Raw genomic sequence first — 288,358 nt, forward strand, 5'->3', positions numbered from 1 at the left:
CACAGCAGCAGATAAGGAGTGCGGGGCTGACGGTGAAAAGGACTGTACCCATGGAATAGGCTCATGCTGACAGCCGTACAGGTTAGTGAAATCATCACGCAATTGAGGGTCACAGTATAGTTATAAACAGTAGAGACCCACACACAAAGCGCAGAAGGAAGGTCCTAAACCCCCACCTGGCAAGGTGGATCCCCTGAATGCCTCCAGGCGAGCCGGACTCATTCCATCACCTGTATGTGGTACTCCGGATTGCAACCAATTGCCAGTAAAAGGTAAAGAAACTGCACCTCTCTGTGTCCTCCTCTCATTTCTCTGCACCCCAACGTTCACAGTCATTTTGACTAATTTAACATCTTTGCCCTGGGACTATTGCTCTACCTGCGGAGAGATATTTTCACCTCAGCTGCGCCACATCAACAGTCTCAGGGGAACAACACCGCAGCGCTGGTCACCTCTGACCAGAATACCACAGGTGGCGTCACGTATTTAATCATCTACAAACTTTATCTTCATTTCTACCACATCTTGTCATGGTCACTGTGTGTCTGGGCGCAGGTGTTACAGCAAGGCGAACCCATAACTCACGTGACCCTGGATACAGCGCCTCCAGTGGGGCGAATTTAAATAATAATACGTGCAGGTGGATACGCCTCCTCCACCTGGCGGATTTAGGTATTACACGTTATACATACAATATCTGGAAACACCGCCTCCAGTAAGGCGCATTTAAATAATAAAGGGGGGAACCTGGGTAACTTTAACAATGGTGGGCCCTGCAATAGGGAAAAGGGAATTGGAGACCTCCTGAGCTCCCCTGAGCCAGTGTCCCTGCACTCCTAACGTTCCCTATGCCGGTTTCGCACCGGGCACCGCCCGCGTACCTCAACGCCCTAGCTCGCCCTGACCCTAAACCCTCACTAGGGAATAGGTCGGTGCGGAAACTAATCCCACCACTGCACTAATAGCACACATGAGGAAAGAGACAATACAGGGGAAACACCACTTAGCTTTGCTCTGTTGCGTGCACTCCTAGCAACAGAGCCCTCCACCTGAGTGCATCTTCTCCTCCACCTGGATCCATCACCATAACAGGATCCTTCACCTTAGTGCAGCCTTGGAGCAGAGTCCAACACCAGTTGCAGCTGCTTAGTACCAGAGTCCCAAGGAAGTGTTCAGCTTCTGCCACGAAGTCAAGCATGCTTGAGGTCAGCTCAGCGGCCAAGTCCCACATGGTGAGTGCCACTCTCCATAGTAGCCACTCCACCAGACCATGCAGACACTTCCCGCTGACTCCATCACTGCGACCCCACCAAGCCATGCCAGCCCTTCGTCCAGACACCATAGCTGCAACACATCCCCCCTGGCTAAGATGCGCAGGACTCCTCACCAGCTCCATCCTTCATCCAGGCTCTCCAAAAACAGAGTGAACACAAACTCACAATATCACAGGCCGTGATTGCACACCTCTAGCACACCTTTATAGGGTGTAACACCTGATACATGATTAAGTGCACAAAAACCCAAAGTGCAATACCACAACCACCACCGGGGACAGTCAAAACACCTTTGAACTTAACCAAAGTAAAAAAAGTTCACTTTGTGCTTTTAATACCGCCAGATCCAACACTGTATCATGACACATCTAACAACATCACCAACAACTTTTCCCCATCCCCTTTTACTTAATGGACGCCCCAGGGCCACGGATCGGGTCGCCGCCGCCGTGACACCATCCCCCGCTGAAGTCGACTGGCCCGGTACCTAGTACCCCACGGTCCTGCGCCGCACACGCGCTCTCGCACTCCCTCACGCTGCCGCGCGCCTGTGCGCTCCATATGCTGTTCTCAGATTATATTTCAAAAACGGCTGACAGATTACCTTTGATGTCCCTCCACAGCATTTCAATTGGGTTGAGGTCTGAACTTTGACTAGTCCATTGAACACTTTTTTTCAGCCATTCTCATTTGGTAGTGTGCTTAGACTCATAGTTTTGGCCAAGCTTTAGCTTCTGAATAGATGGTGTCACATTGGACTCTAGAATACTTTGATATACAGAGAAGTTCAGTAATGAATCATTGACTGCAAGGTGCCCAGGTCCTGTGTCTGCAAAAAAAAGCCCAAGTCATCACCCCTCCACTACCGTGCTTGACAGGTGGTATGAGGTATATGTGCTCATATGCCAAATGGTCTTCAACAAACATGGCACAGGACATTATGGCCAAACATCTCCATTTTGGTCTTGTTTGTATAAAGGACATTATTCAGGAAGACTTTTTTTTCTTGAACATTTTACATGCCGATGCCTTTAGAGTCTCAGTTGTAACTCTTTTTTTTTTCAGCTTCTATGAATATTGGTTATAAGTTGTACTTATCTCATTTTAAGACCTTCTGAGGACTAGATTTTTTTATTATGTCCTGACATGTAAAACCATAGAATTCAATGAGGGCAATGAGGGTATGCTTAGTTTTTCTCATGATCAGAGACTTAACTAGAGTCTGATATGGCCCCGATGCCAGATTTGGACTGGGGTCCCCCCATCTGGAATACTATACTCTATATATACACAGTGGGTATGGAAAGTATTCAGACCCCCTTTAAATTTTTCACTCTTTGTTTTTTTGCAGCCATTTGATAACTTAAAAAAAAGTTCATTTTTTTCTCATTAATGTACACTGTACACCCCATCTTGCCTGGAAAAAAAAAAATAGAAATGTAGAAATTTTTGCAAATTTATTAAAAAAGAAAAACTGAAATATCACATTGTCATAAGTATTCAGACCCTTAGCTCAGTATTGAGTAGTAGCACCCTTTTGAGCTAGTACAGCCATGAGTCTTCTTGGGAATGATGTAACAAGTTTTTCACACCTGGATTTGGGGATCCTCTGCCATTCTTCCTTGCAGATCCTCTCCAGTTCCATCACGTTGGATGGTGAACGTTGGTGGACAGCCATTTTCAGGTCTCTCCAGAGATGCTCAATTGGGTTTAGGTCAGGGCTCTGGCTGGGCCAGTCAAGAATGGTCACAGAGTTGTTCTGAAGCCAATCCTTTGTTATTTTAGCTGTGTGCTTAGGGTCATTGTCTTGTTGGAAGGTGAACCTTTGGCCAAGACTGAGGTCCAGAGCACTCTGGAAGAGGTTTTCATCCAGGATATCTCTGTACTTGGCCACATTCATGTTTCCTTCAATTGCAACCAGTCGTCCTGTCCCTGCAGCGGAAAAACACCCCCATAGCCTGATGAGCTGCCACCACCATGTTTCACTGTTGGGATTGCATTGGGCAGGTGATGAGCAGTGCCTGGTTTTCAACACATACCGCTTAGAATTATCACCAAAAAAGTTCTTTGTCTCATCAAACCAGAGAATCTTGTTTCTTATAGTCTGGGAGTCCTTCATGTGTTTTTTTTTTTTTTAGCAAACTCTAGGCGGGCTTTCATATGTCTGGCCCTGAGGAGAGGCTTCCGTCGGGCTACTCTGCCATAAAGGCCCGACTGGTGGAGGGCTGCAGTGATAGATGACTTTGTGGAACTTTATCCCATCATCATACTGCATCTGTGGAGCTCAGCCACAATGATCTTGGTGTTCTTCTTTACCTCTCTCACCAAGAGTCTTCTCCCACGATTGCTCAGTTTGGCTGGACGGCCAGCTCTAGGAAGACTTCTGGTGGTTCCAAACTTCTTCCATTTAAGGATTATGAAGGCCACTGTGCTCTTAGGAACCTTGAGTATTGCAGAAATTCTTTTGTAACCTTGTCCAGATCTGTGCCTTGCCATAATTCTGTCTCTGAGCTCCTTGGCCAGTTGCTTTGACCTCATGATTCTTATTTGGTCTGACATGCACTGTGAGCTGTGAGGTCTTATATAGACAGGTGTGTGCCTTTACAAATCAAGTCCTATCAGTTTAATTGAACACAGCTGGACTCTAATCAAGGAGTAGAACCATCTCAAGGAGGATCACAAGAAAATAGACAGCATGTTTATGGCAATGGCAAACTTCATATGACGGAAGGAAGGATGAATGGACAAAATGTGCTGAGACATTCTTGATAAAAATCTGCAGCCATCTACCAGGATGATGAAGACGAAACAAGGGTGGACAATTCACCAAGACAATGATCCCAAACACACAGCCAAGGAACCTCTCAGTTGGTTTCTGAGACAAAAAAAAGCTGCTAGAATGGCCGAGTCAACGACCTGACCTGAATCCAATAGAAAATTTATGAGTCCCTCCTGTACCTCGTTTGCCCGTACTGCTGTGACCTCTGTTTTGCCTGACTGAGTTGTTGTATGGTATCCTGTCCTATCTGAAAACAGGATGCTAAGCCCCGCCCCCTTGCAGTCACACGACCATAGGTCCCGTGCCAGATTACTCATTTTCAGTGTCCGCAGGTCCTATGCCTCTTTACTTTCCAGCGCTGACTGGACCCTGACACTATTAGCCTGAAGCACGCATGGTCACCTCTGCTGCCCTTCTCCACAGGTATCTTTTAGCACTGCTTCTGTACTCAGGACACACGCACTGGCTCTATGAGCAAGTGCAGTGCGGTGTCTCTGACATTATAACTGACCCATACCATTTTTTTTTCTCTGCTCCCATTCACCTGTGTGTGTGATGGATCCTATGCACACTCTTTCTGAACAGGTTAAGCATCTGACGCAGATGTCTCAGAAACTCTTTGGAGAACAAAGAGTCCTGGCTCAGTCTCAGCAGCTGATCGCTGACACTGTGCAGGGGGTTCTTTCATTGGGGGCTCGGGATGTTACATTAATTTCCCCTGAGTCTCCAGTAAAGTTACCAGATACCTTTTCTGGAGATAAAAATGACTTCAGAGTTTTCAAGGAGGGCTGTAAGCTTTTTTTTTCCTTAAGACCACACTCTTCTGGGGATGAAAGTCAGAGAGTGGGGGTCATTATGTCTCTGTTAAGGAGAGCCCCCCAAGCTTGGGCTTTCTCCCTTCCTACCACGGCCCCTGAGCGTATGACTGTGGATGCATTTTTTTGAGGCCCTGGGGCATATTTATGATGAGCCTGATCGGGTGCGTATGGCTGAGGACATGCTGATGAATGTTTGCCAGGGCAAGCACTCAGCCAAGTGGTTTTGCTCAGAGTTCAGACGCTGGGCTGCTGAGGTCTGCTGGAACGACGCCGCCCTCCGGGGGTTGTTCCGTAGAGGCCTGTCTGAGCATCTGAAAGACGCCTTGGCTCTCCACCCCCCACCTGATGCCCTGGAGGAAGCTATGACACAGGCCGTCCGAATGGATCGCAGGTTACGGGCAAGGGGAGTGATACAAACCGAGACATCATTATTCTCCCAAGGAAGGGGAGCCAGTTCTTCATTGAAAATCACGGAGATGGGAACATCAACCTTAAGGAGGAAGAAAGGAGACAACGGCACGTGAGAAAATGCTGTGTTCACAGTGGCGAGTCTGGACACTGGAAAAAGGATTGCCCCTCCCGGCCACTAACCAACAAGCGACTGAGCCCGGGTGATTATCGTGGAGGTCACCCAGGCTCTCAGGTACCCTTTTCTGCATTTTCTAAAATGTCATTTCAAGTGGAACTTTGTTGTGGGAGTGTCTCCACATCCACTTCTGCCTTCGTGGATTGCGGTTCATCATTGAACTTTATTGACTCTGACTTGGTGGCCAGGTGTAAGTTAGGGACAGTTAGGTTGGAGACTCCGATTCACCTTGTTGCAATTGACAAAACACCACTGGTTAAGAATGACATTGTGTTTCGTACGGAAGAGTTTCTCCTTAAAGTGAGTTCCTTACACCAGGAACGTATTTCACGTTTTGTAATGAACAACCTGCCTGTGGGACTGGTGTTGGGGTTCCCCTGGTTACATCTGCATAATCCTGTGATTAATTGGGAATCTTGGGATATTGTTAAATGGGGTCCCTATTGCTCTGAGAAATGTCTTGTTTCTGTGTCTGTGTCGTCCGTGGGTCTAGAAGGCATTTCGCAGTGCCTGATAGATTATACAGACGTTTTCTCCGAAAAAGAGGCTGAGGTTTTACCACCACACCGCCCATTTGATTGTGCCATTGACCTGGTTCCAGGTGCTAAATTGCCCAATGCCCGCCTGTATAACCTCTCGGGTCCGGAACGGGCTGCGATAAAGGAATATATTTCCGAGAGCCTCCGTAAGGGACATATTCGTCCTTCTGTTTCTCCTGTGGCGGCAGGGTTCTTTTTTGTAAAAAAAAAAAGACGGTGGTTTGCGCCCATGCCTCGATTTTCGTGAGTTAAATAAAATAACTGTGAGGAATCCTTATCCCCTTCCACTTATTCCTGATTTATACAATCAGTTGTCCGGAGCTAAGTGGTTTTCGAAATTAGATCTACGGGAGCGTATAACCTTATCCGAGTCCGGGACGGAGATGAGTGGAAGACCGCTTTTCTCACTACTGAATGGTTGTTTGAAAATTTGGTCATGCCCTTCGGCCTGACCAATGCTCCAGCGGTCTTCCAAAATTTCATAAATCATGTGTTCTCCGATTTGATTGGACGTTTTATGGTGGTGTATTTGGATGACATTTTAATCTACTCGCCTGATAAACAGGCTCACATTGGTCATGTTCGGGCAGTTCTCCAAAGGCTCAGGGAGAACTGTCTTTTTGCTAAACTTGAAAAATGTTTATTTTTTCTTCAGGAATTGTCCTTTCTGGGGTTCATCGTGTCTGCTGAAGGGTATCGCATGGATCCTAATAAGGTGCAGGCCATTCTCGAGTGGGTTCAACCGTGTGATTTGAAGGGTCTGCAACGTTTCCTAGGGTTCACTAATTATTATCGGAAATTTATAAGGGGGTTCTCACAGGTGGTTAAACCCCTCACAGACATGACTCAAAAGGGGGCCGATATCAAGAATTGGTCAACCGCAGCGGTAGCGGCATTTCAGTTTTTGAAAAAATGTTTCATGTCGGCCCCGGTTCTGATTCAACTGGACCCCTCTGAACCATTTATTGTTGAGGTAGACGCCTCAGAGGTGGGGGTGGGGGCGGTATTGTCCCAGGGACCCGCCACTTTGACCAATTTAAGACCTTGCGCCTTTTTCTCAAAGAAGTTCTCCCCTGCGGAGAGAAACTATGATTTGGGGAATCGAGAACTTCTGGCCGTAAAGTTGGCCTTTGAAGAATGGAGGCATTTTTTGGAGGGGGCTGTTCATCCTATAACGGTAATCACGGACCACAAAAACCTAGCTTACATTGAGTCAGCTAAAAGGTTGACTCCCAGACAGGCTAGATGGTCACTTTTTTTTCCCGATTCAACTTCTCGATCACTTTTCATCCAGGATCCAAGAATATCAGAGCAGATGCGTTGTCACGCAGTCTAGATCCGGTGTCCCCCCCCTGGAACCTCCATCCTCCATTCTTCAGCCTGGGGTGGTGGTGGTAGAGGTTTCTAATGTGTTGGAACGGGAGATTCGAGAAGCCCAGGCTCTTGCACCTCCAGCTAAGCCGGTGTATAAACTTTTTGTGCCAGCTCAGTTTTGTCTCAAGGTCCTCCAGGAGTTCCATGACTCAGTTCTGGGTGGACATCCAGGGATCTCAGCGACCCGGAAGGCCATTGCTAGAATATTCTGGTGGTCTTCTTTAGCCTCTGATGTTGGGGAGTATGTGTCTGCGTGTGAGGTTTGTGCCCGTGCGAAAACTCCCCATAACCGGCTGGCCGGGGAATTGGTACCACTGCCAATTCCTGAGAGACCATGGACTCATCTGTCCATGGATTTCATCACCAACCTTCTCCCTTCCAAGGGTAATACCGTGGTCTGGGTCGTAGTGGACAGGTTTACTAAGCAGGCACATTTTGTACCTTTGGCAGCTCTACCTAATGCGGAAACATTGTCCAGATTGTTTGTGGAGCATGTGGTGCGGTTGCATGGGGTACCCCTGAATGTGTTGTCTGATAGAGGAGTGCAATTTGTGTCCAGATTTTGGAGAGCTTTTTGTAGGAGGTTGGGTATTGGTCTGTCCTTTTCATCCGCCTACCATCCAGAGACTAATGGGCAGACTGAGCGGACCAATCAGTCTCTGGAGCAAATTCTGCGTTGTTTGACCTCAGCCCGACAGGATGATTGGTGTTCTGTGTTACCATTGGCTGAATTTGCATTTAACAACCGCACTAACCAGTCTACGGGTACATCTCCATTTTTTTGCAATTATGGGTTTCATCCTCATTTTGGAGAATTTTCCCGCTTGAATTCTGGGTGTCCTGGGGCGGATGAGACGATCCAGCGGTTGGGGGAGGTATGGCGGGAGGTCCAGAATAACATTACGAAGGCCCAGGACAAATTTAAATTTTTTGCGGACAAAAAACGATCCGTGGGTCCAGTGTTTCAGGTCGGAGATAAGGTATGGTTATCCACCAAAAATATAAGGCTCAAGGTCCCCTCTGCGAAGCTTGGACCCAAGTTTATAGGTCCCTATGTAATTACCGAAGCAGTTAACCCGGTGGCTTTTCGGTTGAGTATTCCGCCATCTCTAAGGATCCCTAATGTTTTCCATAAGGCCCTTTTGAAACCTGTGAGGTCCGGTGGGGAGGGATCATCATCTCCCCCGACACCGGTTTTGGTAGATGGGCAGGCTGAGTACGAGGTGGAACGAATTGTCGACTCCAGGTTGGTCCGTCGCGCCCTTCAGTATCTGATACATTGGAAGGGCTACGGTCCTGAGGAACGCTCGTGGGTTCCTGCTCAATCAGTTCATGTGGATCGGTTGATCTGAGCCTTTCACGCCAAGTACCCTGAGAGACCTGGGGGTCCAGTGGCCCCCCATTGAGAGGAGGGTACTGTCATGATCCAGGACGGGATTTCGCTTTGACCCGTCCTGGTTAGACTATGGGTTAATTGTGCTGCCTCTCTCTGGCAGAAGGAGGCTATTTAGTGCTCACTGGACCTGGGTCCGGTGTCAGTTATACTCCTGCCCTCGGCTGAGTTAAGTGACCTCTTGTATACGTGTGCCTTGTGCCTGATATCTTGCTTGCTTGTTCGGTTGTGATTCGGTTCTGTCCCTGTTACGAGTTCTGCCTGACCCTCTTGTACTGCGCTACCTCTCGTGTATGATTCTCTGCTTGTGACCCGACTTCTCTCTGCTTGTCCCCTTGGTACCACGTCGCCCTCTTGTGTATGACCTTTGGCTTTGTCTGACTACCCGTCTGTTTGTCCCTCCTGTACCTCGTTTGCCCGTACTGCTGTGACCTCTGTTTTGCCTGACTCTGAGTTGTTGTATGGTATCCCGCCCCCTTGCAGTCACATGACCATAGGTCCCGTGCCAGATTACTCATTTTCAGTGTCCGCAGGTCCTATGCCTCTTTACTTTCCAGCGCTGACTGGACCCTGACACTATTAGCCTGAAGCACGCATGGTCACCTCTGCTGCCCTTCTCCACAGGTATCTTTTAGCTCTGCTTCTGTACTCAGGACACGCGCACTGGCTCTATGAGCAAGTGCAGTGCGGTGTCTCTGACAATAGGAAACTATATATTATGGTCCTGTAAATGATTACTAATGAGAAAAAAAAATTGATTGCTTAGGTACTGCACACAGACATCAACTGAATGACAAGTGAGGAAAAAAAAAATCGTCCCACTTTTCTGGATAAAAATCGGACCGATTTGTTTATACACTCATGTAATCCCAGCCTAAAGCTCAGAGTTCATTGAAGGAGCCTATGGAACTTTCAGGATTTGAAGAGTGTTTGTGTGGAAGAATGGGCCAAAATCACACCTCAGCAATGCATGCGATTAGTTTCTCCATACAGGTGGCATCTTGAAGCTGTCTTCATCAACCAATGGCTTAACTAAATTTCAGTAAGCGTATTAAATACTTTTCCCTCTGACATTTCTAATTATTACAAATAACTTCATTTATGGACATCTATGGTTTGATTGTTTTTGCCTGTGTGGATGGAATGGCTTGTTACCGACATCTGGTGAGAATTTCATATCAATAGCACCTTTAGAAATATATTTATTTAGAAAATTGGGTATTACTAGTGATGAGCGAGTGTGATATTGCTCGTTACTCGATCGAGCATTAGGGTGCTGCACATTACTCGGTTGAGTATCGGAGGCACTCAAGCACAGTGCTCGCATCCTTGCCCCGCATGTTTTGTGGCTGTTAGAGCTCATATTCACTTGCGAGAGACTCGAACGATTCTCGTGCAAGTCTCTCGCATGAATACCCGGCACTGCCGCCGGCACTGGGACAGGAGCTACATGTATTTCTATGTAGCCGCACACTCCGGTCCCAGTGCCAGCGGCAGTGCCAGGTTTTCATGTGAGAAATTCGCACGAGAATCATGCGAGTCTCTCGCAAACGAGTATGAACCCTAAGGCCTCTTTCACACTTCAGTTTTTTGCATCAGTCAAGATCCGCCAAAAGGACGGATGTCGGATCCGTTTTAGTACTGATGACAACGGATTGCACCCGCCCGTTTTTTTGACGGATCAGACAAATGAAGAATTTTAAAGGAATCGCAGCCGAGAGAGAGAGACTACGATTCCTTTAAAATTCTTAATTTGTCGGATCCGTCAAAAAAAACGGACGGGTGCCATCCGTTGTCATCAGTACTAAAACGGATCCGCCATCCGTCCTTTTGGCGGATCTTGACTGATGCAAAAAACTGAAGTGTGAAAGAGGCCTTAGACAAACAATCAACATGCAGGGATTGCCTCCCATAAACAGTAATGCAGCAGCCATGTTGGCTACTGCAATTGGCTGACCGTCTCGCGTCATCGGGTCTAAGAGCTGGGACCCAATGCTCGGCCGACTGACCTCTGCGCTGAGATATGGCCGTTGAAAGCAGTGAATATTTATTAAGCTTTTACATCTGCTTAACGGGCAGATGAATTATTTGAAAACAAATAAACACACACAAAAGTCCTTTATTTAAAAAAAACACTCCCCAACAATTTGCCTCATTTACGCATTAGAAAGTAAAGGTCCAGCAGGCGTCCGACGAAGTCCACAGCACCATGAACACTGCTACAGCTCCAACGTCCGCTGCATATGAAGCCTTGTTTTTTTTTCAACTAGCTTTAAACAGCATTCATTGCTGTACAAAATCAGAGGTAAAAAACACTGTAAAAATGCAATGTGCACACAGCCGGGAAACTTTAAGGTACTGGAGTTCCCAGCTGCTGGGACACCTGGAGACTATGAACTAAGGTTACCAGAGTTCACAACCTTCAGGTGTTCCAGCATCTGGGAACTCTAGTAACCTTTACGTCTCCATTTAAGGCTCCCTTAAGTTTTCCTGGCTTCACAGCTGCTGGGATCTGTTGGCTACGAACTCCAGTAAACTTAGTTCACAGCCTGCAGGTGTCCCAACAGCTGAGAACTCCAGTAACTCTAAAGTCAACCTTAAAGGCTCCCTTAAGGTTACAGGACCTCACAGTCACTGGGTCATGCAGAGGGAAGTCCATCTGACCCAGCAGAATCACTGTAGTACATCAGACCACGCTCTTCGTGACACGGTGGCAGCACAGTTCAACGTACTTCGGTGATTCTGCCATGTCACATGGATTGCCAGACTGCTGTTCACGGTACTACGTGAGACCTAGGCGGTTGTGAACTGATGTAACCTCACTGACATCACTGATGTTACATCAATTCATAGCTGTCTGATCTCACGGAGCAGCGTGCACGGCAGTGGTGGCTGTGAAAACCTATGGAGTGTCGTTATGGCACTCCATACGCTTCAGAAGATGTGAGACATCATGGAATTGTTGGTCTATAGTGATGGGCGGATCCGTGGATGTTCGGGTTCAGCCACACTATTAAAACAGTTCCCGAACCCTATTCAAATGAATGTGGGGCCGGATCATCCGCTGTTTCCCATGCTGTCATCTGTGTGACAGTGTGGGAAACAGTGTCTCTCACCAGCAGTAACGTTACACGTTACCATTGGTCACAGTGCTGTGGTTTCCACAATGATGTCACCGCTGGTTACTGAAGCTGTGCTCTCACATTCTGCACAGTGTATGCTAGATGCAGGGGTGAGCGTTCGCATAATGGCACTGCTCAGCAGCTGACATCAACTCCAAAACCTATTACCTCACTTGCCACTGCACCAGGACAAGTGAGAAGATATGGGCAAAGCCCATCTAATGGATGTGCCTTTTCTGGGGCAGCTGCAGCGCTATTTTTAGGCTTTTGAGGGCCAATATCCATGGTCCCTTCCCAGTCTGAGAGTACCAGCACAGAGTGGTCTGCTTTAGCTTGGCTGGTTATCAGAGATTGTGTGGACCCCACACCATTTTTTTTATATTAGTCAATTAAATAATTTAAAAAAACTGCTTGGGGATCCCTCTACTTTTAATAACTAGCTAAGATTAAGCTGGCAGCTGACGGCTGCAGCCTGCAGCTGTCAGCCTTATCTGTGCTGGTTAGCAAGATTAGAGTGGACCACACACTGTTTTTATTTATCTATTTATTTTTTTAAACAGTGCAGTATGATGTGCCAGTTCTGGGGCGGCTTTGGGTTGGTATTTTTAGGCTGGGAAGGGGCCAATAACCATAGACCTTACCAGCCTGATAATTTCAGACCTCAGCTGTCTGCTTTGCTTAATCTGGTTATTAAAAATAGGGGGACACACAATTTTTTAAAAATTATTTATCTATTGCTAAAAATGACAGGGAAATACGGTGAGATTTTTTAAAAACTTTTCTTCTGCCTTATATACAAGTCATTATACAAGAGTGAATGTTCCATAAAATGGATTTTACAGGAAAAAAATGTTATCTTCAGTTTTGTATGTTTTATTATCAGTCTGTAAAAGCGATGTAATACTCTGACAACATTGTTCCCAACAGCGACATGGGAGTCAGAGATGCGTTCAGATGTCAGTCTTCCCCATGCTGTTCCCATTCCATTTCAATGGTGTTTCCATCCATTTGAATGATTTTCCTTCCCCCCAGTCCTCCTGGTAGAGTCTACTGGAAAAATCCTTGAGTTTCTCATTGACTTCCATTATGCCTCTTACTTGAAACAATCACTGAAGCATTATTATTTACTCGATTTGGGTATGGAGCACCCAAGCATTTTAGCACTCGCCCATCACTAGTCAATAATTACTTCCATCCATGATGCCTACCCATCCTGCGGTAGAAGCCATTGTCTCTGTACATTTTGATCTATAAATTCCTTTCCAGTCCCTTTTTCTTAAAGGAGCATCTTTTGCTATAAATTTGAGTGGCTCGAAAATAAGGCTGGAAAATTGGGTTCATTAAAGTTCAACGTCTGGCTTCTATCACCTTTAGGAGATCCACAGCAAGTACACGTGGACATATTCTTGGCTGATGGCTGTCATTCAGTTACTATCCAAGTGCCTCCCTTCCTTTTGACTTTTATCCCCAGTCACTTTATTATTGTTAGAGTTTTTTTCTTTTTAAGCTTACTATGTTACTCTATGGACAGCTCAGGTGTACAAATTATGGCTCTTTTACATAAAGCAATACCAAATACGGTAATAGTTTATCTAATATAATATGATGTGATATTTGATTCATAGACATTCAGAAGGCATCAGCGTTTTTTAACCCCTTAAGGACCAATTTTGTTTTTACATCTCTGCATTTCATAAGGCAGAACTTTGAAAAAAAAAATCCCCAATTATTGAGGGTTTTTTTGTGGGAATTTTTTTTTTTTATTTATTGGCTAAATTTTAAACCTAAACTTCAATACTTGGAAAAAGTGATAATTTAGAATGTAATTCCTGTGAGCAGCACAACACATGGAGGAATGTTTCTTCCCTGTGAACTGATAGTACAGGTAGAACATCTGGATACTACATAAGGTGCCCTGCTGTATTCACCTACTTCGTGCATTATTTTTTTGCTTAGCAGACGGAGAATAGAATAAGGAGGGATCCTTCTGCCGCTGACGGGAGTACGAGAAAACCTATTTATATTCTAAACCATCACTCCCCTTATAACAGCACAACAAATGTGGATGAAGCAAGTAAATCCCTAGGGAGGGACCAATTGCATAGATCTCGAAATTTACTGCCAAAGGTGATTTTTTCTCAAGATCTTTACCCAGTCTCAGGGTCCGTTTATACGGACGGACTGGTGGCACAATATGACCGCCGATCGGTAAACCTTTACTGATCGGTGGTCATTTAATAACCTGTTTACACAAGCAGACCAAAGAAAATGATGTGCACTGAGCGATCTGTAATAGATCGCTCAGTACACATGGTTCTCGACAGTGTGAGACCTGTTTACACGGGCATTGCTCCTTTGAATACAATGATCTTTTGCCCTGCGCAAAATATCATTTCTCCAGATGAACGAGCATTAGGTGATTTGCAACCTGTTAACACAACAAGGTTATTGCGAATGGAGAGTTTTTAAGGAGATTATGTCGAAAGAAAAAAAGGTTTGGTACTGTGTTGAGGCCCCGTCACACTAAGCGACGCACCAGCGATCACGACAATGACACGACCTGGCAAAGATCGTTTGTGCATCACTACATGGTCGCTAGTTAGCTGCCAAACAGGCAGATCTCCTAAACGAAGCAGCAGCGATCAGCGATCTGTATAAAGACCTCGGCGGTCGTTGGGACCTTGTCACACAGCATGTAGTGTTTTAACGATTCAACCTAGTCCCGCCTGCGCCGCAGAGATATGAGTCGCCAACGAGGTCGCTCGTTGTTTATAAAAGGGTGTCAAACTCAGCGATTCAGGCGCACTAGCGGAACGCCAATGATCAAAAAATGGCCTAGGACGTTCGAGCACGATCAGCGACATCGCAGCGGGGGCCACATCGCCGCTGCATGTCAAACATAGCGACATCGCTGACGATGTCGCTGTTGCGTCATCAAATTGATATCGCTAGCGATCTCGCTTAGTGTGACAGGGCCTTTAGCCAGTTGAAAATAAGATTGCTCTCAGTGGGAAAAACAAAATAACTTAGTAGTTATGATACCTTATGACAAGATTATTTGACAGTATAAATGCAACTTAACACTTAAGTAAAGAAAACTAGTGAGTGGCCGATGCCATGTTACAGGTCTGCTCTACTGAAACAAGAAGCACAATGCAATACTTAGAGAAGCCCACTAACTTTTTCTTTCCCTAAACCTGTGCAAATCTTAGTGTAGTGTTGTGACAGTGTGCTAATATACTCAGTGATCACCATCTTCCCTGGTATCCAGAACTGTTCCGCTTCTCTTCTCAGTTATGTGACGACGATCCCGGATCACACCGAGCTCTGAGTGACCCCAAAGAGGCTTTTACAATATAAGCCTATGGAGACCAGATCAAGGCTGGGACTCTGGGACACAAGAATCTTACTAAATTGTTGAAATGTAAGTCTACAACAGATTTATTGTTAAGCTGTTGCTAATCGTTAATTTTTTTTTTTATTTTTTTTTTAGAGGTTTTCTGGTTTGCTTTTTGTAATTTTTTTTTTTTAAATGGTTCTGCATAGAACAAGGGCAATGACAGTACCCTTGTTCTATCAAGAGAACTCCACTGAGAATAATGTTCAGACAAGTTGTGTGGCTGGAGCAATGAAAAAGAGACCAAAGATGATTAATATTGACAAAAAAGGAAATGTTTTAGTTAAATAATGGTAAAACCTCTCGGCAGCATCTGAGACAGCTAGACAAGCCGCCAAGCTCCGATTCACAGCATCTAGGTGAGAGTTGAAAGCGCATGTACCCAGAGAATAATCCAAAGAAACTCCCAGTTGGTCTGCAAGGAGAGGTTTCACATACTGCGCTCCAAAAGCAATACAGTACATGTGAATATAACTGCAATTGAATGATGCAGCACAAAACGTAAAAAAGCATAAAACTTGAGGGAGCGCAGGGATTGTTACGTTATTTAGCTCAATAGGATGGAAGTTAAAAAGTGGTGATGCACTTGATTGAATGCCAAATTTAAAAACATTTATGTCCCCAACCAAAAAGACAAGGGGTTACAGTATAGATGTTTGCATGTCACAGCCAGGACCTGCCTCATACAGCCGACTTTGACAGTTAACCTGTTAAATGTTGTCGATATCAGCACACCGGCAAGGAGGTGCATCCTTCTACGTGCCCATTGGCTGCACCGTGACATGATCACATGATGCAGATAGGTCGACATGGCAGTTGGTGTCATTTGAAGACCCAGTTGCCTGCCATTTAGAGTTCCTTTGAAAACCAGCCTGTGTTGTCCTTCAAAGGAGACCATGATCAAAGGTTCTAGTCCCCTGAGGGAAATAAGAAACACACTACAAAGTGTAAAAAAAAAAAAAAAAAAAGTTTAAAAGAAAAATCTAAAATCACTCTCCTACCCCCCCCTCCAAAAAAAAAAACAAACTTCAAATCGCCTCCTTTCCACTCCCACTAAAAATAAAGGTAATCATTTTTAATTTTTTTTAAATATAAATATGTGGTATCATCACATCCATAAAGGTTGGATTAAAATTAAAAATTAATTTATCCAATCAGGAAACACCATAAAAAAAAAAAACAATACTACAGGGTTTTTTGCCCGCTGCAATAAAATTAAAAAAATGCAGTAAGAAGTGTTTTCAAATGTAATATCTGTCCCAAAATAGTGTCAATAAAAATGATGGTTCACACCGCAAAAAATAAGTCTTCACACAACTCTATTGACTCCCAATAATTTTTTAAAAAGAAATCTCCAATTTTTTAACTAAAATAATAAAAAAAAAACCTGGATAAGTTTGGTATTGTCGTAATCGTACTGACCTTCACAATCACAATGCCAGGTCATTTTTTACCACCAGTTATGGTCTTTGGAAGAAGTAAAACCTAAATGCAGGGAAGGGATTAAACTGTTTACCAGGAAGACTCAATATATGGTAACTGCTTGTCTTTTAGCAGAAGTATTGGGATGAAGCCAGGGCCACCATCAGGGCATTACTACCCTTACTGGCATATGGGGCCCAGGGACCAGAAGCAAAAGGGGGGGGGCTGATCCCAACCAAAAGAGTCTACCTGGTCGTAGTGGTCACTTAAAAAAACTTTTGGCCAAAACAAAAGCTGATGTGAACTGGTGTTCAATGGGAACTGTTAATGTGAGATTGGTGATGATGTGGTGCAGAAGTAGAGTTTTGGCAGTGGGACAGTACAAAGTTTGAGAGGTGAAGCTGGGGCGGAGTCTGGGCAGAGTCTCAAGGGGGACCAAAAATTTTGCCAGTATGGGGCCCCGAAATTCCTGGTGGTAGCCCTGGATGAAGATACAGCTAATGGTAAAACAATGTATTCACATGAAAGATGGCTGTAAATTCCATGTAAATGACAAAATCTGAACTTGCTCTTACGCTGCTAAAACAAACACAATACAGGCAGTTCCCGAGACAATAGATACGTTCTGTAGGCTTGTTCGTAACCCGCATATGTATGCATGTTAGAAAAAGGCCTGAAATAAAAAACAAAAACAGATACCTCACCACTGACTTCTCTGGCAGTCGATTTGGGCCATGTCCAGACCTCGGAGGTTTCTTGCGGGTCAGGAGGTCGCGACCTAATGATGCTAAGTGACTTCTGAACCCAGCCGGAAGTCTTGGAGATGTGACATGACGGAGAGAGGGCTGGATGGAGAGCAGCTGGGATGCTAGAGAGGCGAGGTTTTTTTTTTTTTAACCAATACTCATCTCTATAGACATTCTGCTGCTCTCTGTCCAGTTCTCTTCTTCCATCATCGGGCATGTCACATTTCCGGCCTGTTCACTATAGCCCAGGACTTATGGCAATATCCATTCCAGAGCTTACTGCTCTTCATAAGGTCACAATGCTTATTTCTGATGTGCAGTGACCTTCGAGGCTTGGACACTGCTGGAAGCTTTGGAGATGCAGCACGCGTGTGCAGAAAGAGGGTCAAATGGTAAGCAGCCGGGCATCTGAAGAAGTATTTAGGGGTGGGTTTTTGTTTTTTTTTGCCAACACTCACCTTGCCATCTTGACCTCTTCTCTCTGTTGTCAGGCGCTCCACATCTACGACCTCTTCACTACAGTTCAGGACTTCTGGACTCATCCATGCCAGAGCTTACAGCGTAAGGTTGCGATGACGACACGACCGTATGACGTACAGTAAGCTCTGGCCTGTATGCGACCGTGAGCCTGGACTATAGCGAGGTGGCTGGAGATGCGACACCTGACAGTGGAAAAAAAAAAGAGGATAGAATGCAATCTAGAGAGGTCAGCAGTGAGGCAAGTATTTTCTTTTTGAACATCTCACGTTCGTAACTAAGGGATGTCGGGGACTCTCAGCAATGGTTAAGATTAGAACAGAGAATTCTGTGTAATCCTTGTGATTTAGTGTCCAGTAACAATCTGCAAAGGAAAAGTAATATGCTGGACACTGTCTGCTCGCCACCTGTCCTATGGACATCAGGAAGACAGAAAAAAAAACCCAAAGGTGGCAGAGGTCGATACACCTTATATAATGTTCAGGTCATTTAAATTTCCACTTGTCCCATTACAGCAATGTCATGCTTTTTTGTTTTTACTTCCATAGTGTTCACCTCGCCGTATAATGTATGTAGTTGACGTCTTATTCTTTGTTATTATTAAAGTAATCCATTAGTATATATGTTTTTCTAAATATAATACTCTTGCGCACACAGTAAAAAAATTTGCCAAGCACTAAAAATTTGGGGAAGATTATTATGCTAAAAGCACCTGAAATTGTTAAAAAAAAAAATAAAAATGAATAAATCCTGACACCACTTGCTACACTTTACTGTACGCATATGGTCAGGGACAGGCAATTTTGGGAGTGTGTGTAAATTTGAACCATTCATCCAAAGGAGCATTTGTGAGGTTAGTCACTTACGTTGGACGAGAGGGCCTGGATAGTAATGCCCATTCTAGTTCACACCAGTGGTGTTGGATGAGTTTAGGGCTCTGCATTGCCTGTCAAGTTCTTGCTCAGGAAACTCACCCAACCATGTCTTCTTTATGGACCTTTGCGCACTGGAGAAAAGTCATACTGGTACAGAAAAAAAGTTTTCCCCAAACTGTTTTCCTATTGCTGGAAGCATACAATTACCTAAACTGCCTGGGTATTCTGAACCATGAAGATTTACTTTCACTGATACCTTAAAGGGAACTGATCATGGTTAAAAAACACTATTAATCTCCAGATATGGGGTTCATCTGCATGTTAATAGTGTTCTGAAGCTGTCTGGCACCTGTACTGAGACCCCGCTGCTGGCAGTATATGAACTTTATTACTCCCAACATCCTGAGGCTTTCAGTTGGGTGGCCCAGCGCGGCTTCAGTCACCCCAGGCAGCGGGGCTCTCTATGCAGATGCCAGACATCTTCAGAATGCTATTAACCTGTATATCAACCCCATATCTGCAGGATAATAGTTTTTTTGTTTTTTTTTTAACCATGACTTGTTCCCTTTAAGGTTTCAGTGAAAGGAAATCTACATTTTTTTTTTTTTTTTACATGTCCCTTTAAGGGGTCTAGGATAATCCAGAAAAACAAACCCATAGCATTATCCCTCCTGCTCCAAATGTTATAGTTGGCAGAATGCAGTCAGGCAGATAAAGATGCATGATTAGTCATTCCGGAAGTTTTTTGCTTTAAACTGCTCCATCTGATGCTTGGCATTGTGCTTGGTGATGTAAAGCATGCATGCAGATGCTTGGCCATAGAAACTCATGCTATGAAGGACAGTTGTGATGCTAACTTTAATACCAGAGGGGATTTGAAGCTCTATAGTTGTTAGTAGAACATTGATGAGATTTATGCCCTCTCCTCCACACTGGGTGACTCCACTACATAACTTTATGGTCTCCACTTCATGCCCAAGTTCCTAAGATTCCATTTTTTCAACAATACTACTCACAGATGAGGGAATATTTAGGATGGAAGTAATGTCATGAACTGACTTGTTACACTGGTGACTCCTAGATTACAGGACCACACTGGTATCGGTGAGCTCCAAGAATCAACCATTTTTTCCCACAAATGTTAGTAAAAGCAGACGGCATGATGAAGTGCCAGATATTTTACATCGGGGGCAATGGGACTGAATGGAGAGCCTGAATTCATTGATTAGGAATAGAGATGGGCAATCCCAAACAGTAAAGTTTGGGGTTCCTACCAAACACCTACTGTTCGGGCACATATCCCGAACACGGACTTCACCAGGATGATTAATACCAGAATAAATCACTGAATTTCAATATTGCAGTGTATAAGACATTCAATATTGATTCACAGACTATACTATTTATAGTTATAAATTAAAATAAGATACAAAAAAAAAATGTCCCTATAAAAAATATTCAAGTCCAGAGTGGTACAGGGTTATAAGTTGCAAGAGGACGGGCCGTCGCCCTATTCTGTCCCCTAGCTTTGTCTATTGACATGCTGTACAGGGTGGTGGCCAGATCTTTTTGCTGCCATTGGGCACAACTTCCTTCCACACCAGGATGTTGTATCCAGAGCAGGCACATGGCACTTTACTACATGACTACCTATTTTCCTATGAACCAAGCAATTTTTTTTTTTTTAAGACTCTTTGGTATTCCTCGATGAAATGTACGGATTAATCGATTTGAGGGGAAACACGTCAAGTGTTGCATACGCTATATCTTGTGTTGAAATTTATATACGGCTATATGAGATGATCGACACACATGCTCCTGTGTCAAGAGGTATGTACTGATTACATTTTGATATATTTGCATTTATAAACTCTTTGGACAATATACAACAGACAACACTATAGCACAAGAGGATATTGTTAAGATGATGGGTTTGAGCTATGTAGCACTGTATTTACCTTTTTGTGGCTTGTCCTTATGCATGTCTTATAGGGAATTTTAAAGAGAGCAGTTGTGGAGCGGGGGGCACCATTTGCGTCCAAGAGGGTGCCAACCTCCACTGGTAGGTAGGGACAAAACTAGGGGACAGAATAGGGTGATGGGCCTGTCGTCTCACAACTATAGGCCTGTACCGCTCTGGATTGAATATATTTTATGGGGACAACTATCATTTTTGTATTTAATTTTAGTTATCAATAAATAGTGATTTTACATGTAAGATTAATACCACCAGTCAGACAGCCGCGGTTCTCACGCCGTCAGATGTCAGCATGAGCCAGCAGGTGTGACCGGAGGTAAAAAGTTTACCTCCGGGTACAGGCGTCAGCTGATGGGACTACTATTCCCATCAACTTACGACTGCTGCCGCTAACAGCGAGAGCAGGAGCAGCTGATGGCAGTAGTCATCAGCCTGCGCTCTACTAAAAAAAAAAAAAAAATAGGGTACTTTTGATAACCAGTCAGGCAAAACTAACAGCTGCGGGCTGCAACCCTCAGCAGTCAGCTTTAGCCAGGTTGGTTATCATGAATAGAGGGGTCACGGCGCTGTTTTTTCAAAAATTATTTAAATAAAATATTCATTAAAGCCACTGTTTTTTCTGCAATTCTGAAAAATTTCAGCAAACACAAACGCGATTGCACAGTTTGAACGTGCCTGAGCTTAGGAGATTCGTGAACTTAGTAGATATATTTTAAGCAAATGAACAGCAAGCTTGTAGTCACAGGTACCATATTTGTGACATGTAATTTCTTGGTGATAAACTCCATTGTGATGAGCAGAAGGCGACATTGTTTAGTTTAGGGTAAAGTACCCAAATAATTGGAAAAAAACAAAAAAAAACAAAGCAGAGCGTTCCCTGGATTTTTATTTATTTTTATTTTTTTTTTTAAGAGTGCCTCCTCTAATTGGTGCTGTTGTGGCACATTTTTCATTTTTACTATGCCACTCCATATTAATTAACATGAAACTGCTCTCTTCAGCCTACTACGCATGTACCAGAGAACCCCCTTTCTAGATGTTTTCCGTTTCTCCTCTATGACAGAAGATCCAGTTGGTTGAAAGGAAAATTTGTATATTTACTAATGGTTGACAATTTTGGAATGGAGGGGCACAGAAAAAAAAATCCAGTGAAAGATCCTCTTTACACTATAGCAAATTTGTCAACACATTTGTGTTATGTAATACAACTGCAGCATGAGACATTGACACAGACCCTGATTCCAGCAATGTATCACTTAAGTTTACTGTGGCCAGCAGTTGTGAGCATTTTCTTCTCTGAATGCTGAGCCCTGTATAACTCCACCCCTGATTAGCAGCTTTTTTTTTTTCAATATACATGAAAATTAGCCAGTGTTTGCAGTGTGGTTAGACTAGGAAGCTTGAGACACCTTGTCCAGTAGTGATCATCTCCTGCTGATAAAATGCTGATTGTATTGAAACCGCAACAAACAGCCTAATAAGTGACATTTCTGAAATCAGGGGGGGGGGTCTGTCCCTAAATCCTGCTGCTCTCCTGTTGACAGATTTCCTTTAAAGGGAATCTGTCACCCCCTTTTTGAGATATCATATAATGATATCATTCAATTGTGTGTCACATAAGGATTCTCTTAGTACTTTTGCTTCCCCGACCCCACACCTTTCATGCATAAATACCTTTTTTATATCGGTTCAGATGTATGTAAACTGCCACGGTCCGGTCTGATGGGCGGGGCTTATTCACCTGCTTCCCCCTCCTGTCTTGCTCTGCACAAGAAGAAATGCGTAGAGCAAGACAGGTAGGGGGGGGGGGGAGCAGTTGAATAAGCCCCGCCCAGCGGACCGGACTGCGGCAGTTTACATACATCTGAACCGATATAAAAAAAAGAATTTATGCATGAAAGGTGTGGGGTCAGGGGGAAGCAAAAGCACTAAGAGAATCCTTATGTGACACACAATTGAATGATATCATTATATGATATCTCAAAAAAGGGGTGACAGATTCCCTTTAAACAGATATTATTGGATATGTAAGGCAAAATGTATATTGAGCAATTTTATCTACAGTATTGGAGCTGTTATGGGTCCCCAAAAATCTAAAACAAATGCTTCGTGTAATGCTGATACCCTATAGCCTTCAGATCTGTCATACTGAAGGAATGTTCTTTTATTTGTCATATTTATCAATCTTTCCCATAAGTATTTTGGACACCTCAATATAACACCGGATCAAACATCCAAAATTTTTCTTTCACTGTCATTGGCCTCAGTAGTGAAAGGATTTATGAAAGGATTCGCTGCTTTATCAGGAAGTATCACAATTATCACATGAGTTTTGAAACAAATACGAACTGAAAACAGGAAAAAAAGAATTTATTTCTGGTTCTCAGAAAAGTTATTAAATGTACATTTTATGATGTACCTATTAAGGTTTAACTATTCCAACTTTTTTTCCAACATTTTTTTTCTCATAATTTTTTTTTGCTTTATTTTTATTTATTTTTTTAACTTTAGTTTACAAAATGGGTTTATCCGGCAGAATCTTTGAGTCCGCTTATTTAACCCCGTTTCTGCCAGAGGGGCAAATAACAGCATATATGTCAGATTACTCTGGCCGTAAAGGGGTCATATATGGAAAATGCCCCCACCCTTTCCCCTGAAACAATCCCGAATTTGCCCCAAACCCTGTGCCCGCCCGCTCACCCATCCCTTAGAAAAAAAAAAAAATTAAAATAACTAAAAAGGTGCCCAACTACATTTATCTAGCATTGCGTTATAATTCACAAACGCGCGGTGTTAAAAAGAATTAAAATAAGAAAAAAAAAATAAAATAAAATCACATGTAGGTAGTTTTGTTTTTTTGTGTTAAAACTAAGCAAGAAATATGAAAGACATAAAATAGAAATCATCAACCTATTTCCATGCTAAACGGGTGTGATCTCTGTAACAGGATTTTTTTTTTAAAGTTTTTTTTTTTTTTTTTTTAATAATAAAGATTATTAAACCCAGGACAACTTTTTGGCTGTTTGATGTCTTTTGTTTTTCTTCTGTCTTTTTATCTTGTGTCTTTTTTTTTTTTTGTTTTCTTCAGAATATACAAGAACATCCAGCATCAAATGTTTATCTCAAATATAACAATCGACGATACACAAGTTATGTGAAACCGCAGTGAATGTTAATAAAGCTGAGCACTTCCCTCTGTGTCCGTCTTTCCTCTGTGCGAGTACACGCGGATTTTTGGTATCAAACGTGGATTGATAACACCCTGTGTAGGTGCTTGTGGATAACTGCCAGACACGAAGAGTACTCAGTAATGAAAAGGAGGTCCAGAAACGTGACCGATATTCGGAAAAACAATTCCTTGGGTCAAAATCATAATTTACAAGATGTAGGAAGGTTTGAAGGTAGAAGCAGCCATAGTATCTCGGATGGATAAGTGTTGCGAAAAATATCTAAGAAAATTCTGTTTATCATTTCTAAAAGGACAAAAAAAGTCAATGACTGGATATAATCAACATCCGGGTGGAGAAACTGGAAGAAATTGACCACAGAACAGTTCGTAGGCTTCACATCCATCAATCCTTATGATTTTGCAATGTTCGTATGGTGGACTTTCATCTTCTCTGAGAGAGAGTAATGTCCAAATCCAAGATTACAGACCATGGACGGAGCTCTGGTTTGATAACAAAACTTACAGATATATATATTTTTTTTTGCATGGATGCCATTTCGTTTTCCCCACGTGAACTAGCACAAGATCTGCTTCTATGTTCGGAGAAAAACTGCGGTCTGCAGAATAGCACTAAGGTCATTTTAATGATATATGTAGCTGGATCTACTTCTGGTAGCAACACATCATGGAAACTTTATTCCAGTTTATTGTCTTTTAAAATGTACAGCCTTTGGTTAGTATACTTAATCCACGTATATTAAGGGTTTCCTCATGATCCTGTATCTCTACTAATTTTCTGAAGATGGTCTTTCTCTAAGCTAGAAACAAATTAACCAGAAGTTTGAAGGATAGAAGTCATCAAAGAATGGTCATAATGAAAAAACTGAAGGTCATGCGTATTGCAGTAACTATGGTTCAGTACCATGTTCCAAAAGGATATTTTACTGCATGAGAAGACAATGAATGTCAGGATTTTTGGCCCTCACCCATAATTTAAGCGTTCTCAGAGGGGTAGATGCCAAACACAATTGCTAAATGTCCCATAATCAGTTATAGGTCTGCAGAAACATTATTTGGGACCATTTAGACATGGCCGTTTGTGTGCATAGGTGCAGCCACATATAAATCAATAACCCAATTAATGTTTCATACACTGGTAGCTAGTTTTCTGCTCATCCCAAACTTTAATAAAAAAAAATGGTTTAATAAAATAAAAAGAACATAGAAAGGCTACAACCTACAAAAACCGGCATCACTGATAGAAATGTAGGCATGGATTAAGGAGTCAATGTGAGTAATAATGAAGGGGTTGGAGAGTTTCTAATGGATATGCCAAAAGAGGTTGCTTTGTTCGCTGCATTCCCACAGTGGCCATCTGGAGTGAGAGGGAAGAGATGGATTCTGGCTTTCAAGAGTAGAAATTCAGGAGCCGGCTGCTCAGTTGGAGGTATCAGAATGGACGCTGCCAGGTCCTTCCGTAGGGGAAGTCACAGACGAAGGGGTGGCCGCATCCTGCCACCCTCCGTTAGCCTGAAAAAAAATAAAATACATCAACACTATGAGTATATAACTAGAACGTTAACATATCCCATCAGGACAATATTTAAATAGGAAAGTGAAGCAAGAAAGTATTTTTCCTACAGTCAGATATGTCAGGTACTGAAGCTCTTTCTCATTTAAGAAAATGGGGTGAGTGATCATTCCCGGAAAAGCTCCATGTGCCCAGGTCAACAATGAAGGGGAGGTGGTGCCCCCAAGACCACTGATCTGTAGAGGTGTCAAGGTCCGTCTTTCATCTAAAAATCATGGCTTATGCCAAGAATCTTATTTCTAGCTCCCAATGAAGCCATCTGTACATATGGTTTTGCTTCAGATGGGTACTAGAAGATTGACTTTAGTGCATAGAAAATGAGGACACAGATTATCAGTGAAAGTCCCCTATCGATAAGTCATCAAAATTAGATCGGTGGGGGTCTAATCTGCAGGAATCAGCAGCAGCCACTAAACAGTGACGCAGCAGTCATGTTCTGCTCCATACACCACTTACTGCAGGTAATAACAGCTGAGCGGTGAGGATGCCGAGTGTCAGCCTATCGATAACAGATCGGTGCACATCCACTATTGTTATAAGTCACTGATGTCAGTGTGGTGGAAAACCCCTTTAATTTGGATTGTGAGCATGCATATTTTAGCCAAAATATCATTGAGTACGTCAGATACTTTTTTGGCCGATCGCTAGTTGGCGTTGTGAAGTTCGGGTAGAATTGGTTGCCATTATGTGTGGGGTGTACTTCGAGGCTGCTGGGAAGCCTGTCTAACTGTACTGAAGTGACCAGGAGGCTGTTAGCAGACATGGCGCACTATACAGAACCTTCCAGAAGTCTTATTTAGAGCATCCATCACTTCATGGATGATAGGTGTGAGTGGACGTTCACCAGAATATTACACCTCCATCACAACATTGTGGCTTGTCTTTTTAACAGCAGGTAAAGCTGTGTTATGTTTTGTGCTGTTTAAGGGGTTAAATGTCTCCCCTAAGGAGACAGGCAAGCAGGTGTAGGAAGCCTTATAGGCCATGTGATGCTCCCCAGGAAATCCAATATGCAAAAAGCCTCTTCACAGAGGAAGAGAATGGGTCTTTGGTGCCACCTATTGGAGGGGAGTAATCCTATAAGGCAATATCTAAACTTAGAAGGGCCTGGCAACATGATACAGATGCATCCAAATGGATATAAAGCCAAAGCTGAATCTCCTGTTCTAAGGTTTTTGCCCCTCATCAGTGCAAAGTAGGAGAGGCTGACTGGGTGAGAGGCCTTCGACAGGGGCTCTAAAGGGCAAATTTTCTTCCCAAGTAAAACCTGACATTGTACTTAATTGGAATAGTGTCTGAACTGTCCTTTATCAATAGAAAAAAAATGAATCGATCTTGGCCCTACTGACTTAATTCAGATTCTGTAATGAGGTTTCCCATTTTATATATGCACAATGCATGTATCTTGTCCTCACTGAACCTTGAATCCAGCAAGCCTCCACTGCTATCATGGCTTTATGAAAGGTGTGACCTCTCCTTAATGCTGCGTGTTCCTTGATTCAAGGACACAGCTTGAATTTCTGGATCCACCTCTAAGCAGAACCTGGCAGCCTTTTATTTCCCAGCCTGTGATTTTGTGGCGGCCTTTCTGTAATCACAGTGGCCTGGTCTTGTCCCCTCCTCTCTAGCGTCCAATCTATCTCAGAACTGTAATTGCCATGTCACAAGATCATCTGTTCCTGTCCCTTCTGCGTCTCTTTAATGCACACAAATGACATTTTATGCTATGTGGGGTCATTGAGAACAAAGTAAGTGACGGCTAGGGACGGTAAAGAAGGAGAAAGTATTCAAGAGCGTTACAAGTTGTTATAGGTCATTCATAATTATATCCAACTTTGTGTTTCAGGCCCTTCAATTTACATATCGAGTAGCAATACTAGACCAGGAAATTAAAACCTTACACCCTGGCTACAAAACAGCAGGAATCGGTGTAATACCCATTAACAAGAGAACTATTGTCAGAAGATGAAAAATTAAATCTGTACATTGTACATTCTTGTGATAAGACCTCACTTATGGGGTCTATGTTCTTGGACCAGCACTCATTTTCAGAAAGGAAGGGCTTTGTGAATGTTCTCTTTCAGGACTAAGGACATTAATGGTGTATTATGTAAGGGAAGCGTAGAAGTTTCACAAAAAAGAAGTTATTACTGACAGAGAAGTTCTACAATATATATTTCGCAGGCACTACATACGTATTCTCCATAAAGTCCCTAAACTTGTACTTCCTATGCCGTGTGCAGTTCTCAAAGATTTGACACTTTTTTTAAAATCAATTATTTGGGTGTGTTTTTCTTGTTGGCATTTGTATATTGTTACTTTAGGATTCCACAAACTTTAGCCATCGGAAAATATTTAGCTGACGGCTTTCTATCCATTTCCATCTCTCCATACACGTTTGGTTGGGCTAGAGCCAACCATACACAGACTAATATCAGCCGCACCCGACAGTATCTAAAGGTTTGTATAGGGGCCACGCCGACTGATTGTTGTGAGAGATGTCAAACTGGAAGTCTGAAATTGGACATGCCTATCACTTTGTTCTCCCTGTGATAAGTCACCGGGCAGAGAGGTCCGTTGGTAGCTTCCAAAAGAGACCAGAGGAGTTCTCTACTGATTGGGGGCTGAAATTCAATATGTCGGATGCTTTTTTTCTCTCCAAACATTGTCTTTTGGGGGAATAGTCAGGAGGCCCCTCGAAATAAGTGCATAAGGCCGATATGTACTGTACAGACCAAAAGTTTGGACACACCTCATTCACAGAGTTTTCTTTAATTTTCATGACTATGAAGTCACCATGGTTACTTATCAGTAGCCGGTTTTTCCGGAACCCATGACAGCACACCTGAGATAGGGATCCGCCCCGCCAGGACAGGAACCTACTGAGATATAAGGGGCGGCACCTCTCCCCCGCTTCAGTTGGGTTACAGAGCATTGAGAGGACTTCCCAGTTAGTTACATGTTAATCCAGCAGCACATCACACAAATGCACCCTACTAATTGTGCACACCCATACGGTGAAAAGGGGGGGGAATATACGGGCGCTGTCATGGGTTCCGGAAAAACCGTCTACCGGTAAGTAACCATGGTGGTTTTCCCTTCACCCATGGCAGCACACCTGAGAGACTTTTGGAGACTTCGAAACACCTTAGGGAGGGACCACAGCTTGTAGCACCCTTCTACCAAAGGTTAAGCAGAGGAGGATAGATTTAATCTATAGTGCTTAAAGAAGATGGAAGGTGAGGCCCAGGTAGCGGCCTTACAAATCTGTTCAATTGATACCTCTGCCTTTTCAGCCCAGGAGGTCGCCACGGCTCTGGAGGAATGAGCCTTGATGCCGTCAGGAATCGGGATACCACTACCTGAGTAGGCTACACTAATGGCCTCCCTAATCCATCTAGCAATAGTCCCCTTTGAAACCCCATAGCCTTTCCTGGCACCCTGAAAAGCTACGAATAGGGATTGGGACTTCCTCCACTGGCTGGTGACATATGTATTCTAGCAGGGCTCTCTTACCGTCCAAACTATGGAACTTTTCTTCCACCGGATTCTTTGGATTATCACAGAAGGATGGGAGGACAATCTCCTGACCCCCGATGGAAATCTGATGCTACCTGAGGCAGATAAGCGGGGTCTGTCGTTAGCACCACCCTGTCCTGAAAAACTTGTGTATAGGGTGGATTTACTGAGAGCCTGCAGGTCGCTTATTCTACGGGCTGACGTAAGGGCCATTAAAAGGATTGTTTTTAGGGTCAGAAACTTTACGGGGAGCTGATGTAATGGCTCATATGGCTCTTTTGTAAGGGCCTCTAGTACTAGGTTTAAATCCCAGGGAGCTATCTTGGGTATTGGAATAGGCTTAGCCCTATGACATGATTTGATGAATCTGGCTATCCATCTATTTGCTGCCAAGTTGCAGTTATAGAGCGCCCCTAGTGCAGATACCTGAACCTTAAGCGTATTTACCGCTAACCCGAGCTGTAATCCTGCATGTAAAAACTCCAAGATGGCACTAATCGGGGGTTCTTGTTCTAACGGCTTACCTAGGAACTGTAGGAATTTATTCCATCTTCTGCCGTAGATATTAGTCGTTACCGGTTTCCTACTTTTAAGCAGGGTGGCCACCAACCCCGGAGAGAAACCTTTATCCCTTAAAAGCAACTTTTCAAATTCCACGCCGTCAGATGGAATCCCTTGACCTGTGCGTGGAGTATCGGGCCCTGGGCTAGAAGGTCCGGGATTTCTGGCAGAACCCATGGATCGGAGAGGGTCATCCTCCGCAGTAGCGCAAACCAGGGCCTTTTTGGCCAAAATGAGGCTATTAGAATTACTCTGGCTTGATCGCTCCTGATCTTCTTGACCACTGTTGGGATCAGAGAGACTGGGGGGGGGAACGCATAGGCCAGCTTGAAGTCCCACTGAATATGCAGAGAGTCCACTGCCCATGGATCTTCTCTTGGGTTTAGGGAGCAAAACCTTTGTGTTTGCCTGTTGTGTTTGTTGGCAAAGAGGTCTATCACTGGTTCCCCCCAAAGCTGCGTTATTTTTTGGAAAATGGACCGATTTAGGACCCATTCTCCCTGCCTCAGAGTATTGCGGCTTAGGAAATCGGCCTCTATGTTTTCCGCCCCTTTTATGTGTAAGGCTGTTAAGGAGTGTAGGTGTTGCTCCGCCTTGCCCAGGATGTCATCTGCTGCTTTCATGAGGGAGTATGATCTTGTGCCCCCTTGGTGGTTGATGTATGCCACCGTCACTTTGTTGTCTGACATGATGCGGACATTGCGACCCCTGAGTAGGGGAAAAAAAGTGGGTTAGGGCTTTGTTCACAGCCCACAATTCTCTGAGATTGGAGGATGCCCTCCTTTCTTGAGGTGTCCAGGACCCCTGGCCTGCGTGACCCCTTAAGTGCGCCCCCCACCCCAGGGAGCTTGCGTCTGTTAGAATCACGTCTGTCACCTGTTTGTCCCAAGGTATTCCCGCTGCCAAATTTGTACTGTCTAGCCACCAGTTGAGAGAGTCTCTGGTCTCTAATGAAAGCTCCAGACCTCCTTCTAAACACCCTCTTAGCGATCTTTGTGCTGCTAGTATCTCCCACTGGAGTTGACGGGTGTGAAATTGAGCCCACCTGACCGCCGGAATACAGGACGTCAGGGTGCCTAGCAGGGACATCGCTTTCCTCAACGTCATCTGAGGTTGGTTTCGGGCAGACCAAGCCATGTTCCGTACCTTCTCTATTTTGGCCTCCGGAAGCAGACACACCTGCTGTTCTGAGTCCAGGATAAATCTTAGGAAGGTCTGTTGCTTTACGGGTTGTAGTTTTGACTTTTTGAAATTTATTATCCACCCTAATTCTTGTAAAGGTGTTGGTCACTTGGCTTAACTGCGCAGTACATTGGTTCTCGGAGTTGCCCACTATGAGGAAATCGTCCAGATAAGGTATTATGACTGTATAGTGAATCCGAAGGAAAGCTTTTACCTCCGCTATGACCTTGGTGAAAACTCTCGGGGCTATGGATATACCAAACGGAAGAGCTGTAAATTGGAAATGCTTTAGTACGCCTTGAATATAAAGAGCTACCCTCAAGTATTTTTGGTAATCTGGATGGATAGGGATATGATAATATGCATCCTTCAGATCAACTACAGCCGTAAAGCAATCTTGATGTACTAGCTTTATGGCCGTAGTGACTGACTCCATCTTGAAGGTCTGATTTCCTATCCACCGATTGAGTCCTCTGAGGTTTATAATCGTCCTAAACGATTGGTCCGGTTTCTTGATCAAAAAAAGTGGTGAATAGAAACCCCTTCCCTTCTGTGTGTCTGGGACTTCGTAAAGGACCTGTTTATTAGGTTCAGGATCTCCGCTTCCAAGGCCAACTGTTCTTCGGCTGCTTTTCTGATAGGGGTAACTACGAACACGGCTGTCGGCTGGTGAACAAAGGGGATTTTTAGGCCTTCTCTTAAGATGCCTAGGATCCAGGTATCGGAGAACTTTTCCCAGGCCTGGGAAAAGAGTGCCAACCTGCCCCCTACTGGAATACTGGCGTCATTGTGGTGATTTTTTTGAGGTGGAGGGACCCCCACCAAACATAAATCCTGACTCTCTTCCTTTTGTCCTCCCATCTCCTTCTATCGGCCGGAGGACGCCCCCTATTGAACCTTCCGCCCCTCCGAAAGGGCTGTCTTCTCTGCTCTATTGGGAACCTGGGGAAGCCTTTTTTCCTATCGCTCGCTTTCTCCAGGATGTCGTCTACGTTCTTCCCAAATAAGAACCGACCATCACAAGGGAGAGAGCACAGTTTAGCCTTAAATTGCAGGTCACCCAGACAGCCTTTAAGCCAAAGTGCCCGTCTAGCAGCATTTGATAAACTAGCCGCTCTGACCGTTAACCTCATAGAATCCGCCGAGGTGTCCGCTAAAAAAGCTGCTGCCCCATGCAAGAGATACATATCCGCCAATATCTTCTCTCTTAGGACCTTTGATGCTAGTTTTTCTTCCAACTGCTGCAACCAGATCATGAGGGAGCGTGCCCGCTATTGCCGGCTTTAATCCTCCCGCTGTCGCTTCCCATGCATGCCTCAGATATGAGTCTGCTTTCTTGTCTAGTGGGTCTCTAAGAACCCCTGAATCTTCTAGGGGCAGGGCCGATTTCTTAGAAGACCTGGATACTGCTGCGTCTATTTTTGGGACCTTGTCCCATATTTCCACATCCTTGTGCTCAAAAGGGTATCGCCTTTTAGAGGTGGAGGAAAGAGCCCCTGACTTTTCGGGTTTCCTCCACTGTCTTTCAATACGCGCCTGGATTTTTTCGTTCACCGGAAAGTTACGCTTTTTTCTCTCCTGGAGTCCCCCAAATATAACGTCTTCTAGGGTTTTTGTCGTCTTCTCTTCCTGTAGGCCCATTGTTGTTCTAATGGCCTTTAGGAGAGCATGTGTGTCTTCCACAGGAAAACATGGCCTACCCCCTGTGTCACTGTCTGAGGAGTCTGATGAGGACGCCTGTTCCGATTGAGACGAGGCCGAAGAGGAATTTGAGGGAGAACTAGGGGGACTTTTTCTACCTTTCCTCCCTTTTTTCAATAGGGTCTTAATTGAACCTTCCATCTCCGACCTAAGGGCCGATATCAGATTAGGCGTGAAACTAGGTGCTTCCTCCGCCATGGTTCGCTGTATACAACTGGCGCAGAGGTCTTTCTGCCAGTCTCTTGCTAGGGCTGTTTTACATATGGCGCAGTCCCTATTATTTTTCTTGCTTCCTGCTTTTTTGGGCCTTTCCTACGGGGTCAAACATACACAGAGAAACCCTATTAGCATAAATGCTAGCATTCACGAAGATCACTCACCACCCGTAATCAAGGGTACCGGACTAGGAGGCTGCGTCGGAGCACGTGACCTGTGCTCTCTGGATCTCGAGGATTCTCCCGATCTGCGGCTGGGGTGGCTGCTGCTTGACCGGCTTCCATGTTTGAGGCCGGAGGGCTGTGAGGGCGGCAGAGACAAGGACCTCTCCTGCTCTGACTCCATAGCTGCACCGTCTGCCCCAGCGTTTAAATACGCCTCCGTCCTGTGAGTGGCCTCTGTTCAGCTGCCTCCCCTCCCCCCTGCAGAAAAGCCGGCCGGCATCGCACCGGGCGCTATGACACTGTTGCCTGGTGCTGACGTCAGCCGGCGCGCCAACAATCCTTTGCGCTGCTGACGTCAGTGGCCGGAAGATGCCCGCGTCTCTCCCCTGTCAGATGCCTCGGGGATCGAGATGAGGGCGGCGCGGTGGGTGCTTCCCGGAGCCACCGGGATCCCACCGACGCCCACACGAACCCGGAACCCCGGAGGGCCCGGGGACTGTGCCTTCAGCACCCGACGGCCGGCGCTACAGGTAAGATACCTGTTCTTCCCGCGCCGGGACGGGGCTGGGTCCCTTTTTTTTTCTCTTCTTTTTTCTTCGCCCATGACAGGCACCGCCGACAGTGGGGTTCCTTCCAGGACAGGAACCCAACTGAAGCGGGGGAGAGGTGCCGCCCCTTATATCTCAGTAGGTTCCTGTTCTGGCGGGGCGGATCCCTCTCTCAGGTGTGCTGTCATGGGTGAAGGGAAAAAATTGTAGATTCACTCTGAAGGCATCAAAACTATGAATTAACACATGTGGAATTATATAATTAACAAAAAAGTGTGAAACTGAAAATACTGTATGTCTTATATTCTAGGTTCTTCAAAGTAGCCACCTTTTGCTTTGATTACTGCTTTGCACACTCTTGGCATTCTCTTGATGAGCTTCAAGAGGTAGTCACCGGAAATGGTTTTCACTTCACAGGTGTGCCCTGTCAGGTTTAATAAGTGGGATTTCTTGCCTTATAAATGGGGATGGGACCACCAGTTGTGTTGTGCAGAAGTCTGGTGGATATACAGCTGATAGTCCTATTGAATAGACTGTTAGAATTTGTATTATGGCAAGAAAAAAGCAGCTAAGTAAAGAAAAACGAGTAGCCATCATTACTTTAAGAAATCAAGGTCCGTCAGTCTGAAAAATTGGGGAAACTTTGAAAGTGTGGCAAAAACCATCAAGCGCTACAAAGAAACTGGCTCACATGAGGACCGCCCCAGGAAAGGAAGACCAAGAGTCACCTCTGCTGCAGAAGATAAGTTCATCCGAGTCACCAGCCTCAGAAATCACAGGTTAACAGCAGCTCAGATTAGAGACCAGGTCAATGCCACACAGAGTTCTAGCAGCAGACACATCTCTTCAACAATTGTTAAGAGGAGACTTTGTGCAGCAGGCCTTCATGGTAAAATAGCTGCTAAGGTCAGGCAACAAGCAGAAGAGACTTGTTTGGGCTAAAGAACACAAGGAATGGTCATTAGACCAGTGGAAATCTGTGCTTTGGTCTGATGTGTCCAAATTTGAGATCTTTGGTTCCAATGACCGTGTCTTTGTGTGACGCAAAAAAAGGTGAACGGATGGACTCTACATGCCTGGTTCCCACCGAGAAGCATGGAGGAGGAGGTGTGGGGGTGCTTTGCTGGTGACACTGTTGGGGATTTATTTAAAATTGAAGGAATACTGAACCAGCATGGCTACCACAGCATTTTGCAGCGGCATGCTATTCCATCCGATTTGCGTTTAGTTGGACCATCATTTATTTTTCAACAGGACAATGACCCCAAACACACCTCCAGGCTGTGTAAGGGCTATTTGACCAAGAAGGAGAGTGATGGGGTGCTACGCCAGATGACCTGGCCTCCACAGTCACCAGACCTGAACCCAATCGAGATGGTTTGGGGTGAGCTGGACCGCAGAGTGAAGGCAAAAGGGCCAACAAGTGCTAAGCATCTCTGGGAACTCCTTCAAGATTGTTGGAAGACCATTTCCGGCGACTACCTCTTGAAGCTCATCAAGAGAATGCCAAGAGTGTGCAAAGCAGTCATCAAAGCAAAAGGTGGCTACTTTGAAGAACCTAGAATATAAAGGCCCCTTTACATTTAGCGATGCACCAGCGATCTGACCACGATACGACCCAGTCAGGATCACTGGTGCATCGCTAAATGGTCGCTAGTGAGCTGCCAAACAGGCAGATTTCACAGCGACGTAGCGACGCAGCAGCGGTCGTTACTTACCTTTCACACGCAGCGATGCTGACGTCCTCCCGCCGGCATCCACACGTCGCTCGTCAGCGCCAGCAGGAAGTGCCCGACGAGAAATGGACCTGGCTGATCTTGCGCGATCAGCGACAGACAGTGGGGGAGCCGGTCGGAGGCAAGAATCAGACATAGCGATATCTCTAGCAATATCGCTGCTGCGTCACAAAATCGGTGACGCTTTAGCGATATTGCTAGCGATATCGCTATGTGTAAAACCCCCTTAAGACATATTTTCAGCTGTTTCACACTTTTTTGTTAATTATATAATTCCACATGTGTTAATTCATAGTTTTGATGCCTTCAGAGTGAATCTACTAATTTTCATAGTCATGAAAATAAAGAAAACTCTTTGAATGAGAAGGTGTGTCCAAACTTTTGGTCTGTACTGTATATGAGAAACTTTAAGCACAGGTTTTGTTTTCAAGGATGACATGAAATCTTTTAGGTCCCCATTGACCGAAAATTAATTTTGTCGAGTTTAACAGCAAGGATAACGCATGCGGTGGCTCAGTGGTTAGCACTGCAGCCTTGCAACGCTGGAGTCCTGGGTTCAAATCTCACCAAAGGACAACATCTGCAAGGAGTTTGTATGTTCTACCTGTGTTCGGTGGTTTTCCTCCAGTTTCTTCCCACATTCCAAAGACATACTGATAGGAAATTTAGATTGTGAGCCCCATCGGGGACAGTGATGATCATGTGTGCAAACTGTAAAGCGCTGTGGAATATGTTAGCGCTATATAAAAATAAAGATCATCATCCAAAAAATGCCCAGATGTCAGACTGCCTCATTAATGCTAACAGTCTTAAGACCCATTAGATTAAAACGGTCATATCTGCCAATGTGGGTGCCACCCTCTGACAATCTATCGGGTATGAGGTCTCCAGACTATTGCACAGATTGAATTAAACACAATATCCTTTTGATTTGCCTGAGTATCCGGCAGCGGTTTACACCCATCTGCCGGATACTCACCCTATGGGGGGAGGGTGGGTGTTTCAAGAGATTGGTCAACAACTACTAGGGTGTATGGGCATCTTTAGTCACTATATTTCAACATGGTGGTGGGGTAAAATATATTAAATCATAGCTTCAATTCAGACTTTGTCGTCTGTGACGTGTTATACATTTGACTTAAATGGCATAAAATGAATCAAATACGAATTAGCAGCCAAAACTGGAGGAGGGAAGCAGGTCAATGAAGCCTAGTGATCACATTTGTGTGCTTCCACATTATTTTCTATAAACAAAAAATATAATAATAATAATTGTATCCATGATTTCTTTGTGCATTTACGGGCAAAATGATTGCATTCAGCGGGGGTGGGGTGGGTTGTGGGAGAAATGATCTGACCTGTTATTTCTTTCAGGAACAATCACCATTATCCGTACAACTGCAGCGAGTAAATGGTGATCGCAGGGAAGTACTCATTATGGAGAGTAGCAGGGATAGATTTTGCTACAATAGAAAGGTTTTTTTTTTTTTCTCCTGAATTGAATGCTTTATTTAGGTAATTGGTCGTGTTTTTTTCTTTTCCTGTTATTAAGAAACATTTGCCGTTTCACGCGATCTCCGAATTAAAATGGGCTCCGATAACAAATGGAATGAATCAATACCTGCTTCTGGAGCGCTCTGCTTATTGCGGATGTCACACGCCTCGCGCGCTCTGATGCAAATGTGCAGAGAGAGCCTCATGTCATGAAATGTGTATAATTAAATACCAGGTCGTTACGGCAGAGATACAGCGCAGTGCAAACATTCTCCGCCAAGCAAATGCAACGCCGAAAATAACAAAAACAATTGTATACCTAGGCGAGCCTGCGGCTCTCCCCTCCCACGGCACAGTGGGCATCTTGTGTTATTTCTGGGTTTGTCTCGGATCTCGCCCCCTCCTCCATTCCTCTGTCACGGCCTTTGGATGGTGGATGGCTGATCTGAGAAATGTATTTGGATTGCTGTCCCAAATCTGCAGCCGCTCTCCCCGTGTCTGTCTTATTGATTTCACTCCATACGACACGGCTTGTCGCTATGAATTTACATGTCATTCCCAGCCGCAAGCATTGCCAGGAATGTTTGCTCCTCTCTGCCGCCCTCCAACAAACACACAAATACATCCGTGCATGTATGTCTGCGGCTCTCAGAGCGCTGTAATAATGGCTTATTACAAAATATAGCGCCTGTACAGGGGAGTCCAGCTGTGATGGCATAGTCAGGAGTCATAGTCTCCGTCTTGGGGTCTGGAGATTACTTCTTCCATACTTCGGGCCCACCTTAGAAATCGAGACATGTCTGCTTAGCACAGAACTGGTTTACACAGCTGGAGCCCACACTTGTGCCGCTGCGGCCGTGCTACGTGTCACCTGTTTGGCGGTTTCCATCGGCTGACTGTAAGTGGCCGCAGGTGGCACAAGGAAGCTGATTGCGTGTGACAGGCTTGGGCTCCAGCTGCCTACATCGAGCATCATTTGTGGGTAGAGCGCTGGCCGCTGGCTTCACCGGCACAGAGCAGAATAGGTGACCATGAAAGGGAGAGAAGTGTGTGCAATGTGGCAGTCAGGGCCCTGTGGACTTGAAATAATTGGGAAACAGACAGGGAAAACAAGAGGTTTCTTTGCTTACACTGATGCCCTGCGGACTGTACATCTGATTCGCTGACAGAGTCTCACTGTATCCGCCTGTCTGACTGATAACATGGCGAAGGGTATCCACCTGGAAGACAGACAATACTAATGGTGAGGAGAGGGCACCATGACACGATGAGGACAGAGACAGGACACAAAGCGGAACGTACAGGAAAAAAGAAAGAACACCGAAAGGATAAAGTGTGAAATACATGACACATGATGAGGAAAGGGAAACAAGGAATCCAGCCATTGAGGGGAAGAGAGAGAGGAAAGGTAAAGGCACAGGAAACATACAGAAAGTCAGAAGGGAAAAGAAAGAAAACAAAGCTAGCAAAAACAATTAAACATCTAAAAAGGCAAAAAACTAAAACAATGTTTGCATATGCTGAAACCAAGGAACAGAATATAACCGCTTAAAATAATGAAGGGGGAACCAAAATATTTTCATTCGTCCTCTGTAAGCAGCCAACAGCAGCAACCAATCTGTCAGACCCTACCAAACGGGCAATATACGTGAATGCTGCCGTAGTGAAAGCGTCGGCATAGCAGTTAGTAGATACAATTTTGGAATTGATATGTAATTTTTACATATTCTTGGAAAAAAAATAAAAGAAAAGTTTTGTTCACTTTTAGAGGTGCAATCATTCTAGAACCATCGGTTTCGTTTTATCCAGGAGTCAAACTCTCAAGAAAACAGGCTACAACGTTAGAAGAGCTCTGCATCCTTCAAGAAATTTACATAAAATTGCATAGATCTCCAAACATCACGATAAGTCAAAGCCAAAGAGCCCACCATTTTATTATTTACAACCCACTTTGGTTTTACATCTGGATATTTTTGGTCTCAGTCTTCAATATCATAGTAAAGCCAACACTTGATTCTCGCCTATAGTCGCTTCTGTTTATAATGGAAAGCCACCACATTTATCAGTCACATGGCGCTTTAAATCAATGATGGATGTTGGTGTTCTGCTATGGTGTGCGGCACTTTGCCATGAGGATTATTGCTACATGCAATTCTAGTCCTCCTGTCAAATATAATGCAACTGGCCCAAGAGACTAAAGACCCCAATACACAGATACAAGTCAGTCCCACCAAAATTGGACGCCCAACCATCTGATATGTATGAGAGGCCTTGTGAGTCTCCACTGACAAAAATCAGACTGATCAAATGCCTGATCCTTTTGTTTTCAGGGAATATAAGTCACTGATTGTTGTCTGGACATGGCTTTCTCCAGTCTGCCTACTGAAAACACATGATCAAGACAGAAGCTAGAAGTAGCCACAAGTTGGCCATAAACACGAGCAGTTGGCCAACAAGTTTATCGTTCTATTCCAATCACATCTCAACATGTATCAGAGATTTAGGACTTGCCAAAATTGCTTTTGACTTCCCATGAAACAATCTCTAACGTGTTGTTAGACCACCAACATTAGCTATGGCCAGGCCACAAGACCATTATTTTCATTAAGTCTTTGGGAATGTGGCAAACACCTTTTTCCATCATGATGTACCATCATCTTTATAAATAAGTGTATTTTTTTTAGCCGGTATGTTTTTGTACCCAGAAGATTATGACAGAAAATCCCAACAGTCGACAACTTCCTCCATAAACCATTACGTCACCAATGCCTTTTCTCCCAAATCATCTGAAGGTCCCTACCTGTGACTGTACGTTGGCTCCAACCTGGGCACCTTGGTAAGAATCTCCATTGAGAGACTGCACGCTCATGAACAAATCTCCAGAGTTTGACATGTTAAAAGAACTGGAAGAACCTGGAAAGGAAAGAGTGAGGCACCTGAATCAAAGAAAGAAGGAAGTTCAAACCCCAGAGAGGAGGTCTGACATGCATAGTTATATGGTGAGACAGGCAGATGAGGAGGCTGAACAGAGTTAGTACAAGGGATAAAGATTCAATAATTAAAAGGGAAAATTAGGAGGAGAGAAAAGATATCTGCAGGTTTAAGAAAGAATGGAACAAGTGAAGACAGCCCATGTTTAGTATGAGGAGGATGTTATTATTCTTGTGATCTGAGTTGGTTAGTAGGGAGGATTTGTTCATTGAATTTGCATCACATGGAGGTGAACAGGTCTGGCTTTGTTTGTCCAAAAATTAGACATGCCAACACTGTATACTGCCCAGTCTCAGGTCATGAGACTAAAAAAAATCAATCATTAGACGTTTAGACTTGTATAAAAATCTTATTAAATTAGAATTTAAATCAAATAATTCAATTTAGCAACTGACAAAATAATATAATAAAGGCCAAAAAGATCTAAAGGCTACAGCACTGCACACATTTTTTACTTAAATGAATGTATTTGGAGCTAAAAATCTAATTTTTGCAATTGGGATTTGTTGAAAATTTTGCACCTGTTTGCTGTATGGAGCCTCTATTATTTTGATTAAGTGAGTTAACTGAGGGTCCATCAGTAAGCTCACTCTGATGGAGTCTTTGAAATAATTCTGTTTTGTTTTTTTGTTTTTTGTTAACTTCTCTCAGCTGAATTATGACCACATTAAAGTGAATATGCGGCAAAAAAAAAAAAAAAAAAGCCTACAGAAACCCAACAATGCAAAATCTTTAACAAAACAGTTGCATATACAGAAATAAATGCATTTAAGTAGTTAAAGGGGGTGTCTACCTTTGTGGACAATTTTTTTTTGAGGCCTACATGTAAGTTGCATGTGAGTGTTAGAATCCAAAAAAAGAACAAAATTGTGAACTCTATAACCCCACTTAAAATTACCTGTACATTAGACCACCACCAATCAGGTATCGATGACTCATTATAACAATATTAAAATCACATAAGACCTCTTTAATTTACACAATACGTGCCCCAAATGTAGTAACTAGTGATGAGTGAACATGCTCAGGTAAGGTGTTATCTGAGCATCCTCGGGTGCTAACCGAGTGTCTTTGGCGTGCTCAGAATAATATGTTCCAGTCCCCGCGGCTGCATGTCTTGTGGCTGTTCAACAGCCGCAACACATGCAGGGATTGCCTGTTTGTTAGCCGCGAGACATGCAGCATATATTTCGAGCATGCTCAGATAACACCTTATCCGAGTATGTTTGCTCATCACTTGTATGTTTCTAGATATCTAATGTCCTTATACAATATATATGGACTGACTTTTTGCTGCACTTCCATCTGTAAGAAGCTCCTCAATCCCTTTTAAAAAGGATGTATACGATTATAACAAAAACCATATACAGTACAGACCAAAAGTTTGGACACTCCTCATTCAAAGAGTTTTCTTTATTTTCATGACTATGAAAGTTGTAGATTCACTCTGAAGGCATCAAAAGTATGAATTAACACATGTGGAAATATAGAATTAACAAAAAAGTGTGAAACAACTGAAAATATGTCTTATATTCTAGGTTCTTCAAAGTAGCCACCTTTAGCTCTGATTACTTCTGGCATACTCTTGATGAGCTTCAAGAGGTAGTCACCGGAAATGGTTTTCACTTCACAGGTGTGCCCTGTCAGGTTTAATAAGTGGGATTTCATGCCTTATAAATGGGGTTGGGACCATCAGTTGTGTTGTGCAGAAGTCTGGTGGATACACAGGTGATAGTCCTACTGAATAGACTGTTAGAATTTGTATTATGGCAAGAAAAAAAGCAGCTAAGAAAACCGAGTGGCCATCATTACTTTAAGAAATGGAGGTCAGTCAGTCCGAAAAATTGGGGAAACTTTGAAAATGTCCCCAAGTGCAGTGGCAAAAACCATCAATGCTACAAAGAAACTGGCTCACATTAGGACCGCCCCAGGAAAGGAAGACCAAGTCTCCTCTGCTGCAGAGGATAAGTTCATCCGAGTCACCAGCCTCAGAAATCGCAGGTTATCAGCAGTTCAGATTAGAGACCAGGTCAATGCCACACAGAGTTCTAGCAGCAGACATCTCTTCAACAACTGTTAAGAGGAGACTTTGTGCAGCAGGCCTTCATGGTAAAATAGCTGCTAGGAAACCGCTGCCAAGGACAGGCAACAAGCAGAAGAGACCTGTTTGGGCTAAAGAACACAAGGAATGGACATTAGACCAGTGGAAATCTGTGCTTTGGTCTGATGAGTCCAAATTTGAGATTTTTAGTTCTAACCACCGTGTCTTTGTGCGACACAGAAAAGGTGAACGGATAGAGTATACATGCCTGGTTCCCACATGGAGAAGTAGGTGAGATGGTGTGGGGGTGCTTTGCTGGTGACACTGTTGGGGATTTATTCAAAACTGAAGGCATACTGAACCAGCATGGCTACCACAGTATCTTGCAGCAGCATGCTAATCCATCCGGTTTATGTTTAGTTGGACCATCATTTATTTTTCAACAGGACAATGACCCCAAACACCCCTCCAGGCTGTGTAAGGGCTATTTGACCAAGAAGGAGAGTGATGGGGTGCTACGCCAGATGACCCGGCCTCCACAGTCACCAGACCTGAACCCAATCGAGATGGTTTGGGGTGAGCTGGACCGCAGAGTGAAGGCAAAAGGGCCAACAAGTGCTAAGCATCTCTGGGAACTCCTTCAAGACTGTTGGAAGACCATTTCCGGTGACTACCACTTGAAGCTCATCAAGAGAATGCCAAGAGTGTGCAAAGCAGTAATCAAAGCGAAAGGAGGCTACTTTGAAGAACCTAGAATATAAGACATATTTTCAGTTGTTTCACACTTTTTTGTTAATTATATAATTCCTCATGTGATAATTTATAGTTTTGATGCCTTCAGAGTGAATGTACAATTTTCATAGTCATGAAAATAAAGAAAACTCTGAACGAGAAGGTGTGTCCAAACTTTTGGTCTGCACATCTACCCATGGGTTGCGTTTTGTATTGCAGGTCAGCGCCACGGAAGTGAATGAGACCGAGCTGTAATGCTTCACATGACCTGTAGACAGGTGTGGCGCTGTTTTAGAACAATTGAAGCCATATATTTTTCTAATCCTGTAAATTCCCTTTGGTAGGGAATAGGGACTTGCAAAGACTTGGTAAACTATCAGCACAAGTTTGCTTGTAATACATCAGTGTTATTTGAGGATTAATATAACATTCAACTTGTATTTAGGATTTTGTATAAAAGGATGGAAAAGGGGTAGTTTAAAAACCATAGCAACACCAGTGCTTGACTTTTAGTATTGATACTATAATACTACAGCACTCACAGTAAATTGACGAGATGATAACTTTATATGAATGTGTCTGTATGATTACATCAATACAATTACCAAATTGATAAAGTTTAAAGGTTTTGTTTTCTTTTTTTACATATGCACAATAAAACAATTGAAAGGGTTTTTTTTTTTTGGGGGGGGGGGGGGGGGTAAAAAGGATTTTTTTACAAAAAGAAAAATAATGAATTGGTTGTCCACCATAAAAATATGGCTGGTTTCTTGCAATACCACACACAACCAGGTGTGGCACTGTTCTCAATGTTAACCTCCCTCAATTCAATGAATCAGCTGCACTGCCAAACACAAGCAATGGACAAATGTTAGCGATGCTGTTCATAGAATGAACGGGCATTTTATGTTAAATACCCCTAACTGTTCTGGGCAAACAGCAGTCTCTTACTATAAAAAAAATTATATATAAAAGAACTAAAATGGTTTTATTATATTTAGTTTTTCTCTCTTCTGTGCCACAGCTATAGCTGATCACACTTTTACACAAGTATACGCCCCTTTATAACCTGACTTAAAAAGGACACTAAACAGAAATTCACAAAAAATATTCCACTAATCTTTTCAAATCTTTCCTTCAATCCTATTTTGTCTCATACTGCAAATAAAACTATTTAAAAGTTTTCTATATGTTTGTCCTTCCCCCTGATCGGCATAATGCTGTCTGCAGCAGGAGCCTCCCCTCTCTGCAATAGGACACATTGTTAGCTCCACCCCTCTGACTCTCACCCACTGAATAATAATAATCTTTATTTTCATATAGCACTAACATATTCCACAGCGCTTTACAGTTTGCACACATTATCATCGCTGTCCCCGATGGAGCTCACAATCTAATTGAGAATGGATCAGATCAATAGGTCATTCCCATGGAATCTGCAGAAAATTCTGAACTCTGACAAACAGTGATGTTATCCTGATTTTAGAACCTTATGTTTACTTTTATAGGTCAATACTAGGTGCACTGTTTTTTTTTTTAATGCTTTATATATATCTCTATCTCAGTGGTTTAGCAGAAGGCACAGGGGTTCGGGGTTGAAATCCCACCAAGGAAGGACAACATCTGCAAGGAGTTTGTATGTTCTCCCCGTGTTTGTGTGGGTTTCCTCTGGATTCTACGGTTTCCTCCCACACTCCACAGACATACTGGTAGGGAATTTTGATTGTGAGCCCCATCAGGGACAGTGCCAATAATGTCTGTAAAGTGCTGTGAAATTAATGGCGCTATATAAATGAGTACAATTTAAAAAAAAAAAAATATAATAATATATATATATATATATATATATATATATATATATATATATATATATATATATATATATATATATATATATATATATATATCTATCTCAAAAAAAGGGCAGCACTACCAAAATTAAATGGTTGGTGCAAAACCTATTCAGCAGTGTCCAAACAGCCAAATTAACAAAAGTAAAAAAATAGGCAGCACTCAAATTAAATGTGAAAAAAAGTGGATACTTTACTGATCCTCAAGTGGCAACGTTTCAACGGTGACCCGTCTTTATCAGGCTTGATAAAGACGGGTCACCGTTGAAACGTTGCCACTTGAGGATCAGTAACGTATCCACTTTTTTTCACATTTAATTTGAGTGCTGCCTATTTTTTTACATATACACACATATATATATATATATATATATATATATATATATATATATATATATATATATATATATATACACACATACATATATATACACATACATATATACATACACACACACACACATATACACACACATATTATATATATATACATACATATACACACACACACACACACACACACAACAATATATGATAATATATACATACACACGTACATATATACATATGGCTAGATATATCTATCTACATATTTACTTCAAAATATATGTTCTAAAAAGCAGTACAGTGGCTGTAAATACGGTATTAATTCTTTTACTAGCCACTGTACATGTGCACTGTTCATATAGACAGGACTTGTACAGTGTTGCACGCTGGTTGTAGCACATTGCTGTGGTAAATTTTTGGATCTGTCGTGCAGTCACAGCACAAATACTACAGTATGGTTGGTAAAATCTTACACTTTGATTATATATTATTACTGCCCACACAAAGGTAAAATTGGCAGTGACAATTATGGAGTCTGTGGGCGAGCATGACTACGTAGACTTGTTTTATTCCTAACCATACAGGCCCACCATAGATGGGTATCCTCCTAATACCAAGGCTGAAGAATGGACCAAGATAAATGGATGGAAAGAGCAAACTGATAACAAGCATCTAAAAAAAAAAATAAAAAAAAAAATATAACACCAACCAATAATTTATACCACAAACCAACCACAAGACTATAGCCAAAGTCACGTGCACGCGTCCGGAGGACCATGCGTACTAACCGAGGTTCTGTGGTGACAGGAACTGCATTTTGTTTTGTGGTGCCAGTGCCCCGCGTTCCGTCTGTTTGCTTCCTGAATGAAACACAATACAAAACCAGCAATTTCAAGGATATCAGCCCTTAGCTTGTCATTGGCATACAGAGAAGCATTTAACTGCAGGGTTAGCGAGCAATGTGTGCAGCTGGAGACTGGTTGACCACATGGCTTTACGTGAACCGTCTGTGACCTACAGTCAGTGTAAATTAGGAGAGACACGGGCGAGACATGTTCATCCTACCCTAGCTCTCTAGGAGCGACCCGTGGTTACTTCATAGCATCACACAGCAGAAGGTCAACAAGAACTAGAAGTACAAATGCTGTATTTTCAAAATGAAGAGGTAATGTGGATGTACATTATATTGAAAGAAAAAATATAAAAAATATAAATGCTCCTGCATGAAGGACATCAATAATTGCCATTTTTAGAAGTTTTTTTTTCTTTTTAATCTAAACGGGTTATAAAAACAATGCACAGAAAGTGGGTTATGAAGAGCCACGTATTTCCAAACCAGGCTTTGAGACAAGCTGATACAAGGTGGACCAGACAGTTCTCGAAGCAACAGTCGAATGCCTGGCAAGTATCGTACAAATAACCTATTGATCATTTAGGACCCCTTCATGATACCGGCCGGGCATCCAATGGCTGCCTTGACAGCCGTCTCATCTAGTGTATACAAGTGGCTCACTATCAATGCAAAAATGAACAGAAATGCACAACACCCTTAAAAGGGTTGTCCGAGAGTTCAAGCGTGCAAACCTGGCAGGTACATTCAAAGTACTAATTATAAAAAGATATTTCACTCAAAATTACATAGATTTTTCTGTTTCTATCTCATCTTCATCCATCTGGCTCACCCGTTTTGATTTCCCTGCGTGCTTGAGTTGGTTTACGAGCCCTGAACTTAACTGTCAATAACATATTGTGACTGGCCTCCACTTATCTCTAGCACCCACCCAATACCCCACTGTGATCATCTTGGGTCTATGTGACATCTGGGCTCAATCACTTATAGTCTCAGCGCATGTGCAGTGTCTTAGTGCTACACATGCACGGTGACAACCACAGCCGCATCCTGACCATGGACTTAGCATGAATGCTGATATATACAAGGGGAAAGGGAATAAAGCAGCCAAGTCCAAGTGCCAGATGTACAGAACATGACCTTGAATGAAAAAAGTAGAGGAAATGGAGTCACATGATCCACATCTCATTCAGAGATATGTGAGACAAAATAAAAAGTAGAGGTAAAAAAAAAATCTGAGTAATGTACCAAGTAGAAAAGGAATGGTAAAAAAAGGATCTCCTCTGAAAACAAAAGTATCAGGCATTATAATTAGTGATGAGCGAGTGTGCTCGAGTTTTCCGAGCAGGCTCGTATGTTCCCCGAGTATCTTGGACGTCCTTGTAGATTATGTTGGTCTCCGCAGCTGCATGATTTGCGGCTGCTAGACAGCCTGAACACATGCAGGGATTGCCTGTTTGTTAGGGAATCCTCACATGTATTCAGGCTGTCTAGCAGCTGCAAATCATGCAGCTTCGGAGACCCAAACAATCTGCGAGCACGCCCAAGATACTCGGAGGACACCCAAGCATGCTCGGAAAACTTGAGTAACGAGTATACTCGCTCATCACTAATTCTAATTCATCATGCCCAAGCCTTCTTTCCTTGGGGATCAAAGTCATCAAGTTCAGCCAAAATCAATGGGTTGGGATGACTTTTCAATAGCTAAAAAAAGTGAACTTAAGAGGGTGAAAGATCGTAGACTATAAATTTTCAATTGTGGCAATTGTTCTTCATCATTGTTGCCAGGTAGGAGGTTCAGATCTTGGAGGATCATACTAGGGCTAATATCTACAATCACTTAATTTACAATTAATGCACTTATCTAGATTGGTGGTACCTGGTTAGGAACAACCAATAACTTCCTAAACTTCTTAAGGGATGTGTGCTACAAATATAAACAAGAGAATATGATATGAAAAGTGACTGGACCTCTCTCTTCAAACGTTACACACCTATGAGTTATTTCTCTTTTTTCTTCAGATGGGTCTCTCATCTTACATCTCCAGGTGGCAAAACTTAACGTTGGAGAGTGCTGCATTAATAAAGGATTTTGAGTCATTGGCTGATGCATGTGACAGTAAAAGGAATAGTCCTTTCATATCTTATTGTTGGAAAACTCTAGCGGGTCTTTATTCTACTGACTTTCATCACTGGAGTTCTGTAAAGTTTTATTCAAAAACATATCATGTGTCAAAGACCTTGTGATGTAAAAAATCAAAGCTATGTAGGCAATGGTCGCGACTAATATGTCCCATCCTGGAAAGAAAACTTCTTCCATCTCCTTTGGATTTCCTAGTTTTACAGTTTTTTACTTTATCAGTTAATATAAAATATCTTCAACGGGATAGATCTCAAGATCGGATTATCAAGTCAATGCATAACATTTAGTCTGATTTTAGGAAGATGTGTCAACTCTAGCATGTATTGGAATGTGGAAGGGAATGTAGTACCATGCAGAAACCAACATAAAAGGGAGTAACATGGAAAACTCAAAACGTGTTCAAACACAGATCCCTAGTCCGATATGATGGAACAAAGCAATAATATTCAACAGAGCATGTGAAAATGGTGTGCATATACCCTACTAATACACACAAGCTTTAAGAAAGCTTTATTGCGTTACATTGTCCTCTATTACTCTTACAAAGTGTAATAAATACACACATATATATGCACTAATTCTAGCTACTGCTAGTTCTGAGCTGATGGCACTGCTGGAGATCTTATGAAGTGAAGTATGATGATGCATCTTTCATCTGTAGGACCAAGTTTCCTTGGCTGACTACGTCTTCAACGTTGACAATTTCATGGTGGTTCTTCAAAAGAGCCTCAACAGCATATTTTGAAACCTCAGGCAGGCTTTATTATTATTATTTATTGTTATAGCGCCATTTAGTCCATGGCGCTTTACATGTAAGGCTTTGAAATCTTTGCCTGGGAGAAACTTTTCTTATGCAATATAACTACCTTTTGTCATGTTGCTGTGCTTAGTCTTGCTATGATGTATAACCTGCGACATGAAACGGTCTCCCGCAACTTCAAAGTGGGGGTGATACGAAGAGCAACATGGACTTGGTGGAGAAACTGGTCTAGGTGGTGAGAGGTATAGGAATTGCTCACCTTTCGGAGATGTTTTATTCACAACTTAGGAATCCATGTGTGAGCTGCTGCAGTACGCCCCCTCAGTTCGGAAATTCCCATGATGTAAAATAATCGGTGGAGGATAGGAATAGTAGTCTGCACAGCTATGCTAGTCAAGAAATCCGGAGGATGCGATAAAGGATTAGATCATGAGGTTCATTCTCAACACACTTGTGGTTCTCTTGATGAAGACGTTGGTTCAAATTCGAAGCGCGTTGAGAATAAACCGCATGATCTAATCCATCAAGTCCCCCGGATTTCTGGAATCTAGCACAGCTGTGCAGACTACTACTCCTATCCTTCACCAATTGTACAACCTCACCATAGTAGCAGAGATTGGCTACCCAGTGATAAGCCTCCTACACGGTGGTATCTGTTTCAATTAATGGCCGTGTTTCAATTTACATAAGAAAATTATATGGTATAATTAGTTGCACATACACTTGGCTGTATTCCTTAAAAGAGGACCTTTCGTTAATTTTTTCACGTTGAGCTGGACACAGGATGTGATCGTGGCTACAGAGTGGAATAAATTTTTTTGTTTTTTTATTTCATCTCTACATTGCGTAGATATTAGCATTCAAAATATTTGACACCTAATGAGTTAACGCTTGTTAAGTCCAAGTGGGTGTAATCAGACAATAACCTATAGGGAGAAGGGCACGTCCCCAGTGAAAACTCTGATAACACCCAACTGATCTTAACTTATTAGGTGCCAAATACTTTAAATGCTAATGTCTCCATAACAGAGAGAATAAAAAAAAATAATATTATATATATATATATATATATATATATATATATATATATATATATATATATATATATATATATATATATATATATATATATATACACACACACACACACACACACACACACACACACACACACACAGTGCCTACAAGTAGTATTCAACCCCCTGCAGATTTAGCAGGTTTGATAAGATGCAAATAAGTTGGAGCCTTCAAACTTCACACAAGAGCAGGATTTATTAACAAATGCATAAATCTTACAAACCAAAAAGTTATGTTGCTCAGTTAAATTTTAATAAATTTTAAACATACAAGTGTGGGTCAATTATTATTCAACCCCTAGGTTTAATATTTTGTGGAATAACCCTTGTTTGCAATTACAGCTAATAATCGTCTTTTATAAGACCTGATCAGGCCGGCACAGGTCTCTGGAGTTATCTTGGCCCACTCCTCCATGCAGATATTCTCCAAGTTATCTAGGTTCTTTGGGTGTCTCATGTGGACTTTAATCTTGAGCTCCTTCCACAAGTTTTCAATTGGGTTAAGGTCAGGAGACTGACTAGGCCACTCCAACACCTTGATTTTTTGCCTCTTGAACCAGGCCTTGGTTTTCTTGGCTGTGTGCTTTGGGTCGTTGTCTTGTTGGGAGATGAAATGACGCCCCATCTTAAGATCCTTGATGGAGGAGCGGAGGTTCTTGGCCAAAATCTCCAGGTAGGCCGTGCTATCCATCTTCCCATGGATGCGGACCAGATGGCCAGGCCCCTTGGCTGAGAAACAGCCCCACAGCATGATGCTGCCACCACCATGCTTGACTGTAGGGATGGTATTCTTGGGGTCGTATGCAGTGCCATCCAGTCTCCAAACGTCACGTGTGTGGTTGGCACCAAAGATCTCGATCTTGGTCTCATCAGACCAGAGAACCTTGAACCAGTCTGTCTCAGAGTCCTCCAAGTGATCATGAGCAAACTGAAGACGAGCCTTGACATGACGCTTTGAAAGTAAAGGTACCTTACGGGCTCGTCTGGAACGGAGACCATTGCGGTGGAGTACGTTACTTATGGTATTGACTGAAACCAATGTCCCCACTGCCATGAGATCTTCCCGGAGCTCCTTCCTTGTTGTCCTTGGGTTAGCCTTGACTCTTCGGACAAGCCTGGCCTCGGCACGGGAGGAAACTTTCAAAGGCTGTCCAGGCCGTGGAAGGCTAACAGTAGTTCCTTAAGCCTTCCACTTCCGGATGATGCTCCCAACAGTGGAGACAGGTAGGCCCAACTCCTTGGAAAGGGTTTTGTACCCCTTGCCAGCCTTGTGACCCTCCACGATCTTGTCTCTGATGGCCTTGGAATGCTTTCCCATGTTGACCATGTATGAGTGCTGTTCACAAGTTTGGGGAGGGTCTTAAATAGTCAGAAAAGGCTGGAAAAAGAGATAATTAATCCAAACATGTGAAGCTCATTGTTCTTTGTGCCTGAAATACTTCTTAATACTTTAGGGGAACCAAACAGAATTCTGGTGGTTTGAGGGGTTGAATAATAAATGACCCTCTGAATAAACTTTTCACAATTTAAAAAAAAATTAAACAAAGAAATAACATTCTTTTTTGCTGCAGTGCATTTCACACTTCCAGGCCGATCTACAGTCCAAATGTCACAATGCCAAGTTAATTCCGAATGTGTAAACCTGCTAAATCTGCAGGGAGTTGCATACTACTTGTAGGCACTGTATATGTATATATATATATATATATATATATTTTTTTTTTTTTTTTCTGCAGTCACCAGGGCTGTGGAGTCAGAGTCGGAGCCCATTTTGGTGGAGTCGGTGTCATGGAAATTGAGGAGTCCGAGGTTTGGCTTAACCACTCTAGAGCCCTACCAGGGCTGTGGAGTCGGAGTCATGGAGTCGGAGCCCATTTTGGTGGAGTCTGTGTCATGGAATTTGAGGAGTCGGAGTTGGAGGTTTGGCTTACCGACTCCACAGCCCTGGCAGTCACTATTGCATATATGTTTAGTTCAACATGAAAAATTTGGTGAAAGGACATCTTTAAAAATCACAGACTTTGGTCAAGTGTGGCTTAAAAACAGAAACCATTTTTCTAGCTAAAACAAAGGTGTTCACATCAAATATGGAGTTGATTTAGATTTCTACTTTGTTCACTTTGCATTAAAAACACAGAAAAGTGTTACTAGTTTATTTTTATCAATTAATACATTATTCCTTTAGAGTACTGAAAATATAACAAAACCACAATTTACATAAGCCATTTTCTGATGGCACATTCCCCTTTACCAGCGTGTCTTATTTCACCGCGGCCATCTCCTCCCGTCCTCTTCCTGTAGACTATACTGTGGTCTCCTCTTCTCCTTATCTTATGTCAACGCGTTAGTCAGATGTACAACTTCTGAGTGCTCTGTCCTCACAATATCGCTGCCAATAGCGATGAAATGCTTCTCGCACAGGCTGGCTTATGTGAAACAGAAATGTGTATTTAAATACATGCCTCCTGTTTCTTTTATTTCCCTATACTCCTAATTGCAATGTAAGCGCTTTCAGGGAAGGGAATTTCACTTTATGTTTATTAAAGTACCATATACCTGTCATCCAGCTAACAAACAGAACTGCATATTGCCAACAGCATATGTTTATTCCTCAAAAAGAAATGAAGGCACGAAATGTGCCCGTAAAGTTAAATACTGCCCGACGCAGAGAAAGACTGCTTACAGAAAGAACTGGAGGCTACCTGCGATTTATGGGGGTCAGAGAGGATATTGAGGCTCCAAAAAAATAAATAAAGGCCCCCATAAGATTGGATAGGGTTTAATAAAAGGATATGGAAGTGGTTACTAGAAATTTGCACATAGGTAATGTTGGCCATGGAGTGATAACTTAGTTTCTGGGGTAATGTTAGACAAGTGTGAGCCTGAAAACGGAGACTCAAACAGATCACAAGATTTGCTGATCCGTTTAGACCATTGTCTATAATGAAGTCAGAAGGTAACAAATGGAGAAGAGACCACATGGTCCATTAGTGTCCTCCAGAAATACAAAAATGGTCAAGTGAACTCCATATCTTCAGCTGGTTTCTATATTCCCCTAAAACTCAATTTTTTTTTTCCACACTCAGCCAAATTTTAGGCATCAGACAGGTTTGGGCTTCAGTTGTTCATTTCTGCAACACGCATGGATCGTGGCCTGAAATGCATCAGTGCCAATGCTTTACGAGTACACAAAGAATGGGTGACCGAGTGCTGCCCACCTTTAGTGTTGGTGGGACTTCAGAGAACAAAGCTGCATAAAATGTAACACTAACCATATATCGTTATAGTTTATCAATAAGACAAATATTTATACAATCTATAAAAATGAAAATTAATGATCACATAGGGAATGAAAGAAACATCATACCATATCGGATGGTTACTTGATGCAAATTGACAAAACAAATGATTAGATCAAACCCATAAAGTATGCAAACAAAAAAATCATAAGAAAGAAAAAAGTGGAACTTTGCATACATGGACAGGAACAAAGCCCCTACCACGATCTAATTTTCTCATATCGCCTCTGTGTTATGATCCATTTTATTCCATGCTGCTGCCCCAATCACCAACGCTCTTCGTCTATCATTCCTAACCTCTATCCGTGTATTGCTCAATTCCCCATAGTTCAATCCTTAATCTCTTTTCTGGAGACTTGCCAACTATCCCAGAATCAATTCCTGGAGATTTCATTAGCCAAATGACTTAATGATGACATCAACAAGTGATCAACTACAGAGATCTAATTATTGCACAGCCTGTAGCAATAAATTATACAGATCATTCCATTGGAGTTGGTGCCAAAATAATGATCGTATTATTGAAGGATTTGGTAAGATCACCCTTCACGCTTGGCTCTCTTAAATTCAATAAAGGCGCCTTCGAGGAATTAACACTCCGTACAGGGTGACTAAGGTTATGATCAGACAACGGGTCTGGTAAGTGTAGAGCGGCCATTAAATTGCATAATGGGTAGCATTCATATAGTGCAGCAAATAGTTTGGTGCAGAAATATTTTTGACACAACGAAGAGCAGGGACGTGGTGACCCATTCTGTCTTTAAGAAAGCTTTGGTTCTCCACCTTAGGGAGGGACTGAATAAAGCTTAGGCTGCCCTACTGCTGACCAAGCAAAGACACCTCTTAGGCATCTTTTTTCCTTAAGCCTCCCATTTTATATACATTGGTAACGGAGGAAAAATGATTGATCTACAGAAGGCAAGTTTTTGGTTTTTACGCTTTGGTTGTGATTACGAAACCAGACTTCATTACCTTTAATTTTAAAATAAAAAACACCCATAAAAGTCTACAGTACAAATTGGTCTGGTCCTGTTGATGGACAACACAAATCTTGAATATATTACAATATATGAGCCAATTACAAAAATGAAATGATCAAATCAGAAAGCATATTACAAATCAAGAGTAAAGAAGGCCGCAAAGTTTGAGTAAGGTCTTGATGGTCCTACAATCATGAAGAAACTTCAGGACAATTGCAAAAAATGTAACGCATCGACATTGTGGTTCATGGGGTTATCCCTTTTATAATTTCAACCCTTTGTTATATAGGTAATATGGGCAAGCCACTCTGTCAAGACGGTAGACCAGCCATTTCATAAAGGCCACAAATAAAAGTAAAAAAGTACAAGTTATGATGTTTAATAGTAGAAAAAGAGCACAAAATGGCAGCTGCTGCAGGCTATTTCAAGAGGCTTTAATAACTCAAATCCCAATATTACTGAGGTAATTATAGGTGTGAAAAAGACATTAGAGAATATGGTAATATCTGAACACAGACAGCGGGAAGCTAATCTAGAAAATAAGCAAGGGAAAGCAAAACAAAACCAGGGAAGAGAGACAATATAGAAGAGCAAAGAGTAAGGGCACAAACGAGACAGAAGGGAAGACGAGGACGGCGATGGCATCGAGACAAGATGGGGAGAGAACAAAGTGGACAAAAAGTCTATAGTAATGAAAGGTTGGAGGTAAAAGAGAAAACTGAAATAGCAACAAACAAAAAGGAAAAAAAAAAAAGAAAGAAAAAAGAAAAGAAAACAAAAAAACATAAACTAACCAGCAGAACTGGGAGTTGAGGGCGAATTGGCTTGACTTCCGTGAACTGACACATTGGTAGCAGTCACAGCTGTTTTGGCAGCATATATATTGGCTTCCTCTTGAAATTTACCTATGTTCTTCTTGTAGCGGATTCGTTTATTTCCAAACCAGTTTGATACCTGCAGTTTGTGCGACAGAAACAGGGAGACCAGTTTACAGGGAGAAGTTTGTAAAGTTTAACACACGTACAGTATATACATTGTCCGTCACTTAGCGGCACATTGAATTAGCCATGCACCCAAATTTTTAGGAATTAGATTGATTGTACCGTTTTTAAGGCTTGTTGATCAGTGTGGAGTCCTGAGATCCCCACTGATCTAGCAAAGCAGGGGCAGAGGCATGAGTGTGTGTGCACAGCAATGTTCAGACCTACAGACTTTGTATGGAGCCCATAGACCGATCATCAGATCTCAGACTGTAAGCTTGTGAGCAGGGCCCTCATTCCTCTTGGTATCTGTTATGATCTATGTGATTATTGTTATGCTGTAATGTCTATCGTCTGTACAAGTCCCCTCTGAAATGTAAAGTGCTGCGGAATATGTCGGCGCTATAGAAATAAAAATTATCATCATGCTCTAGTGCACTTGCTCAGCCCTTTGGTTTCAGTGATCGTGGGGGTACCAGGAATCCCAACTTTCACCAATCAACAGTACACTTTAAGGGATTGTCCATTTTTTTTATTTTTTACAACTCTGAAGTTTTTAACAGGACAGGACTTTGGACATCTAAGTGATCTTTAGTCACAGACCGCAGCTCTAGTGCTGCGGTGCAGTTGCTCCCCCAGTCTTTGCCGACACAGCTGCAGCGATGCAGTCTTGTCTACATGTGACTGCTGCAGCCAATCATTTGCTCAGCAGTGATGCTGAAATAGACAGGACAAGACCACTGAGCTCTGTGATTAGCTGCAGCGGTCACAATGCAAATGTGATGGCACTGCTACAGCTGTGCTAACAAAGAACAGGGGAGCAGTGAAGAGGCAGCACTGGAGCAGAAGCTGGTGAGTAAAGCCAATGTAGCCATTGTTAACCAAATATTAAAAATGAAGAACCCCTTTAAGACTTTCGGTAATATAGGAAAAAAATGTTAAAGGGAGTCTGTCACAGGCGCCGGACCTTTCTGACCTTCCCCGGCACCTGCGCACTGAAGTACTTTACTCTGCCCTCAACAGGGCAGAGAAAGTACGCCTGCGCAGGGGCGCAGCATGAAGCAAGGAGGAGGACGTCATCTCTAGAAGATGGGAGGCTCCGGACCGGACGGCGACACCCACCGCACCCGCCCCTGGGTGAGTATAATCTAACTCGTTTTTCTTATCTTTTAGGTTACATCAGGGGCTCATCTACAGCATTACAGAATGCTGCAGATAAGCCCCTGATGGCTGTGGCTGCATCTTATAGGCTGAAAATGGGGCCTATGGGGGGACAGATTTCCTTTAAAGTTGATACACTGAGTATGGTTTTCTAATAAGACAATAGGTTGTGAGGGTCACTGTTTAGAATAGAATTATTGGAAACCTAACGCTAGTGGGTAGGGTGCTCGCAGGGTAACTGGCCATTTTCACTGTCGTGCCACCATGGAGTAAATAAGCAGCCATATACTTGTCCACTGAAAGATAATGAAACGCCATATAGCATGATTAAGATCATTGGGCACTTATTTTTAATGGACTACAACACTCAACCAATACTATGAACTGGTCTTAATGAGACTCTGGGCTTTGTGATTAGACTAGCTCCATCTATAAGCTTGAATGTGCTCTCCAACGGGCTTATCAGGCAATGTGTAGGACATAATCCACTACATGTCGTAGGACTTCGAGGAATAGTAATGCCAAGCGTCATAGGGACTAAGAAATGCTGTAGAAGGCATGCAGACATGCTCTACCTGTGATACGGTGATGCCACACTTCTTGGCTAGCTCCTCTTTGGCCTCTTCACTGGGGTATGGGTTGCTGAGGTGTGAATAGAAATACTCGTTCAAAATTTCTGTAGCTTGCTTGTTGAAGTTTCTTCTCTTCCGTCTATCAGAAAGAAAAAAACAAAGTAAGACCACTGTTAAAACATAGGCAGTAAAAATGCAGAGTGATGATCACTAATTGCTTTGCACAGGTCTTCCACATGCAGAAAGACTTCTGAAAAATTGACTGACGAGTCCAACTATGGCAGCTCACTTGTCTTTTAATACTCATCCAAGTCATACATAAGGAGCATTTACACCAACACACCTCAGAAGTGTTCACAGACCACCACATGCCCAACATATCCATTGTAGGACATGCAGTTTTTCCCCCCCTGTATTCACAACATTAGAAGTGAATGGCAATAGGATCCTAGGATCCAGTTAAAGGGACACCACGAAAGGCTGCAAAGAAGAGGACATCACCATTAGAAGATGGGAGGCACCGGACCGGACACAGACATCCATCGGCCCAAAACCGCCCCAGGGTGAGTATAATATAACTCATTTTTCTTATCTTTCAGGTTACATCGGGGCTTATCTACAGCATTAAAGAATGCTGTAAATAAGCCCCTGATGGTGGTGCCGGCACCTGATACTCGAAAAATGGTGTGACAAATCCCCTTTGTCTCCTTTTGTAGCAGAAAATGTTTTCTTACAGCAAGCGCCATATGCCTCAATTGTGTTGAAAAAAACCCCAAAAACATAGGATATGATTCAGACTGAAACCCAATGGAGTCAGCAACAGCCCTTCATTCTCCCCATGTTTTTGTGCTTGCAAAGCAAAATAAACAAAAACAAATATGGAACAATGGAGCGTTTGTGGAGAGAGGCGGGAGAAAAGATGAGCACTACATTGCAACCAGGTCTGTAAATCAGCTTATGCCTTTAATTTTTTAGCCTTCTCTCCTTTTTCATAAATTAATTTTACTAATTTATTAGGCTTGCACAATACATAGCTTATTGATTCCATCTGTATCATTGTTTTCACATATTCAGCCCATCTTCTGTTTCACCTTACTGATAGTCATTGCTAATTAGCCCTGTTTCACACATCCGTTTTTTGGCATCCGCATGCATCTGTCAAAGTGTGAAAAAACGGATCCGTTTCTGTTTTGCCGCAAACGGATCCCGTTTTTTTGACGGATCCGCGGTAGCCGCTAATAGGAGTCTATGGGACAAAAAAATGGATCCTCAAAAAAAATGGCGGATCCGTTTAACGGAAAACGACGGATTTAGGCAGATTTTAAAAAACGGAAGTGTGATCCAGGCCTAACAATTGCTTTCCCATCTTCTGTTTCACCTTACTGATTGTCATTGCTAACAATTGCTTTGGTCGGCTCAATGAGGCGTTCCATAACTTTTGTTTCTACATATATAATCATGACACTATATTTTAACCTGTCTTGTGTGATTTGTGATTTTTAAATGGTGGGCACCGCACTCTGATGAGCCAACCGGAGCTACGCTACTGTAACTGTATAAGCATGCCCAGTTACACTCTGCGGCAGAGCAGGGAGACTCGATCTCCCTGCAATGCCACCCGGGGCCCTTGAGCCAGTTCCATTGTATCAGCTGGAAGCAATGATGAGATAGGGAGTCCTCTCCCATCATTCCCCCTCTACGTCTTACATGGTGAGCATTTTTTTTTTTTTTTTAACGAGGAGTGTATTACACTATATGGAGGCCTATGGGGAATGCTTTGTACTATAGAGGTCTATGAGGACTGCAGTATACTATATGGGGGATTGTGGGGTGTATTATACTATATGGAGGCTATTTAGGGGGGCACCATACAGTGTGGGGATTACAGTTAGGGGGCCATCATACAGTGTGAGAACTATTGTGGGGTCTTTGTACAGTGAGAGGGCCACCAAACAGTTTGGGGGCTACTAAGGGGTCAGTGTGAAGAATGGGGGGATGTAATTGCAGCTTTATTTCGTCCTGTAAGCATGTGTAGCTGTAAGAAGACACCTCACTCCGCAGGTGAGCCCGCCTATCAGCTGCAAAGTCAGAATTCACCCCTAACACACACAGCTAATTCCAGCTACTACAGGAAGACCCCCCTTTTAGCTCGATCAACGAATCCACACGTCAGTTTCTCGATTTAATTTTCCATACTAATCGGGACTGGTTTTTGGCCCAATATAACGCGGTTAACAGACCTGGTGTATATCGAACATCGAACTGATGGCAGTCCTACCGGGATGATATGGTTCTGTTTCACTGGCGCAAGTGAAAGGTGCCTCTCTGCCTGTCAGAGTTGTGGGCAAATGTCGTGCCACGTCAGTGAGCGCGTGGGCCACATCTCACTCCCCGTACCTTCTTGGGCCCGTGTGAACAGGGGAGTTTGTGTAAAACTACCCAACCGACCTTGCGTGTCTCCAGGGGGTGCGTAATGTCATCTCCAGGGGGTGCATGTCACATTGGTACAAGTGGGGAAACCTCACCACGTGATCCCGCTAACGTATTATTGATTCTGCGTGATCTCTCTGGTGTCATCATTGACAGTCAGTACACAGTGTGAGTGCATTATACTGTGTATAGGGGAGAAGGGAGCTGTACAGAAGGGGGGAAGCCATTGTTAAACATTAAGTGGGCACTTATTTATATTGGGGCACTTTGGTTATTGTGACTGTCAAAGGGGTACACAGAAGGCATTATTACTTTCTAGGGGGAAAAATTAGCACTGTTTTCTAGGGCCCAGGGCATTAATATATTCTAGAGGTTTATTTTACCACCTGTTTTACCATCTAAAAGGCGCACATTACCACACAGTAGGTTAAGAAATAGGGACACATATGGCAGCAGCAACTCAGTATTGGGCTACTAGAAGGATAAGGAGTTTGTGCAGGTTGGGAATAGATGGTGCCTGAATTATTACTGTAGAAGTCACATGTGTCACTGTTGTAATTTCTGCAGCAGAGTCCTGGCTGGAAGAAGTGGTAATGTCGATCTGGGCCAGATGGAAAAGTGGTTGATTCTATCAGAAAGAACGTCAGCTGTAATTCACTATCTGTAACTATGCTGTAATCTCACGTTATGCAGGATTGGTATTTACCACAATATGGTCATCACATGACAGTAATATCAGTGTTGGTCTTTGTACAGAGATTTTTATTAGTAACATTGCGGTCAACTGCTGAGGTTCTCCTACATCCACCATTACGGAGCGCCACCATAGTTGTAATGAAGGTTACCTGGTTAGAGGCCCATTCAGAAGTTTCACCCCTTTCTCAAATCAAAAGCCTAGCTAGGTCTCTGTTTTGGGGATTTGTTCTCTGAACTTGACCACATTTCCACAAAATACGGTTAAACAGAAGGCTTCAATTTTACATACTGTATATGATAAAAGCAGTCAAAATATTGGAATTGGAAATGAATTGACCATAAATTCTGCTCAGAAGGATGCAAAACTGATCTGTATTTCATGATAGCAACTGGGCCACCTCTAGTCTGTTAAACGGCTACAATTAAAGCTTGGATATATTGCCAGCTTTGGTAAGAGGAAACTTTTCAACTTTCCAGAAGATACATTGGATAGGTGACACGAGACCAGTTTCTTCCTTTTGGAGCAAGACCTATTAGCATATCATTCACAAGGAGCATTGCCTAGAAGACTTTGTATACGAGTAAGATCACCACAAGGGGAACCGATACTTTCCAAGAGTAAAAGTCTACATAGTATGTGACAGAAGGCCTCAGTTTCCAGGTTCGCAGATTGGAGACCACAGGAACCAAGGTGGTCACACTGCATCCCATATCAGAAATGTAGAACATGATAATGCAGTATAATGAATATCAGGACTTTATCTACTGTGGTCTTACCGTGCATCTAAAAAGCGGGACCGCAAGATCATGACGGCTTCACATGTGCTTTGCTTGAGCTGCATCTGGATAGAACTAAACTTTCTGTGGATAATTCCGACCATGCGTTCAATCTCTTTGGGGGAGATGGGTCTGGTCCGGCTCTGCTCCCGCAGCAGATTCATCACGTGTGTTGTAAATTCATTACAGGCCTAAAAGTGAACAGGAGTGTTAAAAATGTATAGTCTACTTTTCTGCATTCTCACGTAGAATTATTCAATTCATACCGTTTCAGCTAAGTTGGTGTACGTCAGGTTTTCATCATGTGTAATTGCTTTGTCTAAACCTAAAGTTACCTTACAGCTTACAGGGGTTTTCCATCGATAATTTTTCAGTGCATATTGGCTTGCTTGTGGTAAAAAAGAAAAAGAAACCTCAGAAGTACTCATCTTCTTCAGCTCTTCCAACAATGAAGAGAGTGGATATGTGTTCAACTCCACCATATGTGTGCACTATTACAATCAATAAGTCACAATGTGACATGGAGATAAGAGATTTTAACTCCTGCATAATGCAATAAATCCTAATCTTATTACCCGATGGAAGCCCCTCATCTATGGACCCTCTGCTGGGAAATAATGACAATTTTCTACTTGAAAGTAACCACCGTTTCAATATTGTTCACAAATCAATATACAAGTGAAGAAAAGAAACTTTGCAATACATCAGAAATCGGGGACAACATGACGAGGTTTATATAATAAAAAAAACAAAAAAAAACAAAAAAAACAGACAGGTTCATCTGAAAAATTAAAAAAAAAAAGTTGTTTTATTTCCTGAGGAGTGCGGCAACTTTGTTTTTACTTATGATATATATCATAATCTGCCATGGAGTCTCCTCGAAGTCAGAACATGAGAACCATTAGTTCTGCTGATGAACTTCATTCACAGAGCATTGTTTAGTGTAGACTGTAGAGAACTGTAGCTAAATTCTCAGCTAGGTTAAATATGAAATCTAAAATTGATTTTAAACGGTTGAGGAATAGAAAATAAAAAAGTATTCTAAAGAGATTCCTAAATACCTTATCAAATCACGTTCGTTTTGTCTATGGAAGTAGGAACAGACGACTTTTAATGGCTACCGACGTGTTACTCTACAGAAACATGTCCTTGTATGATTAATATGACCGATGCCAGGGAGCATATGCTGTAGGAAGTTCTGCCCTTTCCCTTTATGTGAAGGAAGATGTAATCCAAGTGGATATTTTGAGCCAACACAGGAGATGTCAGGAATACAGAAGTAAGAAGAGGCTGCTCACACAGCTGTCCACTCTATCTGAACCAATACTGGAGAAACCAGGGGTGCTGAGGTAAGAAGAGACTGCTCACACTGATGTCCACCCTGTCTAGCTGATCTAACATTGGAGGTAACAGGGGTGATGAGTTAAGAAGAGGCTGCTCACACTGCTGTCCAGCCCATTTGATCCAGTACTTGGGAGATACCAATGGTGCTGAAGTAAGAAGAAGAGGCTGCTCACACTGCTGTCTACCCAGTATATCTGATCTAATACTGGAGGGTACCAGGGGTGCTGAAGTAACAAGAGACTGCTCACACTGCTGTCCAACCTGTATTTATGAATGCAGCTGCGACGACCTGGAAATAGCTTGATAGTATGTGCTATAGGTTATATCCAGGTCACAGCCGAAGAGCTTCCCACTGCACTTGTTTACAGGTCCTTTTTAAGCCTCCGGATGTTAACACAATATTTTTATTTAATGACTGCATAAATCTTGAAAGAGAGAAACATGGATTTTTGTGAGTACTCACCGTAAAATCCTTTTCTCCGAGACGCTCATTGGGGGACACAGGTACTGTGGGTGTATGCTACCGCCATCTGGAGGCTGACACTAGGCAACAACACAAGGTTAGCTCCTACCCCGCCGTATACACCCTCGCCCTGATTGCGGGCGAAAGCCAGTTAAGTGCAAAAGCAGTAGGAGAACAATAACAATCAGCCTTAATGTCGAAAACAATATGTCTGGAGAAGAAAAAAAACACCCTGATATTCACAAAAGAAATACACATTAATTAATTAAACTAGAGCCAACTTGGCTAATAGGGTGGGTGCTGTGTCCCCCAATGAGCGTCTCGGAGAAAAGGATTTTACGGTGAGTAATCACAAAAATCCATGTTTCTCCTTTGTCTCATTGGGGGACACAGGTACTGTAAGACGTCCTAAAGCAGTCCCTGGGTGGGAGATTGACTCACCGATCCAAGCTGCATGCACCTCTTCGTTCAAAGGTGCACCACTGCTGCTTGGAGAATCCTTCTACCCAGGCTCGAATCCGCCGAAGCTTGAGTATGGATACTGTAATGTTTAGTAAATGTGTGCAGGCTGGACCAGGTCGCTGCCTTGCATACCTGTTCCGCCGAGGCCTGATGCCGAAGCGCCGAAGAGGCGCCCATTGCCCGAGTAGAGTGCGCTTTGATCCCTGATAGAACTGGCGCACCTCTGATGTGATAGGACTCCTGAATAGTTAAACAGAAACATCTGGCTATGTTCGCTTTTGATGCTGCTAGTCCCCTCCTGCGCCAGGGAGCATGAACAGCGTATCCGTCTGGCGAAAAGGTGCCGTCCGCGACACATACCTCCTGAGTGCTCTCACCAGGTCTAAGGTGTGAAGAGCTTTCTCCACGCGATGCACCGATGCCGGACAGAACGAAGGCAAGACAATATCCTCATTGATGTGAAAAGAGGACACCACCTACGGAAGAAAGGGGGGAGCTGGTCTAAGCACCACCTTATCCTTGTGGAAAGCGAGAAAAGGTGCTCAGCAAGACAGAGCCGTCAACTCCGAGACTCGCCTAACGGAGGTAATGGCTACCAAGAATACCACCTTCCAAGAGAGGAACGATAAAGAAATATGCTGTAGCGGCTCAAAAGGCTCTTCCTGCAGAACACTCAGGACCAGGTTAAGGTCCCAGGTGCCCATCGGCACCTTATAGGGAGGTACTAGATGAGAGACTCCCTGGATGAAAGTCTTTACCTGCATATTAGTAGCAATCTTTCGCTAGAAAAGAACGGACAACGCCAATATCTGTCTCCTAAGGGAGCTCGGGGCCAGCCCCGAGTCTAGGCCTGATTGAAGAAAGGCCAAGATGTTGCTAATAGAGAATGTCAGGGGCGAACGACCCCGCTCTCGACACCAAGTGAAGAAAACTTTCCAGGTGTGGTGGTAAATTCTCGCCGAGGTCGGTTTCCTAGCGCTAACCATTGTAGTGACCACCTTACGCTCAAAACCTGCTTGAGTTAGAATCCAAGATTCAAAGGCCATGCCGTCAAACACAGGGCCTCTGAGTTCGGGTGGAAGATCGGTCCCTGGTGCAGTAGATCTGGGCGCTCTGGCAGTCGCCATGGGACGTCGGTGAGCAGCCGCACAAAATCTGCGTACCACGCCCGTCGGGGCCAGTCTGGTGTCAGCAGAATTGCTTGGACCCCCTCTGCTTTGATCTTCCTGACGACCCACGGAAGCAATGGCAACGGGAGAAACAGGTATGGAAGGTGAAACTTGTTCCATGGTAGGACCAACGCATCCACCCCGAACGCTCGTGGGTCTCGTGACCGAGCGACGAACACAGGCACCTTGGCGTTCATCCTGGACGCCTGGTGTTTCCCACCGTTGGCAAATTTGCTGGAAGACCTCGGGGTGCAGGGCCCATTCCCCAGCCACGACCTCTTGTCGGCTGAGAAAGTCCGCTGCCCAATTTTCTATGCCTGGGTTGTAGACTGCCGAAATTACCGACTGGTTGTTTTCGGCCAAATGAAGCACATGTGCTATCTCGCGCATGGTTGCCCTGCTGCGCGTGCCCCCTTGATGATTTACATAAGCCACCGCCGTGGTGTTGTCTGACTGTATCCGAAAGGGCCGTCCTGCTAGGAGGTGCTGGAAATGCTGCAGCGACTGCCAGATCGCTCGTATTTCCAACAAGTTGATCGGGAGACGAGCTTCCTGTTGCGACCACCGGCCCTGGGCCGTGTGGTGGCGAAAACCTGCTCCCCAGCCGAGGAGACTGGCATCGATCGTGACCACTAGCCAGTGGTCTGGGGGAAACGGTTTCCCCTGAAGGGAGGATCTGGTCGTCCACCACTCTAGTGATTGCCTGACCTGAGAGGATAGCCGGCACCGCTGATCGAGAGTGAACGGGTTCTTGTCCCATGCTGACAAGAGAGCGTGCTGTAGGGGTCGAAGATGAAATTGAGCAAACAGAATTGCTTCCATTGCTGCCACCATCTTCCCTAGTATCCTCATCCCAAACCAAATGGTGTGAGGGATCGGCTGCTGGAGCTTCTGAACTCCTTGTCGGAGCGCTAGGGCTTTGTTTTGAGAGAGAATTACCAACCCTTGGGAGGTATCAAAGACCATTCCTAGAAAAAGCAATCCTCCGAGCTGGGACCAGAGATGATTTCTTCCTGTTGACCAACCAACCTAAGCGGGAGAGTGTATCCAGTGTAATGCTGACATTCTACTTGCACGCCCGAAATGAGGGACCCTTCACCAAGAGGTCGTCTAAGTATGGCAAGACGACTATGCCCCGTGAGTGTAAGACGGCCATCACGACTGCCATTACCTTTGTGAACACTCTTGGTGCGGTGGCTATCCCGAATGGGAGTGCTGCGAATTGAAAGTGTCGACCATTGATGGCAAACCAAAGAAACTTTTGATGCGGAGGAAAAATGGGTACATGCAGGTAGGCATCCTGGATGACGATCGAGGCAAAGTACTCTCCCTGCTCCATGGCTGATATAACAGAATGGAGAGATTCCATCCTGAAATGTTTGACTCTGATGAACCTGTTTAGGAGCTTCCGGTCCAAAACCAGTCTGACTGTCCCGTCCTTTTGGGGACCGCGAACAGATTGGAATAAAAACCCTGAGCTTTTTCGCGCTCTGTTATGGGAACAATGACTCTGTTGTTTTGGAGTGAACTGATGGCTCCTAGCAGCGCTTTCGCCCAGGGCTCCACCTTGGGAAGTCAGGAGAGAAAAAACCGTGTTGGAGGGTACCTGATGAACTCTATTTTGTACCCTGAAGTCACCAGTTCTACCACCCATAAGTCGTGTACTACCTCGACCGAGATATGGCGAAAATGGAGCAGGCGGCCGCCCACCCTGCTGCTGTCGCCTACCAAGGGCTCAGAGTCATTTGGCTGAGGGTCTCTGGGCCCTGGCTCCTCTCGACCTGGGCTGGCAAGCGCGCAGCCTTCCCACTGGAATAGGTCTACATGAGACCTGTCGCTCCCTATCCTGGTTGGAGCGAGGTGGGCCGGCCAAACTGGCTGCTGCCATCCATCCGGTGTTGCGGAAGGCTCGAAAATGTGTCGGGACCTGGCGAAAAGGCTGTTTCGCCTTTTGCTGCGGGAGTAAGCTGCTTTTCCCTCCTGTCGCATCGGAGATGAGCCGATCCAACTTCTCCCTGAACAGGCGGCCTTCCCCGATAGGGCAAGGAAGTCAAGGACTTCTTGGAAATTGAATCGGCTCGCCAAGTTCTCAACCAGAGGGCTCTCCTTATGGCTACCGCGTTAGCGGCTGCAAATGCCGCACAATTAGCCGCATCCAAAGAAGCATTAAGTAGTCTCCAGCCATAGCAATCTGACTTGCGACCTCAGACACCTCCGCAGGTAGGCCACTATCCTGCAAGGCGTTATTCAAAGACTCTGACCATGGCCTTGGCTACCCACGTCGCCGCGAACGAAGGGGCGAGCACCGAACCTGATGCCTCAAAAACTGATCGCGCCAAGCCCTCTATGAGCTGATCCGTGGGGGTCCTTAAAGGACGAGCCGCTAGGCACCGACAACAAGGACTTCCGAGGCCAGGCGCGACACTGGCGGGTCCACCACTGGGGATTCCGCCCATTTCTTACAGAGTTCCGGGGCAAATGGGTATCTTGCCTCTATAGACTTCTGGCCCAAGAAGCGCTTGTCTGGGCGTTCTCTGTGGCGCTGCACTATATCCTCAAATTCTGGGTGAGTGCCAAATATTCTATGCGGGTGCTTGGCCCGCTTAAAGGCTACCTTATGGCTCGCGGCCAAGGTAGCATCATCTTCAATCCCCAGGGTTTGATTGACAGCTTCAATGAGGCTGTCCACTGTCTCCCAGCATCCCGGGGTATCTAGATCAAGTGGCTTGTCTGAGTCACGATCTAAACTCTGCCCGCTTCCGCTCGCTGGTGAAGGGGAGTGCGATGCTGAACTCCCCGATGCCGAGGCACCGGATAGGCCAGGAGACCTTGTACGGGTTCGTTTCCTTCGCCTTTCTGGCATGGGAACGGCCCCTGCAGGCCGAAGGTTCCTGTGATTTGGAGGACCCTTCCCAGATAAGCGAGCCACTATCCTTGCCTCCCTTTGGGGCGTGAAGGGACTCAACCGCCTTTGTAAGCGAGGCCATAGACTGGGACAATGATAGCGAACAATCCGGAGGATTCGGCTCTCTGGATTCAGTCGCCGAGGGGGGCTCCTGGGCGCGTTCGGATTCGCAGGCCTCGCACACTTCGGCGCTCTGCGCTCGTGGAAACGGGGCCTTACAAGAAGTGCATGCAGCGTAGAGAAAAGTGTGCGTCTTCCCTTTCCCGGCCATATTTTGCCTGCCAGGCATTTTATATATCCTACTATGGACACGAGGAGGGCCTTAGGGAGACGCACACCGCTGCCTGCCGCTGCTGCCCACGAGCCCCCCGCACGCCCGTACCTTAAATGCGGCTGTCCACTTCACTCCAGGTAGGCCCTTCAGGGCGATCCAGGGAGTGGGGGGTGGTGTGGGGATCCTGGACGGTGCAGGCACCCTAACTCCGTCCAGCTTCAGCCGAGGAGAGGGACTGTCCGCCTCCTTGCAGTACCTTCGTCTTGCGTTGGTGGAGCAGTGGGGACCGCTCGGACCGTCTTGTGCCTCTGAATAGCCCATGGTTTCTCTACCTAGGGGTAGTCAGGGCTAGGTCCGGCATTATGTCCCACGTCGCGGGAAAGGATACGTGGAGGTACACTAGCACGTGCTCGCCCGTTGTTGGTTTGGGGAAATCGGACCCTTTCAATAGGATCCGTTGCCCCTGTCTCATCTTCTTAGAAAAAATAAAGAAAAGAAAAAAACAAACTAAAATAAAAAATTCTGGGGAAATTGCCCAGATTTGTCCCACGGTGCGGGAAAGGATACGTGGAGATGATACTCGACACGTGCTCGCCCGTTGATGGTTTGGGGAAATCTGACCATTTCAATAGGATCCGTTGCCCCTGTCTCATCTTCATGGACAAAAAAAGAGAAAAAAGGACCAGACGTGTGCCTCCATAGACACTAAGCAAAAAACTGGCTTCCGCCCGCAATCAGTGCGAGGGTGTATACGGCGAGGGAGGAGCTAACCTTGTGTTGTTGTCTAGTGTCAGCCTCCAGATGGCAGTAGCATACATCCACAGTACCCGTGTCCCCCAATGAGACGAAGGAGAACACTGCTAAACACTGAGGTTCACTGTAATTTCTATCCTGCACCCCAGTATGAAAACTTAGCTCTCTTCTAGTTAAACACCACCATACTCACAGTAATGTGATGACCATCGGTGGTACCAGAGTGTCATTAAAGAATGCTACTGGAACAGTACATTTAAATCCAGTTGGAAAAACTGAATGTCAAAATTAAATCAATGTTATAAAGAGATGATCCACCCCACATGAAAATGGACTGTATGTAACCCCATCATACAATAACTCACAATCATGGACAAAACTACTGATATTAGAAGCTGTTTCTTTGGGAATAATTTCATAAAGCAATTTGGTCTCTTCCGGCTTACCTGTTCATATTTCTCTAACTCTGTGTGATAGATTTGTCGGATTTGGGATAATTTGGCTCTGTAATCTGAATGTTCCACTGAGTTATCAGACCCGGCTCCACCTGAAGCGGCAGCAGCTGCTGCGGCTGCTGCAGAACCCCCTCCTTTCTCTGGACCTGCTACTCCTTCTGCCAGTAGCATATTATCCAATCGCATCAATTGAGGATCTGCTGGTTCCTCTTCTTGTGCTCCCCGAATACTGAGTACTGAAAGACACAAATATAAGATTATTAGAATTTTTGGAGGGAGGAAAGGGGGATTGGAGAGAGAGCTATATTAAATTATATTAATAAAAAAAAATTATATTATGTTGCATAGATGAAAAAAACATTGCTTTAAAAAAAAAAAAAAAAATTAAAAATCCTTTATTCAGAACACAAAAATTTAAAATACAGCATCTACTGCTCAGAAACATAAAAGGATGACAACAAGTTATATGTATTACATTCATGTCATAAAACCATATTACACAAATAAATTATACAATGATCCCAGCATGTATTCTTCTAGATTTTGTATTTATATCCCTCATAAAAAAAATAAAAGTTTGAGTCCTAAAAATTACACAAATACATAATTCTACTGAAAATTCATTCAACTGATATACAATCATTAAACCTTTTATTGCACACAGTATTTTTTGATGCCGATATGTAGAAAAGCTTTTCTCCACATATTAGATTTTGTAGGATGCAACACATACTATGAATACATACCTCTACTTAAAGCCTAACATCTTATAAAAAAAAAAAAGAATTTGTCTAGATACAAAAACATAGTCAAGTATTCCAGAAAGATCCACTAGGGGTCCCCTTCGCTACTGGATGACGGAACACACAAAGTCTGATACAGAAAAGATGTGAACACAGCAAATAAAGTTATTCATAAAGAATTGTCCAGAATTCAAAGGCATCGGCCATATTATAAAACACTATACAGGCGGAATTTTAAAAAAATACAAGAATTTTGTGTTTTTTTTATTGTTTATAAACAGATTCTCATGAGTGAATTTCACATCTAAAAAATACATTAATAAAATTTTTTACTTTTTTTTAATTTAGAGTATAAGATATTGCTTATAATAAAATATCCTATTAGATGATACATAGTTAAAATCATTGTTGGACTGGATTGGCAAAAACCCGCCAGTAACATTGATTCTTGGAGCCCACTGTGCCGCTACATGCAATAATGACCTGACCCTAGAGCAGAAATTTACTTTTGCTTCTATGTAACATTAATTTGGCAAGTTTGATAAATGAATGCGTAGATGACACCTTTTTCTGCAAACTGCGAATCAATTACTACTACCCTAGCCAAATTATCAATAGTAATGCTCACCACAAATTAAGTACAAAAATCCAAGATCACCTCCAATTGGAGTACAGATCAACACCAGAGCATTTCAAATGGTAAAATATAATTACTTTTATTAATACAAATATCAAAACATTAAAAGACATACAAGTTTCCAAGATCAGTGCAAAAAGAGAGGGACCTGCAACTCCCATTATATGTATTTTTCTGCTGCATGGTATAGAACCTCATAGCTAATAAGCAATCCGTTAATGTATGCTCCTGGAAAGCTATACTATAAATGTCTGCTGTTTACTCAAACATGCAGAGTATAATGACTACACAGCACAAGCTCATCGGCTCAGATAAACCAAAGTTATATAATAACATCCATGGTATACCTATGTAAACTAGTTAGCATTAAAGCTACTGAGGCCATTACCTGAATCCTGGCAGCGTTAATAGAAGTCCCCTGGGAGAAAAATCCCTCCACCCCGACATGCACGTTTCGCTCCCAGCTTCCTCGGGGGGCGAAACGTGCATGTCGGGGTGGAGGGATTTTTCTCCCAGGGGACTTCTATTAACGCTGCCAGGATTCAGGTAATGGCCTCAGTAGCTTTAATGCTAACTAGTTTACATAGGTATACCATGGATGTTATTATATAACTTTGGTTTATCTGAGCCGATGAGCTTGTGCTGTGTAGTCATTATACTCTGCATGTTTGAGTAAACAGCAGACATTTATAGTATAGCTTTCCAGGAGCATACATCAACTGATTGCTTATTAGCTATGAGGTTCTATACCATGCAGCAGAAAAATACATATAATGGGAGTTGCAGGTCCCTCTCTTTTTGCACTGATCTTGGAAACTTGTATGTCTTTTAATGTTTTGATATTTGTATTAATAAAAGTAATTATATTTTACCATTTGAAATGCTCTGGTGTTGATCTGTACTCCAATTGGAGGTGATCTTGGATTTTTAAACTGCGAATCAAGTGAAATAGCACTGCTCATTAGCACTGCTTCAAAGCGGCCCACCGGAGGATTTTCCTGTTCTTCTGTGGGCCAGTCCAAGCCTGGTGTTAATCCAATTATGCTATAGTCTATTATCTTCACATTTTGCTACACTCATCTGTTTAGCTATATTATAAAAATTAAATTTTAGGTTTGTTTCACTAAACAGAACGGGTCGGTCTTTCCTAATTCTTCCCACTGCAGCACTGCTTTTTCCAATTACATGATCATATATAAACTTTTAAATATTTTGTAAACCGTAGAAGAATGACTGTCCAAACCAAGCCCTGATGCCATAGGAAGGAAGGTCAGAGCAACTTCCCACCTTCTTGTTATTAATCCATCTCCCGCTTAGGACCCCATAAGACAAAGCTGTCAATCAAGGGAGATCAATGCAAAATAAGTAGGTGGAAAGGTGCACTGAACCGTGGCCTCGCCAAGACTCAAGAGTGCAACTAGTGCCTGTGCTTTGTTTGAATGGTCATTTTGTGTTGCGAGACTGGGCTGAACACGAGCCCACTGCTATGGCATAAAGACAGACCAGCGTTCGCTGGAGACAACATTGCAAATCTAGAATCAAACTTTTTCTTAAATGGCTTGCTAAGCCTGAGTTTGCCATTCTTAAATGGAATCGACAGATAAGTAGTGTATGACTGTATTCGCTTAACCCTTTGTAGTACATTTTGCGTGTATGTATGGTCGCGGTAAACGTGGACCTGGATCCAGATTCATGTTACTAGACACAAGCGGAGCTCTAATCCCATGACTAGAGGCTGGATATGCGTGAAATGTTTTTAATATTCATTTTCCTGGGCTATGGGTAGACTGCACACACACAAGATGTCCATACACTACATCTGGATGTTTATTTTTTTTTTTTTTTTTTTTTTTTTAAGCCTTTTAATGGCTGGAAAACTGCCCGCACCGCTATACAGTATCACCGCTCTGTTCCTGTCATTATCCATTCCTTCGCTCGTGGATCTGAAGACAATAACATACCAGAACAGAACGGCCGCCACCTGCAGGAAACTCTTCGTGTTGGTGTCAAAAGGGAGGGAAAGAAAAAAAAAAAAATCATAATTGTACAATAAAAAGCCCAGCAATTTAGGCAAATTGCTATATCTGTATTTTTTGCGTGTTAGGAATAAAATTTCCTTGAGGTGACGCGGTTAAATCTTTTCTTTCTTTTGAAGCCAAATTGCATGGGTCGCTCTCTGTGCCAATCCACTTGAGAAACACTAACAAAGGCCATTTCTGTGTTAGGGACGGATCGGTGGCAGCTTTTCATGAATACATGAGAATAATTTGGTCTGCTGCATGCTGAGAGCTGGGGCACAGCTCTACATACTGTATTACTGGCGTCTGCTGGGAAAATATCCAGCCAGAGGAGAAGGAAGAGGGAGGGAGATGGGGGGATTAGCAGGGAGATAAAAGAGGAGGGGAAAGACGGAAAAACAGAAAGAAAGATGGAGCGAGAAGAGCGGAGGAAGACAAAAAGAAGACAAACATTCTTTGATGCGCTCAGCGAAGAACCACATCTTGTGTGTCTGATCAATGGAGAGAGACGGGGAAATATACCATTAAGGGACAGACCAAGACTCCAAGGTTACCTCCTTGTACTTTCCATATCCACAAGCGGGCCCAAATTTCCAGATATCTGGAGCAGCACCTTACTACTCAGTATTCACATGACAGCACCAAACAAGCCAATTTCTTTTTTTCAGAAATTTTGTCAAAAAGATAATGAAACAAGGATTTCTTGTCATATCTCACAGTAAACATCTACGGCATGGCGCTCAATTAACATATTTCTATGTACAAAACATGAAAAACGACGCTTATCTTGGATGAAAATTGTAGGAGCGGATAGGGTTGAAATCCAACCTCTCTGATGGTCTGCCAGTCACCAGACACAAGATTCTCCGGAGATGCCGCGAGACGGATGTGATCCCCTAACCATGAATATGTAATTACTACTAAACTAGAAAGAACAGAAATACTCCCACGTTCAAATAAAATGTCTACAATTAACCAGATGCCACCCTTGCTTGTCCACTGATTATCGAGCAAAGTGTCCTTGGACAGAAGGGGTTGTCTACAAATTGCTTTATCCATTCTCCGGTCAACTATCGCAGCTTCTTTCTCTAGCGTTGCTGCATCAAGTTGCAGCTACATAGTTATGCTTTACAATGCTTATGACCACAAACCATAGAAATAGGACACAGAAAACCCATCACAAAAACATCCGTCTCAGGGCGCAGTCATATAAATTGATCCAACATCGGATCGCAATGCTCGGACTGGCTGGCGGCTCTCCCATCCAACCGTGACAGTTGCATAGAAATATATGAAGCTTTCACACGTTCGGGTCTGGAGAGCCGCCAGCCAGCCTGAGCACTGCGATCCGACCTCTGTCCAATTTATACAGCCATCTTGACTGCACCCCAATACTGTGTAGGACCTACTTGTGTTGCAAAACAGTCCATAAGAAGAAGGTGTCCTATAATATTTGACACAAAGGGGTAAACACAATTTCATTTAAAGTCTTCTATGCTGCGATGTGGACAATCCATAAAGGAGATTTGTTTTACCCACACATCCCACAAGTGCTGGATTGGTTAGAGCTCAGGTAAATTTGGAGGCCAAGTCAACACCTTTGAACTCCGAATGATATTATGCAAACCATTCCAAATAATTCAGATTGAACAGTGCATTATCCTGTTGAAAAGGCTACTGCTGTAAAGGTATACTTGCCCTCGAAGAATGTATAGGTAGGTCGCAAGCATCAAAGAAATATCAACATGAATGCCAGGATTGAAGGTTTCCAGCCCAAAGTCACATGTTGCCTATCTGTGCGCCAGTATCATTTGTAAGATTAAACCGACTAACCTTTGCTCCCCACTCGTATCAATGAACCTTGGGAACCAATGACTGTTGCTTGCTGATCCATGTCCTTCTTTGGAACGTTTTAGGCACGTAATAACTAAAGATCCAAGAATACCTGACAAGACCTGCCATTTTGGAGCTGTTCTGATTAAAAAGAACCAAATTGTGACCACTAAATGACTCAAAGTGGCTCAGATCTTTACGTTTCCCCATTTTTCCGGCTTCATCTTAAAAAGAACTGACCATTTACTTGCTGCCTATGTCCAATTCCTTGGCATATGCCTTTTTCACAGGCTAATCACTTATTAAGGTCATCCCTCAGTGGTTTTAATATTTTGGATGATTGGTGTACAATATAATAGATGCAAAAACAATATTTAGGAGGTAAGCGTTTATATAATAACCCATGCCATTACAGAGGGGCTTGTATTTTCGTGTGGGCTCTTTAATGCCAATCATCTTGTTAGCGAAGGTATTTTCCTGGCATTTGAGTGGAGACACTGGGGGAGGCCTTCTTGTTACCAGTCATTGCACAAGACAAGTTGAGGTGACAGTAAAGTGACACCATGTCCCAGCTGCCGAAACCCTTTATATTGCTATGGGTAATATGCACCATCATGTGTTCGTATGTATGTGTGTGTGGCAGCTTCACAAGGCTATGCACTTTTGACTGGCGTTGAGTTTATGTGAAAGTAATTAACAGTAATTAATCCTTAATTACAGTAATTAGTAGAGTCGCAGTAAATTAAGCCACATCTGGAGCAGATGAGGGCTTTTGAATGGCGTGGATGCTACAGGCTAGGTGTGGAGGGGATATCGGTTGTGAGATGCCGGAATGCCGGCCTAGGAAGATATGAATCAGGAGAACTGAGGCGGCTCGTAGCCTGGAGCAGAGGAAGGAGCAGGGGGAGCTGGCAGAAGGGACAGCAAAGCAGGTTTCTGTTGCGAGGAGGATTGTACATATATCATTTGACAGGTACACAATAATATTTATATAAGCAGAAGACAAATATATACTTGGTAATCTGGAAAATTAAAATTACCCAAACACAAATGGCCTCAAAACTCTCAGACAAAAAAAAAAAAAAAAGTCTTGTACCAATCATAGTCCATGTCTCATTGTCTTAGTGGAGTTTAAACATCTGAAACCTGAATTGTGATTGTTTGATTAGGATAATAAGGCAGCCATTTGCTTGAAGACCATTTTATTACACAGGACGCAAAGTATAATGATGGCTGTTACCGCTAGTGGCTCAGCCTTAACTCAAAGTATAAAAAACAATAGTCCTGACTTCTACCGACTACTAGAAATGTAATGTGAAGATCTAGTGCAAGTACTTGGACTAACAACCTTATTTCTGTAGCATCTATAAATACGCATGAGCAAACTCACCATGAAAACTGACTATCCATATGTATACTATATTACCAAACCTAAAAACACACAGCAAAATCAGTCCTCAGTCTACTCCAAGACAGCAAGATGTCACCAACCGTAGTTGTCACTATGATGTGAAGACTAGTTGAGCGATACCGTCCGATACTTCAAAGTATCGTATCGGATGGTATCGGCCGATCTTTAAAAAAAGTATCGGTATCGCCGATTCCGATACCGGAAGTCCCATTCAAGTCTATGGGACTTCCGGTATCGGAATAAGAAAAACCCTTTCCTGCCCTTGTACAGCCTCTCTGGGGTCTGTACGGGCCTTTCGGGGGGCTGTGCCGGCCTGCCAGGGGGTCTGTGCAGGCTCCGGTGGTCTGTGCCGGCCTGCCGGTGGTCTGTGCAGGCTCCGGGGGGCTGTGCCGGCCTGCCGGGGGGCTGTGCCGGCCTGCCGGGGGGCTGTGCAGGCTCCGGGGGGCTGTGCCGGCCTGCCGGGGGGCTGTGCCGGCCTGCCGGGGGGCTGTGCAGGCTCCGGGGGGCTGTGCCGGCCTGCCGGGGGGCTGTGCCGGCCTGCCGGTGGGCTGTGCAGGCTCCGGGGGTCTGTGCAGGCATCGTCCGATGGGACTACAAGTCCCATCGGGCGATGCCTGCTACCATGACAGTGATTGACACATTAGCCAATGATGGGACAGTAGTAGTCCCATCATCCGGCTAATGTGTTAAATGTAAAAAAAAAAAAAAAAAAAAAATAAATTACATGCTACATACATACAACATGCATACTACATACATGCTACATTCATACTACATACTACATACATGCTACATTCATACTACATACTACATACATGCTACATTCATACTACATAAATACTACATGCAACATACATACTACATATATACTACATGCATGCTACATACATACTGCATGCTACATACATACCACATATATACTACATACATACTACATGCATGCTACATGCTACATACATAACACATATATACTACATGCATGCTACATACATACTACATGCTACATACTACATATATACTACATGCATGCTACATACTACATGCTACATACATACTACATGCATGCTACATACATACTACATACATACTACATATATACTACATGCATGCTACATACATACTACATGCTACATACTACATGCATGCTACATACATACTACATGCTACATACTACATATATACTACATGCATGCTACATACATACTACATACATACTACATATATACTACATGCATGCTACATACTACATGCTACATACATACTACATATATACTACATTCATACTACATACTACATATATACTACATACATACTACATACATACTACATACATACTACATGCATGCTACATACATACTACATACATACTACATATATACTACATGCATGCTACATACATACTACATGCTACATACTACATGCATGCTACATACATACTACATGCTACATACTACATATATACTACATGCATGCTACATACATACTACATACATACTACATACATACTACATGCATGCTACATACTACATGCTACATACATACTACATATATACTACATTCATACTACATACTACATATATACTACATACATACTACATACATACTACATACATACTACATGCATGCTACATACATACTACATGCATGCTACATACATACCACATACATACTACATGCTACATACATACCACATATATACTACATACATACAATACATTCATACAATACATACATAGACATACAGTACATATAACATAGAGTAACATACTTACCAATACTTGTCACATTGTTCCCCGAAGCCATTGTCTATTCCGGGATAAATATTAACATAACAAACCACAAAAATACTCACCCACGATCCGAAGCAGTCCACGAGTGTGTCCCACGACGATCTTGGGTAGAGAACTGCAGCATCAGATGATGCTGCCGTTCTCTACGGGCTGCAGGAATCCAATGACGGAAGGTAGGTATCCTTCCGCACTGTATTCCTCCGCCACTTAAAAAAAAAAAAGTCCCTAGTCTCACTTTATGCCATTGCTGTGTGGGAAATTCCCACACAGCAATGGCATAAAGTGAGACTAGGGACTTTTTTTTTTTTAAGTGGCGGAGGAATACAGTGCGGAAGGATACCTACCTTCCGTCATTGGATTCCTACAGCCCGTAGAGAACGGCAGCATCATCTGATGCTGCAGTTCTCTACCCAAGATCGTCGTGGGACACACTCGTGGACTGCTTCGGATCGTGGGTGAGTATTTTTGTGGTTTGTTATGTTAATATTTATCCCGGAATAGACAATGGCTTCGGGGAACAATGTGACAAGTATTGGTAAGTATGTTACTCTATGTTATATGTACTGTATGTCTATGTATGTATTGTATGAATGTATTGTATGTATGTAGTATATATGTGGTATGTATGTAGCATGTAGTATGTATGTGGTATGTATGTAGCATGCATGTAGTATGTATGTAGCATGCATGTAGCATGCATGTAGCATGCATGTAGTATGTATGTAGTATGTATGTAGTATGTATGTAGCATGTATGTAGCATGCAGTATGTATGTAGTATATATGTAGTATGTATGTAGTATATATGTAGTATGTAGTATGTATGTAGCATGCATGTAGTATATATGTAGTATGTATGTAGCATGCATGTAGTATGTATGTAGCATGTAGTATATATGTAGCATGCAGCATGTATGTAGTATGTATGTAGTATATATGTAGTATGCATGTAGTATGTATGTAGTATGTATGTAGCATGCAGTATGTATGTAGCATGTATGTAGTATGTATGTAGTATATATGTAGTATGTATGTAGTATGTATGTAGTATGTATGTAGTATGTATGTAGCATGCAGTATGTATGTAGCATGTATGTAGTATGTATGTAGTATATATGTAGTATGCATGTAGTATGTATGTAGCATGCATGTAGTATTTTTTTTTTTTTTTTTTTTTTTTTAACATTTAACACATTAGCCGGATGATGGGACTACTACTGTCCCATCATTGGCTAATGTGTCAATCACTGTCATGGTAGCAGGCATCGCCCGATGGGACTTGTAGTCCCATCGGACGATGCTTGCACAGACCCCCGGACATCAGCACAGCCCCCCGGCAGGCCGGCACAGCCCCCCGGCAGGCCGGTACAGACCCCCACAGGGTGCACAGCCCCCCGGCAGGCCGGCACAGCCCCCCGGCAGGCCGGTACAGACCCCGGGCAGTCCACACAGCCCCCCGGCAGGCCGGCAGAGACCCCCGGAAGGCCCGAAATGACGGCGCATCATGATGCGCACACACCGCGCATCATGATGACGTCAGGCCGTCAATCAACTGAACTTCCGATTCCGAAGCCGAATTCCGATATTGAAAAAATATCGGAAGTCGGTATCGGAATTCCGATACAGCAAGTATCGGCCGATACCCGATACTTGCGGTATCGGAATGCTCAACACTAGTGAAGAGTACATCTATACATATAGGCCGTAACATCGGTCTGTTCATATTCTGAGCTCTATTTTTATACAAATCAGCAGTAAATTCCACCTGGATTCAGCGTGTACATCGATAAACCTACAGAACATAGTATTACTGGGCAGGCTGCAGGTTGATGGGGATTACAAAAAGGCTTCAACATTCATTCACAAAGACATTCCAAGGACTCATTCAGATGGCATAAATGTTTCTAGTACTCAAAAATCGGACCGATATTCATCAGTATCTTGGATGCAATTTTCATCAGTATTTGGTTTATGTGTTAATTTTTATCATCAGCGTTTGTCACGTCTCCCAACTTGGGAATCATACAGTATTGTATTTGTATGGTTTCACTGCTATGTAGTCAGGTTTGCCTTTTGGAATTTTGTCCTGTCTCTCTCCTCAGCTCTAATATCAGTAACCCTTCCCTTATTTCTCCTGAGGCAATGTATGCCAGCAATATTCGCGTGAGGATCAACTCTATACACCTCTCATTCAAAATACTTTTTTTTTTTAACCTACTATGATTGTGCATAGGTACAAAAATTCAGCCTGAAGATAAACCATCTTCAGGAATCGTCATTCGTGCCACCTGCAGTCAAGCAAAGCTATCTGATGAAATCTCATTGTGTGAGTACTGGTTTATAGAGACATCCATAGAACCGGTGTCTCAAGAGATGCACTCACAGCCTAGTTATTGAGTTAAAATACAGTTTCATCAGATTGTTCCTTACTATAAGTTTTCTTTAGCTTCTCCTACCAAACAAACATGAACATTGAACAGCATATGGATGGCACACAGATGGCACTCAAGAGCCCTCTGATTTTTTTTCACAAACCCATAGATTTGCACTGCAGTTTGATCCATAATTCAGAGTAAAAAAAAAAAAAAAACTGTCATGTTACCATGATTTTGTGATGACCACTCGGTCCGCAAAAATACATATGGCCATGTCAATCGCTCCAGAAACTAGAAGAGCTACAAGTTCGGTGAAAAACACTGGTAGAATGCATATGTGAAAAACTGACTGGGAATAAGCCCTGTGAGGTAGCGCTGTCATTCACATAGGGGATCACTCGCTTGGCAGCCAAATAATCACGTCCAGCACGGGTTTTCCATAAAACCATAACTCCATGCGGTTTATTCAAGCACCATAAACCCACAGCCATAACAAAGTTCATTTAAACAGCATAGCGTCCATGCCAGAGCTCCGCTCTGTTACCCTGTAGTCATACAGGTTATGCAATGTTCAATATGCAGGCTTTCTAGCCACCAAGTTCTCTCACCCTGTCAGGGTCTCCTCACAATAATAAATTTTATTTCTATAGCGCCGACATATTCCGCAGCACTTTACATTTCAGAGGGTACTTGTACAGACGATAGACATTACAGCATAACAATAATCATATAGATCATAACAGATATAGAATGGGAGGAACAGGACTAAGTGACAGCACATGTGAAAAAGACTTGGGTATACTAATAGATCACAGACTGAATATGAGTCAACAGTGTGATGCAGCAGCAAAAAAGGCAAATGCAATTCTAGGATGTATTAACAGAAGCATACAGTCTAGATCACGTGAAGTCATTATTTCCCTCTACTCCTCTTTGGTCAGACCTCATCTGGAATATTGTGTCCAGTTTTGGGCACCACATTTTAAAAAAGACAACAACAAACTGGAGCAAGTTCAGAAAAGAGCGACCAGAATGGTGACCGGTCTGCAAACCCTGTCTTATGAGGAAAGGTTGCAGGATTTGGGAATGTTTAGTTTGCAAAAGAGAAGACTGAGAGGAGACTTAATAGCTGTCTACAAATATCTAAAGGGCTGTCACATTGTAGAAGGATCAACTTTATTCTCATTTGCACAAGGAAAGACTAGAAGCAATGGGATGAAACTGAATGGGAGGAGACACAGATTAGATATTAGAAAAAACTTTTTGACAGTTAGAGTGATCAATGAGTGGAACAGGCTGCCACGAGAAGTGGCGAGTTCTCCTTCAATGGAAGTCTTCAAACAGAGGCTGGACAGACATCTGACTGGGATGATTTAGCGAATCCTGCTTTGAGCAGGGGGTTGGACCAGATGGCCCAGGAGGTCCCTTCCAACTCTACGATTCTATGATTCTATGATTAGATACCAAGAGGAATGAGGGCCCTGCTCGCAAGCTTACAATCTATGAGGGAAAAAGGGGAGACACGAAAGGTGGGTGGTAACAATTGCCCTGATTGTTTGGACCAGCCATAATGTTAAGTGTGTAACAGTACGGACACAGAGGGCTAATAGATGCATAAAGCATGTGGGAACATGATACGGGGAACCTGATTATGGTAAAACTTTTGACTGTGCCACACAGGGATAGTTAGGTTAATGTGTTGAGGCGGTAGGCCAGTCTAAATAAATGAGTTTTCAGGGCACGCTTAAAATTGTAGGGATTGGGGACTACTCGTAATGACCTGGGAAGTGCATTCCAAAGAATTGGCGCAGCACGTGGGAGGTACTGATTATCGAAGATGCTAACCTCAGGTCATCAGCAGAACGGAGTCATCAGCTGAACGGAGGGCACGGGTAGGGTGGTAGACTGAAACAAGGGAGGAGATGTAGGGTGGTGCTGATCCATGGAGTGCTTTGTGGGTGAGGGCAATAAGTTTGTACTGGATTCTGGAGTGGATGGGTAGCCAGTGTAAGGACTGGCACAAGGTAGAGGCATCGGTGTAACGATTGGCGAGGAATATGATCCTGGCTGCAGCATTCAAGACAGATTGGAGGGGGGAAAGTTTGGTAAGAGGGAGACCGATTAGAAGAGAGTTACATTAGTCCAGACGAGAATGAATAAGAGAAACAGTAAGTTTTTGCAGAGTCAAAGGTAAGAAAAGGTCGAATTCTAGAAATGTTTTTGAGATGCAGAAAACAAGAGCGAGCCAGTGGATTGGATGTGGGGGGTGAATGAAAGCTCGGAGTCAAGTATGACCCCAAGACAGCGGGCATGTTGCTGGGGAGTAATAGTGGAACCACACACGGAAATGGCAGTGTCGGGTATAGGTGCATTAGTAGAGGGAGGAAACATAAGGAGTTCAGTCTTTGACAGGTTCAGTTTCAGATATAGTGAGGACATGATGTTAGACACAGCGTTTAGACAATCGCCGGTGTTTTCTAGAAAGGCTGGTGTGAGGTCAGGAGAAGAAGCATATAATTGGGTGTCATCAGCATAGAGATGGTACTGGAAACCAAATCTACTGATTGTTTTACCAATATGGGCAGTGTACAAGGAGAAGAGGAGGGGGCCTAGAACCAATCCTTGAGGAACCCCAACAGTAAGGGGAAGATGAGAAGAGGAGGAGGCGGCAAAAGATACAGTAAAGGAGCAGTCAGAGAGATAGCTGGAAAACCAGGAGAGAACGGTGTCCTTGATGCCGATGGAGCGGAGCATAGTGAGGAGGAGCTGATGATTCACTGTGTCGAATGCTGCAGAGAGATCCAAGAGAATTAGCATGGAGTAGTGACTGTTAGATTTAGCTGTTAGTAGATCATTAAAGACTTTAGTGAGGGCAGTTTCAGTAGAGTGTAGAGAGCGGAAACCGGATTGGAGAGGGTCGAGAAGAGAGTTATCAAAGAGATAGCGGATCAGACGGGAGTGGACCAGGCGTTCCAGGAGTTTAGAGATGAAGGGAAGATTAGATACAGGTCTATAGTTAGCGGCACAGTTTTGGTCGAGGGATGGTTTTTTAAGTAGTGGATGTATTATGGCATGCTTAAATAAGGAGGGAAATATACCAGAAGAGAGAGAGGTTAAATATTTTAGTTAGGTGAGGGGTGACAGCAGGGGAAAGGGACTGGAGCAGATGTGACGGAAATGGGTCACTGGTGCAAGTGGTTGGGCGAGAAGATGCAAGGAGCCTGCTTACTTCTTCTGTGACTGGTTCAAACTCAGAGAGTGAGTTAGATGCAGTGGGGGAGGGAGGACAGTGCATGGTATGAGATGATTGGGAGATAATTTCCTGTCAGATATGATCAATTTTTTCTTTGAAGTAATTGGCCAGATCGTCAGCTCGAAGCTCTGTGGTTGGGGCCTGCACTCTTGGGTTGAGAAGGGAATGAAAAGTGTCAAAGACGTTTCGGGTTATTGGACAGTGAGGTGATGAGGGTGTTGAAATAGGTTTGTTGGAGAGGTGAAGGGCAGTGTTGTATGTTCTAAGCATGAACTTATAATGGATGAATGGTAACTGGGCCCGCCCGTCTCCCCAGCTACCTGGAGACTTCTCCCTGACGCATTGAAACATGTCAGCAGTATCACTGCTGATCAACACACACATAAGTCTCCATCTCAAGGCCACCCATCTTGAGATACATAATGGTCATTCATGACTCTGCCATTCATCCTCTCTCCTAGGACACTCACACAGCGCCCCCTAGCTGACACAATGGTCACTACACCACAGCCCTTACTAGTATAATTAGCTTAGAACATGACTAGGTGTCACAGGCTGTTAAGGAATTGTCCTGGATTAGAAGAACAGCAGAGAACGAAAGTAATTTGTGTGAGGCTTCTGATCACTCAGTATCTAGATTTCTTTTTGGTTTTATAAAACTTCCAATGCCGTCAATTACCTGGTTTCTCTCTGCTTTTTCATTCGGACATACCATCCCCTATCAAGGTCTGAACATCCCGATTGAGGTACAGATTATTAGGAAACAGCCTTGACAGCCACTTGCAGCGCACTGCTACCTAGAGGACAAACCGGAGGACACTGGTCAGTGCTCACAGAGGTGAGCCGAGGAGCCGCTCTGTAAACTGAAGGAATGTGCCATCTATAAGATAACATCTAGAACAAAAGGACCTAGGCTAGTGTTTCTACCACCAGACACCCCCACCCCTGCACAGACTGCGTATCCGCCTGGCACATCTCTCCAAACCCTCGGGATACATTTCTAAAGCTGAAAAGGTTTTCCCTCATCTGGACTGTTCGAATTAATTACACACTTTAATGACATGAATTATTAATTTGATTCTGACTCTGCAGCTTCTGATTATCCTGCGCTGCCGACTATACAATTCCAGCTTCATTAAAACATCACCAGCTGCCTCCCAGACCGGCATTAAATAGTGAGAGCAATAATCAGATTATCTCCCTGGCAGAGAATACCCAGTACAGGCCTCAATAACACAATATGCTCCTATTACCCTTATTCCTTTACACAGCGATCTTAAGTAAGGAGCCTGGTGAACTTAAACAACTTGACGTCTTGTGACAAGTCATCCCGACTCTGGACGGACATCCTTTAGACTGCTCGGTATACATACAATCACTCAGCTCCATCCAATCATACATCTTAATTGTCTCGGGTCATGAGAGCGCCATCTCCAGTATGTGCCCACAACCCATAAATATGTTAATATCTGCATTTGCCACGTCCCACTTCAGAGACCACCATAGCCCGGAATGACAGATGTCATGTGAGACCCTAGAATTGCTGTGACCTTGTGCGGTGACCCATTTTATTCAGCAAGACTATGTCACAGCATATTAAAGTCATCCAAGCCAAAAGGCAGAGAAGCTAGCAATCTACTTGAGTGCTGGAGTTGAAAGTGTCACTGAAGCGTTCATTGTGTGGATCCTTTGGAGGATACAGTGGACATGTATAGACTCCTGGGATGTGAGGTGTGGAATGAATCTTCCCTTTAATCCCAGCCTCGGGGTAGTAGCACAATTAAAGTAGGAGACATCTCGTGAGGAGGCGTTACTGACACAACCACATCTGATTATAACGAGCTGCGAAAAGGTCAGAGCCTGAAGAGGATGCAGCCACAGATACTCATTACACAAATCACATACAGACTTCTCAAAAGGTGACTAGTCCAAAATGAATGGTGGGTTACCATTGAGGACACCAATCCAACGCATATGCAGGAGGGGACAGACACCGGAAAACAAGCCACGGTTATAGCCCACGCCGCCACACACAACTGGCCCATTTTCAGTTATGTAGAATTAACTTACAAATTTACAAAAGAAGAAAAAAATAAAATGAAATCTGACTGGAAAGGACACATACAACAATTTCTTAATGGAAAGGTTTCCACTACTGTACAAGGCTTGGCTCTTGGCACCGTTTCTGCATTTAGCACGACCCAGTGATTTAGAAGAAAGTGATGCCAATATTAATGTTCTGGTTGGGAAGGACATAATGGGGTGGGAGGTTATGGCTAAAATAATGGCAGCAGCAACCTAAGAACCAGTGCACTTTACACTCACCGACGCCAACGTAACGGAGGACATTTACTAAAATAAGGAGTATAGGTTATCCGAGAAGAGATCTGCGAGGGGAGATGGTAAATCTTATTTTTCCCCAGTGATGGCTGCCCAGTATACTCTGTGAAATAAAACATTATTCAAATATATACTTTACATCAGAGGTTTTACAGCCCAATAAATTGCATATACACATTTTAGAATGTTGTAAACCTTTATATGTGTAAATGGTCTGGGAGTTTGGTATATCCACCTTACAGAACTCCATCTTCTTATCTATATTCTTATTCTGGATCAACAAAATCAGGAAATATAAAAGTCATGATTGATGACAGGTTTTTTTTTTGGTCTTTTTTTAGGGCATTTTCACTAGTTTATTAGAGACGATACTGGTCAAACATAAGTCACACTGGCAAAGAAAAAAAAAAAAAAAAAAAAAAGATTTTGGGTATGATAAGAAGCAAACACCTAGTTAACGTAACAATAAGGAATAGATTTTCATGGAGTAACCTGGACGTAATGAATCAATAGTTATCATTTGAAATAATTTGTACTGGTTGGAGAAACTTCTCAATCTCGCATCCAAATTTTTCACAGCCATTAACGTTAAAGTTAGAATAGTGGTCTTTAGGGTGAGATGATCCAAGAAAATTAAATGTGGAGCGACAAAAATTTACAGAAAACCACCCATTTTCCAACAAAAAAAAATACTTGCAGCAGGAAAAATTTTTTTTTCCTCTTCCCTTCCTCTTCTAAAAAACGTGTTGGTCATATAGAGGCCACATCTATGGTCCATCTTGCTAGAAGCCCTGTATTAGAAAATTGTGCTGAGAAGTCACAGATGGACTTCAACAGGTTCCTGGTTGAAGTCCATCACAGTTCAAATCACTATGCGTACCAAATTTTTGGTGATTACAATTTTCAGGTCGCAGTTTCGCCCAGTTACATGGGAATGTTTATATACCGCTACACATCTGAAGTGATATCTGATATGGTTTTAGACTTTCTCGGAGGATACAGCAAGGAGACAAATGCAAAAAAAAAAAATCATCAAAGGAAAATGAAGGCTATAGATTATTATGTGAGAATTATGGAATGAACCATACATGGAATGATTAAAATACAATTCAAGAAATCCAAGCCCTGCAGTTTTTTCTATTCAAGATTTAACAAGTTAGGGGACTACTTTAGGTCCAAAATTGTCGCTGTGCAGATTACAGCTGAGACTACATAACAGCGTTACGTCTGATAATGACACATTAACGGCAGTTGTCTTTAAGTGTCTCCAGAGTGGGATTTACATACATGCTAACTACACGCAAAATGTAATTACTTACTAATTTTAATTGCTCATTTCAAGTGAAAATAATTAGGTGGCAACTAAGGCAATAATTAGCAGAGCAATAAAAATCTGTATAAGAATACACAGACTTGAATAAATATACGTAGCCATGAACATGCCAAGTTATGGAGGTTTCATCGTAAAACATGCCCAACTTGCACAGCAGGGAAACACAAAGCAGTCAATAGTGATAATCAACATTGAATTTTGTCTACGGAGGATTTGAGTCAGCTACATAAACACTAAAATGAAGGTACACCACTTCTTGTTTCATACACCTAGCATTCATGATCAGAGTATGGACCACAATGGACTGGTTGTGGTTCTCCTGACTCAAACTCAACAGCAGCATAGGCATACATGAAGCTGCAGCCAGTCCGGCCATTGTAGGCCATGCTCAACTGTGAATGTTGGATGCGTGAAAACGGCATTACACATATACAATGAAACGTCTCACACACACAAAAAACAATAACCTCTTAATATTCCAACGACCTGATCCATGAGTCTCTTGTGACAGAGCTACAGTTCCACCATAGTATGCATGCTGTCCTTCTTTAAAGAGTACCGATCACCAGTTCAAAAGTGGATAGCTTTGCTCTTATTTTATTCCAGATGCACGTGAACATTTAAACATAATTTTTTTAAATCTGCCATAAAGTTCAAAAAATTTGGGCTTTTTTTAGTGCCAATATTTATGGTCTTTACCAAAATGGGCACGGCCCACAGTATTCTTTGGGACCAGGTCTTAAGTTTGTTCTGCAAAAATGCCTTTTGGTAAAGACCATAAACTTGAGAAGTAAAAAAGTGGGCCTATATCTCTAGAACTGTATGGCTCAATTTACATTTAAAAAAAAAAAACAAAAAAAACAAAACCCCACTAACTGAATACTCAAGCAGCAGGAATAAGCCAAAAATTGGCCACTTTTGACCTGGGTCAAGTCTTCTTTAAGACATCCACTCTGCTAATGTAATTTTAGGTGGTTGTCTAAAAAGGTACAGTTCTTAAAAGGTCACCACTGTCGTAGTAGACATTGATCAATACGAGAAATTTCACTTGAATACTGGACAATGAGTATAGTCTAACCACGATTATACAGATCAAAAGACGTGATGGGTCTTTAACAAAAAAAAAAAAGTCAACCTGATCCATATTTGAGACGACTTAATAATAATAATATTTATTTTTATATAGCACTAACATATTCCGCAGCGCTTTACAGTTTGCACACATTATCATTGCTGTCCCCGATGGGGCTCACAATCTAAATTCCCTATCAGTAGGTCTTTGGAATGTGGGAGGAAACCGGAGTACCCGGAGGAAACCCATGCAAACACGGTGAGAACATACAAACTCCTTGCAGATGTTGCCCTTGGCAGGATTCGAACCCAGGACTCCACTGAGCCACCATGCTGCACGTCCATACATAATCGCACATAAGTAGTCATTTTACAGGTTTAGGCCACTTTTTGTGGCACATTGGTATCGAAATTTACTTTAGCAGCCGCATATGACTAGGAAAATAGAAATGTACGACTCTACATTCAGAAAATTCCTTCGCGACTATTGAATATAACGACGATATAGTTGTCCTGGCATCTTTAGAAATAACCATTTATTTTAATATAATTTGCCAGACTTTATATACGGTACTTAAAAAGTGGATTTCCGTCAGAATATATAGTGCATTAATACTGCCGCACCATAGACCGCGCTGTGCCATATTTAGAGCAGATCATATAAATTACTACGGGCGGAGAATCAGCAGCAGGTTAATGCAGTATTGTGCAATCTATTCTCATGTGACCCATCTTGGTCCAGGGTCAATGCTATGCACGTTTTATGCAGAAGATACATTTCTGCTGTGGATTTCTGGCTGTGAATGGGTCTATCCTCTTCACAGCCCATCTGTCCCAGCAGATTGATGATGTTTGGAAGATCTCCCTGGAGCTGGAGAAGAGGCGGGTTGGAGGGACAGGGGCATCTCCACATAATAATGCTGTTCTGATGCTGCCTCTGTGCTAGCGATAAGGGTGACTTCTTATCAGCCGCTCACTGGAAATGTGCTGCTTTCTGATTAGGCCATGGTCTGAGCCAAGGTTATAAACAGCTCTTATCATAGCCCCGGTGACACAATAATCCAGCCAGCATCAGCACAGGGACCACAATTGTGGATGCTACAAGCCGCAGTCCGCCACATGCACAATATATCCCTCTGTCGCTAATTATTAAACGCATACCATAATAAGGACATACATGTTTAAACATATCACATGTAGGACTTTACATGGCCCGACACGTTTGACTAGAGGTCAAAATTGACAATTTCAAACATAAGCAATTTACTGAATGAAGGAACATTTCAGCTGATCGATTTCACGTTGTCTTCTCGAATTAAAAGTCGGACAAATTTGACATTTTCACACAAATAGTTGAAAGAAAGTATATGAAAAAACAAATAAACGTGTTCTCCTTTTGCCCTTTATCAGGTGTCAATAAACATGTGTAGTAACAACATATACTAACGTGTCTAGATGCATAAGGGAAGGGATCATTCAACAGTTGTCCAACCATCAACCTATTGCTATCGAATATGTATGGCAATCCTCCTCCTACAATGGGGTCCAACGTCAAATGAATCTGTAAAGCCACCTCATAGATGGCTTCCTTTTCTTTAGGAAACAAAACTTTATAAAACTACCAACTTTATAAATACCAAACAATGTAAAAAAAAAAAAAAAAGTCTAGAATTCTTGTAAAAAGTAAGCATCATGAATGAGGTCTTGAACGTGCCTAGTATCTAGAGGGATTACAGCTCCGCTCTATTCACGTCAAGTCAGCAGAGATGTAATATCACACACACAACTTGTAGAAAAATGGGACACTTTTGGAAAACAAGATGAATGTCTTTCTAATCTTGGACAACACCTTAGGGGTGGGTTTACACTAGGTGATGGTGGCCGCTAAACGAATGCCAATCTCCGGTAGTTTAATAACCTGTTTAATCAGGCAGACTGCATCTCCAATGTCCACAGAACAGTCAGTAATAGATCTTTCTTTGCACTTGGGTTGCTATTGTTCTCGGTAACATTTGTCCCATTTACACAGGATAAGGTGCTGTCGAGAACAATGATTTTTAAGCAAGCTTAATTATGTTCCCGAAAGAAAGAACGTTTACGCTGCATGATTAACAGGAACGAGCAATCTTAGGAACACTCATGAACAATAATCGGCAAGTAAAAATTCACCGCACGGCCTCATTTAGGCATCGGTCCGTTTTTCTGGATGGCATCCGAGTGCTGTCTGATGTTTTTCACAGACTCACTGACTATCATTGAAGCGTTTAATCCGTCACTTGGACCCATTTCAGCAATTTTGCAAGGACCACTCAGTCAGCAAAAAATCATGAACATGTGAACAGCCCCTAGACCTTGATGTATGAATTGGCCTCGGATTTTCCACATAAGAAAACTCAACAGCCGCATATAGATCCGAGAGGCTGTTGAATTTGTCTGGATAACTGTGGGATAGTCTGTACTTTACGGTTTATACAAGGATGTCTGAATTCGGCATTAATCCCATGTGAAATCATGTCATGCGGTTTTGTCCTTCAGTGGCAGACACAAAATAAAAATAAATTGGGTTCAGAAGATGTGGATATTTGATGCGAAACCAAAAGGATGACGCAGCATGAAGTTTGAGAGACGGCTGTGAGATAAGACTCCAGAAACCAGAAGTGATCGAGGAAGATTTTTAAAAAGAAGCGCATTCCAATTAATAATAAATACCGTAAATATATAACATTGTACTTATCAGGCTACACTGATTTCTAAAAGTTAATGTAACTTTTAGGGCCATTGAGAAAACCGACATTTGCAGATGCTATTATGCACTTAAAGTACCGTACTTAAATGAAAGACACAGACAGATGTATCAACAGCAACTTGTTGATTTTTCCTATGTCGTACAGACTAATAAACTGAAAAATTTTGTTAAAGAAAAATATATATAAAAATATATTGAAATAAAAAGAACAGTTCAGTTGTCTTCCACAGTGTTCTTTGTCACATTCCATATTTAGCGCCTGCCCTTTATGCATTGTGTGACATTTTTCTTACTTTTAATGCTACCATTCTATTGGTAATCCACTTTTTTTTTGTCTTTCTTTCTCCCCATTCCCTGTGATAAATGAGTAAGTGGTCACGCTCTGGAATGGTTAGGAATCAGTGCCCTGCCACCGTAAGTGTTTGCAGTAATTGTGTCCGCTGGGTGAATGGGAATCCAAGCCTTGAGAAGCAGCAGAGAGGCCTCCACTCACACAGCTTCCCGGGAGTAATTCAGCAGGTTTATGGATGGGAAATTAGCTCAGGGGCTGGAGATATTGAGCGGAACTATGGACAGAGGAGAGAATAATGATGGAGGATGCCAGAGAGGAGCAGGGGACCACATGGAGCAGCCAATTCTCCTTCACTGAAAAACGATGTAGCCATTTTAAAACTCCCACTGGGCAACCTGCAGCCCCACAAGTGTTTGCTGTGGACTAATGCTTCCATCATAAAACATAGGGAAGATGGATAATTTATGTGCCGTGGAAAGACACTAAAGCAGGAGGACAGGAGGGAGGGCCGGTCCTATCCTTGGATTACACATGCACGTAAACAAATAGGTGAAGCTAGACAAAGAAAAGGAGTATATAGAAGGGTGAGGACGTCACGGGCAAGCCCAGTTTATAATCTGTATTCTGATCTCACTGTCAGAGGCGCTGCAATGAGAATATCCACCTCATGAAACATTCAACACATACTGACTTTTCTTCTGCCCTAGACAATTTCTCTCCCGCTCTTCGCTTTACGCGGGGAGAGAAGGAAAAGTCCACGGTACAAGTCGCTCTACAGTGCCATCAGCCTCTTTGCTATTCCGTTCAGGTTTCCAGCTTCGCCTTCCTCTCTCTCTCTGTTTTGTTCCCTTGCTCTGGCTCCTGTGTGGGTCAGACAAATAAATCTCAGGAGGGAATTGGGCAAGGAAATGATTTTCACCCGACCGGGAGACAGAGCGTCAGCCCAGGACACACAGAGAGACGGGAATATTAATAAGTTGAAGGCAATAACCATGATTAACCGGTTCACTCCCGGCAAGAGCGGCCATGAAATCCGTGATTTACTCCGAGCCGGCACCTAACGCTAATAAGTGCAACATTACCAGATCAGCCTTATGGAGCCTAAAAAAAAAATAAATAAATAATAAAAATAAAAAAAAGTGCCATGTGCAGAGAAGTAGGGCAGCCGGATCGCTTCTAACAAGACAATATATTTTATTAGACAAACATCCGTCTCTCCGTGTGTGCCACATGCCTTTATACGTCCAGGTGGCACATGATGCTCCGTCGGGGCACAGCAGGCAACAAAATGAGAAAACGAGATAAATAGACATGTGGAGAAAAAGCAATGCAAACTCTAACCATGGTAGATAGCTAGGAAATCAAGGCATCTCCATCTAGAGAATGCCAATGTCCTATAAAGCAGAGAATAACGAATGCAATGCCAAGATCAGGAATGGAGGAGGCACAGTTCTCACAAACTACTTCACTGCCCCAGTAAATTGGCCTTTTGAAGAGGAACTGATACAATAAACAGTAGCTTACATGCAGTTATTACAGATTAACATGTAAAGGAAGGCTCCTAACAATACATATACATTGAGATGTCTAGTAGTGCATTGTTGAAAAGGAGTGCCCTTTAAAAAAAAAAAAAAAAAAAAAACCTGACGTTTCTAGCTAAAAAAACAAAAAAAACCTATAAAACAGTCTCCCTTGCACTTTCCTATAAAGTGGCCCAAAACGTTGGGATTCTTGTCTGTTCCACTGGTAAAAAAAGAAATTGCTCCATCAAAATGGTGCCAGCAGTGCCTGTGCAGAGGCATGCATCACCGATGCCACTGTGCAGATGCAAAACATGCAAAACAGAAGCCGCGGAGACACCATCACATGTTTCTCAACGCAAGCAATGACCAGCCAGGTCTTTCCCCGGGAAGGAACAACCACGGGAAGGGCAGTCTCCAATGAAGGAAACCACCTAGGCCAAAACATGGTATCCATCCACAGACAGCTGTTTCGGGGTATTGCCCCTCATCAGTGTGGAGTAGGAAACTGGCTGGTAGGAGCAATGCCTAGTAAAAGACTGTGAAAATGAGGATGAATGAACTCATGGAGATCAACATCCAACACTGCGGAGACACCATCACGTGTTTCTCAACACAGTGATTCTAGAGCACTGCCCCCATCCCTTATGGGAAATATGCAAAACATGCAAAACAGAAGCCGCGGAGACACCATCACATGTTTCTCAACGCAAGCAATGACCAGCCAGGTCTTTCCCCGGGAAAGTAGAAGACTGTGAAAAATGAGGATGAATGAACTCATGGAGATCAACATCCCACACAGCGGAGACACCATCACATGTTTCCCAACGCAGTGATTTTAGAACAATGCCCCCATCCCTTGTGATGGTGTCTCCGCAGTGTTGGATGTTGATCTCCATGAGTTCATTCATCCTCATTTTCACAGTCTTTTACTAGGCATTGCTCCTACCAGCCAGTTTCCTACTCCACACTGATGAGGGGCAATACCCTGAAACAGCTGTCTGTGGATGGATACCATGTTTTGGCATAGGTGGTTTCCTTCATTGGAGACTGCCCTTCCCGTGGTTGTTCCTTCCCAGGGAAAGACCTGGCTAGTCATTGCTTGCGTTGAGAAACATGTGATGGTGTCTCCGCGGCTTCTGTTTTGCATGTTTTGCATATTTCCCATAAGGGATGGGGGCAGTGCTCTAGAATCACTGCGTTGAGAAACACGTGATGGTGTCTCCGCAGTGTTGGATGTTGATCTCCATGAGTTCATTCATCCTCATTTTCATTGTGCAGATGCAGGCGCCATTTTGGTGGAGACAATTTTTTTTTTCCTTTAGCAATGTGGCGCCTGCACAGTAGCATCTATCTTAACGCGATAGATGCTACTGCACAGACGCTACCACCATTTGGATGAAAATATATATTTCTTCTCCCCACAATACTATATGACTAAATAAATGAATATATGCAGATTATCGTGCTACAGCGCAGGTGCCGCCACCAACGCATGCATGATGAATGCTAATTTTTTTTCCCCCACACAATATTATATGCAGTATGTAAAATAGGGATCAGTGACCTGTCATAAGCCCAGGTGGATGAATATGGAAGCAGAGCATCACAAAAAGCCCCGTCACCCAGAGGCTTCCCACAGTCCCGCCCACAGGCAGCCCCAGAATCTCTAACTGAAAACTGCAAATACAGATTAAACAACAACCTGAGGACAGATTTCATCAACCAAGGTACAGTTTTAATCAGTATACCAGCAGCAATCTGACCCTGTCTGTAGGTTATTGAGGACAATCCTGCTGACAGATTCCCTTTAAGCATGAAACCCACACAGTTGAGCAGACCTTCTACTTTACCATGACAATATATGTCTGCAAAAGCTCTGGAAGTTTACTGTACGAAAAGTGCACAGACGCGGTGTGCACCTAGCCTAACACAGACCCCGTTACACATAGCGATATCGCTAGCAATATCGCTGTAACATCACCGATTTTGTGACGTTATAGCGATATTGCTGGCGATATCGCTATGTCTGATACTTACCTCCAACCAGCTCCCCCGCTGCTCATCGCGCGAGAACGTCCTGGATCATTTCTCGTCGGGCGCTTCCTGCTGGGCTTCCTGTGGCGCCGACGAGCGACGCGTGGAGGACGTCCGGATCGCAGCGTCTGACAGGTAAGTAGCGACCCCCGATCCCTGCGATGTCGCTGGTGAGATCTGCCTGTGTGGCAGCTCACTAGCGACCACACAGCGATGCACCAGCGATCCATATCGTTGTCGGGATCGCTGGTGCATCGCTAAGTGTAACGGTACCCTTATTTATCATGGCCGATGTATAGATCGAGAAGAAGTCTAGTTTGGCTAATTATTTACATTTATTATGCATATACAGTCATGGCCAAAAGTGTTGGCACATTTGAAATGGTTAGAGAAAATGATGCATTCTTCCCAGAAAATTATTGCAATTACATGTTTTGTTATACACAATTATTTCTTGTGTGTGTATTGGAACAACACAAAATAACCGGGAAAAAAAAAAAAAGACAAAATTCAACATAATTTCATACTAAACTCCAAAAATGGGCTGGACAAAATTGCTGACACCCTCAACTTAATATTTGGTTGCCCACCCTTTGAATAAATAACTGCAATCAATTGCTTCCTATAGCCATTAACAAGCTTTCCACACATCTCAACTGCAATTTTGGACCATTCTTTTGGAAACTGCTCCATGTCTCTCCGCTGCCTTCTCGCAACAGCGATTTTAAGATCTCTCCACAGGTGTTCAATGGGATTTAGATCTGGCCTCATTGCTGGCCATTTCAGAAATCTCCAGTTGTTTCCATTCATTTCTTGGTGCTTCGTGAACCATGTTTGGGTTCATTTTCCTGCTGGAAGAGCCATCACCTAGGAAGCAAACCCAGCTTTCTGACAATGGGCACTACATTGTCACCCAAAACCATTTGGTAATCTTCAGATTTCATGATGCCTTGCACACAGTCAAGGTAGGCAGTGCCAGAGGCAACAAAACAACTTCAAAACATCTTTGAATCCCCACCATATTTGACTGTAGGTACTGTTTTTTCTTTGAAGGCCTCATTCAGTTTTTGGTAAACCTTTGTCTCGTCTGTCCACAAGATGCTTTCCAAGAAGACTTTTGGCTTAGTCACGTACATTTTGGCAAACTGAATGGATCTACAATGCTCGAAATCATTTTCATTTTGGATTGGTGCAGCTGTACAGTATGCCTCCATAACAAGTAAATGTCCCCATAATGTTGGAATACAGGCCAAAATTAAAAAGGGTTGCCCACTATTTTATCATTCAAATCAGTATGAGGTGGATGTGCAGTACCCGGCCGCGACCACTATCCGAAGACAGAGCAGCTCGGCAACTGAGTACTTTGGTCAGCGGCTGCAGCCGACAAAGAGAACAGCTGATCGGCGGGGATGCTGGGTGTGAGACCCTCACTGATCAGACATTGATGACCTAGCCTAAGGATAGGTCATCAATGATAAAGTAGTGGACAACCTCTTTAAATACAAAACTTGCGTGTATCACCACACTTCACTTAGGTCTTTTTATATTACCTATCTTGCATGTTATGCCATCTAAGCTATAGAAATAATAATTAGTAGCAGTATTAATTCATGCAGAACAGAGGTTAATTTCCAAATGGCTAATCTGTATAATGAAACAGAAGACTGAGGGGGTTGGGAGACACCACGCAGACATTAGGCAGTACCACTAGAGTTCCTGCCATTCTGCAAGTCAGCTTGGTTACTTTCTTAGGACAGCACACCTGTGGTGTTTTTAATTATTTCATAATTTTATTGCAATTATCAGTCGGATTTCATTATTCAAATCCACATTTCATACTCAAGTCATTGCCGGGATATAAAAAATAATAAATATGCAAAAAAAAAAAAAAAATATCTATCAAACCCGATGTGCTGATCAGAGAAAGTACTTTAGCTTTTATTTGGATATTGCACTACAGACGTACATTAAAGGGGTTCTCTGGGATTAGGAAAACAAAGATAGAAAGAAAAAGGTCATTATGAATAAACGCCTAAATACCTTAATTAGCTAATCTCATTCATTTTGCCTAGGGAGGTAATCTCTATAGAATCACAGTGACTGCAGTCTTGTTATAGATAAAAGTTTGTCCTAGAATGTTAATAGGACGAGTGCGTGTGAGCATGTGCAAAAGGAAGCTCCGCTGCAGAGACCTGGAGATAACCTACATACCATGCGCAGTCCGCAATCCGCAGGTCACAGCAGCGGAGCTTCCTACTGCACATGCTCACAGGCACTCGTCCTATTAACATTCTAGGACAAATTTCTGTGTAGCAAGATGGCAGCCACTGTAATTCTATAGTCATTGTCTCCCTATACAAAATGAGTGATAATAGTATTTAGGAGGTGTTTATGCATGACAATATTTTCTTTATATTCCAGCAGAACCCCTTTAATCTATTGCGAAGAAGGATGTACATTCCAAGTTGGGTCCCTACATATATTAGAGGCTCAAGAGCTGAGCCTGTAACACAGCCAGCATCTGTTTAACAGCAGCCACTGTAGCCTGCTCCAATTATTGCTGTTTAACCACTTCAATGTCACAAAGGCTTACATTGGCAGCCTACGATGCAATTACGGGGTACCGATGGGTTGTCAAGGCAGCCAGAGGCTTGGTTGTATTGTGAAGCTCATCTCACACCTGGGCTTCATAGGAGATCATCATCCTATTTATACAACAGCATTGCAGTTCATAAAGCAACCAAACGATCGCTGGTTCACGTACCCAAATGGAAAACTAAAAAAAAATGAAAGATATTTTAAAAATTCTAGCCATCTCCATCTATATGTTATTACTTTTTCGTTTTCCAATTTGAGAAAAAAATAAATAAAATGTATATTTATAATATACCGTACATATGTAAAAGCTCTTACATAGCTCTATTGATGGGAGAAAAAAAAAACCCAAAAAACATAACATGTCCCTGAAAAGGGGGGCTATATTTTTTCTTAAAAATTTTCCATTTTTTTCCTAAAAATAAAACAAACAAACAAAAAAAAAAAATAAAATAAACAAGTAAAAAAAACTATGCAAATTTGATACTTGTACTGACCTGGAGAATTAGGTTTCCGAGTCATTTTGACTGTCAATGCACACAGTAAAAACAAATGCGGTAAGTCAAGAAAACTGTGGTAGCATTGCATTTTTGTTCTCACTACTTTACTGTACTTGGATTTATTTTTTTCACATTTTTCAGCACACTATATGAATGGCGTCATTCAACACTACAACTCATTCTGCAATAAGACAAGCCCACCTACTGCTCTGTTGACAAAATAAACAAAAAAAAAAAAAAGTTATGGCTCTTTGAAGAAGGGGAAGAAAAAAATTAACGCGCAAAAAAAACAAAAAAACAAACTGGCTGCAGCAAAAATAGGTTAAAAGTGGTCTGTATTTTACTTTATGGGAAATCATCACATTGTATTGTCTACATTACAGAAATGTTTGCCAAAGCTGATGGGCGGACAACTGGTACCATCGTCTCCCAAAATAATGTTCCGACATGTCCAATTGATACATGGGTGTATGAAAACTTCATTGTTTAGTTCCTTAGATATCCCACCAGCTACTGGTATGGAGACATGTGCAAGTTGTTACCGCTATGCTGAATAACCTCCATATACAATGGGCATGCAAATAAACAGTTAAATAATGGATCTTGGTTACGTTTCACTCAATCCGGATCTTCCCTGTAGTTTACTTGTAAATGCTACATGATCCCTTTAAACAGCTCTGACTCTAATGTAATGTCTGTCACCTTCTTTCACATTAACTCAAGAACCCAAAATGTCAGCACTTCAGTAACAGGCGGCTCTGGGATCTGAGCGCTGATAAACCAACCACTTTCCAGAGAAGAGCTTGAGAGAGTGAGAGAGAGAAGGGGGGGGGGGGGAGAAAAACAGAATCTAATAAATTTACGGTTTTATATACTTCCTTCAATTCTAAAAGTCTTGTTCAATAAAGTTTAAAATGCCACTACAGAGCTATAAGAGCGAGCGTACCCAGCCAGCCCCGAGATTCTACGCTGCCTCCAAGTCTTCCCGTTATCCGCAGGAGCAATAAAGTTTTATATGTTTGAACTGACTGTAAAAAGGTTTGAATGGCTGTGGCGGGGGAGCGATATATCTCTTTTATTGTTATTATCATATTCCCCACAAGACCCCTTGGCCAGTGTCAATTCCTCTCGCATGACACCTCTGTGCTGTCAGCAGTTTGCACCCCCACTACCGGCCCTCCCCTCTCCACTTTACAGTGAGTTATCAGCGAGACAAGCAGGGAGGGAAATAAATACAGCATAACTGCCCGCACGCCTCCCTTTTATTCTCCGGCACCGGTAGAAACAGAACCCAACTCATGCATCTGTGATCAGTCTGACCCAAGCAAGCACGCTCAACCCCTACGTAAAAATGCACTTTTCGCCAAAGCCGGACATCAATTGTGTTACTTTTTAAAATCTTTAAAGTGATAGATCCTAACAAAACATCATTACATTTCAAGAGGACCGGTCCCGTGCCATAAATATCCCCTTTGTGACAGAGCCAAATTTATGAAACGTGACCCAGTGTCATTTTATGTAGTAATAACTCTGGAAAGCTTCAACAAATTCCAGTGATTTTGAGACTGTTTTTTCGTGACACATTGTGCTTTATGATAGTGGTAAATTTAGGGTGATATGTTTTGTGTTTATTTATAAAAAATATCAGAGATTTGAGAAAAATGTTAAATTAGCAATTTTCAAACTTTGAATGATTATCCCTTTAATTCAGATAGTCATACCACAGAATAACATTAATAAATAACATTTCCCACATGTCTGCTTTACATCAGCACCATTTGTAAAATGTTCTTTCATTTTGTTAGCATTTTAGGAGGTTTAAAAATGTAGCAGTAATTTTTCATTTTTTCAAGGAAATTTACAAACTTAATTTTTTTAGGGACCTATCCATGTTTGAAGTGCCTTTGGGGGTCCCATAAATTGGGAAACCCCCAAAAGTGATACCATTTTAAAAACAGCACCCCTGACATATTGAAAACAGCCAGGTAGTTTATTAACCCTTCAGGTGCTTTTCAGGAACTAATGCAAAGTGGCATGACAGAAATGAAAATGTGTATTTTACCACCTAAATGCCACTAACTTCTGAACAGGTTACAACAGCCGTCAGACTCTAAGGCTGCTATTTGGAGTTGAATTGCCATGGCAAACATCAGGACCACACAATCATGATCCAAGGGCACCAATATGGATAAAGAGGAAGCCCCACACTCTGTTAGCCATTTATATGATGTAGTCACTATTGACAGCAGCAGGCACGGACTGGGGGTGAAATTCAGCCCTGGCATTTGAAATCACAGAGGCCTCTGTTGTTCTCATCCCCAAGCACTAGATGGGATATATTACTAATATTGCAACAGATGGAGGAAAGCAAGATTTACTACAAGACCAATATTTCTAATGATTCCCTTGGCCTGCTGGGGTAAATGACGGAGTCAGGTACTTTGTGCTCCGTCACAGCTCTTAACAGAATGGGTGTCTTGAGAACACTGATTCTGTTAACAATGTAGCAGTCAAGTGGCCTACGACCAGACAGGCCCTTCTGGCATTTGTCAGAATTGCCAGATGGCCAGTCTGGTCCTGGACAGCAGCATCTAAGGGGTTAAACAGATATGGATGGTGCAAACACTGATTGTGACTGATGCAGCAAATTGTCAGCTATAGTGTACATCCGACAGCTGCTGGATTGTCACCTGTATGGGGATACTATTCTCCTATATCTCAGGTCAGTAAAAAGTATTGGCGGTCATTAAGGGGTTATGCAACTTATTATTTTACCTGGTGTAAATGACACGGCTCTCCTGAAACTGCCATTGTTAATTGTTTTCTTTGTGCGCTTCTCTGTTACCAAGATGCAGCCCCATCTTCACTACATGTAAATCTAGACCTATTAGTAAAGCGGGTGTTGCCCATAGAGAAGAAATGGGGACACACCCACTTGGCTAAAAATAAAATAAAGGACATTTACATACAAGGAAGAGGGGGCCATTTCTCAGGAATGGAGAGGCGCAAAAAGAAAAAATGGTTAACAGTGCCAGATTCAGGAGAACACACGCTATTAAGAAAAAAGTATAGGGTACCCATTACCAATTTATTACTCTTTTTTCTTTACGAAAAAGTAAAGATTTTCGCATGCAGTTTCCTCTATTACATTATAAAAGCTTTTCCTTAAGAAAATCTGTATGGGGGAGAAATCCTGAATCAATAGCATTTTGTGACACATATAAACATCTCGGGGGGAAAAAATAAAAAGATATGGCACAATATAAAAAGGCCAAGTATGTTAGAGAAATATTATAATATATATATATATATATATATATATAATATATATATATATATATATATATATATATATATATATATAATATATATATATATATATATATATAATATATATATATATATATATATATATATATATATATATATATAAAAAAAAAAGATATGGTAAAAAAACCAAGGCTGCGGAGTCAGAATAAAATGGACAGACTGTGAAACTATATAATAAATTGGTTTCAGTAGGTCAGTGCTGAATATTTTTTCATAAAAATTTGGGAAAGTAATGAAATGTTGTATAAATGTCCGTTCTGTTCCTGATCTAAGGATCTTGGGCTTTAGTTGAGATGAATCTGTGCTGTACTTTATGCACAGGCTCAGTAGTGAAGCATGTGTGAGGGAGTCGGAGTGGAGTTGGGAGTAGGAGTTCAAGTCAGGGAAATTGATGAGTTGGAGGTTTGGCTTACCAACACCACAGCCCTGCCCCACACAATAAATGAAGAGGAGACAAACCCTCAGATTTTGGCAGGACTATTCAATGTTTATGGGGCCTTCCAGCTCTGCCCACATAAGCTGTCAGGAGAGGAGAAGGACCAGGCAAATGGAACTTCAAAAGCTCAAGCCATGCGTTTTTAGAGAGATTAAGCCGCTGTAAGGCGTCTGGGTATAGATTTCAACACGCTTTCCAAAAAAACATAATCCAAGCCGAGTGTTCACGTGTATGGGGCAGTCATGAGAGATCGATGAACGTTCGTCCAATAGCTACCTCATTGTGTATGCACAGCTAAAATGGGGATTTTGAGTGTGAGGCGCCTGATTTGTTCAGAAGCGCAGGCCTCAATGAATCAGACAAGGTGCAAAGCGGTGTGCACCTCAGTACATCTCGCCACAAATCTTCTCCAGTCACGGACTGGAGTATACCGTAATTTGTGGCCCAAGGAATGCCACTTCACATCATGAAATTGATGAGCAGAGATAGCCATGCCTCCACTGTACTCTCTTTGCCAGAGCGGATGGTGTAAAGATGTCAAGTCACAAACTTTTTGCACCTCTTCGTATTGCGCCAAAAAAAAAAAAAAAAATTAAGAAGGTTTTTACATCACAATTCTGGCATAGACGCTTTCATGAATTGGAGCCTTCATGTTACGTCTGCAGCAGTGACATCACCATTGCAGCCAATGACTGACCGCAGTGGCTCAGCCAACTGAAAAAGCACAAGCTCAGTGACTGGCTGCAGTGGTAAGGTGAGCTGCTGACTTGACGTCAATGTTGCAATCAAAACACAGAGACCAAAGCAGCAGCAGAGAGTTGGCGGTAGACCCGCTGCGTACTATCCGTATTTGTTATTTTTCACTACATAAAAAAGGTTTGCAAAACCCATTAAAAGTTAAGCTTGGATCATGTGCACTCCAAAATCATGACGCAATCATGGTTTAAGTCTGTATCGTGACGGGCCAATTTTTTAAAAATCCGACGTTGCACTTTATGTAGTCATAACCCTGGAATGCCTTAATATATCCTAGTGAATGAGATTTTTTTTGTGACATATACTTTATGGTAAATTATAGGTTGATGTGTTTTGCACTTATTTATAAAAATATCAGAAATTTATCAAAAATGGGAAAAACAAATTGCAATTTTCAGACGTTCAATGATTATCTCTTTAATCCAGATTGTCATACCACACTAAAACATTAATAAATAATAAACAACATTTCCCTCATGCCTGCTTTACATCAACACCATTTGGAAAATGTTTTATTTTGTATTTGATAAGGTTTAAAATTGTAGCAGTAATATTTCATATTTCAAGGAAATTTATAAAACCTATTTTTTTCGGAACCTGTTCAGTTTTGAAGTGACTTTGGGGGTCCTATATATTGGAAACCCCCCAAAATGAAAGATTTTAAAAACCGCACCCCCCGACATTCAAAATTGCTTTCAGGTAGTTCATTAACCCGTCATGTGCTTTTCAGAAATTAATGTAGAGTGGCATGACCGGAACGAAAAAGTGTATTTTACCATCTAAATTTTGATAACTTTTCAACACACCACTATAGTCAGCAGACTCTAAAGGCCGTTATTTGGCCATGAACTGCCATGGCAATTATCAGGACCACACAAAAATCTCAGGTTGCCAATGGAGTTAAAAAGGGAGCCCCCGCGCTCTTATCCATGAAGATGTCGTAGTCAATACTGACAACATTTAAGGGGTTAAACAATCATGGCTGGTGTCAACACTGATTATGGCTGATGCAGCAAGTTGTCAGCTACAGTGTACCGCCGTTGGATTGTCACCTGTCGGAGGATGCTGTTCTCTTCTATCATAGGTCAGTAAAGACGTATTGGTGGTCACTAAGGGGTTAACATCGGTGTTTGTTTTATAAGTGCTGCTTCTCATCTTATACTTTATGGAAAGTTATCTGTGTTTAAACTGTTCCTAGACCATTCCCAAAAAGATTGTTCATCTTTCAGCCTGTATGATTGAACGTGTATGGCCAGTTTGAATGAACGGAACGGTCAATATGGCCCATAATGTTTATGGCTGCGTCAGCACAACCATCGTTCACGAGGCGATCATCCATTTGGCGGCTGTTCAACCATCAGCCTTCTCTTGTCTAGAATTATTCATACACATGATGACCGAAGGCTGGGCACTCATTCAGCTTTTAGGGTATGTGCACACATTGTGGATTTGGCTGCGGATTTTGCGGCATCCGCAGGTAAAATGACCTGCGTTTTACCTGCAGATTTTGTGCGGATTTCGCCTGCGTTTTGACTCCTGTGATTCCTATAATGAAAGAGGTGTAAAAACACTGCGGATTCCGCACAAAGAATTGACATGCTGCGGAAAATAAACCGCAGCAAATCTGTATGGAATTTTCTGCAGCATGTGCACAGCGGATTTGGTTTTCCATAGGTTTACATGGTACTGTAGACAATCCACAACGTGTGCACATACCCTTAGTCATCTCTCCTAAGTTCCCCATACAAATTAATGGTCGGCTTGGCCGAGCAGTCATGTGTTTCGACAGTGAAGAATGCAGAAATCGGTCAGCAGATGCTCAACTCTTGATCACCCAAATCGGTCGGGCATTAAACTACAAACTGCCCACAACATCTATTGGGGTGGAGGAAGCGTTAGGAGGACCCCACACAGATTGCTATTGGCAGAATTGGCCAACTTTAGCATGGGAATCCTAATACACTAAAGGTCTCAATGTACCGTACATTAGACAGACTCATCCGATCCGGTGTACAGCCATCTCTCCTGTACACAGGATCCTCGATCGGACAAGCTGGTGTTCTCTATGAGTAGGACGCCGACAGGCATCTCTGCCAGCAGCTTATCTCTGCGAGAACAAAGTGATCGGTGGTCCCAAATCGGACATGTCCGATCTAAAGTTCCCCTGATCAGTTGATCTGCGCCCCTTGCACATTCGAGGTAGAGCCGAATTCTTCGATAGTTGGCCAACATTAATGGCTCGAAACAAAGTAGCTAAAAAAATAAAAAAAACAGGATGAAATAAGAGGTGCAAATTATCTGATAGAGAGAAAGCTAAAGATGATAAAACTTTAAAATGGATACTCCAGTCATAACATGCTATGCCTTATACAAAAACAGGGGCTTTATAAGAGGCTCAGATACAAAGTGCTTGACAAATGCTGACACCACAAACGGGTAGCGAGCTACCACCCTACGTCATGACTTGTGTCCATAATTAATTCTATTTTTTTTTTTTTTTTTAATGGTGCCTATAGCTAACAATCCAAATACTAAGGTTTCTTCCCATTAGAGTCTTTATACAATGTGAAACCGTTAATTGAACCGTATCTAAAATCAACCACTTTCAGATGATCAAGGCATCAGATATTTGTCACAATCATTTGAAAACATGGTGAATGATTCTGACTCCCGGCTATTGGGCACAGATGATATCAACTCAAACAGTGTTTTGCCCATTGGGGACAGAGGACATCTTGGTTATCCAACAATTTGATTGTTTCCCTTTTCTGCTCAGTTTTTATTATTTTACAGTTTACTGTTTGGAGGAAGCACACAGCATAGAAGAGTCAGGGGTATTAATGGAGTTAGAAAATGAGACATTTTGCAGCGAGTATGAAATAGACAGATCAAGGCTTTTATAATCCAGGTATACAGCAATTCAAATTAGAAGAAAGGTTTCCCTAGATACAAAGTTAATTAAATTGTGGCCTTTGGCTAATTAGGCTGTTGTCAATTTTTATACTCCCCAAGGCATTAGTGTGACGCAGGCACCAGCAGACATGCTAGATGTTACAGACAGTTATCGGAATACCGATGCATTGCTCACCTTCACTGAACCTACATGGATATGAGAGAATTGCTTAAATAGTAATTCTCTAATAGAGCATCATTTTTGAACTATAACAGGTGAACCTTCATTTTAACCCCTATGTGATAGGGGTGATTTTCCATTTTGCATTTCAGTTTTTTCCTCCCCAAGAGCCATAACTAAATTTTTCCATTGAAAAAGCTGTAGGAGGGCTCGTGTATTGCGGGACAAGTTGTAGTTTTGAATGACATGATTTATTTTAACATAGAAGAATGTACTGGAAAATGGAAAAGAAAAACTCAGTGCAGTGAAATCACAAAAAGAAAAACGCAACTCCCGCATGGCTTTTCAGGGTTTGTTTTTATGGTGTTGGTTGTGCAGTAAAAAAAAAAAAAAAAAGGCATGGAACTATTACTCTGCAGGCCAGTATGGAGAGATCACACTTACAAAAAATGTTATATTTAGTAATGAGAAAACAAAAAAAACAACGTTTAAACTTTTCTGTTGATGGACTTGTGTGAGGGCTTTTTATGCGGTGAGTTAATGATTTTATTGATACAATTTTGAGATTGATACTATTAAAATTTAGTTAATTTTCTTATTGCATTTTTTTTCTCTTTACGGTTTTTAGTGCAGTTTCTTTAAATATTTTTATAGATGGGTTATTTACAGACATGGAAGTACCAAGTTTATTTCTATTCCTTTATTTGTAATGGGGGAGGGGAATATAATCTCACTGTTGATCCCTGTATTACCTGTACACTATATACAGAGCTCCTGTGTATAATGTCACCAGTGGTAATATTCGTGTTATTAGTATTGTGGCTTTTATTCATCATTATTGTACTGTTATTCGGTCACTATGTGATGGTAATATGTGGTATGGTCATGGTGTGGTGGTATTTCTCCTAGAATGTGATATTATTGGTCTTGGTATAGTGGATTGTGTGTCTGGAGGTCACTTGTTCTCTCCGATATCAATAAGGGGAAGATTATATATTTCCAATAGAGGTTAATTACTTGGACATTTAATCTCTCCCTGTCCTGTGACTATTACACAGTAGCAAATATGCACTTAGAGATACTCTGGTAAAACAAAAATAATCGCCTATACTAAGGCCTTAGGCCACGTTCAGTATTTGGTCAATATTTTACCTCAGTATCCAAAACCAGGAGTGGGTGATAAATACAGAAGTGGTGACGTGTTTCTATTATACTTTTCCTCTGATTGTTCTGTAGGGTTCAGACAGGTTCTCAGGATGCAGTGACGAGACACGAGACTGAGTGTGATTGGTAAAATAAATATTTATAAATTGGTGCCGCTGGGGCTGTGCTGAACAAATCAAATGGGCAACAACAAACTGTCCTCGCAGGGACTCAATAACATTTACAGCACTTTTCCTTATACTAAATGCGACTAATCCGGCTAGTCCAGGTGTTGTAGGCCACGTACGGCCGAAATAAGGGTCCTTAGTTCCTATGGACAACTTATCCTTCCAGGCGTCGTTCAGGATCGCAGATGCGTCCGCTCAGAGGTCGCTGATGCGGCTGCCTTGACGCCCCGATGTCCCGGGATGATTTGAGTTCAACGGGCCCTGGAGGATCTGTGCTGGTGGGGCACAACAGGCGCTGAAGAATTTGTGCCGGTGGGGCGCAACAGGCCCTGAAGAAATGGTGCCGGTGGGGCGCAACAGGCCCTGAAGAAATGATGCCGGTGGGGCGCAACAGGCCCTGAAGAAATGATGCCGGTGGGGCGCAACAGGCCCTGAAGAAATGATGCCGGTGGGGCGCAACAGGCCCTGAAGAAATGATGCCGGTGGGGCGCAACAGGCCCTGAAGAAATGATGCCGGTGGGGCGCAACAGGCCCTGAAGAAATGATGCCGGTGGGGCGCAACAGGCCCTGAAGAAATTATGCCGGTGGGGCGCAACAGGCCCTGAAGAAATTATGCCGGTGGGGCGCAACAGGCCCTGAAGAAATTATGCTGGTGGGGCGCGGTGATGACGCAGTCTCTAAATCTACCGTTCACCAGTCTCTGCCCAGAGTCCCTCAGCAAACCAGATTGGGGCCTCTACTGCCGCCTGTAGTGAGGTGGAGCCCCCTGGGGCCGGTGATGACAGGGCCGCAGTTGTGGAAGAAGGCAGGGGGGCAGGGTCCTGACCGCTGTAAATGAATGGTGTATAGTCGCAGCAGTCAGTGGAGGTCGTGGACTTATCACAGCAGGACGGGAAACAGCGGGGGCGGCTATATGCGACCGTATGAGGGGAGCGGCCGCCGGTGCAAGGCTCTCATGTGTCACTAGTCGGTAAGTCCGTGGCTTTCCTTTCAAAGGGCCCTGTCGGTCTCTCCACAACACACCGTTCACTCCCTCGGTCCTCTCTGTCTCACCCGACTTCTTGTCTGGCTCTCTGTCAACTGCCACTTCAGCGCGCCCCCTGCTCCTGTTAAGCTTGCCACGCCCCCTGTTTCCCTGACAACTTCAGTCAAGTCTTTTCTTTTACTGTCCTCTCAGCATCGTTCCCTCAGGAACCCTGATGGCGGTCCCCTGGACACGTGTGCCTTCACTGTCTGGGAGTCCTCCTCCCAACACTCCCCCCACCCTGTAAGCTCGCCAGTCCTTGGGCGAGGGCTTTAGTCTATTGAGTTCAATCTGTAGGGGTTTAATGTTCGTTGCCATATGAATTGATCTTGCTCATATCGTTCAGGGGGTTTGCCGGCTGTTGACCGCTCGGAGCGTCTAAGTTCAACTGGAGTAGAGTCGTCTGGGGTGGTGGACATCAGTTGGCTGGTTGGTGCAGGCGGGCTAATTGTGTCAGATGATTCATTACTGAGTGGAGGGCCTCCGGGTCCTGGGAGACCATCTTCGTCGTCGTCCGGGTCCCAACATACGGAAGACGGTTCAGATGTCGACGGGATAGACTCTGGTTGCTTCGGGTCGGAGGAAGTGCATGGGCGTAACATATTATGATGCACAACACGAGTGGGCAGTGTTTCATCCTCTTCAGGTTGTATTTCGTACACCGGTCCGTCAGGATGGATACGGCGTAAGACCCGATAAGGACTATCTTCCCAACGCGGCTCCAGTTTGTTCTGGGGGCGTTGATCTAGTACAAGCACCCGGTCTCCGCTTTCGAGGTGAGGAGGCGGGGTTGCATTCTTCCCTGGGTGCTCCCAGTCTCGGAGCTGGGTGTGTACAATCCAGTGAAGAGTTTGCAGCCGGTGGTGATGATTTCGGACTCAATATGACACTCCAGTCCAGGGCTGAGGCTCTTCGGGGTCTAACTCCACCTCCGTGATCCCTTTACCTTCCCGCCCAAACAGGGAATAGGGGGTATAGCCAGTCACTCGATGTACCCTATTGTTATAGACCCAAACTAATTCGGAAACATATTCGGCCAACGGACCTTCTTGTCACTCTCCAGAGTGCGCAACATCTGAATCAATGTCCGATTAAATCGTTCACAAGCCCCATTCCCTTGCGGGTGATACGGTGTGGTCCGGGATTTGTCAATTCCATAGAGGTGACGTAATTCTTCCATGACTTTTCCCCAAAAAAATGCTCCCTGATCAGAATGTATTCGTTGAGGACAGCCGTATACTTGTATAAAGTTTCTACAAATTGTGGAGGCAGCTGACTCTGCGGTCTGATCCCGAGTGGGGGTGACCACAGCGAACTTGGTGAAATGATCTACCATAACGAGAGAGTTCGTATCCCTGAAATGCGGGTCCAATGGTCAGATAATCCACCGTCAGAAGCTCAAGGGGTGCTGAGGTCACAATAGTCTGTGTTGCGGCTCGCTGAGCGGGTGGTTTGTCTAGTTCACACAGGCGGCAGGTTTGGCAAATTTCATCCACAACAGCCGGCAAGCGCGGGTGGTAAGCTTTCTGTTGCAGCCATTGCAAAGTTTTTTTTGTTCCGAAATGGGCCCTTTTTTCGTGAGCCTCCCGAGCCAGTACGTGAAGTTAGGCTCCTGGCGTAACCACCTGCCAAACAGTGATTGAGGTTGTTTGTGATGTTATTTTACGATACAATAATCCCTTTCAGATAACCAACCTCTCCCATTGTCGCAGCATAAGCAACAGGTCCTGGGTCAAATTTTGCCGTTGAGAGTCAGTGGGTAATTGCCCAGCGGCGACCCATGTCCTTAGAAGGCCAACCTCTTCGTCTTCTTGTTGCTGTTGTATCCACTTATCCCGGGAGTGTTCCAGTATGCCCTTTGGGGTCTCAGAGGAAGATATCTTTTTATTGTCGGTTGTGAGCAGGGTAGCAGTGAGAGCAAACAGTATTTCCTCTCCTTCCAATTCTTCGTCTCGATTCTGCCCTGGAGTTGTATGTCGAATCCTGTAGAGGGCGTCTGCATGGATATTCTTGGCCCCTCTTTTGTAGATAATCTTATAATTGTACTTCGCCATCCGTGCCACCCATCGTTGTTCCAGAGCCCCCAATTTGGCGTTTTCCAAATGAGCCAGCGGGTTGCTGTCAGTTCGCACTACCACCTCAGAGCCCGCTAGGTACTCTGCGAATCTCTCAGTCATAGCCCACACCACTGCGAGGAGCTCGAGCTTAAAAGAGCTGTAATTGTCAGGGTTACGCTCGGAGTCATGGAGTGAGCAACTTTCATATGCGATCACTCTCTCCCGGCAATCCTGAACCTGTGACAACATAGCCCCCAGCCCGTGAAGACTCCCGTCAGTGTGCAAGATGAACGGTTGAGAGAAATCCGCATAAGCCAACACTGGAGCATCGGAGAGCGCAGCCTTGAGGTCCCGGAAGGCCTCTTCCTGAGGGTGTTGCCACTGGATCTTTCGCCTTTGAGACCCAGCGGGAGCCCCCTTCAGCAGGTCATGCAGGGCTCGAGCTCGACATGCAAAATTCTTTATGAAGCGACGGTAATATCCGGCTAACCCCAGAAAAGCCCGCACATCTTTCACCGTCCCGGGGGTAGGCCATTCCTGGGTAGCAGCCACCTTCTCACGGGATGGCCTCACACCCTCCGCCGAAACGACATGACCCAGATACTCAATCTGAGAGCGCAATAGGTGGCATTTCTGAAGCTTCACCTTCAACCCGTACTTTTGCAACCGGCTGAGTACCAGTCCCAACCGCTTCAGGTGGTCCTCAAAGGTGGCGGCATAGACGATGATGTCGTCCAGATAGATCAACGTAGCCTCAAAATTGAGATCTCCCAGACACCGCTCCATCAATCGCTGAAAGGTCCTGGGGGCGCTGGCCAGCCCGAACGGCATCCGATTAAACTCAAACAGTCCCATGGGCAATATGAACGCCATCTTGGCTCTATCATCCTCGGATATGGGCACCTGCCAGTACCCACTGGCCAAGTCCAGGGTCGAAAAATATGTTGCTTTGCCCAATGCAGACAGAGATTCTTCTATGCGGGGCAGTGGGTATGAGTCTTTAATAGTGCAAGCATTCAGTTTACGATAATCCACACAGAATCGTAGTGTACCACCTTTCTTCCGGACCAACACGATTGGGGCCGCCCAGGGGCTTTGACTTTCCCGTATCACCCCTTTTTGCAGCATTTGGGCCAGCAAAGTTTTCACCTCTTGATAGAGTTGTGGCAGAATCTGTCGATATCGTTCCCGGATAGGGGCTGCTCCTGCTGTGGGGATTTCATGAGTGATGGCGGTGGTACACCCAAAATCGTCCTCATGACTAGCAAATACTTCATGGTACTGTAACAGCAATGTTTTTATCTGTGAAAGCTGGGCTGCAGTTAATCCAGAAAGCTCGGCCCGCATCTGCTCCAAAATATTTCGGCCCTTCTCTTGTGCCGAGACTTCGTGGGCCTGTAAGGTTCGTATTGTTACTTCCCAATGATCCTCGGGGTGTACTTGTAATTGAACCCCAGGAGCTGGCAGCACTTCTTCTAAAGGCCTTACTAGTTTGGACAGTACAGTCCGTGCTTTCAGAACAGCGTCTCGTTCTTCAAGGTTAACGCAGCGCACCAGGACGGCTCCTTTTTGCACAGTAGCCAGGGAACGGGCCACTAGTATGCCAGGAGGTAAGCGCTGAGTGACATGGCTCCACCTGCACCTCCACACCCTCCAAGGGTATCGGGGCTCGAATGGGCAGGGCCACCACAGTCTGTCCAGGAGGTAACACAAGCAGGGGAGTCGCTGGCGTGATGACCTTACCCAGAGCCTCGCCTTCCTGACGGTCCTGATGTACCCATGCTCCCCGCACCAGCTGCTGGAATACCTGTCCCTGGGCTGTGCGAGAACCCCACTGCTTCAGAATCCTCTGTGTAGGGTCATTGAGCAGTAGGTTGCCGAACTCTCGTAGGACATTCATGCCTAGGGTGACGGGGTGTTGCTAAACAGCTTCTCCTTGAGTCAGTACCACCCCTCTGCGACCAAGGGATTTACCACACAGCGTCACTTGCACCCACACAACCCCGGCAGTTGGTTGGCAGCTACTAGTCTGATCACGGGCCCCCACTGAGGCCTGGCTGCTTCCGGGAAGTTCTGTTGAAAGTACGTTGCAGGCATAGTGGTTACTTGTGACCCTTTGTCCACCAGGCACCGGACGGCCTGGCCCTCCACTTCTGCCCAAACCACCGGACATTTTGCTACCAAGTCTTCGGGACTTCCACCACCCCAGTTGTGGTTTTCGGCTCCGAGCGGCGTCCCCCCAGCCCGGAGCCCTTTAGTTTAATGGCCGCCGGGGTGGGTATCTCCCACGCCGCGGACACTCTCGGGCGAAGTGGCCTGGTTCTCCACACTCAAAACACCGGGCCTGTGTAGGCTGACCACCCCGCAGGAGCGTGATCCCCAGGAGCCGGGGTTAAAGCTAGGTCGACCAGTCCCGGTCTCTGTTCTCCTGTTTACTTCGGCCAACTCGCCCTTAATACTTTTCAGCTCTTGCTTCATCTCTTCCACCCACTGAGCCTCCTCGACTACATTCGCGGAGGCCCCCACACCTCGGACTTTACCCATGGGGACCGCCATCCCCTGATCCTGCTCTCGAGCACGTGCCTGACTTCCCACCTCTGAAAAATCTATTCGGGGATTCATACCGATCTGTTCCCGCAGTGCCTGTTTGACTAATGGATCTCGCAAACCAGTCACCAGTAGGTCACGTAGGGTAATGTCAACAGGTCCTGCCCCTACCCCGTCCTTTCTTTCTATAGCCGTATGCAATTCTTGGAGGACATTCATATACTCTGTGTCTCCCCCTCTACTTGCATCCGACTAAACAAACGGGTTCTTATCTCTCCCACATCAGTAGGGTCCCCATGGGTCTGTTCTACTATCTGTAACACTTTTTCAAAAGTGTTACGGTGCCCCGGAGGTTTCAACATCACTGACCTCCGCACCTCCCTGTCCAGTGCCATGAGTGCCACCTCGGCCTCCAGATCAGGGGTCATTGGGTGCATCCGGAAGAGCCCCCGCATCCGCTCTGTCCAGCTCCATAACTTAGTATTGGAGCCGGAAAATCTAGGCAGGTTGTTCAGCATGGCCCCCAATGATATGCTGGTACGGGGACCCTCCTCATTTGTAGAGTTCACAGCTCTACCCTGATCTGGGGCACCACTGTCTGTGCTCGGAGACTGCATCCTGCCAACTACGCCAAGTGTAGGGTTCAGACAGGTTCTCAGGAAGCAGTGACGAGACACGAGACTGAGTGTGATTGGTAAAATAAATATTTATAAACTGGTGCCACTGGGGCTGTGCTGAACAAATCAAATGGGCAACAACAAACTGTCCTCGCAGGGACTCAATAACATTTACAACACATTTCCTTATATTAAATGCGACTAATCCGGCTAGTCCGGGTGTTGTAGGCCACGTACGGCCGAACTAAAGGTCCTTAGTTCCTATGGACAACTTATCCTTCCAGATGTCGTTCAGGATCGCAGATGCGGCCGCACAGAGGTCGCTGATGCGGCTGCCTTGACGCCCCGATGTCCCAGGATGATTTGGGTTCGACGGGCCCTGGAGGATCTGTGCTGGCGGGGCACGACAGGCCCGGAAGAATCTGTGCCGGCGGGGCACAACAGGCCCTGAAGAATCTGTGCCGGCGGGGCACAACAGGCCCTGAAGAATCTGTGCCGGCGGGGCACAACAGGCCCTGAAGAATCTGTGCCGGCGGGGCACAACAGGCCCTGAAGAATCTGTGCCGGCGGGGCACAACAGGCCCTGAAGAAACAGTGCCGGCGGGGCACAACAGGCCCTGAAGAAACAGTGCCGGTGGGGCACAACAGGCCCTGAAGAAACAGTGCCGGTGGGGCACAACAGGCCCTGAAGAAACAGTGCTGGTGGGGCACAACAGGCCCTGAAGAAACAGTGCCGGTGGGGCACAACAGGCCCTGAAGAAACAGTGCCGGTGGGGCACAACAGGCCCTGAAGAAACAGTGCCGGTGGGGCACAACAGGCCCTGAAGAAACAGTGCCGGTGGGGCACAACAGGCCCTGAAGAAACAGTGCCGGTGGGGCACAACAGGCCCTGAAGAAACAGTGCCGGTGGGGCACAACAGGCCCTGAAGAAACAGTGCCGGTGGGGCACAACAGGCCCTGAAGAAATGGTGCCGGTGGGGCGCGGTGATGACGCAGTCTCTAAATCTACCGTTCACCAGTCTCTGCCCAGAGTCCCTCAGCAACCCAGACGGGGCATCTACTGCCGCCTGTAGCGAGGTGGCGCCCCCTGGGGCCGGTGACGACAGGGCCGCAGCTGTAGAAGAAGGCAGGGGGGCAGTGTCCTGACCGCTGTAAAGGAATGGTCTATAGTCGCAGCGGTCAGTGGATGTCGTGGACTTGTCACAGTAGGACGGGAAACAGCGAGGCGGCTGTATGCGACCGTATGAGGGGAGCGGCCGTCGGTGCAAGGCTCTCACGTGTCACTAGTCGGTAAGTCCGCGGCTTTCCTTTCACAGGGCCCTGTCGGTCTCTCCACAACACACCGTTCGCTCCCTCGGTCCTCTCTGTCTCACCCAACTTCTTGTCTGTTGTCTGGCTCTCTGTCAACTGCCACTTCAGCGAGCCCCCTGCTCCTGTTAAGCTTGCCACGCCCCGTTTCCCTGACAACTTCAGTCAAGTCTTTTCTTTTACTGTCCTCCCAGCATCGTTCCCTCAGGAACCCTGATGGCGGTCCCCTGGGCACGTGCGCATTCACTGCCTGGGAGTCCTCCTCCCCACAGTTCCACTCCTGATTTCGGCTTAAAAATAAGTGACGTAAAATCCTGAATGTGGCCTAAGGGCAAGTGATAAGTTATTGATTGGTGGGGGTACGATTGCTGGCACCCGGCCGGTCGGCAGAATGTGGAACTTTTATCTCTTAGTATGGAGAGGCATGTTCAACTCTACCACTGATCCATGCTTTCCCTCAGCGGATGCACACTGCACTTGGCTTTTTCTGTAAGCCCCAAAGAGGATGAATGGATCCTAACTACTGCTGCATTTTAAAATGGGGATAAAAGTGTCTTGTGAGGCATAAAAATTCCCTGTTCTTCCGATCCGTGCAGTTTCCAATGGTCTGATTCCACTGATCAATAAGTTATCACCTACCTAACTTGTGAATCAGTGATAACTTTTTTGTAAAAAAGAACCCGTTCAATGTAAATAACTAATTGTACATCCAAATTATAGTATATGCACAATAAATGTGCAGGAGCCGCCTGTGTTTTACAGTCGACGCTCCACTCTAACAGGTATTTGCATATAGATGTAGGGTGGGCCCCTAGAGTCCATCCCTCCTGTGGGCCCAAGACACCATAGTCCGACCCTGCACGGGAACCAGACACTGGAAGTACTAGTATGTCTAATGCTGGAAAGGGGTTACAAGACATGATCATAGTATAAAAGTCTAATATTAAAAGTGGTTCACTGCAATGCTGGCTATATTCACATGTGACAGATCTGTTAAATCTCCTAAACTGTCATTTTCATCTGAATAGGGCATGCAGAAATTCCATGCATAGGCTAAATATATTCATGTGCAATTATACTCTCAGATAGTAAATGTATGCTTGTGGCAATGTGACAAGGGCTCTGTATCATAGTACTCCATGCATCTTATCTGATGTCAGGGGGCTGGAATAAAGATGATCTGGCAGAGCAAATATTCTATAATTTATCATGGGATAAGTAGTTAAAATGAAGTTTATTGTTAAAAATATTTTGGCTGTTGGGTTTTTCTTTACACTTATTGTAACCGGTCTTCACAAAGTGGTTTAGTTACAGCAGGATAAAGATAAAACAATACCATAGACATATTAGGATATGTCCATGTTGGCTGAAAAAACCTCCACATGCGAATTTAGCAAAAGAAATTGTGCTGTCATAGTCCAACGACCAGTTTGGTCCTAAATGTCAACCGGACGAGGGAAGAGTTCACTTCCACAGGCGACATCCGGGGAGCCTCTAGGATTTCACCAGGCCTAGTTAAGTATAGACTAAGCTCACACAGAGTGATGATTTCACAGGGACAAGTTATTGTCAGGCTGAGGAAGCCAGCTGTATAAGTGAACACTGCCCTGGTCCAGCTAATGCAAAGAACTTGACCCTGGGCAATGGCATTGCAAAACTTTAGTGGACCCATAGCAAAGTCTACATGTGTAACATGGGTATTTGTCACAGAATTCACTAGTTATCTCACCTTTCTACACACACAAAACAAATTGACATACTGAATATTTTTAAATTGTTTAAAAGTATGCCGGATGTGGGCAAAATGTGTTAGTACCTCATTGACATGGGAAATATACAGCATTCTATCCTGTGTAGACTTAGCCCCTAACTATCGCATATTTCAGGATAGTGACAAAAATATGTTCACAGGTAAAAAAGCCACATGGAGCCCTAACAGACAGAAGGAACACTCAGGATCGTGGTACACTGTGGCAGGCTCCACTGATAATCCAGTGTCTTTTTGACATACTAGATATCTGAAGATAACAACTGGATTGGCTTGCTAACAGTAAGTCAAGTACCAATTTGGTGGTGTTCAATCAACTTAATCCTTTAAAATTATTGCTCGATAATGGAGTACAGCAGAAGAGGCTTCATAGGAAACATCAGACAATTTCATGCTTTCAAAAACGGACATTCATTTGCAAAAAGTATTAAAAGGGAACCAGACAGCATGAATGAAGACCTTGGCTTCGTCATTTCAGGCAGGTTATGATTTACTTATACATTTAAATAATGGCCAGGGACAATTCCACATAAATGACTGGTCCAAGAGGCCTATCCTCGTCAACTTCTCCAAGCCCAGTTCTCCTCGACAGACAGGTCTCTCCTTATGCTCAAAAGGGTAAAATCCAAAACATTTTATTTAGATATCCATAAAATAGGTATGCAAAATACAAAAATGCTTGGAGCTATACTGAGTTTAAGAACTTTTCGTTCGAAACGCGTACAGTGTCTCCTCAACCCTCCCTCCGGTTTTCCGGTCGGGTTCATGCATTTTTGCATTTTGCATACCTATTTTATGGATATCTAAATAAAATGTTTGGGATTTTACCCTTTTGAGCTGGACCGTCTTTTCCATATGTTGTCTACTGCCTGACAGAGCTGTGGCCCGTGCTTGAAAGCAACATGGAAGTACAAAGGGTGAGCTGAACACTTTTTTTTTCTCCTTATGCTAACAAGTAGGGAGAGACCCATCACTTAAGGGTTATAAGGCGGGGAGAAGATGCCGGACTGTTGGACTAGTTATTTAAGCAGCATGGTCCCCGGCTGGCTTTTAAGTACCACCCACATGTATTTTCTCTTGACATGTCACAGTGTTTCAGAATAAAGCCTAATCAGCCTGAAATGCCAGAGCTGGTGTCTGACATGTGCTGCCCATGGTTCGAGCAGCATAAATCAGCTGTCAGGCTCACTTTAAGTCCTGATAAATGGAACCATATTGACCTAGCACCTTCTTCTCTGCCCCAGCTGTTGTGTTCCTCCTTTTCCACTCTGCTTTCATTAAGCTTTTACATTACACCCACTTTGTGATAAATATTCCACACGTCTTTATATCCATTACCTCTTGGACGGGGGCCGTTTTTAATGTCCTGTCAGCACACTGGACCTCACACCCCATTCATTTCAATTGTACCTGCTACAACAGCCACTGACTCCTCATCGCTCAACGGATGATGGCAATAAACATCGGACACATGCTCTTAAATGCATGTACTATATATAAATGCTGGCAGAAAAATGGTCAGAACGACATGGTTTAACTCTCTAGGTAGAGTCATGAGGCAGCAGAATGACAAAAACATCAACCCGAGAACGTGACAAACTGCTTTCCATATTGAAACAAGACCATTTGACAACTTCTAGGTCTACACCTACCATCACACAATAAGCGTGGCCAATTTATGAATTATAATAATTGAATGAAATCCACGCAGAGTAAAGACGTAATCTAGAATGATATAGGCTGGGCAGATTCCATCGACAGCCTGGAGGATTAGGAGCACCACAACCTCACACATTTTTTTTTCCCCATCTATATCCACACAAAAGACAACACGTACATGAGAACACACATTTATTTAGAGAGAAGGCAGCCTCAGACTGAGAACAGAGACACAGGCAGGGTCTGATCGCTGCCTCCTCCTGCTCTGTCAGTTTTGCTATTAAAGCAGCGTCCTAAATTATTGATCCCCCGTCCCCATCAGTAGCACAGTCACGTTCCCGATATCAGGATCTGAAGCTCTGCGGCTTCTCTGCAGCAGCCCAAGAAATAATTAGGAGGGATTCTCATTAAAGCAGAGCCAGAGGTTGAGTTAGAGGGGGCCATGAGTTGCGAAATATAGACCAGCGAGGCCAGGGCAGGAAGAGTAACAGGGGTGGTAAAGCTAAGAAACGGTGAAAGCAGAAAAGACAATGTACAAGGAGCAGGCAGCGGGGAAATGGAGAAAAATGACAATACAAAGACTAAGTGGAGAAGATGGAAGGAGACAGAAAAATTATAAGAAAAAAAAAAAGAAAAAATATTTCGCGGATGAAAATAAGGGAGGGGGAGAGGCTTAGACAAAACCTATGGAGCAGAGGCGGTGTCAGACGAGGTAAAGGGTAGAAAAACACTAAGCATAGGACTAAAGGCATTCAACACAAAAGGTACAAAGGTACAATTACCAAAGAATATACCGTAATTGTGTATCTATTTGGTATTGCAGAAAAAGCACACAGATGCCGAGGAGCGCTCCTTACCTGGTGGGGTGCTCCCTTTTTAGACAGGTGCCATACTTTAGGTGTTTGAGTCAGGATATTAACCGTCTTTGGGGTTTATGGGAATAGAGACATTGACAGTATGGGAGGAGGAGAGGAGGGGGATGCGGGTGCATAAGAAGAGTAGTCAGTGGTCCATGTGTAAAGAGTGACAATAACAACCATACAGTCTTTGTGCTGGATATGCTGCAGTGATTTTTGGAAAGATATTAAAAAAGTAGCAATGTGAACGCATCTGTTCCCAGCTGACAAACAAGCGCTGGTAGAAGAGAAGCTGGGAACATTTCACCTCTGCTGGCTGGGCTTTCTTATCAGCTTGTATAAGGTGTTAATGACTGGTAAGGACCAGGACTTCCTAGGGAAGCCATTGTGGCATGTCTCAGCAGAGTGTCACCATAGATAGGCATAGCATAGGGGACAGTTAGACATGGCCAATTCTCATTGCCTATGCCATTACATAAGAAATATTTGGGCTCCGATCTGTCCTTTTCTACAATATCGTGGATGTTCCTGCGCCAACATTCTGGAAATCCCATCTTGACAAGCGGTGTAGTTATAACATTAGGTCAATATCACAATATAAAAATATATACAGTTACAGTTGTGGCCAAAAGTATTGACACCCCTGCAATTCTGTCAGATAATACTCAGTTTCTTCCTGAAAATGATTGCAAACACAAATTCTTTGGTATTATCTTCATTTAATTTGTCTTAAATGAAAAAACACAAAAAGAATTGCCCTAAAGCCAAATTGGATATAATTACACACCAAACATAAAAAGAGGGTGGACAAAAGTATTGGCACTGTTCGAAAAATCATGTGATGCTTCTCTAATTTGTGTAATTAACAGCACCTGTAACTTACCTGTGGCACCTAACAGGTGTTGGCAATAACTAAATCACACTTGCAGCCAGTTGACATGGATTAAAGTTGACTCAACCTCTGTCCTGTGTCCTTGTGTGTACCACCTTGAGCATGGAGAAAAGAAAGAAGACCAAAGAACTGTCTGAGGACTTGAGAAACCAAATTGTGAGGAAGCATGAGCAATCTCAAGGCTACAAGTCCATCTTCAAAGACCTGAATGTTCCTGTGTCTACCGTGCGCAGTGTCATCAAGAAGTTTAAAGCCCATGGCACTGTGGCTATCCTCCCTAGATGTGGACGGAAAAGAAAAATTGAGAAGAGATTTCAATGCAAGATTGTGCGGATGTTGGATAAAGAACCTCGACTAACATCCAAACAAGTTCAAGCTGCCCTGCAGTCCGAGGGTACAGCAGTGTCAACCCGTACTATCCGTCGGCATCTGAATGAAAAGGGACTGTATGGTAGGAGACCCAGGAAGACCCCACTTCTTACCCCGAGACATAAAAAAAGCCAGGCTGGAGTTTGCCAAAATTTACCTGAAAAAGCCTAAAACGTTTTGGAAGAATGTTCTCTGGTCAGAAGAGACAAAAGTAGAGCTTTTTGGGCAAAGGCATCAACAGAGTTTACAGGAGAAAAAAAGAGGCATTCAAAAAAAAAAAACACAGTCCCTACAGTCAAACATGGCGGAGGTTCCCTGATGTTTTGGGGTTGCTTTGCTGCCTCTGGCACTGGACTGCTTGACCATGTGCATGGCATTATGAAGTCTGAAGACTACCAACAAATTTTGCAGCATAATGTAGGGCCCAGTGTGAGAAAGCTGGGTCTCCCTCAGAGGTCATGGGTCTTCCAGCAGGGCAATGACCCAAAACACTTCAAAAAGCACTAGAAAATGGTTTGAGAGAAAGCACTGGAGACTTCTAAGGTGGCCAGCAATGAGTACAGACCTGAATCCCATAGAACACCTGTGGAGAGATCTAAAAATGGCAGTTTGGAGAAGGAACCCTTAAAATATCAGGAACCTGGAGCAGTTTGCCAAAGAAGAATGGTCTAAAACTCCAGCAGAGCATTGTAAGAAACTCATTGATGGTTACCGGAAGCGGTTGGTCCCAGTTATTTTGGCTAAAGGTTGTGCAACCAAGTATTAGGCTGAGGGTGCCAATACTTTTGTCTGGCCCATTTTTGGAGTTTTGTGTGAAATAATCAATGTTTTGCTTTTTGCTTCATTCTCTCTTGTGTTTTTTCATTTAAAACAAATTAAATGAAGATAATAATACCAAAGAATTTCTGTTTGCAATCATTTTCAGGAAGAAACTGAGTATTATCTGACAAAATTGCAGGGGTGTCAATACTTTTGGCCACAACTGTATATAAAAATAATTGAGAATGCAGATAAATGCTTTTGGTGCACAAAGAAAATATGACAACCATCCATTCTTCAGCTGTTAATGATCTTATAGAAGTGGAGTGACCACCAAACTACTGTATATTCTCTAAGACACGTGTCTATACACACACAGCATGGAGAGAATTGTCTACAGGGTACAAAATACAACCAAAAGACAGAGAAAGAGGGTCTGGAGCAGCCGCTCTGATCTCCGTCATTAATCAAAAGCTCTGATTTATGTTGCATAAATCAGATAAATAAACGGAGAAGGAGAAAGCTGTGATATTTAATGTCAACATCCTGTATTTTATAAGACAGATTCCTCTACGCACAGCTAATCAAAACCATGCAAATCCAAAGCAGTGCTCGCCGCATCACCTCCCCGTGATTATCTTATTGCCACTTAATGTAATGAGCCAGCCAGGAGGATGCGGGCAAGTCACAAAAGAGCTGGAGCAGGGGCATGAAAAACACAGACGCGAGGGGAGGGAGACAATCAGGGCGAAGAAGGAGAAAAAAGGGACCGAGTATAGGATGGAAGGTAAAATCAATGAAGAAACTGGAAAGGTTAGATGGGGTTATATAGAGTGTAAAGGCAAAAAGCAGGCCAACATATGAAATAGAGGTCAATAGGAAGGAAGAGAGAAATCTACAGTAAAGGGCAAAGAGCCAGCAATGTTGTCACACAATGTAAAAAAAAAAGGCAAAAACAGCATAATAACTGCAAGAAAAATAAAACAAAGCTCTGAGTCACACGGATCTATAACTTTAATGGATGTGCGAATGGATCTACCCAGAACTATGGGTTCTAGTGCCATCACAAAATATAAATATATATATTCCAGGGGTCAAGTAAGACTGCATTGACACATCTAAGCGCTGTTCAATATTTTATCATTTAATGTTAACACTAGGAAGAATTTTAAGAAATTGTAAGAATTTTCTGATGTCAACTACAAGTGCATGCACACATCTGTGTGACATAATGAAGTGCTGTCCCGATTTTTTATCAGACAATACTCAGGCCCATAGAGCAGAATGGATATATTCATACATCCTTAAGGCTATGTGCACACGCTGCAGATTCACCTGCGTTTTTTTCCGCGTGGATCCGCAGGTAAAACCGCAGGTCAAGTGACCTGCAGTTTATCTGTGGATTATCCTGCGGTTTTGCCCTGCGGTTTCACACCTCTACTATGGTAAAGGTGTGAAACCGCTGAGGAAACCGCCCAAACAATTGACATGCTGCGGTTTGTAAACCGCGCGGAAAAAAAATGCACCGTGAGCACAGCGTTTTTGAAAACGCATAGGCTTTCATTGTACTGTACCATGTCAGCGGAACTGCTGCGTTTCCGCAGGGCCAAAACCGCTGCGGAAACGCAGCAGAATCCGCAATGTGTGCACATAGCCTAAGGCTTCTTTTACACTTGCCGTGTTTTTTGCGGCCCGTTATGCAAATACGGTCTTCACGGTGTACCGCAAAGTCAACACACTGGGCAAGCTTCCGTTGTTTTTGTGGCCCCATTGATTTCAATGGGGGCCGTGTCCGTAAGCCATGAAAAATACCGAGCAAGCCCTCACGGCCATACGGCGTACGACGCTCCGACAAATTTTTATGGCCCATTTTTGCGGCCCCATAGAAATCTATGGCCCTCAAAAACACGGCAAGTGTAAAAGAAGCCTAAAATTACGGATCATAGCCTTAGATCCAAGTGACTCTGCTTGTTCTATTCCAATCAGAGTTTGCAGACCAGAAATCGGCCATGAAAGTTTATGGGGATCCATGAAAAAAGGAGGCAAATTAGAAGGCTTCTGAAATCCGACCAGTGTAACTGTGCCTGATGGATTCGTTGCTTAATGATGCTTTTATTCAAATTTTGTTTGACCTTCAATGCATCTTGTCATTGGCTTGGAAGAAAAAAAGAAAAAAAAAATTTAAAGAAACAAAACAAAAACAAGTACCGTTAGGTTGACACCTGAGGAGAGAGAGAAAAAAAATGGCTTTCTGGATGGTAACACTCAAACAAATGTGTGAATGCAGCCTAAATGCATACATTAGTAATTCAGGGTAAGTACCGCAAGTCATTAGTTCAAACATTTAGTTGCCATAGCACAAATAAAAAAAAATAAATAAATAAATAAATAAATGCAAACCTGCCACTTTTCCTCTTTGCTATGAATTTGTTTTTTTTTAATAAACTAGTGAGTGCTAAACCTCACCAGCTTTTAAAAGAGGGAAGTGTGCGGCCACAACCCGGACCTCCTTCGCACACGCTGTGCTGCCACCACGCAGTAGACAAGATATAGAGGCTAGATTCTCTAATATATTAAGTTATGATTTGTTGTTATTTTCCATTCAAGTTCTTGTTTATTTCCTCTGCTATTTGATGTAAGCGTCTGCATTGTTATGACTAATTCATGATATGCATTGTTGTACTGTTGAGCCATGTTTTGTGATAAGGTTTATATCAATGCTTTTATTTATATTAGATACATTTACTATATTGTATAATGTATACACACACACGTAGCGTTTCAGCATAGTACAAATCTCAGGAACAGCCAGCCATCCCTATGAGAATAGAAGCTCACAGGTCAATAGAGGGCTTGTGTTCAGAGTCATTGATACAATACAAGGGTACACTTATAAAACCAACATTTTGTCTCCATGGTTACAGACTACAAACAAACCCTACGTGTAGTCAGCACTGAAGCATGAGACCATACACAGACTCTTTGCTTGCAGTTGGATTCTATAGAGACCCCTTAACACTAAATAACAGTACAGAGCTATTTGCAGAGTTGCCTTACTTATTTTATACGCACTAAAGCGACAAAGGACAAAGTTTCAAAAGTGCACAATTATAGGTGGCCAAGATGCCCAGTCTGCATACGATATCCCATTATGCATCCCGCTAGAAAGTGCCAAACCTAGGAACCTCCACGGAATCATACAGCAAATGCCCCCAACAGAGCGATTCTTTAAACATCTATTACAGATAAGAAGGTAAATCACGCTAAAACCAACCCAAATCCCCAAACGCCTCCAAATCATGAACCCATGAGGCTAACTAAAACTGATCCTCAGATTAGGAGGCCCTGCATGTGCTTACAAACCCACCAGCTAGAGAGAATTAGGGGTGCACACATATGCACACAGCCCAAATGCTCCTGCCAGGCAGAATGAAATCCACATTATTTTTAATTAATCCTTAATTAAAATATATTACTCCGCAGATTCGGCAAATCTCTCTTAATATGCAAATGTGGCCCATTCAAGGATATTTACATACCATTAATTAAAACTGAGCATTCTTTCATTCTAACGAGCAGCAGTGCTGTGCCAGGGCGAGAGGAGGGTGCAGGGATTCCACAGAAAAGAGGGGTGGGGGGGGTTCAACAGGTCTGGGAGGGAGGGGTACTGAGGACTGTTTATCAGACACAGAAGGGTATGGATTAAAATGCCTGGTTAAGCAAGTGGAAGAGCACATTAGGCAACGTTGGAGTCTATTCTCCTGCATTAAGAAATGTATTGTTCCAACATCTCACAGCTACAGTCGGAGCAGCACCAGAAGAAAGCTTACCGCATTGGTAGTCAGATCGATCTGTGACAGTCCCTAGCCTAAGAAATGTCAACTTCCAGACAGTGTAGTACTCGCCTTTCTCTCCCGTTAACTATTTCAGCAGCAAAATATTCAATTTACCAAAACTATTCAACCCCTGGGACTGGATAGTGGTTTATTAGATCACCGTGGATTTGGGGTTAGACTTTCTTGCAAGGGGATGGACTTTAGGTTAACACTTATTAAATGCAAATTGAGAATAATCATACCTATGTACCTTGTGTAATGTGAGCATTTAGTAGCAGTACGGTGGCTCAGTGGATAGCATTGCAGCCTTGCAACGCTGGAGTCCTGGGTTGTTCAAGGAGTTTGTATGTTCTCCCCGTGTTTGCATGTGTTTCCTCCCACATTCCAAATGACATACTGATAGGGAATTTAGATTGTGAGCCCCATCAGGGACAGTGATGAGAATGTGTTCAAACTGTAAAGCGCTGCGGAATATGTTAGCGCTATATAAAAATAAAGATTATTATTATTATTGCTGCAGGTCATATTGTATGTGCTCTGCGGATTCTTATATAAAGGGTCAAGCACACGTTTACGGTCTGTTGTCAAATCATTCTGTGAATGAATGCACTGGACAAAACGATGGGGGACAGAAGTGGGACACGCATGTCTGACATGTCATTTATGGCATATATGGGGGATAGACAACAAATATCTTGGCAAATCCCATGATAAACTTCGACCATTGTGAGCTTGCATGGCCGCTGTCAGATACAGCCATTCCCAAGAACAGCTTGGAATAAAGCCTGGACTTAATTACCAACTCCAAGGCAATGACACTGCTGGGCTAGTGTGACCCACCAAGCAAAAGCTGAAAATCTAGCTGTTAGGCCTCTTTCACACTTCAGTTTTTTGCATCAGTTCAAATCCGCCAAAAAGTCAGACAAGCGGATCCGTTCTCAACTGATGTGAACGGATGGAACAGGATCCGTTTTGAGACGGATCCTGAAAATGAGGAAATATAAAGGAAACGCTGGCCGGGAAGGAGAGAGAAAGAGAGAAAGAGAGAAAGAGAGAAAGAGAGAGAAGAGAGAAGAGAGAAAGAGAGAAAGAGAGAAAGAGAGAAAGAGAAAGAAAGAGAGAGAGAGAGAGAAGGAGAGAGAGAGAGAGAGAAGGAGAGAGAGAGAGAGAGAAGGAGAGAGAGAGAGAGAGAAGGAGAGAGAGAGAGAGAGAGAGAGAGAGAAGGAGAGAGAGAGAGAGAGAAGGAGAGAGAGAGAGAGAGAAGGAGAGAGAGAGAGAGAGAGAGAGAAGGAGAGAGAGAGAGAGAGAGAGAGAGAAGGAGAGAGAGAGAGAGAGAAGGAGAGAGAGAGGAGAGAGAGAGAGAGAAGGAGAGAGAGAAGGAGAGAGAGAGAGAGAGAGAGAGAGAGAGAGAGAGAGAGAGAGAGAGAGAGAGAGAGAGAGAGAGAGGAGAGAGAGAGAGAGAGAAGGAGAGAGAGAGAGAGAGAGAGAGGAGAGAGAGAGAGAGAGAAGGAGAGAAGGAGAGAGAGAGAGAGAGAGAGAGAAGGAGAGAGAGAGAGAGAGAGAGAGAGAAGGAGAGAGAGAGAGAGAGAGAGAGAGAGAGAGAGAGAGAGAGAGAGAGAGAGAGAGAGAGAGAGAGAGAGAGAGAAGGAGAGAGAGAGAGAGAGAGAAGGAGAGAGGGAGAGAGAGAAGGAGAGAGGGAGAGAGAGAGAGAGAGAGAGAGAGAGAGAAGGAGAGAGGGAGAGAGAGAGAGAGAGAGAGAGAAGGAGAGAGAGAGAGAGAGAAGGAGAGAGAGAGAGAGAAGGAGAGAGAGAGAGAGAGAAGGAGAGAGAGAGAGAGAAGGAGAGAGAGAGAGAGAGAGAGAGAGAGAGAGGAAGAGAGAGAGAGAGAGAGAGAGAGAGAGAAGGGAGAGAGAGAGAGAGAGAGAGAGAGAGAAGGAGAGAGAGAGAGAGAGAGAGAGAAGGAGAGAGAGAGAGAGAGAGAGAGAGAAGGAGAGAGAGAGAGAGAGAGAGAGAGAGAGAAGGAGAGAGAGAGAGAGAGAGAGAGAGAGAGAGAGAGAGAGAGAGAGAGAGAGAGAGAGAAGGAAGAGAGAGAGAGAGAGAGAGAAGGAGAGAGAGAGAGAAGGAGAGAGAGAGAGAAGGAGAGAGAGAGAGAGAAGGAGGAGAGAGAGAGAGAGAGAGAGAGAGAGAGAGAGAGAGAGAGAGAGAGAGAGAGAAGGAGAGAGAGAGAGAGAGAGAAGGAGAGAGAGAGAGAGAGAGAGAGAGTTTTTTTTGGTCCGGCACCCAGAAAGAATGTCGGGTTAAATGAGTGTCTGGAGGATCCGCCAGAGAAAAAAAACGTTACAAGCTCCGTTTTGAAATCTTTGAGGATGGTGACGGACAGCAACTTTTGGCGGATCCTCAAAAAAAAACGGATGCAACGGACAGCAATCCGTCACAATCCGCCAGTAATGGAAGTCAATGGGGAAAAAAACGGATCCTCAAAATAAAATTGAGGATCCGTTTTTTTTCAAAACCTGGCGGATTGTGACTGATTGTAAAAAACTGAAGTGTGAAAGAGGCCTTAGCCCCATTTCCTTTCTTAACCCTCAGGCTATGTGCACACGTAGGAAAAGTGGTGCAGAATTTTCTGCACAAAATCCGCATCTCCAGGCAAAAACCGCAGCCGCGGATTTGCCGCTGTTTTTATGCGGATTTTGTGCAGTTTTTGCCACTGCGGATTTCTATCATGGAGGGGTCCAGAAACGCTGCAGATCCACACAAAAAGTAGTGACATGCACTTCTTTTAAATCCGCAGCAATTCCGCACAGCTTTTTTTTCCCATTGATTTACATTGTACTGTAAATCACAAAGCGGATCTGCAGCGTTTGTGCGGAAAAAATCCGCTGCGGATCCGCAGCAAATCTGCATTGTGTGCACATAGCCTCAAATTATGCTTTCATGGTCCCTGATCCAATGGCAACTTCTGTAAGCTGCCCACACTCCTGTCTCTGTGAGACATTGTAACCCTCAGCGAGTCATGACTATCACTACCTGGGACCCAAGTGTATGAGCAAGTGGTAAAGAGGACCTGAAAAAAAGAAAGGTTCTGACTTAAATGGAACCCGTCATGTCCTTTGTGGCTAATGTAAACTGTCAAACTGTCCCGAGTGTGTTGTTAATTATGCAATGTGCTTCACTAACATGTTTTTTTTTTTTTTCATTAAAACGTGGTGTAATCATGTGGAAAAAGCACTTTATATAGGGGTGTGCTTCATTTCAGTCAGTCAGTGTTGTCGTCGCCCACACAATTTGGATGAGGTTACCAGAGTTGCGCCAACATCACTCAAATACGATGTGAAAATCCTGCGCTTGCGCAGTGTATCAAGGAGCCATCCTGGCGCCTTGTGCAGTGTCGATTGGGGAGCCGCGCATGTGCCGTGACAAGTGGCTCCCTGCGCGTGCACACTAAAGCTGTGTGTATTACCCAGCTTTACCGACTGTGCGGCCTGAGCTGCTCGTCATAGCACATGTGTGGCTCCCCGATCAACACTGCACCAGCGCGGCTCCATGATAGCTCCAAGATACAATTTGAAAATCCTGCGCTTGCGCAGTGTATTTGAGTGATGTCAGCGCAACCCCAGGAACATAATTCAAATTGCGTGGACAGCGATAAACGTAACTAAATCCAATGAGGCACACCCTTATGACTTAATGCGCAAGTACAATATAACTATATAAAGTGCTTTTTCCACATGATTAAACCTCCATTTTTAATGAAAAAAATGTGTTGGTGATGCACATTTCATCACTAACAAAGCACTTGGGACAGTTTACATGCTAAAAAGGACATGACCGGTTCTCTTTAAGACCCCATACACATTATACTGATGGATCCGGCCACCCCCTAACGTGTATGGGGGTGAACGTCAACTGATTGTTTGGGGAACTTTCACAGTTTGCCAATTTCACAAAGTGTGAATTCCATATGCAGATCTCCAATTTCTTATTCTTTTAACTTGAATAAGTTGATAAGATTATTAAGCTACAGGAGGAAGACCGCGTGCAGGCCGGGCCCGTTGGACGGCAACCGCGTGCAGGCCGGGCCCGTTGGACGGCAACCGCGTGCAGGCCGGGCCCGTTGGACGGCAACCGCGTGCAGGCCGGGCCCGTTGGACGGCAACCGCGTGCAGGCCGGGCCCGTTGGACGGCAACCGCGTGCAGGCCGGGCCCGTTGGACGGCAACCGCGTGCAGGCCGGGCCCGTTGGACGGCAACCGCGTGCAGGCCGGGCCCGTTGGACGGCAACCGCGTGCAGGCCGGGCCCGTTGGACGGCAACCGCGTGCAGGCCGGGCCCGTTGGACGGCAACCGCGTGCAGGCCGGGCCCGTTGGACGGCAACCGCGTGCAGGCCGGGCCCGTTGGACGGCAACCGCGTGCAGGCCGGGCCCGTTGGACGGCAACCGCGTGCAGGCCGGGCCCGTTGGACGGCAACCGCGTGCAGGCCGGGCCCGTTGGACGGCAACCGCGTGCAGGCCGGGCCCGTTGGACGGCAACCGCGTGCAGGCCGGGCCCGTTGGACGGCAACCGCGTGCAGGCCGGGCCCGTTGGACGGCAACCGCGTGCAGGCCGGGCCCGTTGGACGGCAACCGCGTGCAGGCCGGGCCCGTTGGACGGCAACCGCGTGCAGGCCGGGCCCGTTGGACGGCAACCGCGTGCAGGCCGGGCCCGTTGGACGGCAACCGCGTGCAGGCCGGGCCCGTTGGACGGCAACCGCGTGCAGGCCGGGCCCGTTGGACGGCAACCGCGTGCAGGCCGGGCCCGTTGGACGGCAACCGCGTGCAGGCCGGGCCCGTTGGACGGCAACCGCGTGCAGGCCGGGCCCGTTGGACGGCAACTGCGTGCAGGCCGGAAAAAATACTAAAGATATGAACTGGGATACAAACCGGTGTGCATGCAGCATGTAAGCGCATGTTCACACTAGCCATTGAACAGACAAAACAAAAAACTAAAATCAGAAACATAATTGTTAAACACCCTGCAGTAAATAAACAAAAAGCAATAGTGCATGACAATAATATAGGGTACTTAGCTAACATGCATACTGCAGGGTATGTAATCATTTCTCAGTTTGTATCCCAGCTCATATCTTTAGGTTTTTTCTCAGTTAGTTTGCAGCATGTGCATATTAAGGTGTGGCCTGCCTTTTCTTTGAGCTGGACATTATATTGATGTAGTTCTCCATGGCTGTGTGTCTACTAATTGGGCCCAGTCCTTTTCAGCCCTTATCCACATCCATGTCACTTAACAAATGGTAAGGTTTTTAATATTAGAGTAAGGACTGTTCAGATAAGGGTCACCGTGAAGTGGTGGGATGGCTTTTGCATTTTTTTTTTTTAATCAAAAAACATTTTAACCAAGTACCCTATATCATTTTCATGCACTATTGCTGTTTATTTACTGCAGGGTGTTTAAGGTTATGTTTCTGTCTTTGGTTTTTGTTTTGTAACTTGCGCGTGCAGGCCGGGCCCGCACCGTGGCAGCCGCGTGCATAACGTAATGCAAAGTTGCACATAATCAGTTGCATGATGTGGTTTTCCTGTCATGATATACTGACCATTATACTGAGCGTCTGTTTTCTAATGCAGAATTGCAAAAAAAGCTTCTTTGTATATAATGCGCAGTGAAGGAAGAGAGTGAAGCTGAAACTGTATGTTCTATCAGTACCACTTGTGGAAATTTGACTGGAAAAGGACAAGTAAATGTATAAATTCATAAATTGTTATATATATGGAATTATTACTAACACCTTGACAACAAAATCTTGTTCCAATATTTGGCATAGGTGAAGCACAACTTTCTTTTTCCTCAGTAGGTGACATGGCCATCACCTCTCCTGACAGACTGCTAGGAACTATGGGAAAGAAATTGTCAGAAGTCTCTGCAGCCCTAGGCTGAAAAGTAGCTGAGCAGAGCCGAGACTGACAGGGGATCACATCATACGGCAGCACATTACTAGAATCCAGCAGTGTGCATACACTAAGTGCCCGGCATGCCATGATGTTGTGCGGGGCCCTGGCATACACCGGAGACTGGCTCGGCGGGATGTATTAGCACATACATCTTTTACAGAATATGTAGAGACAGGACATTTGGGAGTCTCCTGGGGACCAATAATAGATGGAAATTAAAACGGAAAATGTGTACTGTCTAATGAGGAGTCTTTTACCATCCCCCTAGAATATAAGACGACAGGAATGGGGGCAGGGAAAGATGATGGAGGAAGAGGAAAATTGTGTTTTAAACTACGCATCTAGAGCATTAACGTACTGGTCAAAGAGAATACATGTTTTTATTGCAAAAAACGTTTTGAAAAATACAGGTTGCATGGAGTTTTCATAGGCATTTGTGGAACATAAGAAAAAAAGACAAAAGAAAATGTAACTAGACCCTTATATAGAGTAGAAACCCACAGCTCCACTATAGGCAAGAGTGGAGCGCAACAACAGACAACGGCTCGTGCCATGGAGATCTCGGCATACCTGTGTTCTGGACACTCATCACACTTAGTTGAACCTCTGATCACTGGTTCCCCTGGCAAATACATCTGATCAGCCAGGGATCCAACCAAGAGGAACCCCAGGTTCTGCTTATAAAGTGTTTGCTATGGGGAAAACCCTTTAGGAGAAGCAGTTGAACTAATAATTTGGGCTGTTTTGGGTGTCCACTGCATATACGTAAATATTAAAAGGCTCACCCTTGTTCAGGTAATAATTGAGCAACGTCACTATAAAAGAAAAATGGGGAGAAAAAAAAACTAAATCCCTAATATACCTCCACTAGATGAGGAGCTGGGGTCTGTGGAGTGCTCTGCCAGGCATATAGTGGCATTATACCCCGCACCAATCACTTGTTGCAGATCTCTGGCTTATATAAAGAGCTAAATTGCAGATGTCCTGGTACGCAATGTCCAACAATCCCCTAAAGTTGCGTCAACAAAAAGGGGGGGGGGGGGGGGGGGGGTTTGGTGGATTTTGAATCCATTGCAAAATCCATAACAAAAAGTATTCAAAGAATATTTTAGGTGGTTTTGTATGCGGAAATGGAAGCAGACTTGCATCTAAAACGATCAAAAATATGTAAAATAACATTGGAGCTTTATCCATGTCACTTAAAGACATGTACATTTTAAGAGGTACAGTGTGGCAGGAAAATGTTGGCCTGACAGATAACGGAATATACACTGTCATGCAAGTAAATATAACATGGACATCCCAAAGGAACTGCCACCAAGTCGCCACACAGGGCTTACCTACAGAATCACCAACACACACATGCAGATATTCAGTCAATCATTCATTTCTTACTTCGCATCTCTCATATCCTCCGTCTCACAACCCTAAACAACTCTTCAACACTTTCTATTCTCTACTCCATTTCATTTCTGCTGAAGACTTTGCCTCCTTCTTTAAGCAGAAGATCGACAAGATCAGACAAAACTTTGGCCCACAGCCCCCAATACCCCTCTTAGCCGCTCAGCCCTGTTCTGCAAAAGCCAGCTTCTCCACCATGACAGAAGATCAGCTCTCCACCCTTCTGTCAAGATCACACCTCACCACTTGTGCCCTCGACCCGCTCCCGTCTCACCTCATCCCTAACTTGGCAACAGTCTTCATCCCATCTCTGAGGCTGGGTTCACACATAGCAGAACTCTCGCGGAAATTACAGCGAGAATTCCGGAATTCCATTCCGCGGGAAAATCGCATTTAAAATTCCTGCGGAAAAACTAGCATTTTGCAAGCGTTTTCCAAGCGATCTGTAGCATCGCTTGGAGAACTGATTGACGAGTGTGACCAACTTTTTACTATTGAGGCCGCCTATGCAGCATCAATAGTAAAAGATAGAATGTAAAAAAAAATTAAAAAAAAAAAAATTGTTATTCTCACCTTCCGATGTCCCGCGCAGCCTTCCCGCCTCTCTCCACGCTCCCGGTCCCAGTAATCCTTTGCGACAATTACTGCGATGACGTCCGTTCTCACGGGATCGCGACGTCTCGCGGTCATTCGCGATGACGTCGCGCGAATGACCGTGAGACTTCTCGATCCCGCGAGAACGGACATCATCGCTCGCAAAGGCTTACTGGGACCAGGAGTGTGGAGAGAGGCAGGAAGGCTGCACGGGACGTCGGAAGGTGAGAATAACAATATTTTTTATTTTAAATTCTATTTTTTACAGGGATATGGTACCCAAAGCCCGGAGGACAGTCTCCTCTCCTCCGGACAGTGGGTACCATCCGCAAATGTTCTGCTTATTTTTCGCATGGTGTGCACAGCCACATGTGGAAAGGAAGCAGAACAATGCATTCCTATGGGTGCGGGATCTCCGCGATTCCGCGAAATTAATGAGCATGCTGCGTTTTTACCGCGAAGCGATCCCGCCGCGGTAAAAACCGCAGCATTAGCACAGCATTGCTGAATCCCATAGGAATGCATGGGATGCTTATTTTTCGCGTTTTCACGGCAAAATCGCGCTGTTAAAACCGCCGCGGAAACGCGGAAAAACCGCCACGTGTGAACTCAGCCTCACACACCTCTTCAACCTTTCACTTACAAATTGTGTCTTTCCCTCATCCTTCAAACATGCCTCAATCACACCCATCCTCAAAAAGCCCTCCCTTGATCCATCCTCTGTGTCTAACTATCGCCCGATATTATTTCTCCCTTACGCCTCAAAACTACTGGAACAGCATGTATATCTTGAACTGTCCTCCCACCTCTCCTCCTGTTCCCTCTTTGACCGGTTACAATCTGGCTTCCGACTGCATCACTCAACTGAAACTGCCCTAACTAAAATCACTAACGACTTACTAACCGCCAAGAGGAAGCGACACTACTCTGTCCTTCTCCTGGACCTGTCCTCTGCCTTCGACACTGTAGACCATTCCCTCCTGCTACAAGCTCATCTCTTGGCATCACAGACTTGGCCCTATCCTAGATCTCATCATACCTAACAGACAGAACATTTAGTGTCTCCCTCTCACACACCACCTCCTCACCTCACCCCCTGGCTGTTGGTGTTCCTCAAGGCTCTGTCCTAGGACCCCTACTATTCTCCATCTACACCTTTGGCTTGGGACAGCTCATAGAATCCTATGGTTTGCAGTATCACCTCTATGCCGATGACACGCAGATCTACCTATCTGGACCCAACCTCGCCTCCTTACTGACCGAAATCCCACAATGTCTGTCATCTCAGCCTTCTTCTCTGCTCGCTTTCTCAAAGTGAACATGGACAAAACAGAATTCATCTTTCCCCCGATCTCACTCTACCCCTCCACCAGACCTATCCATCAATGTCAATGGCTGCTTTCTTTCCCCAGTCCCGCACGCTCGGTGCCTTGGGGTGATCCTCGACTCTGCGCTCTCTTTCAAACCACATATCCAAGCCCTTGCCTCCTCCTGCCACCTCAAAAATATTTCCCGTATCCACTCATTCCTCAACCACAAAAACACTAGTGCATGCTCTTCTCATCTCCCGCCTCGACTACTGCAACCTCCTACTCTCTGGCCTCCCCTCTAGCACTCTGGCTCGCTCCAGTCCATCCTACACTCTGCTGCCCGACTAATCCACCTGTCTCCCCGCTATTCCCCAGCCTTCCCCCTATGCCAGGCCCTTCACTGGCTTCCTATTGCCCAGAGGCTCCAATTCAAAACCCTAACCATGACACACAAAGCCATCCACAACCTGTCTCCTCCATACATCTGTTACATGGTCTCTAGGTACCTACCCGCACGCAACCTTCGATCATCTCAAGATCTCCTTCTCTACTCCCCCCTTATCTCTTCTTCCCACCACCGCATACAAGACTTCTCCCGTGCTTCCCCCATACTCTGGAACGCTCTGCCGCAACACATCAGACGCTCACCATCAACGGAAACCTTCAAGAACAACCTGAAGACCCACCTGTTCCGACAAGCCTACAGCCTGCAATGATCCTCGGTCTACTGAACCACCGCACGACCTGCTCTACCCTCTCCTACTGTATCCTCACCCATCCCTGTAGACTGAGCCCTCGCGGGCAGGGTCCCCTCTTATGCACTTGTTTGTCCCTTGTCTTACACATGTTTATTATACTTGTCTATATTTCCCCTTTTCACATGTACAGCGCCATGCAATAAATGGCGCTAGTTAAATGCATAATAATAATTTCTAGGAATCCTGGCAGAAAAGATTGAAAGCTACACACGACCTGTTCTGACCCAGGAGTTGGACTGGCCATCATTAGCAATGACTGCCATGTGTATGGCTCGACTGACCCTTCTCCCAACCGCCTACTCAACACTTAGGCAACACACTGACGGGGTCAAGGTGGGTTCACTATTTTAATATGGCTGCAAAAAGCCTTAGAACTAAGGCCTCATTCAGACGTCTGATTTTTCTTCTATGCAAAATACATGGACAGTTGTTCATCACTGTTTTGGATCAGAGTTTCATCAGCGTTTGGTCAAAGAGTCAGTTTTAACCATCCGCAAAAAAACAGAGGACCAGTGAACAGCTCCACACTATAATGGGAACATGTTCTATCCGTCGAAATCATGGACACCTGAACGAGGCTGAAGACCAAATATTCACAAGCGGGATAACCACATCAGATAAAGTCACTTTGCAGATGTTTGTCTGCACAGGTCAGGCTGCGAGGATAAAAAGGAATTGGGGGGCATTTTCCCACATTGTGACTCCAGATCTGAAATAAAGACAACCGGGTGGCACATATAATGTGCATTTGCAAGCAAAAACATTCCTCAACAATTAAATTGCAATACCAAGAAGGAAAAGCCATGGAGTTACGGCAACCACAGGATAAACAGACATATTAAGCATATCTAAATGATCAAAAGATGGAAATAAAATTTTTGAAACATCAATATATTCAGTATCGACTGAGTGCCACATGCAGAAATCACCGTATGTATGGCCTTAGCGGTTATCAATGAGGTTACTAATGGTTGTATGAGGAATGTTCTGCAAAGCTGAACGCACTTTGGAACATCATCAAGATCCGCTGCTGGCAGCTCCCTTTGCAATTGCCGACCAATGACATCTCAATGTGTTTGATGGGAGACAAGTCCCATGCTGTAAGGCCTTATGCAAAAATGAAGGCACTTACATGCCTTGGCTGCCATCAATGAGGTTATTAATGGTTGTCTCAAGAATGTTCTGCCACGCGGAGTGCACGTGGGCACACAAATCATTAAGATCCACTGCTGGCAGCTCCTTGAGTAATTGCTGAACAGTGACAAGTCCGGAGATGCTGCAGGTCATGGTAGCATGTTTAGGGTATGCAGATTGCTCACAGTAGCAAGAGCAACATATGGCCTAGTGTTTAAAAATGGCTCCTGAGATACAGTGGAGAAATGGCAGTGCCACTGGTTCCATCACCAAATTAGTGTATTTGGAATAAAGACTAGAGGGCCCAGCTACCACAAATGCCATAATCCATGGAAGAGAACTGGTGTGACTCTCTCTCATGAGGCCTCTTCATGGCATTGCCCAAATGGACCAGTCAGATTAGAAGAATGACTCCTTCTGATCTACTCAGTATTTCAAGTGAAATAAGACATCACATAACAAGCCTAATTCATCAAACAGTGTCTGCAAACCATTGGGCTATGAGACAGACATCCAGCTACATGTATTTCATTGTCATCATGCCAACACGCTCAAAGGCCATCATGGTGCATACCAAGATTGCGATGGAGGCTGGAGAGAAGGTATATGCTCTTCAGTGTAGATTCCTATCTTTGCCTTGTTCATAGTGATAGCTGGAGATCTGGAGACATGGTGGGCAACAGCATAAAGAGACATTCTCAAGGGAACCTGAAAGTGTTCCAGGAGCAGTTTTTCAATAAGACCACGCCAGGCCGCATGTTATTCCCGCTTTTGTGAACAGGCTGTTTGGCCCACCATGACTTGCAGTCTCTCTGAACTTATCTCCTGTGGAGTACGTCTGGGACATTATAGGTCGGAAATTGTAGAGTGAGCTGTAAGCATCGGATCTTGACATTTCTGTGACCAAGCACATGCTATGTGGTAGAGCCTTCCTCACACAATTACAGTATTAACAAGCTGATCACTGGCAGCCAAGGTGTGTGTGTCTCATAGAATGTTAGAGTTGGAAGGGACCTCAAGGGTCATGGTGTCAAACCCCCTGCACAATGCAGGATTCACAAAACTATCTCAGACAGATGTCTGTCCAGCCTTTGAAGACTTTCATTGAAGGAGAGCTCACCACCTCTCGTGGTAGCTTGTTCCACGCATTAATCATCCTCCCTGTCAAAAAGCTTTTTTTTCCACAGATACGGAATAAATCAAAATGTTTTGGAAATGTTACCGATATGTAAATGATGAAAAATGGAAGTAACATATCTATCCATCCTGTGAGTTTCACGATAAATTGCAACACCAAAACAAAAAAGTTCAGAACAGAAGAGTGTATATACCGAGAACATCACCCAAACATCTGTTAGAACAAAAACATCTAATAAAAAAAATAATAATCTACAATGCAAAATATATAAACTATTGTATGTAAAATTATTAGTAGCCTTATGACATTAATGGGCTCCTCATACATAGCCATACACGGTACACCACCCAAGCTATAGGATTTATTTGCACTATTGCATGTAAATAAGCGTCAAACACCAGACATCTGCGTTACAGAGCAGCAGATAGATCTGTAAGCATTATATATTACGTACATTTTCCTTTGGACTGTCTGTACACAGGCGGGACACACAATTTTACAATTTGAGGTTATTTTTGTGATCGGAGTACTGATATTTCCTGCCAGATCTAAGGCGGTCAGTGTTGCCGCTCCTGTGCTGGGATTCCCAGTCTCCTCACACCCAGGGGCTCAAAACACCCAGCGAGTGACAGTTAAGCTAAGATGCAGTGAAGGGATCCATTAATCTCGCTCTGGTTTAAATACTGTATATTAATTTGTGTCATTTTTACTAAGTCGTAGGGAGACGGTTATAGATTCGCTCTTGTGCTGCTCCCCCCACACATACACCTCCCGCATCCAGACCACGGGGATATTCAAATGGAAGCAGCAGGAGGGCTCAGGACTCAACACAAAGCTCCCATGAATTAGCAAAATCCACTCCCGGGGTGTTGGCATGGCAACCGCGAGCAAAGGGGGGACGCAGTGATTAAGAAATTAACATTTCCTTTACAAGGAACAAAAAGAAGCAGCAGATAAAAGGCCTAGAGGGAGAAGAGCCGCTGATACTGAACAACAGGAGGGGGTTGTGGGGGACAGAGGACGACAAAAGGAGGGAACAAACGAAGATGAGGAGAGAACGCAAGACAACAGACGAAAGACCACTGAAAAGAAAGGCCGCGCGAGACAATATGGAGGGAAAAAGCAAACGCAGGCGACGAGAGTGCGCTTCGCGGGCTGGAGATGGAGGAGATTTATGATAACAGGGGCCTGATTGCTTTTTAAAAAAAATGGCGCATACAATCTTTGATTTCCATCTTGCTTTGCTGCATTTGTGTTCAAAATTAATAAATAGGAAAAGGTTATGAAAAGCAAGTCATATTTTATACAGTGTATAAAAAAAAAAACAAACACACGAAGCACATCCATGCAATTTGTAGCCAATATGGGGCCGATCCTATCATGGTAGTCCTGCATGCAGCACTGGTCTTCCCAGAGAAAACCTAAAATGATGTAAACCCAGACCGGGCGGCCATGTTTCATTGGTATTCTGCCATTAAATAAACTTTATTTATAGAACACAGTGGGTCTATGAGGTCCCAGATAAATTCCGTCCAGTGCGCATCCAGATCCATGTACACCAACGTGCTGCAGACATGAGGCCGCCATACTCACCACTAACCTTAACCAAGGACAACTCGGGAACAGGACAGAGTCACCGAATCGCTGGCCGACGGCTCATGATGAACTACGTCTCCCATACGGCCCATTATCACCAGCTAGACGGATAAAGCCTGGGCACACGGGTGGTTACTGTACTCTGCCATCGCGCACGGAAACAGTTTGGCTAACGGTATACATACAATGTCATTACAGCAGACTTCATGAAATGAGTGGATGCCATCTGTCTGTCCAATATTGCTAAACTGCCCTAGTGAAGATTATCATCATCACAATCACTTATTATTGTATTACACAGGGTTTTATCTTTCAAGGTAATTGGTAAGTAACACTACCCCATACATACACAGAGGTAGTACAGGATAAGGCAGTGTGAAAAGTGAGATGTCTACTACGCCGCCATCCCCTGATCCAAAATTTGTCCTTTATTAATATGAAAATTAGGTTTGCAAGTGCGCTTGTTACTTCTAGCTCCTCCTTGCTTCTCCTTGATTGACAGTAGATCCATAGGCTGTGCCGCACATCGCCACTTCTGCTGTCCACTGCTGATCCAGAAGCAGAGCGGCGCCAATGGAGAGAAGCAAAGAGGAGCCACAGACACCAAGCGAACAGATAAACCCACCAGTGCACTTGCAAAACTAAATTTGTAGATCAATAAAAGCAGAATTTTGCAGCAACGAGACAGCGGATGGCGCTGTGGATAGGTATTTTTCACAGCGTTTTAAACTGCTCGGTCCTGCATGACCTTGACTTACATAGGGGTGGTTTTACTGATAAATTTGCTATTGGAGGGAACAGCAAATGGATTCTGTGCTGAAAAGAACAAGAAAACCCACTTCAAAAGACTGTGGGTCAGTGATTAGCACTGCAGCCTTGCAGCGCTGGGGTCCTGGGTTCAAATCCCACCAAGGACAACATCTGCAAGTACATTCACTCTGTGTTTGCGCGAGTTTCCTCCCACATTCCAAAGACATACGGACATGGAATTTAGACAGTGAGCCCCAATGAGGACAATGCCAATAATGTCTAAAAAGAGCTGTGGAATTAATGGCGCTATATAAATAAATATTCACTGATTTCAATGGGAAGATGCACCTATAAAGCACACTTTCAACATAAAAAAGGCAACAAGTAAATTTTGGGGCATTGCTGCACAAAAAAGTAATCTATTTGACTACTGAATTTGATCATACATATAAACACACACAAAAAAAAAATAAAAATAAAAAAATACTAAATTTCTCTGATCCCCTGACACTTTTGGAACATGGTAGCATCAATACTATCCCTGAAGGATTAACAATCAGTAACAGTGAAAAGTGATGATAAATACGGTGCTGGTGGCAGTGTCATACTGAAGAACATTGGGCCCACCAAAGGATTTGATTCAGGGGGCCCACCTTTCTCCCCCATTCAAGAGTCCCATGGCAGCTGCAAGGTTTGCACTATGAACTCTTATAAAGAAGCAGCTAGGCCCCACCGGAGGATTCTCCGGTTCTCTGGTGGGTCAGTCCAACCCTGGCTGGTGGGGAATGGGGGATCCATTACATTGGAGATGTCCTCATATAATGGAGTGTGGCAGCACTAGGTATTCGTCGCATGGTTTAGAAGATTACTAATTCTACAGGTATCTATTACTGCTCTATGAAAGGCATGTCTGCTGCTAACAAGCTCACACTATCCCCAGCTACATTACATACACATGTAGGGTATGCACAAGCATTACGTATTGCAAAAAGAGAAACAAAACCACACAAAAAAGCACCGGGAACTACAGGCTCACATTGGCATTCATTCCTAAATGTTTCTGGATCCTCGGATGTTACAGTTTAACCCTCAAGGTACTTTATTAGGAAGAGTTTGCATTCTTGACCTCTATGGAGGGCCAGTGCTGGTAAATATGCATATTCTGCAGCAATCTAGAGCTGTAAAGTCAGGAGATGGTTCTAGCATTATATGACAATTACAGATCTTTTGTGCTCCGGAACATTTAAATTCCAAAAGATTTGTTCGTGGGAGAGGATGTAAGCTAAGGGAGAAAAATAGCAATGTAAACTTGCTTCTAAACACTCTGCATTTCTTTAACGTAACTATATTATATATTTTTGCAAGTGGGCAACAGTTCTAAGCCCGTAAAGTGGCACCACAATACATTAGGTCATGAGCGCTCAAAAAGGTTTCATTTTTCCCCAGCAGTGTAACAGATCTAAAAATATGTTCAATGCCGCCTTCACAAGAACGTGTTTAGACATGTACGTGATAAAAACAGCACCGCTGTATCCGTGTTTTAGGTCAGCAGTGTGTCCGTTTTTACCATCAGTGTTTTTCCAGCATGGACACAAAGAATTGAATTGTAAAGCCGGAGTGGTGCTTTGAATCTAAGGTCCCTGTACTTATTCCATGCATACCTGCCGCCATCTTCCCTTTTTACGGCTGTCACTCCTGTCAGTCTCCAGCCATTTGGGACCTACTGGATAGCTCCAGTGTCATGGAGCAAGCCGAAGGCCACCCATCAATGTAAGTCTATGAGAGCCCCGTTCTTGCTCTCAGACTTGCATTGAAAGCCTGTGATGTAACTTCTGCTGTACGCATTTTTCAAAGAATGGTGACCCGATCACAGTAGGATTCTCCAACTGCAACCCACATACAGTCCTAATAATTCCTAAGCCCTATAATGTGCCCCACATAGCGCTCTATACAGTAGAATGCACCCCACATAGTGCTCCATACCATATAATGTGCCCCACACAGCGCTCCATACAGTAGAATGCACCCCACATAGTGCTCCATACCATATAATGTGCCGCACACAGCGTTCCATACAGTATAATGCATCCCACAGTATAATGTGCCCCACACCATATAATGTGCCGCACACAGTGTTCCATACAGTATAATGCATCCCACACAGCACCCCACAGTATAATGTGCCCCACACCATATAATGTGCCGCACACAGCGTTCCATACAGTATAGTGCATCCCACACAGCACCCCACACAGTATAATGTGCCCCACATAGCGCTCCATACAGTAGAATGCACCCCACATAGTGCTCCATACCATATAATGTGCCGCACACAGCGTTCCATACAGTATAATGCATCCCACAGTATAATGTGCCCCACACCATATAATGTGCCGCACACAGTGTTCCATACAGTAAAATGCATCCCACACAGCACCCCACAGTATAATGTGCCCCACACCATATAATGTGCCGCACACAGCGTTCCATACAGTATAATGCATCCCACACAGCACCCCACACAGTATAATGTGCCCCACATAGCGCTCCATACAGTAGAATGCACCCCACATAGTGCTCTATACCATATGTGCCGCACACAGCGTTCCATACAGTATAATGCATCCCACACAGCACTCCATACAGTAGAATGCACCCCACATAGCAATTCATACAGTAGTATGTGCCCCGCATAGCAATTCATATAGTATAATGCTCCCCACATAGCAATTCATACAGTATAATGCGCTCCACATAGCGCTTCATACAGTATAATGCACCACACATAGCGCTCCATACAGTATAATGTGCCCCACAAAGTATAATGTGCCCCACGTAGAGCTCCATACCATATAAAGGGCTACACAGTAAAAAAAAAATAAATTAAAAAAAAAAAAAAAAAAACAACCACTCAACTATGCCCGTTCCCTCACTGCTCTGGTCTCTTCATGGCGTTTTGATATCGTCACGACAGTGGGCGTGGAGTAATGACGCAATCGTGCCCGTTGCGCTGAGAAGTCAGACGCCGAGGGGAAACGATGGGAAAGGGAGCATCAGCTGACACTCCCTCCTCCATCATGGCTTTCAGCTGTATCTATATCCAGGATGCAGATATAGTTGAAAGTGTGATGCCGGGTGAATACGCAATGCCAAGTGGGGGACCCACCAGGCGTCACGGGCCAAATATTCTTACCCCGAGGGCCTAAATGGCCCGAGGGACACAATTTGGATATGTGAACTAGATGAATGTCAGCTAAACTGGGCATTCAATCTGGTCTGTAAAGGGATGTCTCGTCTTTCCCCATTAAACTAACAAGGATATATGGACAACTTTTAGATTCAGACAACCAAAAAGTCCAATATAGCCCGTTTACGACACTGGAAAGTGTGACAGACACAGTTTAAATGTAGTTATATAAGTGGAAAAGTTCATCTGACTGGTAGGATTATTTCAGTCCTTGGGCGGTGTCGATGGAAGTGGATGAATGCAGCCACTCATGACGAGAGATTTAGATGGTGTATCATGATGTCTTTATAAATGACAATAAGTTGTTCATTATAAATCCATCTAAAATCAGCAGTACATGAAGAGCTTTAGCCATTTACAGGTGACTCAAAAAATTAGATCATCAAAAAGTTAATTTATTTCAGTTCAATACAAAAAGTGAAACTCGTTATATAGAGTCATTACTAACAGAGTGATCCATTTCACGTGTTTAAATCCTTATAATGAGGAGAAAAGAGGGTGGCACTCACCGTTTCTACGGGTCCTGTAGAAGCGCAAAGGAGCGCAAAACGGCAGTCGTCCGACTTTTTCTTTCCATTCTACCCTCCCTGCTGATGTTTTAATTTGCTACAATAAAGATTGGATTTTAGAAACGGTGAGTGCCCCCTCTTTTCTCTTCATTATATGGATTTATGCAACTGTTTATATGGGTTGGCACCCGTGAATCCACAAGGGCGGTGTATATGACAAGGTGATCACACGTACTGTAGTGGACATTTGGGCTCAGGAGTTGCAGCGATGCAGAACTTTTTTTCCTGCAGTATTGATTTATTTCAAGTGTTTATTTCTGCTATTGTTGTTGATTATGGCTTACAGTCAATGAAAACGCTAAAGTCATTAAATATTTTAAAATCCAAATGTTGGCCTACTGAAATGTATATTCAGTAAATGCACTCAATACTTGGTCGGGGCTCCTTAGGCATCAAATTACTGCATCAATGCGACGTGGCATGGAGGCGATCATCCTGTGGCACTGCTGAGGGGTTATGGAAGCCCAGGTTGCTTTTTATAACTGCCTTCAGCTCGTCTGCATTGTGGGGTCTGGTGTCTCATCTTTCTCCTGACAATACCCTATAGATTCATTATATGGTTAAGGTCAGGCAAGTTGGCTTGCCAATCAAGCACAGGGATACTGTTGTTTTTACACCAGTTATTGGTAATTTTAGCAGTGTGGACAGGTGCCAAGTCCTGCTGGAGAATGAAATTTCCAACTCCAAAAAGATTGTCGTCAGAGGGAAGCGTGAATTGCTCTAAAATTTCCTAGTAGACTGCTGCGCTGACTTTGGTCTTGATAAAACACAGTGGACCTACACCAGCAGATGATATGGCTCCCCCAAACCATCACTGATTGTGGAAACTTCACACTGGACCTCAAGCAGCTTGGATTGTGGTATCTCCACTCTTCCTCCAGACTCTGGGACCTTGATTTCCAAGGTCTAGTGTGAAGTATCCACTGTCAGTGATGGTTTGGGGAGCCATATCATCTGCTGGTGTAGGTCCACTGTGTTTTATCAAGACCAAAGTCAGCGCAGACGTCTACCAGGAAATTTTAGAGCACTTCATGCTTCCCTCTGACGACAAGCTTTTTGGAGATGGAAATTTCATTCTGCAGCAGCACTTAGCACCTGTCCACACTGTCAAAAGTACCGATATCTGGTTTAGAAACAACAGTATAACTGTACTTGATTGGCCAGCAAGCTCGTCTGACCTTAACCCCATGGAGAATCTATGGGGTACTGTCATGAGGAAGATGAGACACCAGACCCAACAATGCAGACGAGCTGAAGGCTGCTATCAAAGCAACCTGGGCTTCCATAACACCTCAGCAGTGCCACAGGCTGATCACCTCCGTGCCACACTGCATTGATGTAGTAATTGATGCCAAAGGAGCCCGACCAAGTATTGAGTGCATTTACTGAATATACATTTCTGCAGGCCAACATTTCAGATTTTAAAATCATTTTTTCAAGTTGGTGATACAAAGTATTCTAATTTACTAAGATAATGACTTTTGGGTTTTCATTGGCTGTAAGCCATAATCAACATTAACAGAAATAAACACTTGTTTGTAATGACTATATAATATATGAGTTTCACGTTTTATATTGAAGAACTGAAATAAATTACCTTTTTGATGATATTCTAATTTTTTGAGATGCACCTGTATTTTCAGTTTCTTAACAATCGGAATTTTATGGTAACATTAAAAAAATATAATAAAAACTACAAAATAGTGATACAACAAAAGCAAGTGATGATACCAACAAAATCCATATTGGAGAACAAACCCAAAGATGGCAAAAACCTGTACATAAAAGTCAGATGAAGTTCACTAAAGTTTTAAATGGTGACAATACAGATCACAATAGGAGCACTCACATTTCATGTTACGGGCCATGTGCATTCCCTGCAAAATACAGAATGTGATGCTTTCCAAATCTAAAAAAAGTCTTTAAAACCATAGTTCTTCACCTTATGAGCAATTCCTTGCTGTGCATCTTGGGCAGAGGTATTAAAACTGAACATGACCTGGAACACACCCAGAATACATTCTCACCTCCCATCCCCCCACACGGCGCGTTCCTCACAGATTCCTGCCGCCCTCTCAACTGCTTCACAGCCCATTACCAAATTGCATATAGTTATATATTCCACTAATTAGGCTCCTAAAATATCATTAACATGTCTCTTGATCATTAGCATAATGTATGAGGCGTCCTTGGTTAGACAGGCCTTGAGTTTGTTAAGTGGGTAATGAAAATTCAGACAGAGGGATTGCAAAAATCCCAACATGCATCAGAACCCCGAGACCTATGACAGAGGAAATGAATGGTATGGAGACGTACCACATTAAAGTGTAAATTATGACAACTGCGAGATGCTAAAATGGTTTGGAGAATGCCATCCTGTTTGCAGAAGCATGCAAATGCACAGGCAAGGCGAAAAGGCAAAAACATACATATTTAGTTGTACAGTGTGTATATGGTAGAGTCTATGCTAGTCAACGATATTTTACAGCCTCAAAACCCTGATGACTGTTCACTAAAACCCAAAAAGGAACCTATTCCTGCCTCCTACAGATTAACTGAACAGTATTTCCCCTCTCCCAGCGTGTAGCACAAGGGCACGTGCTACAGCTCGCTCAGCGCAGCTTACATAGTCATGAAGTCAGAGCCGCAAACAAAGCCTACGACAATATGAACAGGGATCAGTCCCTATAGGCACATGTGCAAAAGCTTTAACGATATATCCAGGACTTTAAAAAAATAAAAAAAAAGTGCCCAAGCACTAACAGGCACGTAATTGCTACCTACCTGTCTGTTGTGCCTGGCGCCGATCTCCGCTGGCACAGAGAGGCCATAGACTTCCACTGACGTCATGTGAACAGAGTTTGTCTTCCTATTGACAGTGCGGGACTACTGGTGCCATGCTGATCGACAGCCAGCTTCCTGCTGCCTAATTGGGCAAGCCGACTGTCAATCAGCATGACAGCAGTAGTCCCACCCTGTCTACAGAAGAGAAACTCCTGCTCTGTTAACAGGGAGCAGCTGAATCTCTGGCAGGAGCGGTCAATGAACGGCGCAGGGTACAACAGACAGGGAGTTGCCTCTGTTCACTATGCTACCTTTTTTTTTTTTTTTAAAGTCCCGAATATCCCTTCTAAGTGATCATTGAAAACTGGTCATTGTGGAAATCAAGTAGCACTATGTTCGGGAGCGCACTGATCTCCTGCCTCCCGACTTCCTGATTGCTGGCATGTGATGCTCTCCTGAAGACTTACAGTTCAGACTAGCAGCATCACTGAGGCACTGGCCCGAACTATGCACTTCTCCATGCTGCAAGCAGGGGCAACTTTACCTTTAGCATCGGAGGACCACAAGGGCACTAAAGTCCAACAATCTGGCAAGCTTCGGAACAGTGCTTGCAATGCACATACAGTGAACAAGTCGGTAAGACAGCGTTCACACCACCAAGAGACTGGAACATAGAGAAACAGTACAACAAACGTGAAAAAAATACTCTGCTGCAAAAAAATTTCCAACAATAAACAGCAAGTGCTAGTAAAAAGATAACAAAACAGGGTATTTAGTTGATATTTTTTTTTTTTTTTTGCAAAAAATGTATACTAAGCCCCTCTACCAAGCGCCAAGGTACTGTATACCCATCAGAGCAGTCCCATCCAATGTATTTAAAACCTGACCATGTGAACAGTACCTATATGAGCAGGATTCAGAGAGGTAATGTCTGATGTGGACTTGCTCTGATGGGTATGTATACCTGATGATAATGTGTGCAAAAACAATAAAGCGCTGCGGAATATGTTAGCGCTATATCAAAATAAAGATTATTACCTTGGCGTTTGGTAGAGCAGCTTAGTATACATTTTTGCAAAAAACGTATCAACTAAATACCCTGTTTTGTTATCTTTTTACTAGCACTTGCTGTTTATTGCTGGAAATTTTTTTTTTTTTTACAGCAGAGTATTTTTTCATGTTTGTTGTACTGTGTTTCTCTGTGTTCCAAGCTCTATAGGTTGCAAGCGCACACTCCTTACCAGAAAACCTGCCACCTCTGACACACAAAGACAAAAATGACTGGTAACCTAGATAATGTGCCGTAAACAATAGGCATAAAAGTCCCTTTGTTCTTGGCAAGAGAATTTTTAAGAAAAATATAAAATTGAAAAGTTGTTTGAATTAACAAAAGGGAATCTGTCAGCAGGTTTTTCTATGTAAGCTGAAGACAGCAGGAGGTAGGGGTTAAAACACAGATTTCAGCTGTGCATCTCATATTAAGTTCTGAGGTTTTGTTGGCCTACATTGATTGTTTTAGCACTAGCAGCTTTTAATTGCTGTGACTAGATGGCTGAATAAGCCATGGTCCCACACATCACCTCCCCGTGATAGGCAGCTCACTGCCAATGGACTTTGTACACTGAGTGACTGCTGTGGGCGGGGTTAGCTGTGGTGTGGGCAGAGTTAGCTTCCTCAGCTCTGCTTCATGCCAAATCTAAAAGCCCCGATTGTGTCAGAACGGCTGCACCCAGTAGTCCAATTCACACATCGTTGGATTCAGCTTCTCTTTTCCAACATCACGCTACTCCAGTTGAGGTAGCAAAAACCTGCTGACAGATTCTGTTTAAGGGACAACCCCTTTTCACTGAAGATCTACACAAAACACTTTACTTCCCCTTTCCAAAATTTTTATTTATGCCCCAAGTCCAGACAAAAAAAGCCATACGTGTTTTAGAAAGGGTTTTTGAGACTTTCGAGCAATCTTGCAGAAGGTTTTATAGAATGGTATACATTAGGTATTATAGTGGCTTTATTATATTCTGATGTCCTTCTGACAATTGAGATTCTGCAAAACCACGCCATTTACCGCCGAAACCTCTGAACCCAGTCGGTTTACTATTAGACCAGACTGCACTGTGCGAACATCGCCTGGAAACCCTTTATACAACTCGTAATCTTGGAAAATGTCACCTCCTGGTGATACTTTAGTACTTCTGCTTGCATGCTCATTGTAGGTCTTCGCTAATCTGACCCCCTTATATGTAGCATCAGCAATGACGTTCCATACATTGGCAATGGAGAAGAGATCATGGAAATCATGTAGGAGACGAGAAGCTGAAACAATATTTCTGGGTAGTATGTGGCCCACCATGAGAATAAGCAATCCCCTTAAAAATACAAGTACACTGAAAGGCTGCTTAACCCCGTCATGTCCAGTCAATTTCCTTTTTTCTTCTTTTTTTTTTTTTTTAATTTCTTTCAAAATTTAAACTTAAAGGCTGTATATGTTTTTTTTTATTATTTTTTACAGGAAGAGATGTACTTATGATTACATTAACTATCATATATTGCACAGATAAAAATGGAAACAAAAATAAAAGTGGGGAGACAATAAAATAAAAAATAAGCCATTCCATCATTATATTGGGGGTTTTATTTTTATGGTATTCATTGTGCAGTAAAAAGGACTTGGTAATTTGAATCTCCAGGTAATTACAATTGCGTTGAGCTCAAATGTCCACATTTTTTTAAATATATATTTTCGTACCGGTAATATATTTTTCAAAAGAGCCGTATCTTTATTTTTTGGTAGATGGAGCAGCGAGTGCTCATGTTTTTCTAGAAGTTTGATAACATTTTGGGCTACATTTAGTCTCTTGAGGTTCAAGAGACTGAAAATAAAGCAGAAATAGTGTGTGTGTGTGTATGTATATATATATATATATATATATATATATATATATATATATATATATATATCACACACACTAGTAACTAGTAGACTTTGCAATGAAGTAGAAGCTCAGTTTTCAGAAGAAGCATCCTAAGGTGTTGTCCGTGAATAATTGGCTAGATACATATCCACAAGGTTCACAGGCACACAATGAATAGGCCGCAAAACTGGCACAAAGCCAGAGTCAATAAAGTCACAGTGTACCTGGCCACGCCAGAGCAGGTACAGGCAGTTGACTATTCCGTGAGGCAAAACATCTATAAACTGGCAACACTGGTTATAAGTCACAACTCCACGGGCCTCAAATGGATAAAGCTTCACCGACACATCCGCGTCCTACAATCTACCCCGTGTGCGTTTAATCTGGCCATACGTATTGAAAAATGCTCATTTCTCTCCACGTTGCCATAAACATCCCTTCTTGTAATGGGGGTGGAGGAATAAGTTGCGAGACATTGGTTAAGAACACAGGATTGTCCATGTTGAAATCAAAAATGCCCAATTTTTCTTTCCTCCCCTTACAACAACTGCGGTCAAGGGAAAGTTACCATACGTGGTCCCAACTATTAAATAATTGCTGATCCCACCCAAATAATTGGGCAGAGATGAGTTTTGTCCAATGTGAAGGCGTACCACATTTTCATAAGGTTTTTTTTTTTTTTTTTTTTAGGAAAAAAAAAAAAAAAGCAAACTTGAAACAGCAGCCATCAAATGCAATAAGGATTTCTCTTTGCAATTTGATTTAAGAAAAGATGCATTAGCGATGAAAGCGTGCGAGACTTTACATATAAAAAAAAAATAAAAAAATCACGGCATCTCTGAGTGAATACGAACCTTACGGAGGTTATAGATCGATAGAGGTTTACAAAAATATACAGTACATTACCAATTTTAATAGTGGATACATGATAACGAAGATTGGTGGGGTCTAGACCATCACCGATCCATAGAACAGGTTTGGAATTGTCCTGATGGAATAGAGTGGTCACGGAACATGCACGACACAGCTCCATTCATTGTCTAGGGAACTGCCATAGAAGAAGTGTGCCATGCCCTGCAGTACCCATCCCAACTGGGCTGTTCACAGCCCCATCCTCAGGGTCGGTGGGTTTCCAACAGGTCAGACCCCATTGAGCAGAATACAAAACACTTATCTCAGCGATAGGTGATGACATTCAATGTTGGGAATTACCCAAGTGAATTACATCGAGCATGCAATTGCTTCAAGAAATCTGACCACCCATTCATGGTTGTTTTTTGAAAAGAAAAAAAAAAAAAGTAATTAAATGTAACTTCTAGCTTGTGTTTGTGATCTAGGACGCAGTAGCCTCATTGCATTTCTTCAGACTCAGCACAAGTCCAGAATTAATGCCCATGTGTATAAAGAAAGCCCCAGTCAACAGCATCAGACTCTGTAGTTAGCTGGGTATTTACACGCGCTCGTACACCAATACGCACGCACCCATCTGTTTCTTCCAAAAATGCTTTCAGAAACTTGAAAGCAGATGGTTTATAATTCCAGGACAGACTCTTCTGCCTTCTGAATTCCTGGAATGTTTAACAATAAGAAGTGAGCGGGAATAAAGAAAACTTTAAACAATTGAAGGGAACAAAAAGATTTATCCTTCTGCCGATGACCAGAAAAACAGTTTACTGGTGCTCAGAGGGAATCTTCTGTCAGTTCGGCGGAATCCGGTCCAGTAAACCCATAATTTCCAAGTACTGTGAAGGTCCGGAGACGTCTAGCTGGCCGGTCATGCTGCTCCCCACCTAGGTGACCCTTATGATTTACATCTTTCTGCCTCACTTACATGTTATCCAACACAAAAAAACACAAACAAGGCAAAAACAAAATGTAACACTCGGCATATTTTGGAGATGTACAAGCGGCTTCCAGATTTAGGTGTAGAGAGAATCCAAAGGGATGAAAACACAAGTGAGAACAAGGACAGTATCACCTGGATGGATTGCAACGCGAGGCAGGCTACAATAAATATTATGGGCCGACATAAAGAGCGGTTCTCTGCAGCCAGTCACAAGGAGAGATCAGATATATACAACTAGTTTAAGACTTCAGTTATGGCCAGCTGTTCTACAGAAAATACCAGCGATCACCAGGAGAAGATCCCAACAAGTTTTAGCTCGGTTGCATGTTGAGATTTTACATTTGATGCTTGTTTACAGAACTGCCCGATAACATCTACAAAATAAGACCGCTGCGGGCAATCTTCGAACTAAGCAAATATGTGACATCCACCTCAGCATGGCGACTTGAAAGCTCCCGATTAGCTGCAGTGGTCATGTGTTGTATACAAGAAGTCATTGATTTAGTCCTGCAAACAATGTCAAAGCAGTAGCCCTGGAGCGTCAGGGTCTGCGACAGATAAGAATTGCCAATTTTCTTATTCTATAGTGGATACATCATTAGATTAGAGTTTAAACTCAATCTCTGCCCCCTAACCCGATTGATAATTTCTCAGTGTCCCTCCTCCCTGTTGCTGCTATCAGTCAGACACGGGTGGAGATTGACTACTGACCTCATAAGCCATTTCACTCTACCACTCATTTTAATATCAGGATTACACAACCACTCAAATGGATTTTCCATCCAAATCCACCAGCCTCATCAGGTCTAAGATTTCTAGTTAATAAAGTATGCCGATCACATGGTGAAGTTTGGCAATAACTCTACTCTCTCTACCATCCTTGGCTCCATTTTTTGTTTCCTATGAAACATGGATACCTATTCAAGAAAAACGAACATGACAGAATCCAGAGAAGATGTTCCAAAGTATAAAGACACCTTATAATTTAGGTTTTGAAAAAAGTATATTATTAACTTTTCATTATATGCTCCACGCTTAAGGTTTTTTTTTTTTTTAAAAATAGACCTGAATCTTAAAGTGGGTGTCCAAGTGAACTAAAAAATGTGCCTACAGGCAGCAATACTGTTGAAATATGCAAATACTCACCATTCTATTCTCCTCCATCCCCGTTGATGGCTGAAGTCACAGCCGGTATACCCTACGTGACTGGTTCAAGCAGTTAAATGGCCTCAGCATTAAATGCAAATATATTGTTTTATTATAAACCCACAGATTTAACCAAATACATAAATGGGCAGGACCAGTAAAGAGTCAGGCTACAGAACATTACAAGTAAATCTGGAGAGAGGTCTCGGAGGTAAGTTCTTGGTGCTACAAGCTTAGCGCATTGGACCACGCCATTTAGTGGCTTGAAATTTTTGAACGTTAAAAATGGGAGATCTGTTCTCTTTTGTGTTCCTTTCTTTACTGGCTGGCACTACTGGGATACTGATCTGATGCCTGAGGGATCCCAGCCTCTCCATGGCCGCTCTCTGCATGTATTAATAACAATATTATGGTGTTAATAAAACACTCAGCCCTCACAATGAGTGTTGCGGAGAGCCTATTAGCATAACAATGCAGCATCGGGAGCTGCCTCTCTCAAAAGCCCCATTATCCAAGCACATTCTATACATCAGGCTATGCTCTTGATCTGCAAAATTACATCATGTGCGAGCGCGGGCGATGACTCCCACTGAGTGCTAACCACAGACTTGGAACGAAATGAGGGGCTTGGGCCTCAGAATTGTGAAGCATGGATTGATAACAACCCCCCCCCCCCCCAAAAAAAAAAGGGGGCTTCGCTAATTTTTAACATTTGATTTTTTTAAGATCTCCTCTAGAATAAAAAGGTTTCTTTCCAAGATATTCATTATCAATGCAAAAAAACAACCAAACCTGTTAACACAGTATGGGGGGGGGGGGGGGGAGAAATATGAGGCCAATTCACAAATTCACAAGAGAGGTAAGAGTGGAGGCAAGTTTGCAGACCGACATGGGAAGAGAGGATGAATAACAGCTCAGTTGCTGCTGGGGTCAGATGGATGATGGAAGGCTCCAAATTCCTGACAGACAAATGATGGTTCAGTCAGCCAAAAGACCAACAATTCAATTCTCCTCAAGGACAGAAAGGCAAGACTTGATGTCAAACCCAAAATAAAACCTGCTCGTAAAAAAGGTATTCAAGTAGACTGAGGAAACACAAGATTCTTGAATTGATACCACTAATAACAGAGTATAACTGGATCATACAATAAGGCTTTTCAGAACACAAAAATCTTAAAAACGGAACCTGTCAGGTCGCCCAAGTAGCCACCATTAAGCCTAGCAGCCTCATTCTTGATACGTCCTTGATATCACAGACTAATCTTCAAATGTGCAGCAAAATGACTTCTACAATGCCAATCGATTAGCTGGAGATGGCTCGGTACTGTGCCTCCATAGCCTGGGAAAGTATGCTCAAGAAGGCGTAGTTACATCAGTCCAAAAATTACACTGTAAGAGGGTAGGATGTTAATCACTGGGAGAAATACAATTGATGCCAGTCTAGACTGGGTGAAATGATGCTCTTCCAGACTAGTCCGAGCCATTTTCCATATGGGGATCCATACTATACAAGTAGTTTTCCAAATATTCATTTTAAAAGCAGGATATAGGGCTGTAAGGCTTAATGGTGGATGTTAAGAGGCTTGGTGGACAAAACACATTCCCTTTAGACAGCACTGGTGATCAGTGGGAGCTCGAGTCCCTGGACCATCACTGATTGCTCAAATCCAGGGGCTAAAGCTTTCCATTTATGTGGAACTAGAGCAATGTATACACTCTTTCTACGGAGCATGTACACCGCTCTGCACAACCTCCACTGGACCTCCAGCATAAGTGAATTGATTTGTCTCTGGTCTCCGGGGCTGCACCGATCGCCGGTAAAAACCCAAGGGCTATGACACCTAACTGCGGGTGGGAGAATCTGAATCTAGCACCCTGCCATACATGCGCCCAGACGCTTAATTATTCATTTTTAATGGCAGTGACAACGGTAATCGGGCACAGTGGGCATGCGGCCAAAGAACAAGGTACAAAGCTAATTGTTTTTTTTAACACTGGAATACCATTTTAATATATTGGTCAACAAGGCAACCACTTATAGCAGCCGTGACGGAGTGCATGGGGGGTCATCATCAGTTTTTCACATAATCATATAAGACCATATTCACACATTCAGGTTTCTGTCAGAATTTAGGCACAGATTTGGTACCTAAATCCTGAAATACGCCTTCGCCATTCTGCAGCAAAAGTGGTATTTTACGAGCTGCAGAATAATGCATGCTCACCATAAATAAAGGTGCTATATGGCACCAGAAATGACTAGGCATTAAACGCAGATTTTTGGGAAATTTTTTATTAGACACATTTATTTGATTAAATGCATTTGTTGAAAGTTTGGAATTTTACTCCGTTTGTGCAGAATCCATCTTTTTTTTTATCTATTTTTCATCCGTTTGATGTCCATGGTATTTTACACCCCATTTACGTACAGTGCAAAATCTGTGCAGAAAAATTAACATGCTGGGGATTTTAAAACTAAGGGAACCCAATGAGTGACAATGGGACTAGTAGACATTCATATCTGCGGCATGAATCAGCGTTTCAGCCTAGGATTTTTCTTCTTTTTTTATTTTTTTTTTTAAAAAAAAACAAAACAGGAACATTAGCAGAAATCTGCTTCTGTACGCAAACCTAGAACTTTTATAAAAGCTAAACTTTATCATGAAATTAAAAACATACAGGTCATATGTGGTCTTTTCTGAAATAGAAATATCAGATTTCATACCAACAACCCAGTAATTGGTGAGAGAAGCAAATTCAGGTATCTCGGCTCATTCCGACATACGCTATTTGCAGAATGTGCTCACACGGCTTCTCCGAACATTGGAAGGCATCCGCTGCATATATAATAGAGGGGCTACCGGCGCCAGCAATGCACAAACTGTTTGCGCATCCATTGGATAAACTACAGTTCAGATTAAACCTCAGTCGTGGTTTTGCAAATTTTCTCTGACCCACTTTTTTACTGCAGTCGGTATGCGAATAGCGGATATAAGCCCATTGTCCGTCAGCATGGTTTCATTGCCTGCCTACAAGAGCTCAATAAAAGGATATGTGGAAGCGAGGGCCAGAAAGAGTTAAGAGATGACTCCATGTGGGGGAGTTTGAAGGAAAGTTGGAGTTCTGCATCCCTTCTGTTGCTGCCTTGGAATTTGTCTGCTCTATAAATTGAAATTTGGTCATAAAATCTTGACAGAGAAGTTCAGCAAAGGGTTAGGCTGACTTAATGCAGCTATATTCGCAGAGCCACGTTGCATGACTACTATTAGGATGCAGGAAAGTTCAGTTGCATGGTTTATGTCAAAAAGTAGAGAGAGAAGGACTGGGCAAATCTTAGGAGCCAGACAGGCGAAGCTCCGCAAAAAAACTTAATGGAAGGTCTTATTGTTGGCGCAAGATATACTTAAGACGAGTAATTGTGCAAGGGATTGATAAAAGCATCGTAATAAACAAGGGAGATCCGACGGCAGAAAAGCGTGCAAACGTTTATCATGAAAAACTGCCCAATCGCAAAGTAACTTAGGGTGCTTCCACACACAGTTTTTGCCCACGTTCATTGGTCCCATTGGGACTCATGTCTGGACCCCCTCGCAAAACAGGATTCGGGCGTATGCACCAAACAACGGGGCCATTGCCTATAATAGTGCCGAAAGAGTCAATCATTTTTAGGCGTTCACTTTAAAAACTGGTTTACAAAGAATCAGCGTTGTGTGCTTAGAAGAGATTTACAAATTGCCAATGGCAAATAAACCCTAACTAAAAATTCTATAGTGTTAAACTATTAAAAATTAACTTTTATTCATCAATTTAATAAACTCGTGCTTATTAAAACCACAACGTTTGTTTTCGTCTCTATGGTTTACTATTAGTCCTGAGGTAATGTCTTGGGGATCCTTTTATACATCCCTTTATAGGTTCATTAATAATGGGTTACTGTTGTCTTTTGTGTATATATTAGGTGAATAGTACACCGCCCGAGGTATAGCCATGTTGTTGAAAAGGTACAATCAGTCATATAATGTCTCCCGATATCATTCCAGTTGTGGTTTTTACTGGTTTGTTGCTGTCCTAAGTATTAGTATATTCATCTCCAATTAAATATCCCCTATTGGGATTCCTATCTAATTCACTCTTCTCTCTTTCACCTTTTGGAGGAATCTATAGTCCTGAGGCTATATAGAATGCCTATATGTTTTGCACTGTGTGGCCGCAGACAATCACTTTTTGCTCATCTAGACCGCTACAATCATCACGTTTCACCACTACTGGCGTCTTCAGGGGAATGAGGCTGCATAAACACCAAAACAAATGTTGTGATTTTAATAAACATACAAGTTCATTTTTGGGCATAGACGCCTATTGGAAGCGGATATTTGGACGCAGTCTACCATGTTTGGGTGGTCGCTTTCAGTTGGTGTGTACGCCCGAAAATGATGCACAATAATGTTTCCGTGCTCAAACTATTCCATGCATGAGGAGCGAGCTTTTTTTTTTTCGTACAGTCACTTTACCCACTTGCATTACAGAATCATTATTATGACGAGTCCGTAAATAAAGACCCGTTCACAAAATTAGTAAAGAGTCACCATACACAATAGCTGAAAGTTAGTCAAACCCACAGATTTTTGGTTGAACCTGAAGAAAGTCTGATGTCTATGGGGGTCTCCCGAGTGTTAGGGGGATGGGGTGGGGTTGGGGAACAAAAATTAGGGAGTCAGAATTTCTAAAACCAATCCCATTGTATCATGGGGATATAAGAGAGAAGGCCGGCAGTGACTTTCTCTGGGGCTAGGTCAATAGATCAAGTGTATTGGGGAGTCGAGAGAGATAGCGGTCTGCGGAATGAACTTGCAGCCCACAGCTCTCATGTATATGGCCAACTTAACACTATGCATTGGACTGACCGAACTCTAAATGGAGCACTTCAAGAGAAAGATACACATGGGAGCAACTGGGGAAAGACCTCAGGACTGGGTTGCCAACCATCCCGAAATCCCTGGTCAGTCAGTAAAAATTGGGCACATTTTTGCCCGGTCTACAAAAAAAAAAAAAATTTAAGGTGTCCATGGTTTATTTATTTATCTTTTCTAAGCTGAAGGAGCTTGCACGATTATTCTGACTTCAATCATCATTTCACAGGTTGCAGGGAATGCAGCTCATGTCTTCTCAGAATAATGGGCTGCAGACCTGGATCACTTATGATTTATTATGGTTTTCCAATGTGTTCGTAAAAAAAATATTGTCGATTGTGATTTTTTTTTATTTTATAAGCTGTTCAGAGAAAATAAAAAGTCAAGTTGGCAACCATGCCTCAGGAAGAGGTGAATTATAGAAGGGTTTAATGGGAATGTGTCGTAAAATAACCTTTGAAAGGGAAACTATCAGAAAATGACCTATTGTTTAAATTTTTATTTTTTTGTGTTACATGTAATTTTTTTTTAATATCACAATTTATTAGAAACAAAATTAGTAATCTTACATTTTATTTTACAGTAGCCACTGGGGTTATTTGAGACTCATACTCCCTGTTCTTTCATGGAGTGTTTACAGCAGGCTCAGCATCATCAGAGGCAGGATTACAATGACAGGTAACACCTCTACACACCTCTGATAAAGGATCTACCAATCACAATAGGTGATGTCACAGCTGACCCCGCTTCTCCTCCACTTAGAAATCTTGCAATGAGAATGTGCAAAGGTTCTTGTTTTTTTTGTGTTTTTATTTAACGCAAACCGTGATAAGCATAACAAAAAAAAATTGCCAAAAAATATTTTAAAAATGCAATCAAAACACAAAATTTAAAAAGTAAACTTTCAAATTTTGTGATTTTTGTCCTTTTACTGGTTCTAATATTAGACTCCTACTTTCTGTTCCATTTAGCTGCCATACGGACATAAACCACAATAGAAGACTACTGCTGTGTATAGATTTCTTTTTCTCCTAGTCATGTCTTGATCTGGGCAAAGGTCACTGTATGTGGTAATGGGGGTTAGGAGTTGAGGTGAGATTATCACCCATTGTGAATGGTGGATCTTTTATGATCAGTTATTGAATTTTTGGCTGAGAGAATTTTGGGGGTTTTCTCTAGTACGGAATATAAAATTAATGACAATGTAAAACATTAGTGTGAATGAAGCCACAACTCTGTGGCAGATCTATCATACAATGGATTTCAACAATTCCTGTTCTTGCAGTAAGGTCAACTGCGTCTCCATCACAACTTTTATCACTCTTCCTGACAAGGGTATCGAGCCTCCAACCCCAACGTGATCATAAACTAAGCTTCAATTCAGAGTTTTCCGACGAACAAAGTTAATATTAACCAATAGAACTTGTAATAAAAAGAAGTTTCACAATTGGATGTGTTAAAAAAATGTTCCTGTGCCTAGATAATCTTATAAATGTGCCCCTGCTGTGTACTGCGTAATGGCTGTGTCTGACCATACAGGGACATGGTCTGATCATACCACAGCTCCTGGGCAGGGGAGGAAGCAGATCTATTGATAAACATGTACTTGGTTTGTCAGACAACCCCCTTAATTCTCTAAATAGAATATCTGAAAAATACTCAACTAGTAATTACATTTTATAATTCGCCGTATAATTTGCACATACGAGGCTGCAAGGAATTTCATATTCGCCAAATGCTTGATCAACAGGACAAGTTTTAAGTTGGCAGCCTAAGACCCTGTTCACACATTCATCAACTGATGAGGATTTCTGTTCCAAAATATTCGCCATACATCTTGTTTTTAATATAACCCCGTTGCATGCACTGAAAAAAAAAAAAAAAAAAAAATTCATACATAAAAAAAAAAAAAAAAGGCAAGAATTGTTACAATACTACTTACCACCACCCCTGGTCAGCAATAAGACGTATGGATTATAAGAAGCAGCACCATTTTATTAAAACAAAGTTTTTTTTCTTCCTTTTCTCCTCAAAATGTGGGGTGAGTCTTATAATCTGCAAGATACGGTATTCACAAATTCCACGTGGAAAAGTGGGTGAATTGGCTCCATTTACTAAAGCTCACCTGACACATGTGAACATAATCATACTATGGATTTGTGTCCTAAGCAATCACCAAATTAATTTTGGAAAGTGTCTCGTTGGTGGTGTTTTTGTGTGTATACTAGTCATTCGGTTTGAGCCATCGGACACAGTGCATTGCTGCATGGTCAGTGGTTTTACTAAGTGAAGGGTGAATGCTCTCAGCAATGGCTCCTTCTCCTCCTCCTTTGGATGAAGTTCTGTCTGCCCTTGAGTTATGATGACAGAAGGTGAAAAAGTCAGGGAAAAGCCTAAACCACCACAAGTGAACTTTGGATGAACTTAGGGAGAGGGGGGAAGAGTCTGGGAGCTTGGAAATCACAGCTTTTAAATCTCTCCCAATCCCGATACGTAAAAGTAAATGGTTGAGGGGCAGTGGGGGATTGAATAGAAGCTCAGCCACTTGTCAAAGGGCAGAAAAGTAGAGGTAAAGCAGAATATTAGTAAGAGATTGCATGATAACGATGTTATGTACTCATGCAAAATATTATTCATGCACTGTCATGTAATGGTAGTCTGTTTTTATGTGATGTTCTAAAGCTGAAGCTCATCAGTCCGGAATATTTTATATATATATATATATATATATTTTTTTTTTTTTTTTTTTTTTTTTTTTACATATACACATGAGAGCCATTGAGAGTCAGGAACAGCCAGGTCTCGGTCCATGGGGACTATGCGTTAGGAGCCAGTTGGACTGGACCCCACTATTCCTCCTCATCTTTGCTAGTGAGGGCCATTTGCACGCATCTTATGGAGTGCTAACCATGGTGACATCAATATTTTTTTTTTAGGTGGCATCTAATTTTCTGACTAAAAGCATTTAGCATTATGCCTTACACACACATCAGTGTTACTAGGTCACACAAAGGTGCATGGGGCCTTACTGGATCCTTCCAATTTCATATAGAGACCCCAAAACAGCTGTCTGTAGTATTACTATTCTGGTCCTGTTAAAAGATATTCCGGCTTTTTTTAAAAATGGTAAGACATTAAATATTAGATCAGGTTTACATGTTGAGTATTTGGGGAGCTGGGTGATAAATCCAGAAGTGGTGATTGGTTTCTATTATACTTTTCCTCTGACTGTTCCACTCCTGGTTTTGGCTTACAAATACTGATGTGTGGCCTTAGGGAGGCGCTTCCAAAAAAGCTTTTCTCCCTCTAGGAGGGGCTAATTGTATCTATTTCTAATGGAGCCATGCCAATTAAACTCCATTCCCGAATGGTCTCCTTAAGCTCACTCCTAACACAGGGACAAACAGGTTTTTTTTTTCTTAAATATATGAAATTGTTTCATGGTGCTTTCTATTACAAAAAGAATTCTGCCCTAAAATTACCTATAGACTTGAGTAGCAGGAATGAAAGGGTTCCTGCTCCCTCCGGAATGCGACAATTAGTCATGCGATAAAATTGTAGGGTTATCATCAACGCGTTTCAGAGTCCACCAACTCCTCCAGAACATCCATGCATTAAACCTTAGGTTATTTATGTAGGGTTGTCCTGAAGGAGTCGGTGGACTCTGAAAACGCATTGACAATAAACCTACAATTTTATCATACGACTAATTGTGTCATATTCCGGAGGGAGCAGAAACCCTTCCATTCCTGCAACTCACGTCTACCATTTCATGGAAGCTGTTGCATCTGGTTTTTCAGGCTCTATAAGTGTTCATAATTAAAAGGTAGAACCGCTCACCTTAACCTTTTAACTTGGATAAGACCTTATTGTGCTTTTGCATTTACTAAAATTACCAATGACATACTGCAGTGAGTGGCAGCACGTAGATCCGCAGTAGGTGCAGCCATAAAGCCTCCTGAAGAGAACGATCATTTTGTGCAAGTCCAGCCTAACTGTAAGGCTATGTGCACACGTTGCGGATTCCGCTGCGGTTTTTTCCGCGCGGAAACGCAGGTAAAGTGACCTGCGGTTTTCCTGCGGTTTGGTCTGTGGTTTTGCCCTGCGGTTTCACACCTCTACTATGGTAGAGATATGAAACCGCTGCGGAAACCGCACAAACAATTGACATGCTGCGGTTTGTAAACCGCAGCAAAACCGCACCGTCAGCACAGCGTTTTTGAAACCCCATAGGGTTTCATTGTACTGTACTTGGTCAGCGGAACTGCTGCGTTTCCGCAGGGGCAAAACCGCTGCGGAAACGCAGCAGAAACCGCACCGTGTGCACAAAGCCTTAGGAAGCAACAGCACTGTTACCATCATCTCTAAAGCAACTAGATATCTTTGTTATTTACTAATTAGTAACTTACTTGGTTTTATTCTCAAACTCATGACTAGAGATGTTCACTGGACCAGTTGAAACCAATCCATACAAGACAAAAAAAAACAAAAAACATAGATCTCAATGGCTGCATAATTCTACCTTGCAAAGAATATTCCCTATAATGGTGTAAAGGTCCTTGTGCACATTAGATGACCAAAGGACGAAAAATCGTTCAGCCAACAAGTATCTTTACAAAATGAAGTCAGCTACCGCCTCCTGTGCCAGCTACGGAAGAGGACGCCGCGCGTCGTGGCGGTGGGGAGAAAGCAAGAAGTTTTGTTTATTTTTTTCAGGGGTGGTGGAGGGGGATGTGTTGGAATGGAAACAGGAACATTATTACTGGAAGCGGCACAGGATGGGGGACAATATACCAGTCAGGGGACATTAAATTGTAAGGGGCCCAGGATGTGGGCCATTATTATAGCAAGAGGTCCAGGATGGCGGGGGCATCATTATTCAAAAGGGCTCAGGATGAGAGACATTATACCAGGGAGGACCCTAGTTGCGCCACTGGTCGGGAGGCTCGCTGCACAATAGACTATTGGCCAGTCCCGATGTTCTCTCCTAGTTTGGGGGACAACTGCTTATATACAACTGCAATAAGAATCCAAGAATATCTGCACATGGCCATGAAAGATACAATTACCCTAAATACTACAGGCCAACAAGGAACCACATACATATTGGTCTATTCTACAATGTGATACAACTGCATCTCTACCATGCATGTGTATACGTTACAATACACCATGCACAATGGGAAATCACAAGCCGGGCACACCTACACACCAGCATCAGTGTGTTCGATGTGGATGCAAGGCCCTCACATACGCTGCGGATCAGAGCTGATATTACACATTCTGCAGGCATGCATTTTTTCTTCTTCAATGTAAGGCATGTGTGATTTAATACTCTTCAGCAAATTCACCATATTACCATGTTGCGCTGCTCAGATTTACATTTATATTAAAGCACGCATTCCAGCATATTACACGCGCACTAGTCATTAGCGCTTAATGTTCTGACAAAAAAGGGTTAACCACGCTGGAGGCAAATCAAGAGCCTGGAATGCAGAGGAACAGGTAACATTTCCTGCAAGCTGCCTGTCACACACTAATTCATGCCTGACGTGAATGGTCTGATGGCCGTACTATTAGCAATCACTGGGGGAGAGGATGGATGGGGAGACGCAGAGGGATAGGCATTATAGGAGAAGTCTAATGTGGGAGGAAAACCGACATGAGGAGCTAGGAAAAGAAAAATAAGTATAGCGGAATAGAGACGAATGGATAAACAATGGGGTGAGACGGGTAAAGTAATAAAGGCTGTTAAAAGAAATAGAAGGGATCCGTATGTGCCGCCAACTAGAAGCTTAGCGGGGATCATTCATAATTCATTAATTCATGTGCGGGTTCCGTAATCTTCTTCCGTCTTGTAGGTTCTTTGCTATATATACTCAGACTTCGTATGGATAGATAGATCTGCTCTTACAAGCACTGCTTCTAGAGAACGACGGAGCAGAACATACGATTATTGGCACCAAATCTCCATATACTTCTGTACAATACGGAGCTTACCCACCATATAGAAGAACTAGTAGGTCTCCAAAATAAAAAAAAAAAAGAACATGCAATCTTAATTTTGAAGGCATGGAAATAAATGGGACGGAAGGATGCATACATTGTAGAGGCAAGAGCGATCAAAGATTATTGAAGCATTTTTATTGTGACAAGCAGTGAAGGTCTCCACTCATGGACCTGCTGGATCCTCCGATACTTCTCAGAGGGGAATATACTTTTTTTTTTTTTTTTTTTTTTTTTTTATTTAATCCATGTGTTTGGCTGGAAATACACTGTTATTGCCCCTCATTTAACTAGTTCCGGTAGCAGCTCCTGACGTATGCATTAGGCAGCGTGTATGATGGCTGTCTCACGTGGGCATCCCTCACCACTAGACTGATATGGGATTTGTTGGTGATCAACTTCATGACATGGTCATTAAATAGATGTCGTTATAGCCTATAGTAGGGGACCCCAACCTGTAGCTCGGTGGCCCGAAATGTGTGGCTCACGGCTGTCTGCCAGCTTGGTGTATTACCACCATTTGATGGTGACTTATGTGTAGCCTGCACAGAAGAGCAGATCTGGAATGGGAGTAATAGGCGACCCTGCAGCTTGGCATACTGTCTTGGTGTGATTTCAGTGGGAGAGCTTTGGCTGTCACTATACCAGTAATAGGGGGCTCTGGGTGTCACCACTGTGAGTGAGGCAGGAGCTGGATGTAGCTCTCAAGGTTAGAAAAGTTGGGGACCTCTGGTCTATAGGTAACACAGAGCACAAAGAATTCAACACCTTTTCCACCAATAGGATATTATGGCATCTATTTAAAGGGAGTCACAAAAAGTTATGGGGAACCTCAATGTTCTAAATTTTTACAGATGCCGTACAGTAACCACACAATCAAATATAGACTTCATTAGTACACTGGCCACAACAAAACAAAAAAACTTTCATTCCAAGAAGTCCAATAATAATAAAAGTCTATTTATTTTTCCAATCACAACTACCAGTCAGATAAAGGCCAAAGAGACAAAGGAGCCCCAAGAATACATTTTGCATGTATGGCAGAAGTGAACAGGGTCTTACTCTCTATTTAGCTAAAAACGCACCCATCTTGGCTACTTTTGTAACTTAGGCAAAAATAGATGAAGGTACAGTAAAAAAGAAAATTTAATTAAGTCCGATAAATGATCAGACCACTAATGCAAATATCCATTGGACATAAGTCATCATCGGTCAGACCAGAATGAGTAGACAACTTATTGGCATTAGATTTCCATGACCTGCTGACTGGGTTATCATAACAAGAATCCAGGAAATGTGTACTTAAAGGATGTGACAAGGATTAACTAGAGGAGGGGGGATGATTTGACACTTGGGACCCAATGTGACCTGCCAGCTTGGGGTTAAATAGAGCAAGAACATACAAGTAAATCATCAGAACTTATACCCTACAGACTGAGATAATCCGCCATAAATAACCTTTGCAAATATGTTAAATGTTGGCATTCATTCTGCACCCAGGTAGAAAAATCACAGCTCTGAATGGTGGGGGAGATTAAGGAGACTATTAGAGCTTGGGGGGGGGGGTCTGCAAATTGTTTGATGGAAGGCAAGAACATAAAAAACAAAACAAAAAAAAAAAACAAACAAAAAACAAACAACAGCTTAAGTATTAGCACGAAGCGTAACTAAAGTATTCTACAAAACTGCATACAGTCAGTGGGCCAGCTAGGATTTAGTACCAGATATGTATAGACAACTACAAACTGCAACAATAATAATTAACAGAGATGTCAACCGAAGCCTAGAGAATACAAGGATAATAGGATAATCCAAAAGAAAAAGGGAGAGTACAACTATAAGCAGGAATGCACATAATAAGGCAAGTCAGAACAGGAGTCAACGAGTGGAATTCCAGAATCCCCCAACCCTTATCGAGAGTCAGCTGCCTCAATAGAAGATCAGGAAAGCTCGCTATGGGAAGGGCTTCCTAAATGTATCCCAAAATGAAGGGATCCAATCCATTAAATAAAGCGGTCATAATTCAGTGATATACACAAGACCTAAAGGATACATACAGTCTTGGCTGAAAGTGCTGACACTCTTAAAATTGTTCTAGAAAATGAAGCATTTCTCACAGAAATTTTTTGTAAGTACACGTTTATAGACATGATTATTTCCCTAGAGTGTATTAGAACAGACAAATTCAGAAGGAAAAAAAAAAAACAGAAACGGGCCAGACAAATTCCAACAACAGGATCTCTGGAGATGGACTTGTAACATTGAAATTATTTTTCAACAATTTGGTTATCTAGTCCTCAGACAATTCTCGTCTCTTCTTTCTGATCTCCAGGCTTTTGCAAGGACGGAGTCAAATTTCACCCTTTTTATCAGGTTTCAGTTGTGATTTTCATATTGCCCACACCTGTTACTTGCTACAGGTAAGTTTGAATGAGCATCACGTGCTTGAAACAAAGTTGTTGACCCACAATTTTGGAAAGGTGCCAACAATTTTGTCAGGACCATTTTGGAGGTTTTGTATAAAATTACGCCCAATTTGCCTTTTTTTGTGTTGTTTCAATATACACAAAGGAAATAAACACGTGTATGACAAAAAAACACATGTGTAATTACAATAACTGTCTGGGAGAACACTTCATTTTCTGGAACAATTTCAAGGGTGCCAACAGTTTTGGCTGTGACTATAGATGTGGACTTATGAAAGCTTATTGTGGATCTGTGAACTCTGAACCAAAAATGGGGTCGTGGTTCTTGTCGGAAATAGCAGAAAACCCTTCACAATCAACTTGGACTTGATCCTCTATACGGTCTTATACGGGCTTCACACGGAGGCATTTCTGGCCTAAATGGAGCTTCAGTGTGGCTGTGATATGATAATATTATTTTACCACAATCGGATATAATCCTTGTATGCAAAAGACAAAGCGTAGAGCTGCGCTGTGAAGCACAGTGCAGCAGACCGATCTTTTCGACAAGGCAGGAGGTACATTTTAGACGATCTTATTCAACAATGTACAATTTAACATCTCACGCTGGGAACATGCGAGTACTTAATGTGGTCCTTTTTGTGTTGTAGGCTTCTGGACAAAATAAAACGAAGGTTAATATTATTCCAGTTCCCCATGGAAATTCATGCTCGCTCCTAAATCCAAACACCTTTGGGCAAACATTTGACCTCCGGGCATTTTCCGCCTGACGTAGAGCGCAGCTGTCACCCCTTACCTGTCTTTTCTTTGATTTCACAAAGCACGTTGAAGAGGGCAGGCTTCATTCTGTGGCAGTTCAGAGCATGTTTCCTGCAAAGTGTACAAAGAAGAGGTGATCAGATATGGGGCCAAACATGCAGGACCAACAATATGGAAATCTACAGATTCAAAATTTTTACTGTTACAATATGAAAATGTTGTAGATTTTCCATGTAGATTTGTGCACGGACAATCCATAGCTGTATAAGTACAGGAGTAAAAATTATATTTAACAAATCTACCTGTGGAAGATTGTCAGGCTGAGTGCAGACGGACTTTTTGGCCCTGCGGATTTTTCCGTGCAGAATGGAAGAAAACCGCAGGTCAAATGACCTGCATTTTTCCTGCGGATTTCTTCCATTTTTCACGCGGTTTTCATGCGGGTTTCCCCCTGCGGATTTAGTGACAGGGGAGATAGAAAACCGCACAAAAGTAGTAACATGTTGCGGATTTTGTACCGCGGGAAAACCGCGCGGAAAAATCCGCAGCGTCTGCACAGCGTTTTTTTTTTTTCCATTCATTTTAAAGGTACTGTACATCACAATGCGGATATGCAACGTTTCTGAGCGGTAAAATCCGCTGCGGAAACACTGCAAATCTGCATCGTGTGCACATGGCCTCATACAAAAAATAATGGCAACATTTAGTCAATTTCTGTTGCAAATTTTTACTGTGGATTTCACCCTTCAATATATTGAGGTGAAACCTGCAGCGAATCTCCGGTGAATATTCCATCCCATGTAAACGTTAACTCATTGTGACGCAACACAGTAAACCTCGAGGACCGCATTTACACTTTCACAACGTCATTAAATTCTATATTTGTGTTGCTAAATGTAAAAATGAACTTCGTTTGAAAAATTAAAAAAATAAAGCAGTTAATTATGCAAAATACAGACGAGGGAACGTGAACAACTATGATGAATATAGCTCTGCTGTTTCTTACAAACTCAGCTCTGCTACATATTTAGGCGGACACTCAATGTAGTTGTTAAAGAGTTGCAGTAAGAGCATAGTGTGTGTTTATTTTTTTTTTTTCCTTAAGAACCTAACAAAAAAAAAAACCAAACCTGATTTACCTGGGGCAATAATACAATGACAGGTTACTAATGTAGGAATACAGTCTTAGTAAGACGGCTTATACGTGACAATGTTACATTTCAGGCCAGACTCACAAGAGCCCAATCTGATCACACCCTAATGGATTCGTTTTATACTAACCAACTGCGGTTCGGTGTTAGATAATATTCTGTATATCATTCTCTGCCGCCATCAGGAAAAACGCAGGTCCCTACAATAGATCTGACAATATTCGCAGCCACCATTTCTACAATACCAGCTACCTTCGCTTCATTGCAGAGAAAGACGTGACAACTTCCAGGAGTTAACTTTGGCGAGTTCCATTCAGTGGCTCTCATGGAGCACAAATCAACTACCATTACTAAGTTTTCGGTACAGAAGGTGCGTTGTGAAGTGAACCTTAACAGAACAAATAAGAACCTCCATCGATATTCATGAACACAATGGAGGTAGTTTTCTTGCAGTTTAAGGCAACGCTATTCACTTCCAGCGACAAGGATCTCCGAAAGGTTTCCTAAGATAATACAAACACTTGGCAGCACCACAGCAGTCCACAACCCTCAATTATACAAGGAAAATCTCACGGACAAGTTTTCTGCTTTTTATTTTTTAAGGAAAAATAAATTATATTATTATTAGTTAAGCAATCCGAAATATGAACCTTTGTGGCACATGACTTGGGCTCATCATTTTTATACAAACACTGTTTTCTCTGCCTGGCAATATAACAGTGCTCACAATACTAAGCCCTGTATAACCCCGCCCACACCAATGATTAGCAGCTTTCTGTACACTGCATATTGGGAGAAATCAGCCAATCAATAGTGGCGGCGTGGTTGGACTGGGAGGCACTAGACATCTAGCCTTGTAGTGATAATCTCCTGTTAATAAAACACTGATTGAATTGAAAACAGCAACACACAACCCATTAAGTGACATCGCTGGAACCAGGCTCTCTGCCCCTACATCATACTGCTCTCAGATTACTAAAAAAACAAAACACAAAACTCATGACTGATTATCTTTAACAGATGTTAGTAAATTATGCTCAGATTTGGGCTCCCAAAAGCCGCACCATTGTGTCAGTTCAATCATACAGCAAACACCACCCACCTCAGATAGATCCTGTTAACTTTTAACGGGGTTCACCCTTTCGACAGGAAAGAAAACAGAAAAGCAAGGGGGATATTAAACAAAAGTAGTCAAACTCCGATACAGCGTTTAGGTCCCATTTCAGGGCTGTATAATACCGGTACTGCTGTTTTAGATCAGTATGCCATCTATTTGTTTCCGGATCTAGCTTAAGAATAATCAATTCCAAAGTTTTGCAACGTTAAACACGTACGGCACGCGAATGCCAACCATGTGCTGTATGCCTTTTACACGGACGTGTATATGCTCTTGTCAACCGTGCTGGAGGCCTTAGGCTACATCCACATATGCATAGGGGCGCACAAACAATTTCATTCTAGCTGAGAAAAAAGGTCCGATCGTTCTGATCAGATTCGGGGCTTAGTGGCATCAATTTTTCTTAAACGGTGGAGTAAAGGATACATATAAAAAAAAACAAGAAACCAAAAAAACCACAGACCACACTCGTCTTTTTTATGGACCCACAGGCTTGCATTGCCGATTTTAATCAAACGCTGTCTCTGATTCATCATCAACCATGTGCACAGCCCCATAGAATAAATATCATGGGTACAAAAGAGATCCAGGAAAACCACAGATGGCACTCATCCAATAATCGATCAGGTGTACAAGCCCCAACACGAACCCCTCTTCTCTCAAGCAGCTTTTTATTTTATTTTCAGTTTTTAAAAACTGAAGATAAAATTGTCTGAACTTTCAATTATCCGTTAACTCTTAATAATGGAGCAGTGAAAAGCAGATGAAACACGGAGAGAACTCTGAAAGTAGAGCTTCAATTTTCATCTGCGCTTAGGTGATCACCGTAGGATTGAATGGCCGGATGTAAGCCGCCAAACTGATGAGAATCAAACAGATCGGACACACTGATCCTTTATCATGGATGTGTGTATGGATCAATTAAACTATAGGTGTACAACAGCTGTGTGATCATATCCTCATCCTAGGAAGTCTCCGCTCTGAAGCCTGCAGAATTAGGACTGCAGCTCTAGACTTGACTCAAGGTCATTACTGCAAGGTTCTTTCAAAAGATAGGCTACGTTCGCATAGTATTTTTCTCTACATCCAGCATTACTCCCATGACATTTTGAACTTTGCTAGTGGGAACGGACCTGCTGGGGTAGCAGGCCCGGATTGGCAATATAACTAACCGGGCGTTTTCCCGCTGGGCCGCTGTCACGTGGGCCGCGGGCGGCAGCGCCCGATCATCTGGCCGCTTGCCAGCGGCTGCGGCCACTGTTGCTCCTGCCGCCGGCCCTCTGCGGGCACGGCGGTGATAGTTTCAAGTTCCTCCCTCACTGCAGGGAGATAAGCTGCCACGCCCCCCCACGCACCCCATCCTCGCCTTAGCATGAGGCCCCCGCAGCCACTCACAGCATCGCACTCGCTTGCCTGCTCGCTCTGTTCGCAGGACCTGTGATGAGGTCACAGGAGGGGAGGAGTCAGGGGGGTCACATGATCAGGAGCCTTTGTCCAGACCCCCGATCATGTCACCCCCTGACTCCACCCCTCCTGTGACCTCATCACAGGTCCTGTGCGCTCAGCCTTGCCTCTACCGTCTGCAAGACTCTGCTTTGCTGTTGTCATGGTGCTGGTTGAGGTAAGTATGTGTGGGGTCAGGATTTACAGGGTGGACGGAGAGGAGCCGCGCGTGTACGAGGTGGACGGAGAGGAGCCGCGCGTGTACGAGGTGGACCGAGAGGAGCCGCGCGTGTACGAGGTGGACCGAGAGGAGCCGCGCGTGTACGAGGTGGACCGAGAGGAGCCGCGCGTGTACGAGGTGGACCGAGAGGAGCCGCGCGTGTACGAGGTGGACCGAGAGGAGCCGCGCGTGTACGAGGTGGACCGAGAGGAGCCGCGCGTGTACGAGGTGGACCGAGAGGAGCCGCGCGTGTACGAGGTGGACCGAGAGGAGCCGCGCGTGTACGAGGTGGACCGAGAGGAGCCGCGCGTGTACGAGGTGGACCGAGAGGAGCCGCGCGTGTACGAGGTGGACCGAGAGGAGCCGCGCGTGTACGAGGTGGACCGAGAGGAGCCGCGCGTGTACGAGGTGGACCGAGAGGAGCCGCGCGTGTACGAGGTGGACCGAGAGGAGCCGCGCGTGTACGAGGTGGACCGAGAGGAGCCGCGCGTGTACGAGGTGGACCGAGAGGAGCCGCGCGTGTACGAGGTGGACCGAGAGGAGCCGCGCGTGTACGAGGTGGACCGAGAGGAGCCGCGCGTGTACGAGGTGGACCGAGAGGAGCCGCGCGTGTACGAGGTGGACCGAGAGGAGCCGCGCGTGTACGAGGTGGACCGAGAGGAGCCGCGCGTGTACGAGGTGGACCGAGAGGAGCCGCGCGTGTACGAGGTGGACCGAGAGGAGCCGCGCGTGTACGAGGTGGACCGAGAGGAGCCGCGCGTGTACGAGGTGGACCGAGAGGAGCCGCGCGTGTACGAGGTGGACCGAGAGGAGCCGCGCGTGTACGAGGTGGACCGAGAGGAGCCGCGCGTGTACGAGGTGGACCGAGAGGAGCCGCGCGTGTACGAGGTGGACCGAGAGGAGCCGCGCGTGTACGAGGTGGACCGAGAGGAGCCGCGCGTGTACGAGGTGGACCGAGAGGAGCCGCGCGTGTACGAGGTGGACCGAGAGGAGCCGCGCGTGTACGAGGTGGACCGAGAGGAGCCGCGCGTGTACGAGGTGGACCGAGAGGAGCCGCGCGTGTACGAGGTGGACCGAGAGGAGCCGCGCGTGTACGAGGTGGACCGAGAGGAGCCGCGCGTGTACGAGGTGGACCGAGAGGAGCCGCGCGTGTACGAGGTGGACCGAGAGGAGCCGCGCGTGTACGAGGTGGACCGAGAGGAGCCGCGCGTGTACGAGGTGGACCGAGAGGAGCCGCGCGTGTACGAGGTGGACCGAGAGGAGCCGCGCGTGTACGAGGTGGACCGAGAGGAGCCGCGCGTGTACGAGGTGGACCGAGAGGAGCCGCGCGTGTACGAGGTGGACCGAGAGGAGCCGCGCGTGTACGAGGTGGACCGAGAGGAGCCGCGCGTGTACGAGGTGGACCGAGAGGAGCCGCGCGTGTACGAGGTGGACCGAGAGGAGCCGCGCGTGTACGAGGTGGACCGAGAGGAGCCGCGCGTGTACGAGGTGGACCGAGAGGAGCCGCGCGTGTACGAGGTGGACCGAGAGGAGCCGCGCGTGTACGAGGTGGACCGAGAGGAGCCGCGCGTGTACGAGGTGGACCGAGAGGAGCCGCGCGTGTACGAGGTGGACCGAGAGGAGCCGCGCGTGTACGAGGTGGACCGAGAGGAGCCGCGCGTGTACGAGGTGGACCGAGAGGAGCCGCGCGTGTACGAGGTGGACCGAGAGGAGCCGCGCGTGTACGAGGTGGACCGAGAGGAGCCGCGCGTGTACGAGGTGGACCGAGAGGAGCCGCGCGTGTACGAGGTGGACCGAGAGGAGCCGCGCGTGTACGAGGTGGACCGAGAGGAGCCGCGCGTGTACGAGGTGGACCGAGAGGAGCCGCGCGTGTACGAGGTGGACCGAGAGGAGCCGCGCGTGTACGAGGTGGACCGAGAGGAGCCGCGCGTGTACGAGGTGGACCGAGAGGAGCCGCGCGTGTACGAGGTGGACCGAGAGGAGCCGCGCGTGTACGAGGTGGACCGAGAGGAGCCGCGCGTGTACGAGGTGGACCGAGAGGAGCCGCGCGTGTACGAGGTGGACCGAGAGGAGCCGCGCGTGTACGAGGTGGACCGAGAGGAGCCGCGCGTGTACGAGGTGGACCGAGAGGAGCCGCGCGTGTACGAGGTGGACCGAGAGGAGCCGCGCGTGTACGAGGTGGACCGAGAGGAGCCGCGCGTGTACGAGGTGGACCGAGAGGAGCCGCGCGTGTACGAGGTGGACCGAGAGGAGCCGCGCGTGTACGAGGTGGACCGAGAGGAGCCGCGCGTGTACGAGGTGGACCGAGAGGAGCCGCGCGTGTACGAGGTGGACCGAGAGGAGCCGCGCGTGTACGAGGTGGACCGAGAGGAGCCGCGCGTGTACGAGGTGGACCGAGAGGAGCCGCGCGTGTACGAGGTGGACCGAGAGGAGCCGCGCGTGTACGAGGTGGACCGAGAGGAGCCGCGCGTGTACGAGGTGGACCGAGAGGAGCCGCGCGTGTACGAGGTGGACCGAGAGGAGCCGCGCGTGTACGAGGTGGACCGAGAGGAGCCGCGCGTGTACGAGGTGGACCGAGAGGAGCCGCGCGTGTACGAGGTGGACCGAGAGGAGCCGCGCGTGTACGAGGTGGACCGAGAGGAGCCGCGCGTGTACGAGGTGGACCGAGAGGAGCCGCGCGTGTACGAGGTGGACCGAGAGGAGCCGCGCGTGTACGAGGTGGACCGAGAGGAGCCGCGCGTGTACGAGGTGGACCGAGAGGAGCCGCGCGTGTACGAGGTGGACCGAGAGGAGCCGCGCGTGTACGAGGTGGACCGAGAGGAGCCGCGCGTGTACGAGGTGGACCGAGAGGAGCCGCGCGTGTACGAGGTGGACCGAGAGGAGCCGCGCGTGTACGAGGTGGACCGAGAGGAGCCGCGCGTGTACGAGGTGGACCGAGAGGAGCCGCGCGTGTACGAGGTGGACCGAGAGGAGCCGCGCGTGTACGAGGTGGACCGAGAGGAGCCGCGCGTGTACGAGGTGGACCGAGAGGAGCCGCGCGTGTACGAGGTGGACCGAGAGGAGCCGCGCGTGTACGAGGTGGACCGAGAGGAGCCGCGCGTGTACGAGGTGGACCGAGAGGAGCCGCGCGTGTACGAGGTGGACCGAGAGGAGCCGCGCGTGTACGAGGTGGACCGAGAGGAGCCGCGCGTGTACGAGGTGGACCGAGAGGAGCCGCGCGTGTACGAGGTGGACCGAGAGGAGCCGCGCGTGTACGAGGTGGACCGAGAGGAGCCGCGCGTGTACGAGGTGGACCGAGAGGAGCCGCGCGTGTACGAGGTGGACCGAGAGGAGCCGCGCGTGTACGAGGTGGACCGAGAGGAGCCGCGCGTGTACGAGGTGGACCGAGAGGAGCCGCGCGTGTACGAGGTGGACCGAGAGGAGCCGCGCGTGTACGAGGTGGACCGAGAGGAGCCGCGCGTGTACGAGGTGGACCGAGAGGAGCCGCGCGTGTACGAGGTGGACCGAGAGGAGCCGCGCGTGTACGAGGTGGACCGAGAGGAGCCGCGCGTGTACGAGGTGGACCGAGAGGAGCCGCGCGTGTACGAGGTGGACCGAGAGGAGCCGCGCGTGTACGAGGTGGACCGAGAGGAGCCGCGCGTGTACGAGGTGGACCGAGAGGAGCCGCGCGTGTACGAGGTGGACCGAGAGGAGCCGCGCGTGTACGAGGTGGACCGAGAGGAGCCGCGCGTGTACGAGGTGGACCGAGAGGAGCCGCGCGTGTACGAGGTGGACCGAGAGGAGCCGCGCGTGTACGAGGTGGACCGAGAGGAGCCGCGCGTGTACGAGGTGGACCGAGAGGAGCCGCGCGTGTACGAGGTGGACCGAGAGGAGCCGCGCGTGTACGAGGTGGACCGAGAGGAGCCGCGCGTGTACGAGGTGGACCGAGAGGAGCCGCGCGTGTACGAGGTGGACCGAGAGGAGCCGCGCGTGTACGAGGTGGACCGAGAGGAGCCGCGCGTGTACGAGGTGGACCGAGAGGAGCCGCGCGTGTACGAGGTGGACCGAGAGGAGCCGCGCGTGTACGAGGTGGACCGAGAGGAGCCGCGCGTGTACGAGGTGGACCGAGAGGAGCCGCGCGTGTACGAGGTGGACCGAGAGGAGCCGCGCGTGTACGAGGTGGACCGAGAGGAGCCGCGCGTGTACGAGGTGGACCGAGAGGAGCCGCGCGTGTACGAGGTGGACCGAGAGGAGCCGCGCGTGTACGAGGTGGACCGAGAGGAGCCGCGCGTGTACGAGGTGGACCGAGAGGAGCCGCGCGTGTACGAGGTGGACCGAGAGGAGCCGCGCGTGTACGAGGTGGACCGAGAGGAGCCGCGCGTGTACGAGGTGGACCGAGAGGAGCCGCGCGTGTACGAGGTGGACCGAGAGGAGCCGCGCGTGTACGAGGTGGACCGAGAGGAGCCGCGCGTGTACGAGGTGGACCGAGAGGAGCCGCGCGTGTACGAGGTGGACCGAGAGGAGCCGCGCGTGTACGAGGTGGACCGAGAGGAGCCGCGCGTGTACGAGGTGGACCGAGAGGAGCCGCGCGTGTACGAGGTGGACCGAGAGGAGCCGCGCGTGTACGAGGTGGACCGAGAGGAGCCGCGCGTGTACGAGGTGGACCGAGAGGAGCCGCGCGTGTACGAGGTGGACCGAGAGGAGCCGCGCGTGTACGAGGTGGACCGAGAGGAGCCGCGCGTGTACGAGGTGGACCGAGAGGAGCCGCGCGTGTACGAGGTGGACCGAGAGGAGCCGCGCGTGTACGAGGTGGACCGAGAGGAGCCGCGCGTGTACGAGGTGGACCGAGAGGAGCCGCGCGTGTACGAGGTGGACCGAGAGGAGCCGCGCGTGTACGAGGTGGACCGAGAGGAGCCGCGCGTGTACGAGGTGGACCGAGAGGAGCCGCGCGTGTACGAGGTGGACCGAGAGGAGCCGCGCGTGTACGAGGTGGACCGAGAGGAGCCGCGCGTGTACGAGGTGGACCGAGAGGAGCCGCGCGTGTACGAGGTGGACCGAGAGGAGCCGCGCGTGTACGAGGTGGACCGAGAGGAGCCGCGCGTGTACGAGGTGGACCGAGAGGAGCCGCGCGTGTACGAGGTGGACCGAGAGGAGCCGCGCGTGTACGAGGTGGACCGAGAGGAGCCGCGCGTGTACGAGGTGGACCGAGAGGAGCCGCGCGTGTACGAGGTGGACCGAGAGGAGCCGCGCGTGTACGAGGTGGACCGAGAGGAGCCGCGCGTGTACGAGGTGGACCGAGAGGAGCCGCGCGTGTACGAGGTGGACCGAGAGGAGCCGCGCGTGTACGAGGTGGACCGAGAGGAGCCGCGCGTGTACGAGGTGGACCGAGAGGAGCCGCGCGTGTACGAGGTGGACCGAGAGGAGCCGCGCGTGTACGAGGTGGACCGAGAGGAGCCGCGCGTGTACGAGGTGGACCGAGAGGAGCCGCGCGTGTACGAGGTGGACCGAGAGGAGCCGCGCGTGTACGAGGTGGACCGAGAGGAGCCGCGCGTGTACGAGGTGGACCGAGAGGAGCCGCGCGTGTACGAGGTGGACCGAGAGGAGCCGCGCGTGTACGAGGTGGACCGAGAGGAGCCGCGCGTGTACGAGGTGGACCGAGAGGAGCCGCGCGTGTACGAGGTGGACCGAGAGGAGCCGCGCGTGTACGAGGTGGACCGAGAGGAGCCGCGCGTGTACGAGGTGGACCGAGAGGAGCCGCGCGTGTACGAGGTGGACCGAGAGGAGCCGCGCGTGTACGAGGTGGACCGAGAGGAGCCGCGCGTGTACGAGGTGGACCGAGAGGAGCCGCGCGTGTACGAGGTGGACCGAGAGGAGCCGCGCGTGTACGAGGTGGACCGAGAGGAGCCGCGCGTGTACGAGGTGGACCGAGAGGAGCCGCGCGTGTACGAGGTGGACCGAGAGGAGCCGCGCGTGTACGAGGTGGACCGAGAGGAGCCGCGCGTGTACGAGGTGGACCGAGAGGAGCCGCGCGTGTACGAGGTGGACCGAGAGGAGCCGCGCGTGTACGAGGTGGACCGAGAGGAGCCGCGCGTGTACGAGGTGGACCGAGAGGAGCCGCGCGTGTACGAGGTGGACCGAGAGGAGCCGCGCGTGTACGAGGTGGACCGAGAGGAGCCGCGCGTGTACGAGGTGGACCGAGAGGAGCCGCGCGTGTACGAGGTGGACCGAGAGGAGCCGCGCGTGTACGAGGTGGACCGAGAGGAGCCGCGCGTGTACGAGGTGGACCGAGAGGAGCCGCGCGTGTACGAGGTGGACCGAGAGGAGCCGCGCGTGTACGAGGTGGACCGAGAGGAGCCGCGCGTGTACGAGGTGGACCGAGAGGAGCCGCGCGTGTACGAGGTGGACGGAGAGGAGCCGCGCGTGTACGAGGTGGACGGAGAGGAGCCGCGCGTGTACGAGGTGGACGGAGAGGAGCCGCGCGTGTACGAGGTGGACGGAGAGGAGCCGCGCGTGTACGAGGTGGACGGAGAGGAGCCGCGCGTGTACGAGGTGGACGGAGAGGAGCCGCGCGTGTACGAGGTGGACGGAGAGGAGCCGCGCGTGTACGAGGTGGACGGAGAGGAGCCGCGCGTGTACGAGGTGGACGGAGAGGAGCCGCGCGTGTACGAGGTGGACGGAGAGGAGCCGCGCGTGTACGAGGTGGACGGAGAGGAGCCGCGCGTGTACGAGGTGGACGGAGAGGAGCCGCGCGTGTACGAGGTGGACGGAGAGGAGCCGCGCGTGTACGAGGTGGACGGAGAGGAGCCGCGCGTGTACGAGGTGGACGGAGAGGAGCCGCGCGTGTACGAGGTGGACGGAGAGGAGCCGCGCGTGTACGAGGTGGACGGAGAGGAGCCGCGCGTGTACGAGGTGGACGGAGAGGAGCCGCGCGTGTACGAGGTGGACGGAGAGGAGCCGCGCGTGTACGAGGTGGACGGAGAGGAGCCGCGCGTGTACGAGGTGGACGGAGAGGAGCCGCGCGTGTACGAGGTGGACGGAGAGGAGCCGCGCGTGTACGAGGTGGACGGAGAGGAGCCGCGCGTGTACGAGGTGGACGGAGAGGAGCCGCGCGTGTACGAGGTGGACGGAGAGGAGCCGCGCGTGTACGAGGTGGACGGAGAGGAGCCGCGCGTGTACGAGGTGGACGGAGAGGAGCCGCGCGTGTACGAGGTGGACGGAGAGGAGCCGCGCGTGTACGAGGTGGACGGAGAGGAGCCGCGCGTGTACGAGGTGGACGGAGAGGAGCCGCGCGTGTACGAGGTGGACGGAGAGGAGCCGCGCGTGTACGAGGTGGACGGAGAGGAGCCGCGCGTGTACGAGGTGGACGGAGAGGAGCCGCGCGTGTACGAGGTGGACGGAGAGGAGCCGCGCGTGTACGAGGTGGACGGAGAGGAGCCGCGCGTGTACGAGGTGGACGGAGAGGAGCCGCGCGTGTACGAGGTGGACGGAGAGGAGCCGCGCGTGTACGAGGTGGACGGAGAGGAGCCGCGCGTGTACGAGGTGGACGGAGAGGAGCCGCGCGTGTACGAGGTGGACGGAGAGGAGCCGCGCGTGTACGAGGTGGACGGAGAGGAGCCGCGCGTGTACGAGGTGGACGGAGAGGAGCCGCGCGTGTACGAGGTGGACGGAGAGGAGCCGCGCGTGTACGAGGTGGACGGAGAGGAGCCGCGCGTGTACGAGGTGGACGGAGAGGAGCCGCGCGTGTACGAGGTGGACGGAGAGGAGCCGCGCGTGTACGAGGTGGACGGAGAGGAGCCGCGCGTGTACGAGGTGGACGGAGAGGAGCCGCGCGTGTACGAGGTGGACGGAGAGGAGCCGCGCGTGTACGAGGTGGACGGAGAGGAGCCGCGCGTGTACGAGGTGGACGGAGAGGAGCCGCGCGTGTACGAGGTGGACGGAGAGGAGCCGCGCGTGTACGAGGTGGACGGAGAGGAGCCGCGCGTGTACGAGGTGGACGGAGAGGAGCCGCGCGTGTACGAGGTGGACGGAGAGGAGCCGCGCGTGTACGAGGTGGACGGAGAGGAGCCGCGCGTGTACGAGGTGGACGGAGAGGAGCCGCGCGTGTACGAGGTGGACGGAGAGGAGCCGCGCGTGTACGAGGTGGACGGAGAGGAGCCGCGCGTGTACGAGGTGGACGGAGAGGAGCCGCGCGTGTACGAGGTGGACGGAGAGGAGCCGCGCGTGTACGAGGTGGACGGAGAGGAGCCGCGCGTGTACGAGGTGGACGGAGAGGAGCCGCGCGTGTACGAGGTGGACGGAGAGGAGCCGCGCGTGTACGAGGTGGACGGAGAGGAGCCGCGCGTGTACGAGGTGGACGGAGAGGAGCCGCGCGTGTACGAGGTGGACGGAGAGGAGCCGCGCGTGTACGAGGTGGACGGAGAGGAGCCGCGCGTGTACGAGGTGGACGGAGAGGAGCCGCGCGTGTACGAGGTGGACGGAGAGGAGCCGCGCGTGTACGAGGTGGACGGAGAGGAGCCGCGCGTGTACGAGGTGGACGGAGAGGAGCCGCGCGTGTACGAGGTGGACGGAGAGGAGCCGCGCGTGTACGAGGTGGACGGAGAGGAGCCGCGCGTGTACGAGGTGGACGGAGAGGAGCCGCGCGTGTACGAGGTGGACGGAGAGGAGCCGCGCGTGTACGAGGTGGACGGAGAGGAGCCGCGCGTGTACGAGGTGGACGGAGAGGAGCCGCGCGTGTACGAGGTGGACGGAGAGGAGCCGCGCGTGTACGAGGTGGACGGAGAGGAGCCGCGCGTGTACGAGGTGGACGGAGAGGAGCCGCGCGTGTACGAGGTGGACGGAGAGGAGCCGCGCGTGTACGAGGTGGACGGAGAGGAGCCGCGCGTGTACGAGGTGGACGGAGAGGAGCCGCGCGTGTACGAGGTGGACGGAGAGGAGCCGCGCGTGTACGAGGTGGACGGAGAGGAGCCGCGCGTGTACGAGGTGGACGGAGAGGAGCCGCGCGTGTACGAGGTGGACGGAGAGGAGCCGCGCGTGTACGAGGTGGACGGAGAGGAGCCGCGCGTGTACGAGGTGGACGGAGAGGAGCCGCGCGTGTACGAGGTGGACGGAGAGGAGCCGCGCGTGTACGAGGTGGACGGAGAGGAGCCGCGCGTGTACGAGGTGGACGGAGAGGAGCCGCGCGTGTACGAGGTGGACGGAGAGGAGCCGCGCGTGTACGAGGTGGACGGAGAGGAGCCGCGCGTGTACGAGGTGGACGGAGAGGAGCCGCGCGTGTACGAGGTGGACGGAGAGGAGCCGCGCGTGTACGAGGTGGACGGAGAGGAGCCGCGCGTGTACGAGGTGGACGGAGAGGAGCCGCGCGTGTACGAGGTGGACGGAGAGGAGCCGCGCGTGTACGAGGTGGACGGAGAGGAGCCGCGCGTGTACGAGGTGGACGGAGAGGAGCCGCGCGTGTACGAGGTGGACGGAGAGGAGCCGCGCGTGTACGAGGTGGACGGAGAGGAGCCGCGCGTGTACGAGGTGGACGGAGAGGAGCCGCGCGTGTACGAGGTGGACGGAGAGGAGCCGCGCGTGTACGAGGTGGACGGAGAGGAGCCGCGCGTGTACGAGGTGGACGGAGAGGAGCCATATGTGTACGGGATGTACGGAGAGGAGCCAAGTGTTTACAAAGCATACAAAGCGGGCTTGTCCCACGGACACAGGAGTACACGGCGGAGCCCCGAGGAGCATTTTAAAACACACACACATGACGTTCCACCTGAAGTGATGTGCTGAAAGCTGACCGGAAATGAGATAATTTCTTGAGGAGATTGTGACGGAACCAGGAATGCTTCAGATCCATCACCATGTCCTCCTCCTCCGACAGTGCAGACAGCAGGGTCACCTTGGAATCGGGGATGCCAGCCATGTGAGCGGATCATGATAGGTCCTGCACCGGGAGGCTCAGGTGGGCACTACAATGGGAGCCGGGCTGCTATAGTATCTTTGTAGAATCTTTCTTTATTTCTTTCTCTCTTTTTCTTTCATTCTCTGTTCTGTCTTTCCCTCATTTTCTTTCTCTCTGTTCTTTCTTCCCCTCTTTCTTTCTCTTTCCTCTCTTTCTCTGTACTTTCTTTCTTTTCTTTACTTCTTTATTTCTCTCTGTCTCTCTCTGTTCTTTCTTTCCCCTTTCTTTCTCGCTCTCTCTGTTTTCTTTTTTCTCTCTCTCTCTCTCTGTTTTCTCTCTTCCTCAGTACCAGTCAGTGTGATCAGCAGTGCTAAATGGGTGCGATTAGGTGTGGACATGGGTGTGACTAGTTGTGAAATGGGTGTGGCCAAAATTTGCAGCGGCGCGCTGCGAGCGCCGCAGTCTTTGTCCATCTCTCCCTTCTTCAAAAGTTGGGAGGTATGATAGGGGCGGCTATGACCAGGGGGTCTGGTTGCCCAATAGAGAGCAGTTCTGCCAGGAATTCTGTAATCATGCATACAAAAGGGGATAGAGATTTGGGAGGAGTACTGTACCTAAAAGCAATAAATAGGCCTGAGCTGAAATACTGGGCACAGCTGTGACTACATGTTATATAGTCGTGTTAATCTCCTCTCTCTTCTTGTAAACTACAAGTGTACAAAGATATTATATAGTCACCATGTGACTAGTGGGCCTGTGTAACTTCAGATGCCAGGGCTGAATTTTAGTCCCAGTCCGGCCCTGTGGGGTAGGTACTGTATAGATAAAACCCATGATGTGACTGCTATAGACAATGTCCATCCGGCCCAAACAAGAGGTACAGAGACCAGTGGGGAACCTAGGCAGCGCTGGAACAAACATGGTGGGGAAATTGGGAATGCAAGGGGAATTTTTTTGCCTTTTTTTCTCCAGAGGCTGGACACCCCCTTTAAACTGTACATAAAAGCATAGTCAGCTGCACTTTCCTATACAGCTGTCTGTGAACATGTGTCACTGTATGCCTATACCGTACATCAGAGGCGATGTCAGTACTGCTACATATACACCTCTGCGCAGGGAGTGAGAGCAGAGCTTTACGCAACTTTTGTATTCACTAATGCATTAAAGGGATTTTCCATTTTCACAAAAGTGGCTGAAGTTGTTATGTGACCTGTAGTGTCACTACTGAAGCCAAAACACAGAGCAGCAGCAGAGCGCCAGCGCTGCACTCCGGTAGGGAGAGTACGCTGGGTTTATTGTTTTACAAACTATGCAATCATTTGGGCAATACTTTTGTGAAAGTAGAAAATCCCTTTAAGGCATTAAGGGAAAAAAAAAAAAAAAAAAAAAAGTCAGCCAAAGCAGCTCATTTCAGAGAGATCAGATGACCATATAATATATATGTGGATGTCAAAAGTCTCTACAGATCTACAGAGAACGACAAGGGAGGAAAGGATAGCCAAGATTGAATTTAAATGTAGAATCCTTCTCCCAAGAGAAAAAAAAAAACATAGGAGTCAGGAAAAAGAATGGTCAGTCATACACAGACTCCGAAACCACCATCAATGGTGTTATGTATAGCCTTCATTAATAGGGGTTGTATCATCTTCAGGAGCACACAGCTCTCCTGCCTCTCTGCCTGCCAGGGGGTGGTATACTCCTGAAGATTCACAGTTCTGACCAGTGGCATGATCACATTGCTGGTCAAAGCTGAATACTCTCACAATACTCTTTTCTTGCCTAGAAAACCAGTCACCCCACAGAATGCTGACGTGGCCGGTAACCTAGGTACTGAGCAGTACACATTAAATAAAAATCCATCTTTTCTTGAGAGCAAGGATAATTTTTAATATGAGGCAAAATTGCAATGTTTTTTTTTGTTTTTACATGCACTTTGCAATTTTACCCATTTCATATTGCATCAGAGCAGTCCGTTCAACGCATGCGTTAAATGGACTGCGCTAACGCTACTGTTTTATGATTGTGTTATGCGATTGTGCCAGCATCTGCGCTAGCAGTGACGGACCCTCGAACGCTGCAGACCGCGTCCGAGGGTCCATCACAGAATGACGGCACATCGCTAGCGCATGCCGATAATGACATGCGTTAGCGATGCGCTCGTCTATAGCAGTCTATGGGTGTGTTAACGCATCTGTTACATAGCGTTAATGCCGCTATATAACGGATGCTTTAAACGCAAACGCAATATGAACCAGATGAAACAACCCATTCAGGCGCACAATTATACACTTCACATATAAAATGTTATTCCATTAGTATGAGGCCCTTAAAGATTGCTAAAAATGCAAAGATCACTGTGGACAGCAGAAGAAAGTACAGAAGTCAGCGACCGTAGCCCTTGTGAACTGTCCTGCACCTTTGCCATAGACGAGCTGACATTACAAAGATGATGGAGTCTCCTATATAAGCAGTTAACGTTGTAAGCTCCCCGACAGAGCTAGTAAACAGCTCTTGCTCGCTAGAATATACAGCATTTCCCCCCCTCCTACTTTCTATTACTATCGATTGCTAATGTAAAAGGAATGCAATAGCGGGAAAGCACACAATAGGCCAATAACAACACTGTGCAGATGTGAGGTACAGAGGGGTTATACAGAACTATCCAAAAGGAAGTAAACTCTTGGATTAATCCATCGGTATGTAGCTCAGAATGTACATTACAGCCCTCCATCACGAACAATATGCAGAAGCTTTAGTACAAGGACTGATGTCTATGGTATTCGCTAACTGTATAAGGTCCCTTTACATTTAGCGATGCACCAGCGATCCCGACCCGGTCAGGATCGCTGGTGCATCGCTAAATGGTCGCTAGTGAGCTGCCAAACAGGCAGATCTTACCAGCGATGCAGCAGCGGTCGTTACCTGTCAGACGCGGCGATGAAGACGTCCTCCTGCGTCCACGCTGGCGCCGACGAGAAATGGCCCAGGACGTTCTCGCGCAATCAGCGATAGACAGCGGGGGAGACGGTCGGAGGTAAGTGTCATATATAGCAATATCGCTTAGTGTGACGGGGCCTTAAATCATAGCAATCATTTAGGCAATTTTCAGAACTCAGACAATGAAAGGAGCTGAGGTCGAGAATACAACACAGGGCTTTGGAAAACCTGGTGCCTTGGCTGCAAAGTCCCCATTCTTGAGATCGCAGCAATCGGTCCTCCATCGATCAGTAAGTTATCCACTATTCTATGGATTGGTGGGCTCCCCTTTCAGGCTGTGTTCACACACAGCGTTTTTTTAGCGGTTTTTACCGCGGTTTTCGCTATAAAACCGCTAAAAATAAGCTGCAGTCATTTCTATGCATTTTGCACTTTTTGTGCACATTAATGCATTTTTTACCGCAAAAAAACGCAGCATGCTCATTAATTTTGCGGATTTTCCCCGTCTTAGGCCTCTTCCATGCGGTTTTAAACCGCTGCGGAAAAAAAACGCATCAAAAACGCATCAAAACTGCGCAAAAAACGCAAGCAGAAAAATAGGTGCGGTTTCTGGGAAGGGATTCAGGTTTTTGAGCAGAAAATTTCTGCAACGTGTGCACTTAGCCTTATTTTCTAACACAATAACATCTTTTAAAGTGCCACTGTTTTGACTTCGTATTGTGATGAAAGACATGGTTTTCTCCTAGCTCCTGTGACATCCTAGTAGTGATCACATTGTCTAGGAGGCCCCGGCCAAGCTCCCGGGGCCATCACTTGCAGTCCCCGGCCAAGCTCCCGGGGCCATCACTTGCAGTCCCCGGCCAAGCTCCCGGGGCCATCACTTGCAGTCCCCGGCCAAGCTCCCGGGGCCATCACTTGCAGTCCCCGGCCAAGCTCCCGGGGCCATCACTTGCAGTCCCCGGCCAAGCTCCCGGGGCCATCACTTGCAGTCCCCGGCCAAGCTCCCGGGGCCATCCCCTGCAGTCCCCGGCCAAGCTCCCTGGGACATCCCCTGCAGTCCCCGGCCAAGCTCCCTGGGACATCCCCTGCAGTCCCCGGACAGATACCTGGGACATCCCCTGCAGTCCCCGGACAGATACCTGGGACATCCCCTGCAGTCCCCGGACAGATACCTGGGACATCCCCTGCAGTCCCCGGACAGATACCTGGGACATCCCCTGCAGTCCCCGGACAGATACCTGGGACATCCCCTGCAGTCCCCGGACAGATACCTGGGACATCCCCTGCAGTCCCCGGACAGATACCTGGGACATCCCCTGCAGTCCCCGGACAGATACCTGGGACATCCCCTGCAGTCCCCGGACAGATACCTGGGACATCCCCTGCAGTCCCCGGACAGATACCTGGGACATCCCCTGCAGTCCCCGGACAGATACCTGGGACATCCCCTGCAGTCCCCGGACAGATACCTGGGACATCCCCTGCAGTCCCCGGACAGATACCTGGGACATCCCCTGCAGTCCCCGGCCAGGCTCCCGGGGCATCATCGTTGTACTCTTCTTACACATGGTGAATGCACCAATTTATTTGACCAGCGCTGGTAGATTGCACATGTCTGTTACCTGAATAGCTGTAGTAGTGTTACTTTTGGGAAACTGGTGCAGAGTTACATCCTGTAATATACTGTAATTTAGTGCTGTATTCTGCTTCATAGCTGAAATCTTTCTCAAAATTCATTGCCAACAAGTGTTGCCTGTACACCAGAAGACACCGTACAGAAAAAGGATATAGGTAAAGAATAATTGTCATATGACAAGCAGCAGAACTCAGAATGCATCTCTGGGATAAGTAGTCAATCTGCAACACAGGATCAGGAAAAGAGAAGTAGTACAATACGCCATAGTATAGAAGTCGCTCATGGTCATAGATAGTATAATTTTGGATTTTTTTTCCCCATTCTTCAACCAGGAAATCATATCAACTGACTAATCAGTTATAAAAAAAAAAAAAAGTTGTTTTACAATTTAGTGTGTTTATTGCTGTCATGCGATCATCTGAAGAATCTTCCTTTATGAATGTGAACTCCACATGGCCGACTTTAGTCGGTTACTACATGCACTAGAAAACAAAGCGTTATTCAGGAGGCAGCTGATCCCAGGATGACATGAACGCTGCTCCATGGAGTCATTTTCTCTGTCTATCAGTGTCAGATTGAAGAGGCAGATTCCTATATTAGGTGCAAGCAGAAAATTATTTCTTGTGTGATAAGGAGTCTAAAACACTTCTCTAAAACACCGCGGTATTAAAAGGCTACCTGACCGACGAATAGGGGAGGAAAAAAAAAACCTGTGCTACAGAATATTAACCATTTACTTTACTGCTCTGTTATGTCTGCAACATGGATTTTGTTTAAAAGGTAATTCATGACATTATGAAGTGATAACATCGTGTAAAGAGGCTTTAAAGGGGTTGTCCACTACTAGGACAACTCCTTCTTGAACTTAATGTTTGGCCCCGATAGAATAATAAAGCCTGTATTCCTCTCCTGCGCCCGCCCCATTCCAGCAGTGTCAGCACTCACGGTCCCGTGGCTCTCGTGCGGTGGAATGACACGTGGTTCCCGGCGTCCATTCAGCGCTCCGGGCACCACATGTCATTCCACCGCACGAGAGCCCCTGGACCGCAAGTGCCGACACCGCCAGAATGGGCCAGCACGGGAGGTGAGAATAGGCTTTTTTTTTTTTTTTTTTTTAACTTTATCAGGGCCAAACATTTAGTTCAAGAAGGGGTTGTCCTAGTAGTCAGGGCTGTGGAGTCAGTAAGTCAAACCTCCAACTACTCAATTCCCTGACACAGACTCCAACTCCCTCATACCAGGGCTGAGGAGTCTAAGCCAAACCTCCGACTCCAACTCCTCAATTTCCATGACGCCGACTCCAACTCCACCAAAATGAGCTCCGACTCCACAACCCTGCTAGTAGTGGACATCATCTTTGCATATATTAGAGTATACGTAAATAATCATGATTGGCGCCAAAATATAATACATATATATCATAGTATAAAGTGTAGAAGCTGCCCTCAGTGACCAGACATTTTCTTCCATATTATAACCAGCACTAGAGAAAAGAATCCTTGGCTCAGTATGGTTTCGTCAGCTCTAGTTTTAGTTCCCTAGTACGGTGTCACACTTCAGCAGTTCTCAGACTAGTCGTGCAACCAAAAATTATCTGGGCGATCTGACAATGCGACAGCAAAGGAAGCTATTAGATGCGATGTCAGTACCGTGTCACCATGTAGCCCTTCAGCCTTACGGTTACTGAATATGACAATTATAACAAAAGGGGAATACACAACACCAACCACTTCACAATAAGATGGGAAACTCTTGGAAGATGCACTGCGTCGCTTGATTACGGAAGCCTCGGTCACCCCGAGCGAGAGAGGAGCAATATTTCAAGCAGATTTCCATTTATCAAGCCATTCATTTTTCCCCCTATAGAATAAAATATCAACGGGAAACAGAAGTGACACCATATTTTTATAGATTTTTCCAATTATCCAATGCAGAGCGAAAAAGAGAAAGAGCGAAAAAGAGAAAGAGCGAAAAAGAGAAAGAGCGAAAAAGAGAGAGACAAAAAAAAAAAAAAAAATGCATGCAATGATTTTTAGACTATGGGGAGGGAGATGGGGGAAAATGAATTTTTATTTGCTACATACAAGATGAATAACTACCAGCTAAAGTTGCCCACTATTGGATATCCCCTTATCAATAGCCTCTGTGCGCTGCGTAAATGTATATAAAAAAAAAGAAACTAATAAAAAGGTTACACTTCCTTTACCTCTCAGGCTATGTGCACACGATGCGGATTCTGCTGCGTTTCCGCAGCGGTTTTGGCCCTGCGGAAACGCAGCCGTTCCGCAGGCCAAGTACAGTACAATGAAAGCCTATGGGTGTTCAAAAACACTGTGCTGACGGTGCGTTTTTTTCCGTGGTTTACAAACCGCAGCAAGTCAATTGTTTGGGCGGTTTCACACCTTTAACATAGTAGAGGGGTGAAACCGCAGGGCAAAACTGCAGACCACTTTACCTGTGGTTTTACCTGCTGTTCTGCGCGGAAAAAACGCAGGTGAATCTGCAGCGTGTTCACATAGCCTCATAGCGGCAGCACTCCTTCACTCCGAGCCACAAGTACAGTGTTTCTGCCACTCGGATGTAATTTTTAAGGCTGTAGGTGATTAGTGGCCGCTAATTAGCAGCAAAAATCAAGTGACATTGGATATGTCAGAAGACTGGCAGAGGACTCGGGCTGAGGATAGAGGATCAGCGCCGATCTGGGTAAAAAATAATAAATTTTTTTAAATTTAAGCGCCACCTGGGGCCATTAAGAGGTTGTCCAGCAGTGGACTAGTCCTTCAATGCCACGTTGACATGCTCAGTATTTGGTGAGTTTTTTACCTCAGTGTTTGTAAGTCAAAACCAGGAGTGGAACAATCAATCAGAGGAAAAAGTATAATAGAGACACGTCACCACTTCTGGATTTATCACCCACTCCTGGTTTTGGCTGACAAATACTGAGGTAAAAAACTCACCAAATATGAGGCCACGTTCACAGGTTCAGTATTTGGTGAGTTTTTTTACCTCCGTATTTGTCAGCCAAAACCAGGAGTGGGTGATAAATCCAGAAGTGGGAACGTGTTTCTATTATACTTTTCCTCACCTGATTTTGAATTACCAATACTGAGGTAAAATACTGAACGTGTGACTGTGGCCTAAAGCAGTGAATATTACATGAAAATGTCATTACCCGGTTGTAAAAACAGTTTTAAACATAAAGAGGTTTTTATTCCCCGATTAGAAAAACAGTTTCTTTAGTGAATAAAATGCTAATTTTTGGACTCCACTGTTTGACAGATGTGGCCATTTCTATGAAAACTGAAGCGACGGTTTTCAGTAAAAAGGAAGGGACATAGTACTATTTCCATGGTGGATATTATTCATGCTTAGGATTTAGGTAAAACTTATTTTTATACCATATTTATTACTTTATTTCATCAACCCTAGGCATCACTTAGTCAGAACACCGCATCAATGATTATTGTATGGATCAACCAAGGTGTACATATTGTGGTGTAGTAACCACCGAGTCCGCTAGGGGGCGCTGTGTGGATGTCCCAGGAGAAAGGATGAATGGCAGAATACTGAATGGCCGTTATGTATCCCAAAGTGGGTGGCTTTGGGATGGAGACTTGTGTTGATCAGCAGTGATATTGCTGAGGTGTTTCAATGTGTAAGGGAGAAGTCTCCAGGTAACTAGAGAGATGGGCGGTCCTGGTTACCTACAAACCCACCCAGGGGGTGTGTTTAAAGCACTATTGTAAAGAGTGTGTAAAAGCTTGAAGGACCTGTGATGAGGTCAGAGTCATGTGACCAGGTTGGCGTGGCTATGGACCATATAATGTGGCCAGGGTAGGTCACATGGGGGTGAATGCTGGGACCTGGTTGGTCCAGTGTGGAAGGTCCTGCTGAGATGGGGCTTCCTGCCTGACCGCACGTGTGGACGCTGTGATTAATGGCTGCAAGTGCCTGAGAGTTCCCTGGAGGGAACAAATGTCTGCAGTATGGAGAAGCAGCCATGAGAGAACCCTGACGGGGTGAGATAACTGTGAGGCTGAAAAGCCTGCATATTGGACACTGCTTACAGAGTGAAGCTCTGTCATGGACGCTATGCCCTTTATATCTTGCTGGTCATGGTTTATGATGTTTAATAAACCGCATGGACCGTTCTGAGTTTAATGAAAACCTGTGCCGGATCTGATTTTGTGGCTGCCAAGCGAGTGATCCCCTACTTAAATGACAGCACTACCTCACAATATATACAGTACAGACCAAAAGTTTGGACACACCTTCTCATTCAAAGAGTTTTCTTTATTTTCATGACTATGAAAATAGTAGATTCACTCTGAAGGCATCAAAACAATGAATTAACACACGTGGAATTATATAATTAACAAAAAAAGTGTGAAACAACTGAAAATATGTCTTATATTCTAGGTTCTTCAAAGTAGCCACCTTTCGCTTTGATGACTGCTTTGCACACTCTTGGCATTCTCTTGATGAGCTTCAAGAGGTAGTCACCGGAAATGGTCTTCCAACAGTCTTGAAGGAGTTCCCAGAGATGCTTAGCACTTGTTGGCCCTTTTGCCTTCACTCTGCGGTCCAGCTCACCCCAAACCATCTCGATTGGGTTCAGGTCTGGTGACTGTGGAGGCCAGGTCATGTGGCGTAGCACCCCATCACTCTCCTTCTTGGTCAAATAGCCCTTACACAGCCTGGAGGTGTGTTTGGAGTCATTGTCCTGTTGAAAAATAAATGATGGTCCAACTAAACGCAAACCGGATGGAATAGCATGCCGCTGCAAGATGCTGTGGTAGCCATGTTGGTTCAGTATGCCTTTAATTTTGAATAAATCCCCAACAGTGTCACCAGCAAAGCACCCCCACACCATCACACCTCCTCCTCCATGCTTCACGATGGGAACCAGGCATGTAGAGGCCATCCGTTCACCTTTTCTGTGTCGCACAAAGACACGGTGGTTGGAACCAAAGATCTCAAATTTGGAATCATCAGACCAAAGCACAGATTTCCACTGGTCTAATGTCCATTCCTTGTGTTCTTTAGCCCAAACAGGTCTCTTCTGCTTTTGCCTGTCCTTGGCAGTGGTTTCCTAGCAGCTATTTTACCATGAAGGCCTGCTGCACAAAGTCTCCTCTTAACAGTTGTTGTAGAGATGTATCTGCTGCTAGAACTCTGTGTGGCATTGACCTGGTCTCTAATCTGAGCTGCTGTTAACCTGCGATTTCTGAGGCTGGTGACTAGAATGAACTTATCCTCTGCGGCAGAGGTGACTCTTGGTCTTCCTTTCCTGGAGCTGTCCTCATGTGAGCCAGTTTCTTTGTAGTACTTGATGGTTTTTGCCACTGCACTTGGGGACACTTTCAAAGTTTTCCCAATTTTTCGGACTTGACTGACCTTCATTTCTTAAACAGTAATGATGGCCACTCGTTTTTCTTTACTTAGGATTTGTATTATGGCAAGAAAAAAAACAGCTAACAGTCTATTCAGTAGGACTATCAGCTGTGTATCCACCAGACTTCTGCACAACACAACTGATGGTCCCAACCCCATTTATAAGGCAAGAAATCCCACTTATTAAACCTGACAGGGCACACCTGTGAAGTGAAGACCATTTCCGGTGACTCCTCTTGAAGCTCAACAAGAGAATGCCAAGAGTGTGCAAAGCAGTAATCAAAGCTGTAATCATAGCAAAAGGTAGCTACTTTGAAGAACCTAGAATATAAGACATATTTTCAGTTGCTTCACACTTTTTTGTTAATTATATAATTCCACATGTGTTAATTCATAGTTTTGATGCCTTCAGAGTGAATCTACAATTTTCATAGTCATGAAAATAAAGAAAACTCTTTGAATGAGAAGGTGTGTCCAAACTTTTGGTCTGTACTGTATACCAGGATTATCAGTATAACCAGTAGGTGTTAGTTATCTGATCTACGGTGTGCTAAGATTTTGTGCTACTGCGTCTCCTCTTGGCATGATGCATCTCATTTCATCCAACTGCGTATTATTTTAAAAAATATATATATATTTTACAGATTTGATATTTCTTGTACAGTTCTAGAGCATTAGAGGCCTATTATTTTTTTTCTAGTGTCACTATGCTAAGGAAGTATTATTTTTGACCCCAATTTTTAATCTTGCCCATGGTCTAACGCCAAGTAACAGCGTTGCTCACAGACTCCGGAGTAGAGAGAACAGTTGCATGGTTTATAGCAAACCAATGCATGATAAGATACAGCAGGTATTTGTTAACGTGGCTATTAACTGGTGTGTTTTACAAATTCCAGTTTTTCTTTTCTATTTAGATCTGCATGTATTAAGTTTTTTTTTTTTTTCATCCCCCCAGAGGTAAAAAGCCCAGCTGCAATTTGAGAGAAAATGATAGTTTTCCTTCTTAAATGTGTGTGTAGAAGAATAGAATAAAATCACTCGGCACTTTTCTGTGGTGGCTTTGAAATGAAACTAGATTTTACGTTGAAGATTTTTTTTTTTTTCTTCCTAACAGGACTCATTTCCACAGAGCTTTATAGATACTTACCATCAGCAGATTTTCAACCACTTTACACATTCACACATAAAAAAAAGCTTTACATACTACTTTCCATGAATGACATACATGTTACAGTCTGCTACATAAAAGCGATAGACGGAGCTGAAGATAAAAATGATATTCAGGATTATGTTACTGTCGAGTTTTAAGGGCCTGTCACACTAAGCAATATCGCTATAACTTGTGACGTTATAGCGATATCGCTGTGTGTGATAATTACCTATGACCCGCTCCCCCGCTGGTTATCGCTGATCGCGCGAGAACGTCCTGGACCGTTTCTCGTCGTCAGCTTCCTCTGGCGCTTCCTGTGGAGAGACGAGCGTGGAGCCGGGCGGGAGGACGCAGGATCGCCTGGTGTGACAGGTAAGTAGCGACCCCCGACCCCTGCGATGTCGCTGGTGAGATCTGCCTATGTGGCAGCTCACTAGCGACAACTTAGCGATGCACCAGCGATCCTGACCGCGTCATATTGCTGGTCGGGATCGCTGGTGCATCGCTAAGTGTGACAGTACCTTTACAGCAGACACTCAGCCTGCAGGAGGCCCCCACAATCTATTAACCATTTATTAGATGTAGTCACTTTTGACAGCAGCAACTAAAGCTGGAGTCACACATAGCGACTTACCAGCGATCCCGACAACGATATCAATGTGTCAGGATCGCTGGTAAGTTGCTATGTGATCGCTGGTGAGCTGTCAAACAGACAGCTTCACCAGCGATCAGCACAGCGATGCCGATCGCCCGGCATCACTGTGTTCGTTAGCGCTGATGCCATATCCCTGTAAAAAATAGAATTAAAATAAAAAATATTGTTATTCTCACCTTCCGACGTCCCGCGCAGCCATCCAGCCTCTCTCCACGCTCCGGTCCCAGTAATCCTTTGAGAGAATGAGAATTGAGAACAATAATATTTTTTATTATTTTTACAGCTGATTGCTGGTCTCCCGCCTGTCACACGCAGCGATGCGTGCTGGCCAGCGAGAGACCAGCGACGAAAAATATGTCCAGAGGTTTCTTGCAGCGATACCGGCAAAAGCTGTGACTCAGCAGCGATCTCGCCAGCGAGATTGCTGTGTGTGACTCCCGCTTTAGGCTACTTGGCTTTAACCCAGATGGGATGCCTCTTGCCACTTCTTCGTGCATTCAACACATCAAATTACAGCAAGTTGTCTTGGAGCTGAAGAAACTCTGGAAATCATTGAATTACTTACTGTTGTCACCTTCCTACTTCTGTATAATGTGCCATGTTCTACTAACCCTTATTTCAGGGATGAATTAACGTGTGAAACAAAAGGAGGAATGCATAAAAGTTTGGAGGCTTCTTAGCAAAGAGAAAAGTGGTTGGACAGGACATCTAGTGATCTTGACAGCGGATACATACTGCCTGTGGACTGAGTAGCATGCATCAGCCAGGTATGTTTGACCATGAAACGCGTCAAAACTGTCCGGGATGAACCCTTACCTTTAAAGTTCGGGTTCACATCTCAAGCAGAGACCACAACAGAGTGTTTAGGGCCATGCTGTCCCAACTCTGCACACGGTGTGTATCCAACTGCTGCTGAAACTGCACATAGCTGATCCACAGTGGGTGTGCCCCACCGATTCAATATTGACAACCTATCATGAGGCCAAGGTCACATTGGACAAAGGCCATCGGATTTTTTTTTTTTTTAATTGGATACAACTTGGAACAATTTTATTCAATGGAGCAGTGCTGATGACCAAATTTTTACACTGACAGAATCTGTCTGAACAAAAATGAAATAAAAAAGATGAGCAAAGTTCTGAAGTCGGAAGACAATCAAGGGTGTAGGTGCATAGAAAACATCGAACTGCACTCCATAGGTGCATAGAAAACATCGAACTGCTCTCGGATGACATCTGAGTGCAGTCCGATTTCAGAATGGAGAAGATGGAGATATTTGGTTCTTCAGCTGCTCCTTGCAGTGTGATACGATTCCCTCAGCTGGGAGAATCAGATCACACTATGTCGGCACTCTGAGCAAACTTTGATCAGAGTTTCATAGGAGTGTCATTAGCATAATCGACTAGCTACTCTCAGGCGAGCGAATCTTCGATAGTGTGACCCTGGCCTGAGGATAAGTCCATCAATATACAAACCCTTTATAAAATGATTGACTGAGCAGGCAATCCTGGCCATTTCTGGAATGGAGAGAAAAAAGGACCAAGAACCGTGAATTTTTTTTAAACCCAAGTCCTGGACACCCCCTTAATTTTTCACTGACTTGTTGCTGTAGGGGATGTGCATAAACAATCACTACACAGGTCCTCACTGCCCATTACTATAAGAAACTCAATAAGGGGATGCCTCATCCTAAAGCCCCTTAAGGAGTCAAATAGGCCGCCCTCTGTTTGATGTACAGTACACCCTTTGCCTCCCGACACTAGAGCTACATTGTGGCCACCTAGACAATAACGAAACACCGGACCATATAAAGAAATGGTGGAATAGCTGCAGCGATTAACCCAGAAAAGTGAACAATGTCTGCCAATAATAATGCAACACTAATGAAGTCACAGCTTCAGACAGACCAAGCAATTGGGTGTAGGTGCATTCAACACCTGAAATATTTGCTATACTATTGAATGAGGACTCGCAAACGTTCTGTATCTTCTATAGAATCTCAGTTCCCAATTCTGGTCTAAGAACATGAAACACTTGAGAACTTTAAAAAAAACAAAAAAAAAAAAACAAAAACACAAGCAAACCATTTCTTGTCCCTATACAGAGGCAATAAGATAATCAAGACAACACAAAGGTTTTATCAAACAACCCCTCTACCAGCACAAATACTATTTGGCATTTGACACGTGAAAACGATGGTGGTTAGGCATACCTACTGCACTCAAGACTATACACGCGAGGGTCAAGGGTTTTTTGTTTTTTAGTATCAGAATAGAAAATAGTGTGTCATTAAATAACGGAGAAAATGCTGTATTTTGTACGTGATCCCTCATTCACCAGCTGAGAAAGAAGGGAGGAAGAAAATCACTGCAAGACAGATGGATTCTGCAGAAAAGGGAAAGTTATACAGAATGGAGAGTGCTTCCGATTTTCAATGCGGTGTGCCCCAGGACATTGGCAGATGATACCAGGGGGAAATCTCACACAGAGAGGAATCATCATTAATCACACAGTGGTTATTAGCACCTCACACGTTTCCATTAGACCTCCACAAGACAAACTGCACATAAATTAGAGAGCTGTGGATGCAGGAGATGCAGGGTTAACGAGCCTAACAAGACAGGGAAGAGTGGTAACCTGCAGCGCACAATGGCGCATACAGTATCCATCTAAATGTTAGAAGAGGAAAGATTTTACACAGTGTCCTAAACACAAGGGTCTCTTACTTCGGCAATAAATAATCGGGGAATATCCCAATATCAGAGAGTGCAAACACTAAGGCCATGTTCACACGCTACGCAAAACGCTGCATTTTTTTCTGCAGGTGTCCGTGCCACACTCCACAATTACAATCTCCTCTGGTTGTTGCGGCTTTCAGGCATTTTGTTGCAGATACTCTGTAGGAGTCTGCAACATGTCGACTTCCCTAGCAGTATATACCATATAAGTTTTATTTCCGGATATTCTCCATTGACTACAATGAAATGAGAAAAATCCACTGATAAAAATTGCATGTGCATTCTCATTGCCTCTCCGCAGTGAAACCGCTTAAAATCCGCACATGGCTTTATTAATAAAGTTTTATCAACGCTAAGTAACAGGAAGTATCCAAAACAAAGAAGTTTTAGTTAAAATAGAACACCGGAATCAAAAACGGCAGCTTAAAAAAAGCACGATAAAAAAATAAAAATAAATAAAAAGTAACATACCTTAGCTAATTATAATTTGATCCCGTCACCCATCGGAACACAGGGAAAGATATGCAAACCCTCTAGAAGGCATATATTCTCAGACACCTGATGAAGGCTATACTTGCCAAAACGCGTTGTTTGCCATGTTTCACTCTAGTCAATGGAGAAAATCTGTAAATAGAATGCATACGGTACAAACTGCAAGGGAAATTGACATGTTGCAGGTGACCCCCCCCATGTCAGTTTGAGGGTTGCTTTATGGTGGTGGTGGTGGTGGGGGGGGGGGAAAACACCCCACACCTGGATCTGTGATGCACAATAAGAAAATGCAGTGTAAGAAAATATGCTTGTAGATTGTGAGCCTTCGCAGGCAGCGTCCTCTCTCCTCCTGTACCAGTTATGACTTGTATTGTTTAACATTATTGTACTTGTTTTTATTATGTATACCCCTCCTTACATGTAAAGCGCCATGGAATAAATGGCGCTATAACAATAAATATTATTATTAATAGTAGTATATAAAAAAAAAAAAAAAAAAAAAAAAAAAAGCAACAAATACTCATTATGGGGACCTAGCCTAAAGATTATGCACAGAATTTTGTAATTTTCATCATGATATATACATTTTTTTTTTTTTTTAAATATAGTTTTTGCAAAACTCCCTTCCCCCACTTCAAAATATTTTGTTCACGAGCCAGATCACTTTTGTTTTCTTCTACGCAGTTTGAGAGTTCTTTATTTTTGCAAGTCAAATTGTAAATTACATTGTATCATTTTGGGACACATTTTTGTATCCTTGCTTCTGGGAGGTGCAAGATCAAGAACATATTTTCAATGTTCACCATGTGGCATAAATACATTACATTTAGCATGAATTACTACATTAATTATAAGTCATAAAGGGGGAACAAAGGTTGTTTTTCCTTTATATTTCGGATGTTTTATTTATTTTTTTTATACTGTGACTTTATAAAAACGTATTTTCTTTAGGCCCACAATGGGACTGTGCCCCGGAATCCTTTGATCATTTTAGATGAAACCTCCTGCCTCTAGCCATTGTTATGCCCCAGGCCGCCATGGCAACCCACTGGCATCCCTGCCATCACACTGTGGGGGCATTAATGGGCTGACAGAGGCTGCCCCTTCTCTGTAAATCCACAGTTGTCATGATAAGTGTTCACCACAGCATCTGAGGGCTTGAAAAGCTAGGCTCAGATTTAACAGTTGTTGAAGCCTTATGAAACTGATGCCCGATCACTTGTTGTGACCCCTATAAACAAGTTGATTATTGGTCCGTTTAGACAGGTTAATGGATATTCAACTTGGACAAAACGACTGCCAATATGGTCATTCTGTGCGCTCAGAATACCATGATCATCAGCAGCACATCACCTGCTCACATTGGGCGGTGTTTGTCAATAATGATTTTTATGCTAGTATATCATCACACCTGACAAACATGTTGCTCGTTGGTCCAGTGATTGCCGGCATATTTAGAACTTGGCACGGTCACAAAATAAAGGACTTTTTAAACTGCAGGTCTTATCCTCTGTCTAGTGGATCTGGTGGTGCTCTACTCGTAAATAGAATTGCGAATAGTCCATATGATCTCGGAAAGTGGCACTCACCATCCATAAAAAAAATGTATTATAACTAGCTGTTAAAAAGATATAGCCTTGCAGCTAGTGGGATGCATGAAGACGGCCGTTTCATGATGTAATAAGCGCTTCTACGGTTCATGTATGAGACCTGAAGAAGCGCTGGTTATAGAGCGAAACAGCTGTTGTCTTCAAGCATCCTGCCAGCTCCACACCCATGTATTTCTAGTGGAGATACAGAGCAAAAGTTGTTGGTTTTTTTTATGGATGGTGAGTGCCACATTGCTGGATCTTCAATATAAGCCTGGGCAACCCCTTTGACTAAAATCCGGGTAGTTGCAGAAGGGTCTTGGCTGTATGCTTAGCTAACACCAGCCCTAGATAGCGCGGCTCCCTTGCTTTGTAATAGTACAACATTGCATACCCCAACTCTCTGCCATTAGGACATGTTCACACACTGTTATGTGTGTCACACTCATCCAAATGGAGTTTGCAGACATACGGTACATGCACATGTGGCAGAAAAGCAATATTGTAGTAAATCATTGAGTAGTTATACAAGTTAGAAAGATGGATATTTTTGTAACTTCCACAGACAACAATGGACAGTGTCTGCAGTAGGACCCCAGCAATCAAGCATCTACGATACAATTTTCTGTATATGCTAGGACTGTTATCAGAGGGGGAAGCCTTGCCAAATAGATGAACCACTAAATTATAAAAAAAATAGGGGTCAGCCAGCATACACTTTATTTGCAGTACAAGAATAGGACTATTTATAGGGCATTCCCAAAGCACTGTACAGCCGAGCACAAAAGTAATAACACTTCACCGCCCAGATACAGGTTCATGAAAAATTGTATAGTGGGCTCTACTCCTGGGAGCTTCCAATGGAAAACTGAACCCTTTCCTAATGTACTTACTATATTTGTATTATTATATCTGAACGCTATAACTTCCCATGTCAAATGAATATTTAATGTGTTCACTGAGAATTTAGCAGCAGTCTCCTGAAAACCAGCCAATAGATTTTCTATATATATTCTATATATATCTATATATATTCTAAATTGGTGAGTTACAAGTACCAGTCTATCCGCATCTGCTGTCCATATAGACTTATTTTGTAAAGTGTGTATTGTTCTTGTAATGTTCTTGATCTTTGTTCTGCTGCTGTAATACTGTAATTTCCTCCGGGATCAATAAAGTTTATCTAATCTAATCTAATCTAATCTATAATAAGAGTCACCTCCAACTGGGGTCATGGCTAAAAACCAATGTAAAAGGTTAGAGAAGAAACCCATCTGATTGCAATATGTGGGGAAATGAGGAGTTTGCCATTCTGTTATTAGGGATGAAAAAGCATATACTGGCGCTAGAAGTAATGTTACGTGGTGAAACAGGTCACACATTGTGTGCTGGAAAAATGCCATACATACAGGAGAGCAAATATTTTAAAACCTGACATCACTCAATGTGTGAAACTTAAAAGGGTGACCAAAGTGAACACCAATATCTGACTTCCCACGCTTGGGGTGTCAACGAGGCAGAGATATAGGGGAGGTTTGGCAACTGGTGATCGCTGGCGATTTTCTCTCTGTAACGAAACAAAATCACGATTTTATCCTTTAACCCCAATGGGAGTTTGACATAGGGGGAGATATATGACCAGCTTAAAAAACCACGATAAAGAGACTGTGTCTCTAAACAGAAAAGGATAGGAATCCATAAGATATGCAGGTATATATTAAGATGGCTGTGGATGTGAGAATGTAATAGTGGGGTTGACCAGCCGCATCACGTATGGCGGATACTAGGTAATCATCATCCAATGAGAAGATGGCGTGCACACACTATTGCAAGGGTTGTCCCTCTCCCTTGCTTTGGTGTATGGCCACCTTAACATGAAGGTTCTACAACCACAAGCAACTAGGAGTTACCAGGTATGAAGGGTGGGCCTTATGCTTTTCATTAAACCCATACACTTCCGATTTTACAACTTAAATGTTGGCCGACATTATGGGACCACGATAGAATCCGTTAAATTCACATAAAGAAAAGTACGAGTTTGTCCCAGCTCGGCAGGTTCCTCGAGGAGTCAGGTTCACCACCATGACCTTCTCAATAAGTACAAGGAAAAACCAAAAGTCAATATTTATAAAAAGAAGTAATGGGCCACATAAACCAAGAACAATAAGCCACTTCTAGCGTGGAAAGGTTACAACGTACTTACCTGCAAATTAAAGCACTCACATTGTACTTGTGGAAGATCAAATAAAGCAACTTTGTGAGCAGAAGATTTATCAGAGAAGCCTGCAGGATCTACTACAGTACAGGGATGCAAGGCTGGAGCCTTCACCATACACAGCCCTCCATACTAACATGCTTGCTCTGAGTGCTTGCAGTTCAAGCAGAGGACTGCAAGCAACGGTGGGGGGGGGGTGTAACAGTCACATGACTGATATTAGCCAAAATCATACCATGTGACTTCAGATAGACAGCGCATATCTTTATAGAAATAATATACTTCCTACGTTTACTAGAAATGTAATAGTACAACTGTAAATACATGAAGCCCTAAAATTAACATTTAAAGGGGTCTTCATAACCGCAGTGTGACCATGAATCTGACGCAAGTGATTGCATTTGTATATGATACACCCTGCTCCGGCGTGTTTAAGGGACCAGTTTTGCTGATTACCGTATATCAGCAGAATGGCTGGAAGCAGGAAAAGTGTTACATGGGCCACCGTCATCACAAAATCTTGGAGACCGTTTAAGTAAAATTTCTTGAAAATAAAATGCATTTTTTTTGTTTTAATACAGAATATTTGCTGTACTGCTGCCTGGTGTACACTTGGCCTTGGATCACATGAATAATAGAATGGGGTTGAGGACCCCTCTATGTAAGAGTAGAGACTGCGAAGAGATCTACGAAGATAGAATGAAAGACCAGACATACGTGTTCATTTTATGGTTTCCTTAGGAGACTGGTAGCTGCAGCCACTGTGAGTAAAGGCTGATCATTGGGGGGTCCCCCAGTAGCGAGCAGAAGAACAGATCTCAGAATACAAAGGTTTACATCCCATACAATCATAGAGGAACATATACACAGGGATCTAGGCTTACAGGCATGCAAGACCGCTACGGTTACAGCAAAACAGCAGAGCCATCTGAAGGCAGCTAAAATATGCACATCATTAAAGCGTATAGAAAAGGTGCACATTTCTCCAGGTATCATGCTTTTAACCCTCCTGCAGCATTTGATCTGTACTTCCATTCGTCCAGGGTTCACTATTTTCCATGGGTCACCAATGGCACTAGAAAGGGTTCTCACTAGCACTGTGCAGAGGTAAATTCAATGCATCACATGACAATGGCACACGGCTTCAGCTGTAAATCCATTATGTCCCCTATTCACCATAGCCCATAAACCAGGAAACACTAAAGGAGTTCGCACAAATACAAAAACATGACGCTAATAAACTACTATGCAAGTACAACAGTTCTCCTCCCAAACATTAGCAGAAACACGTGTACGAGTCCGATGACCTGTCCTACAGGGGATCGGGTATCATTTCTATGCTGCCCTGTCTATGGTGTCAGCTCCAACACACCGGTACTTTTATATCATGATAATAATGCACTTAGATTTTTATAAAAAGTACACAGCCTTCTGTTTACTGACAAGGAATCATCACCATCAGTGCTGTCACGTCAAGTGTGATAGATGAGGCGGTATGACGTAGTGGAGTCCTACAGCGGTGCTAAACACTGTATACATTATAGTAACAGGGGCCCCATAGACTCCTGCACGCTCACCCCACTATAAAAAAAAAGAGGGATAGTATTGGGAAGATCACGTAATGTTTTGTCAGATTTTAAAGGGGCACAAATACTGAAAAATACCATTAAACACACTTGAGATCCAATTCACTACAAACATCAGTTACGGTAATTGTATTTTATACACATCATGGTCGGCCCGGAAGCTTGCAGCCTCAGAAAAACAAGACACTGCGATTCATGCATTCACAACATTTACACCAAAAGACATCCCCCAAAAATGTGTAATATAGAAGGAAAACAGGGGGCCGAGATTTACCACCTGAATATTTTACAATATGTATCAAGTTTATGTCGACAATCAATACAGTTTAAAGAGACTAAATTATGATATTTCCCCACTATATCCACTTTTTACATGACACATTATGTTCTATATGATAAAGTCGACCCCGGAGCGGATCTGGATTTACACAGTGGTGTATATTTTATAATCTCACAACCTACATATTAATAGACCGTATCTGGTCTTAGCAAGGTATAACATTCTCCTAAGTGTACATATGGTATAGTCATTATAACTACTGCAAGTACAGTATACGTAGATATCACGACATCTTACAGTTACGGTTCTTGAAATGGTTCTAAATAATATAAACTCAGCAAATCATTTATTCTCAAATTATATGACAAAGGATCACAATAATTGCCAGCTGCTTTGCAATATAAATGACAAATATGACTACTGTCTAGAAAGTGACCCCGTACTGTGCAGTATAGAATACACTACAGGTATAAACATCAGTCAGCCCCTAAATACCTAGAGATAAAAATACTGATTAACCCATGTATCCGTTTCCAATGTCAGCCAGCACATTGCCATAAGAAAATACATTTCCCAGCAAAATCTGCATTCCGTGTAGCCTAATGGCTCGTGCACACGGCGATACCGGAGCGGCTCACGTTAGTGTCATTTCAACCTCGGCTCAGACCTAACAAAAAACACAGGAGCAAGTGAGGGAATTAACTTGGCTGCCAGTGACAACATAGTCCACAACCAGCAGTCACAAGGGTGAAAAATGAAGGAGCAGTCAGTGTATGTCGTAGCATCGTAGGCCGCAGCATAGGCTTTGCCTGTTGCAATCCGCCTGCAAAAAGCAGCTGGTAATAAAAAAAAAAAAAAAGTTACTATATTTCTTCTAAACTTCAGCTAACGCCCATCACGTTGATTAGTTAGGTGTAGATTTTAATAGTGATACTAATTTGTTACTATGTAGCAGTGAGCAGCCGATTCTATGTATCGGAGGAAGTAATATTTACAAATATCGTTCAGGTAGTAACAACAACAACATCCTCAGGCTATGGCCAACATCACACAGTCATGCTATATAACCATCGCTTACAGAGTAATACTATATTAAAAATATATAAAATATATGTATGTTCTCTTCTATTCTGAGAATAGCAGAGTAAGAAAAGTAAGAAATAGCAGGGATATTGCTGGGCCAGGGAAGAGAATGACAGTACCTGAGCTAGGCCTAGCCATGGAAGCGAAGGAGGTGCGAATGAGAGAATTAGTGAAGAGATACAGTATATACCTGCACCACCATAATGGCAGATATAAAAAGGGTCATCAACAGGCCCAGGCACTACAATAACTCTGATCAATGCCACCATAAGATAGGTGTCAATAACATGGGAGCCTGTAGGGGAAACATCGCAGTTTATGTAGGAGATCCTCCAAAAAAATGGTGGTGTTCATCCTATACAATTTTTTTTTTACATCTGACAAAAACAGAATTCTTGTTGAAAGAGGAAAAAAAAGAATAGTAAAAAAAAAAAAAAAAAAAACACAACAGCAATAACAAAAAAAAGATTGCAACATACCCATTCTTGACTAAAGCCGGGTATTTAGGCACAAGGGGGAAGTTTAACCATCACTTTGTGACATGCATAAAATGAGACCTGGCAAAGTGAGACCCCAAGTACTGGAAATTGTAGCTGTACATCGCCGGTGTCGCCCTGGCAGTGCCATCACCCGGTACACCTCACACTGGGTGACCCCTAGCTCTGGCGGCACACTTGACCTCAGCGGTCCTTCTACTGGTGCACACACTAAGACGCTATGACACCCTATACATTCTACATCCGAGCTGCACAAGGGTCAAGCTAGATTTTTTTGGGAGGTAAATTCCTATTAAACTGTTCACTTGCATATAAACTATAGGGAATAATAAAAATAAAAAAAAGTCTCCTTCCAGTCCCTGGCAGGTCAGCACACACTGTCTGCAATGACACATGGATCCATTTACTAGAGGTCATTAGGGAGCTATGTGCCTGGAGCTGGCATGGTCCAGATCAGCAGGAGATTGTCAGCTCTGCCAAGTCCTGGATACAATCATCTATGTGCACACTTCAGGTCATGATCGAAATTTTAAAAAAGGATATATGATAAAAAGTCTCAGCCTGGGTCACTTCCAGAACAAGCCTCAGGGCTGGGTCGTATAGGACTTTGTCACTTTTGGCCACTTGCTGGGAGTGTGGCCACATGTAGGTGTCTGGCACACAATAACAAGACACCAGAAAAGTTTAGGGCAATGACAGATGTCGCAGACTCCTGATGTGCCAGTGGCGCTAATGTGACCCCCGGATCGGGCCGCTTGGCTGGAGTATGAGGAGCTCCGGGGGCGTCCTAGCACACACACACACGGATGGAGCTCACCTGGCCTGCGCCTCGTCCAGACTCTGGTCAGTGATGGTCATGATCTGCTGGAGTATATCCCCGATGTCCTGCTTCCTGCCCCCCTCCCCCTCGGCGGCCCCGCTGCCATCCTGCATGTGCTGGGACAGGCTGGGGTGACCCGGCATCCCCACCCCCGGGTGGCTGTGCATTAGCCTGGGCTGATCATCCATCTCCAGGCGCAAGCCCCGCTCTGCAGCGCCCTCCTCCGTGCACCCGGCAGCGCACAGGGAACTCTTATTGTTCTGCCCTCTCTCCTGCCTTTGTTGTGGCTCCCTCCTGTAAATCCCAGGGCGCAGGAATCCGTCCAGATCCGGACAAGTCCAGCAGACCAGGAAGAATAGGCTCCAGGCAGCGGAGGCTCTGCGCTCCCTCGGCGGCCGCTCTCCCGGAGGGTGGGGTCTGGACCGGCGCAGGGAACTTCCTCGCAGCTCGGTGTCCTGCTTTTGTTTGGGGCTCAGTCTCCGCTCCTCCGCCCTCCTCCCGTGTCTCTCCTCTCTCCTCTAGAGCTGAAACACAGCACAGAATGGAGACCGACGGCCCGCCCCCACTGCGCTCTCACTGGCTGCGGGAGGAACTACGCCGCGCCCACAGCGGCTTGTGATTGGCGGCTGCATGGGTCACGCCCCTCCCTTCGAGCTGTCAATCATTGAGGTTCAGAGGTGGAGAATGTGAAAGTAGTAAGGTAGCGATAGCCAGAGGAAAGCACCGAGCACCCAGGAGGAAGAGCACCGAGTACAGAGGAAGGAGGAGCAGCACCGAGCACCCAGGAGGAAGAGCGCCGAGTACAGAGGAAGGAGGAGCAGCACCAAGCACCCAGGAGGAAGAGCACCGAGTACACAGGAGGAAGAGCACCCAGCACCCAGGAGGAAGAGCACGAGCACCCAGGAGGAAGAGCACCCAGGAGGAGCAGCACCGAGCCCAGAGGAAGGAGGAGCAGCACCAAGCACCCAGGAGGAAGAGCACCGAGCACCCAGGAGGAGCAGCACCGAGTACCCAGGAGGAAGAGCACCGAGCACAGAGGAAGGAGGAGCAGCACCAAGCACCCAGGAGGAAGAGCACCGAGCACCCAGGAGGATCAGCACCGAGCACCCAGGAGGAAGAGCACCGAGCACAGAGGAAAGAGGAGCAGCACCAAGCACCCAGGAGGAAGAGCACCGAGTACACAGGAGGAAGAGCACCCAGGAGGAAGAGCACCGAGCACCCAGGGGGAAGAGCACCCAGGAGGAAGAGCACCGAGCACCCAGGGGGAAGAGCACCCAGGAGGAAGAGCACCGAGCACAGAGGAAGGAGGAGCAGCACCAAGCACCCAGGAGATAGGGCACCCAGGAGGAACAGCACAGGGCACCCAGGAGGAACAGCACAGGGCACCCAGGAGGAACAGCACAGGGCACCCAGGAGGAAGAGCACCACCGAGCACCCTGGAGGAAGAGCACCCAGGAGGAAGAGCACCGAGCACCCAGGGGGAAGAGCACCCAGGAGAAGGAGCACCGAGCACCCAGGAGGAGGAGCACCGAGCACCCAGGAGGAAGAGCACCGAGCACCCAGGAGGAAGGAGGAGCAGCACCAAGCACCAGGAGATAGGGCACCCAGGAGGAACAGCACAGAGCACCCAGGAGGAGCAGCACCGAGTACCCAGGAGGAAGAGCACCGAGCACAGAGGAAGGAGGAGCAGCACCAAGCACCCAGGAGGAAGAGCACCGAGTACACAGGAGGAAGAGCACCCAGGAGGAAGAGCACCGAGCACCCAGGAGGAGCAGCACCGAGCACAGAGGAAGGAGGAGCAGCACCAAGCACCCAGGAGGAGCAGCACCGAGCACCCAGGAGGAAGAGCACAGAGGAAGGAGGAGCAGCACCAAGCACCCAGGAGGAAGAGCACCGAGCACCCAGGAGATAGGGCACCCAGGAGGAACAGCACAGAGGAAGGAGGAGCAGCACCAAGCACCCAGGAGGAAGAGCACCGAGTACACAGGAGGAAGAGCACCCAGGAGGAAGAGCACCGAGCACCCAGGAGGAGCAGCACCGAGCACCCAGGAGGAAGAGCACCGAGCACAGAGGAAGGAGGAGCAGCACCAAGCACCCAGGAGGAAGAGCACCGAGCACCCAGGGGGAAGAGCACCCAGGGGGAAGAGCACCGAGCACAGAGGAAGGAGGAGCAGCACCAAGCACCCAGGAGATAGGGCACCCAGGAGGAACAGCACAGGGCACCCAGGAGGAACAGCACAGGGCACCCTGGAGGAACAGCACAGGGCACCCAGGAGGAAGAGCACCACCGAGCACCCAGGAGGAAGAGCACCCAGGAGGAGCAGCACCGAGCACCCAGGAGGAAAAGCACCGAGTACCTAGGAGGAAGAGCACCCAGGAGGAGCAGCACCGAGCACCCAGGAGGAGTACTGAGCACCCAGGAGGAACAGCACAGGGCACCCAGGAGGAACAGCACAGGGCACCCAGGAGGAACAGCACAGGGCACCCAGGAGGAACAGCACTGAGCACCCAGGAGGAACAGCACAGGGCACCCAGGAGGAACAGCACAGGGCACCCAGGAGGAACAGCACCACCGAGCACCCAGGAGGTAGAGCACCCAGGAGGAGCAGCACCGAGCACCCAGGAGGAGCAGCATCGAGCATCCAGCAGGAAGAGCACCCAGGAGGAAGAGCACCGAGCACCCAGGGGGAAGAGCACCCAGGAGGAGCAGCACAGAGGAAGGAGGAGCAGCACCAAGCACCCAGGAGGAAGAGCACCCAGGAGGAGCAGCACCGAGCACTCAGGAGGAGCACAGAGCACCCAGAAGGAAGAGCACCCAGGAGGAGCAGCACCGAGCACCCAGGAGGAGGAGGAGCACCGAGCACCCAGGATGAAGGGCACCGAGCACCCAGGAGGAAGAGAACCAAGGAGGAGCAGCACTGAGCACCCGGGAGGAACAGCACCCAGGAGGAACAGCACCCAGGAGGAACAGCACCCAGGAGGAACAGCACCCAGGAGGTGCACCTAGCACCCAGGAGGAGCAGCACAGAGCACCCAGGAGGAGCAGCACAGAGGAGGCGCACCGAGCACCCAGGAGGAAGAGCACCAAGGAGGAGCAAAACAGAGCACCCAGGAGGAGCAGCCCAGAGGAGGAGCACCGAGCACCCAGGAGGAAGAGCACCCAGGAGGAGCAGCACAGAGCACCCTGGAGGAGCAGCCCAGAGGAGGATTACTGAGCACCCAGGAGGAAAATCACCCAGGAGGAGCAGCCCAGAGGAGGAGCACCGAGCACCCAGGAGGAAAAGCACCCAGGAGGAGCAGCACCGAGCAACCAGGAGGAAGGGTACCCAGGAGGAAGAGCAGCCAGGAGGAGCACCGAGCACCCAGGAGGAAGAGCACCCAGGAGGAAGAGCACAGAGTAGGAGCACCGAGCACCCAGGAGGAAGGGCACCCAGGAGGAGCAGCACCGAGCACAAAGGAGGAAGAGTACAGAGGAGCAGCACAGAGCACCCAGGAGGAGCAGCACAGAGCACCCAGTAGGAGCAGCACAGAGCATCCAGGAGGAAGAGCACCCAGGAGGAGCAGCACCGAGCACAAAGTAAGAGAACAGGAAAGATTCTACTGAGCACCCAGGAGGAGCAGCATTGTGCATCCAGGAGGGACTCCACTGAGCACTCAGGAGGGATTGCACCGAGCTCCCAGCAGGAAGAGCACATAGGAAGGACTGCCCCGAGCACCCAGGAGGAAGAGCACTGAGCACACAGGAAGGACTGCACCCACGAGGCTGAGCACCCAGGAAAGACTTCACCAAGCTCCCAGGAAGCACAGCACGGAGTACCTAGAAGGCACAGCACCGAGCAACCAGGAGGCAGAGAACCGAGCATCCAGAAGGCAGAACACCCAAGTACCCAGGAAGTACATACAGCACCGAGCACCCAGGAGGAACATCACCAATGAGGCACAGCACCGAGTACCCACGAGATACAGCATTGAGCTCACACAAGTCAAGGGAGTCACAGTACTGAACATCCAGGAGGCGCAGCAGCGAGCTGATGATATGGAGAATATATATATCTAATGGACCATAATTGTGTACAAAAATCCTAACTTTTCCAGGGGTATGATAGGTGCTGCAGAGCTCAGTACTTGGGTTCTGGATGCTCAGTAATGTTCTGTGTTTTTGAGCTGAACAGTCTGTTTTCCTTTGATTTAAAAGAAAGTATTGAAAACATCCTTCAGTTAAATAGAACAACTAGCTGAACCATTTCAGCTATATACAATGTAAAAAAATACCCAAACATATAGCATTATTTGTGTGGAAGATTCATATTCTAATGCACATTTAATGGGTAGTTGGTAACTACCTGCCCATTACGACCTGCGAGAATTTCCTTTTCACCTCAGATATCATGTACTGCTCCTGCCAGCTATGAAGTCGCTTCCGGTGACATAATGCCTTCTTCTCTTCTGCTCTGCTGACAGGATGTCACTGCCGATGTCATGCCAATTGACAGCTTGCTCTCAGCTGCCTGTCAGATTGCCGCGGCATCGCCTGTGTACAGCCCTCTTCAGGTCACTCAATGATTTTCTATTGGATTCAGGTCTGGGCTCTGGCTGTGCCATTGCATTCTCTTCTGGCAAAGTCATTCTTTTGATGTGAAAATTTGCTTAGGATTGTTCATGTTCTGAAAGATGAAATTCATCTTCAGCTTATTAGCAGAGGCCTGAAGGTTTTGTTGCAAAATTGATATTTGGAGCGGTTCATAATTCCCTTCACCTTGACTAACACCCCAGTTACAGCTCTGAAAAACAGCATCAAAGCACAATGCCTCCACCATGCTTCACTGTGGGTATGGTGTTCTTTTGGTGATGTGACGGTTGGCCTTTAACCAGACATACCTTTTGGAATTATGGCCCAAAAGTATAACCTTGGTCTTAACCGACTATCACGTTTTCCCACATTCAGCAGAATTGATGTAGGCTTTGCACAACATAGCTTGGCTTGAAGGAAAGATTTCTATCCCACAGTCCAGACATATGATGAATACAGGAGATTGTTGTCACATGCAGTACCCAACCAGCAATTATAAGAATCCTGTGCTTTTATAAAGTTGTTACATGCCTTTTGTCAGCCTCCCAATCCAATGTTTTTTTCATCAATTTTTGAGGGACATCCAGTTCTAGGCAACGTCACTGTTGTGCCAAATTTAAGCCACCTCTTGAGGATAGTCTTCACAGTTACATGGGTTTATTTAATGCCTTGGAATTGTTTTTGTGTAAATCTAGAAGTGCGAAACAGAGCGCACAATAGGGTGATACTCTATGGAGGTAGAGTAGAAGAGGGCTAGTTACGCTTACCTGGTGGAGTTGTGACAGGCATAACTCTTATGTAGGCTTGAAGAAAAACAGCTGCTGCTGCCCCGTGGCTAGTGGATAAATCCTCCAGGAGATATTGGATCCAGTTGGGTGAATACGTAGGTGGGCTGCGCTACTGGAGTAATTCAAATCTTAAGAAATTATAAAAAAGGTTTTTTATTCACAACGCGTTTCAACGTCGTATGGCCGTCTTTGTCAAGTGAAAAACTCAAATGTCACCATTGTTTTTTTCACTTGATAAAGACGCCGGTCTTGGAATTGTTTTTGAATCCTTCTGAATGATGACTTTCAACGCTGAATTCCCTTTACTGTGTTGTAAGTTCTGTTGTTGCTCATGCTACTGTGAGGAGCTTTCATGGACTAAGCATACTACCATCGCTTGCAGCATCTCTGGACTTGTCTCCCATCGAGCACATCTGGGATTATTATTAATATAGCGCCATTGATTCCATGGTGCTGTACATGAGAAGGGGTTACATACAAATTACAGCTATCACAGTAAACAAACTAACAATCACAGACTGATATAGAGGGGTGAGAGGACCCTGCCCTTTCGGGCTTACATTCTACAGAATGGTGGGGAAGGAGACAGTAGGTTGGGGGCTTGCAGCAGCTCCAGTGATGGTGAGGAGGTAGCGCCAGTGGTGTTGAGGGGGCAGCAGGGATCATTGTAGGCTTTCCTCAAGAGATGGGTTTTCAGGTTCCGTCTGAAGGATCCGTGTATGGTTGATAGTCAGACGTGTTGGGGCAAAGAATTCCAGAGGATGGGGGCTATTTGGGAGAAGTCTTGGAGGCGGTTGTGTGAGGTGCGAATAAGTGTGGAGGAGAGAAGGTCTTGGGAGGAACAGAGATTACTTGAGGGAAGATATCGGGAGATTAGTGTCACGCTCGCGCCTTGGCTTAGTGGCGCGAGCCAGGGGGTTGAACTGTCACGCTCGTGCCTTGGCTGAGTGGCGCGAGCCAGGAGTTGTGGCCCCACTGTGCCACAAACCAGACTACCCTGGAAGGGGCGTAACTACGGCAGCTACCTCTGTCTTCACTGGAGCCTCTGATCGTGAGGTCAGGCTTGTGCGGCAGGTAGCTGCCGGGTGCCACTCCAGGGTGGTGTCTGGCTGTGGCTGCTGATCCCACTCAGGGACAGGTGCGAGTGACAAGCAGGCTAAGACACAGGACAGGCGGGCACGGCTTGGAGACACAGGACAGGCGGGCACGGCTTGGAGACACAGGACAGGCGGGCGTGGTATGAGAAGGGACTGGTAGGGACCTGTTCACACAGCAGGTGCAGGCAGGAGGGAGTGGTGTATGTTGGAACAGGATTTGGACCTGTTCACACAGGAGATGCAGGTATGGATATAGGCAGGAGTGTGGAGTAGGCAGAGCCACAGGAGCGCGGAGTAGGCTGGGCAGCCAGGGAGCCGTGCAGGCAGAGCAGCTAGGGAGCCGTGCAGGCAGAGCAGCTAGGGAGCCGTGCAGGCAGTGCGGCTAGGGTGCAGATGCACAGATAGAGCTGCAAGGGTGCAGATTCACAAGGAAAGACACAACAGGGAAGGAAGCCACGGACAAGGAGAAAGGGAGACTAAGGTAGGACAGAGTACAGACAAAGTACTGGGACCAAGACTCAAGGGCCAGGATATTCAGCCTCCTGGCAGGCAGACAAGGTACAAGGCAGGACAAGAAGTATTCCTCAGCAGCAAGTTACTGAGTATAGACATTGCACAGGCCATGTTTCAGTGGGTGTGGTGGAACTAAATAGTCAAGGGCTCTAGGAGATTGGTCAGGGACAGATTAGACCGGTGCACCCTGACTGCATAAGTTCTGGCGCCGCCCTCTTATACACATATAGCCAGGAAACATACAGGAGAGCAGAGGCACAGAGCTGGCAACAGACAGATTTCACAGCATGGCTTGAAGCAGAAAGTAAGTTGGTGTGCGGGGGATGGGAGGCCATGCAGTGACGCCAGCAGAGTTGTTACAATTAGTTCAGAGATATATAAGAATAATCTTTATTTTTATATAGCGCTAACATATTCCGCAGCGCTTTACAGTTTGCACACATTATCATCACTGTCTCCAATGGGGCTCACAATCTAAATTCCCTATCAGTATGTCTTTGGAATGTGGGAGGAAACCGAAGTACCCGGAGGGTAAATTTAAAGGGGCCTTAAAGGATGAACTGGAGAGGTGCGAGGGTGTTAGGCCTGTTTCACACATCCGTTTTTTGGCATCCGCCTTCCGTTTTTTGCATCCGTTTTTGTGTGAAAAAACGGATCCGTTTCCGTTTTACCGCAAACAGATGCAAACGGATCCGTTTTTTTGACGGATCCGGGGTAACCGCTAATGGAAGTCTATGGGACCAAAAAACGGATTCTCAAAAAAATGGCGGATCCGTTTAACGGAAAACGACGGATTTTAAAAAACGGAAGTGTGATCCAGGCCTTAGCAGGGAGGCAACAGAAAAAAATGTTGCAGTAGTCGAGACGGGAGATCATGAGGTTTGAGGAAGGGATGGATTCTGGAAATATTTTTGAGCTGGAGGTGGAGAGAGCTTGGATGTGCGGTTTGAAGGACAGGGCAGAGTCAAGGGTTACTTCGAGGCAGCGGACCTCAGGTACTGGGGAAAGCGTGATGTCGTCAATTGTTATAGATAGGTCAGATAAGGAAGATCTGTGAGATGGGGAAAAATGATCAGTTCAGATTTGTCCATATTCAGTTTGAGTAAGCGGGAGGAGAAGAAGGAGGATATGGCTGATAGACACTCCTGGATTTTGGAGAGCAGAGAGGTGACGTCTGGGCCAGAGAGGTAGATCTGAGCATCATCGGCATAAAGGTAGTACTGGTATCCATGGGACTTTATGAGTTGCCCCAGGCCAAGTGTATAGATTGAGAAGAGCAGGGGTGCTAGAACAGAGCCTTGGGGGACTCCAACAGAGAGAGGGTGGGATGAGGAGGTAGTGTGGGAGTGGGAGACGCTGAATGTGCGGTTGGAGAGGTATGAGGAGATCCAGGATAGGGCAAGGTCTTTGATGCCTAAGGAAGAGAGGATCTGTAGTAGGAGGCAGTGGTCAACTGTGTTGAAGGCAGAGGACAGGTCTAGAAGGAGGAGTATAGAGTATTGCCCGTTCGCTTTGGCTGTAAGTAGGTCGTTAGTAATTTTGGCCAGGGCTGTCTCAGTGGAATGATGGGGGCGGAAACCAGATTGTAGATTGTCAAGGAGCAGGTTAGATGAGAGATGGGAGGAAAGTTCAGTGTGGACGTGCTGCTCCAAGAGTTTGGATTCGAATGGGAGCAGCGATATCGGGCGATAGCTGGACATAGCGGTTGGGTCGAGGGTTGGCTTTTTGAGGATAGGAGTGATTGTTTAAAAGCAGAAGGGAAGGTACCGGAAGATAGTGATATGTTGAAGAGGTGGGTTAGAGATGGGATAAGAGTGGTGGCGAGGTTGGGAGGAGATGGGATGGGGTCAAGTGCACAGGTGGTGAGGTGTGATTTGGAGAGAAGATGAGCAAGCTCCCCTTCAGTGATGTTGGATAAGGATGTTATTTTACCTGATGAAGGCTAATTTTATGTATAGCCGAAACGCGTTGTGTTTTTATGTCTAATAATAAACTGGATATTCCTTTAAATATTCGGAGTAATTAATGAATCAGCCGGAAGCGCTCCTTAACAAACTGGAAATCTTTCTCTGTGTTCCTTTTCTAAAATTTGTCACTTTAGATTTTTATCTTAAGTACTCACCTTTCCAGTGCATGTTCTTTTTCACAGTTTGTACAGTCATGGCTGAAAATGTTGGCACCCTTGAAATTGTTCCAGAAATTGAAGTATTTCTTCTAGAAAATTATTTCAGTTACACTTATTTTGTTATGCACATGTTTACTTCCTTTGTGTGTATTGGCACAACACAAAAAAATAAAAAAAAAAGCAAATTGGACATCATTTTGCACAAAACTCCCATTTTGTCACCTTTCCAAAATTGTGGGTAAACAATTTGTTTCAAGCATGTGATGCTCATTCAAACTCACCTGTGGCAAATAACAGATATGGGCAATATGGAAATCACACCTGAGACCAAATAAAAACGGGAGAAGTTCTCAGTCTTTGCATTGTCTTTCTGTGCCACACGAAGCATGGAGAACAGAAAGAGGAGAGAACAGTGAGGATTACAGAACCAAAACTGATGAGCAATATCAACAATCTCAAGGTTCCTTTGTACACAGTGCGCAATATGATCAAGAAATTTACAACCCATGGCACTGTACCTAATCTCCGTGGACAGCAGAGAAAAAGTGATGAAAAGTTACAATGCAGGATAGTCTGCTGAATAAGCAGCCCCAATCAAGTTCCAAAGAAATTCAAGTTTGTCACGATTCCACCTGTGTGTCGGGATGCAGTGAGTTACTGTCTGTCATCCAGTCTAGAGCAGGGGCATGCTGAGCTATCAGTATTTGATGGACAGCTCAGTTGCCCAATCGGATGCTGGATCGTGCTGAGCTGTCAGTGTCTTGCTTGGCAGTTTAGCTTTCCAATTGGAGTTACGGTATTGTGTGAGCTTCATCTTTGTCTCCTGTTCAGATAATAGCCAGCCCTCTGCCTCAGGCTAGTACTAGGAATACATTTTAGCGTGCACTCGGTCTCGTTATATACGAGGTGCTGGTGTAACAGACCTAGTGGCCCCAATACAGGATAATTGTAATTCACCGCACACTCATGTGGATTATCATGCGAAATAATTTAAGTTTTATTCACACACAATCTGGAAGCGTAAGGCTAGTTTCACACTAGCATTCTCGGGCACTGCGCAGGGCCGCCGTTAAGCCCCGGTCCCGTCCCCTCCGGTCAGTTCCTCCTCTGATCGTATGACACTGCATGCGATCAGTGTACCCTATATTTAGCGTTGGGTACGCTGACCGTGCGCTGGTATGATTTTGCTGGCACTGCGTCCAGCGCACAAAAACGCGCTGTGTTGCATTTTTGTGCGCTGGGCGCAGCGCCAGCAAAATCGTACCAGCTCACAGTCAGCGTACCCAACGCTAAATATAGGGTACACTGATCGCATGCAGCTTCATGCGATCAGAGGAGGAACTGACCGGAGGGGGCGGGGCTTAGCGGCGGCCCTGCGCTGCGCCCGAGAACGCTAGTGTGAAACTAGCCTTTCAGAATAATACAATCGCTTATTCCAGTGCCAGAAAGGAGAAGGGCTGCTTGGAACATTAACCCCTGCAGATCCCTACCAGCCATTGATGGTGATCCTGCACCCTACAAGGATATTAACATTTAACTAGTCTCTCTGTGACATCACAGGGATCCTCATCCCTTCTCTTTATACCCTTCTCCTTTCTGACACTGGAATAAGCGATTGTGTGAAAAAGGCTCCGGTGGAGCCGAAATGTTGTATTATATCGCTTCCACTGTATTATTCTGTTACGCTCCCAGATTGTGTGTGAATAAAACTTAAATTATTTGGCATGATAATCCACATGAGTGTGTAGTGAATTACAATTATTCAGGCTAGTGCTAGTTGTAGCTTTTTGCTCACTGGTGTATGTTTACCATATTGCTCTGTGCTCTTATCTACTGCTGCCTGACCTTGGACCTCGTTCTGACCATCTGTTTGCTTTGACCCTTTGCTTGATCCACTGTCTTCCTGATATTAAGACCCCTGGACCGTGACCTGACTATTCTTTTGTAACACCCCTCTGTCTTTTACATACCCTCCTGGCTTCTAACCTTAGACCTTTTGATTACCCAGCTTCTTGGCTTGTCCAAGAAAAGTGGCTAGCATCACCAAACTATCCTGCAGGCTCAGGGTGCATCAGTGTCAGCACAAACTGTCAACATTTGAATTAAATGCTACGGCAGGAAACCTAGAGGACCCCACTGTTAACACAAAGACATAAAGCTAGAATGCAGTTTGCCAGAATGTATGCAAGTCAAAATCCTTATGGGAAAGAGTCTTGTGGACAGATGGTAAAGTACTGTACATCACTCTGTTTACCTAAAACAGAATGAGGCCTACAAAGAAAAGAGCACAGTACCTATAGTCAAACCTCTGGTACTGGGTGCCTGGACTGTATGCAAGTCATTATGAAATATGAAGATTACTAGATTTTAGGATGCAATGTAGTGCCCAGTGTCAGAAATGTGGGTTTGAGTTCTAGGCCATGGGTCTGCAAGCAGAACAATGTATAATATAGTGTGGCACTACTACAGGGTGCACAAGTAGGTTACCCAAACCAAAGTAAATAGTGAAAATAACTTGGCACTCAACTTAAGATGTCCTTAATCAGAAGACAAATTTTTATTAATGCAGTCTGTACAACGTTTCGGCCTACATGGCCTTCCTCAGTCTGCAATATGAAATATCAACAAGCAAAATTACATAGAAAAAAATTATTAATCATGTCCTCATTTAGACATATTCAAGTTAGAATTACAAAATAATGTAGAAGAGTTGTCCAAAATTCCAGTTGAGAGGTGTAAGAAGCTTGCTGATGGTTATAGGAAGCGATTGATTGCATTTATTTATTCCAAAGGGTGTGCAACCAAATATTAAGTTGGGGGTGCCAGCAATTTGGTCCAGCTAATTTTGCAGGGTTTGTGTGAAATTGTGTCCAATTTGCCTTGTGTGTTCCGATACATACAAAGGAAATAAACATGTATAATAAAACATGTATAATTGCAATAATTTTCTGGGAGAAATACTTCCTTTTCTGGAACAATATCAAGGCTGACAATATTTTTGTCCATGACTGTATTATGTTTATGAGTGCCACTTGAACCTAGGTTTCCAGTGCATACCAGAACCCTGGATAAGCTTGGATTTTTGTATACTATCACGGTCCTATTTATATTATACATTTTCCATATTTGCTTTTGTTTCCTATATTGGAATCTCTATACACCTATTACTCCTTCTGCCTTTTAGAAGGCTAGGATTGTTAGATTGTGATCAATTGCATTTAGTTTCCTGGCAATCACATAATGATAGTAGGTTTTGTTTAACACTTCACAGTCACGTCACGACTCTGTAGTCGGATATCCCATGGTCATGGGATCCTTCCCTTTCCCTAGCGCTCGGGGTGCCCTAGCTATCCCTGCTCCTCAGGCTACTTCTGTTGGTAAAGATGCTGGGGCCACGTACCTTGCTGATCTCCTAAATCCACCCTTAATCTGTTCTCTCCCCCACCCAGGGTAGTGGGTGGTAATAATAGTGTACAAAAATACACGGACTAGACTAACAATGGAATACATACGGGGGTAAAGGAAAAAACTTGTTACAGTGGCATGTAAAAGATTGGGTGCCCCTGGTCAAAATTACTGCTATTGTGAACAGTTAAGCAGTTGAAGATGAAATGATCTCTAAAATGTTCAAAGTTAAAGATGACACATTTCCTTTGTATTTTAGTCAAAAAAAATATATTTTCATTTTTTACATTTTAAAAACAACAAGTAAAATGCACAGATGCAAAAGTTTTGACACCCTGCATGGTTTGTACCCCCTTTTGAAAGTATCACAGCTTGTAAACACTTTTTGTAGCCAGACAAAAGTCTTTTAATTCTTGTTTGAGGGATTTTCATCCATTTTTCCTTGGAAAAATTCTTCCAGTTCTGTGAGATTCCTGGGTCGTCTTGCATGCACTGCTATTTTGAGGTCTAGCCACAGATTTACAATGATGTTCAGATCAGGGGATTGTGAAGGCCATTGTAAAACTTTCAGCTTGCATCTCTTAAGGTAGTCTATTGTGGATTTTAATGTGTTTAGGATCATTATCCAATAATGTGTGTAAAGCGCTGTGGAATTAATGGCACTATATATGGAGCTCCCCCAGGGCCGTGGGGTTACTTTGTACCAGGCCGGTGTCTTAAAAGCGATGTGTCACAGCGGCAGTGACCTGGTCCGTAGCCCTGGGCATCCAATAAAAGGGGATATTTACAGTGGTTAAAGAGTTTGGAAAGTTTGTAATAAAGTGTTCGTGATACCACCTGTGGTTTCTGGTCAGAGGTGACCAGCGCTGCAGTGCAGATCCTCTGGGATCTGGTGATGATGCAGCAGAGTTGGTACAGCTCTCCACAGGCAGAGTTCAGTCCCAGGGAAGAAGTAATATATAGAAGATGGTAATAATGTAGTATTTGGAAAAGGATGTAGCAGTACTGAGTGGGTGTTAAGTGATGATAGATGTAGTAGAGTTGGATAGGTGACGCAGGAATAATTAGAGGACACAGAACCCCTTAAATAAAACCATTGACACCGAACGTCTTTTGGAATAATTATGGCCACAGCAGCCTTTTATTTAAATAACATAACAAAACTTTCAGAATAAATAACATTTTTAGACCCCCTGGGAGGAGTCCTTGAAGCTCCGAAAGATCTGGTGAGTACCAAATAGGAAGTGAACAACCACCAAATTATTTATTTACCCCCAGCCGTTACCCCACTGGCTCGGGAGCACCACAACCACGAATATAACAATGTTCACTCCAAACCTTGGGAAATCGACCCCTTAGCCGACTTCCCCACCCCATTTCACCAGATCCAATTAAATTGAATTCCAGACCGAGGAAACCATAATGCCCATGGATTCCTGTACCAAATTTAAACCAACTCCAAGGACTCCCCCCAAACCGCATAAGGCCACCACGACCCACATGAGTAAACCAAACAGGATCCAGGCCAGGAGAGCGGGAAATGGTAAGTCCCACCCATGACCCATGCCTTATAACTGCCTCCTAACCCTTCCCCTTAATGAATATCCCTATATCTCTCCACCCATTGTCATGCCGGCCTCCGCCCATGCCTGGGAAGGGGGGAGGGCGGCTTTGCTCCGGCCTTCACTTTACTCACAGTTCTGGCTGCACTACAGACGCTCGATGCCGTGTCCTCCAGGTGAGGGGTCCAGCAAACTCCCAGGTAGATCATGATACACCTTCCCAGGACTCTCTTCAGTGTGTGCCTTTCCTGGCCATCTTACAGTGTTGGTTTCTCGTCTCTCCTACCCAACACCTCACAGTCAGTGTCCCGGGCCAGCAGCCGTGGACCTTGTCTGGTAATGCTTTCTCTGTGTTCCCTTGCTCCTCTATGGCTGCCTTTCTGGCGAAGATAACTGTGGCTTGTGGCTGCAACACCTAAAGGTGCCTCTGCCTCCAGCTTGCTAGTTGAGTCTGATGATCTCTCCACTAGGCTAGGGGGCCGGTACTCCACTGCGACCTGGTCTCTCCACTACTGGATCGGGCCCCACGGGTGGCATCCGCACTTCCCGTGCCCCTGAGACCCCTTCTACTCCCCTCTGGGAGCTTCTTTTTGTCGCTTTCCTTCTACAGCTCCTCCTGACAGGGAGCTGCTTCACCAAACGTCTGTTACTTTCACTTTCTCCTCACTTTCTGCACTGTTCTTCCCTCTCCTTCTGTTACACCCAACCCACCTCCCAACACCCTTTCCTACCCAGCAGGGCTGCCAATGAGAAGAGATGGAGCCCTGCTGTGTGATATGTGCTGGGATGCAGGTGTTGGAGTTCTGTGGTGTGATCCCTCCTTATCTGAGAGTGGGGTACCACACCTCTGTTGTTAACAACCTCTGAGTGTTGGTACCCCTCGTTTAATGACAGAAAAAACGATAATAGTGACATAAATAACTTGAATCTGACAAAACAAATATTAAAAAAAATCTAGGAAAATGAACAAATGAAAGTCAGACACTGCTTTTCAACCATGCTTCCAGTGGATTTTTTAAAAAGTAAAACTCATGAAGTAGGCCTGGACAGAAATGATGGTACACCTGAAAATAATGTGACAAAAGGAACAGAGGAAGCAAAGGAAAGAGATGTCTCAGGAGATTAGAAAGAAAATTATAAACAAACATGTTAAAGGTAAAAAGTTATAAGACCATCTCCAAAACCTTGATGTTTCTGTGACTACAGTTGCACATATTATTCAGAAATTTAAGCTCCATAGGACTGTAGCCAACCTCCCTGGACGTGGCCGCAGAAGGAAAAGTGCTGACAAATCAAAGAGACGGATACTATGAATGGCAACAAAAGAGCCCAGAAAACCTTCTAAAAGTAAGTGATAAGCGGTCATAGAGGAGCGCTTAGGAAGCAGCCCAGGGAAAGACAAAAATGTCAGGTCTCCACCGCAGCTCCAGCCGAAAACCTCCAATGGAGGATAGGAGCAATGAGAAAATGGAAACGGTCTTAGGAGCGCAGGAAAGAGACTCAGACAAGAGATGGGGTTAAACCACAACGTGTTTCGACGGAGTATCCGTCTTCATCAGGTGGTGAAGACAGATCCTCCGTCGAAACGCGTTGTGGTTTAACCCCATCTCTTGTCTGAGTCTCTTTCCTGCGCTCCTAAGACCGTTTCCATTTTCTCATCAGAAAAACTTCTAAACAGATTAAAGGTGAACTTCAAACTCAAGAACATTAGCGTCAGATGGCACCATCTGTCGTTGTATGAGCCAAAGTGGGGACTTCATGAAAGACGACCAAGGAGGACACCTTTGTTGAAGAAAATCATAAAAAAGCCAGATTGGAATTTGCCAAACTACATGTTGACAAGCCACAAAGCTTCTGGGAGAATGTCCTATGGACAGATGAGACAAAAATTTAACATTTTGACAAAGCACATCACCTCTATGTTCACAGATGAAAAATGAAGCATATCAAGAAAAGAACTCTGTCCCTACTATGAAACATGGAGGAGGCTCTGTTATGTTCTGGAGCTACTTTGCTGCATCTGGCACAGGGTTTCCAGAATCTGTGCAGGGTACAATGAAATCTCAAGACTATCAAGAACATTCAGAATTGAGAGTCCACATTGGTTGATATCTTTTAATGGCCAACTGAAAAGATGGTAACAAATTGCAAGCTTTCGAGACTACTCAGGTCTCTTCATCAGGCATTGACTAATACAAAATCTGAAGAATCACATATTTATGCACAACACAGCACAGAAAAAATACAATAGATAAGACAAGTGACGTGAAGCAGAATTATCATTATGGGAGAGGGATAGACATAAATATTGGACCAGTTCATAGATAAGGAGTGAAAGTTTTATTGTCCTCACCCCAATCAGAGGACAATAAAACTTTCACTCCTTATCTATGAACTGGTCCAATATTTATGTCTATCCCTCTCCCATAATGATAATTCTGCTTCACGTCACTTGTCTTATCTATTGTATTTTTTCTGTGCTGTGTTGTGCATAAATGTGATTCTTCAGATTAGTCAATGCCTGATGAAGAGACCCGAGTAGTCTCAAAAGCTTGCAATTTGTTACCATCTTTTCAGTTAGCCATTAAATGGTATCACCAACTGAGAACTCTCAATTCTGAATATTCTAATATCTACTGGCTAACACGGTACAAAGATATACATCTTCCCTGTATCTAGACTATCAAGGGATTTTAGAGAGAAATGTGCTGCCCAGTGTCAGAAAGCTTTGTCTCAGTTGCAGGTCATGGGTCTTGCAACAGGATAATGGCCCAAAACACACAGCTAAAAACACCCAAGAATGTCTAAGAGGAAAATTGGACTATTCTGAAGAGGCCTTCTATGTGCCCTGACCTAAATCCTATTGAGCATCTTTGGAAAGAGCTAATACATGCCGTCTGGAAAAGGCAACCTGTTAGTCGTCGGATTTCTGAGATTGCACAACAGGAATCCACAGCCATACATCCAGCGGTCTCCCATTCCCCTCCGACCACTCAGGGACCTGCTCAGCAATCTCAGCGATCCAGGCGTTCTGCTCAGACCTGCTCTCTGAGTCTGGATGTTGCTGCTACCTCTGGTCCAGCAATGGTAGCGCAACCTGCTTTGCAGGGAACCGCTCCAGAGGCTAAGTCCTCTCGCCGTGCTACTGGGCATGTCCGCAAGACGACCTCTCAGTGGAGAGCAGGGGTCACATGCTCAGGTCCTGCTTCGGATCTGATTGGTCCTTCTCAGAAGACTGGAAGGTCCTGGAAGTGCATGGCTATAAAAAGCCCGCATGGCGGCTCGGCCATGCGCTAGTGTAGACCTTATTTGCTATGTGTGTATGGTGACGGATGCATGTGTCTGGTGACTGACTCATTGGAAACCCCTACCCTCTGATATTACGAATGTGGACATAGTGTATGTTTTAGTCAGTGCCAGGTAGTGGCAAGCTATGCGCCACTGTGCTTACCACACCTTACATTAGCGTCCGACGGTGTCCGGTTCCCCGGCACTGTCATTAAGTGGCTGTACCTTCCGCCACGCTGCACTCTGCAGCACCTCTTGGCGTTCGCGGCTGCGACGTCACACACCGGCTGGCCCTGTGAAGTAACAGGCCCGGCATCTACGCCTTATTTTACTCTAGGGCGTCTCTGTGCCTAAAACAGAGTCTGTCCTAGCACCTTGGGTGACGGCAACCCGAGCGCAGTACTCCGCCTCCTAGCGAGTCTGACATTATCCAGCAGCCGTCTTTACATCTACCACACGGTGGACCCCGGGCGGCGAACGCACCTCCTATTATTTATATTTGGTGCGTTCCGCCATCCCTAACAAACCTTCAAACACAAGACAACTGGAGCAGTTTGCTATTGAGGAATGGGCCAAAATACCTGTCGAAAGGTGCAGAAGTCTCATTGACAGTTACAAGAATCGTTTAATTGCAGTGATTTCCTCAAAAGGTTGTGCAAAAAAATATTAAGTTAAGGGTACCATCTTTTCTGTCCAGGCCTATTTCATGAGTTTTATTTTTTTCTAAATACTGTGGAATCATGGTTGAAAAGCAATGTCTGACTTTCATTTGTTCATTTTCGTAGATTTTTTATTTATTCCTTTTGTCAGATTCAAGTTATTTCTTTCACCATTGTGTTTTTTTGTCATTAAACTAGGGGTACCAACAATTTTAACCACGTGTGTAAATGAGTAAAATAAATAAAACATCTGTAGAAGTGATCCTCTTTTCAACTTCAACTTTTTTTACAGATGGTGTTGTTTTCATCAATAATTTGTTGAAATTTCATTGAATCCATTCTTCCCTCTACCCATGAAATGTTCCCTGTGCCATTGGCTGCAACACAACCCCAAAGCATGATTGATCCATTCCCATGCTTAATGGTTGGTGAGATGTTCTTTTTTCTCCACACATACCTTTGGTCATTGTGGCTAAAGAGTTCCTTTTCAACCTCAATGATGCACAGGACTTGTTTCCAAAATGCATCAGGTTTGTTTACATGTACTTTTGCATACTTCTGATGCTGAATTTTATGGTGAGGATACAGGTGAGGTTTTCTTCTCATGACTCTTCCTTGAAGGCCATATTTGTGCAGGTGTATGAACAGTAGCACAATGTACCACAACTCCAGAATCTGCTTACTTTTTATGAACATCTTTTGCAGTCAAGCAGGGGCTCTGATTTCTCTCTCTAGCAATTCTACAAGCAGCTCTCTTTGAAATGTTGCTTGGTCTTCCAGACCTTGACTTCCACTGATCCTATGATCTTAATTAATTTTCGAACTGAGGAAAGGGCAACTTGAAAATGCTTTGCTATCTTATAGCCATCTCCTGCTTTGTGGGCCTCCACCATTTTAATTTTCAGAGTGGTAGGCAGCTGCTTAGAAGAACCCATGGCTGTTTTTTTGGCACAAGGTTAGATGAGGCTGTGTTTTTATAAAGCTTGGAAATTTGCAACTCCTGGCTCTTCCGAACAAACCATAACTCTAACAGGCTAATTAACTTCTGAAACCTTAGTCAAAGTTATCTGAGCACACAAATCTCCCAGGGTGCCCAAAGTGCCGGCGCTGTGACGGACTGCAGCAGACAGCTTCCGGTGCCACCAGTGATACAGCTAGTGTAGGAGGCACTGCGCGCCCAGTAACAGTAAAGTCGGTGCACGTGCAGAGAGTCCAGGACCGGTTACAGGACAGTACCCTGCGAACCATACTGCCGGACAGCGTAAGACAACCCTCGTTTAACCCCTGTATTGTTGCTGCTATTGTTGTTTTGGCTGCACCAGCTTATGGACTAGGGGCTCAGTGGAAGGTACCAGAGACCGACCTCTGCTGCAAGAAGATGGATCACTAACCTTGGACCTCCCTTGAGGACATTTCGTTGACAGCTACAAGGACTACTACCCTCATTGGAATATTTGCGACTGAAGAAACCATAGACGTGATAAGTTTACTGAGTTTTACTGTTGCTATTTTTGCTAGTCACCTTTATTCTTTCCCAGTTTAACTGTTTATCTCCCTGTGAGGAGTACCTTTATTGTTAATTAAATTTGATAAACCTTGCTCTGCCTCCTGTTTGTCACTGCATCCCGCAACCTGCTTACAATGTGTCATTTTTAACTTTGAGCCTTTTAGAGATCCAGTCATCTTCAACTTGCTTAACTGTTCAAAATGACAGTAATTTTGACCAGGAGTGGCCAAACATTACATACCACCCTTCCTAATGAGTCTTTCCAGTTCTGCTCAAAAGGGATCAAATAATGTGTACACTGGACACCTTTTAAAGGGGTTATCAACTTTCAGTAAATTGTTCCTCAAAATGTGTAAAATATTTAAAATAGCAAACTCAGCGGGTACTCTCTTTCCCCGGATACAGAGCTGGTTTCCCAATGCTACTGGGTACCAGTGTTTTAGAAGCAACAGTAAGGCCTCTTTCACACTTCATCTTTTCCCGTCTGTCGAAATCCGCCCTTTTTTGAAAAAAAAAACGGATCCGTTTTTTTTGGCGGAATCCGTGTTTTTCCCATAGACTTACATTAGCAGCGGATTGTGACGGATGGTCGTCCGTTGCATCTGTTTTTTGACAGATCCGTTGGAATTTAAGCATCCGCCATCTTGAGTAGACGGACAAAGGAACGTTTTTTTCAAGTGGCGGACCCACTTTTTTAAACTGAGCATGCCCAGAAGATTTTCACATTCATGCATTTTAACCCTAAAAGCCGTTCTGGAATAGGGCAAAGAAATCTCTCTCTCTCTCTTTCCAGAGTTCTATTCCTTTAAATTTTCATACACTGGCGGCTGCAGCGGATCCGTCAAAATAACGGATCCGGTGCATCCGTTTTTTGCTAAGCGGAAACGGATCCGTTTTTTCACACTTTGATGGTTTGCAACTGACGTCAAAAGACTGAAGTGTGAAAGAGGCCTAAGCCCTTTAACCCCTTAACGCAGAGGCGTAGCTAGGGTTTTGGTTCAGGGGGGGGGGGCGAAACCTTGATTACAACTCGGTGACGCACAATAATAGTGGAGGAGAACCTCAGCAGAGGACCGCGCTGTTGCTGAATATAATTTCTAAATAAAGACCAATATTGATATTACCGCCATATAGTGAGTGGTAGATACCTGTCCTACATAACATACCGTATAAGAGATCACAGCACAGTTACAGATGGTAACTTACAGCTGACGTTCTTTCTGATGGAATTGTTCACTTTTCCATCTGGCCCAGACCAACATGACTTCTTCCAGCCAGGACTCGTCTGCAGAGATTACAACAAAGATTCATTTCATGTTTCATATTTTCAGCACTGTCACCAATGGGACTACTCCCTACCTGCACAAACTCCTTACCCTGCTGATACCCCAATGCTGAGCCGCTGCTGCTGTATGTGTCCCTTTAACTGTACCTGCTGTGTGGTTCTCTGTGCCCTCTAAATTCTAAAGCAACTCTCGAAAACAGTGCCCATATTTTGTCCCCTAGAAAGTAATAGCACCATTTGTGCCCCTTTGACAGTCACAGTTACCTGAGTTCCCTATAACAATAAGTGCCCACTTTACATTTAATAATGTCATGAGTCTCCCCCGTACAGCTCCCCTATACACAGTATGATGCTTTCTTATACACAGTCTAATCCCCCCTCACTGTATATATACTGACTGCTTAGTGTACCGTTACACCTAGCGATGCACCAGCGATCCCGACCAGCGATATGACGCGGTCAGGATCGCTGGTGCATCGCTAAGTGGTCGCTAGTGAGCTGCCACACAGGCAGATCTCACCAGCGACATCGCAGGGGACGGGGGTCGCTACTTACCTGTCAGATGCGGCGATCCTGCGTCCTCCCGCCCGGCTTCACGCGTCGCTCGTCGGCGCCACTGGAAGCGCCGCAGGAAGTGACCGACGAGGAATGGTCCAGGAGTTTCTCGCGCGATCAGCGATAACCAGCGGGGGAGACGGTCGGAGGTAAGTATCAATGCAGCGATATCGCTAGTAATATCGCTGCAACGTCACAAAATCGGTGACTTTACAGAGATATTGCTAGCGATATCGCAGTGTGTAACGGGGGCTTTAGTATTCCCCAAATTGTTTGATAGCTCCAACACTGTAATCTCTACACTGCATGATGGCCCACTAGCCTCCATATAGCATAATGTGCCAGACAAGTTCACTATAGTCCTCAATATAGTATAATGCACTCCCCATAGGTAGACCCTATAGAATAATGCAGTCCTTTATATAATGCACCCCATAGGCAGCCTCATAAAAAATAAATCCAAAACTCACCTTTCCTCCTGGTTTCATCACTGCTGCGAGCTCCCGCACATCTCCGGACTGTAGGCTCCGAGTAGTGACGTCATTGCAACCCCCTGTCAGTGTTGGCGTTAGTGACATCAGAAGCTGATGAGAGGGGGATGATGGGAGAGGGAGCATAATGCTCCTTCTCTCATCAATGTAGTCAGCTGAAATGGCATCCAGCCAACACAGTTGATTTTGCAATGACAGGTGGGGACCCACTGATGGCGCAGGGCCCCTGTGCCTGCTCAGGGGCCCCATAGCGGCTGGGTGGCAGGTCAGGGAGATCGATTCTGCCTGATCTGCCGCAGAATGTAACACTATCGGCGTGCTGTGGGTGGGTCCCCTCAAAGCGCTGGTCCCGGGGTGACCTCCCTCCCCCCTGTAGCTCACCACATTGTAGGATTCACTCCAACAATAAGTCACCTGCATTACTGATACTAATATATTATATCACACTAGTAACATGTCCATGCCACTAACAATCGCTGTATAGAAAAACACTATTCCACAGCTATTTGTCATCAAGCACCAACTGCTGCTGTAGCACTACAAGTGCCAGACTTAACTTCCCAGAAGGAGCACTCTGAGAGCAGCAAACACTAGTTAGGGTGTGTGCACACGTTGCGGATTCTGCTGTGGATCCGTAGTGGATTTGGTCCTGCGGATCCGCAGCAGTTTCTGCTGCGTTGTACAGTACAGTCTATGAGAAATGAAAAACACAGTGCACATGCTGCGGATTTTCTGCAGATTTAAATCTGCAGTATGTCAATTCTTTGTGCGGAATCCGCAGCGTTTTGACACCTGCTCCATTATAGGAATCCGCAGGTGTAAAAACGCAGGGGAAATCCACACAAAATCTGCACTAAATCCGCAGGTCATTTAACCTGCGGATTTACCTGTGGATTTGGCCAAATCCGTGCTGAAAAATCCGCAGAGTAATCCACAACGTGTGCACATACCCTAACCCTCTAGGACTCGCTGTCAGCCTGGTAACGGGTAGGTTAATAATTACACACCAGCACAAACAGCCGAGATAAGGTGATCAATACACTGGTTTAACCCTCCCTCTGCCTGCCAGGGAGGATGTGCCGCTTTCTCTGCACAGCTCAATGACTGCAGCCAGCGGTGCGATCTCTAGTTTACACTTTTCCTGGTTTTCTCTCAGTCCCAAAGTGCAGTAAATTCCCAGGCCAAGACAAAGCATCGCCATATAGTGCATCAGTGACCGCTGCAAAGTGCCTGAAAACTATGTAACACATAAGGAGAGCATCATGTAATGAATATTACACCCAAATAGCAGTAAGTTGTACGTATATATCCAAAGCAACAGATTAGACACTTCAAATAGTAATTAACATAGATACTCATCAATTCCCATGCTGTGTGCAGTGTCCACTGGTCCTGGAGCAGCACGCTCCTCAGCTTTCAGGCTCCTCTCAGTCAGAAGCAATCAAATGCAGAGCAGACAGTGAACTCAGCTCACAGGCAGAGGCAGCGCCCCCTGCGTCCAGGCTGCTGCTGGAGATGATGACTTCTCTGCAGCAGGGAGCTTTCAAGGAGAGCGCGCTCAGCCAGGATTGGGTGAGTGATCTCCCCTCCCCCGCTACTCTGCAGAAGAGCGGTCACATGACTCACTCCCTGCTGCAGCATGTAATTGTATCGGCGCGATCTGCACGCCGATATAGTTACATAGCATAGCTCGGGTGGGCGCCATCAGAGCGCGGGGCTGGGGCCACCGCCCCCTCTGCCCCCCCCCCGGTAGCTACGCTACTGCCTTAATGTCCAATGACAGACACAGTCCATCATTGGACGTCTCCTCCCCTGCTTTGATGAGGGCTCCGGCAGTGAGCCCGCATCAAAACAGGGACATGTCAGCTGTTTTGAACAGCTGACATATGCCCGCAATAGGCGCAGGTGGAATCGCGATCCACCTGCACATATTAACTAGTTAATCGCCGCTGTCAAACGCTGACAGCAGCATTTAACCAGCGCTTCTGGCCGCGCAGCTGGAAATGCGCGCATCGCTGGCCTCCGTCACGTGATCGGGGGTCAGCGATGCGTTGACATAACAACCAGATGTCTCCTGGAGACCTCTATGGTTGTTGATGCCTGATTGCTATGAGCGCCACCCGGTGGTCAGCGCTCATAGCAATGCAGTATTTCTGCTACATATAGGCGATCTAAGCATCGCCTATATGTAGCAGAGCCGATCGTGCTATGGCAGGTTCTAGCCTCTCATGGAGGCTATTAAGCATGACAAAAGTTAAAAAAAAGTTTTAAAAAATCTGAAAAAAAATAAAAAAATAAAAATTTCACCCCCCTTTCGCCCCATTCAAAATAAAACAATAAAAAAAAAAAAATTGTCCATACATATATTAGGTATCGCATATTTCACCGCACTTAGAATTTTTTTCCCCTTTTTTTTAGTACATGACATGGTAAAACCAATGGTGTCGTTCAAAAGTACAACTCGTCCCGCAAACAAACATGCCCTCACGTGGCCATATTGACGGAAAAATAAAAAGTTATGGCTCTGGGAAGAAGGGGAAGGAAAAATGAAAATGCAAAACCAAAGTTACGCTGAGTTCACACGTGGCGTTTTTTTCGCGTTTCCGCGGCGGTTTTAACCGTGCGATTTTGCCGCGAAAACACGAAAAATAAGCATCCCATGCATTCCTATGGGATTCCGCAATGCTGTGCTAATTCTGCGGTTTTTACCGCGGCGGAATCGCTTCGCGGTAAAAACCGCAGCATGCTCATTATTTTGCGGAATCGCGGCGATCCCGCACCCATAAGAATGTATTGTTCCGCTTCCTTCCCGCATGTGGCTGTGCACAACATGCGGAAAGTAAGCAGAACAATTGCGGATGGTACCCACGGTCCGGAGGAGAGGAGACTGTCCTCCGGGCTTTGGGTACCATATCCCTGTAAAAAATAGAATTTAAAATAAAAAATATTGATATTCTTACCTTCCGACGTCCCGCGCAGCATTCCCGCCTCTCTCCACGCTCCGGTCCCAGTAATCCTTTGCGAAAATGCCCGCGATGGCGTCCGATCTCGCGGGATCGCGAAGTCTCGCGGTCATTCGCGCGACGTCATCGCGAATTACCGCGAGACGTCGCGATCCCGCGAGAACGGACGTCATCGCGGGCATTTTCGCAAAGGATTACTGGGAACGGATGCGCGGGACGTCGGAAGGTAAGAATAACAGCATTTTTTATTTTTTTTTTTTACATTCTATCTTTTACTATTGATGCCGCATAGGCGGCCTCAGTAGTAAAAAGTTGGTCACACTTGTCAAACACTATGTTTGACGAGTGTGACCAACCTGTCAATCAGTTCTCCAAGCAATGCTCCAGATCGCTTGGAGAACGCTAGCATTTTGCAAGCTAAATACGCTTGCAAAATGCTAGTTTTTCCGCAGGAAAATCGCGGGAATTTAAAATGCGATTTTCCCGCGGACTGGAATTCCGGAATTCTCGCGGTAATTTCCGCGAGAGTTCCGGTACGTGTGCACTTAGCCTTACTCCTGGTCGTTCAGGGGTTTTAAGCATTTTTTTTTTTTTTTTTTTTTTTTTATAACTTACTATTAGAGTTGAGCGACTTTTGTTTTTTTAGGGTCGCGTTTCGTTTCGTGAAACCCGACTTTTCCAAAAGTCGGGTCGAGCAAGATCGTCCGATTATAGGGAAAAGTCGGGGTCGTCCCGAAACACGAAACCCAATGTAAGTCAATGGGGAATAAAAGTCGGCAGTGAGAGGAGGACAGGAAACACACCTACAGTGCCCATTTGAATGCCAAAAGCATCAATTCTTCTTTCTTAAGCTTGTCAACCTTAATTAACTTCATAATACAAGTTACGCACTGAAAAATGGGGGTTATTTGGCTAAAGTTGTGGGGGGGGGGGAGGGCTGGCTGCAGGTTTTCATGTGCCCTGGGCGAAAGAGCGCCCCTTTAACACATACCACAACTCATCATGCTCCGATACGGCAGAGAAATAGCGGTATAGTACAATGAAAAATACCTCACTTTTTACATCTCATGACGAGGCCCATCTATTTCTCCATACAGAATCATTGGTCCCATATAATGTTTGAAACAGTATATGATGAGCTCCACATAATGCTACAGTATATGTTGGTCCCCATGGCTGAAGCTCCACTGTCTTATGGGCCCAAATAATGCTCCAAACATAATGGGCCCCATTTCTAATGCTCTAGTGTATAATGGGCCCTGTAAATGCTGCTCCAGTGTCTGATGTCCACCTTTGGAATGTTCCAGTGTATGGTGGGCCCCATCTATCATTCTCCAGAGTATAGTGCTCCCCAAAAATTGCTGTCCCAACATTGAAAACAATCAAATAAGTCTCCTCGCTAGGGAATCCCTGTACTTGTCTGGACAGGTGCTGTAGCTTGCTTAACAGCTCGCCAGCCGTTCTCACGCCCAGTATGGATTACACGTGATTGCACAAAGGTGAGAAAGGGTACCTTATCCCCAGATAACATGTATGGATAGCATACACATTCAAAATATATGTCTCAGGAGGCAGGCTCAGACGGTGTTAGGCCCAGTATGGATTGCACAAAGGTTAGAAAGGGTACCGTATCCCTGGATAACATGTATGGATAGCGTACACATTCAAAATGTATGTCTCAGGAGGCAGGCTCAGACGGTGTTAGGCCCAGTATGGATTGCACGTGATTGCACAAAGGTTAGAAAGGGTACCGTATCCCTGGATAACATGTATGGATAGCGTACACATTCAAAATATATGTCTATACAGCATGAGGCCGGCTCAGACGGCGTTAGGCCCAGTATGGATTGCACGTGATTGCACAAAGGTTAGAAAGGGTACCGTATCCCTGGATAACATGTATGGATAGCGTACACATTCAAAATATATGTCTCAGGAGGCCGGCTCAGACGGTGTTAGGCCCAGTATGGATTGCACGTGATTGCACAAAGGTTAGAAAGGGTACCGTATCCCTGGATAACATGTATGGATAGCGTACACATTCAAAATATATGTCTCAGGAGGCAGGCTCAGACGGTGTTAGGCACAGTATGGATTTGACGGCCCAGATTACACAGCGGAGGAGCAGGGAGAGGTAAAGATTGCAAATGCTGGGGCCCTGCCCAAGCAAGGGGGGCCCACTCGTGGGCGTCGGTACTGGCACTGGGCCCCTCATAGTACAGCGGTGTGTCTGACGGCGGGTGTGCACCACCACCGTCAGAGACACTTGATTGCACTATGAGGGACCCTGTGCCAGTGCCCGCGCCCAAGAGTCGGCCTACCCACCTGTCCAGGGCAACGGCACTCGCACGGTGTCGTGCGGTAGGTGGTGACCCCGGCCATGGGGGGGGAGGCAGCACAGTTAGGGAGTTTTAGAAAGTGGCATTGTTGATGTTGGACATTCAGCTGATGCAAAAGGCGAAATAGGTGAAGTACCAGGAAGAGGTGGACCAAAGCAAGCCATTTTTCTGTCACCCTATGTGTCATCAGGGGAAGGTGGGACAAAATCCTTGGAAACCCATGCGTGGTTCATTTTAATGAAGGTTAGATCATCCACATTTTGGGTTGACAGACGGGTCCTTTTTTCTGTCAGGATTGATCCAGCTGCACTGAAGACTCTTTCCGATAGCACACTTGCAGCTGGGCAAGCGAGCTCCTGTAAGGCATATTGTGCCAATTCAGGCCAGGTGTCCAGTTTAGCGGCCCAATAGTCAAAGGGGAATGACCTGTGTGGGAGAACATCGATATGGGAGGAAAAGTAGTTTGTAACCATAGTTGACAACTGCTGTCTCCTGTCACTTTCCATCGATGCAGTATTACCAGTTGTGTGAGCGGTATTTGAAAAATCAGTCCACAACATTGTCATGAAACCCCTGTCTCCAACGCCACTTCTGCTGTGTGCACCACGAACACCTCTGCCAAGCTGCCCCCGGCCCGTACGGCTCGTGTGAGAACCATCACCGCTGCTGTGTGCTGGGAATGCCTCAAGCAACCGATTTACCAGAGTTGCTTGTTTATTAGCCAATATTAGGTCAAGGTTCTCCTGTGGCATGATGTTTTGTAATTTGCCTTTATAGCGTTGATCCAGGATGCTGGCCAACCAGTAGTCGTCATCGTTCATCATTTTGGCAATGCGGGGGTCCCTTTTTAGGATCCGCAAGGCATAATCTGACATGTGGGCCAATGTTCCCGGTGTCAATGATGCACTGCGAGTGCTGGTTGGAGGAGCACTTTCTGGCAAATCCACATCCCTCCAGTCACGCACAAACCCTGTACCAGACCTTGCCACGCCAACATTTTCACTTGCCCCACGAGATGCATCCTCCTCCCCAAAGTAATCATCCCCATCATCCTCCTCCTCCTCCTCTTCTTCCTCCACCTCGTCCAGGAGAGGTCCCTGAGCAGACAATGGCTGAATGTCATCAAGGATTCCCTCCTCCTCTTCCTCCTCATCAACATTGGCTGCAGACGCCTGCTCCTTAAGGTGCGTCAAAGTTTGCATGAGCAGACGCATAAGTGGGATGCTCATGCTTAGGATGGCGTCGTCTGCGCTTACCAGCCGCGTGCATTCCTCAAAACACTGAAGGACTTTACAAAGGTCTTTCAGCTTCGACCACTGCACACCTGTCAACTCCATGTCTGCTCTCAAAGTGCCTGGCAGTGTAACCTCCCACAAATGCATTATGGCCTGCCTCTGCTCGCACAGCCGCTCCACCATGTGCAGGGTGGAGTTCCACCTTGTTGCAATGTCGATAATGAGGCGGTGGTTGGGAAGGTGGAGCAATCGCTGCAGCTTCTGCATATGAACGGAGTGTACAGGCGACCGGCGGATGTGCTCGCACAGTCTTCGCACCTTCTGGAGCAGGGCTGTTAACTCCGGATAATTTTTGAGGAAGCACTGCACCACCAGGTTCAAGGTGTGAGCCAAGCAAGGTATGTGGCTGAGTTTTGAAAGGGCTATGGCTGCCACAAAATTACGGCCGTTATCACTAACTACCTTGCCTGCCTCAAGATGTACACTGCCCAGCCATGACTCAGTTTGTCGCTTCAAGTACTCGGCCAGCACCTCGGCGGTGTGTCTGTCGCCCAAACACATCATCTGCAACACAGCCTGCTGACGCTTTCCACTAGCTGCTCGATAGGGGGACACATCGTGTGCAACAGTGGCAGCTGCAGATGGAGTGCTCGTACGACTGCGCTCTGTGGACGAGCTTTCGCTTCTGGAGGAGGAGGGTCGAACGCCTACAGCCAACTGTTTCCTATACCGTGGGCTAGGCAGCACTGTCCCACCACCGCTGTCCCCTGTGGACCCTGCATCCACCACATTAACCCAGTGCGCAGTGATGGACACGTAATGGCCCTGGCCATGCCGACTGGACCATGCATCAGTTGTGAGGTGCACCTTTCCGCTCACTGACTGCTTGAGTGCATGGACAATGCGGTCTTTCACATGATGGTGGAGGGCTGGGATGGCTTTGCGAGAGAAGAAGTGGCGACTGGGTAGGTCATAGCGTGGTACTGCATAGGCCATGAGTTCGCGGAAAGCTGTGCTTTCCACCAACTGAAAGGGCATCATCTCAAACGAGATTAGTTTGGCAATGTGGGCGTTCAAACCCAGTGTACGCGGATGAGAGACTGAGTACTTTCTTGACCTACTCATAGTGTCTGGGAGGGTGAGCTGGACTTGAGAGCTGCATATGGTGGAAGTAGCGGTGGACAGGGCGGAGTGAGAGAGGGTTGATGATGGTGATGGAGTTGGTGTTCTTTCTGATGGCCTAGAATCAGTCTTTCGTTGATATAACAGTGGGATTCCCTGACTGCTGTGGTCTTGCAACGACACCTCAACATTTGCTGCTGTGCTAACCGGTGGGCTTACAGTGGGGGAAACAATGTAGCGTTGCTGACTACCTTCGTTGTGATCAGTTGCACATGTGGCACTTGAGGTTTGGTGTTGTGTCCACGCTTGCAAGTGCATGCTGGTTAAATGTCTAAGCATGCAACTGGTATTCAAATTTTTCTGATTTTTCCCTCGGCTAAAGGTCTTTGCGCACTTCTTACAGATAACCTTGGCCTGATCATGAGGATTTTGTTCAAAAAAGTGCCACACTGCACTCTTCCTACTTTGGCAGACATTTTGCGGCCTAGCACTCTGTGATCTTTTGACCCTCTGGACAAGCTGTCCAGCAACTCTTTTGATGTTTGGAACCTGTCTTTGGAGTGCTCCGGGCCTGCCAGATAACAGCTGTTGCGATGTCGATGTCTGCTGTGGATGCTCCTCATCTGAGCTATTGGAAGCAGCACCCTCTTCCCCCAATGGATGCCAATCTGGGTCAACAACTGGGTCATCCATCACCTCCTCTTCTATGTCATGTGCACCTTCCTCTGTGTCACCGTGTATGGTGGTATAGTGTGCGGGAAGGGGCACCTGAGTCTCATCAGGGTCAGAATCTGGCTCTGTACACTGCGAGGACAATGTAGTGCTCTGAGTGAATGTACCAGCAGAATCATCCATCAGCGGCTGTGCATCAGTGCACTCCATGTCAGATTCATCTTGGCCTGGGTAATTCACCATTTGACTTGATAATCCAGGCATGGTATGTGAAAACAGCTCCATGGAGTAATCAGTAGTATGGCCTGCGTCATCCTTCAATCTTGGTTTGGGTGAAGGACACAAGGAAAGGTGTGGTTCATGAACATGAGCCTCCAATGACGACTCAGTGCTTTTACTTTTTACAACTGAAGAAGAGGAGGCGATAGAGCTGGAGGCTGAGTCAGCAATGTAAGACAAAACTTTTTCCTGATGCTCTGGCTTTAAAAGCGGTTTGCCAACTCCTAGAAAACTAAGCGTTCGAGGCCTTATGTAGCCAGACGATGACACAGGGTCAGCACCTCCTGCGTTCGTTCCTATTTTGCTCTTGCCACTACCATCAGATCCACCACCAACACCATCATTACCAGCTGCCAACCCCCGCCCAATTCCACGGCCTCTTCCACCAGCCTTCCTCATTTTTGGTAGAAATGTAGACAAAATCCAACAAACTATATAGTAATGTAAAACAAGGTACAAGGTGTCTATAGGACAGGGGAGATTTTGAATTTCTGCACACACTTTTGGACACTGGACACTTTTGGATTGTGTGAGGCCCACTGATATCTGAGCGCTATGTGACAGGCTCGATGGCATAGCTGTGACAAAAGTAACTAGAGGATAAGGGAGATTTTGAATCTCTGCACACACTTTTGGACACTGGACACTTTTGGATTGTGTGAGGCCCAATGAATATCTGAGCGCTATGTGACAGGCTCGATGGCACAGCTGTGACAAAAGTGACTAGAGGATAAGGGAGATTTTGAATCTCTGCACACACTTTTGGACACTGGACACTTTTGGATTGTGTGAGGCCCACTGATATCTGAGCGCTATGTGACAGGCTCGATGGCACAGCTGTGACAAAAGTGACTAGAGGATAAGGGAGATTTTGAATTTCTGCACACACTTGTGGACAGTGGACACTTTTGGATTGTGTGAGGCCCACTGATATCTGAGCGCTATGTGACAGGCTCGATGGCACAGCTGTGACAAAAGTGACTAGAGGATAAGGGAGATTTTGAATCTCTGCACACACTTTTGGACAGTGGACAGTTTTGGATTGTGTGAGGCCCAATGAATATCTGAGCGCTATGTGACAGGCTCGATGGCACAGCTGTGACAAAAGTGACTAGAGGATAAGGGAGATTTTGAATCTCTGCACACACTTTTGGACACTGGACACTTTTGGATTGTGTGAGGCCCAATGAATATCTGAGCGCTATGTGACAGGCTCGATGGCACAGCTGTGACAAAAGTGACTAGAGGATAAGGGAGATTTTGAATCTCTGCACACACTTTTGGACACTGGACACTTTTGGATTGTGTGAGGCCCACTGATATCTGAGCGCTATGTGACAGGCTCGATGGCACAGCTGTGACAAAAGTGACTAGAGGATAAGGGAGATTTTGAATTTCTGCACACACTTGTGGACAGTGGACACTTTTGGATTGTGTGAAGCCCACTGATATCTGAGCGCTATGTGACAGGCTCGATGGCACAGCTGTGACAAAAGTGACTAGAGGATAAGGGAGATTTTGAATCTCTGCACACACTTTTGGACACTGGACACTTTTGGATTGTGTGAGGCCCAATGAATATCTGAGCGCTATGTGACAGGCTCGATGGCACAGCTGTGACAAAAGTGACTAGAGGATAAGGGAGATTTTGAATCTCTGCACACACTTTTGGACAGTGGACACTTTTGGATTGTGTGAGGCCCAATGAATATCTGAGCGCTATGTGACAGGCTCGATGGCACAGCTGTGACAAAAGTGACTAGAGGATAAGGGAGATTTTGAATCTCTGCACACACTTTTGGACAGTGGACAGTTTTGGATTGTGTGAGGCCCACTGATATCTGAGCGCTATGTGACAGGCTTGATGGCACAGCTGTGACAAAAGTGACTAGAGGATAAGGGAGATTTTGAATTTCTGCACACACTTTTGGACACTGGACACTTTTGGATTGTGTGAGGCCCACTGATATCTGAGCGCTATGTCACAGGCTCGATGGCACAGCTGTGACAAAAGTGACTAGAGGATAAGGGAGATTTTGAATCTCTGCACACACTTTTGGACACTGGACACTTTTGGATTGTGTGAGGCCCAATGAATATCTGAGCGCTATGTGACAGGCTCGATGGCACAGCTGTGACAAAAGTGACTAGAGGATAAGGGAGATTTTGAATTTCTGCACACACTTGTGGACAGTGGACACTTTTGGATTGTGTGAGGCCCACTGATATCTGAGCGCTATGTGACAGGCTCGATGGCACAGCTGTGACAAAAGTGACTAGAGGATAAGGGAGATTTTGAATCTCTGCACACACTTTTGGACAGTGGACAGTTTTGGATTGTGTGAGGCCCAATGAATATCTGAGCGCTATGTGACAGGCTCGATGGCACAGCTGTGACAAAAGTGACTAGAGGATAAGGGAGATTTTGAATCTCTGCACACACTTGTGGACAGTGGACACTTTTGGATTGTGTGAGGCCCAATGAATATCTGAGCGCTATGTGACAGCCAGGCTCGATGGCACAGCTGTGACAAAAGTGACTAGAGGATAAGGGAGATTGGATTGCTTTTAAAAAAGCAGTTTGCGGAGCAGTGGGTAAACAGCTTTGTAGGAATGTCAGGAAGCCTTAGAAGGCAGCCCAACAACCAACACCACTGATACACCACTACATAGCCTCCCCTTGCACTGCACACACAGTGACTGGTGTGTTGTGCAGGCCAAATTGCTAGCAGCAGAAGCAGTTTTTTTTTCTTCTCAGCAGGACAAAAAAAAAAAAAAAATGGGATTGCTTTTAAAAAAGCAGTTTGCGGAGCAGTGAGTAAACAGCAATGCAGGAATGTCAGGAAGCCTTAAAAGGCAGCCCAACAACCAACACCACTGATACACCACTATATAGCCTCCCCTTGCACTGCACACACAGTGACTGGTGTGTTGTGCAGGCCAAATCGCTAGCAGCAGAAGCAGTTTTTTTGTCTTCTTCCCTGCCTAACGCTCTCCCTACAGAATCAGCAGCAACCTCTCCCTATACTAAGATCGGCAGAAGTAAGATGGCGGTCGGCGTGCACGCCCTTTTATACCCCCTGTGACGCCCACCAAAGCAAGCCAATCACTTGCATGCCCTTCTGAAAGATGGTGGTGACCCGTGCCTATGTCATCACGTTGCCCACAGTGTCCGTGGATCCTGATTGGCTGAAAAAGAGCGCAAAACAAACTTTTGAAACGCGACTTTGGCGCGTAAGTCGCCGACCTCGTGGCCGACCTCATCCTAGGGTCGGGTTTCGTTTCATGAAACCCGACTTTGCCAAAAGTCGGCGACTTTTGAATTTTTTCTTCCCGTTTCGCTCAAATCTACTTACTATGATAAGCAAATGTTTTGTATACACATTATATACTGGATATAGATGTATTTAATTGTACTTGTTATTGCTGTTTTGTCACATTATTTAGACCTTCCCCGCTGGGGTTTCTGGTGTGTTTTTTTTTTACACTTTTTTCAAATTTTTTGTAAACTTGATCACTGGGCATATATTCTGTAGTGAAAACTTGAAAAGGTATCTGGAGCCAATAAATTCATTTTTATTGGGATTTTAACAATAAAAATCTCATAGATTTGAACCAACTTAGCTGCAGTGTGCTGTGCCTCATTGGAAGTATCCTATATTCTGAGTGGTTTCCTCTAAATATGCATATCACACCCACCAAACATACTTACATGTGTTACAATAGCGGTGTCTATCTAGGTCTAAGACAACCCTATGAGGTGATTATTCCACCTAAAACATTAATTGTTCATCCCTAACCTGAGCTTACTAACCATATGTATTGTATATTTATGGCTCCTTATTTTTTTCTATGTACACTATCACACGTCTTCTAAGCGACGTTTTAATCACTGTGTTCACTGCTCTGCTCCTCCCAGTATCAGGCCTTCGCTTTGAACTCTCTCATGCAGCACTCCTAGCACTGCTGCATTCTCATGTAGCTAGAGAGTCTTCACCAGGCTATAGGGAGGAATGACCAAATTCTGCAGGAATTTAACCCACTGTGTCCTGCTGAGTTTTGCTTCCTGGCCTATCGCCTACCAGCAGGAACTATATCAGGGAGCTTCATTCACACCTTGGCTGAACTTCGGTTCCTAGTTTCAGTCTGTCTCTAGTAATCTGTCATAGTGCGTGTTTGTTTTGTCTCTCCTGTTACCGCTTTGGCTTGTTCACTTGTTTTTTCTGACCTCTCAGCGCCTGACCCATCTTCATATTTTGATCCTGTGCTGCCCACACCCGACCTCTGACTGTCTGTCCCCATATCTGTCTTTGCCCTCTGCGCTTCATGTTCTGCCTCTGACCATTCGGTCAGCTGCTGCAGGTCCGGGGACTGCCCTGGAGAGGCACCTGATGGCTATCCAAATGTCCCAAGCCTATCCTCACAGTCAGAGGCGCTAGTGAAGACTAGGTATTCACAGAGTTACGCCCCTTCAGCGTAACCTCTGCCAGTGGTGAAGTGGGTCCACACCCACCGTCGTAACATGCCTGTTATATAGAGGATGTGAAAAGAAAAACCGTGGAAAATTGGACGTTGTGACATGGGCCTTATTTATGAATGACACACAGAGATTTTCAGAGACTTTTCCCTACATATAAATGACTGGTTACCCTGTGTCCAGCATTACAAATATGCTGACGCTATACACTGGTCAACAATGACATTAAAACTACTGACAGGTGATGGGAATAACATTGGTTGTTATATTTTAGGGAGCAAGTGAACAGTCATTTCTTAGAGTTGATGTGTTAGAAGCAAGAAAATGGGTATGCATATGTATCTGACTTAGACAAAGGCCAAATGGTTATGGCTAGACCACTGTGTCTGACAATCTCTAAAATGGCAGGTCTTGTGGTGCGATCCCTGTATGTCGTGGTTATGATCTATCACTAGTGGTCTCCAAAGAAGGACAACCTGGTGAATCATTCAAAAGATTCTAGGTGCATAAGACTCAATGATGCTCATGGAAAGTAAGAGCAAGGTCATCTCATCACATCCCACAGAGCTACTGTAGTCCAGATTATTGAAAATGTTTTGCTGGCAGTGATAATCTACTATATAATCGTCTAATCCTGTCTGTAACGGAAATCCCACGTCGCTGATTGGTCACGCCCAGCCGCGAATTGGCGCAGAATTCGAACGACGCATGCCACCGCCACCGTCGGGAGATCAGCGGCGCTAGCCGCTGATCTCCCGGCGGATGCCACGGGTCATCTCCTGCCGCACGGATTTGCCGCAATCAGCGATATTGGCGCGGAATTTAAAGGTGATCTGTCACCCCATTTTTGGCCTATCAGCTGCAGCCACCGCCATGTAATGCTGTAGATAAGTGGGACGCCCTCCCAGGGCTGTGGAGTACTCGGTACCGGGCCGGTCTCTCAGAGGGGATTGTCACAGCAGCGGTGACCCGGTCCGTGGCCCTGGGCACCCATGTAAAAGGGGTTGAGCTGGAATAAAGTTTATAAGTGATTCGTGACGCCACCGGTGGTGTTCGGCAAGGGAGGTGTTAAGCCGGCGCTGCAGACAGATCCTCTGGGACAGATGGTGTGGTGCAGCAGTGATGTTATAGCCCACCACAGGTAGGGCTGTTGGTCCCAGGGCAGTGTAGCGGAATGTTAGGAAGAGGGTACAGTGTTTGGCACAGAGATGTAGCAGTGCTGAGGATGTTGCAGGAAGAAGGCAAGGACACAACAGGGTGCAGTTTCTTTACCTTTACTTGGCAAACGCAGTCCAGGGTCCAGATTACAGATGGCGCAGGAGCAGGCTAGCCTGGAAGCAACTCAGGGATCTCTCTATCAGATGGGTTGTGTAGTCTCCTTCCTAGCGCTGGCTTGAGGTACATGCAGTACAGTGTTACACTGAAGTTCCTCCTTCTTATTGTCTCTTAGAACTACCTCGTATGGCAGACAGCTGTAGCCCTCTATTTCTCTTGGCTCACCGGTCGCTGTTGTGCCTCCGAGTCTTAGTGGGGAATAGAGCATTTACAGCTTCCTATTCCTCTGGTTTCTGTTGCCGGACTTTCAGTATCCATACAACCGTGGAGACCAGGCTCCAGATCATGTGCTATCACCGGGAGGGAGCTCTCTTTCCTCAGCTCAACCTCCAGCTTCTTTTCACACGTCTACACACGTGGTCCTCCTCACACTACTGACTATTTCCCCTCCTGGTCCTCAGAGCGCGCTCCTGCCCCAGTCGTGGTTCAGAGCTCCCTCTGCTGGCCTGGAGTGGGAACTGTGCTGCATGAAATTGATTAACTGTTAGAGAGACCCTTCCTTGCTTCCAAGCATGACATCACCCTCCCTCGAGGAAGGCAATGCCATTGTGGATTCTGTAACAAAGAATACATAAGAATCCACAACCATGAACATAGTGAAATTTCCACCACTTGGGCACAAGATGTCACCTCTCCTCTGTACAACACCACCTGACTTCTCTAGTGAAGCACTTATGTTCTTTTCCATCACCACTGAATAAGACTGCATGTTTTGAGGCAAGCATATTCACGCCCACTGCGGCGTCACACTGTTTAGACACATGACACTGGCCGCTCCCCCTCCCACAATGCTCCCCGGCTGGTGGAACGCAATATGGCGGCGGTGACAGGCACGCCCGGGTCATTTCCGGTCTCATACTTCCGCCCGGCCGCCATGTTCCTTTCATTTATATTTACCGCCGGCCACGCTTAGTCCAGCACCCGGGACAAGCGGCGGATGCCGCGTTCACTGCTGGCATATGCACTGCGCACTAACTGACTGGTAAATCACCATGGACATCCCTTCCTTTATCCAACTTATAACGGGGCTCATAATACTAACAGCGGCATGGTTTTACATTCTAGAAAAACGGCCATAAGCAGTTTGCTGATCCATTATTGGTATGTAAACCTTTCACGCCTGCACATACTGGCACTATATCGCCGTAGAAATGGATTGACTTTGCCTCTTTTCCTCACAGACTTTTTTGCCCACACATAAAAGCTCTCAGTACAGTACAGGGGTATGTGCATCTTCTATTACCTGTTACCTGGTCTTTAGCATTGTTACCCTTAGCAATATAGGTCTTCTATGCCCTTCTGCTATCCGATGTTTGATATTTCTTGGCGTGTATTATCCATGAATTTATTATCTTGTACCCAGTCAATCCTCTGTACATGATATGTATATACTTTATTTTATGTTACAAAAACTGTAATTAATTTATTTTCAGTACATTGATGAAGGTCACAAGACCGAAACGTCACTGACTGCATGTACTGCATTCTATTAAATACTTCTCCGCATTTGAAATTCACTTGTGTGTGCCAAGTTTATATTACACAAAAATTTGAAACCATCTCCAGAGTAGTGACAATCATAAGATCTTGTACAGCGATGTGACCTGCACAGGAGCAAGGAACATGGAAGCAGAAAAGGTCCTTGAGTCATGAAAATTATGATGGAGGCACAAAGGCTTCCAGTTGGGAGCAATTATGAGTGTGATGGTGTCAAGTAGCACCTGAAAGGGACATATCTATGCTATGTGGTCCTCTCTACTCTATGTACACTACTGATACCCAATGAGGTCTATAACATGAAACACTTAGGATAATATATAGCAAAGACCTTCATCAAAGTCATTTGTTTTTTACAAGCCTCCAGTTTTAATGAGCGATGAGCCGATGATATTAATATATGACCTTGTTGCAGTATTTGCTTTATTTTTGTACTACTGTTCCATTTTTTTCAGTAAAAAAAAATACTATCCAATGTTTGGATGGGTGTTTTTTTTTGATGGAGAAAAAGGTTATTAGCAGCGTATTCCGTTCTGTGAATAGCGTTGTTCCGTACAGGTCCCGCGCGTGCGCATTCAAATTGCCTCCCGCGTGTGCACAGTATGCTTTGCCCAACTGCGGGCAAAGCCAAAAAGCATTAGTGCACATGCGCCTGTGAACTAAGTCCCAGAAGTATTTTGCTGTGTTCCGGCACTAATGCTTGTCCTGTACGGAATAACGCTATTCACAGAACGGAATGCGCACAGCACGCCGATTTAGGGTGGAGAGAGGGACCCTAACCAACACCCATTGGACCGGACTGAGGATATTTACATACAGCGCAAGAGCAATATAAAAGGTTTTTTATGGGGGATTCATGGGGAGTCAGGAGGTTTCACAGGTAGTTGGGGAATGTATAGCTCACACTCTATTATATATTTTTAGTTGATAGACCAAAAAGCTGGTGACAGATTCCCTTTAAGAGAAAAATGGCGTGGGGTTCCCCTTAGTTTTAATAACCAGCTGAGGGAAAGCAGACAGCTGCGAGATGGTGTTATTATTCTGGGAAGGGGCCAATACCCATGGATCTTCCCAGCCTATTATTATCACCTCACAACTATCTGCATAGCCTTTAGTGGTTATTTAAAAGAGAGGACCCAAAAAAGGGTTCCTCTATTTTTAATAACCAGCAAAGGCTAAGCAGACAGATGCAGGCTGATATTAATAGGTTGGAAAGTGGCCATGGATATTGGCCCTTTCCCAGACTAATCAAAACAGCACTCGACCACCTCAGAAATCGTATATCCATTAGATTCTAGCGCTTAGCCTCAGCTCTTCCTGATTGCCCTGATGTGTTGACAATCTAAGTAATGGTTTTAGGACATTACACAGCTGACATCAAACCCAGGGGTTTGTAATGGAGAGATAGGCATCCTGATTATTAACTCAGAATTCAAAAGAATGAAACACACACAGGAAACCCAATTAATAGAAAAATAAAATAATTCAAAAGGGGTCCGCTGTAAATCCATAATATGGGAGAAGCATGACGATCCCAGACTGTGCTACATCTGGAGGCTGTGATGAGCAGTGACATCAGTAACGTGACCGCTCTCCATGGCCAGGCCAGAGGAACACACTGAGGGTATCGTGTGAATCTGGCTGCTATGATGTCAGTAAGGTTATTGCAGTTTACAGCCAATGAACAGCAGTAACCTTACTAAGGTCACCACTCTCAGCGTGAAAATAGGTAATAAGTTCACATGCTGTTTCTTTCTTTTGACTACGGGATTAGTAATGGGGTGTCCGATAGACACCTCTCCATTACTAATCCTTGAGCTTGATGTCAGCTGACATTACACAGCTCACATCAATCCCAAAACTATTACCCTGATTGCCAACGCACCAGATAAATCGGGAAGAGTCGAGGTTAAGCACCAGAATTGGCACATTAATTCTGAGGAGCCAAAATATTTTGATTATGAGCTGCTCTGTAGTAACAGGCAGCTGTCACTACACACTGAATGGAGCTCCACTTTGGATCTCTGTTCAAAGTATTTTCATCCGGCGACAGCTGGAGGAAATTACAACACAGAGGTGAAGGAATCGGTTATTGGACCCCCACTGACCTGATATTGATGGCCTGTAGGATAGGTCATCAATATGTTAAGACCGGATAAACCCTGTATTGGAAACAGCACTATGTAAATGAATTGGGTTAATCGGCATATTTTTTGTGTGTCATCACAAAATGACCTATTGTTAACTCCTTATTGACGGAGCCAATTTTGACTTTAAAGGGAACCTGTCACCAGGTTTGGCCAGTATAAGATATGGCCATCACCTTTCAGAGCTTATCTACAGCATTCTATAATGCTGTACATAAGCACCCCCTATCTGACCTGCAAGAGAAGAAAAATAAGTTTTATTATGCTCACCTGCAGGGCAGTCCGGTCCGATGGGTGTTGCAGCTTTCTGGTGCCTGTGCACTGAAGTACTTTGCTCTGTCCTCAACAGAGCAGATAAGTATGTCTGCGCAGGAGCGTGATGCTGAGGAGCCATGAAGCAAGCAGGAGGACGGCATCGCAAGAAGATGGGAGGCGTCGGACCTCCCATCTTGCAGATCGGATTGGGGACTTATCTACAGCATTATAAAATTTTTACAATTCTGACCACTGTCACTTTATGAGGTTATAGCTCTGGAACTTTTCAACGGATTCCAGTGATTCTGAGATTGTTTTTTGTGACATATTGTACTTCATGTTAGTGGTAAAATTTCTTCGATATAACTTACGTTTATTTATGAAAAAAATGGAAATTTGACAAAAATTTTGAAAATTTTGCAATTTTTAAACTTTTAATTTTTGCGCCATTAAATCAGAGAGTTGTGTCACACAAAATAGTTAATAATCAACATTTCCCACATGTCAACTTTACATAAGCACAATTTTGGAAACATAATTTTTTTTTGTTAGGACGTTATAAGGGTTAAAAGTTGACCAGCGATTTCTCATTTTTCCAACAAAATTGACAAAACCATTTTTTTAGGAACCACCTCACATTTGAAGTGACTTTGAGGGGGTCAATATGATGGAAACTACCCCAGTTTGACACCATTCTTAAAACTGCACCCCTCAAGAAGTTTATTTACCCTTCAGGTGCTTCACGAGAACTAAAGCAATGTGGAAGGAAAAAATTAACATTTAACTTGTTTCACAAAAAATGTACTTTAGACACAAACTTTTTTATTTTTACAAGGGTATCAGGAGAAAATGGACCACAAAATTTGTTGTGCCATTTTTGAGTATGTTAACACCCCATATGTGGGGGAAAGCCACTGTTTTGGTGCATGGCAGGGCTCCGAAGGGAGGGAGCACCGTTTGATGTTTTGAATGCAAAATTGGCTGGATTCAATGGTGGGCACCATGTCAAGTTTGGAGACCATCTGATGTGCCTAAACAGTGAAAACCCCCCAATTCTAACTCTAACACTCCCTAACACCAACCCCAACACACCCCTAACCCTAATTCCATCCCTAACAACAACCATAGCCCCAATACAACCCTAACCCCAACTCCAACCCTAACCCCAACACCACAACTGTAACCCCAACACAATCCTAAACCCAACACAACCCAAACTCTAGCCACAACCCTAACTCTAGCCCTAACTGTCACGCGGGGCTTAGGACAACTAAGGCAGAAATACCCGGGGCCCCTGTGGTGTCCCTTTCACTAGGGGAAACCCTGTCTGACCCTCAACCCAGGGTTTTTGCTGAAGGTGCAAATGCCTGAGCCTCCACCCTTTCCTTATCTCCTGCTCAGCCCTGCACTTAACCCTCCACCCTCCACCCAGTGAGGAGACACACCACCAAAGCTCCCACACAAATAAGACAGACAGGGAGAACTTAAACTGCACTGCGCCGCACACACACAGGAATATACAGTAATGTGAACAGGGCACAACTAAACACAAATATGGGAAGGAGAAAGGATAACGACGGATCATACGACACCAGATACGAATCTCTCTCTCTGCAACACCTCCACTCCAGACCGGAACCACTTGGTATGAAAACACAAGCTATAATCGGCGACGCCCATATGCCAGTATGACTATTTAAAGACCGTGGGCGTGACTAACCTTCCAACCTGGTCTCCAGCAGGATTAACCCCCGAGAGCCTGAAGATCAAGCCGGCGCCACTGAGGCTATAGTGGCTGGAGGTGGAACTACCTCTGCCTGCCGGACGCTGTGGTGTGAACAGCGTCCGACATGACAGTACCCCGTCTTCTACGAGGGACCCCAGGGCCCTCAAGACTCATAGGACCTGGCTTGTCCGGATGACGACGGTGAAAAGAACTGACCAGCCGATCCGCATGTATGTCTGAGGCTGGAACCCAAGACCTCTCCTCCGGACCATACCCCCGCCAGTGCACCAAATACTGAAGAGTATGGCGTACTACTCGAGAGTCCACTACCTTGGCGACCTCAAACTCTAAATCGCCATCCACCATGACTGGAGGTGGCATCGGCGTCGTGTCCACCAAGCCTACCACCTTTTTCAATAAAGCCCTGTGAAAAACGTTATGTATTTTGTACACCGCAGGAAGTTCCAACCGATAAGCCACTGGGTTAATGATGGCAGAAATCCTAAAAGGCCCAATAAACCTTGGACCCAGTTTTAAAGATGGAATTTTGAGTTTTATGTTCTTCGTAGCTAACCACACCCATTCACCCACACACAGGTCCGGACCTGCCACGCGTCTACTGTCAGCCACCCGTTTGTACCTGGCACTCATGCTCAACAAACGCTGTTTCACCCGCCTCCAGACTGATGACAATTGGGCTCCTAGCTGATCCTCCTCCGGGACACCCCCGGAGTCACCCTGACGTAAGGTACAAAACTGAGGATGTTGACCGTACACGCAAAAGAATGGAGACTCTCCTGATGACTCTTGGCGGTGATTATTTAACGCGAATTCGGCCAGAGGAAGGAAAGTAGACCACTCCTCCTGGTTGTCGGACACAAAACATCGTAAATACTGTTCTAGATTTTGGTTCATGCGCTCAGTTTGTCCATTAGACTGTGGATGAAACGCCGATGAATGTGACAACTTGATCCCCAACCTTGAGCAAAAAGCTCTCCAAAACCTCGCCACAAACTGCGTACCCCTATCAGATACTATGTCAGATGGTACTCCGTGGAGTCTGACCACCTCCTTCACAAATACCTGAGCCAACGTCTTAGCATTGGGCAAAGAAGACAACGCCACAAAATGCGCCATCTTTGAAAAACGGTCAACCACCACCAGGATGACCGTGTTCCCTGCCGAGGCTGGCAAGTCAGTGATAAAATCCATGGAGATTTCTGTCCATGGCCTATTGGGTACCCCCAGAGGCTGTAGCGTGCCAGCAGGACGGGTTTGGGGTGACTTAGCCCTAGCGCACGTGATGCAAGCTGCCACGTACGAGACCACGTCCTGCCGGATTTTGGGCCACCAGAAACGACGCGATACCAGCTCTAAGGTGCCCTTCACCCCTGGATGACCAGCCAGTACCGAATCGTGGTGTTCCTTCAACACCTTAAGCCGAAGATGCAGGGGTACAAATGATTTGTTGGCGGGAAGTCCTGGTGGTACCTCCTCTTGGGCCTCGGCAATCTCCGCCTCTACCTCCGTCGTGAGAGCCGAGACCACTACCCCTTTCTGGAGGATGGGTACCGGCTCTTCCCGAGGTTCTCCCCCCGGAAAACACCTAGACAAAGCATCCGCCTTGGTGTTTTTAGCCCCGGGACGGTACGTCACAAGAAAATTGAAACGAGTAAAAAACAATGCCCAGCGAGCCTGCCTAGGAGACAGACGCTTGGCTGACTCCAGATAGAGCAGATTCTTATGGTCGGTGATAACTGTGACCTGGTGAGCCGCCCCCTCCAAGAAGTGTCGCCATTCCTCAAAAGCCAGTTTGATGGCCAACAACTCCCTGTTGCCGATATCATAATTCCGTTCGGCTGGCGACAGCTTCTTGGAGAAGTAGGCGCATGGATGCATCTCGCTCAAGGACGAGCCTTGAGACAGTACTGCCCCCACTCCCACCTCCGACGCATCAACCTCTACCACAAAAGGTTTAGACACGTCTGGTTGCACCAGAATGGGGGCTGAAGCAAAACTATTCTTCAGACGCTCAAATGCACGTATAGCCACCTCAGGCCAGTTCGCCAGATCGGCACCCTTTTTTGTCATGTCCGTGAGCGGTTTGGCGACAGTCGAAAAGTGTTTTATAAATTTCCTATAATAATTCGCAAACCCAAGGAACCGCTGGAGTGCTTTCAGACTCTCCGGCCTCTCCCATTGCAGCACCGCTTGCACCTTAGCGGTGTCCATTTTAAAACCGGCTGTGGACACAATATATCCCAAAAAGGGCAACTCCTGGACAAAAAATAAACATTTTTCCAGCTTAGCATAGAGCTGGTTCTCCCGGAGCAACTGTAACACCTGCCTAACATGCTCCAAATGAGTGTCCCGATCGCTAGAATAAATGAGGATATCATCCAGGTATACAATCACAAATCTCCCCAGGACATGAGCAAGTACATCATTAATAAAATGTTGGAAAACGGCAGGCGCGGTGGTCAACCCAAATGGCATAACCAGACTCTCAAAATGACCCTCAGGAGTGTTAAACGCCGTCTTCCACTCATCCCCCTGACGGACCCTTATGAGGTTATACGCCCCCCTGAGGTCCAGCTTGGAAAACCATTTCGCCCCCGCTACCTGGTTGAACAAATCCGGGATCAACGGCATTGGGTAGGGATCACGGATAGTAATCTGGTTTAACTCTCGGAAATCCAGACACGGGCGTAACCCCCCATCTTTCTTCTTAATGAAGAAAAACCCCGCGGCTACAGGCGAGGACGAAGGCCGGATGTGTCCTTTGCTCAGACTCTCCGCGATGTAGTCTTTCAGAGCTTGCCTCTCAGGACCAGAAATATTAAACATCCTGGCCTTAGGTAATTTGGCCCCGGGTTTTAACCTAATCGCACAGTCATAGGCTCTATGTGGAGGCAGTTCTGAGCAACCCTTCTCAGAGAAAACATCCGCGAAATCCTGCAAAGCCTCCGGCAGGCTGGGCGTCACGGCGGACACACATGTGGCCAAGCAATTGTCTTGGCAGAAACCACTCCATTGCACTATGTCCTGAGTTTTCCAATCAATTACCGGGTTGTGCCTGGACAGCCATGGAAAACCCAGGACCATTTGAGCTGGGAGATTACGGAGGACCCTACATGTAACCGACTCCGAATGTAGGACCCCAATGTGGAGTTTCACCTCTCCACAAACTCAGTAATCTCCCCTTGAGGGAGGGGAACAGCATTAATGGTCACCACCTGTATGGGGTGAGGAAGTTTTTCGATCTTAAACCCGGCGGTGTGTGCAAACTCCTCATCTATGAGATTGGTAGCGGAACCGCTATCCACAAACACTGATATAGGTAGCTCTCTGCCGGCGATAATAACCTTGGCAGGGAGCATACATTGAGATACCATCATGGAGGATATGCATACGCTCAGTTGGGTCTCCTCCATACCCTCTGAGCTTAACAGTTTTCCGCCGATGTGACCCTCTTAGGTAGTACCGGGCAAACGTTAACATAATGACCTCTTTTACCACAGTAGAAACATGCTCCGGGCTTCCGGAATCCCGGAGCGTGACGCTGAACCTGTGCCACGCCAGCAATCTGCATAGGTTCAGGGGACTCATCTACTTCAACCACACTTGCACCCCTGCTTTCCCCCAGAGGTAGCGTCTCCTGTGCCCCCTGGCGAAAACGGCGATCAATACGTATCACCAAACTCATGGCAGACTCCAATGATGCCGGAGTCTCATACATCAGGAGGGCTTGTTTCACCCTCCCTGATACCCCATGAATAAACTGGCTCCGCAGTGCTGGGTCATTCCACTGTGTGTCTACAGCCCAGCGGCGAAATTCCGAACAATAGTCCTCTGCCAAGCGCTCCCCCTGGCGGAGGGCGCGGATTTTAGATTCCGCTAGAGCCAGTCGGTCAGGGTCATCGTAAATGAGCCCGAGGGCAGAAAAAACATTATCGACCGAATAAAATGTAGCAGAGTCAGCTGGTAAGGAAAATGCCCATGCTTGGGGGTCACCACTCAGTAATGACAACACCAGCCCTACTCGCTGGGCCTCATTACCTGAGGAGATTGGCCGCATGCGGAAGTATAATTTGCAGGCCTCCCGAATTACGACAAATTTGCTGCGATCGCCTGAAAATCGTTCTGGCAGCGGAAACTTCGGCTCTGCACCGATACCTGCAGATGCCGTTTGCACCTTTGCTACTACCAGGCCCTGCTGCTGAACTGCCCCTTTCAACTCGGAGACCTGTAAGGACAGCGCCGCCAACTGGCGGGTTATGGAATCCATGGGATCCATGGACTCCTGAAAAAATGTGGGCCGATTATAATGTCACGCGGGGCTTAGGACAACTAAGGCAGAAATACCCGGGGCCCCTGTGGTGTCCCTTTCACTAGGGGAAACCCTGTCTGACCCTCAACCCAGGGTTTTTGCTGAAGGTGCAAATGCCTGAGCCTCCACCCTTTCCTTATCTCCTGCTCAGCCCTGCACTTAACCCTCCACCCTCCACCCAGTGAGGAGACACACCACCAAAGCTCCCACACAAATAAGACAGACAGGGAGAACTTAAACTGCACTGCGCCACACACACACAGGAATATACAGTAATGTGAACAGGGCACAACTAAACACAAATATGGGAAGGAGAAAGGATAACGACGGATCATACGACACCAGATACGAATCTCTCTCTCTGCAACACCTCCACTCCAGACCGGAACCACTTGGTATTAAAACACAAGCTATAATCGGCGACGCCCATATGCCAGTATGACTATTTAAAGACCGTGGGCGTGACTAACCTTCCAACCTGGTCTCCAGCAGGATTAACCCCCGAGAGCCTGAAGATCAAGCCGGCGCCACTGAGGCTATAGTGGCTGGAGGTGGAACTACCTCTGCCTGCCGGACGCTGTGGTGTGAACAGCGTCCGACATGACACTAACCCTAGCCTCAACCCTAACGCTAGCACCAACCCAAACCCTAGGTCTAACCCCACCCCTAACCCTAGCTCTAACGCCAATCCCAACCCCAACTCCAACTCTAACCCTAATTGTACAGAATGAAAAATAATTTTTTTGTATTTTATTGTTTTTTATCTAACTAAGGGAGTGATAAAGGGGGGTTGATTTACTATTTTTGTTATTTTGATCATCATGATAGGGTCTATCACAGTGATCAAAATGAAGCAATAGGAAAAATCTATTGTTGCTATGTATCAGCTGGCAGATCTCGGTGGGCGCACTGTTCATGCGCCCGCCATTTTCTTCCAGAAAGATGATGCGGAGGGCCGTGGGACGAAGCAGGAGGGTCCGGGGATGGTGAAGGTAACGGAGGGTCTGGGGGGACCCCATTTCTCTCTCTGTTGGTATGCTAGATCATATCAGAATATCAGAGGAGGGAGAAATAAAGTGAAAATCTGATTTTTTTTTATTGCGATCTATGTTATCGGTGAATAACAGCGATCACAAGACCTGACCCGAATCATGTTCTATGGGGTCTTGGCTACCCCTGATAGCTGAGACCCCGGAGATTTTCTGACACTGGGGGCGCTATACACTTATTTCTCAGCGCCGTTAAAAAGCGGCGCTGAGGGATAAGTCCTCTTAACTGTCGCCGTCTTTTTATGTTAATTTTTTTTTCTTGGCTAGTTTTATTTTATTTTCTCCATTACGTTCTGTATTAAACAATCTGAAATCTTACAATTTTTACAATACTTCCTGTTCTGTGCACATCATTTTCATCTCATCATCACAGACATGATAAAAATGCTAGGTAAGTATATATACAGCTGATACCACAGGATCCACCACTCACAATAGGTGACATCACTGCCCTGCTCACTTTCCTAGATAAGACCTTTGCCTAGATAAGAGCACACTCATCATATACTTATTCAATTCAGTACGGTCTGAGTTAAGGCCCCGTCACACTAAAGGGGGTTTTACACTAAGCGATATCGCTAGCAATATCGCTAAAACGTCACTGGTTTTGTGACGTTATAGTGATATTGCTAGCGATATCGCTATGTGTGATACTTACCAGCGACCGGCTCCCCCGCTGTCCATCGCTGATCGCGCGAGAATGACCGGCTCCATTTCTCGTCGGGTGCTTCCTGCTGAGACTTCCTGCTGTGACGACGAGCGACGCTGGACGCGGGCGGGAGGACGCAGGATCGCTGTGTGTGAATGGTAAGTATCGTGCGCTGCGTCGCTGCTGCATCGCTGTGAGATCTTTCTGTATGAAAGCTCACTAGCGATCATTTAGCGATGCACCAGCGATCCTGACCGGGTCGGATCGCTGGTTGGATCGCTGGTGCATCGCTAAATGTAAAAGGGCCTTTAGGGTATGTGCACACACTGCAGATTCACCTGCGGGTTTTTTCCTGCGGAACCGCAGGTAAAACCGCAGGTAAAGTGACCTGCGGTTTTGCTGCGGTTTGGCCTGCGGTTTTGCCCTGCGGTTTGACACCTGGACAATGGAATAGGTGGCAAACCGCAGCAGAATCCGCAGAAACAATTGACATGCTGCGGAAAAAAAACGCAGCTTTTCCGCAGGTAAAAAACCGCAGCGTGAGCACTGCGGTTTTTAAAACCCATAGGCTAACATGGTACTGTACCATGTCTGCGGAACTGCTGCAGTTCTGCAGGGCCAAAACCGCAGCAAAACCGCAGCGTGTGCACATGGCCTAAAGGCCCCGTCTCACTAAGCGATCTCGGTAGCGAGATCGCTGCTGAGTCACAACTTTTGTGACGTAACAGCGATCTCACCAACGAGATCGCTGTGTGTGACAGCGATCAGCGAGCGGCCCCCCTGCCGGTATCGCTGATCGCTGGAAGAAACCTCTGGACATTTCTTTGGTCGCTGGTCTCCCGCTGGCCAGCATGCATCGCTGCGTGTGACAGGCGGGAGACCAGCGATCAGGTGTAAAAAATAATAAAAAAAAATAAAAAATATAGTTATTCTCACCTTCCGACGTCCCGTTCAGCCATCTTGCCTCTCTCCGCGCTCCGGTCCCAGTGATCCTTTGCACGAATGACCGCGAGACTTTGTTATCCCTCGAGACCGTGACATCTCGCGGTCATTCGTGCAAAGGATCACTGGGACCGGAGCGTGGAGAGAGGCAGGATGGCTGAACAGGACGTCGGAAGGTGAGAATAACTATATTTTTTATTTTGATTCTATTTTTTACAGCGATGGCCAGCGATGCCGGGCGCTCGGCATCGCTGTGCTGATCGCTGGTGAAGCTGTCTGTGTGACAGCTCACCAGCGATCACATAGCGACTTACTAGCGATTCTGACACATTGATATCGGTGTCGGGATCGTTGGTAAGTCGCTTAGTGTGACGGGGCCTTAAGCGATCTAGCTAGTGAGATTGCTGATTTTGTGCCACCAGCGAGATCGCTGTGTGTGACAGGGATCAGCGACCGACCCCCCTTATCGCTGATCGTGCTCGAGCGGCCTGGGCCATTTTTCGATCGCTGGTCTCCCGCTGCCCAGCGCGCATCACTGCGTGTGGCAGCGAGAGACCAGCGATAAGCGACGCTGGACGCTGGTTGCTAATGTAAACGTCGGGTATTCAGGAGCCACGGCTAAATGCAATACACTGTGTGGTGCAAAACTAACACTGCACATCACCCTAAAAACATCATCCCCACTGTAAAATATGGTGGTAGCAGAATCACGCTTTTGAAATGCTTTTCTTCAGCAAGTACAGGGAAGCTGATCACAGTTGATGGGAGGATGGATGCAGCTAAATAGAGGCAATCCTGAAGGAAAACCTGCTAATGGCTGCAAAAAGATGAGACTGGAGCATAGGTTAATCTTCCAGCAAGACACCGACTGTTCACAGACACTCGCCATCCATTCTCACTGAGCTAGAGCTAGTTTGCAAGGAAGAATGGTCAAAAATTTCAGCCTTTAGATATGCAAAGCTGGTAGAGACACAACCCAAAAGACTTACAGCAGCATGCAGTGAAAGGTGGTCCTGCAAAGTATTGACTTAGGGGGGCTCTATACAAATGCGTGTCACACTTTCAGATTTATTTTTTTAAACAATTAGAAAACCATGTATAATTTCCTTTACACTTCACAAATACTTGCTACTTTGTGTTGGTATATCACATAATATCCAAAGAAAAATAGATTTAAGCTTGTGGGTGTAATGTGAAAAAATGTGGAATTGTAACTTTAAGGGTTGAATGACCTGACAGATTCCCTTTAAGCCCTTCATGACCTTGGGATTTTCCGTTTTTATTTTTTGTCACCTTCTTCCCAGAACCATAGCTTATTTTATGTTTTCATCAATATGGCCATGTGAGGGCTTATTTTTTTGTGAGATAAGTTGTACTTTTGAATGACACCATTGATATTACCATATAATGTACTGAAAAATGGAAAAAACAATTCCAAAAAAATTGCAATTCCACAATTGTTTTTTTTTGTTTTTTACCATGTTCACTAAATTCTAAAACTGACCTGCCATTATGATTCTCCAGGTCATTACAAGTTCACAGTTACCAAATATATCTACGTTCTTTTTTATTTAAGTGGTGAATGAAAAATCCAAAGTTTGTAAAAAAAAACCCGTAGCCTCTCCTTTTTTCGTGATCTGGGGTTGGGTGAGGGCTTATTTTTTTGTGCGCTAAGCTGACGTTTTTATTGATACCATTTTGTGGTAGATACAATGTTTTGATTGTCTTTTTATTGCATTTTATTGCAATGTTTCGGTGACATTGTTTTTACTTGCTTCAATAGTTTCCTTAGGAGGCTTGAAGATGCGATCTCCTGATCGCTTGTGCTACACTTAGCAGGGCTTCAGAAATTATCATCTGCTATGAACGCCAACCACGCGGTGGTGCTCATAGCAGATTTGCAATGACAAGCGCGGAGGTCTTTTGTAGAACCCCGGCTGTTATGCCAACCCATAGTTGCCCCGCGATTACGTGACAGGGGTGCCGATGGGCAATGTTTGTAACGCGCTTCCTGAGATCGATGGCAGCATTTAACATGTTAACAACCATTCGTGGATTGGCTGTTAGGGGCACATGACAGCCGATCAAATCAGCTGTCATGTGCCTGAAAAGATTTGGGCTCAGCACCGGAGCCCATATCAAATGCCAGGACACAACCTACGACATACCTATGCATCATTGGTTGTTATGGGGTTAAGTACTTGGTTTTCAATAGTTTGCTGACGTCTCACTAATCCTCGACCGGACAGGAGAGATCGGGGAGTGCAGGGACTCTGTGATACTGAAAGTCAGTTTTGAGTTATGACAACAAATTCCAGAAATATCTATGGCAAACATAGCCATAGCCCAATTTTTTATATAATATAAAACCATTTACTGTATCACAGCTTCACTATGAAAATGTGAGGGGTACAAAATGTTGTTTTTGTCATATTGCAAGGTGACATTTTAGACAGTCACCTACCCTCGTCTACCCTTTACCCCGGCACTGCTCAGTTTAAAAGGCTTTGCGTAAGGTGTGTAAACCATGCATTCCTCTAAATAATTTATGTGACAGAAACAGCATGTGTGATATTGTAGAATAAAAGATTTGTTTTGATTTACATGTCATTTGCATCTTGTTACAGGTTACGGACAGATAGTCCAGATGTCTATACATAATATTTATCACACCTTGTGGAATCTGGTTTCCACAATGGGGAATTTTCAGTAGCACAGGAGAAGATATAAAGCGATGAAATAATTATTGTTGCTATTATTAATACTCTTCCTGGTATTTTTCCTATTATTGTATTATAATCATTATTGTTTTTTTTTATTTTTTCATCTTAAGCATTATTGTTGTCATGACTGTGGCTGCCACAGGCGCCGTGAATGTCATCCGCTCAATGCCGACTTTTATTTCCCATTGACTTGCATTGGGGTCGGGTTTCGGACAAAACTCCGACTTTTTTTGCCCTAGTCGGACCAGTTTCATCCGACTCAAATTTTGTTTCATTCGGGTTTCACGAAACGCGATCCGACCAAAGTGTCTCAACTCTACTGAGAACTTTTCAGCCAGAGTTGTTAACAGCTGATCGGCCAGGGTCCCAGATGTCACGCCCCCACTGATCATATATTGATAACCTATTCTGAAGATAGGCATCAACCAAAAAGTAGTGGCCAACCTCTTTAACCCCTTTATGCGCAAGCCTAGTTTCACCTTCATGAGCAAGCCAGATTTTACTATTCTGACCACATCTACTTTACATCAGCACACTTTTTGAAACATATATATATATATATATATATATATATATATATATATATTAGGAAGCTATAGAGATTAAAAGTTGACCAGCAAGTTCTCATCTTTTTAACAAAATTTACAAAACCATTTTTTTAGGGACCACAGAAAATACCCAAAAGTGACATCATTCTAAAATCTGCACCCCTGAAGGTGTTCAAAACCACATTCAAGAAGTTTATTAACTCTTCAGGTGCTTCACAGGAATTAATGGAATGTAAAAGGAAAAAAATGAACATTTAACTTTTTTTGTTTGGATACACTGTAGGGCTTAGAAGGGAAGAAGCACCATTTTTTAATGCAAAATTGGCTGGAATTGAGTGCAGATGCCATGTCGCGTTTGGAGAGCTCCTGATGTGCCTAAACAGTGGAAACCCCCACAAGTGACCTAACTTTGGAAACTACACCCCTTAACTAACACCTTGAACCTCCAGGTGCTTCACGGAAATGTATAGAATTCAGCCGTGAAAATAAAAAGTTACATTTTTTTGGCAGGCCTCTGAAGGGAAGGAGCCATTTGACTTTTTGAGCACAAAATTTGCTGTAATCATTAGTGGATGCCATGTTGTGTTTAGAGAGCCCTTGATGTGCCTAAACAGTGGAATTCCCTCCCCCATAAGTGACCGCATTTTGGAAACTAGACCTCTCATGGAATGTATTTAGATGTGTTTTGAGCACCTTGAATCTCCAGGTGCTTCACAGAAGTTTACAACATTGAGCTGTGAAAATAAAATATCACATTTGTCCCACAAAAATGTTAATTTAGGCCAAAATATTGCATTTTTCACAAAGGCATCAAGAGAAAACGCACCATGCAATTTTTTTTTACAATTATTCCTGAGTAAATCAATACCCCATATGGGAAGGGAAACTACTGTTTGGGTGCACAGCAGGCCCTGGAAAGGAAGGAGCGCCGTTTGACTTGGGAGCGCAAAACTGGCTGGAATCATTATCGAACGCCATGTCCGTTTGGATAGCCACTGATGTGCCTAAACAGTAGTTTCCCCCCCCCATATGGGGTATTGATTTACTCAGGAATAATTGTAAACCTCCCACAAGTGACCCCATTTTGGAAACTAGATCCCTCTAGGAACTTATTTAGATATGTGGTGTGCACGTTGAACCCCCAGGTGCTTCACAGAAGTTTATAATGTAGAGTTGTGAAAATAAAAAAATAATTTTTCCCACAAAAATGTTCGTTTAGCCCCAAATTTTTCATTTTCACTAGGATGACATTAGAAAATGGAACCCAAAATTTGTTCTGCAATTCCTTTTGAGTACACAGATACCTCTTATGTGGGGGAAAGCTACTGTTTGGGTGCACATCAGGAAGGACTGGGGTTTTGGAACTCAGACTTTGATGGAATGGTCTGTGGATGTCCTGTCATGTTTGGAGAGCCCCTGATGTACCTAAACAGTGGAGACTGCTCACAATTGACCCTATTTTGGAAATTAACCCTTCAAGGAATATATCTAGATGTGTAGTGAGCATCTTGAACCCACAAGAGTTTTACAGACTTACAACGTTGATCTGTGAAAATTGTTTTAACACTAAATTTTCTAATTTTCACTGGGATAGCAGGAGAAAATGGCCCTTTAAATTTGTTGTACACCGATCTCCTATATGTGGTTGAAAACTACTTTTCAGTGCAATGCTCAGAAGGGAAGAAGCACCATATGGAGTTCAGATTTTGCTGGACTGGTTTGGAAGTGCCATGTCACATTGGCAGACTTCCTGACGTGCCAGAACAGCAGAACCCCACATAATTGTCCTCATTTTACAAACTATACCCTCCAGTGAATTCATCTATATGTGCAGCGATCTTATTGACACCACAGAATTTTATACCATTGGGCAGTGAAGAATGAACAATTGCATTTTTACCATTAAAATGTTGTTTTAGCCCCAAGTTTTTAATCTGTCTAAGGGCTGATAGGAAAAAAATGGACCTCAATTTGTTGTAAAAATTTCTCCTGAGTATGCCAATACCCTACATGTAATTGGGAAATACTTTTCAGGCACATAGCACAGCTCAGAAGGGCAGGAGGGCCATTTTATAGTGAACCACCAAAATTTAGTTTTAGCTTCAGATTTTACATTTTCACAAGGGGAAATTGGTAAAAATGGCACCAATATGTGTTCCACAATTTCAGCTGAATGTAGAAATACCCCATACGTGGCTGCACAGTACTGCCTAGTCACATGGCGAAACTCTGGAGGGACGAAGCACTATTTGCCTCTTGGAGCACAGAGTTTCCTATAAAAGTTTGCTGACTTCATATACAGAGCCCCTAATTGCTAGAAAAGCAGAAACCTGACTAAAGTGACCCCATTTTGGAAATTAAACCCCTTTGGGAATTTATTCACAGGTGCAGTGATGATTTTGACTCGATGGGTGTTTCCCAGAGACAAGCTGCAGTTGTTGTTGCTGAGTGAAAATTGCAAACTGTCATTGCAGTGCCAAGTACGTTGTTGTCACCAGTACATTGTATTGTCCAGTACGTTGCTGTGCCCAGCTCATGCTTTTGGAGACATGCACATGTAAATTAGGCGGACTCTCATCTCTACAGAAATGCCAAACATGTGGTTGTTAAATGTGGTTTAGGCATACTGGGACTCAGAAGGTAGGGGGCATTTGGATTTGGGAGCGCAGAATTGCTAAATTTCTTTTGGGAGGCAAGGAGCCATTTTCAATTTTCTGTCATTGTCAGATCACAAGTCAGACATCATCCACAGTGTCCCCATCAACCTTATTATAAGGAATCTTCCTTCAATGGTTTGTCTGAATCACGTATTCCAGAGATTTACATGGAAACCCAGGTGTAAGCGCTCAGTGTAGAGCGCAAGATAAATGTATGCCGTCGCCGAGCCTTACTGCGATCTTTGGGAGGCAAAACGAAAAAATCAACACTAGGTGAATAATTGGTTTTATTTATTTTTTTATGCCATTCCTGGTGCGATATAAGTGATTAGACTACTTAATTCATCGCGTTGGTGCGATTACAGTGATACCAGATTTATATAGTTTTTTTATGTTTGGCTGCTGTCACACACTAAAAGAAGCTTTTTATTGCAAAAACTCGTTTTTGCATCGTTATATCTTGATGGCTAACATTTTTCCACATTTCGACCGACAGAGTCATGTGATGGCTTATTTTTTGCAGGACGAGTTGACATTTTTATTGCTATGAACTTCAGGTAAATTACATTTCTTGATCGCTTTTTATTCCAATTTTTGGGATGCAAAATGAACAAAAACCTTCAATTCAGGAATTGTTTTTTTTTTTAAATGTCGTTCTGCATTTGGTAAAATTGATAAGGCAGCTTTATTCTTCAGGTCAGTATGATTACAGCGATACCACATTTATATTATTTTTTGTATGTTTTGCTGCTTTTACACAATAAAAACTATTTTATAGAAGAAAGAAATATTTTTGCATCACTTTATTCTGAGGACTATAACTTTTTTATTTTTCCGCTGATAGTTGCTTGTTTTTTTGCAGAACAAGATGACGTTAGAGATATTATTTTTATTTGTATTCATCTTTTTGATCGAGTTTTATTCCCCTTTTTGTTCGGCGGTATGATGATCAAGCATAATATTTTTGCCTTGTTTTTTATTATTTTTTTTACAATGTTCACGAAAGGGGTTAAGAAGTTTTACAGTTTTATAGGTCGAGTGGTTCCGGACTTGGTAATACCAAACGTGTACTTGTTTTTCTTTTTTTTTTAATTAAATAAAAATATTAATTCATATGTACTATATACTGTATGTATATATACAGTATATATATGTGTGTATATATATATACATTTTTATTATTTTGTGATTTTTTAAACATATTTTTACTACTTCTTTTTACATTTTTACTTAGTCCCTCTCTGGGGCTTTCACTTTTTTCATCTCTGATCATTTCTAAAGCATAGCAATGCTTTACATACTACTACATACTACTATCAGTGCTGCACTGACATATAAGCTTGATACACCATGCTCTGAGCATGCTGTAAAAAGCTTGCTAGCTCTGGTGACCGGATGTCGTCATGGCGAAATTGGGTCACCATGGCAATGATCGGACCCCCACGATAAAGTCGCGGGGGTGCCGATTGGAGAGCAGAGAGGGCCCTCTCCCTCTACCTGCCTTCTAAATGATATGATCGATCGCAGCATTTAGAGGATTAAACTACCTGGAGTGCTCCTGGCAGCGAGTGCCGGGTGTCAGCTGTCATATCAGCGGTGATTGCGCACACAGGAGATGCCATACGCCATAATGTATCCATGTGTTCAAGATCAGTAAGTACATACCCACCAGGACTATGGATACATCCAAAGTCGTGAAGAGGTTAATTGTGAACTCACAAATAAGCTCTGTGCCTATACCGCTGGTGCCACCATTGGAGTTAGTTATTTCCAAAAGGTGACTTTGACATAGTTTTCTACTCTCTTAGAAAAAACCTGATTTGCATGTTTTATCATTCTCATGTAGCATTGCCAGTTTGTGAGTTTAAAAGAAGCCCCTTAAGGGTCCCGTTACATTTAGCGATGCACCAGCGATCCCGACAACGATACGGCCTGGTCAGGATTGCTGGTGCATCGCTAAATGGTCACTAGTGAGCTGCCAAACAGGCAGAGCTCACCAGCGATGCAGCAACGATCCAGCGATACTCGTCGGTCGCTCTTACCTGTCACACGGCAGCGATGATGACGACTTCCGCTTGCGTCCATGCGTCGCAGGTCGGCCCCAGCAGGACGCCAACGAGGAGAAAATGGCCCAGGACGTTAGAGCGCGATCAGCGATATCCAGCGGGTGGGGGATGGTCGCAGGTAAGTGTCACATGTAGCGAGATCTTTAGCGATATCGCTGTTGCGTCACAAAATCGGTGACGCTTTAGCGATATCGCTAGCGATCTCGCTATGTGTAAAAGGCCCTTTACACAAGAACCAAAGTTTACAACATAGCACTTCGAAAACCATGCAATGTTTGGGGTGTAGAGTCCAAAGTGGTTTTTATGAGTAAGGCCACGTTCACACATTCAGTATTTTACCTCAGTCTTTGTAAGCCAAAACCAGGAGTGGGTGATAAATACAGAAGTGGTGACGTGTTTCTATTATACTTTTCCTCTGATTGTTTCTCTCCTGATTTTGGCTTACAAATACTGAGGTAAAATGCTGACCGAATACTGAACATTTGAACGTGGCCTAATCTATATCAGAAATCAATGCAGTTGTTTTTTTTTGCAGTTTTTTTTACTTTAGTGTCAAGTTTCTTATGGAATCCTTGAGGAATTTGGCTAAAAAAAGATGACATTTCACTTCTTTTGTTTCCACAGCATGGTTTTCAAATCCTTGAAGGACAAGATCCTGCCTTATAAACAACAATGTATAGTTCTCATTCAAATCAATAGAAAGTGTATTGAAATAGTAATTTTTTTATGTGAATTGATGACCAAATCTACTTCAAAATCCACAAAAAAAATAGCACTGTACATGAACATAAGCAACCCTTGAGAAAGCCAAGGCGAAACGTGTGTTGGACTATCAGAGGCCTCCTGGTCAGTTTAACTATGTCTACAGTATGTTTACTGCTTTGTCACTTTATTCATTTAATATGAGATGCTATGGAGTTTTTCTTTTCATTTTATTTTGCGCTTGCACCTTGCCATATAGATTTTCTATGTATTAGGTGCCAGATGCTATTTTTATTTTCAATGTATAATCTGTATTTTGAGCACAGCAAAGATACTCGGCACACGAGCGTCATCGGATAACACCTTATCCCAGCACATTGGCTCATCAGTGATCACTATTGCATACGCACATTCTACTTTCTAGCATTCTTTTTTGTTTTGATACAGAGCCAAAGGAAACTTTAGGGTATGTGCACACGTTAACTAAATAGCAAAGCCACTAAAGAAGACTCAAGGTCTGCAAAAATTCATTTATAAACAGCAACTGTGTTGCTAACATCTTGCTATATGGGCTGGCTGCACCCTGTAGTGCATTTGTTCCTAGATCTGGGCAGGTAACTGTTGCTGCCTTTTTGTCTGCTGTTTAAATATGTGCACACATTGCAGATTCTGCAGCGGATCCACAGCGGATTTGGCGGATTCGCAGCAGTTTCTGATTTGCTTCGGATTTGCTGCGGTTTTAAATCGGCAGCATGTCACTTCTTTGTGCGGATTCCGCAGCGGTTTTGCACCTGCTCCATGGCAGGTGTCAAACCGCAGGCTAATCTGCAGAAAATCCGCAGATAAACCGCAGGTCTTTTGACCTGCGGATAAATCCGCGTGGAAAATTCTGCAGCAGAATCCATAACGTGTGCACACACCCTTAGGGGTCCATTCACATGTACTGCGAATCTGTAGCAAATTTATTTCAAAGTCTCATCCATTTATTTTCTGCTCACAAATCCAGATGGAAGATCATGTGTTAAGGTACTGTCACACTTAGCGATGTACCAGCGATCCCAACCAGCAATATGACGCGGTCAGGATCGCTGGTACATCGCTAAGTGGTCGCTAGTGAGGTGCCACACAGGCAGATCTCACCAGCGACATCACTGGGAACGGGGGTCGCTACTTACCTGCCACACTAGGTGATCCTGCGTCCTCCCGCCCGGCTCCACGCTCGTCGCTCGTCTCTCCATAGGAAGCGCCGCAGGAAGCTGACGACGAGAAACAGTGCTGGACGTTCTCGCGCGATCAGTGATAACCAGCGGGGGAGCGGTCGGAGGTAAGTATCAGACACAGCGATATCGCTAGCAATATCGCTATAACGTCACAAGTTATAGCGATATTGCTAGCGATATCGCTTAGTGTGACAGTACATTTAGACTCAAATTGGCAACAAATTTCCTTCCGGTAGGATATTAGGCCCATTATATACTGCAAATAAAATACAATAAAGGATCTGTTAACATGTATCTTTAATTTAACCCCTTCACTACCAAGGGTGGTTTGCACGTTAACTCCCAGGCCAATTTTTACAATTCTGACCACTGTCCCTTTATGAGGTCATAACTCTGGAACGCTTCCATGGATCCCGGTGATTCTGACATAGTTTTCTCGTGACATATTGTACTTCATGTTAGTGGTAAAATTTCATTCATATAACTTGCGTTTATTTGTGAGAAAAACGGAAATTTGGCGAAAATTTTGAAAATTCCGCAATTTTCCAACTTTGAATTTTTATGCCCTTAAATCACAGAGATATGGCACACAAAAAAGTTAATAAGTAACATTTCCCACATGTTTACTTTACATCAGCACAATTTTGGAACCAAAATTTTTATTTGTTAGTAAGATATAAGGGTTAAAAGTTGACCAGCGATCTCTCATTTTTGCAACACCATTTTATTTTTACGGACCACATCACATTTGAAGCCACTTTGAGGGGTCTATATGATAGAAAATACCCAAAAGTGACACCATTCTAAAAACTGCACCTCTTAAGGTGCTTAAAACCACATTCAAGGAGTTTATTAACCCTTCATGTGCGTCACAGGAATTTTTTGAATATTTAAAAAAAATTAACATTTAACTTTTTTCACAAAAAAAATTACTTCAGGTTCAATTTTTTTTATTTCACCAAGTGTAACAGGAGAAATTGGACTGCAAAAATTATTGTGCAATTTGTCCTGAGCACGCTGATACCTGATATGTGGGGGGGAACCACTGTTTCGGCGCATGGCAGAGCTCAGAAGGGAAGGAGCGCCGTTTGACTTTTTCAATGCAAAATTGGCTGGAATTCTGATCGGACGCCATGTCGCATTTGGAGAGCCCCTGATGTACCTAAACAGTGGAAACCTCCACCCCACAAGTGACCCCATTTTTGAAACTAGACCTCCAAGGAACTTATCTAGATATGTGGTGAGAACTTTGAACCCACAAGGGCTTCACAGAAGTTTATAATGTACAGCGGTACAATTAAAAAATCATATTTTTTCCACAAAATGATCTTTTCACCCCCAATTTTTATTTTCCCAAGGGTAACAGGACCCTAAAAGTTATTGTGCAATTTGTCCTGAGTACGCTGATACCCCATATGTGGGTGTAAATGACTATTTGGGCACATGGCAGAGCTCGGAAGGCAAGCAGCGCCATTTGACTTTTTTGGCTGGAATTGAGATCGGACACCATGTCGCGTTTGGAAAGCCCCTGATGTACCAAAACAGTGGAAACCCCCCACAATTGACACCATTTTGGAAACTAGACCCCCCAAGGAACTTATCTAGATGTGTGGTGAGAACTTTGAACCCCCAAGTGCTTCACAGAAGTTTATAACGCCCAGGCGTGAAAATAAAAAAATTTTTTTTTCCACAAAAATGATATTTTTGCCCCAAAATTTTTATTTTCCTAAGGGCAACAGGAGAAATAGGACCCCAAAAGTTGTTTTGCAAATTGTCCTGAGTAGGCTGATACCCCATATGAGGGGGTAAAACACTGTTTGGGTGCATGGCAGAGCTTGGAAGGGAAGGAGCACCATTTGACTTTTTCAACGCAGAATTGGCTGGAATTGAGATCAGACGCCATGTTGCGTTTGGAGAGCACCTGATGTGCGCAAATAGTGGAAACCCCCAATTCTAACCCTAACCCTAACCCTAACCCTAGCCCTAACCCTAGCCCTAACCCTAATGGGAAAATGGAAATAAATACATTTTTTTAATTTTATTATTTTTCCCTAACTAAGGGGGTGATAACGGGGGGTTTGATTTACTATTTATGGCGGTTTTTATGTTTGGCGGATGTCGCACGCTAAAAGACGCTTTTTATTGTAAAAATAGTTTTTGGATCACCACATATTGAGAGCTATAATTTTTCCATATTTTGACCCACCGAGTCATGTGAGGTCTTATTTTTTGCGGGACGAGTTGACGCTTTTATTGGTATCATGTTCGGGCATGTGACTTTTTTGATCACTTTTTATTTCGTTTTTTGGGACGCAGAATTTACAAAAACCAGCGTTTCATGAATTTCTTTTGGGTGGTGCGCTTACGCCGTTCCGGGTGCGGTAAAATTTATAAGACGGTTTTATTCTTCGGGTCAGTACGGTTACAGCGATACCTCATTTAGGTCGTTTTTTTATGTTTTGGCGCTTTTATGCATGAAAACAATTTTATATAAAAAAATAATTATTTTTGCATCGCTTTATTCTGCGAGCTATAACTTTTTTACTTTTTCGCTGATGATGCTGTATTGTGGCTCGCTTTTTGCGGGACAAGATGACGTTTTCAGCGGTACCATGGATATTTATATGTGTCTTTTTGATCGCACGTTATTGCACTTTTTGTTCGACGGTATGATGATAATACATTATTTTTTGCTTCGTTTTTTATTTTTATTTTTTAAGGGGTTCGCTTAAGGGGTTAACTATTGGGACAGTTTTATAGGGCGGGTCGTTACGGACGCGGCGATACCAAATATGTGTACTTTTATTGTTTTTTTTTTATTTTTATTTCCAAAAAATGAATTTATTGGGGAATATTTTTTTTTTTTTTTTAATTTATTTAGCGATTTTTTTTAAAATTATTTTTACACTTTTGTTTTATTTTTTTTTTACTTTATTACAATGTCCCAGGGGGGACATAACTGTCCTGTGACAGATCGCTAATCTGTCACATCACAGATCACTGTGACAGATCAGCGATCTGTCACAGGCAGTCCAGAAGGCTTCCTCATGCCTGCGCTTTGCAGGCACTGAGGAAGCCAGCTTCCTGCAGGCCCCCGGAGGTCCCCGTCGCCATATTGGATCCGGGGACCTGCAGGAAAGGAGCCCCCCGCAGCAGCACTGCACATTGCGCTGCCGTGGGGGGCTCAGGGAAGCATGGAGGGAGCCCCCTCCCTGCCGATGCTTCCCTTTAACCCCCGGTACACCGCGATCGTGTTTGATCGCGGTGTGCAAGGGGCTAACGTGTTGGGGGCGGTCCGTGACCGCCCCTGACACATTGTGCCGGGTGTCAGCTATGATAATTAGCTGACACTCGGCCGCGATCAGCGGCGCTCACCACGTGGGCGCCGCTGATCGCGATGACGTAATATTCCGTCCATGGGAATTAGGTCCATGGTCACATGGACGGAATATTACGTCAATTGTAGGTAAGGGGTTAACGGTATAGAAAAAAAATCTGTCTTTGCTGATCACTAATATTTATTCCAATGTTGTCATAATCATTGCAACAATAAAACGAACAGCATTACAGATATTTTGTTGGATTATTATCACTGCTATCACTGTAGGGAACATTTCATATGGAATAAAGCCCAGATAAATCTTAAGGTAACTGTCCATCATCACTAGCACAGATGATGCTGCTGACCCGACCACTTCATTTCGAGCCTTCTCAAGTGAGAATCTCTATTTTGCTAAGGACTATTTTCCCCTTGGCGAAACCATAACGGAGTCTGTAATCAGCCACAAAAGAGACATCGGATCAGGCCGGTGGTTGCATTTACAGCAGCTCTCAAACAAGTATCTGTGAGCAGAAATATCACTGTCATTACATTTTACAGGCCACCGTAACCCACTATACGGCGTCTTCTCGGAGAAATATTTAAAGTCTTCTCTACTGGTGAGTCCTGAGTTTGGATAAGGAAACGGGTGTTAACCCTGAAGTTCTGTCTATTTCATGTTCACCATTGTACGTATTTAGATGGGTGACATTTAAGAAATGTTTGATGCTTCTATTGATCTTCATTTACACAAGGAAATAATAAAATATAAAGAAATATCTAAAGCTTGACTCTAGCTTAGAAATGAGCTCCTGTGGGTTTTGAAGAACAGAAAGGGAGGTGCCAATACCTTTCACAAGTTCTTACAAATGGAGCAACTGATGGCATTGACGCATGGATACCTACTGCAAAAATTAGGTCTCTGCCAGTTCCTACTTGATTGCACCACACTTTTAACATCTCCTACCGAAACCTTCATTGCCCACATCCCTTTTTCGTTATTTTCAGAGTTTCTGACTTTCTTGCTTGCTCAGAACACTTGAAATCACAACCTTGAAAACCATGAAAATAAGGAGAAACTTACCTAAAAAATGTGTTTCACAGCACATTGGGCTATATGTTTGGTATGATCGTGATTGAGATTCTAGCGTTATACTGTAGGATATTCTGTTTATTGTAAAATTTTGTTGAAACACATGTTTGCTGATGTCTATAGACAATAAAGTGAAAGATAGAAGGGGTTTCCAGAACTTTTCAAAAGTGGACAAAGAGTAGGAAACGTTATAAAATAAAGAAACAAACTTTGCTTCGCCCTTAAATACCCTGCTGCTCCGGCATTATCTCCAATGATCCCTGACGGTTAGGCTGTGTTCACATGTCCAGTAATGATCAGGTAGAACGGATCCAGCAAAAATCTGTTAGAAAAAAAGCTGCTCTGACACAACTTTTTTGTCCATTATCCACTAACTGATCTGTTTTTTTTTAACACTGGTGTCAGTAGGCAACAGATCTATTAATGTGGCATCCCTTGTCATCTATTTCTAAAGGATCCAGTAAAAAAAAGCGTTGTCAATGGAAAAAGTGTGTTTTTACTGCATTTCTGCTGTGGAAACGCACTAAAAAAACATAAAAAAATGTAATAAAAAAGGTAGATAAAATACACCCCCAAAAAATAGACTACTCTCCCACCAATTTTAGTAATAATGAGAATCATGGCCCTATGACCCTAAAACAGATCTAGGAAAATTACGCTGGCCATACACATAAGGTAGCTGTAGGTGATAGCGATGTCCCAGCGATCCCAACAACGATCCGACATGATGGGATCGCTGGGACATCATTAGGCTGATTGCTGGTGAGCTGTCACAAGACAGCCCCTCCAGTGATCAGGACCAGCGCCGTGGCTCCTGGATACCCGATGTTTACATTAGAAACCAGAGTCGCTGATCACTGGTCTCTCGCTGCCACACGCAGCGATGCCTGCTGGCCAGCGGGAGACCAGCGATCGAAAAACGTCCCAGGTCAATCGAGCACGATCAGCGATAACCTGCAGGGGGGCCGATCGCTGATCCCCATCACACACAGCGGTCTCGGTGGCGAAATCGCTGTGGCGTCACAAAATCAGCGATCTCGCTAGCGAGATCACTGTGTGTGACGGGGCCTTTAGTTCGGCAGACAGCGATCTTTCTCAATCCTCCCAAAAACATTACCACTTGGATCAGGCAAGTGTTCATATGTTGACAATGGGGAGAGAGTAGTGATGAGTGAGCGTGCTCACATAAGGTGTTATCTGAGCATACTCAGATGCTAACCGAGTGTCTTCGGCGTGCTTGAATGATATATTCGAGTTCCAGTGGCTGCATGTCTCATGGCTGTTCGACAGCTACAACCCTGGCAGGGATTGCCTGTTTGTTAGGTAATCCTTGCATGTATTGTGGATGTTGAACAGCTGCGGGGACTCGAATATATCATTCAAGCACGCTGAAGACACTCGCTTAGCACCTGAGCATGCTCAGATAACACCTTATCCCAGCACATTCGCCCATCACTAGATGAGAGCAGAAAGCCTCCCACATCTGCCCTAAAAACAAAAGCATTGGATTTTGAAGTTACACCTGCCTGATCCTTCTCTCCCCTGCCATCATCTATTGGGGAGGGTTTGGAGACCCCAACACATGGGGGGGTCTAAATCTATTTATAGTAACATTATATAAAAATCAGAAACATTATCTGCAGATTTTTTTTCCATTTTACCTAGAAAAAATTTATAAAAAATGCAAACATACATGCTCAAAAAAAAAATAACCAGCACTGATCACGGAAACTTGCAACATAAAAATCACAACAATAGAACGATAAATAAAACCTGCATTATAGCCAGTAAACTAAAGCATACTAAAAACAGCTAAAACAACCTGACCCGAAAGTGCCCACACACCCCGTCCCATTGGGGGAGGAATATTTCAGGACCGGGATGTGTACAGCGGACCCTCAGCTTTGTGTGTACTATCTGCTTGTGATTTCCACATAATATAAGGGGAATATCCAGCGCTGTCAGCATTTCCTGCATTCATCTACATAATCATATAAACAGTGTTTTAGACAAGTAATCAATTCAATTACATTGAAATCTTCACGGTTTTGCTGAATGACAAAATCTATTTTATACTTTGTTTTTGCGATGAAATTTATTTCTTTGGCTGCAACTTTTAAAATGTGAATTTATAAGCTTAGATTTGACCTACTGTTAGTACACATCATATTATTAATGTATCCTTATGCTAATAGACTTTTCTATATTTTTCTGGTACTGATTCCAAGTAATAGAATCTACAGTAGGTGTTTTTGCTGCTTTAATCCTAGTATTACATGTAAGCAACACCCTGCACGCCCATAATACCAAGAATTGGGCGGGACTAGAACATTGCGCTAGGAAAATAAGGTTTCCATGGTCATCTACTCATATACAATTTTTTGATCAGGAGAACATAAATCAGCCACTCTCTTACACAGTTGTCATTATATTTGTCATTTTTACACAAGATCTGCCAATTCCCTACTTAAAGGGGTTGGCCTGATTAAAAATACAAGTCTGCCGTCACTCTATGCGCCGTGAGGATTCTCTAGTGTCAGCGCTGAGAATGGCAGTAATGTGACCACAAGTATGTAATATGCATACTCTTGGCCACAGTCTGACTAGACTGTTTTCAGCATTGTTCAATACACTTGCATTGAAAGAGGCCCCATCCATCTAGTTGGAATGAGGTCGCGAGAATATATATCGCATGATATCACATGACCACCGTTCCTGGCATTGACACCGGAACATCCTTCCAGTACGCAGTGTGCATGATGTAAGGATTCACAAGTCTGCAGAGCGACTGCAGACTTGAAGTTTTAGACCGGACAACCCCATACTGTGCTCTCATGTACCATGCTTCATCCAGAGAGCACCCTGATATATCATGCTTTATCCAGAGTGTGGCCCAGCATAGTAAAAGCTTGTCTTTTGAACTAACAAATATTGTTATGTCGATTACCAATAACTATGGATAAAGAATCCCACGCTCATCCATCATTTATTCCGCATTGATTTGTTTTTTTCCCTGAAATATTGTTCCGCAAACTTACTTATTCAAACATGCAACCATCACTCCCATCCACAAAAAGCAATCCCTCAATCAATATACCATACTTTGTCCCTCTGCTGTCCAATCTCCCAGCCCCATTTATCTCAAAACTCCTTGACCTGTATCTCCACCTTGATCTGTCCTCATAAATCTCATCAATCTGACTTTTCTCCTAGATGCAATCTGGCTTGTTATCCCACCGCTCTATTGAAATGCCCTTCTCCTGCCAGAGATTCACCACATCTCTCTCTGCTCTTCATTCTTTGTTCTCTTCCTGTCAGCCCCTCACTGTATTGTCTCCAAAATTTCTCCCGAGCTTCCCCCACACTCTAGAATGCGCTACTTCAAAACATCAGAGGATTAGCAAATATCAAAACCATGAAAATTGACCTAAAAATCCAATATCCTTCTGCCAAGTCAGCATCTTCTACCCTCTACTATCACACTATCCTTGTAGATTGTAAACTCTTTTTGTTCTGGACTAATCTGTCATTAGTTAAAGGGAACCTGACATCAGGATTTAACCCTAGAAAGTATTATCAGCAATGTAACACCCTTCTTATACTACTATTAATGATGCCTGCATTATCCCCTTATGCTAAATGTAAATATTTTAAAGCGATATATCATGGTCCCTGCCTTCGGACATTGGACTAGTCCGGGTCTGTGGTCAATCAATGCTACTACACGGTGGGAGCACGGATGGCACTTGCACTACTCTGGGCCTATGTCCCGCCTGCTCCCTCTCACAGTGGCATTGATTAACAGCTGTCCCAGACTAGTCCTGTGGCTGCAGGCAAGAAGAGAAGGGACAATTAATCTTAGTTTTCAAACACTTCTGTTTAGAGTTTAGGGCTAATACAGGCAGAAATGAAAATGATATTAGGAGGCTGTTAAAGAGCTCCTAACACCTCCCATGGGTAAATCCTAATATTAGGTTCCCTTTGAGCCTCATTATGCGGTACTTTATTATTTTTTTACTTAATGCCTTTTTAAGAAGTACAGCATAATAGAATAAATAGCAGTATAACATGAATACATTAATTCTAATAATAATAATTGCTTCTACTTTTGCTCCCAAAATCTAAGTTGAATAACTGTCTATGAAAATATAAGGTAAAGGTTTTTTTCCCCACTAAACATATTTATCATTTTTTCACGGCACCACCGTTCCACTAACAAAGGTGATTTGGGATCCACTGTTCTCAGGGGGTATCAGCAAACGAACAGTCATCATCCATACATTTATCGCCTTTCCTGGGGATAGTTCATAGTTTAGTGAGAAAAAGTGGTGGTCTTTAGCGGAAGTGATGGGGCCTCCTGGGAACCCACAGATTTACTATAATTTACAGTACAGACATTGATTTCAATGGAAATGTATTAAGGCCACGCGCCTTACGTACAGTATGGCACATCTTCCTCTAGTGCTATATCGTTTAAGCCTTCAGTATGAGATTCTGGGTCGCCCTCCCAGGGCTGTGGGGTACTCGGCACCGGGCCGGTATCAGTGGGATGTGTCACAGCAGCGGTGACCCGGACCGTGGCCCTGGGTGCCCAAGTAATAGGAAGATGTGAATGGTGGAATGTAGTTATATGAATAGTTCGTGACGCCACCTGTGGTGCTCGGCAAGGGAGGTGTTAAGCCGACGCTGCATGCAGATCTGCTGGGACTGATGGTATGGTGCAGCAAAGATGTAAAAGCTCCTCACAGGTGAAGCTATAGTTCCAGGGCAGTGTAGATGTGCTTGGCATGGGGATGTAGTGGTGCCGGAAAGGTAGGAAGCAGACAAGACACAGCAGGGTGCAAATTCTGTACCTTTACTTGGTAACTGCAGTCCAGGGTCCTGATTACAGATGGTATTGGAGCAGGCTAGCCTGGAAGCAATTCAGGGATTCTCTCTCAGCAGACGGGCTGTGCAGTCTCCTTACTAGCGCTTATTCGAATGAAGTACTCCCAGTACTGAGTTACACTCGAGTTCCTATGGACAGATGTTCTCAAGAACCTCACTTGCACGGCACACAGCTGTAGCCTCTCTCAGGGACTCCTCTCTCCTGAGTCCCGGCTCAATATCCAAGCTGCTGTTGTGCCCTCAAGTCTTAGATGAGAGCAGGGCATTTACAGCCTCCTATTCCTCTGGTGTCTGTTGCAGGACTGTTAGCATCCGTACAACCATGGGGACCAGGCTCCAGTTCATGCGCTCTCTCCAGAGATGAGCTCGTCCTCTCCGCTCTATCTCAGCGCTCCTTCCACACGTCTGCACACTTCACCCTCCACAGACTAACTAACTCACCCCTTCCTCTTGGCCCTCAGAGAGCACTACTCCCCTTAATCCCGGTTCAGTGCTCCCCCTGCTGGCCTGGAGTGGAACTGTGTTGCATGCATAGATTGACTGTGAGAGAGACCCATCATTGCCTCCAAGCCTGGCATTACCCTCCCCTGGAGGAAGGCAAAGCCACTGTGGCGACCATACCCCATGGGGGCGCCACACTCCCCCCTAGTGCAAGTCAGCACTTCTGGGCTGAACATAACATGAAACATATAAACAGTTAAACTGTACAAGAGTTAAAAATGAAAAAGTTGCAAAAACCAAGAGCTTCAAAAATGGTCCTATGATGATAAGTCCAAGCATCAATGTCCATGGTCCATTCCTGGGCAAATGGTGAAATATATACAGATTGGTGACCACTAGTGTTGAGCGATACCATCCGATACTGAGAAATATCGGATCGGATTGGATCGTCCGATATCCAAAAAGTATTCCCACTACTATTAGTGGGAATGTGGACAAAGCAGGAGACATTCCCGGATACACGTCAGGGGTTCAGCTGACGTTACTGAACACCAGTAACACAGGAACAAGTGTTGATTGTGCAGACGCCACTTTTGAGCAGCAACTGGCGGGGTTGGAGGCCAGGGGAAATACTAGAGACAGAGTGGAGCCAGAGACCTAGTTGGAGCGAGTTTGAAATCAGTAGTAGTGTGAATGTGGAGGCAGCAGTAGATATTGCCGTCCACACAGCAGGGGAGCAGCAGGCATTACTGAACCCCACTAACACTGGAGCATGTGTTTCTCTCTGTGCAGACGGCACTTCCGAGCAACAACTGACTGTGTTGAAGTCCAGGATCAATCATGGAGCAGGCTGAGGCCTAATTGCAGCAAGTTTTATATGTGATGTAGTTTGAATGTGGAGGCAGCAGGAGATATTGCCGTCCACACAGCAGGGGAGCAGCAGGCATTACTGAACCCCACTAACACTGGAGCATGTGTTTCTCTCTGTGCAGACGGCACTTCCGAGCAACAACTGGCTGTGTTGAAGCCCAGGATCAATCATGCAGCAGGCTGGGGCCTACTTGGAGCAAGCTGAAAATATGATCTAGTTTGAATGTGGAGGTAGCAGGAGACTTTGCCGTCCACACAGCAGGAGAGCAGCTGACGTTACTGAACCCCACTAACACAGGAGCTAATGTTTTTCTCTGTGCGGACAGCACTTCCGAGCGACAACTGGCTGTGTTGAAGCCCAGGATCAATCATGCAGCAGGCTGAGGCCTACTTGGAGCAAGTTGAAAATATGATCTAATTTGAATGTGGAGGCAGCAGGAGACTTTGCCGTCCACACAGCAGGGGAGCAGCTGACGTTACTGAACCCCACTAACACAGGAGCTAATGTTTTTCTCTGTGCAGACAGCACTTCTGAGCGACAACTGGCTGTGTTGAAACCCAGGATCAATCATGCAGCAGGCTGAGGCCTACTTGGAGCAAGTAGAAAACTGGATGTAGTTTGAATGTGGAGGCAGCAGGAGACTTTGCCGTCCACACAGCAGGGGAGCATCTGACGTTACTGAACCCCACTAACACAGGAGCTAGTGTTTTTCTCTGTGCAGACGGCACTTCCAAGCGACAACTGGCTGTGTTGAAGCCCAGGATGAATCATGCAGCAGGCTGAGGCCTACTTGGAGCAAGTAGAAAACTGGATGTAGTTTGAATGTGGAGGCAGCAGGAGACTTTGCCGTCCACACAGCAGGGGAGCAGCTGACGTTACTGAACCCCACTAACACAGGAGCTAGTGTTTTTCTCTGTGCGGACAGCACTTCCAAGTGACAACTGGCTGTGTTGAAGCCCAGGGTCAATCTTGCAGCAGGCTGAGGCCTACTTGGAGCTAGTTGAAAATATGATCTAGTTTCAATGTGGAGGCAGCAGGAGTCTTTGCCGTCCACACAGCAGGGGAGCAGCTGGCGTTACTGAACCCCACTAACACAGGAGCTAGTGTTTTTTTCTGTGCGGATGGCACTTCCGAGCAACAACTGGGAATGTTGGAGCCCAGGGTAAATCAGTGTGTAGGCTGAGGCCTAATTTCATCAAGTTTAATATCTGTTGTAGACTACTACTGATTTTAAATGTGCTCCAACTAGGCCTCTGGCTCCACTCTGTCTCTAGTATTTCCCCTGGCCTTCAAACCCCGCCAGTTGCTGCTCAGAAGTGGCGTCTGCACAATCAACACTTGTTCCTGTGTTACTGGGGTTCAGTAACGTCAGCTGATCCCCTGATGTGTGTCCGGCACTGTCTCCTGCTCTGTCCACATTCCCACTAATATTAGTGGGAATGTGGACAGAGCAGGAGACAGTGCCGGACACACATCAGGGGTTCAGCTGACGTTACTGAACCCCAGTAACACAGAAACAAGTATTGATTGTGCAGACGCCACTTCTGAGCAGCAACTGGCGGGGTTTGAAGGCCAGGGGAAATACTAGAGACAGTGGAGCCAGAGGCCTAGTTGGAGCAAGATTGAAATCAGTAGTAGTGTGAATGTGGAGGCAGCAGAAGACATTGCCGTCCACACAACAGGGGAGCAGCTGGCGTTACTGAACCCCACTAACACAGGAGCTAGTGTTTTTCTCTGTGCAGATGGCACTTCTGAGCAACAACTGGCTGTGTTGAAGCCCAGGGATTACAGTTCAGGTGGTAGAAACATGAACACAACAGGAGACCTGGATACTGTTGCCAACCAATTATTTATTCTGGAAGAGGACTGGCAAATTCTGGCCTTGTTCATTTTCAGAAAAGTAAGCCAGTCAACGTTATTGGAGGATTGTCGCGTGTGACGGTCTGTTAGTACAACACCTGTCGCACTAAAGACGCGTTCCGATAATACACTGGCAGCAGGGCAAGCCAGCATCTCCAATGCATACTGGCTAAGCTCTGGCCATGTATCCAGCTTAGAGACCCAAAACTTGAAGGGGGAAGAGCCGTCTGGGAGTACATTGACAGGGCAAGACATGTAATCTGTCACCATCTGACGGAAACGTGTTGTGAGTTCATTTTCCCCTTCACTACTGAGGCCCAAGGAACTCCCTCTTCTGGTGAAGAAAGGTAGTGAGCCTGATTGTCAAACACCTGGGGCTGATGATGATGACTGGCTGAGTGGAGTTAGTGACTGGATATAAGGCTGCCGACGCCCTTCTGGCCTGCGGGTGATTTCTCTGTGGACTTCTAGGATATGTACTTTTGATATGCTAGTGTGCAGTTGTGTACCGCACACATACAGTTTATTTTTATTTTTCCTTCACTGTTTTATTAATTTTTTCAATTGTTTTTCTTATCCCCCCTGTTTTTTTTTTTTGGTTTTTTTTATTTCTTCAATGCATCACTGTGATCGATGTGCTCTCCTTATGGGGATTATATCGACATATTGAATACATATTAGAGTTGAACGAAACGGGTAGAAAAAATTCAAAAGTCGCCGACTTTTGGCAAAGTCGGGTTTCATGAAACGAAACCCGACCCTAGGATGAGGTCGGCCACGAGGTCGGCGACTTACGCGCCAAAGTCGCGTTTCAAAAGTTTGTTTTGCGCTCTTTTTCAGCCAATCAGGATCCACGGACACTGTGGGCAACGTGATGACCTAGGCACGGGTCACCACCATCTTTCAGAAGGGCATGCAAGTGATTGGCTTGCTTTGGTGGGCGTCACAGGGGGTATAAAAGGGCGTGCACGCCGACCGCCATCTTACTTCTGCCGATCTTAGTATAGGGAGAGGTTGCTGCTGATTCTGTAGGGAGAGCGTTAGGCAGGGAAGAAGACAAAAAAACTGCTTCTGCTGCTAGCGATTTGGCCTGCACAACACACAAGTCACTGTGTGTGCAGTGCAAGGGGAGGCTATATAGTGGTGTATCAGTGGTGTTGGTTGTTGGGCTGCCTTTTAAGGCTTCCTGACACGCTGGCATTGCTGTTTACCCACTGCTCCGCAAACTGCTTTTTTAAAAGCAATCCAATCTCCCTTATCCTCTAGTCACTTTTGTCACAGCTGTGCCATCGAGCGTGTCACATAGCGCTCAGATATCAGTGGGCCTCACACAATCCACAAGTGTCCAGTGTCCAAAAGTGTGCGCAGAGATTCAAAATCTCCATTATCCTCTCGTCACTTTGGTCACAGGCAGCTGTGCCATCGAGCGTGTCACATAGCGCTCAGATATCAGTGGGCCTCACACAATCCACAAGTGTCCAGTGTCCAAAAGTGTGCGCAGAGATTCAAAATCTCCATTATCCTCTCGTCACTTTGGTCACAGGCAGCTGTGCCATCGAGCGTGTCACATAGCGCTCAGATATCAGTGGGCCTCACACAATCCACAAGTGTCCAGTGTCCAAAAGTGTGCGCAGAGATTCAAAATCTCCATTATCCTCTCGTCACTTTGGTCACAGGCAGCTGTGCCATCGAGCGTGTCACATAGCGCTCAGATATCAGTGGGCCTCACACAATCCAAAAGTGTCCACTGTCCACAAGTGTGTGCAGAAATTCTAAATCTCCCCTGTCCTATAGACACCTTGTACCTTGTTTTACATTACTATATAGTTTGTTGGATTTTGTCTACATTTCTACCAAAAATGAGGAAGGCTGGTGGAAGAGGCCGTGGAATTGGGCGGGGGTTGGCAGCTGGTAATGATGGTGTTGGTGGTGGATCTGATGGTAGTGGCAAGAGCAAAATAGGACCGAATGCAGGAGGTGCTGACCCTGCGTCATCGTCTGTCTACATAAGGCCTCGAACGCTTAGTTTTCTAGGAGTTGGCAAACCGCTTTTAAAGGCAGAGCATCAGGAAAAAGTTTTGTCTTACATTGCTGACTCAGCCTCCAGCTCTATCGCCTCCTCTTCTTCAGTTGTAAAAAGTAAAAGCACTGAGTCGTCATTGGAGGCTCATGTTCATGAACCACACCTTTCCTTGTGTCCTTCACCCCAACCAAGATTGAAGGATGACGCAGGCCATACTACTGATTACTCCATGGAGCTTTTTTCACATACCATGCCTGGATTATCAAGTCAAATGGTGAATTACCCAGGCCAAGATGAATCTGACATGGAGTGCACTGATGCACAGCCGCTGATGGATGATTCTGCTGGTACATTCACTCAGAGCACTACATTGTCCTCGCAGTGTACAGAGCCAGATTTTGACCCTGATGAGACTCAGGTGCCCCTTCCCGCACACTATACCACCATACACGGTGACACAGAGAAAGGTGCACATGACATAGAAGAGGAGGTGATGGATGACCCAGTTGTTGACCCAGATTGGCATCCATTGGGGGAAGAGGGTGCTGCTTCCAATAGCTCAGATGAGGAGCATCCACAGCAGACATCGACATCGCAACAGCTGTTATCTGGCAGGCCCGGAGCACTCCAAAGACAGGTTCCAAACATCAAAAGAGTTGCTGGACAGCTTGTCCAGAGGGTCAAAAGATCACAGCGTGCTAGGCCGCAAAATGTCTGCCAAAGTAGGAAGAGTGCAGTGTGGCACTTTTTTGAACAAAATCCTCATGATCAGGCCAAGGTTATCTGTAAGAAGTGCGCAAAGACCTTTAGCCGAGGGAAAAATCAGAAAAATTTGAATACCAGTTGCATGCTTAGACATTTAACCAGCATGCACTTGCAAGCGTGGACACAACACCAAACCTCAAGTGCCACATGTGCAACTGATCACAACGAAGGTAGTCAGCAACGCTACATTGTTTCCCCCACTGTAAGCACACCGGTTAGCACAGCAGAAAATGTTGAGGTGTCGTTGCAAGGCCACAGCAGTCAGGGAATCCCACTGTTATATCAACGAAAGACTGATTCTAGGCCATCAGAAAGAACACCAACTCCATCACCATCATCAACCCTCTCTCACTCCGCCCTGTCCACCGCTACTTCCACCATATGCAGCTCTCAAGTCCAGCTCACCCTCCCAGACACTATGAGTAGGTCAAGAAAGTACTCAGTCTCTCATCCGCGTACACTGGGTTTGAACGCCCACATTGCCAAACTAATCTCGTTTGAGATGATGCCCTTTCGGTTGGTGGAAAGCACAGCTTTCCGCGAACTCATGGCCTATGCAGTACCACGCTATGACCTACCCAGTCGCCACTTCTTCTCTCGCAAAGCCATCCCAGCCCTCCACCATCATGTGAAAGACCGCATTGTCCATGCACTCAAGCAGTCAGTGAGCGGAAAGGTGCACCTCACAACTGATGCATGGTCCAGTCGGCATGGCCAGGGCCGTTACGTGTCCATCACTGCGCACTGGGTTAATGTGGTGGATGCAGGGTCCACAGGGGACAGCGGTGGTGGGACAGTGCTGCCTAGCCCACGGTATAGGAAACAGTTGGCTGTAGGCGTTCGACCCTCCTCCTCCTCCTCCTCCAGAAGCGAAAGCTCGTCCACAGAGCGCAGTCGTACGAGCACTCCATCTGCAGCTGCCACTGTTGCACACGATGTGTCCCCCTATCGAGCAGCTAGTGGAAAGCGTCAGCAGGCTGTGTTGCAGATGATGTGTTTGGGCGACAGACACACCGCCGAGGTGCTGGCCGAGTACTTGAAGCGACAAACTGAGTCATGGCTGGGCAGTGTACATCTTGAGGCAGGCAAGGTAGTTAGTGATAACGGGCGTAATTTTGTGGCAGCCATAGCCCTTTCAAAACTCAGCCACATACCTTGCTTGGCTCACACCTTGAACCTGGTGGTGCAGTGCTTCCTCAAAAATTATCCGGAGTTAACAGCCCTGCTCCAGAAGGTGCGAAGACTGTGCGCGCACATCCGCCGGTCGCCTGTACACTCCGTTCGTATGCAGAAGCTGCAGCGATTGCTCCACCTTCCCAACCACCGCCTCATTATCGACATTGCAACAAGGTGGAACTCCACCCTGCACATGGTGGAGCGGCTGTGCGAGCAGAGGCAGGCCATAATGCATTTGTGGGAGGATACACGGCCAGGCACTTTGAGAGCAGACATGGAGTTGACAGGCGTGCAGTGGTCAAAGCTGAAAGACCTTTGTAAAGTCCTTCAGTGTTTTGAGGAATGCACACGGCTGGTAAGCGCAGACGACGCCATCCTAAGCATGAGCATCCCACTTATGCGTATGCTCATGCAAACTTTGACGCACCTTAAGGAGCAGGCGTCTGCAGCCAATGTTGATGAGGAGGAAGAGGAGGAGGGAATCCTTGATGACATTCAGCCATTGTCTGCTCAGGGACCTCTCCTGGATGAGGTGGAGGAAGAAGAGGAGGAGGAGGAGGATGATTACTTAGGGGAGGAGGATGCATCTCGTGGGGCAAGTGAAAATGTTGGCGTGGCAAGGTCTGGTACAGGGTTTGTGCGTGACTGGAGGGATGTGGATTTGCCAGAAAGTGCTCCTCCACCCAGCACTCGCAGTGCATCATTGACACCGGGAACATTGGCCCACATGTCAGATTATGCCTTGCGGATCCTAAAAAGGGACCCCCGCATTGCCAAAATGATGAACGATGACGACTACTGGTTGGCCAGCATCCTGGATCCACGCTATAAAGGCAAATTACAAAACATCATGCCACAGGAGAACCTTGACCTAATATTGGCTAATAAACAAGCAACTGTGGTAAATCGGTTGCTTGAGGCATTCCCAGCACACAGCAGCGGTGATGGTTCTCACACGAGCCGTACGGGCCGGGGGCAGCTTGGCAGAGGTGTTCGTGGTGCACACAGCAGAAGTGGTGTTGGAGACAGGGGTTTAATGACAATGTTGTGGACTGATTTTTCAAATACCGCTCACACAACTGGTAATACTGCATCGATGGAAAGTGACAGGAGACAGCATTTGTCAACTATGGTTACAAACTACTTTTCCTCCCATATCGATGTTCTCCCACACAGGTCATTCCCCTTTGACTATTGGGCCGCTAAACTGGACACCTGGCCTGAATTGGCCCAATATGCCTTACAGGAGCTCGCTTGCCCAGCTGCAAGTGTGCTATCGGAAAGAGTCTTCAGTGCAGCTGGATCAATCCTGACAGAAAAAAGGACCCGTCTGTCAACCCAAAATGTGGATGATCTAACCTTCATTAAAATGAACCACGCATGGGTTTCCAAGGATTTTGTCCCACCTTCCCCTGATGACACATAGGGTGACAGAAAAATGGCTTGCTTTGGTCCACCTCTTCCTGGTACTTCACCTATTTCGCCTTTTGCATCAGCTGAATGTCCAACATCAACATATGCCACTTTCTAAAACTCCCTAACTGTGCTGCCTCCCCCCCCCATGGCCAGGGTCACCACCTAGCGCACGACACCGTGCGAGTGCCGTTGCCCTGGACAGGTGGGTAGGCCGACTCTTGGGCGCGGGCACTGGCACAGGGTCCCTCATAGTGCAATCAAGTGTCTCTGATGGTGGTGGTGCACACCCGCCATCAGACACACCGCTGTACTATGAGGGGCCCAGTGCCAGTACCGACGCCCACGAGTGGGCCCCCCTTGCTTGGGCAGGGCCCCAGCATTTGCAATCTTTACCTCTCCTTGCTCCTCCGCTGTGTAATCTGGGCCGTCAAATCCATACTGTGCCTGACACCGTCTGAGCCTGCCTCCTGAGACATATATTTTGAATGTGTACGCTATCCATACATGTTATCCGGGGATACGGTACCCTTTCTAACCTTTGTGCAATCACGTGCAATCCATACTGGGCCTAACACCGTCTGAGCCTGCCTCCTGAGACATATATTTTGAATGTGTACGCTATCCATACATGTTATCCGGGGATACGGTACCCTTTCTAACCTTTGTGCAATCACGTGCAATCCATACTGGGCCTAACACCGTCTGAGCCTGCCTCCTGAGACATATATTTTGAATGTGTACGCTATCCATACATGTTATCCGGGGATACGGTACCCTTTCTAACCTTTGTGCAATCACGTGCAATCCATACTGGGCCTAACACCGTCTGAGCCTGCCTCCTGAGACATATATTTTGAATGTGTACGCTATCCATACATGTTATCCGGGGATGCGGTACCCTTTCTAACCTTTGTGCAATCACGTGCAATCCATACTGGGCCTAACACCGTCTGAGCCTGCCTCCTGAGACATATATTTTGAATGTGTACGCTATCCATACATGTTATCCGGGGATACGGTACCCTTTCTAACCTTTGTGCAATCACGTGCAATCCATACTGGGCCTAACACCGTCTGAGCCTGCCTCCTGAGACATATATTTTGAATGTGTACGCTATCCATACATGTTATCCGGGGATACGGTACCCTTTCTAACCTTTGTGCAATCACGTGCAATCCATACTGGGCCTAACACCGTCTGAGCCTGCCTCCTGAGACATATATTTTGAATGTGTACGCTATCCATACATGTTATCCGGGGATACGGTACCCTTTCTAACCTTTGTGTAATCACGTGCAATCCATACTGGGCCTAACACCGTCTGAGCCTGCCTCCTGAGACATATATTTTGAATGTGTACGCTATCCATACATGTTATCCGGGGATACGGTACCCTTTCTAACCTTTGTGCAATCACGTGCAATCCATACTGGGCCTAACACCGTCTGAGCCTGCCTCCTGAGACATATATTTTGAATGTGTACGCTATCCATACATGTTATCCGGGGATACGGTACCCTTTCTAACCTTTGTGCAATCCATACTGGGCCTAACACCGTCTGAGCCTGCCTCCTGAGACATATATTTTGAATGTGTACGCTATCCATACATGTTATCCGGGGATACGGTACCCTTTCTAACCTTTGTGCAATCACGTGCAATCCATACTGTGCCTGACACTGTCTGAGCCTGCCTCCTGAGACATATATTTTGAATGTGTACGCTATCCATACATGTTATCCAGGGATACGGTACCCTTTCTAACCTTTGTGCAATCACGTGCAATCCATACTGGGCCTGACACCGTCTGAGCCTGCCTCCTGAGACATATATTTTGAATGTGTACGCTATCCATACATGTTATCCAGGGATACGGTACTCTTTCTAACCTTTGTGCAATCACGTGCAATCCATACTGGGCGTGAGAACGGCTGGCGAGCTGTTAAGCAAGCTACAGCACCTGTCCAGACAAGTACAGGGATTCCCTAGCGAGGAGACTTATTTGATTGTTTTCAATGTTGGGACAGCAATTTTTGGGGAGCACTATACTCTGGAGAATGATAGATGGGGCCCACCATACACTGGAACATTCCAAAGGTGGACATCAGACACTGGAGCAGCATTTACAGGGCCCATTATACACTAGAGCATTAGAAATGGGGCCCATTATGTTTGGAGCATTATTTGGGCCCATAAGACAGTGGAGCTTCATCCATTGGGACCAACATATACTGTAGCATTATGTGGAGCTCATCATATACTGTTTCAAACATTATATGGGACCAATGATTCTGTATGGAGAAATAGATGGGCCTCGTCATGAGATGTAAAAAGTGAGGTATTTTTCATTGTACTATACCGCTATTTATCTGCCGTATCGGAGCATGATGAGTTGTGGTATGTGTTAAAGGGGCGCTCTTTCGCCCAGGGCACATGAAAACCTGCAGCCAGCCCTCCCCCCCCCACAACTTTAGCCAAATAACCCCCATTTTTCAGTGCGTAACTTATATTATGAAGTTAATTAAGGTTGACAAGCTTAAGTAAGAAGAATTGATGCTTTTGGCATTCAAATGGGCACTGTAGGTGTGTTTCCTGTCCTCCTCTCACTGCCGACTTTTATTCCCCATTGACTTACATTGGGTTTCGTGTTTCGGGACGACCCCGACTTTTCCCTATAATCGGACGATCTTGCTCGACCCGACTTTTGGAAAAGTCGGGTTTCACGAAACGAAACGCGACCCTAAAAAACCAAAAGTCGCTCAACTCTAATACATATATATTCTTATGGTTAAATTCTAATTTATACCTTTTATTTAATCTATTAATATTCTTTCTCCTGCCAGTTGCATTTGCGGGTGTTGTATACATTTGTTCCCGTTTACCCGATGCCCTCGGAGCGTCCTCCCTGTCTTATGTCTGATTGTGTTGCCTGGTAACGGCCAGGCGCCGGCCGCACCACGTGACGCATCAGCTGGGCGGAAGTGACGCGCGGGTTCACAGGCATGGGGATCACATCCGCCTTCCAGCACTGTCACGTTCTGCTCCACACTGTGGGCGGAAGTGACGTGTCTGCACGTAACTGGCAGAGGACGTGTCTATTGTTCTTACCTCTCGCTCACATGCGATGACGATTATCGCCGCTATTGGTGGGACCGGGTTGTCCGCCCCCGGGTATTGGTTCTTGTGACCTTGTTGGGCGGGAGTAATGCTTGTGGGAGGGTAACAGACGCCCACCTGCATCATCGTGTCATGGCAATTTCATTGGTTAATTAGCAAACAAACAGGGTATTTATATGGGAACCTGGGCACATTAAAGCCACGCCCCCTGAGGAAGGTTAATACATCGAAACGTACGTCGGGGTCTGTTTCTCCTGCCCTCACATTTGGAAGCATGACAGGTAATTATTTATTTATGATGTACCATTGCTGATGTAATTATTCCAACTGTGCTGCCAATCATTTTCACAGTCAATTGTGATGTCCTAGTTCCATGAGGTGTCTCAGTGTCCGGTGCTCTCTTAACATGTGTGATAATTTTTGGCTAACGTACTCTTATTATTTTCATCTGGACTACACTTGGGAGAGCCCTGAACACTTAGATATAACATTATGATTGTTACTTTTGGGACTATCCAAGTTTATGTGAGATTTTTTGAGTACAGAGGCAGCATTACTTTGTCCTGCATGTGCCCATTGTGATAGCAGCTCACTTTAGCTACATTTCAGGATATTTTGGTCACTTTTATTGTGCATGTACCCTCTCTTCACACAGTCTGCTCATTCAATTAGTGTTGTCTTTTTGCATGTATTTACATTTTGTCATTTTTCTATGACTAATAAAATTTGATATTTTTGTAAATTAGCATAGACTCTATTTTCTCCGTTTTTGCTAGCTTCTAGGAAACCAGTCTGATTCCTGCTCATCTAAAGCTAAGATTTCTGCTTTGCCTTTTTGCATTAGTGTTTTGTTTTCCTTGCTTTTCTGGATTCTGCCATTCCCTGCTGGGGTGAGCTGAATCTCCTTTTGCCTGTTGCTCTGTCTTCAGAATATTCCTGAGTACTGACATAGCCTTTTTTGAAGCCTAGCGTCTTCAGGGCCTTTTTTACTGTCAGTTTGTTGGCTCTTATTTTCTTAGGGTTTTTTCACGGATTGCAGACAGCAGCCTTCCTGTCCTTTCCTATCTAAGCTAGCTTGGGCCCCATCTTTGCTCAGTCTATCTTTCTGTCTGTGTTTTGTTCTTTCTTCTTGCTTCACCGTCATTATATGTGGGGGGCTGCCTTTTGCTTTGGGGTCTGCTCTGGGGCAGTTCAGATTTCCCTTTCTGTCTTTAGGCTATGTAGTCCTCCGGCTGTGATCGAGAGGCCTAGGGCATCGTAGGAGCCTCCCATGGCTACTGCTAGTTGTGTTGATAGGTTCAGGGGTCTGCAATCCGATAGCTGCCAACTTCTCTGGTTTTCTGGACTTAGCTAGCATTTCTATTTTTGCCTCCTACGGTGACTCAATCATAACAGAATCACCCACCATACCGCAGATCCTAGGGTACTCAATTGCAGGAAAGAATTATATAAAAAAAAAAAAAAAAAAGTGTGTATATTTTTTCCTCTATATCTCTGAGGCCGTAGGGGGAATTTTTTTTTCTCTCAATGGAGATAAAGCAATTGTCTGATCGTGTGGAGCAGCTCGCTGCGGAAGTGCGGGGAATTTCCGCCTACCTTGCTCATTCACATGCTGCTGAACCAAAGATCCCTACACCTGATGTATTTTTTGGGGATCGGTCTAAATTTTTGAATTTCAAAAATAATTGTAAATTATTTTTTGCCTTGAAGCCTAACTCATCAGGGAGCTCCGCGCAGCAGGTTAAAATTGTCATCTCTTTGCTGCGTGGCGATCCCCAGGATTGGGCATTTTCTTTGAAACCAGATGATCCTACTCTGACTAATGTGAACGCATTTTTTCAGGCCTTGGGGTTGTTGTATGACGAACCTAATGCCATTGATCAGGCTGAAAAGACCCTGCTGGCATTGAACCAGGGTCATGATTCTGCAGAATTGTACTGTCAAAAATTCCGAAAGTGGGCGGTCCTTACTACCTGGAATGATAATGCCTTGGCTGCTCTCTTTCGGAAGGGGTTGTCAGAAGCCGTAAAAGATACTATGGTGGGATTTTCTGTTCCCTCTGGTCTTGACGATTCTATGTCTTTAGCCATTCAGGTTGATCGGCGTTTGCGCGAACGCAGAGCTGCATGAGAGGTGTTGCCACCTGTTGAACAGATGTCTGAACCTATGCAATGTGATAGAGCTTTGTCCAGAGAGCAGCGTCAGGAGTTCAGAAGGCGTAATAAGTTGTGTTTTTTCTGTGGAGATGCCTCGCATATTATTTCTGTCTGTCCTAAACGCGAGAAACGCCTTGCACACACGTTTTCTGTTGGTGGTGTTCAACCTAAGTTTCTTCTGGCTATTACTCTGATCTGCTCCCTGTCCACATTTTCCGCCAAGGCTTTTGTGGATTCGGGAGCAGCTCTAAACCTAATGGACTTGGATTTTGCTAAACATTGTGGATATCCGATGACACCTCTGCAGACGCCTATCCCTTTGAGGGGGATTGATGCTACTCCTTTGGCTAAAAATAAACCTCAGTTTTGGACCCAGGTGGTAATGCGGGTCGCCCCAGACCATCAAGAAAATTGCAGGTTTTTGGTGTTACATAATCTGCATGATACTATTGTTCTGGGGTTTCCCTGGTTACAAATTCATAATCCAGTTTAGGATTGGAAATCTGTGTCTGTGGTGAGTTGGGGTTGTCGGTGTGCCTTTAGTGAGGCTCCAGTGTTTTCCACCTCTCCTCATTCGCATGATGTTCCTGATTATTTGGCGGACTTTTATGATGTATTTAGTGAGAATGAGTCTGCGTCTCTGCCTCCTCATAGGAGTTATGACTGTGCAATTGAACTGAGCCCGGGGTGTAAATTTCCCAAGGGTCGGCTCTTCAATTTATCTGTACCCGAGCACGAAGCTATGCGATCCTATATTAAGGAGGCGTTGGAGAAGGGTCACATTAGACCATCCTCGTCACCCTTAGGTGCCGTTTTTTTTTTGTGGCCAAAAAGGATGGATCATTAAGACCTTGTATTGATTATCGTGCTCTCAACAAAATTACTGTTAAATATCAGTATCCGTTACCCCTGATTTCTGATCTATTCTCCAGAGTTAAAGGTGCTTGCGGGTTTACCAAGCTTGACCTCAGGGGGGCGTATAATCTTATTCGCATTAAGCATGGGGATGAATGGAAGACGGCGTTTAATACTCCGGAGGGACATTTTGAGTACCTGGTGATGCCTTTTGGGCTCACTAATGCCCCTTCTGTCTTCCAGTGCTTCATGAACGATATTTTCCGAGATTTTGTCGATAAATTTTTGATTATCTATCTGGATGATATTTTGATCTTCTCCAAGGATTGGGATTCTCATGTGGAACATATTCGGACTGTGTTCCGGATCTTGAGGGAGAATTCCCTGTATGTCAAAGGATCTAAATGCCTTTTTGGAGCACAGAGGATTTCTTTTTTGGGATTTATTTTGTCCCCGTCAACTATTGAAATGGACCCGGCCAAGGTACAGGCCATTTACGATTGGGTTCAGCCCACTTCTTTGAAGGCCCTCCAGAAGTTTTTGGGTTTTGCTAATTTTTATCGGAAATTTATAGCAAAATTTTCTAGTATTGCCAAGCCATTGACTGATTTGACTAAGAAGGGTGCTGATGTGTTAAATTGGTCTCCGGAGGCTGTTTCTTCCTTTCAGGAGCTGAAGCGAAGATTCACCTCCGCCCCGGTTTTGCGGCAACCTGATGTCTCACTTCCGTTCCAGGTAGAGGTGGATGCTTCTGAGATTGGTGCAGGAGCTGTTTTGTCCCAAAAGGATCCTGTAACATCTAAAATGAATCCCTGTGCTTTCTTTTCCCGAAAGTTCTCTCCATCTGAACGTAACTATGATGTGGGGAATCGGGAACTGTTAGCCATGAAATGGGCATTTGAGGAGTGGAGACATTGGTTGGAGGGAGCTAAGCATCAAGTCGTGGTCCTCACTGACCACAAGAATTTGATTTACCTAGAGTCGGCTAAGCGCTTGAACCCTAGACAGGCTAGGTGGGCCTTGTTTTTTACACATTTTGATTTTGTGGTTTCTTTTCTTCCTGGAACTAAGAATGTCAAGGCTGACGCCCTCTCTCGGAGCTTCTTTGCTGATTCTCCTGTGGTGACCAAGCCTGCTACCATCTTAGGCGAAGGGGTAGTTCTTTCTGTCATCTCGCCCGATTTGAGACGTGCTCTGGAAGAGTTCCAGGAGGACAAACCTGAGCGTTGTCCCAGTGGAAAGTTGTATGTTCCTGACCAGTGGAAGAAGAGAATGATGTTTGAAGTTCATTGCTCTGCTTTGGCTGGTCATCCAGGTATTTTTGGTACTAGAGATCTGGTGAGTCGGTCTTTTTGGTGGCCCTCCTTGTCTCGTGATGTCAGGAATTTTGTGCAGTCCTGTGGGACGTGCTCCCGGTCTAAATCGTGTTCTCGCTCTAGTGGGTTGTTGATGCCTTTGCCTGTCCCCAAGAGGCCATGGACCCATATTTCAATGGATTTCATCTCTGATATGCCTGTCTCTCAAAGGATGACTGTTATTTGGGTGATTTGTGATAGGTTCTCTAAGATGGTTCATCTTGTACCACTCCCTAAGTTGCCGTCTTCCTCTGAATTGGTGCCCCTGTTTTTACAACAGGTGGTTCGCTTGCACGGGATTCCTGAGAACATTGTATCTGACAGAGGAGTCCAGTTTGTGTCTAGATTTTGGAGAACTTTCTGTTCCAAGCTGGGAATTCAGTTGTCCTTCTCCTCTGCTTTTCACCCTCAGACCAATGGGCAGACAGAGAGAACAAACCAGACCTTGGAGTCATATTTGAGATGTTTTATTTCTGCTGATCAGGATGATTGGGTTTCATTTTTGCCCTTGGCCGAATTTGCTTTAAATAATAGAGCTAGTTCTGTCAATTTGATGTCACCTTTTTTTTTGTAACTTTGGGTTTCATCCTCGATTTTCTTCAGGGCAGGTGGAGCCCTCTGCCTGCCCAGGTGTTGACACTGTGGTGGAGAGAATGCACCAGATCTGGGACCAAGTGGTGGATAAGTTCTCTCTCTCCCAGGAAAAGGCCCAGTGGTTTTCCAACCGACATAGGACCATTGGTCCCCAGTTTAAGGTTGGTGATATGGTGTGGTTATCATCAAAAAATATTGCTATGAAGGTGGCTTCTCCTAAGTTTAAGCCTAGATTTATTGGACCTTACAAGATTTTGGAGATTATTAATCCGGTCTCTTTTCGTTTGGCTCTTCCTGTCACATTTAAAATCCATAATGTGTTCCATAAATCTTTGTTGAAGAGGTTTGTTGAACCTGTTGTTCCGGGGGTTGCACCTCCAGACCCTGTATTGGTTGAAGGTAACATGGAATATGAGGTAGAGAAAGTACTGGATTCCTGTCTGGCTAGACGGAGACTCCAGTATTTGGTTAAGTGGAAGGGTTATGGTCAGGAGGATAATTCCTGGGTCTCTGCCTCTGATATTCATGCCAAAAGATTGGTGCGTGCCTTTCATCGGGCTCACCCTGATCGCCCTGGTGGCGTGGTTGAGGGTTCGGTGACCCCTCCTCAAGGGGGAGGTACTGTTGTGAGTTCATTTTCCCCTTCACTACTGAGGCCCGAGGAACTCCCTCTTCTGGTGAAGAAAGGTAGTGAGCCTGATTGTCAAACACCTGGGGCTGATGATGATGACTGGCTGAGTGGAGTTAGTGACTGGATATAAGGCTGCCGACGCCCTTCTGGCCTGCAGGTGATTTCTCTGTGGACTTCTAGGAAACCAGTCTGATTCCTGCTCATCTAAAGCTAAGATTTCTGCTTTGCCTTTTTGCATTAGTGTTTTGTTTTCCTTGCTTTTCTGGATTCTGCCATTCCCTGCTGGGGTGAGCTGAATCTCCTTTTGCCTGTTGCTCTGTCTTCAGAATATTCCTGAGTACTGACATAGCCTTTTTTGAAGCCTAGCGTCTTCAGGGCCTTTTTTACTGTTTGTTGGCTCTTATTTTCTTAGGGTTTTTTCACGGATTGCAGACAGCAGCCTTTCCTATCTAAGCTAGCTTGGGCCCCATCTTTGCTCAGTCTATCTTTCTGTCTGTGTTTTGTTCTTTCTTCTTGCTTCACCGTCATTATATGTGGGGGGCTGCCTTTTGCTTTGGGGTCTGCTCTGGGGCAGTTCAGATTTCCCTTTCTGTCTTTAGGCTATGTAGTCCTCCGGCTGTGATCGAGAGGCCTAGGGTATCGTAGGAGCCTCCCACGGCTACTGCTAGTTGTGTTGATAGGTTCAGGGGTCTGCAATCCGATAGCTGCCAACTTCTCTGGTTTTCTGGACTTAGCTAGCATTTCTATTTTTGCCTCCTACGGTGACTCAATCATAACACGTTGCCTCTTGCTGACTGGAGCCGTCTGTGATGGTGTAGACATTTGTGGCGGGCACACAAAACTTTGCCACATTTGTGCCATACTGGTCTTGCCTTGTGCTGAGGCGCTGCCTCTGCTCCCTCTTTGTGCAGAGCTTCCTCCACTGCCTCGACGCACAGAGCTGCTTTGTAAAGCACTAGCAGCACTGCTCTCGGGTGGAATGGAGAACATTATGGACTGCACCAGTGTGTCTTGGTACTCCCGCATTTTACGCTCCCGGTTCAACGGTGTTATGAGGGTTTGTAAGTTTTCCCGCTAGCGAGGATCTAGGAGGGTGTACACCCAATAATCAGCCGTGTTGAGAATGTGGGCGATGTGGCGGTCATTTCTCAGGCACTGCAGCATGAAACCAATTGTACTGCAGACTCCCAACTGCCCAAGAAACGCTGTCCCCTGCTTGAGGCGTCATCTCTGCCTGCTCTGCATCACCCCACCCTCGCTGTACATACTGACTAGAGCACTGGGTACCTCCCTCCTCTGGAGAGATGTCTTCCTTCTCCATTGACTCCTCATCCTCCTCACAAAGTGTCCCCTGTCTAGGCCTTTGTGAGGAACCACGTAGCGCAAACTGTCCAGAAGCAGATGGCATTTGTGACTCCTCATCCTCCACCACTTCCAAAACCTCCTCCCTTAGTGCTTGCAGTGTTTTTTGAAGCAGGCAGATAAGAGGGACAGTCATGCTGACTAGTGCATCATCTGCACTCGCCATCCGCGTGGAATCATCGAAGGCACGCAAAACGAAGCAGATATCCTTCATAGAGGCCTACTCAGTGGTGCTGAAGTGTGACCGGCGCACAGTACGACTTGGTTGCGCCTGATGCAGCTGGTACTCCGT

The 288,358-nt window shown here is 45.3% G+C and overlaps 2 protein-coding genes across 8 annotated transcripts; one reads left to right on the forward strand and one right to left on the reverse strand.

Moving 5' to 3' along the window:
- Positions 1-23,133: 23,133 nt before the first annotated feature.
- PBX1 (PBX homeobox 1) lies at positions 23,134-224,705 on the reverse strand. Of its 7 annotated transcripts, none has more exons than XM_073571620.1 (10): positions 224,567-224,705; positions 164,536-164,609; positions 68,143-68,387; positions 60,327-60,517; positions 56,427-56,562; positions 54,505-54,664; positions 45,391-45,462; positions 39,462-39,574; positions 37,792-37,881; positions 23,134-25,479 (listed from the first exon to the last, which is right to left on the reverse strand). In XM_073571620.1, the coding sequence occupies exons 1-10, from the start codon at positions 224,578-224,580 to the stop codon at positions 25,387-25,389; spliced, it is 1,188 nt and encodes a 395-aa protein (XP_073427721.1). In that variant the 5' UTR covers positions 224,581-224,705; the 3' UTR covers positions 23,134-25,386. The 7 variants fall into 7 exon arrangements, with proteins under 7 accessions (XP_073427721.1, XP_073427720.1, XP_073427718.1 ...); XM_073571619.1 differs by lacking the exon at positions 224,567-224,705 and adding an exon at positions 201,364-201,932 and having other exon boundaries at positions 54,616-54,664; XM_073571617.1 differs by lacking the exon at positions 224,567-224,705 and adding an exon at positions 201,364-201,932.
- On the forward strand, positions 201,997-204,048 carry LOC141086022 (uncharacterized). The gene is made up of 2 exons (XM_073571757.1): positions 201,997-202,035; positions 202,077-204,048. The coding sequence occupies exons 1-2, from the start codon at positions 201,997-201,999 to the stop codon at positions 203,559-203,561; spliced, it is 1,524 nt and encodes a 507-aa protein (XP_073427858.1). The 3' UTR covers positions 203,562-204,048.
- Positions 224,706-288,358: the final 63,653 nt, after the last annotated feature.

The sequence above is a fragment of the Dendrobates tinctorius genome, unplaced genomic scaffold (assembly GCF_039654945.1).
Source record: "Dendrobates tinctorius isolate UK_male_01 unplaced genomic scaffold, ASM3965494v1 ptg000029l, whole genome shotgun sequence".
Taxonomy (NCBI): Eukaryota; Metazoa; Chordata; class Amphibia; order Anura; family Dendrobatidae; genus Dendrobates; species Dendrobates tinctorius.

Bases quoted from the DNA above. Each gene is read 5' to 3' on its own strand.
- PBX1 (XM_073571617.1), bottom strand. From the start codon at position 201,554: ATGGATGATCAGCCCAGGCTAATGCACAGCCACCCGGGGGTGGGGATG. The intron at 68,388-164,535 runs GTAAGGGGTGAC...TGTGTCTTTCAG, and splicing joins TGAAATCAAAGAAAAGACAG to TACTCAGTATTCGGGGAGCA. The intron at 60,518-68,142 runs GTAAGCCGGAAG...GTTCACTTTTAG, and splicing joins AGTTAGAGAAATATGAACAG to GCCTGTAATGAATTTACAAC.
- LOC141086022 (XM_073571757.1), top strand. From the start codon at position 201,997: ATGGGTCACGCCCCTCCCTTCGAGCTGTCAATCATTGAG. The intron at 202,036-202,076 runs GTTCAGAGGTGG...AGGTAGCGATAG, and splicing joins TCGAGCTGTCAATCATTGAG to CCAGAGGAAAGCACCGAGCA.